Source organism: Aptenodytes patagonicus, chromosome 1 (genome assembly GCF_965638725.1).
Source record: "Aptenodytes patagonicus chromosome 1, bAptPat1.pri.cur, whole genome shotgun sequence".
In the NCBI taxonomy this organism is placed as follows: Eukaryota; Metazoa; Chordata; class Aves; order Sphenisciformes; family Spheniscidae; genus Aptenodytes; species Aptenodytes patagonicus.
The window spans coordinates 204039509-204327866 of NC_134949.1; the positions used below are offsets into that span (position 1 = coordinate 204039509).

Sequence of the window (288358 nt, forward strand, 5' to 3'; positions counted from 1 at the left end):
ATGTAAGGAAGTAGAAGTTGTGTCCAATTTAGATTTCAGAAAGAGTAGAAATTAGTATCAGTTACTTACCACTTCTGGTTTGAGTTCTTGCTGACTTCACTGAGAGAAAAAGCGTAGATGGGTACAGAACGGGCATTGCTTGAAAATCTTGATTGTGCTGGTAACACAGCATAATAAACTGACACAAGAAGGTTTCCAGCACCGCAAAAAAGATAGGAGAACCAATACCAGAGCTTTTAAACTCATTCTCTCAGAAAGGAAAAAGGTTCGGGAAGAGTTTCAGTTTTCATACCTTCCAGGAAGTATGTTACCAGTTGACAGTGAAGCAACTGCATTCACCATCTTCAACAAGACTTGGTTGCTGAAATATACAACCTAGAGGCCTTCCAACTTAACTGCTGTTCCACCTTTGCTTAGGAGAAAATACAGAAAAAAATCAAAACATATGTTTCCACAAAACAAAAAAGCCTGGAAGGTAGATCCTCCTTGTGGAGACCAGGCCAAGTCCATGAAGCAGTTCGCAGTACGGTGTCTTAGCTCAGAAATAGTTTCAACCGAACATGACTGTACTGTTTCCAGATCCAGGCTGGCTCTATTCAGTCAGCTCAACTCATTCAACTCCTCAGTATTTCCAGTTCAAAGGTTAACGATACTACCAGTATGAGTTGAGGTCTATCTGCATCCACTGGTGTGGTCATGTCCTTTAGTCAGGCAGACCAAAGCCCGCTTTGATCCCTGTGCCTTGTGTTTCCTGTTGGCTCACTCTAGGCCTTCAAAGGTGTGCAGACAGTAGAAAACATCAATTACAAGGACTTAGTCTAGATGTAGGCCTAAATGCCTTTGAAAGTAAATTCCTTAGAAAATGCCAGGTATTAAGTGGTATTAAATTACAACACATTTCAAAAGAACTCAGCAGTGTCTTAGCTAGAAGAGAAGATGGAAATTTCTGAGACGTGTTAAGAAAGAAGCCTGAGGGACAATTCAGTTGTCCAAACATTGGCATCCAGTCATCATACAGGCCCCAGGCAATCCCTCCTGGACTCTGGACAGTGCTCCTGAGAGGCCTGGGCGTGCTGGACCCATGCCATCTGTGGGTGGACAGCTTGCATGCCCCAGGTTATTACAGGTGGGATTAGACACCTACATTTGGCAACCGAATTGAGCCCTGTGTGGGGGCCAAAATGGCAGGGCTGCTGAAGGAACATGAGGAAGTCTCTGACTGAAAGATTCCTCTCCTCAACAGGGCTCAAAGGAGAAATATTTCACATCACAGGTCTTCAAGGAGCTCTCCATCCTGGACAGACAGGCTGGTGAAGCCTTTTCATGCCCTCAAGTAGCATGTGGTCACTGAGAAGTAGACTGGTTCAGAAAGGAGGATGTTTCTCATTTCCAAAATGTTGCAAATGTTCATCTGTTGATTTTTTGCATGAGCTTCAGGATCCTTCTGTGGGAGGAGAGACAGAAATGCAAACAGGTGCATTTCCTGTGAAGTATAAAACTAAACATTCAGTTTCAGATCCACATATTTGTTTTTGAACAGACTGGATTTTTGCAAGCACCTTGCTTTTTGTTTCGGTTGTGCAGCTGTCTTCTGAAACAGTATGCAATTTTGGTGGTTGAAAACTCTTTCAGCTACATTTTTAGAGGTTTCTCTCCTGGAATAGCAGTGTGTTATGTTTTGTTTTTTCTTGCAGTATTCTGTTCTTCTTTTCCGCAGAGAACACTTGTCTCTTTCCTTGGCAAGGTGAACCAGAACTAGTCGTTTTCGTTCCCTATAGTTGCAAGTCTCACATTCCAAGTTGCTGTGTACATATGTATGAGAGAGCAGAAAATCCCCAGTAAAACGAACTTTCAAAATGGAATATTTTTGTACATAATGCTTAAAATAACTTACCAGAATCTGTGAGTCAAACTATGCTCACAACTTTATGAGACCGGGAAAAGGAACGGTTCAATAACTTTTGTTCTGAGTAAATTCCTTGAAAACATCTGCTGTAAGTTTGGCAATCATACATTGGTGATGACAGAGGAAAAAAAAAAAGGATGTATTCAGTATCTCAGAATGGTCATGACCCATCAGTGTGAAACTGCCATGAAAAGGCACGGTAGTTCAAGAAAAATTAGTTAAAACTGGGATAGGTGTAGGGAATTTCTACTAGGGCATTCCTGTCCTATGAGAGGAGGCAATTATAGTAAAAATAAAGTTGATTCTGTGTCTGACAAATTTATCCCATTTATCAAGGGATAAATACCTGTAAATAGATGGTATTTAAGCTAGAAAGACAAAGTCAGCATAAAACCAGAAAAATGTAAAGTCGGCATGAATTCACTTAGGCTGGAAATGGGAAGAAATTCTCTGAAGTAGGGGAATAAGGTTCTGCTATAGCTTTTCTTTAGAAAGAACCAGGACAGCAAACAATCTAAGCAATTAGCATTGTTTTCTAAAGAAATGAGAGTCGTGTGAGCAACCTGTGTGTACCTACATGGTTCCTACTTCACCAAAGAGCCCTTTGGAATCTGTTTGCCAGTTTTAATTAAAGCTGATATAAAATAATAGATTTTAAAGGTATTTATATTCCTACAGTTTTCATGCAAATAGAGGCTAGGTAGAGTAGAGAGAACCCGTAAGAGAAAAATCTGAGGGAAAGGCTTTATTGTGAACTCATACCTTATCAGTCACCAGCATGTCCCTGGGCTCACTAGGGCATTTAAACGCCTTATGAATGTTCACCCATGAGAAAAACATCGAGCAGAGCTCACACTTTCTCAAACACAGAAACCTCAAGCTATGTAGGAAACCAGGTTTCCGTAGTTCCTGTGGTCACAGCACTACATTTCTGACACTGGAGCCTGATACACAGTGAAAGGGTTTGAACAATGTGTCTGTCTGCAGGACTGGTTTTGATGACTTGACCAAGAGAATTCATTTTCTGACCCCATCGCTCGTGTTGTGTGAAATCAGACACATCATTTCATCCTTACGTGACCTCTAGAATTACAACATTTTTCCAGATTTACCCCTCACAAAGCAGACAAACTGACACCTTCAGTAGGATCATGTTTTAAGGTGTTTGAATTAGATCTGTTACTAATGGTGGCTTTGGTTTTTTTAAGTCATATTAATGATGAACAGTTACAAATTTGTCCCCTTCTGGACCTATGAATTATTTCAAACACACTGAAATTTTTGCAAAGTTTGTACTGTACTGAGAAATCTCAGGTAGAGGAGAGATTACCTCTCGGGTGTTTTTTTGTTTCACAATTATGAAATATTTCTGTGGCAACTTCAACAATAGCTTTCATGGAACAGGAAAAACAAAGAGTTTATTTTTAGGTGCTCATTTGGTATATCCTATCCCTTAGGGCTGTGCCTATTTCCTCTCTTAATAAGCCTCATCCATCTCACCAAAATGATGGACATCTTAACTTCATTGCTGGCTGAATCCAGTGTGAAGTAGATGACTAGCTGTTTCCCAAGGTTCTAAATTCACAAGCGCACTTTGTATTTTGCCATGAAGAGGTCGGACAGGTACAGACATAGGTGGGTGCAAGAAAGGGATCCCTCCCATTTCCAACCCATTCCCAACAGAGACCCAAGAAGCTGGGCTAACTTGTTTTTCCATGGCTTCGTGACAGATGTTCCAGTAGGCATCGTGTGATACCCAGTGACCAGCCGTCATCAGAGGGGCAGGAGAAACATACTTATAACATTACAAATTTACTCCTGTTGTCAATCCTGAAAAACCCTTGAAAGCAGAGGGCGTCTGGTGTGCTGAATGCGCTCTTGTGCTGGGACAGCTCATGACAATCTTCCCATTGTTACCATTTCTGTGTCAGACATACTGGCTGTTTCTCAGCGTACTCTTTGGATGTGAAATGTCATAAGCAGAACCTTTGCCCCTTGTGCTCCTTCCCCCAGTGGACTCCTAACTCCCGACTTGGGCTTGTGAGTAGACCCTAGCATGGATGTTCAATAATAGCAGTAGCAACAGCAGTAGTAAAAATAAAGGAAATTTTACTTAGTGCTTTGCCTATGTCAGACTGTAGGTACTTACGTGATCTCTGTTATACAAATCGTGAGCAACTTTGTAGATTATCAGCGGTATTTAGACAACTACATCCCTCATTCTGATGGGAGTTAGGCACTTCAATGCCTTTAAGGATTTGTGCCTCTGGGGCTTATTCCAGATAACAGAAGTCTATGGCAGAGTCTGTGGGAGATAAACTTGAATTGCCCACATCTAAGGGCTGGGGGAAGGGTGGGCAGTACCACAGGCAGAAGGAGCGCAGCCTTTCCTGCCTGCAGTATGCCTGGCCTCCATAGAAAGCCTGGAAAGAGCCTGAAGAGCTGGCATGCTGACAGCATTAAAAACGACTGTATCTGAGGTTAGATGGGAGCTAAGGACCATGGGCCAGAGTTGGGCGCGGGGTTAGAAACTGCAGACCCAAACCTGCGTCTCTGTGAAGGGTGTGTAAATACAGCTGTAGGGTTGGAAGGCCACCAGTGATATTCACCATCATTCACAACCAGCTGTATTCAGCAGTGAGCACCTTGCAAGCTACTGGAAACCCAGGTGTTCTGTTTTACTTTGGGGTTTTTGTTCTGTTTTGTTTTCACAGCAAAGGAGACACAAAAATTGAGCAAGATTTAGGATTTCTTAAAGGAACCCTGCTCTTGGACTTGAGAAAACCCCTTCTATTTTTGTATACAAGATTCATAATCATTCTTGAAGGTTCCCCATATCCTCTTTCCCTAAAATGCCTTTAAATTATCCTATTTACATGTGTGAAGAGGAACATTAGGTTTTCTTTTCGATGGCAAGCATGCACATTTAAAGAAAATGATTTGCATTGTCTCATAATGAGCCACTGTCAGTCATTAGTTGGCCAAAGTGATTCCATCCTGCAGACAGACAGCTGCCAGAAAACAGTCGAAGCAAGAGCCTGACCCTGCTGCTCTTGCTGGACATAGACTTCCCTTGGAAATGGGTTTTGTATCCCATTAAGAAAGGCAGGAACTCGCCTTTAGTAAGAACTAATAAGAAAGTTTATAAGAACTATTTTAAGAATAAGAATTGTTCTTTTAAAAGCTCTTTTAAGGAAAGATTAACTCTTTAAGAATTGTGTAATAAAGGATAGCATCAGTAACAAGGGATAGCAGCAGCAAAATGGAATGAACCCAAATATCCAAGGATCCAAATACCCTCTTTTGGATGGACGTGATCCTTCTAGAGTAGGAATAAAGTCTTTCAGCCTTTATCACTTATTTAAGGGAAAGAAAGCCATGATATTTTTAAGGCCTCTGACAGGAAAGCATGTCTCCCAAACTGCCTTTGGAAGCACCACGGCTCTTCCTCAGGTGTTACTTAGCTTTTCCTGCTAATAAACTGCTGGGGCTCGCAGCTGGCCCGAGCACCGTGTACACTGTGCCCTGGCCGGTGCGGAGAAGGACCCCCCGGGCCGGCAGCAGCCCGCCCGCCCGGCGGAGGGGATCCAGGCCCCCTGGAGCCGTGCGGGGTGGCAGCCCCCCGCTTGTGCCGAACTGCCGGCCGGCCGGGCGCCGGTAACGGCAGGCGCCGGCACCGCCCGGCTGCCACCTGGGAGGACCGGTACCGCCGTGCAGCCGTGTCCCCGAGGCCCGGGCCGGCGGCGGGGGAGCCGGGGCAGCTCCAGCACCGATGGGGGAGACATTAGCTCCGTCCCGGTGACCAAAGCTTTGTAAGTCATCTGCATCAAACCGGGGGGTGAGCGGTGGAGGGGGGGGAAGGCAGGAAGAGGCTCTTAATCCCTGGTGTCTTTGTTCCGGCTTGCACACATCGGAAGCAGGGCTGAAGCCGTGTGATCGCTTTTTATGGAAAAGGAAAGACATTTGCAGGCACTTTGGCGCATCCTGGCCGCCTGAGCGGGGCTGGAGGCACGGCGAGGGGCACCCCGGCACCGGCTGGCGGCCGTCCGCGCCGCGCTCCCCGCTCCGCGCTCCCCGCTCCGCCCGGTGCATCCCTCCCAGCCCCCAGCGCACACCCGCTTTTATCTCTCTCTTTTTTTTTTTTTTCTTTTCCCCCCAACGATCAAAAGCTCCTTGCTGTTGCAAAAGGACTATTTTCTCAGGCGTCCTTCCCTACCACGGCTTTGTGAAAAGGACAATAGACTCCTGTGTCAGTGTTGTTGGCACCGGCCTTGCATAATACAGGAAGCAGCATTTCCTTTCGGGGGTGGAAAATTAACTTGGATCGTGCGTTTCTCTTTTTATTGCTGACCGTACACACCCCGGGAAATTCGGCTCGCTGGCTCTCGGGAAGGGAAGCGGCAGCAGCCTCCTCACCGCATCCTCCCCGGCGCAGGGGAAGACCCGAGCGCGGCCCCGCTGCCGCTGCCGCTGCCGCTCCCGCGGGCAGGGCCGCCGCCGCGGAAGGAGCGCGCCCCGCTCCGCCCCGCTCCGCTCCGCCTGCCGCGGGGCGAGGCGGCCGGGGGCTCCCCGCGCGGTCCCGCCTGGCCCCCGCCTGCCGCCCCTCCCGCCCGGTGCAGCCCCGGGCTCAGGGGGGCTCCCTCACTGGCGGGGGGGGCGCGGCGCTTCTGCTGCGCCCCCGAGTTCCTGCCGTGGGTTTGTCCCGCTCTCCCTCCGTCTGCCTCGGGCTGAAGGCGGCACGGGGAGTCGCAGCGTCTCCTGGTTCTTTGAATGGGAATGCAGCCCGCCTATCTCCTCCTTTGGGGGAAAAAAAGAAAAGGGCTGTTTCTATTTGGGAGAGTTAAAAAAAACAAACTGAGAGCTCTGCTCTCTGACAGCTCATGCTACCTGTAAAGTCCGACTCCATGAAATAGCTTTTGACCAGTTCCTTCTACTGATATTAGCCCTTGCACATTGCTTGTCCCGGAAAGGCCACTCACTTGTTAAAAAAACACTAAACCATCTTTCTAATCCAGGTCTCCCCAGGAGATGCTCAACCCCTCGTATTACAGGGTTAAAAAAGACATAGTCCTGTATACAGAAAGACCTTTGGGGCAATTGTTACCTCAGCAAAGACTGTGTGGGTAATACATGTCCCACAATTGTTCTTCAAATGATGTTACACCACATCGCCTTGTGGTGTTCGGGCAAATAAATGTGGGTTTGGATTCAGTGACTGCAGCCGAGTCCTGGCTTCTCCATCTTCCCTCTGTCTGCCCATTAGTGAGACTGAGGAGAAGTCAGTAAAAACTCTAGGGATCTCAAGAGAAGTCCTGCCACCAAAATCTCCTGGTCTGCTTTTCTTGTCTTTCCCCTTTTGCCAACAACAACCTAAACCTCAGCTTCAGGAGATGAGTCGGTAGCTTTGCAAGGTAAGGACACACATAAACCGTATCAGCAGCTCCTGGCACTTGTGAGATTAGTTTATGCACAGATCATTCTCCCTCCTAGACCTGTGCTGGATCCTGTCTGCCGGACCTGGTGACAAGAGAGCATTCCCAGACGGGCTTTCAAAGGGCCAGATGGGCAGCTCTGAGGCTTGCCGAGTCAGCAGGCAACCTTTTTCTGCCCCCACGTTGTGCTGATCTGCCAGTTATGGTTTTCCTGCACCGAAGGAAGCAAAGATACTAATTTCATAGTGTGGAAATGACACTGTTGCATCACTAAGGTAATAACTGCCCACATCACCACGAGTATCTTGTGGAACTGGAAGCTAAACAATCTTTTAACTATTCCTGTCAGCCAGTTTCGTTTTTCTACTGTTTTTTTTTAAACACTTTTTTATGCTTTACTTTTTACTTATTTTCAAGGAAATGTGTTGTGGAAAAGAGCTATCTTAAAACTGTTGTCTTGAAAATCTCAATCATGCCTGGAGACTGAAAGAAAAGACAATTCTAGTGCGTTTTGGAGGAAGCTCTTTTACTCCCCCCAGGCTGGTGCAGCTCTCCTCAGTCTTCCTCTGTAAAACATCATCCTTGCTATTTGCAGATGGAGCTGGAGATAACTCCGACATGGTTCTGGGCAAACATTGCAGCTGGAGATAGCTCTGATGAGGTTCCGGGCAAACATTTCAGTGGGCCCTCTTTCTTTCCACCTGCCTGGTGGACTTGCATTGCTACTGATTTAGCCCAGTTGGATGTTCCTGGGCCCAGGGCTCCAAACTCTGGGCGCCCTGAATCCTCTCTCCTGAAATTGCTCTGCTTGCAGTCGTGTAAGTGAACCAGCACGTAGGGCAGGGAGTACACCAACCCTACTATTTGGGGCACATGTGGTGTAACCACACGCGTTGCTCTGGTGCTGCAGGACCTTGACAGTGCTGTACATATCCCACATTTCCCAGTACAGGTCCCAAGATACTCTTGTGAACATCATTTCTGTGGTCAGATAACTGTTTGCTTTTGTTCACATTTTGTATCTGATTTGTTCCAAAATAATCAGGACATAGGCATTCGTGCACATCACTGACTCACCAGCTTCTCTGCGAGCAGCAGCTGCGCGGGCTCCTGGCGTGGAGGCCTGGTTTGTATTATGGTGAGGGAAACACTAAGCCTCTAGGGGCTAGTGTTTGGGGTGGTAAGAGGAAAAGAGCTCTTCATTGTAAGGCTGGTTTTCTTTTCATGGCCCAATATTTTCCTGGGTAGTTTTCCCTTTTTGACATGTTTTGGTTTGGTTTTGTGGTTCTTCTGCTGACCTTCTGGTTGTCTTTCCCACTGAAATGCAGTGACCTTGGCCCGGTTCCACCGGGAGGAGAAGCAATCGATCCTTTCATGTGGTCTTGCCTCTTTCTAAACACTTACCCTGGTACCTTCATGTACTGATGGCTCCAGGAAAGGCATATATATATCCTCCCGGATAAAGGGAAGAAGCGGTGGCTGAGGACTGGATTTCAGAAGCTTGGGAGATGAAGCTGAGAGCGCTACGTCACCACCACACTGACCCAGCTCTGCCAAAGTAGGTCATTCCCATATTGATGCAGGTGTGCATGTGTGCGAGTGGGGTCCAGCCCGCGCACGTGTACATATAGTGGAAATGCTTACTAGCATTCTTCTATTGTACTTGTGTTTTTCAGGAGCGAAAAATTCTTGTTCCACTCTTTTTTTTCCTGTTTAGTGAAATATTGCTGAATACACATATAAAATCAATTGTGTAGTATTTTGAAAGAAAGTGTGCACTGTAATAGAATTTGCTTTTAAGTAAGGGGAATGAAATCATTGGCGTTCTGCTGTGTGGACCTGACAGGAAGAGGAGATGCAGGCAGAGCCAAAATCGTGTTGGATGTGCTAGGGACCAGAAAGGGCTGGCTGCTTCCTGAGTGAGCCAAGCACAGTAAAAAGGCAGGTGGGAGCAGTCACCGCACCAGCAAGGAGCCGAGATGAGGAATGGCAAGTCTGGGTCAGGATCAGGTTCAGAGACAGTGGTCAGGCTCAGATACAGTCTGGTGGTCCCCCAGCAAGGCCACAGTGATGAGGCAGGTCTGAGGGCAAGCCAAGCCAGCGGGTGCAGGTCAGAGTCAAAATGGCAGAGGTACAAGACCAGGTGTGGGTGTAGCTGCTGTGACACAACCATGTGTAGCACAAGCAGGGACCAGTGGTATGGCCTCCATTTCAAAGCAGCTCCCAAAGGACAGGAGGGGCAGACCCTCACCTCTAGCTTTCTCCACGACAGCTACTGCCAGCAAAGGCACTGACCTTGTACTCCACCAGCTAAGCTCCTTAACTCAGCCACCAAAACTCCTGGAAAGGGGGTACTCTCCAGCTCAGAGTATTGCAGGAGCTCGTACTCATTAGCTTCCTAACCTCCCAATAAAATACCAGGTAATCTGATTAATTGCTCATGCCAGTTGACTGATTATAATAAAAAATGAGCAGCAGCAAATTACATGCTCCTGTTGCTTCTACTTTCTTGCTGTGGTTAGACAGCTGCCTGCTTTGTCTGCCCTCAAAAGTGGACCTAGCCTTGATGTGGGTAGGAAGTTTGGATGAAGAGGTGACACAATCACTGCCCTGAGCTGTTGTATCCTCCTGTGAAGGATGGGCAGCAGTGCTGTGAGGTTGCCCTGCAAGGACTAATTCTTTGCTGCAGCTTTTGTCTGTCATTGCCACACACACTGACCGGGTACAGAGCCAAGAGTCTATACAACATAAGGCAAAACTCAGCCTTGCTGAGGGAAAGCACAACCACAGCTGTAGTTTATGTCTCTGCATACACTTACCTACGCATGTGCCTGGTGGGCAGGTATAAGTAGCTGTCCCAGTAAATGCTGTAGTACAGAGAAGAGGTCTCAGCTTTTCTTCTCACAGTCCTGGAGAAAACTAAGGAACTTTGGTTTACATGCAACTTTCAATGTAGTGGGCAAATCCAAATAACAGCAGCAGCTAAAGTAATAATGATGATGGTAAATGGGATTTATTTGATAACGTGTTTCTTAAACTCCGTTCCTGCCCTAGGGAGATGGGACCAGAGGATGTCAAAATAATGGTGATTGAAAACACCTCATTGAAAAGAGAGAGGAAAAGAGAGTCAGACGAAGGCCTTGAGTAGAGTAGACCCAGTCCATCTTGCCTAGGATCTTGCTCCAGGTTACAGTCTCCTGAGTAGCTAGATCAGTATAAAAAGCTCCAATATTCTTCCAGTTGTCACAGTTCACCATGTTTCTTGTTGTGCGGGCATGCTGTAAGCTGTATGAGTGAAACGACCCAGGTTCTAAGTGGCCCTCCATAGAAAGCAGGCAAGTTACATCCTGAATTATTTCACCAAATTGTTTTACACTGAGCCCCAGAAACAGTTGTGAGCCCCAGAAATGGTTGTGTCAGTGCAACTGACAAGGTACAAGGGACTATAGGGATGGAGGAGGCTCCCACTGGTGGACAGGGAGCGTTGGACCCTTTCCCACTGGTTCTGGAAAAACTGTAATGTTTTCAGGTGATCAACTGAAACATTGCTTTGCTTAAATTTTCGGTCCTGGGAGCACCCAGTCCTCTTAAAAGAAGTCAGTTGGCAGATGCAGATTCTGCAGAAGACCTGCAGAGGGAGATCCAATCTGCTTTGCTTTGACATCTTTCCTTCTCTCCCAACAGCTGGAGCTTGGGACCATCTCAAAGGCAGTCTAGTCTGTTCCTGTGAGGTGTCTACCTCTCTGCTGTCAGTACAGGGTTCAACAGATAATCATGAGATCCTTCAGCTGTAACTCCAGCCCATGCAGTCTTCTTCTATGGGCAGGCATCTGATGTGCAGGTGCTGGTGGTAACCTTTTGTGTAATGCTCTGAACATTGGAACCAGTGCCACAAGGACCTATTTTGAGCACCAGTGCAAATAAAAAATTGCTTCCATGACTGGAAGGAGTCAGGTGAGGTTGGGGGGGTATCAGCTGCTGGTGTGAGTGGGATTTTCCAGGCTCTTTATTTTTGCCAGATCCATGGGAACTGTCCAAGCGATTCCTCCCAGGAGACGAGGCTAAAACCTTGACTCAGGATGTTCCAAGTGTCCTGCTTCCAACAGGGAGTAGAATCCACAACCTCAGGATGTGTTCCAGCAACTTGACTAAGTCATATCCGGGTTGAGAGGAGTCTCCACCCCACCTAACTCTTGAAGCCAGACATGCAAGTCATAAAGACTGGCAGAGAGCAGACAGGAGGCAATGCCCTGGTTAAGTATTCAGCTATGAAAGGTTCTATGCGCTCAGGGTGGTGCCTGTGTTTCTTTGCAGCATGGTAGTCTGCTGCTCAAGGCAGACCCAGGAGCTGAATGCCCTGATTACTCGTCTTTTCAATCAAATTTCCTATTCTCGTTTTCTATGTTGTTCCAATGAGTCTTGCTGGCCAGGGAGGAGTAAGGGATGCGTATTGGAGAGCTGGTGCTTCTGCTGCCTGACAACTTGATGGTCTTAGTGTCAGATGTATGGGTTGTTCAAGCAAAAGGCTTGGTAGAAGCCGTCTTCCTCCAGAGCAGGGTAAAATTCAACAATACAAGGTACTGCTGGGATGCAAGTGAACACTAAAAACAGATGTTGTCCACTGTAAAAGCTGTTTCTCCTCTCTCTTTTGCAGCTTCGGTAGTGCTAGAGATGGAGCAGATGATTAGCCTTGCAGCAAGGATATTTGCCTGATACGTTTCAAAGAGGGCTTACTCTCAGCTGCTAAATTTGGCTGATTTCCTTTCTAGTATTTAGTAATAGTCTTTTTAACAAATGCCAGAAAAAGGAAATTTCTGACATTTCAGAACTGAAGGGAAGGTAACAACAGTTACGTATCCTTTATTCTAAGGATAAAAATCATCCTCATATATGCCACTCATAACTTAGCATTGGGACCAAGGCCTAAGATTCTGGTATGAAGAAATCATATTGCCTGCAGGATGGACATTTGCCTGGGACAGGTCTATGACCAGCTCCTTAGTGTTTGTTTGGCCATAGCACCTAAACCACTCTTCAAAATAAGTTCTCACCCTACTAGGTGTTGCCAGTTACATGGTAGTACACAAAAAATAAGCTCAAACAGGTTCCACGCAGCCCTCCCCTTCACACACGCACTGTCCATGTGTCCAGATCCTTCAGCCTATGTGTTTAGAGATGCCTTTCATCCAGTTCCAGGCACAGGCTTCCCACTGTACCTTCATTCAGCTTTATGGGAATGTCTGCTGCCTCTTTCTTCCCCATATCTCAGTACTGGGGTCTTTTCAGCCTTCATGCAGGCTCCACATCTCTTCTCTCCCTGGCTTTAGTGTATGATGAGGGGTTACAAGCAGATCTTTAGGTTTTCCCTCCCTGGTCCTCAGCTCCTTGGGTGGATCAGGAGCTGATGACATCCATTGGAGAAGGAGGGAGGTATGTCTTGCCGAAGTGCTGTGGTCTTCGCAGGGCCATGACTGAATGCAGCTATGATGTAGGAGGTGTGAAGAGTGTGGGGAGGAACTGGTGTGGCATGGCTGCTGAGCTTGTGATAGGGCCTGCATCATCGCAGACTCACCACGTACTCAGCACTGGGTAGGTCAAAGTCAGGGACATACAGTTCCCTTAGCTCCTTCCACAGGGAGCCCTTGCTCCTAGGGGGTCTGAGCTGTCAGGATGCCCAGTGTCCTAGTTCTGGCTGGTCTGTCCTCACTGGCCGACTGTTTTCCCAGCTGCTGTCCTCTCTGCTGGAGGAGGTGATTTCTTATGAGTCATCCTCTTCGGGAAAGAAACTTCTGGGTTCTTCCCCCCATGGTGTGAGCAGATGAGGGGGAAGGTATCCATAACTATTTTATTTTCAAGGTCTCAGCTGGGGGCAGGAAGATTGGAAAATGCAGGCTTAAATTCTTAGCTTAAGGTGTCACTTATGAATAGGAGTCAGAGAGAAGCGTGCAGGAAATATTCTCACAGACTTTAAACTTGAAAGTTAAACAGTTCTCAAGTTAAAAACAACACCAACTTCTCATCTTTTTTCTTGCACAGGATGGTCTGGTGGGACACAGGAGATCCGAGTTCTATTTCTGGCTCTTGTCACCAGCTTCCTATGACCTTGGACTAGCCGCCTAACCTCTCTATGTGCCTCCATTTCCTTCTCTGTAAAATGGGGGTGATCACATTTACCTGCCCCATGGAGACACTCTTGCGACTTATTTCATAGCATAAAAATATAGGAAGGGCCATACTGGGTCAAACTGAAGACCTGACTCACGCAATAGCCTTTCTCTGGCTACTCGGGAAAAGTGGAAACACAGGGCTTGAGTTTTGCTGTCACAGGCTCTGTTCTGGTCTTTCACAAAATAAAACACGTATGGAAAACATGAGGTAAGTGCATAGGGAGAAGAAATGTATTTCTAGGATGGTCCTGGATGTCACAGGGTCAGCGAAGGCCAGCAGCAGCGCTGGCAGGGCAGACTTCTGGAGCATCCTTAGCCAGTGCTGCCCCTTCCTGGCATCCCTGCTCTGAGCGCTCAGTGCTGCTGGCAGGGGATCCGTGCTGGTCCGGGTCAGGCCGCGCACAGGGCAGGGTGCCCCTCCGCTCGCCCTCCCCAGGGAAGGCGGGGAGAGGAGCCCGGGCAGCCGGGGCACGGGCAGCGCTTTGGGGCGCTCCGAGCATCGTGCCCCGCAGCCGAAGACAGGCTGTGCGGCATCGGCCTGACCTGGCCCCCGGCCCAGGAGCCGGCGACGGGACCCGGCGCTGCCGGGGTCTTCTTGCGGAGCAGGAAAGGGGCTCTGCGGGGCGGGGACCCCCAGCGCTCAGCGTTTGTCCCGGGACTCGCAAGTCCGGTGCGCGCCCTCCCCGGAGGAGGCCGGCGGCGTGCGGGCGGCGAGCCCCGCTCTCCGCCCCGGCACCGCTGCGGCCCCGGCGGCTGGAAACTCCCCGGCGCCGGGCTCCGGCGGGAGGGCACGGCCGGGCTCCGCGGGGGCCGGGGGCGGCCGGGGCCGGGAGACCCGCGGGGAAGCAACCCCGTGCCCGCCGGCGGGCGGGCGGGGGACGCGTCCCGGGGAGGGCGTGCTCCCGGCGGAGGATGTGGGCCAGGGGGGCGGAGGGGTGCGCAGTGAGGGGTGGAGAAGTTATAAATCAGCGGGGCTGGGGCTGGCTGGTAATTGATGTCCGCGGGAGGTGAAGCTGGCAGGGCGGCTCGCTGCGGACACTCCCTTTCCGCGGGCCGGGGCGGGCGGGGAGGGCTCGGGGGCTGCTGGATGCGGATCCCGCGCCGCGCCGCGCCGTTATCTCCGCCACCGCGGGAGGAGCCTGGGACCGAGGAGAGCCCGTCGGAGCCCAGCCGGCGCCTGTGCCTCTGCCTCGCTGCCGTCGGCAAGGGAAGAGCCCTGCGCTCCCGCGGGCAGGACCATGCCCCGCCAGCTGCTCTCAGGGACCGTGCTGCTGGGAGCCGCCCTCCTGCTCGCAGGTAAGGGTCCGTCGGGACCCGCTGCCCCATCCAGCCCCCGCTCTGCGCCGGGGTCTCCGCGACGTGCCCCCAGCGATGTGCCTCCTCGGCGGCGCCTGCCGTCCCCCTGCCCGGCCCCGCCGCACCGCGCTTGTCGGCTGGTGCCACCTGCCTCCCCTCCGCCCCTCTCCCCTGGGCAGGGCCGAGGTGAGGGATCCCCGCTTTTCAGAGAGTCGCGAAACGCCGAATCCCGAGCGGTCGTTAGCCTCCGGATTCCCGGCGGTGTGTCCCGGGGGCGGCCCGGGGGCAGCGCCCCGGGGGTGCCGGCGATGCGGAGCCGCGGTGCCTCCCCTCCTCCGGGCAAGGCGGCGGTGCCGGCGGGGAGACGAGTCTTTCTCGGGCACGGGGGACAGCCGTTCGGGGAGATGTCCGAACCGGTACATCACGGAAAGAAAGCGTCTCGGCTGCAGGGCAGGCTTCTTTCCTCCCGGCTTTGTTTCCAAGCGTCAGCCTCTCCCGGTTCTGCCCGTGAAGCGGAAAAGGTGCCCGTTTCCCTCGCAAAAATCCAGGTCCTGCTGCCTCCCGCCCGGGCAGGACGGCGGAGCATCGGTCGGGGCTGCCTGCGGGGGGTGGCCGCGCGGGTACCCGGCGTGGGTCTCTCTGGAGAGTGGGATGGAGCTGCTCTCCGGCGCCTGCATCCCACAATGCTGCGTGTGCCGGGATGGATCACTGCAAAGATTTGCTTTTCTTAATCGAGTTTTATTTTACTTGGAGAGAGGAGCCGTCCGTGCTGGGCCGGAGCGCCGTGGTGGGGAGTGCGTTCCTGCCTTGCGTTGCTGGGCACCTGGGAGCAGGGGTGCGTGGGGGCTGGGCAAGGGCCGGTCCCGCGTGGGCTCATCGCACCGCGGGCCCGCCGACCTGTGGGGCTGCCCCGCGGGGCGGATCGGGGACCCCGCAGCCCTTCCGTGCTCGGGCTCCCCGCGTCCCGCACGGGGCTCCCAGGTGCGCCCGGGGCCGCGGCCGTGCGCGCTGCGCGGCCGCGGGCAGCGTCCGCGCAGCACCGCCGGGCCTGGCGGCCGGCCGGGAGCGGCAGCAAATCCCGGGTGGGGAAGGAAAAAACCGAGCTCTCCCCGGGGCGGGCACCGAGGCCAGCGGCCGAGCAGCGCGGCGTTTCTGCGGCTAGCGGTGCGGCCACGCTCCCCCGCGCAAGTGGCCAAGGGCTCGGTCTGCTCCGTACCGCTGAGTCCGGGGGAGCGGCCCCGGCGCGGCGCGGTGCCCGGCGTGCCCGCGGGAGCGGCCCCGGCGCGGCGCTCCCCGGGCGCTGCCCGTGCTGCCGGCCGGCGGCAGCCGCGTCCCGATGCTGCCCGGGAGGAGAGCTGGCGGGGCCGCTCCGACGAGACGTTTTCCTGCTCGGGAAGTGCTGATTCATCAACTTTGATATAGATATGTAGGTATTCTTTTTTTTTTCTTTCTTTTCCCCAGGAAAGTGCTAATTTCCCCACATTATTTGTCTCTGCCAAGGAGGTTCTTATGCCCAGGATGAAACAGGCACAGGCATGGGACACCCACCCTGGATACAGGAAATGTGGGTTCAAATCCTTGCCAGGCTTCCTTCACAGCTTGAGCTTGAACTTCGGCGTCCCACTCCCACATGGGCTCCTGCAGTGACCAGCTATGCTAGGGGACTGGCTTCCTCTTTCCTGTCGGAAAGGTTTTCCATTGTGCACATCATGGCAAACCCACTGCCCAGGGAGAGGGTGGACTCCCTGAGCCAGGGGCCGTAAGAGACCCTGGTTCACCTTCCTGTTCCAGGGACTGTCAGGGACATGCACGCCCAAGACCAATTCCAATGGGAAAAGCTTGGCTTGTTTAGGGGAAAACCTGGTGCTCTGGGTGCTGGGCACGTGCATCCCGGGGTTGGCTCAGGTGCGGTAGGCACCGGGAAGATGCTTCTCTGTAGTTTGGCTGAGTGCCTTTACAACCATTTTGCTGGAAATTCGTATCCCGCCCTTCAATGTACAAGAGATTGTGCTCCAAATCAGAATTTAGACTTTTTCAAACTCTTTGATTTTGTTCCATTTTCTTTTTTTTTTGAAAGAAAATCATCCTCGCACAGCTGCATTTGGACATCCCAGATAGGTTGATCGTGCTTCTTCTGGGTCAGTGGTAAAACTCCCCATACTTGCATTTGCACGGAGAGTTTCAAAGTTACTGGTGAAGTGGTGGGATGTTTTGTACTATGCATCTCTCTACGCTCTTCTTCCCATTTCACACTCCTTCACTGCCTATTTACTCAAAACTCTTACTCAGGCTGTCCAGCACTTCCTGTTTCAAGTGTTCGAGATGAAACTCGATTCACCACCGCCGTATGGTCCACTCTTGTAATTCTGTGGGTGTTTGCTGAGCTTCCATTTACTGACAGGTACTAGAGGACATTCACACAAATAGTCAGTGGTTCAGGAGTTACTAGAGAGAGCTTCATAAGGAAGCGACAGAAGGAGGTCTTTTAGCTTATATATGTCTATTTAATAATTTAAATTTCCCCAAAGCAACATGCAAGCTACAAGCTGTGAGAGTCCCCATTTGAAAAATGAGATTAAGAAAATTATGTTTCTTTGAGATGTGAGTGTTGGGCACTTCAGCTCTCTTGTATTTCTATGCACACACATATTTTGGCTATCGTGGGAAAGAACAATACTTTTGCCTGTGTTTTGCATAGTACTCGCATATGTTTCCTTTATAGCTTGTATATATTTATTCCACAAATTGTGTTGCATACATTTATGCTAAAGATTGTAAACATAATGGTCAACATGAAAATGTCGTTGCCATATTAAGTTCAGTCTCCCAATCCTAGACTTTGTATGACAATAATTTTAATCGATAGTGTTTGGGAATGTGAAGGACTGGGTTTAAACCCTGAAAAGATCAGATTCTGCGGCCTGGATTGTGGATTATGTGGACGCATTTCCAGAAACATGAGCTGATAACTTGGCTGTATTTCCAGCTTTCCACACAGAAGCAATACCTCACAATTAGCAGCTAGAAAGTAAATAGACTCTATTACAATCTTATCTGTGAACATACGAATCTCAGTTATTCCAGTTGGAACTAGATCATCAAAATCCCCAACGAATGATGGATTTTTCAATTTCATGGTCAGCTGGAAAAAATGAAGGAAGAAATTCCAGGTCAAATCTAATCAGCACTGAGGTTAATTTTTTGCAATAACTAACCTGTCTTCTCCGAAAGTGCTATTCAGATGGAAGTTCCTATGTTAAGGTTTCAATTTGATTTGAGTACTCAGCTGAAACAGCGGCGTAGACACACAGCTACAGCGGTCTATTTTGGGATTAGGGCTGGAGATCTTAATGGAGTCCAGAAAAACTGCGTTTCCCACTTCTGGATCTTCGTGGAAACTGGGCTCCCTTAAAAATTCCAGCCTACATTCACATAAGGCAGAAGAATTAGACCCTGCTGTATAACACAGGTTTTTAAAAAAATGTGTACATGGGGTTTAAGTATCAAACTTCCTGGCATTGGTAAAGAAAATCACTTACATCAGTTACTGATGTTTACCAGACAGGTGTTTTGCTCATATGCTCTACACAAAACTAGATTTCATTCTTTTATAGCTGGTGTAAATCTGGAGCAATTCCCTTGGGCTAGGCTAGCATCTTCTAGATGATGAATCAATCCACGGTTGATGCTGGAAGAAATCAGGACTTGGCCTGTACCCTAGTAAAGATCTTCATATCCAGAAGCACCCAGAAGGTTTTACATTTAAAACCCTAAAAAATTGCCATTGGGGAGATTTGAGGATTTTTTTGGTGGTGGTGGGTTTTTTTTACATGTGAACAGTAACAAACAAGCTGAGCCTATTTTTTGTCAGATGCTTCAAAGACTGAAACCAGTAGCCCTTCACACTGTGTGGGTGTATAGGACAAAAGGAAATTGTCCAGATTTTCAGGACAGTTGCTGAGTCCTTACACTTTAATGTGGTTTGGAAACTTCAAGCACAATGTTTATCAACTTGCTAGTTTTCATGTCCAACTGAGATTGGGAAAGGAAGAAGCTCAGCAGATGAGGGTTAAGGTGTGGCGTTTCAGAAGACTCTGTCCAGTGGGGCTGTGGTGGGGCTTTATCAGTAAAACTGTTCCTTTGAATCCCCCAAAATTAGGGGTTGGGACTTCCTGCTGCAGCCCCAGAGGGAATGGAAAGCGAGACTGTTGCAAGAGTAGCTTTGCCATGAAGCGTAGGATGCCCAACCACAGTCACCTCTGCTCTTGGAGGCAAGTCTCTCCTATTGGTGTGAGACCTTCAAGAAGCAAACTGCTCCCTCCACGGACATGCTTTATCTTTAGATCTCACTTTCCCCCCAGCAGCCTCTTTTTTTCCTCTATCCATATTTGTAAGAATGTGGGGAACGTTTCTGTGTATATTTGAGTATGAATTCCACCCATGGACAGCATCAGGCTCTTCTCTCTTTGCCCTTGTTCCTGCAACTGAGAAACAACCTTTCCTAAGCATTCCCAGTTGGAAATGGTCTGACTTCTTAATCCACCATGTGGGAACCGCTCATCCTAAAATTGGTCCAGTGATTGCCAGGAAGGTGCCCACACAGTTTTCTCCTATCAACATGCAGAAGTTCAGTTTCATTCCCCCATGGTTGGAGGTCAGCACTGCATAAATCCTGGTGGTTAAAAGAAAAAGATACACTGCAAGCAGCAGTTTGGAAAGTGAAAATACAGGCATTAGTGCTCTCTCCAAAGCCAAGCGTGGCACAATATCATGCCTTTGTGACAGGCAGAATGAATTCATGCTGGAACTAAGCAGAGCAGATTGAGAAACACAAGGGTGTGGGGAAAGCGATTTGAAACTATCCATTTCAGAAGTACTTTTGTCTGAAACATAAGTCTTGAGCCATTGAGATATATGGAGAAACTTGGACTGGGAGTGTGGATGACTCTTTCTTCTGTATTAAGTCATGTTTGGTATTTGGGGGTTTTTTTTGTGGCACGGTGGGTGGAAATGTGCCAGCCTAAAGATGAAGAGGAGGGTGATTTTGCTCATGACGCATCTGTATTATTCAAGACCATTATAGATCCTTGTAAAACAGTTAACTGATTTATTCATCATCTTTCCCAGACTTTTGTTTGGCCTGTGTTAATGGGTTCACGATGACCTGATTTTACTATCTCTGTTGTTTTTCCATCAAATCCCAGTTGATTTTCATTACCAAAATCAATTTGTCCATATCCACAATGTAAAGTCACCCCTGTAACATATTTAGGCAGAGCACAATCCAGCATGACGCGGTTGACACTGATTTCTGTTTGCATGACTTTTCTAGATGGTGGGGCTGTTCTTCCAACATTCACTGATACGTGGCACTAAGCACTCCTAAATTCAATCCCTTTTAAGTCATATTCGCTCTTTTGGAGCTACGGCCTTGAAACAAGGTTCTCTTTGCCGTTAGAGCAGCTGAAGGATGGGGAAGTGGTTAGAAGGAAGCTGTTTCTAGGACTTCAGTGGGCTGAAGATGCTGTGGCAATGAGGTGACATTATTTCCGCGCTGTGCCTGGAAGCGGGGGTGGAGCGGGCAGGGCACAGTGGCCCTTGCAGAGCCGGGGACCCCTGAGCAGATGTCTCTGCTCCTCGGAAGTTCCCTCGGGAAGCCTGTGCTCTGGGAACAGGACCCCCTGCTTAGTGTGTGGGGAGCGGCGAGGGATGAGTGTGAGGGCGTTTCATGAGAGGAATTTCACAATTTCACATAGTTTGCTTAAGTGTCCTTCCTGTGGGATTCTTCCCTGCCACGGAGCAAAGGAATTTGCCCCTTTTGTTCCCATTGTTGTTCCTCTGTGGAAAAACCTCTCATCAGGATCACCGTGGACTAATGTTAACAGAAGCGTGAGAGTTGCCATCCTGGATCAGACAAGGGCTCTTTTTAGCTCCATGTCATGTCTCTGGCGGTGTCCAACATCTGATCTTCAGGGGAGGTTCAAGGAACCTTGCAGGAAGCAGTTATCTGATAAAATTCTCCAGAGAGGAATTTTTTTTTGTAGTATGATCTAAAATCCACTATTATTTACTAAGAAACGGTGGGATTGAGGGTCAAGGAAAATAAAATTAGTGTCTGCCAAAATGTAGGTGTTGTCTATGTTTATGGCAAATGGATATGACATAGTGGGATTAAATTGCATTGTATTGTATAATACAGAGAATTTTATTCTGTTGTGCTGGTAGTGTTTGGGTGAAAACCTACCTTTCTTTGTTTCATGCAGTGCTATAATTAACGTTCATTGTAATCTATTTTATAAGTATTAATGATTATAATTTCCCAATGTAAGTTGAGCCATAAGCAAGCTTGCCAGAAGCTTTTCTGCATGTGCACCTACCATAGACTTTGTGTTTTAGATGTCATTTAACTGCAGAATGGGCTTAGCCTCTTGAGCCATTACAAGGGAGTCTGTGCAGACTCTTTTGGTTCTTCTCACCTCTCTAGTTTAAATTGTTGCGTTGCATTAGTTATTTTCCCTTGTTTTGAACCCAAAGCTTTTGCTTATAGTTCTGTTTTATAGGTCAAAGTAGGGTGGATGGAAAGTCAGTTCCCGGCTTTGCCTTTTTTTTTTTGTTGGAGCATTACAGGACAGTTCAGCCATAATGATGGATCATCGGAAATAATAACCGGCAGCCTCCAGCAAAGTGGAAATCCTGCAACTTTGCTTTATGTTTTCTTTTATATAGTTCCTAATTTATTTCTTTGTGCACAGCTTAATGAATAGTACAGCCCCAGATGAATTTGACAGGCCTGCATTGCTGGCTGAGCTGGCAGGTTACGGGCAGGTAGGCAGTTTGTCTGCTTCGACAACTATATGAAATAGTCTTCCAATTCAATCCTATTATATCACTTAATTTGTCCTGCCAGAGAAGCTGTAACAAATCTTAAGTACCAAGTTGGCAAAGAAATGTAATTTGGTCAAGAAAATGTACCCCCTTACTCTATATAGGAATTTTAAATTATTTTTGTGTCTGTTTTTAATGCACTTGTTTTGTCTTTATACCATATCAATACTTTCCTACTACACTAGTTAATGGGATAAACTTTTCTCAAAAAATATTGAACTGCTGATTATGTGCTCTGATCTGTCACGGTGGAATTAGAGCAGAGGCGCAGTGGTTGCTGATGCGTGTCAGTAAGTGATAGAGCAGATCTGATGGCTCACAGACGTAATATGGGTAGGGCTACTCCTGTGAGCAGCACAGGCTTAATTGTACGTGGAGGCGTGAAACCATACTCCTGGGTGAATGCCAGTGACTGATCACACGGCATCACTTTTGGATGGGCAGATGATGGAATCACAACTGCTTCTCATCTGCAATGGCCTGAGCAGGGTCTCCCCAGAGGTCCCAGGACAGGCATGTTGAGGTGGAGGGGTATGTGAGCCTACGCCGAATGTGGCTGTGACAGTATCGCTACAGCCTAGCTCTGCTCTAACCAGTCCTTGCCGAGAACAGCCTCAGCAGACCTGCTTTTTTAAGCTGGGCATTCGCTCTGTTGGAGTGAAGACCAGACTAAGGTGGACACAACTGTGATATTGCTCTTGCTTTTCTCAATGCACACCATACATTTGTGTGTTTTGCCCCTTTGGTGTGGCTTACCAAAGTGATGATCCCATGAGGGTTCATAATGGAGGCGTTATACTGTACATTTGGCTTCCCATTTTCAATTCCGTATGCTCAATGGGAAATAAAAAGTTTGCGATTATGGCTGGTTTTACTTCTTCTCTGTAATTGCTTTCTCCTCATATAGCTAGTGAAGTGAGCACCTTCGCCAGGCTAGATAGTGGCAAAGGTGCTCATTTCAGATGCTAAGTTTCTAGAGTTATTAAAATTGGATGGATAAATGAGGAAACTAAGATTTTTTTTTTCTCTCAGGTTCTCTGAATGTTAAATTTTGACATTTATTTTTAATTGGCATTACGTAAAGTGCCTGTGCTCACGCGCAAAAGTCACCTGGTGACTTTAGGGCAGACAGGACACAATCTTCTGATGAGCTGGTGAAGCAAGTGCCTTCAAGCAGCTGTTGCATGGGCACAGCGCACTGAACTGCGTGGCCTTGGCTGCCTAGGTATGATGGGAAATGGTAATAATTTCAATTGGTAGTAATTGGAGCCAGACTTATTTCAAATAACTAACTGTGATTTCAGCTTGTGAAATTCTACATCTAAACTTTTAAATGAACAAAACCCCCTACTCTTTAATAAAATGGCTTTACCACAGGCATCTGTAAGCACAGCCTGACTTAGCTAGTGTAAATACTGGCAAAATATTTGGCAATTATTGGGGAAATACATATTTGTTTACATTTACAGCTATTGATCATATTGGCATGATAGTATGTACTGCTCAGAGGTGTTAATGAAGTGCTATCAGAATTGTACTTGCTCTATTTTTAGCTACCGGGTGTTATGCTTTGCCTCTATAGCATCTAATCTTTTATCAGTGTGTATACACATCTAGGGACAGCAAATGCATACAGATAGTAAATAAACTCTTATCACTTGCTTTAAGATCCAGAACTGAGAGGGGAAGGACACACTTGCTCAAGTAATAGACATACACATCTTTTTGTGCCTGTGAAGACCTTTCTTGGGCGGTAGCGTATCCATTTGCCCTGCTGACTGATTTTTAATTCCAGGGCATGGAGTCAGGGTCAAGGCATTTTAGTCTACCCAGGACTCTTCTAATCTACTGTGGTAAACTTTATGCTGTTCAGACTCTATTATGATGCTGTATCATACAGCAGCCCAGCTTTATCATCCATTAACCTATCCATTTTCTTGGCTGACTCTTATGTCGTAATGGTACTTTAAATTCTTAAATTATAGTTGAGATTAATCAGATTTACACATTTGATCCAGAAATCACTGGGCACGTGTTGCCGAACATCAGACTGGGCAATCAGAATGTCCCTTCTGGACCTGGAAGGGACAAGTCAATGAATTGATTATTTTTATGCATCAATAAGTAAATAGCTTCCAACAATTTTCTTGATCTTAAAAGCAAACGAGAATACATTTCAGTCACAACAGAGGCATGTGTGAGTGATAGATCTGTTGAGGAGTGAGACAGCTTGAATCGTGTCTTCTGCCCTGAGTGCGTTTCTGTTTGCCGGCTGTGTACCGGCACACACAGTGCCTCTCTTTGCACAAGAGCAAACAGGAAACTGGGACAAATCTACCTTAGAGTCCAAGAACCTATGTTTGTTAACCCTTGCAAGTCCCCATGGCCCTTAGTTGCCCTGCTACTTCTGCTTCAATAGAAATAGCGGTTACATTTTGCTGCTTCAGATCATGAGCTTGCTCATCTGGACAATTGTCAATGTCAGCTTGGGACATAGGCATACCTCCTTGCTACCTCACAGATAAGCTGTCTTAGCTTCTCTTCTGCAGACTTCAGGTGGGATGTTTGGATTTGCTTCAGAGAAGTGGTATGAAATTAGGTGTATGAAGGACTGTGATGTTTCCTTTAGGATGGGGACCTAGATGGCATCTGAAAGACCTGGAGATACTGCTTTGAACCTCAGGGTGGCTCATGGTTTTGCACTGTAGGTCTTTCTTGGAGGCTGTTTCTAAGCACAGGCAATGGAGATGGTGCTTTTACCTCTGGGTGCAGGAACCAGACTGTGCTGCCTGCTTTGCCTGTGCCTGAGCACTAGAAACCCAGGCAACATAGATGAAATAGGGGCTATTGCTGCCGTGGAGGGAGAAGAGTAGCTTCTCCCAGTAGCAGTTCTTCCCAGCCACCAGCAGTCACAGAAGTAGAAAGCTTCATTATCCAGGGTGATCCCTTCTCCCTCTAGCCCTGTGGCAGGACCAGGCCAGACTTTTGCCCTTCAGGCAGGAAAAAAAATCAAATTTTTTTCCAATCGCCACTCAAATTTTGAGACAATTCTGCCTGGAAGTTTTCTTGTCTTATAAATGCAAGTATTGATGTTGATGAGAATCTTCATGTTGATTAAACTAGGTGGCCCTGTTGGTCAATATTTCTCCTTATGGTCAGATGTAAATCAAAACTTTAAATGGCTCTTCAGAGTTGACCACAAGTTCCTTTCTCTCTCTCTTTTTTTTTTAAATCGAGTGATTTGGTGCAATGATGTAATTGGAATTATTATGGATAGGTACAACAGACCAAAAAAAAAGTTATATTTACTCACAGAATGGCCTGAACTACCTTCAGAAGAGTTGGTAATACAATAGCTTGCCAAGAAGAGCTCTGAAATAAAGAACACTACCAATAACAAAGATTTCCTTACAAAATGGAGTAAAGCTGTATGCCCCATATGAGGTTAGCTGGTGGCCATGTTCTGGTTAAGGTGCTGCAGATCAGAGTCAGCTCATTTTCACTGGAGATGCACTGAAGGCCAACCCACTGGATACTACCATGCTCCTAAGAATTTTGGCCGGATTCTGCAATTGCTTATTAGTTGCACACATGTCAGTATTCCCATTCTCTTCAATGGGATGACTCATAAGGAAGTGCTCATAAGCAAGAGTAAAGTCCTGGGCTGCATTTGAACTGAATGACCTGTGTTTTAAGGAGCACAGAGAGGTGAAGACCCTATTAAGAAATCACGTGCGCTCTCTTTCCAGTTCAGGAGTGTCCTCCACAAAATACATTTTTGCTGAATGCGTTTGAATCAGGAGGAAACGATATTCGATGGTAAAAACCACGAAGGGTCAGTTATGTTTAACAAGCCGTAAAACACGTGCAAATCCAACAATGACTGAAACAATTACTTCATGATGGATAACTTTATTGCCCACAGATGGCACTTTAAACCCAGAAGGTCAGATTCTTTGTATACACTGAAGTTGCAAAGATAAACTGATCGTTCTTCTTAACCTCTCGTTGTGCAGGTGAAAAAAGATTAGTCAACATGTTGAGGATAACTGGAGTGGTTGGAAGACAGTCACTCAGCCTCAAATTGTGAAGAAGATGTTGAAAGTAAAAGCCCACCAAACCTGTTAACTTCAAAGAAATTTCTAATAACTTCTAATATTGTATGGGGTTTTTTTTAACTAAGCCATAAAGCTAGCTTTTGCGTTTATTTTCTTTAGTCAAAGGTAGCAGAAATTCACAGTGTATAAAAGGAAATTTAAAAGTAAAAGCTGGAAAAATCAGAATAGGGATAATAATCCAGACTGTGGTCCCAATTTTAAGTTCAGCATATCTATCCTTTTAAGAGAAATTGAGGTTTAGCTAAAATCAGTGGAACGTTGATCATGTGTGCATGGTTACTCAGATGTCTGTAGAACTGAACTGACACATCATATTGGAAAAATATATGTATGTTCATTTATTTTATCTTTTTTTTTTTTTTTTTAATTACTTGTAATCAGTGTCTAGTCCTGGGAGGAGCAGGGAGTTGGACTCGATTATCCTTATGGGTCCCTTCCAACTTGAGATATGATTCTATGATTCTATGAAATTTTTGTTTACTTCATTCAGGAAGAGCATTGCCTTTTTTGCAAGGCAGAAAATAATTGAAGAAAGTTCATTCTTCTCTTCCTTTGCAAATTACAGGTTATACCCTCTGCTTTCTTAAAAAAATTATTTCTCCTTCTCTTATTTTAGATAGAATGGCTAACTTTTGCAATCTAAATTAATGTTTGCTCATTAATTAAGCAACCTTGTTGACTGACTTTCACATGTATCTAATAAGCCTTCCAAAACAAATAGAATATGCCAAAAAAATCACCCCTTTCCCTATGGGAGGAGATTCCTCAGTTATCAGGATTAATTAGTTCTCTTGTTGTCAGATGAAAAGAAGTTGCACCCCCCAATGTAGGTCAGTGTGAGGGTAGGCTGCTGATGGTCGCTTAGTGACAGGCACAATGATAAGTGAACATGTCCTGTTGAGCCATGACCCTTCAGAAAAGACAGTGTCAAGTAAAATGCCCAGAGAAGGTACATAGAAGGCATAATCCGCTTCTAAATATTGACAGTAGGAATTTCCCTGCTATTCTCCTTCCTTTTTCTTTTCTGGTAAACATGTCAAACCCTATTGCGTTTGTACTCTGCAACAGTTTTGAAGCATTTAAAAACATAAGGAAGCTAATGACCCATTAATAGATAGGATGTCAAATAAAGCTATTTTTCTTCAAGACTTAGCATCTTGCTGGTAAAAGCATTCTCTTGCATACTTGCAAAAGCAACAATATTGGCTAGAGATAGAATCTTTTACTTCAGCTTTTTGTGAGTGAAAAACCAAATGAATGAATATATAACAAATCTGATATATCATGCCAAATACATTGATGTTAGGTCTTGAATATTAATATGATTAACTACTAGAGTTAAGTGTCTAAAATGTACTTGAAATCAGTGATGAATCTCTGACTTATATCAATGGGAGCAAAGTTAGACAAACGCCAAGCACTCCTTAAGATCGCACCCACAATATTTACAAATACTGCAGTGTCTTTTAGAGATACGTAATATGTGTAAAAGGGCAAAAGCTTGAATATGTATCCAGTATATCTGGGTTTCTTTTTTGCCTGCAGGATGGGGTGAAAAGATCTGTTGGGGGTTTTTTTTATTTGATTTTAATAACTCTGAGGCAGATCTTCTGACATACAGGCTTCCAGGCTGTCCTGTTTTGTACGCTTGATTTAAGATAGATCTTAAGATTTTCATGTGGACATCTTTGCTTATATCCCCGTAGAGTTACCAAGAGAAAAGTTTTAACATTTATAATGTTTTCTTCTCCTTCACCTTTGGCAGACTTTGAAAACAACAGTAGCCCACATTCCCAGGGTTGGTCTCCTGGTCCCAGCATGGGTCAAGCATGGGCAAGGCGCTGCATGGCTGGCTTTGCTCCTGGGCAGGGTGCCGGTGCCAGTGTTGGTGCTGAGCAAAGCCGAGCACTCAGCACCGCAGTCATGACCAAGCACTGCAGACTTGCTCTTCTGCCTTGCTCTCAGTGCCTGTCACTCACATGGATTTTCCACCTTTCCATTGGTTTTACACTGGAAGCAACCTATGTGTTGCTCTCTAGCAACTGGGTTGAGTGTTGCAACTCTAGCAGCTGGGCTTTGATCCCGATGGGTTCCTCTGGCAGACCATTACTGATGTTTTTTTCTTACCTATTGAACTGTTTGTAAACACCGTTGTGTGCTTTCAGCTTTTCTAGAGCCCAAAATAAGGAGCAGTTCAGGGAAGCTTGAGGCCAGGTTCATCGCTGAAGTAAGGAACAAGATTCATAAAGCTGGATATAAACGCTGCCTTCTTGGGAGACCATCTGAGCCTCCAATTCTAGGATGACAAGAGGAATACAAATGAAATGCAGGAACATGGTGGTTTCATGAAGCTGTCAGATTAGTTGGAGGACATTGACAAACCCTCTCAACCAAAGTGCCTGGGTTGCTCTTCACTGAAGCTGCCTGAACTCTTGTAATGTCTTATCTCAAATTCTCAGTGTTTAGCTTCAGGGACATTATTTCAGAACTGCAAATGAGTAGACTCATAGATCGTAAGCATCTATGGGAGACTATCCCATAAAAGCACAGTGCACTATTTGGCAGACCCAGCATTTCAGAGTTGAGATCCTTAAATGGTAGGTGAGAAGAATGTATGTTTGCAAGATATCACATAACAAATTGCTTCTTCAAAGATTTGCTGCATCTTTTTTCTCCCCTCTTAACATTTCTAGTTAGAAGTATGATTGTCTAGATAAATCGCGGAGGAAGTCTGTGTATTTGTACAGTATCACCATTCAAATTTCTGGTAATATTTGTGGTTCAGTTCAGAGGACCTCTTTATTCTGAAAACTTGTAATGCCCTTGCTTGTAGCCTGTTCAAGTGAGCTATAATTTAGTTTATGTCTATGTTTAAGTGTACCCTTTAAATCTGCTTTTGAGTAGGGATGGATGTTAGTATATACAGGAAAACTACTGGAGCCACAGCTTAAATAAGATATACAGGGCTAAAAAGAAAAATGCAGATCAATGTAACTAACTTAGATGCCAAAGATTAGTTAAAAGTTAGTTAACCCCTACACTGTACATTTCCTATATTGTTAAGGAAGAGAAACAGGTCTCTGAAGACCTCTAGCGAAACAGTTTTGAAGACCTAATCCGCTATTTGCTTCTTTTCATGGATTGTGCTAGGTAGTCCCAGAAGGTGATTTAGGTCTCTTGTCTCCACTGATGTTATAAGGAATTAGTAGGAAGTACTTACTGACAGCTGGAGCACAGCTGGCTCCTCAGAAAAGACTCACAAAAGCAGCAGATGAGGGCAGTGCCTCTTTACCTTTTGTACAAAATCCTTGTACTTTTCTCCATCTTTCTCCAAAAGTGGAGACTTGGTTTCTAGGCCTTGCTCAGACTGAAGGAGTTCAAGTCCACACCTCAGAACAAAGTTTTGCCGTTCAGCCTCTAATGTGAGGCTACATCTGCTGCTGGGTGAAAACTGCTGAATTTGGAGCAGCCATTGACTTTGGAGGGTTTATATAGCTGAAATGTAGTCGCCAATCTCAGCCGGAGTTGATGTCCAAAAATTCCTTCTATAGTCAATGAAAGAGGGAGGCCTTTTGAGAGGGTGATCCATAGCAGCCAAAGAAGATTCACGTATTTCTACTATGTTTGGTGCATACAGCTGTTCATATTCGGCTGTGGCAGGGACCTCTTGGAAGGGCTTCAAATAGCTAAACTGAAACTGTACTTGACTGCGTTCTAGTGGAAAATCCACATTACCCTTGTTTACGTGATGCTGTTTCTCTTGCATGTTGACAAAGAAATACTTTCTCTTTGGAGTAAAGTGACCTGGGGTACGCTCTGCTCCTCTCTCACAACACTGAAATCTTCACAAATTGCACTCGGGTCCAGAGTTGGTTTTCAACTTTAACTGTTTCCAAATATTTTCTTGTTATGTTCCTAGCTTCTGGAACACTTTGCTGTCAGTGCGAGGACAATGGGATGGATCAAGGACTGTTTCTTCTCTAAGGCATGCATTTCTGTCTGCTTGCCATGAAAGCTTTTGTGGCCATACCCTATTATGGGGCACAGATAAAACACTATGCCTTTCCAGCACTTGCTGGCTTGATGAGAGGGAAAGTCCAGTGTTCCTCTAGTCTTCTGACCACGGGGCTTTTTCATGGACTTCCTAAAAATTGCCTTGACATGACTTGTGAGAAGCCTGCCTGGATGTTTCCAAGTGTCCTAAGCCACCTCATGTTATACTGGCTTCACCCATACCAGAATGGTCTGGCCATGACTGGGGCCACGTTGGCATACTTGCTTTCTCAATAAGCAGCAGATCTGATCTGGAGGGTGCCTTGATCTTGTTCTCAAAATTTATTGTAGAACTGTCCAGTTACCTTTTGACACCACTTCATTGGTAGGAAGTCTGCAGTGAGGGACCGTAGGTAACAGTGCTGTGAACTTCAGTCAGGAAGGGAAGATCCTTAATCCCCTATCACTCCTTCCAGAGCAGTTCCAGCTTTGCAGCAAGTTGTTTGAGTGAGAGTTCGGTATCTTAGAGGTTGATACGTGGCTCTTGCCATGGAAGTGGCTGACTTTTGCCCTTCCCATTGAAGGGGCTGCCATGGTGGTGTTTCCTAAGGAAATGCAGCCAGCGGTGCTTGAGGGTGCGCTTCCTTGGTTAGATGCGTAGCTGCAAGGTCCTGAACTTTCTTCATAGTACGCTCAGCGAACAATCTGAGAGCAAAGTCATTGACTGAAACTTGCATAGCTTTCATTTCTACTTTCTTTCTTGACTAGTTCTTGTGGAAGATTATGTGAGTCCTGAGTCAGGACAGCAGGATTATGCTCAGAGCAAAAGAGTACGTGTGGTAAGGGGGACATCCCCTTTTCTTTGCTTTCCCCTTCCAGCACGACATCATAAATGTGAGTGGACTGGGAACAGGATGATTTATCATTTTTAATGGTTTTTTTTCTCTGTTTTTCTAGGATCTAGTTCAGGATCAAAATTAAAAGTTCCTGAGCTGAGCACAAATGGCACACAGCACGTTGTTCAAGCAGGCCAGGCTTTAAATCTCACCTGCAGGTAACCAGCTGAGCTGGATTCTGATAATTTGGCTGGGAGTTCATACACCTGACACTTTCTTTTTTTTGTAACTGAAATTAGAAAAAAATGAAACCTTATGTTGTGGGGAAAGGTGGGGAGTGAACTTCAATGGCAATTGTTTAATGGTTCTTTGTTGTTTCTGTTGTTGTTTTTGGAAAACAAGATAAAAGAGAACCCCAGAAATAGCCTGATATAATAAAAAAGAAAGCTTGGGAACTGGAGCTATATAATTGCAGCCCAACATAATTGTTTCTGCTTCCTTATCTGTATTTGCAGGGGGGAAATGGTTCATTCATGGTCTTTGCCTGAAACTCTAAGTAAGGATAGCAAAAGGCTGAAAGTAATTAAATATGCCTGTGGAAGGAATGGGAAACAGTCCTGCAGCAGTCTGACCTTGAGCAGAACTCAAGCAAGTGACACTGGAAACTATAGCTGCAAATACCCAACAAGTCCAGCAAAAAAGAAGAAGGAATCTACAGTCTATGTATTTATTAACGGTAAGATTACGTTTTTTAACACTCCTTGGTACTTACACATCCGTACAGCAAAATGGATAAATAACGCAGTTCAGCCGTGGTTAAATACAGGGCTTTGAATTATGTTTTCAGCCTTGCAAAGTGGCATGATAATTTACTAATTAATGTATAAAATCTGCTTTCTCAGAGCTTGCAAATACAATTGCTAGAGTTTTATCTGTTAGGAAGAAAATGAAGAAAGAAAAAGACCCAATCCAACCAGTCTGCTAGAGTAAATAGAACTCCACATGGAAGTAGACTAGAAGTGAATCTGTGAAATGTGTATCAGAGAAGCAGTATCTTACAGAATGGGATGATGACTGATGAAACCCATATATGTGGTACAATGTCCACTTTAACCTGTCTGTGTAAGATTATAGATTTCTAGGCAGCTGAAGGATGCCAAAGCTGTCTATCCAGATCACTGAATTATCTCATGCTGTAGAAAATTACTATTTGCATGTTAAGTCACATTCAAAAATGTACTCTGTAGTCCATGGTACACAGATTGTAAAAATCTAGAATAAATGGAATCAAACTAAACACAGAATTGTGTTCAGCAAACAAGTATTGTGTAATGTATGGGAAATGCTGGAATTAGGTCAGTTAGGCTATAACAGAAATTGTTTTCTGATCCTGTTTTCTTCCAGGATATTAATCAGACACTTCTGAGAACAGTTGAATTCAATAGACGCGTTAATAAAAGAAGAAATTATAAACATTTTAGGGATTTAATTTAATTTTATATTTTAGTTTTTCTTGATTTTTACAAACTAAAATTAATAGATTACTGTAAGATACCAGGATTCACAGATTTTGAAAGCCCATATTACAGAGAATGTGCAACTGGAAGTTTTCCAGATTATGTGTCTGCTGCTTCTAATGAGTTCACATCAGAGTGAATTAGCCTTTGTTTTCATTTTGTGACATGAAGAGTGGGACTGGTGCTGTGAAAAAGCAGAATGAAGTGAACCTCTCACTACAGTGATAGAAAATAAGACAGCTCCCCTATTATTGTGTTGCTTTATTGAGAATTGTTGAATAATTCACGCTGTTCATCCTGCTTTCCTTCATCTGAAATATACTGCAAAGTGTTTTTCTCACCCAACTATTTTCATATAATTCACTGGATGTCCAACTACAGGTGCATCCATGGAAGCATAACCAAAGTAGGTTATTCATTTGGTGACCAACATTTCCGGCTGCCTAGGAAAACTTACCATTTTCTTGGATGACTTTTGTAAGTTTCCCATCATGGGGCCTTCTTGAACCTCCCGCCTTGGATGTCATCTCTATCTGAGATTTACCCACAATCCTCTCCATTCACCACATGAGAAGAGCAAGGATGGTTGTGACTCTGATTGAGAACCTCTCTGCTAAACCCACTTTACTATATAAGAGATTCTTTTATGTTCTCTTCGTCTCTTTCCTGTTTGAAGTGTTAATTTTTCTGGATCCTGAATTTTTACAAATGAAAGATACAACCAGTCTTTCTAGCTCTTCACTGCTTCCCAAGTTGTATGTAGCTTGCTTGCATCTGAAAGATATCCTCAATTAGATGTATGCGAACCAAGGTTATCTGTGTAGTTCACATGGTGATGTAAGAAAAACATATCAGTGGAGAAATAGTTTTTGTACAGCTCCCCCCCCCCCCATCAGTTAAGAAAGGCTGCCTGAGTGTCTTGGTTTTGTTGGTTTTTTAAGGACATTCAGTCATTAAATGTTGATGTTGCTGTTGAAGATAGGATTAGATTATGTTTCTCTTCCTACCTTGCTTGCCAAAAACCAGTAAAATGTTTAAGGGACAAACCTGTATCAAGCTTAGACCTCTTTGGCATCTCAATTTTCTGAATTTGACAATCCTTTTGATTGAAAACCAATTTCTTAACACTTAAGTGTTGATTGTGTCCTAGTAAGCACATATGAGAGTTAGAGCAAACTACTGATAACGAGGGAGGCTGCAAAGTAACTGCTCTTTTAATGCCTGTTGAAAGCATCGCTCTGCCCTAAGGTGGGGAAAGGTATATTAGTCCTCCAAAAATTTACAATTTCAGGAAGACTTGTTGAGTAGATTGCAAAGAAACAAGATACCAAGTACCAAAACTCGTCCTTTCTGATCAGTGTAGTGTTAGCATCTGGAAAGAAAATACTTAAGGAATCTCTTAATAAAAGTCATTATTTCTGTGAACATGAATGAAATTCAATTATCTGGCTCAAGTGGGGGTGAGACAGGGATAACAAAATCCTCTGTGAAGACTACCTTTCTTGAGTTTAGTTTTATTTTAAATGAATTTGTGGGTGCTTAGGAAATAAACATTTGTAAAATTTGGGTCCGTCTTAGTTTTGTATTGTTTCCTGTGGCAGGACGTTGTGTCAGTCCATTTCCCATATTAGCTCCATGTGGATCACCGAGGTGCCTGTTTCCCATGTCTTAGCATGCTGCAGATGAGAACAAATAGTTGCTATTTACAAACACAGAATCCAAATCAGGAAAGTTGATATTGTTTGTACAGGAAGTCATCACTTACTGTTTTAAAAATGTTATTCATTTCCGTAATTAGAGTGACACTGAATATGAACTGGATTAAAAAAAAAAACCCAATAAAGTAAGTCCTTTGGTTCAGTAACGAGTGTATGCTATGGCAGAAGATGAGCTTGTATAGACAAAAACAAGATGCAAGATGATGAGTAGGAGACTGCAAGTCCCACGTGCCCCAGGATGACTTGAAGCATTGCTGAAGTCCTGTGTTTGGGTGATCAAGAACAGGCAGGCTGGTGACATTTCTTTCTGGTACTAGTCCTGACACCACCTTTCTTTCAGCTGGAGAGGTCACTACTGAGTTGCACAGGGGAGTGAGTGCGCAGTGTGTGCCGCAGCAACTCTTGACCACACACAGCTCAGGAATTGAAACACTGAGCGAGGGAAATTAATTCTCTTAAGAGCCTTGGACTTTGCTCTAAGAAAACTGATGGCCTGACTTCCCCCACAAGCCATGGGAAAAATCTGAAATGAAGCAAAGCCTCTTTGCCAATTTCTCCACTGACTTGGACCAAAAGCTGCTCTGATCTTTGTTTTGTTATGCAACTGCAGCTTAGTAGTAAAATGGAAAGTTTCGTAATGAACACTCGCTGTGTACATTGGAGTGAGGCATGGGGAATTTTCTGCTTGAAAAGGGATAATTATGGAATAAAGACGTTTAAGAAACACCAAATTATCAGCAGGCTGTTTTGAAACCTATGTAGATTTCCCTGGGGACAGTGCTAAAGGCTTTTCTTTCTGCCTGCCTTTGTTCTGGTATCTCTAAGACACTCTTTTCCAGTTGCTGGAGCTCATTCACTTTCTCCAAAAATGTGCAGTTCTCTTCATTCTCTACTCTCATCATCTCTTGCCTTTGATCAATTGTTCCCATGGTATGACAGAGGAAAAGCATGTGAGTTCAATTACATTGATATATCAAGGTTAGATTTTTGCAATAATTTAAACAAACTTTGATTCAAGTTGAAGTGTTGCTGCTTCCTGTGATGAAGATAGCTTTCAGCTATTAATGTACAAAAGTAATGTCTTAATTCTACTGCAACGGAGAATTTTTCTCCAAGTGAAGTTGTACTTGGCTTTAGGGTATTAGCCCATTTCTTAGTCAAAGTTCTCCCTCTCCTTGTCTCTCCTCGCATTCCTGCTGTGCATGTCTTCTGCCCACATGCTTTGCCTTGCAAAGTGAGACATGTACTAGTACTTCAATCAAGTGCCATTCAAAATATTTTGTTTTAAAATCAGACCTCTAGGCTAAGTCAGTTGTCTGTTCTCTTTGTGTACTTAAAAGAGAGAAAAAAAGGACCTTCTGGTAAGTATTTCTCATCACTGACTTTACATGGAATCTGGAGAACAAGCTTAGAATAGATGTCTTGCTTTGAGATGATTTAAGTCAGGTGAGACAAACCAGTGCTGGGTAACTAAAGGTACAAGTCCTGAGAGTACTTGTACTCACCAATGCCTGGAATGTCAAACATGCCCACTAGTTTGGAATATTTGGCTTGAGGTTTTTCTCAGGTTGGACAGTCCAGAATGAAGGGCTTTAGCATTAGTGAATGGTTCAAAAATGTAAGCCTCTGAAGTGCCAAAACATCTGGGGTTTTGAGTGCATTTTCAAACTCTAGAGTTGTATTCTGCAAGTGCTGAGCATATGGCATCTCCTTGGGAGGTCCACTTGTTGACAGATAGCTGGATCCAGCCCCAGAACCGACATGGATTTAATGTTTAGCTTGAATGCGTTGACTTCTGTAACCCTAAAGGTACTATGTTGTAGAACAGGGAGGGCATCAAAAGAGTTCCCCAAAAGGGTCTCTTAAGATCAGAAGTGTCAAAGTCAAAATATTTCAACAGGTGAAAAAAGCAGTAAGACAAAACACCCTGAAAGCTAACAGAAAGGGAGATTTTCTTCTTTTTCCTTTTTCTTTCTTATTCAGAAATAATGTACTGACAGAAGAACCTGCTGACGCCTGGGAAACTCTTCCTCCCCTGTGCCTTTTTTCTGTCTTTGCTTTTGGCACAGTTTTAACCTATGAGTAGTACGGTTTGGCTTACACTGTCAGAGTCAATAATATGATAGCACTTCTGTTATGAAAAGGAAACCAGTTGAAATTAAACTATGCTACAGCTGTATCAAGTATGCGGACACATTTTTAGTGTCTAATGAGGTTCCTGTCACAAAACAGAGCCCTCTAGGACTTGCTGACGTCAGTCACCTATAATTGCCGTGCTTTTGTCATTGCATGTCCATGGACTTCACATTATAGTACACTGTGTTGAGCGGAGCATGTGTGGATGCCTTGGCAGCATCAAAGGCCATGCACTAAGCCCTCTGAGGTCCTTCTTCCTCACGAAGGCTGAGAGCTCCTACTGAAACAGAAATACGTTTCCAAGGTGAAACATCATGAGGGAGGGATACATCTGAAAGTGTTCCTAATGTCCATTAGCCTTTCTAGAGATCGCTTTCTGAACATAGTGATTGCTCTAGTGTGGATTTCCTGGCTAATGTGGGTAAGATTATTTTTCCTTAAGAGTTTTAACCATGTTTTATGTGTGTTATGAACCTACGTCGATGAGAGCATAGTATAACTAGACCCAAAGGAAAACAAACAAACCCTGCCTAAAAATCACTGTACAATTAAGCCAGCGATGCTTTGTGTCTGAATGTGCTCCAGATATAAAATAATCCCCTCCTTTTTCTTCCCCCCCCCCCCCCCCCCCCCCCCCCGGACTTCTGTGATTATTAATTTATATCTCCAGTCTTCCTTCAAGGTTTAGAAATCATTTGAATCTGGAGAGTACTATTTTACAGGCTAAGAAGAGGCAAGAGTGGAAAAGCCTTTCTTGCAGATAAGTGTTGTGATTCCAGACATACAAAATGGGATTTTTTTTTTTTCTTAAGGAACATAGACACCTACATGTGAGCAGGTTGAATAGGTGCCTTTCCTAGGGCATGATTCATCTCATCGTGAAACAGATGTCTAAAACAGGTCAGATGAGTCCCATGGCAGAATTCCCCCTTTCTCCCCAGTGACAACACTAACAGTTTGGCCACCTAGCTCAGTGAGAAATGTCTATATTTTAGATGAGTAAGTGAGATGAGAGCCACTCTTGGTGTGCAAAGTTCTCCTCGAATTACTGCTGAACAGCCCTACTAATTTAACTGGGATAAATGAAGTTAGTTAGGGTGATAAATAAAGTTAGTTAGTTAGTTTCCATCCCTACAATGGAAAGGGGAATTTGGCAATTGGCCCATTAACCTTAATGAAGTTTGCATGTCTGTACTTTAAGACTTTGGTCCTCTTCACGTGCATGAGGGAAAAGGGTGTTATGTGAATGTGAGAAAACTGTTTTGGCTCTCTTAGCCTGAAACAAGTCTTGATGGTGAGCCAAGTGTAAGTAGGTATTTTGGAAGAACTTCTGAGGACAAACTTTCAGAGATTTCAAGGAGCTCAGACCTTCCTGCAGAGACTTTTCTTCTTGCAAATGTATGTGTAAGTACTCTGACTTACATAGCTCAGAATATTAAAAACAAAACAAACCCAAGAACAGTAGCTGAAGCTTGTGGGGAAAAAAAGAACCTCTCCATCTTTTCTGAATTTGGCATTTCAGTGTTGCCTAATCTAGTTGTTTGTGCAAATCCTATAAATAGCCTAGACAGGTTACTGATACCAGACATAATAGTGCTTGTGTTAAGTCTTTTATCAAGTTTGTATCTGGCTGCCAACCAGATTAATAAAAAGCTGCTATTTATGTTCTATAACAATATAGCAAGTGACCTTCATGGATTTTGTGATTTCATGAATGTTCTTTGTGGGTTCATGTTGATTGTAACTGAGAGATATTGTAAGGGACACAGTCAAACCAGCACACAGTCATTAATGCCAGGCACAATTTAAAAAACCACTAAACTGACTTTTAATGCAACCTTCAGCATACGCAAATATTCTGGCTGTCCATCTTTCATTTTGCTACCCTTGCAGGCAGCTCTGAAGGAAAAAAACAACAAGAACAACAAAAAAAAAAACCCAAAAACCAAGCAAAAATTCAAAAAACAAGGTCAACCCTCTTAGATCTTCCATTCCAAATCCTGATGGAGCTGAATGTGTAACTTGGATGTGGTCTTCAAGATAGGTCAATCCGTGATGTTCCTTTTACATCTAGAGCTTTCTGAACACAAGAGTGAGTGAAGCTGGCCCAGAAGACCACTGGTGAGAGACTAGGTCATCCCAGATGTGCTGCCAGCCAGCTGCTCAGGGAAGGATGGCATTTACCTCCCCTCAGGAAGGAATTGGGAGGAAATGTAGCAGGAGCCACTGGCAATAGCTAGGGCTATGATGGGAGGGAAAGAGGAAAAAAGAAGCAAGGAGTGCTATTATTTGGGGGACAGAAGGATTCCATGTCGTTGGCATACCCTTCCAACATGGCATAACCTGCTCTGGTGCCACTGTGGGTTTGGCTTTGCCTGATCCAGGCTCGTAGACCCTGCACCAGATTCTGGTCTTGAGGCACTGAGAGTATCCCCTTATGGCCATTAAGACGGAAGGAGAATAAAATCAAAGAGAATCAGGAAAAGCCTCCACACTCATTATGAAAACAAAACTGTGCTAGGAAACATGATGCGTATTTCTTTTAATCAAAAGCAGGAAGACATTTGGAGCACTTGGGGCCATCGATTGCCCTCCAGCCCATGGCGGAAGTCCCCGGTGATGTCAATGGGAGCTCCGCACGCGAATAGCGGGGGCACAGAGACGCCTTGGCATACCACTGCAGGGAGTGCACCAAGAAAGGCTGTGACTGAGCTTTAAAGGCTACTGAGAGCAGCCAGGGCATTCAGTTGACTTTTATAGAGCACTTCATTGACTTCTCCAGGCGGGAGCGTGCATTTCCATTCAAGAAGAAGGAAAAAAAAGCCAAGCATGGTGTTTTGTGCTCGTTTCCTGTCCCTGCCTTCGATGGGCAGGAGTCCTGGGATGTCTGAGCTGCACAGCCCCCTCTGCCTCGACATTGGCATCAGTCAGTGGTGACACTGTGTCTGCAGACAGCACCGGTAGTCCCCAGAACAGCTCTTCCTCACACTTGTAATGATCTGGAGATTGTGATACAGGAAACTACTTTGCAAAGCTTGCTGGTTTTGGGCAGGAGCTCTTAGTTTTGTGACAAAGACAAACGAGTCTTTGGGGAGTAGTAAATCCATTTGTCTGGTGATGTTAAGGGGCAGGTGACCTCTTCTGTGGCTGCAGCCCCTGAAAAACAAAAAGAGTTCTCTTCACCATGCTACAAACAGGTTCATTCTTGGTCTTCCCTTGAATCGTATTGCAGAGGAAACATCAGCCTAACAAGTCCTTAGGGTATTTTTTATTACATATGCATCCTCTATTACTCATAAGTTCCTTTTGCGATCTCAGTGGACATTTAACACCTATTATTAAGTAAAGCATTGTGACAGTCTTTCATTTCATTAAACCTCTTTAGGAAAACTTTTTCCGTATCCTGGGGTGTGTTTGAGATACTCTACCTTAGGATTCTCCCCAGTATAAGTTCGAGTAGAATTTGCTTCTCTTCCTATTTGATGTCTCAAACAAAAATATTATTACATATAATAAGAAAAGAAGATCCTAAGGGCAGAACAGTCTTATGACATTGGGAAGTGAAGATCATACTTTTGAAAGAGAAGTAAAAGTAATGCATTTGAATAACTACTTGGGTGAACATAGGTCAACATGCAGAATTCTGGGACCAGAATACTTTAGTATATTGCAATTGAAGGTTTTATAAAGGGTCAGTTCTTGCTAGCTTTACTCATTTCTTTTCCAAGAAAGATTTCCGTTATTTGTAAGATTTTTGACTGAATGAAAATAATAGGATTTGCCTGAAAAAATAGGATTTGCCTGAAAAAACATTGGAGCTGTAGATAAGCATGGAATTAAGATCCGAATGTTCTACTTTTTTAAGAGTTAAAAGCCAAATCTTATGTGAATTTTGAGGTAGTCTGTCTGCACTGGGAGTCAAACCGAACCTTCAGATCTGAACACCTGCAAAGAAGATTTGGAGCCAGAGCCTGTGGCTTGAGCCCCTCTTTGTTAAGTGGTCCAAACAATAGCAGCAGCAATGTTCCCTGTTCCCAGCGCAAGCTATTTATGACAATGCCTTTTGTTAAAGGGATTGTTCAAGGGACGGTAAATTACTCTGCCAAGCTTTAGTTATTGAGTCAAACGGAATGAATGTTTTCCTGGCATTTTCATTTACCTTGTCACTTACAAAAGAGACATATAGGTATTGTGATAATGGGAAGGAGGAGAATAATTAACTCTCCCTAGTCCGTATTCTCAGAGTTGAAAATATGGCTGGATAATCACAGTAGATTCTTTCTCCTGGTGAAGTCAATGTGAGTTTTTCCCATCAATTTCTTGCAGAGAGCAGGAACATGTCCTGTGTAGGGGTTTTCTGATAAGTGAATTTCAGCTCGCTTCCCATATAATTTGCTTCTCCTGGTGATAATAAAATAGAAATGCCCTGAAATAAGAAATACATATCTCGGCAGTAGAGATGATGCTGTAATGGGAAAAATGTACTTTAACTGTCCTGGATTTTAAATGAGATACCAAAGTACTGCTATTGATATTGAGTGATAAATATATTTTCAAATACTTAATAATATTTTGCTGAACTTGTTTAGATAAAAGTAGACAGAAGATTGATTTGAGGACTTTGTCTAGCTTTCATTATGGACAGGGTTAGTCTGTTCTTTCAGATACGCAACCATTACAATTTCCATACACTGTCTTAAGATTTCAGATATTAACCTTTTCTTTTTCTTCTCCTGCAGATACAGGCAATCCATTTGTAGAGATGCACAGTGATATACCTAAAATAATACACATGACTGTGGGAAGAGAAATGATCATTCCGTGCAGAGTCACAGCACCAAACATTGCTGTTACTTTAAAAAAGGTACCTCAATCCAAGCATGCTCTGAAAGTGTTATTGTGGATGATGATTTTTTTGTTTGTTTGTTTTACAACTATTGTAATACTTTTGAAATATTTCAACAATTTAGTATTTCTTAAACAAGGTTTCTGGGTGTCAGTGTGTTTAGAAATATTTCAACCCTGGAGGCTTTGTCTCATATCTCACAGAAGGGCTTCATCAAGTCTCTTACACTGGATGGGAACTTTCTGACAAAACTTTAACTTTTCATACCATTTTATTAAATCTTCACTGACAAAGGTTTCTTAAGCCCAGGAAGGAATTTCTTGTTAGGAGGAGATTTCCTCCCACCTCTTCCCCTGCCCTTCCTCTCCTTTCCTTTTCTGTCCTCTGGAACAGCCGGTAAGTGCAGTCCCTGGAGACTTGCTGGGGCTGTACAAGGATCTCTGCAAGCCTTTGCCCTGCCTCATTCCCACCAGTGACTTCACTGCTTCCTTTTACATATGAGTGCACTTATCAGACAAGGGATGGCTTCTCTTTGTAGGGAAACTTGTGCAGAGTTTGAGACAGTGGGGCCAGTTTTAGAAAATCTAGGCATTTTTCATGTTTTGGGGAAACCATTTCTTTCCTAGGTTCCTTGAGAGTTACATGGACAGCTAACTGACCTATATGTATGTAGTAAAGTACCTGGTATCAAGACAGAGAATGGTGCTTCTTTTTTTAAAGTTCCTTTGTTTGGCTTAAAAATTAGGTGGAGGTGCCAGTGATGTTTTATTTCTAAATAAAGGGAGTTCTGTACATAGTGGCATAAATGTTCATCATTGTTACAAGTAAAAGAAATTTGTCTTTTTACAGAATAACATGCAATTGCCAAACAATACCACTGCAAGATGCTTATCTAGATCAATACAAATCTTTGATTCCTCTTTAACTATAGAGTTTTACACCAGCCACAGATTTGATCCTGTGTTTTAACTTGACCTAGAAGTTTACAAATTCTATCCAGTGCTGCTTTGCTAATATAGATACTGATTTTGCCTCTTGGTTTCCACCTGTTAAATCACATGAAAGAAAGCAAAACGCAGAGAAAAGAAAGTAATCTAACCGAGGGTGTTACCGTATGTGTGTGTACACACACACACACGGTTCTCCTGCAAGAAGTGCAGCAGGGGTGGATGACGCACAAGATTCTGTGGCTATAGAATCAAAAGTAAATGAGGCTTGACTTTCTATAGGGTGGATGTTGTAGAGTAGGAACTTATTTGGGCACTGTATTGTCGCATCTGAAATCTCAGCATATTAAATTCCTAACTGAGAAAATTCCTGTCAGGTTTCTCTCTTATTAAACAATATAAAAATCTTTTTTTTTTCTCCTTATTGGGAGGAGATTGAGACATATCTACTCTCTTTTTTTCATATCAGCTTGCCTTTAGCTTGGGGTTGTGGTGTAAGATGCATCTTTACACCATCAAAACCAGATGTAACACTCTGGGAAGGAGAAAGAGGCGGTGGAGCCAAGTCTTGAAAGAAAGGACTGGTTGCTTACATGTTTTGCATTCCAGGAAAAATAAATGTGTTTCCTAATTCATCCCAGAATTTCCTGAAGTATGTAAGCTACAATGCATTACATCATATCTTACTTTATTTATCATCTGTGACACCCATGTATGAAGATTCCAGCAAGTTTTTGCTTACATGGCAATTAAGAGAGGTGTTAAATGCATTTCACAGCTGCAGGCATACTACTTCTGGAGAGCTGGCAAATGCTATTTTGTGTTTTCCCTTTAGCAGTAAAGGAAGAAGTCAGTGTCCCCATAATGCAGTCCTCTGGAACTGGAAAGAAAACCCCAGTGTTAGTCATTAGATTCTGCATTCTATATTGCCAGGAAGCCAAAATACGGAATATTTTTTTTGTAATCTCTCTTTTCTGAAAGGACTTGTTGGGACAGTTGCATGAGCACTGCCTCCAGCATTTTGTTCCTGTGCATTGTTACTTCTTAGTTTTAGTGGACTGATGTGGGGAAGGTTTATTGTCCATCTTGAACACTAGAAATGATTTTTCTACTAAAACTGCATCTTTACCTTAGTCAACCCTTTTGAGATACTGTGTTGCTCCATCTTCCAGACTGAACATCTGTACAAATTGTATTCTGTAGCATGGCGATCATATACAACATAGAAGGAATCTTAAAAATCAAGAAGCTAATAAAACAGGGAATGGGAAATGAGGATGGAACTTTTAATTCCTATTTCAAATCCAGCCTTCGGGTCCTTCTGTAACCTACATCTGCAACAGCTGGTGGCCCTTTCTCTTCCTCATCATATGATGACCTGTGAAATAAATGGATAGTTTTGATATAATGCTTAATAGACAGATATCCAGAGCCTCTGAAACCATCATCCCTATCGGTATGATTCTGGCAGCCTCATTCAAGATCACTAAAATACGATAAACCTTGTTGCAATTAAGGTATGCACTTCCCTTGCTTTTTCAGTTGCTCTTGTCTTGCTAAATGGAGAAAGCATCACCTTTTGGTACAATGGTTTGATCCCTCTGTTTACTCTCCTTTCGGATTCTCTGTCATAAAGTCAACAATGACATTCACAGGAATAGAGGTAAATAAGCTTCAGCACAAGAAATAAAAAGAGGAAAAAACCCCAAGGATGTTGAGAGTCACACATCTGGACAGTCTGAACTCTTAATAAATGCACCTCATCCTTCCCAAATAGATGGAAGGGGAAACATGAAAGAAAAGACATACATTCAAAACTCTAATGCACGTTTTTACTATACTTTCAGCTGACTCTTTCCAATACAGTCTGCCTTTGGAGATGTCAAACCACAGCTTGACTACATACTCTTGACCATAAGTATATATCCAAAACCTCGTGGTAGTACTGTGTTAATGCCACTGGGTACCAAAAAGGTTCAGTGGTTGGTGCTGAGCAAAGGAGGCACAGCCTGTACCAAAAGAGACTGAAGTCTAGTTTGAAACGAAGTACAAAGAAGGTAAAAGGCCAAGACTACACTGGCAGCCACAGTGATGTGGTTCATGCAGATAAGTGTGTAGACAGTAAATTCCATGTTTACTGCAGCTGTTGCAACAAATTGATTCTTTGAATGCCTCTGACTATCTGCTGGTACCCATCTGTAAGCTATTATTTTAGCTGGATTTATCCTCTGCTGCTTCAGTGGAAATCTCACTGTTCTAGCACTGTGTTTCTTCATAGGTTTTCTACTTCTCTCCGTGATGACCAAATGGCCAAGCTTTTTGACAAGGCCCTGAACTACATTGGCCCTGCTCTGTGTGGGGGATGGACCAGGTGACCTCTAGAGGTCCCTTCCAACCTAAATTACTGTGTGATTCTGGGATCCTCTGTCCTGTACCATCCATGCAGTGATCATCATGGTGATGATGCCATGTCTCTAGGTGGTGGCCTGGAAGCTGGTTTAGGTCAGAGCAAAGCAACTGTGCTTCTCTGAGAGTGGGAAACAGGTCATCTGAATCAGTGGGGTTGGCAGAGGAAAACAGCATGGAGGAGAGCTGGGTAAGAAACCTAAACAAGTAAGGAAAAAGGGTAGATCTGTGAAGGGTCGTGAGGGTGAGCAACCAGCCACTGCCCTTGGTCTCTTCTGAGACAAAATCCTGGTATTTTCACCCTCTGAAAGGGACTTGTTGCAGTATCTTGTTTCCCCGACTTAACCAGAGAACAGCTGTGTCACAGTGGTCTTCCACTAGTCATAGACTTCAGTTTTCTGAAGTATTCCATACAGTAAATTAAAAATGTCAATTTATGCTTTCATGTGTGAGTGTGTGCAACTTTTTAGTCTCAAAGCTGCAAAAAAACTACACAAAAAGATGTAGTTCTAGCTGTTTTTGAGGGGTGTCAGATGAGTAAACCGTGCAGGCAAAGATTTGCCTCCGAGGCAGGTGAGTCTGTTGGATATAGAGACAACCGACAACATTTGGTGTTGCAAAGCAGGATCATATTTATGAGCACTTTATTTCCAAGACCTGGACACTTCCTGGGTGTTTTGGTTACTTTCCCATTCCTGGAGTAAGGCTAATACAAATTCAGTAATCCATCAATCAACTAATCAATGTGAAGTGAATGCATTCCCTGGGAAATGTCATTCTAGGGAGGCTCTGAAGCTCTGACTTGACTCTTTCTTCATGGTATATATGAAAACCTATAGAGGAATACGCTCAGAAATAGTTTGGTTTCCACTGAAGCAGCAAGAGGATAAATCCAGTTGAAGCCCTTGAAAGCATAACTACGAACTAGTTAAACCAAAGCTTAAATACTTGTTTTATTTAGGACAGGAATGGCAACAGAGCTCTTAGAGTCCAAGATATTGTTGAATGGTAGCCAGCAGGCTGTAATGTAATGGGCTTTACTTGTGTGTGTGTGTGTATGTGTGTGTGTGTGTAACACACACTTCCCCTGTGATTTGCATGCTTATTATAGCATCTTATCAGCTGTTTTAAAGATAAGGAATTCTACCACAGCGTTTTGTGCTCTGTAATTGTTTTTCATTTGATTCATCATGCGTTTCTGTCGGAGAAGATGGCATGAGATGAGTGGAGGTGATCTCAAGGGCAGCTTTTGGCGTGCACTGAGTAGGCAGCATCGAGGGTGCCGTGTTTTGGAGAGACGCTGTACCACGCAGGAAGGTGCCGGGCAGGCACGCTTCCCCCAGCCTCTGGCAGCCACCCATGCTGGCTTTGGCCGTAGGAAGGAGAGGGCTGGCCAACACACAAGTCCTCTGCTCAAATAAAGGGGAAGAAAGAGATGAAGGGGATGTAGTGAGACTGGGCGTGCAGTGAGGGGTGATGGGCTGCAAGATGATTAGTTGACCCAGAGGTCTTTGCTTAGGGCACTAATTCACTCAAACTCTGCTATGTGCCATCTTTAAAAATATGTTATTTTTATCATAAAAGCAGGCTTTATAAAAGTAGAGTCACATCCAGGCTTTGTACTCATGGCTGATCTCTGTGTTATCCAAATGGTGGTATTCATTCCGTTAATAAGGCATAACAACAAAAATGATATAAAAACAAGAGGTCTGAACACTTGATCCCACATGGTAATATTTTGGTCTGTATTAGATTTCAGGTCTTAAATTTAAAAACATCTGACAGCTTTACACTAATTACTTGTTGGGTTATCAACTTCTGAGGGCCTTAAAAGCGTCAAATTTTTAAAATGTGCTGAATACTTTTTCTGTGGAAATGTGATGTATTTAGTGTTTCAAGGCGTCCTTTCAAAATCTCTAGTCAATATGACTTTCCTCATTCAATATGATCAATAGTTCTCAATAAAAATGCCTAAGGAAGCTTTGTGGCTTTAAAATTTGCACTTCGTGTTGTATGTAATGACTTAGACACGTGTATTCTGTGACCTGTCAGCTTTAGAACAGCCATTCATGTCCTTAACGTGTTTTTTTTTTTTTTTTTTAAACAGTCCAGTCCTTTAGACAACATAAACGTGAGAAGCATCAGATTGAATCCTGGCAGGAATTTGTTAAAACCATGAAATGACGGCAAATTAAGTCCGTTTGTCACCTCCATTGAAAAATGTGTATTTGTGTCTCAGTAGTAAAACCAGGATACTTAATTGCAAAGGTTCGCCAAGAGGAGCACTTTAGCTGCCAACTGGAAGCCAAGAGAATAGCAGCCCAAGTGCTGAGGCTAATGATAGTGTCAATCTATTGTGTCATAAATTACATCCTGTTATAAATAATGAAATCTTGGAAACAAATAAAACATTCACATTCTTCACTTGGATTTTTCCTCTATTTTGTGATGAAAATGTGACTTGAAAAATCTGCATAATTAAATGTCATCCTTTCTACTTTGATTGGCATTTTTTGGGGTGTTTTTTTTCCCATTCCTTTTTATTAGGCTGCTTTGATTAGAAAATGTCATGAGGATGAGTTGTTTTTATGATGTGTGTTTAACACTTCCAGATTCCACGAGAAACCCTAACTCCTGATGGCAAGACAATAATCTGGGACAGCATGAAAGGCTTCAGAATACCTAAGGCAACCTACAAATTCATAGGGCTCCTGAGCTGCGAGACAACCATTGGTGGACACAAGTATAGCACAAAGTACCTAACACACCGAGAAAGTAAGTAGCGTTCTCCACTCCCCGTCTTTCAGAAAGCACTCTGCCCTGGTGACGTTATTCACTTTTCTTTCTCTTCGTCATGTGTAGCCAACACAATTTTTGATGTTCAGTTAAGCACCCCGCGTCTTGTCAAGTTGCTGAAAGGAGACAGCCTGGCAATTAACTGCACTGTCACTGCAGCCTGGAACACAAGAGTGCAGATGACGTGGACTTATCCTGGAGAGGTGAGTGCTGTGGTTGAAATGAAGAAACCAGGGGTTTCCCACAAATCACTCTGCACCTAGCATCCTGGGAGGAATTTTGCCTCAAAATGCTTGCCGTGGTTCACATTCCATTGTTTTGACCCTTTCTGGTGCTTAATTGAATAAGTAAACATGTTTACACGATGTACTCTGGTTATATTGCATAATTGTGAATGAATGCTAGAGTAGTTTCATCCCTGGGAGCTTCTTTTTGACCTGGAGAAATGGTAGAAATTCATCACCCAGTCCCAGGCAAGGGCTCTCTTGTGACAAAAAAAGTTTTCAGCAAGGCTGTCTTTCTCAACACGTTCATTTCAAAGACTGGCAGACAGTCAGGCACCCGACTCGAGCATGTTTAGAAAAGATATTTTGATTTAGCTAGCCAAAATCTCATTTGTTAAGTGTCACATGAACAATCCTCTTGTTTTGACAACTACAGGAATGATCTTGAATGTACTTCTCCTCCCCCCACATTAGGAGCATCCTCATAAATATTTGTCGCTTACAGAATAACTGCCAGGGAGTCCGTGTAAATCTGATAAGAAATTTGACATTAGTTTAACGTTTACAACTCCCATTCCTTTCATGTCAGTTTGATTTATGCTGGTGATTCAAGTCAAGATCATTTATTATGTCACTCATTGTGCCTAATCACAAGCTGAAATTATGATCACATTAAATAGAGAAGATTAATGCAATCATTTCTTGCATACTGTAGCCATTTTCCCTGGCATTTTTTCACTGCAGAAATAAAAAACTTAGCAACAAGAAATGCTCCAAATCTATTATATTGCTCATTCCTGTCTTGCGGTGCCCGGCTAGGGCTTGGTACTTGTGAAATTCTGCTTTGTTTTTATTTGGATGGTAACTGAAGGGTGCTCAGTGTTTATAAGACACCAACGATGTCCTGGGTTAAATAAACTTTGAGGCCAAAGGCTGAGGGGGAGTTGCAGGAAATAACTCCTCAGACTCGCATTTATCTTCAGTTCCATCCTCTTATCCCCTTGCCAAATCTAGTCCCTTTTCCGTCTATAGCATTTCCAGGATTCTCCCCTTCTTGTGTTAATGCCCTTTTCTTCTGTATGTCTGCTGCCTATGGACGCTGAATCCAGGCACCAAACTATGTGCCAGTGACTGAGGGGATTTTTATGAGCAATGCTGGACAAGGCGCAATGGGGAGTGTTGGTATGGCAGGCCATACAGAAGGGATGATCTTCGCCTGGAAAGAACTAGTTTGGATGCTATTACAATTTTGGTGAAGATAGGAATGAATTGCCATATAGCGTTACTCCTAATTTTTATTGTTGACCCTCTGGAAATGTTAGGCATCTTTTGTATGTCTGTGCTGTACAGAGGGATCTGGATTTTTTTTATTAAGGTATGGTGGCAGTACAGTAAAATAAAAGTCTTAATAATCATGAAAATTGGTTTGATTAAGCTCACTCTTGTTTGGTTTTGCTTTTATAGACAAGGAAGAGAGGTTCTGTAACACAGCGCATTGACCAGAAGAATACAGAAGCCAATATTTTTTACAGTATCCTCGTTGTTGACAAAGTACGTGATATAGATAAAGGCCAGTATACCTGCCACGTGAAGAGCGGGCCATCAATCAAAGCTGTTAACACAACAGTCATTGTTTACGGTAAGAAATGTTGCAGATTTGTAGAATACTGAATGTTCACGTACCAAGTTCAGTCATACGATAGCTTGACACAAAGTGGAATTGAATTTATAGCATGTTCACCATTGGTAGAAAAAGGAGGGAGACCAGAGAGAATATGTGCCTTGTTCTTCCATGACTGTTTTGTATTGTTGGCAGTAGACGTGTTAATGTTCAGTTTGATCGCTCTTGTCTGCTAAGTACTGTGATGGCCCTGTCCTCAGTCAGTTCTGGCAGAAGCAATCAGTTAAACTGTAGTTTGAAGGGGGGGGGGAAGTACAATCTGATTTTAAACAGAAGAATCCCACTTCCTCTTCTACAGTACTTGTTTACTGTTTCCTGTGAAAAATGAAGAAGAAATAAATACACTAGCTCTACATGGAGCAGGTAGCTGCTACACCATTCAAAAAACTGAAACAAGCACAAGATACTGCAACTCATTAATGTGGTTTTACAGTTGGAGCCTTAAATGAGTTCCCTATGGTCTGCCTGGGCTTCCTGTGGGATTTGGAAATTCCTTGTGTCGTTTCAAGCTTATGTGAATTAGGACTTTGGTGCATTGGGACTCTATAGGAAGCTACCTTCTTTGTGGCATTCTGTTACAATCAGGACTGTCCGGGATCTTTGGAGTATCATTGGTATTAATGACCAAGTGGTTGGTGGGTGTCCTCTACAACAGATGAGTCATGGTCAGAATATTGATTTGTACTATGTTTTCAGTGGTCTGTCTTTTCTCTCTCATCTGGAAGTAGGGACTAAGCACCAGATGATGGTATTCTTAGAGAATATTTCAGTCCATTTTCTCTGTTTAAACCTTGGACTAAGCCACTAGGAACATAAGATGAATCACGATATCAACTTCTTATATTCTTGAACAGATAAGTCTGAAGCTATCAGAAACTGAGTTTTAGATTAAAATTAAAGTCAGAGAAGCTGGAACTGTTGAAGCTAGCCTGTAAACTCTTATTCACATAAGCAGCTCCATCTATGGGATACCCATATTAGAAAGAGCCTATGTGAATAAGGGTTTGCAGAATCAGGGTTGTATCTTTAAGTATAACCTGACTTGTGTAATTAAACTACTGATTTGTCTTGTGCATGTTATTTTCAATGTACGTGGCAAGTGTGATTAAATATTGCACCTGTTTAATAGATATCCAACATCCTTATGCAGTCCATAATGTGAATAAATATTGCACCATAGGTACTATTTGAAAGTTTTATATTGCTTAAGTGTGTGTGTGGGGGGGAAGATTTTTCAATATATTGTAGAATCATAGAATCATAGAATCATTGAGGTTGGAAAAGACCTCTAAGATCATCGAGTCCAACCGTCAACCCAACACCACCATGCCCACTAAACCATGTCCCTAAGCGCCTCATCTACATGTCTTTTAAATACCTCCAGGGATGGGGACTCAACCACTTCCCTGGGCAGCCTGTTCCAATGTTTCACCACTCTTTCAGTAAAGAAATTTTTCCTCACGTCCAATCTAAACCTCCCCTGGCGCAACTTGAGGCCATTTCCTCTCGTCCTATCGCTAGTTACTTGGGAGAAGAGACCGACACCCACCTCGCTACAACCTCCTTTCAGGTAGTTGTAGAGAGCGATGAGGTCTCCCCTCAGCCTCCTTTTCTCCAGGCTAAACAACCCCAGTTCCCTCAGCCGCTCCTCAGAAGACTTGTTCTCCAGACCCCTCACCAGCCTCGTTGCCCTTCTCTGGACACGCTCCAGCACCTCAACGTCCTTCTTGTAGTGAGGGGCCCAAAACTGAACACAGGATTCGAGGTGCGGCCTCACCAGTGCCGAGTACAGGGGCACGATCACTTCCCTACTCCTGCTGGCCACACTATTGCTGATACAGGCCAGGATGCCATTGGCCTTCTTGGCCGCCTGGGCACACTGCCGGCTCATGTTCAGCCGGCTGTCGACCAACACCCCCAGGTCCTTTTCCCCTGAGCACTTTCCAGCCACTCTTCCCCAAGCCTGTAGCGCTGCATGGGGTTGTTGTGGCCGAAGTGCAGGACCCGGCACTTGGCCTTGTTGAACCTCATACAGTTGGACTAATATTCTGTTTTATTGCCTCTGGTTAAACCCATCAACTTGCCAGAGAGTTTGAAATATGGGGCAGTACAACTGGAAAAGAATAAATTCCAGCAGGTTGAGATTGTTCCAGTGAAGTGATAAAGATTTGTTTGTTTGATGAAACAGCTGTTTACCAATGATACAGAAAGTTTCTGCCTTTTCTTTTGCTGTTTCTCTGAAGGTCCCTTAAATCCTCTCTGGCAGCATATTTTCTCTTGGAACATTCAGTGATTCTTGCCTTTAGGGGGGAGTGGTCATCTGCTCATCTAGTTCAGCTTCCCATATACCACAAATCACCTTCTCTCTTGTGTTGAAACCAGTGCCCTTTTTTCTGACTGAAGCAGAATATGAATTTTGGCTAGAGCATATCTTCTCCAGGCAGATTCATGGCCTGGGAACTGTATGTCAGTTTCTTGTATATTTGTGGTATTATTCTCTATTTTTTTTTTTTTTTTTTTAGATCTTTAGGAGGTTTATTCTTGGTGTTGCCATGTGGGAACACCAACATTATTAAAGATCATTTTTATTTGGTTTCCTGTTCTCTTTAGTAGAGCAACTGTTTTTGCAGGCTGAAAAAATCAGTAATATAGGTGTACTCTTTTTCTTTTCTTTAAGATAAAATGTTCATTAATTTGAAACGTCGAAGAAAAACTGCGCTGGAGGCTGTAGCTGGAAGAAAATCCTATCGTTTGTCAATGAAAGTGAAGGCATTTCCTTCTCCAGAGGTTATATGGTAGGACAACTGTTTCTTCCATATATGCACACTGGACCTCTTCTTAGATGAAAAATAGTATCTTGGTAAAGCATTCAGATAAGACCCCTTGAAATGGCAACAAACTGGAGACAATACAGTTGTGGAGTTTTATTGGAAGTTTCAGGGTTGTCCTGGGTTTCAACAATTTATGAGAACATTATCTCCATTTTGCAAGTGCAAAAAAGGAGGTCTGGAAAGTTTAAAGCTCAGATCCTCAAATACGTTAGATATGTCTCCTATTGAAATCAATGGACACTACAGCTAAATATCTCTACCAACCTTGACTGAAGTGTTGCATCCAACTTCACTCAGACCTAGATATGAGACCTGAACTTACTTTTCAGACAGTAGGAGAAAGAAAAGGTGGCTTTCATTAAAATAACTGACTGAGTTGAGTCATACAGGCATGCACTATTAGAAAAGCAATGGAAGTTGGTTTTATTATATGGTGATCTCCACGTTGTAGATCTACTTTGGTGACTGGAGCTTTCACTTTGGCTCACGTATACTTTGCTAAGAAATCTTTTGAACAGTTTTTTGTATTAACCCAAACCACTTTTATACAAAACAATGTTATCTACTCATGATCTCAAGTTTTTTTTGTTTAAATAATTTTAAATACCAGTAGCTCTGGCTCAATTCATTGCACTTTAACAAAGGGTCTATGACAAGACTGATTAAGAAAACAAACCATACATACATGAACAGTGAGAGTTCATGTTACTCACAGCCAGAAATTATTTTTGCTCCAAACATTTTGGTTTGTTTTACAAACCCCTTACATTAATAGCTCCACATGGAAAATTAAGAGGTGAAAGTGAAGCTGATGCTAGCCATTTATACAGTATTTTCTGTTTCTTTAATGGTTGGGCTTGTTGACTACACATATAGATCCAAAACTTCTGAAATAAAAAAAAAAATCCATTTAAACAAGAATTTTTATTTATTTATTTATCACTGTGAGGTTGGTCAAACACTGAACAAGTAGTCCAGAGAGGCTGTGGAGCCTCCATCCTCGGAGGTATTCAAAACCAGACTGAAAATGGTCTTGGGCAACCTGCTGACCTTGCTTTGACCAGGGGCTTGGACTAGGCGATCTCCAGAGGCCCTTTCAGCCTCAACTATTTTTGTGGTTCTGTAAAATACAGTGAAGATACAGTGAAATGCCTAAATCCATAGTCCTTAGATCCAATTTTTAGTGCTCCTCTACTAACTGTAAGAGTTTTCGGTAAATACTTACTAAAACCTGCAAATCATTTTAATCAAGTCCATCATCATAGTGAAACTGTTGCACTCTTCTACTAGCATTGTATCAACCTTCATAAAACAGCCTACTAAAATGTGCTTTATGCTGTATTTTAGACTTTGAAGAAAAATGTTCTGCTTCTTCAGGAATCTGTGTGTGAGCAACAGTTAGTACTTTCTATGTTGATTTTCTGTTATCTTTAAAAACATTCACTTGATAGCAGGATATCTGATTCTTAAGTGCTTATCTAATCTACTTACTCTTCCTCTTCCTAAAATCACAGCTGTGCTTAGGCTACTGTAATACTTTGTCCCAGGATGTATTCTGAGGTCATAAAGAAATGGTCAGTGCTGGATGACACAAACTTTATTTGTGTGAATGACTCTTAGCCAAAATGGTTGTCTTCTAGACTAAATGGTGGCACCAGCATGGAAAACCAGGATCTTCAGAGGCAGTTGCAATTTTCAGCAACTCTCAAATACTATGGAGCCCTGTCAGATCCTTATCAATCTTAATATATAGAATGGTCTTCTTCATTCTCCATTCTCCAAAAGCGCTTTATAAATATCAGCAATCTTATTTGTAAGGGACGGATAAGCCTCCGGTAAACAGAATCTGAGACTGTAAATTCAATCCTTGCCCAAAAATTGAGAAATGTTGTGAAATGAAATAACACAGGTAGTTTAAGCAACGTTATTTTTTTTAAATTTTGATTTCCGGAATTCTTTTAAACAGGTTAAAAGATGGGCTACCTGCTGCTGAAAAGTGTGCCCGGTACATGGTTAAAGACTATTCGTTAATCATCAAGGATGTTGCTGAGGAAGATGCTGGAAACTACACTATTATATTGAGCATACGGCAGTGGAACTTGTCTAAGAATCTTACAGTCACTCTTCGAGTAAATGGTAAGTTTACAGCATGTTCCCACACTTGTCCTGAACATGTAAATGCTAAGTTTTCATTGAGCTAGATTTTAATTGATCTTGCACAGTTCAGGTCATTGTGGGTTTTCTTACTGACTTTCATGGACCCAAATCCAAGCCCTGTACGCGGGGTGACAGACCCATCTTGGAATCAGAAGACGGACACTGCTTTTCATTAGAAGGGTTTCAGTCTTCCACGGTCACATACTTGTTCCTGATGACTTAAATGTGTTACTAACTGCTCATCTGACTTGACTTAGGCCTGCTGTTTTTCTTTGTTCTCCTGGGGATTTTTCTTATTACTCACCCTGCAGGAATGTAGTATTTTCATGATCATGCAATACATTGGAAATGAGCTGGTTTTAATTGCTTTCCAATTTTTACCCTTTACAGTGAAACCCCAGATATACGAAAATGCTGTGTCATCATTCCATGATCCCAATCTGTATTTACTGAGCAGCAAACAAGTGCTGACATGCACTGTGTATGGTATTCCTCAGCCTAAAATTACATGGATGTGGTATCCCTGTAGACAAAACCATTCTAAAACAAGGTAGGACAGCTTCCTTACTTCTATTTAGCATGTCTTCCCTTACTATTGCATTTAAATATTTACCTTTTTACAAGAATAAATCTTGCCATGACCATTGCTTAGTTAGTAGAGTTTGTATACTTTTAATCAATGTATTTTTTAGTAAACATGTAGGCACAATGCAATTTTTTCTGCATCATTATTTGAAAATGGAGGGCAGAGTTGTTATTTTGTATTGCTACTTAGATTTATTTACAGTTCACTACTACTCATGCATGCGACGTCCAGAGGCAATAATTGCTTTTTAATTTTTATGAGGGAAGCCTTACAGACAATGTCTTGCAAAGTTTTCTCACAGAGGGTATTTCCATGCTTTCCTCCATGCACAGTGATTCCCATGTGGCTTCTTTTGAAATTCAACAGAAATAATCTTAAAGACTTTTTCCATTATGAAGGTCAAATCTCTGTTACGATATGTTGACTCATAGATTCAGTTCAGCAAGCCAAATGTGCTCGGCATTCTCCAGATGATATCTCAACATGGTAAAATATAAATGGCACTAAACAAGCTTACTTGATGCTGATGTGGCGCTTAACTAATCCTCTTTTATATTTAAGCTTTCTTTTGGACTCTGTTTCTTATGATTACAAGTTTGTGTGTTGACTCATTTATCCCAAGCTCTTCCCAAATCATGAAATCTGACACAGTCTTAATGATTAACACTCAACCTCCACAATGGCATTAGCATTAAGCTACTATTGAAGGGTTCAAACATGCAAAGTATTTGGATCACAGCACAACGAAGATATTTAAAAAACTAATAAAAGTTTAGGAACCAACATTTTCTCCGTTTCAGTTGAAGTTAATTATTTTATGTAGGATTTAACTTCTCTAATGCTTTCATTGGTTTAGTGCGAATCTAGCCAAACATTTAAGCACATGCTTAACTGCAGGGATACAAGCACCCTTAATTTGAAATGAGATGTTTGTCCTATTTAATTGAATGAGGTGTCTTGTAAGTGCTTTGTGATCAGTGAGAGAGTGGTCAGCACTTCCTAGAAGCACACATGGTTTTTCCAGTTACGCCTTGCTTTGGGATTATGCAAATGGGTGGCTTTCTGTGCCCTTCTCACCAAGAGGTGGCACTAGCAATCTCTCCTTTTGCTGGAATAGGTATAACCCGAAATTCTCCATTTCGAGGACAGGTGAGGGCTGTATTTCCTCTATCTGTTATGTTACCTTTGAAGGAGACAAGTTGCAAAATTCTGAGTAGTTATTTTTGCTTATAGGTGCAAGGTGTAAGAGAAAAGAAATCACAACGTCTTTTAAGTAAAGAAACCCTGTGAAAGGCGTATATTAAAATCTTCAATCTTTTAGTTTCTTTCAAGTGTTTATACATCTAGGCATACTCTGGATTGAAATCACGGTGCGGCACTGACAAAACAGTTGGTTCTTGTTTGGGAGCTGGGGTGGTGCTAGTCCATTGTCAAATATTTCCTTCTGTTAAGAAGCACAGATCTGCACTACCGCACAGGAGAGCGTGTCATTAGAAATTAATATCCGCAAGCAGGTGTTTAATAATGTGCTAAACTGTAGACTCAATTAAATGCTAATTAGAAGTGTGTTTGAGCAGGTGATCAAGGGAGAAATGTAACAATTTGAATCGGCTATTGGCTCTGTTACAAGGTTGTTTCCAGACTTGCTTCCAAATTGCCTTCATAATTGTTCTGTGACAATTCCCTTTAACCCCCTCCCCTTCCTTCTCCTTTAAATACTCATTGAAGAAGTAGTCTGGAGAACACCATTTTTAATGCTTTGCCTAAGAGGAGTGGAGTGGCTCCCTCTGAATAATACGGTGACAATTAACTATCGCAGAAAGGCAGAAATACCTGAATAATTACATTTTGTCTCCTGCTCCAGGAAGGGAGCAGGTTGGACTACCTTGGCAGTTAGCACGCCTTGCTCAGGCTGATGTCTGTGCCAGTTCAGGTGTTCTCCCTGAAGAACTGGAGAACCCTTTAATCCCACCTATTTCACTATGCTTTCCTCTCTGTGTGAGGGGAGGTTTGCCTAAACAACAGATTTAAGGTGTGTGTACTTGTGCAGCAGGTAAAAAATGTATCTTATTCTGCCATTACAACATTTCTTTGGATTTACCTGACCAATGTTAGGTTTCCAAGGCTAAAATATTACTCTATTTGTGCTCAAGTAGTGCACAGATGTACCTTGTACCTTAAGTTGATAAACCCCCACAGGTTACCATTATTCAGTGTAGGCAGTAGGGATTCTCATCAAGTTTCTCAGTCCCATGCCACGGGACAGAGCGCACACTCTGAGTAAAAAGATGCCGTTGCTGCAAAGGCCTTGCGGTGCACAGATCCGTTTGCTTCAAGATTTATATATGTGCTTAACTTTACATCACTTGAGTACTTACTATCACTACAAGCTGGGGAATGATGCATAGAGCATAAATAAAATGGTTTTCTTTTTGAAGGACTGTCGCCTATGGGCTCCTTAATAGAAACCATTAGGTTATCTGGCTGCTTCTTTCAATTTCTGTTCCAGACAGTATTTCTGTTTCAAAAATCTAAAAATACCTCAGTGGATTCCATTGCTTTTAAATAAAATGCAGATATATTTTAATGCTTTGTGATTAATACAATCGATTTGCATAACTCTCCTCTCTACGTCATTCAGGCCAGTAACAGGAGGCCAGCCTGTTACTCCTTCTGATTTCCATAGTTTCCTGGTAGCAAATTAAAAAAAAAAAAAACTGTAAAATTGCTCAACAAATTTTACTTTTTGGAATGTGGAGAGATAAACATCATTAAAATTCCTTGTCCTTTATTTTCTGTTAAAATTACTTCTGCTTAAACTAACTCTGTTGCCATTAAATAACCTTTTGTTAGCTAGCTAGCTAACTAGATGGGTAGGTGGAAAGATTCTCTTCTGATGTTCACCCCAGCAAGGAAACATAGAATAGTCAAGAAAAACTGCCTGAGGCAAAAAGTGATGTTCTGAGGTTTTTTTTAAAGCTTATGCAGAGCTAGTAAATTCAGAGATGGCAGGCAAAAGACAGTAGAAGATGCAATGAGAGTTAAAATAAAATGCAATTAAAAAAATTAACGGTTAGTCTTTCTTAAATGACTGAGAAACTTCTTTTCCAGTGCTATCTTACTCCAGCTTAATCTGGAGTACAGATTAAGTACAGATTAATCAGACACATACATTCCCAGGCTGGGCAGCCCCCAGTTGCTCAGTGGATACAGCAGAAGGCAGCCTGTGGGATGCTTGTCCCGCTGTGTCCATCAGCCTCCTTGGCCTCTTTCCTACCACCCTGGAGTTGTTCTTTCTGGCCTCATTTTTGCTCAGGTTGGGTTCTCAGCAGAGGGGCAGCCAGTGGCAGGGCTTGCCAAGGGTCTCTGGAGCCAGCCAGGCTGGGCTCCACCTAAAACTCATCAGCTCTGAGGTTGCAGAATGAGCGTCTGCATGCCGGGAGCATGCTTGATGTTAATGGTTCTTGACCTGAATCTCTTCAGCAGATTTGTGTTTATCTTAAACTGGTCTGGCAGAGATTGCCAAGAAAGGCACGTGGGATGCTGATATTGCTCAGTGGAAGCACTGGTTTCCTCAGTGGTTGTGTAGTGTCATTCGGGGGCAGTTTCTCTCTCTGGACGTTTCCATGTGGGCAGTTCAAGAGAGATCTTCATTGTGCTTTGCCCAAGGTTTGACCAATCGGCCCTTTAGAAACTGCAAACAGATGCAACACTGAAATTTTACTTTGAGTGTTCCAACTTTCCCACCACCTTGCTGCCTCCCTCTCTCCTTGAGCTATCAGTTTTGTTTAGCCTCAAACCGAATATCAGATTATTATTTTACAGCCCTGCCATCACATCAGTCTGCATTTTTTTGCTTTTGTTTTTTTCTCTGTGTGTGTGCACATGAGGGAGAGAGAAGCATGACGGTATTGTGGAGATGCCTACAAAAACAAAGTCATTGGAAAAACTGGTACCTGATTCTCTGCCCCCTTGACTGTAGTGTCAGGATATGAACTATTCTTCGTGGTAAAACCACCTGAATGGTGAGATTGGGAATGAAGGGGCTGAATATCTGAAGTTGAGGACAAAAACAGGCACAAGGGACCAGGGCTGTGCAGCAATGCCTGAGCTGGTACTACTGCCAAAGAGCCAATCTCAGGAAACCACAACGTTTATAACACTCTGATGTGGGTACATGCTCCTCAGTGGAATCACTACTGGTTTAGCACAGAGTGATAAGAAGGGAATATCACCTCCCTTCGAGGCTTGTCTGCATTGTGAAGGTAGGGTCACGTGAACGATTTTCTACAGAAATAGCTCTCCAGCACTGCACAGGGAGGAAGAGGAACGTGTCGTGGATCTCAGCAAGGCAAAAACTAGAGGTTTTCCTTGAAACTTCTGCAGAGATATAGAAAGCCTGAAACTACTGTAATGAAAGTGCACGGCCAGACTCCCACCAGCTTCCGTGAAAGAGGAGGCAGGCCATGTGTTCATAGCAGTCTAATTGCATTTCTGCATTGTTTATGTCAGTGTATTAATAAGGGATTGAAAGGCAGAATCATTAGGATGCACTCAGATTATCAGGGGAAACTAGATTTGGAACATCAGTGAGGTATGTAAAATGAACAAGTAAAGAACAAATGTTAATTGTACTTAATTAGAAATGTACTGAACCACCCAAATTTAATTGTTGGATGTCTGCAAACATTGATGCCCATTAGTTTGTCCACAGCGACTGTTTTTGTTCCCCATGCCACCTTCTATTTTCGGGAAGGGGAAGTCTGAGTCCTTAGAGCTGGTAAAAGTAGGTCAGATGCCATTAATAAACAGGTAGTTCAAAAATGCCTTTGTTTAATTTGACATGTGGCCAGATCCTCAGCTCTAAATTCACACTGGCTGAGGATCTGGCTGGTGGCCTTTGTGCCTTCCACTCTCTATTACAAGAAAATCCTCTTGCAGTGGTCTAGTAATGTAAAGGTACTTAAAATAGGTACATGAAAAAAATATACTAGCTATTACCTTATTTTGCTATGGTTGGGGAAATAGATTATCATAGATAAAAATCAGACCCTGTGTTCTTCACATACCTTTCAAAAAATGCAGAGGAACAGACGTGAGTGTACATTGCGGCAGCATGGACTTGCAGAGAATTTGAAGCCGAAAGAAAGAAATGAAACAGCATCTGATCTGCTTCAGCCTGAACAAGCAATGTGCTGAAGCATCTCATTCTGCTCTTCCACTGTGAGCCAAAAGTCAATCCTCTGAAAACAGCTAGTCGGACTGTATCCTTGTCCTCAGTCAGTATTCTGGAAACTTTTTTATATGTTTTAATATTTTACTTACAAAATGCCGTATGAATCAGACCTGGCATACACATATAGATAAATAAGCTTAACAAATACCTGCTATACACTGAGTACAGTTTGCCTCAGTCTGTCCTCAGGGTAACACAGTGATGAATTTATTCTGCAAACTGTAAAAGGTTTCACTGTGCGTCTTAGCTGAACCAGAAGCTTAAGCTTTCAAATTTCGGTATTGCTAGTTTTCAAATCACTTTAAATCAAAGTTTTCCAAGTCTATTTCCAAAATGCTTTAAACCAAAATGCATTATGTTGCCCAAGTAATTTTTTTAATTGGTCATTGATCAAACCTAAAACATAAGGACTACAGTAACACCCAGATGGTCAGGAGTGCTCTGCTTAGTATCATACTTCTAGTCCTCGCCCTCCTAGCTTTTTTTCACTTGCTGTTCCTTGTTTTTTTTCCCCAGTTTCTTTTTTTCCTCTTGGTGCCTTCACAGGGTGGTCTCTTTGCTTTACTACAGACAGTCTGACACCCAATCTTAAGGAAGAACACGTAAGGGTCGTGCAGGCAGTTGGACGTTATTGCTTGATCTTTTCCTCACTGTGGCCCAGCTCATAGCAACTAAAGCACGTGACGGGCTGTACGTGGGGACTGCACGTCGTGAGCGAGGCCCCGGACACTGGCGGTGTCCCAGCCCGTAGCCAGAAACCTGCCCCTGCGCTAGCAGGGGCTCTTGGCCAAAGGAAGGCCCCAGGTCAAACTCTCTGTGTGCTTAGGAGTGATTATGAATGGAGTACTATTACTGGATCGAGTACACCTTTTACAAAAATATACAAACTTTAGTTAGCATCCTTTTTCCTTTTACGTGTACGCCTTTCAAAAGGCCTTTGCAGAAGGCTTTGAACAGACACGGCATATGAGGTAAGATCATGCTCATAAAAAAATATTCAGTTAAAAAATAGAAAACAGAGGTTAAGAGGGAACAGCCAGTTCTTGCAGTGAAGGGAGGTGACCAGTGAAGTTTTTCAGGAGCTGGTGCTGGGGTCTGTACTTGTCAACATGTTCAGAAATAACCTGGAAAAGGTGGTAAGGAGGTGACAGAGCTTGCTGATGATACTAAGTTATTCAGATTTGTAAGGATAAGGGCTGACTGTGAAGAAATGCAGAACTATATGAATCTGGGTATTTGAGTGATAAAGTGGCAGATGAAATTCACTGAAGATAAATATGCATGATGTACATAGGAAAAACCAATCTGACTTTCACATGTAAACTGTAAGCGTAAAAAGGCTGTTGGCTGACCATTACTACCACAAAGAGAGATCTGAGCGTTGTGATACACAGGTTTGTGAAAGCGATCACTATCAGGAGCAGCTCAAAAAGCAAATCAAGTGTTAGGAATTACCAGGAAAGAAATAAAGAACAAAATAGAGAACATCATGATAACTCTACATAAATCCATAAATTACCAACATCTTTTATACTATGAGCATTTCTGATCCTTTCATCTCAAAGGATGCAGCCAAACTGGGAGGCACACCAGGAGGGGCAACAAAAAGGATCAAAGGAATTTCAGGGAATGAGAGGAATGTGTGAGGGAAGAGTAAGGAAGGGAGGTCAAGGCTCTGCAGACTGAAAAAGAGGTGACTTGGCGGGCTACACAACAGAGATCTGTGTCCTTCACGAGTCTGTAGATGTCTGAGGATCAGTTGTGTAGGTCTTTTCCAGTTCAGGAAGTAGGGGCTGTTAAATGAAGCCAGGAGGAGCGCAATTTGGAACAGAAAAAGGAGATGGCTCTTCATGCAGTGGGTAGCAGAACTGTGAAACTCCTTGCTAGAGGATTTTGGGGGTTTGAAAAATTTGCACAAAGTCTTGGAAGAGAAATCCACTGAAGTGTAGAAACGAACTCTGTTGTGGGAAGCTCTTGGGCTGATAATTGGTGACTGGGGGAGTATTAGGAGGAAGTATCTGAAGTTAGTCCAGCTCTTACTCATCCCAAACCATCTGCTTATGGTCATTGTTGAGACAGGATATGGGGTAGATGGATCCTTGGTCTTATATCCACATCTGTCAGTATTTTCTCTTCCTGTTTTCCCTCTAATCAACTCCCCTCTCTCCTTAAAAATGTTTCCCTCCATTCTTTCTCATCCCTTCCTTGTTTTCTGCCTGCACTTCCAGTCCCTCACTCCAGTCAGCCCAGAGTTGCTCTCAGACCCCTACTTGCAGTGAAACTGAAAACAAACCATCTTGAAAAACACAACCTCAGTGCAGCAATAGCTCTTTCACCTCCTCTGCCGATCACAGGAAAATGGAAAGGGTGTTAGTTGTGCTTCCAGCTTGTTAGCAAGATAGGGAGTATTAAGAAGGACTGTGTAAATAGAGCCAAGTCAGGACAGCAAAGCAAGGGGATTTCGGCATTATGAGAAGGAAGGGATATCTGGATCTTGGAAGGCTGTAGGTGTGAGGTTATGTCTAGAAGTCAAGTGAGCTGTTAGGAGTGACTTGTGCATGGAAAATAACTTATGCTGGAAGGGTCTGAACAATATCTTGGACTTTATATGTAGGGAGCTTATTTGGAAATAGAAGAAACAGAGAGTAGGAGTGGACATTGCATGTAGAGGCTTCGTGGTCTTTCTCTTTAGGTTTCTGACTGCTCAACCAGATCAGAAAACACCTCTTCCTTTCAGTACAACACAGACTATTAAAATAAAACACTTTTCCCCAGCAAGAAGTTCTAGGTGCTTGTGGAAACCTCGTGCTTTGAGTGATAAGTCTGTAGTTCCAGCCAACTTTCAGCTCCTCTGCAGAGGACATGGTTGGCGCACTCAGAGAGAGAAAGTGGAGGCTGAGTCACAGTGACCACATGGGAGATGAATGATTACAGTCTAGCAAAGGAGGGAAAGGGGGCGGATAAGAAGGAAGGAAGGAAGGATTGGCTGAAATGTGATGGTATTCTGTGTCCGTGAAGAATGTTAAGCAGTGTGAAGCAGGAAACAGGGTCAAGAAGCAAAATATATTTATCTAATAACCAACTCAAGGTGAGAAAATTTCAGGTCAACTCAGGATGTGCAAAAATCTGAAAAATTACCTTCAAATGCTGTTATATTCCCTGATGGCTGGGGGTCTTAAGTACTGGCAAAGAAGTTGGAAGCAAAATGTGTTTTTCGGTGACCCTCAGCCTCAGGCATTTGCTTTTTTTGTTGTGAATAGCTGGTGTTGCACGGTGCTCAGGTGTGCAGATGTAGAAGTGATTTTTTTTTTTTTTCCTGTGGAAATGTGAGGGTGGGCTGATAAAGGGTTGAAAGGTGGAATAGGTAAGACTGCTGTTGATCTTACTGTGTCTTTTGAGATAGTTCAAATCAATCAGCTTTCTGTTGTAGCATACTGGGGTAGTTCACAGCAAGCCATAATGTTTGGAAAGGATGACCGTGGAAGGGAAACACTATCCATTTATCTGGTTGCATGCAGGAAAGGCAGCGTGCAGCTGTCAAACACTTTCTTTTTCCATAGAGCCATGATGATGTGCAACAAGACCATGAATGTCATATACCCTACTGTTTTCAAAGATGCTTACCAGGAGGATGAGGCATTCAGGATATTGGGGACCTCCCCTAGAGAATGCACTTTCCCTCTAAGTGGGGACACAGAGCATCCTACAAAACAGAAAACAACTCAATCCTCACTCTGGCAACTGAGCAGTGCACCAGGGCCCCAACCCAGCCTAATGCATTGAGGCCATTGAGAAATGCTCCTGCATTTTGGCAGTGAATAACTTTTCAGCACAGCTAATAGTGTTCAGTGTACTTGGTCACAAGTTCACACCCATGCTGGAGACCAAGGGTGAGGAGTGGCGATGGAGAGTTGCTATTCTCTGGGAGTCGTGAGCGTGTCTGAAGTGAGATAGGTTGGTGATGTTCCATCTGTTCGTGATGGGCAAACGTAATGGGCAGCAGTAGGGACCAGTGCTAGTGAGAGCAGAGAGGCGACGGGCTGAAGAATGAGACATGCAGAGGAGGAACCTGCACCACTCTCACCAGGATTTCTTGTTTGGTGTTCCTTACTAAGTTCCTAAATAAATATAAACAAACAAACTACAATATATGATGTAAACCGTATCCAACTCCTACTATTTGTAGAAGATTTCCTGCTAGCCCCACTAACCCATGTACTCTGTGTGAGTGTGTGTATCGGGGAAGGTGCTTGGGATGAGCTCCCAGCTGGCTGAAGCTTCGCCACTAAATGCGGTGGGGCTGGCATTTCGACCTCTAACCGATTATTTTTGACCTAGAGCGCGAACGCTTGGACCATAGTTCCTTAATGGACAAGCGCATTATAGTGTTACAGCCAAAGCTCGTGGAGCATGCTGGCAGGGGGCCAGCACACGTTCTCCCCCTCCACCCCCATTAAGCACGTTTCACAACCTGTACATGCTCCCTGCTACTATTTCCCTCTCTGTTTCCTGCCTCAAATTGACTCAATATTCCCCAGGACACGTGGCTATGCCAGCTTTGCACTACCAATTGCACGGCACTGGATGCTGAGGCGTGGAGCAGGCGAGGCCCGTGTCATTCAGATTTTTTTTTATAACTTCCAAGTGGAAAACAATTCCTATATATTCTTTACAATTCCAGGAATTTCCAGAGTTCCTGTCTTAAAGTTAGTGTCGTCACCACTGCTTCTTGAAAGACGTGAGTCAGCCCAACTTGAATTTGTAATAACATTGCCCCGATGCTGCTAGGAATTGATTGCTGCCCTAAAAAAAGGATAGATGCTGAGAAAAATATTGTGCCTGCCGTTAATCACTCTCAAAAATGGTCACTATCACTGACAGGATGGCTTCCTCTTGCTCCTAGTACTGGTGCAATTGCCAAATACTACCTCAGTGAACAAGAGTGTGATTGAGGCTGCCAGTGGCTTTGCCAAGAGGAATGCTTAGAGAATTCAATGGGATGTTACAGGAGGGAAAGATTGCAGTGGCCTCTGGGCATCACACAGGAGGATTTGGGAGGGAGGAGCTGAGAAGATGAGAAGACAGAAGATGAGTATTTTTCCAACTGATATGGGGATTGAGGCTCTTCCGTGGTATTTGTCACTGTACTACTTGAACTGCAAATTGCAGAACTGTCTCCGCGATGGGGAAGATAGATGTGTCTGGACACAAGCTGGGTCTAGGGCTTTCATTTAGGACTGTCTATCATACAGAGAGTCAAATCTGTCCTGTGAAGAAGCAGACAAATCCTTTACCTCAGCTCCTACGCTCCACTATAAATCACTGGGATGATAACAAAACCACTTTTCTTCTGAGACCAGTAGTTTCATAGACAGGACTTTAGCTTGGAGCTGGTTTGTAGTTTGATTTCAGTGAAATACATCAAGATGACATAAAGTACACTCTTACCCTGGAAACTTTTCCCCGTCGATAGTTATAAATATACCACGCTATTGTGCTTGGCATGCTGTATGCTAATAGAGGTGAGGGCTCTGAAACTCATTAGGAAAGGGAGCGGGCTGCAGAGCAGAGTGAGGACAGTGTGAAGCTAAGGTTGATAACCATGGCCTTGTCCAGAATAGGCCATGGGAGTTTTCTTATCTCACTTTGGCAGGAGGTGCTGCTAGCTTCCTGTGCGAAATCAGGAGCATATGCTGCTTTCCTCTTGTTGTTTGGCTTCCTCCGCTACACAAGACGGTTCCCAGCACTGTGATTATCTTTGCATCTTCAAACATGGCACACTCTGCTTCCTCATGGGCTTGATGTATTCTTGAGAAGCAGGCTGGTTCCCCTCCCCCAGGCCACTTCTCTAGGGCCCCTGCCGGTGCCAGCCCTGCACATCACAGACCTTTTATAAAGCTGAACTTACTTCTGGTTGCATAAACCTCCCCCCAGCCCTTCCAAAGAAGTGTAAGTTCCCAAAGCTAAGGGCGGTGAGCAGGTCTGCCGGTGGAGCTCACCCCGCGCCGCAGGCAGCCGTGTGCTGCCGGCTTCCCCTGGCCCCCAGCACCAGCAAAGCCACTCTCACCCCTCCTTCCCCCCGTGCTGGGCTTCTCTCAAAACCCGCAGGAGACTTGACAGCTTCTGTTTTTACAAAGGAATAGCCTATTTCTCAGGCTCTCGACACAAAGGACGAAGCGTGCCTGTGCATGTGGGTGTGTGTGCGCGTGCACACAGGCAACGCACATGCGAGCACGCACGCAGGCACATGGAAAAAACTACTTAGGGGATGAGAAACCTGATTGCTCTGCTTCTCCCAGTACTCGACTAAGACAGCCGAGCCTGATTACCTTGCTCTGAGATTGCATAATGTTTATAAACATACATTTGTACACACATCCCCTTAGCATTTATTATATAGGATCTCTACACGTGCATAATTGCACCCACAAAGTAGGAACATGAAAGGATCTGCGGAGAAACGAGTGTAAGAAGTGCTTAGAAATGTGCTGGCAGATATTAGCTTGTTTATCAATCTCTGTGCACACTCTGTGCTTTTTCATTAACCTGGTGGTAACCCTGCTGTAAGCTTTCCTGAAGATGCAGAGCAATGAGGCTCATCCCACAATAAAACATTTCAGGAATTCATGCGCTCCAGAGATATCTGGAGTAAGATTCAGATATCCAAAATTCAGTGGGATTTCACTGCAAACACAGGCAGTTCTTGCTACAAATAGGATACCCTTGCTGTTTTACTGAGTGGGTAGTTTGAAGTAACTTGTAATTTCTTTACAAAGCATAAAAATACATAGCTGATGTTATCTGAGGACACACGCAACGAAACATCAATTGAATTAACGGGAATATGATTGTGTATTTTGGTCCCTGCCAGAGTAAATTTTTATATTTTCATTTTTCTCTCTTTCTTTCCAAGCATCTGTACTTAACAGAAACATTTGGTTTGATGACTACATCTAAGTTCAGCGGAGCCTTTTCTCTTTCTGTTGCAAAATGCCTGCTGTTAGGAGCTGAAGTCAGGTTAGGAGGCAGGACTCTTAATTACTCCCACTTGTCCCTTCCCTGTCTCTACCCGATGCTGCTGGCTTAAGCAGTGGCTTCACGTGGCACCACTGGCAGCAGCAAGAGGAAGGATGACCGAGTACTAACCTGACTAACCAGCTCAGGAGGCTGGAGCTGGCTCACGTTCTCTGTGCCTAAGCTGTGTTAGTGTATTTGAGGTCAAAGCGAGAGCATTTGGCAGCTGAGGAGAGAAAGCATCTGGTTCTGCATCCAAAGGGATGAGTCTGAGTCTTGCCCTAGACTTTGCCTGGCAGCCGCGCTGCAACTGATTTGTAAACGTTTGCTGATCCAGCAGACTGTGGAGCCGAAGTGGCACATACGACAGCGCTTACATCTCCCGCTGTGTACCGTGGGCTGTTGGATAATGTATTCTCAGCTCGATTGCGACTCCTTTTTTATTGAAACCATGGACAACAGCTATTAAGTGTATTTGATTTTCTCCTATAATTGCATTAACATTGTAATCGGCTGTTTGGAGATAGTATGGTATGTGAAGTCAGTAGAGTTCACATATGTGCCTCCAGGGCTAATATTTCAACTAGTGTTTTACATGTGTTTTTCTTGTTATTGTGATGTTATTGTAATTATGATGGTGGTTTATATTATGGTATTAATGAGTAATCAGCACCCCATTGTGCTAAGCATCAACAAAGACATAACACTGTCCTCATCCCTAAGACGTTGCAATATACAGTCTTTTTCAAGGAATTATGAGGAAAGGTATAATAATAACTAAGTCTGGAGGCTCCAGAGCTGCAGGAAGGGAGATTGGAGATGCCTTTCAGAGCTGCACAAGCAGCTTCTGAATATGCATTGTACCTTCTTTCTGTCCTTTACCAAAATATGTGTCTCTGTAAGGTCTTTTATAGTAAAGAGCACAAATTTTCAGCATTGTAACAAAGAAACATAAATGCATTCTGTGAGGAAAGATACTAGTTTCCATCTGTTTGAAAGGACAAAAATTTAAAAAATTATTTTTTAGTGTGGATGAAATGAGATTTTGGGGTCTCCGTCTTCCTGTACAGAGATTGCCCGAATACCCAGTCCCAAGGATGTGCCTTTGATACTGCCTGTTTGTGTGCCTACAGCGGTGGCATCATTAAATAAGTTCTGGTATCTGCTATGGCATGGAAATGCTATCAGCTTACCAACATTGTCATGTCTTCTGTGTTCTAGTCTTGGTACAGAACCAGACTTCTTAAAGCATTAAATGCGCAAAGTAAATGGCATCTACCTTTCTGAACAATTTTTACCATTTTTTTCCCATTTGAATGCATCAACTGTCTTAATGCAGCTGTCTTTCATCCACACAGGCCTCAACAACCATGTATTAGGAGTTGGCTTTTAAACCAGAGTCTGGAATAAATGTTTGTCTAGATAGGACTTTCTTGCCATGCTATTGCTCCCTGTCCTCTCTCCACGCATGAATGACCATGGCCTGCTCCTGTTTTTTGGCTTTTTCAGCTCACTGAGCCTCTCAATGCATGTTAAGAAGTTTGGGCAGACAATCATATACCCGTGCTAATGATTAGAGCCCAAGTTAGTTTACATATCATCATTTCTTTAAGCTGTAATATCTGCTAAGACACTGGCCAGTTTGACGCAAAGCTGCACAATTAAAAACAAGCATGTAAAGTTAGTGTACCATTGATATTATAAACAACACAGAGTTTAAGCAAACTGCATAGTTAGCTGAAGGGAAATGAACCTCATTCTTTGGTCAGGATTGCATCACATGCTGTTATCCAGTCACTGGGCTTTAAAGGTCATTTCTCCGAACAACTGATATACATGTCAGAACTATTTGATTACAGATACTACAGTCGTTATCTTTCGAATCCATGGAAGATCAAAGGAACAGATCTTATTTGAAAGATCTTGACCCTGCTGAAGGGTTAAGCTCTACTGTTGAAGATGGAACTGAACAAGCAACAAGTAAATTTTGGATGAAAAGCAAAACTAGATATCCTGAAAGAAGAATAGGGACAGGCAGCATTTAAGAAGCATTCCAGTGTGTTTATTTCCATGTGTACCAAATTAGGCTTTGGGAAACAAATTAGCTCTACCATGACCACACCTGAATGTTCTGATTAGAAGCCAATTTGTTGCATAAGGCAAAAAACATTTTTTCCCTGAGATTTCCATTCATTAACATGACTTTGATTTTTTCAGATGAAATGAACATTTAAATCTCTTTGGCAATTAGGTATAGTTTTGTTTAACTTTGTTTTGCGAATGTCCACAGTGGGTTAAATGTTAACATTGACTCCAGAGACCTAATATTCAAGGAGGGGCTGTGGAAGTGGATCCAATCATCAGGCTCCAACCCTCAAGATTTTATGAAAATAACTATAGTTGCCTGGTCATCACAGCACCTGCAGTTTCTCTGACTGATCACTGTTTCCAGAAAAATTGTTTTGTCTTATGTGTTGAATGTTTCAGTCTATCACCAAATCAATAAAACTTCAATTCTGTTGTCTTCAGGCATGGCTTTTGCTCTTACACTGAAGGAACTTTCATCCTGAAAGCTGGCAGCAACATAGGAAACAGGATCCAGAGCATCACTGAGAGAACAGCTGTAATAGAGAGCAAAAATAAGGTATGATTCCTAGGAGCAGATAACCTTTCTGTGTGACAGCATGTGTTGAAAAGGCACTGTAAGATGCTATCAAGGTAACAATGAAGAAGCCAGTTTTTTATATTGTTCAGATTTGAAGAGTTGCATACATGCAAATGACTTCCATACTTGGTATTTATCTGCTGAGATGTAGAGATGTACTTATTTCTGCATGCAGTCATATTAAGGTAAGTGACATGCCAGAAGGGTATATTGGTGGGATTCACCATACCTGCTTTCTTAGAGCTGGTCTTTAGTATGGGGCACCTCAGGAGCACAGGGGCAGGATTCCAGGCCATCTTTGCTTCATTTTGTGACATTGCACAATTTCCTGTTGTTTTTTCCTATGAGAATTAAACAATTTACTCTCATTAGAGAGTTTATTCACAGATGTGGTCCTAGATTATTAGATGACCAGGTCTTTTCTTGCAATAAAAAATTGAAAGGGCTAAATGAATCCAGATTACAGAAGCAAAGTTTAAGAGAGATCTCAGTCAGAGACAGTATGGTGGCATTCATCCCAGCTGCATTAACTGTCTAAATGTTGTGTCTAGTCCAAGTCAAGCGCCCCTTTAGGGACCATGGGGAGATGCAGGCACTTCTGAAGGACGAGTAAGCCTGTCATCTGTTGGTGTCTAATGTGGGAGAGAAAGCCAATGAGATTAACTTGCCAAGGGGCATGGAGGATTATCCATCAGTTAAAACCTTCAAATCAAGATGTTTTCCTAAAGGATGCCCTAGATCAACTGCACTTCCCCGGGTTAGACATGAGATTGATTTGGTGTGGTTGGGTAGCCTGTGCTATGGAGGAGCTCAGGCGAAGATGCACAATGCCATGCCACTGTCACAGCATCTGGTTTCACAGACTGGTTTGGTTTGTGGCAGTAATGGCTGAAGAGATTATAAATTTTAAAGCCTACCTTATTCTAGGCCTGTCATTTCACACTGAAATGCTTTTTATAATTCTAAGGGCACTGGGGATATAGGTCTCCTTTCCTTTGTGGCTGCCTTCAGTCTTCTGCATGTGAAAATGGATATAAACCGTAATTACTCTCATGTTAGGGCCCTCTCACAAACCACAGATTAAATAGGGCTTTGCGTGCAGCCAAGAATCAGGCCTTGGACTGCATTTTCTCCTGCTGTTGTATTATTTAGAAAGTACCACAGGTGTTCGTGGCGCTGTTCCAGCACATGGGAACGGGCTGGATCCCAGTGAGGCATTTGCTCTATTTAGCTGGCCACCTCTATGTGCTTAAAGATCAAGGCAAAGATGGGAGCAAACAGCTTCCTAGGGGAGACTATCGTAGGAAAGCACATAAAAACGTGACACAAGGAGGGATTTGAAGGAGGAAAGGGAAATCATTTCAGGCACAGGAACACACAGTATTCCAAAGGGGGAATGAAGAACAAAAGATGATGAGAACCAGTTACTTTCCAGAAGGGATCTAGCCATGCTATGGTTGAAGTCTTACCTGCTCACAGGGTGCAGAAGGAGCTGTCTAATGACCAGACCTCATTCTCCTTGTGTGCCATGTGTTTTGGAGACAGCGGAAGAGGAGTGGCTGAAATGTCAAAGCAACTTCCAGTCAACAGCAAATAAATTCCTCCCTGGAGAAAGATGCTAATAATGGGTCCTTGCGGCAGAACTGCAGGTTTTGTTTGAAGTCTTTGGCAAGCAGCCCGTTTTTAAAAATGTGCCTAGAAATGAAACAAGGCATGGTCTCTGCACATGTTACATGGAAAGTTTTGCAGTGAAACTTAGTGGTTCTCCTTCATATTCCTTGTCTTCATGCTGTTTAGTTCATCTAAGAAAGGTCTACCTTGCATTGCTTTATTCCTCCTGGGAATTTCCTATGGGAAAGGGGAGGTTAGCGAAACAATCTCTTTGCTCTACTTTTTCACAGCTTTTCTAAGGTTTCTTCATTTCTGCTGCTCTTCCATAGCTTTTCAAGCACAGCTGGATTGCTATTGTAAGTAGAAAATGCTCTCTAAGCCTGGGTTCCTGGCCAAGCTGTAAGTTGCATGATTTGTGCACACACAGCTGCTGTAGAGCATCCAGGATTTTCTTTTTTTTTTCCGTGGGAGTCCATAGCTTTTCACTCTTTGCAGTCCAAGAGTCATTCTTGGCCTCCCAGCGCAAACTCAAAGGGCCACAGTTCAGACAAAACCCTTCCTCATCTGCTGGGATATTGTAAGACTGTTAATAGCACTGAGCTCACTGAATGCAGCACGTCATCCCAAGTGTCTGGCTCCGATGGACTGCTACTGTGAGCAGTTCTGCTACTGCAGACAGCTATGAACAGCTCTCTGAGGCACTTCCACATCAATGGAGTCCTGCTATCTAAACAGAGCGTCTACCCCACTTCCACATCCAAGCATAACAAGCATGGTAAAAACAATCTCAAAGCTCAATGGAAACAACAAAGATGTAGGAGACAAAGCAGTAGGAAATGGATGAAGAAACTAAAAAAGTTGCACATTTGGGTTAGCATGAAAGGAGGAATGGGGGTGACCACAGGATGAGATTATTGTAATCAAGGGAAGAGATGAACAAGGAATGGTTAAAAGGTTTCTTTTAGCAATCAAGGTAGCTGTTTTCACCTTGCTTAAAGACATTGTGCCAGTTCCACCCATTTCCTGTATGTGCAACATCTGAGTCCCTCCAGTTTGGCTTTTCGCTGTGGTAGGTTGATTGGTTGTTTGTTTGTCTGTGGTTATCAAGGTAGCCCCAAGTATATTTTTAAAGTTAGAAAAACCTCAAGCCCTGTGTCTGTATGGTTAAAGTAATGCCGGAAGCCTGTGCTACATTATTCTTCTGGTGACAGAGAAACCGTGACAACAACAGTGTTTTAGTAACATTTCCATTGAAGCCTCTCTAAACGGACATTGAGAAACTCAAGTGGTATAATGGAAGAACTTTGTAACATAAGCCATAATACTTAATCATAAGACAACTCTTGAAGTGATTTGATTCCCCCACCCAAAGTTTTCATTCTCATTTTGTTGGACATTTCAGTGACTTCCTACAAAGTTGAGCTATTCTTCGGCTTATCATGTAAACAGGTCACAGGCACTCTCCTGTCATTCAGCTGCTAAAAACCATCACTTCTCAGTGTTCCCAGCTACAGCTAACTGCTATGTATAACTCAGGGCTAATGCTGATTATTATTATTCTTAGCATGATCAGTGTTCATTAAAATGTCAATCTGTGAATGATCTGCAATAATGAAGCACAAAGAGCAAGTGTATTCATTGGTATCAGTGCCTACATATTGGGTATATGTTCTCTCCTGTGTGTGCAGGCACACACTGGTTTATCAACAGCTTTGAAAGAAGGAGTCAATACTCCTTGTACAGGTGTACAAGGGACAGGGAGCTGCAGGGGAGGGGGACAAAGATCCTGGGCATGGAGAAGGCACAGAAGAGCACTAAGAAGGCGAGTTCAGATGAGAGAAAGTGTTGGCCAAGAAGTAAGGATGATAAATCCAAGGGAAGGAGACAGTAGACAGGAGGACAGTTGAGTACAGGGAAAAGTTGGAGGGACAAAACACCCTTGTTTTTGGGAGATAACCTACTAGAGCCACATTCTTGAGAACCTGAAATGGAACAGAAAGTCCCTGACTGCCCCATCCCTCTGCTGCTAGCAAATGTTGGGGTCCCACTGACAGTAACAGGTACCATGAAAGCTGGGTCCATGCCACAGTGCACACCTCCAGGAACTGTGTATAAAGAATTGTAATGCATGAAGTTGTGGTTTATCATTCATATATGTATGTGTATTTATACATGTGTGTGTGTATATATGTATGGCCTTGTTTTCCACTGCATAAATACCTTACTGACACAAGTTTTTAGTGGTCCCATCCCTTGTGAGTGACAAAGCCACTTGACTTCAGGGAAAATGGAAAGTAATGACCCTGTAACAGGATTCTGCAAGATCAAACCTAGGCTCGCCCTTGTCCATCTCTGGTTTGGCTGGCAATGATGGGTCAACCTGACATGTGCTGGCTGTGGGTAGTATTAAAAACTGTGACTGTCCAACATAAAGGTGGAGTGCTAGATAGTCAGAAGAGTCAATCCTTCTTGGATATGACTGATAAGGTGTGACCATGCAAAATAGGAGGGGTCCATCTCTCCTGCATCTTCTATGCCAAGCCCTAAACCTCTAGCTCTCTTCCATGTCATTACCTCATTACTGATGAGGTGAGGATGCATGTGTTGTGTCTGTTCTCAGTCCCTACACATGCCAGCTGTCTGGCCAATACATCTGTGCTGATTGGCCATCTGGAACCCAAAGCAGAAGAGAAAGCTGTTTAGCTCACTACCACAACACTCATTTTGATCTTTCTCCTCTACCCAACAGCTGGTTTTCATGAAATGCATGAGATCTTATGAGCTTTGAGTTGTCTGTCAATTTTGGTTGAAATTGGGCAAAGGGTTCAAAAATTACTGAGGGCGTGGGGGAGGAGAGGATACTGGCAGACAGAAGGACAGGCCGGCAGATGGACAGACAGACAGTGCGATCTTCCTAGGAAGCCAGGCTAAAGATAGTAGTGGGAGCGCAGCTTGCCTCACTTTCAGCACATTGTAACTTCTCTTGGGGCCTTTCTGAGTGCTACTAGAATCGCTGTCAACACTTCTAAACAGATCGTGGGGAGGGGCCAGCTGAGCTGAGCCCTTGGTGAGATTAAAACCAGCAGAACTTGGCACCTGCCTCTGCTGAGCTGCAGCTCCCTCCAGCTCCTGAAATCGATCCCCTCCCTTGCGGGGCATGAATCGAGTGCTGCCTCACTCTACCTATGGCCCTGGGAAGGAGGACAGGGGGTGCCCGTGGTATAGCTGTCTGTAGCGTGATCTCCTCGTGAGTCACCTGGGTGCATTGTGTCTCATGGCCTGTTCGAGCTGGACAACACACGATGCAGAAACTGCAGCTCTGCTTGCTAACAGCAGTGACTTGCCTGTCTGACCCGGGGGGAAGGGGCTGCTCTCCTGCCTGTGTTCATGTCCTGCTATTGAAGATATTTTGGAGTTTCTTCTGTGGTGGTCCTGAAGGTGAAACATGTTGTCCGGATGTTTTGCATTGATGGTCCTCTCCAACATGTGAGGCATGCAGATCATATGTCTTTGGCATAAGCAGAACAATCCAATGGTGTGCTGCCAATATTTCAACATGGGTCTTCTTAAATATTCCTTTAGCCAAAGATAAATCCAAGGGAGTGAAAAGAGCATATTTTAATTTCCCATTTTTTTTAACAAATACATTTTCTTAAAAGCATAACTAGGAGGGAATCAACAATATTTGGCAGATTTGCACTAACCTGCTCAATGCTGAAAGGGCAGTATTTTGCTTTTTAAATGTATGGGCTGTTTAGAGAAGTTAGCACAGCAATCTCTGGATGGAGTAAGTTTATGCTTGTGTCTGCAGAGGCCTTCTAGGAGTCAGGAAAGAGTCAAGTTATCAACCATTTTCTGAAACCTCCTCTTGCTTCTCTGCCATCAGCTGGAGCAGTGGGAATCCTCTATCTAAACTACTTTGAGACAAGAGAAATTCAAGCAGAGCCTCCAGGGGAAAGACCGGCCCACCCTGACTCCAAGCACAACAATCATGCCAGTTTGCTTTGGACTCTCTTTTCCCCCAAGTCTTTTCCTCATCAGTTTCCACCACGAACAAATCTGTAAATTCCTCTTCCATCTCTCAGGATTTCTGCTTTATGCCTCTTTTATTTGCCGGCAGAAGCAGCAGCAGTATGGGATTTACTTCCCTAGCTCCTGGCTTTGAGATGAGCCTGCAGCGTAGTGCTTCAGCTGAGATGATGGGTGCAGAAAGGAGGAATAAAGGATCAAAGCTTCGGTGGTAAATGGGGTTTGTGGACAGATGATTCTCAAGATGCCGAGCATGCCAGGAAGGATTTGCCCTGTTCTGTCTGATCATGGCAACTGGATTCAGACTTTCTGTATGTAACGTGGTTGCAAATCCAGGGACTGAAACACTCTGTTGCTAAGCCAGACGATACAAGGCTGCGAGAATGTATACAGGAACCGTGTAGCACAGACTGATCTCAAACAGCCATAATTTCTCAATAAACAGCAACATGCCAGGCTTAGTTTTGTACACACTGCTTCTCTGGTTGGTTTTGGCTGGCATCCACAATGCAGAACACAGACTGCACCACTGGAGGGCTCACAAACTATTTAAAGAGATGTTATCTTATCCTTATGACTAATTTATAAGCTAAAAGATTTATGCAGAGACATGTTGTCTCTAAAGTATTCTGTTCTGTTGCAAAGTCAGTCTTGCTTTTTCCTAGACACTATAGCTTTCTCTGCCTTAGTCAAGTAAACATACCAATGACTGCTCTCTGGCACTAAGGCCTGTGTTCATAACATTTATCTCCCTTACCCTCCAAAAGATGTTGGTTGCGTGTAAGTTGCCTGTTGGGAGCGATCCTTGGCCCGTGCTAGAGGAGTATTTGGGACAGTGCAAGCTGGCCAAAACCAGAACAATGCTGAGGAAAAGCATTCACTTTAAATTACTGAATTTCGGTGCTGAGGAATGTTCTCTAGGGTCATTTAATATGCAAGAAAAGGCTTAATCTAGAATCACTCCAGTCAGTAACTGCAGTCATACTGCTTAAGTGTAACTGTATGTGCAGTCCTCAGTGTAATAAAAGTAATAATCACATCATAGTGGACTGGAGCAGTAAAACTCAGATAGCGTGCACAATTTGTCATTAAGAACTAATACTCGGTAATGTCAGGACAAAATACAGTTTGATAGTACAAAAAAATTTCCAAAACGTTGGAGTAATTGTGGGAGGAATAATTAACATGTATTTTTCAGGCTCAGAAATGCTCTGGTTCTGGGTGTAGTAGGATAAAGACAGGTGTCCTGGAGTCAGAAAATAAGAGCTTCATTCTCCTTCACTGTGCATTTTAGGTCACTGTTCCTACCTGGGCAAAGTTGCTGTGAGGTAATACCAACTAATGCAAAAAAGGCTAATTTTGTTGTGGAAAGTCTGGAATGGCAGAAGCAGTTTTTAACTACACATGTTAGCCCTCTGGCAGATATTATGGGACTTCCTTCTATTCTGAGCTAGCGTTGATAAAACGGCTGCAGAAATCCTGCTGCTGGGCCCTGTGTCCACACTTTATGAAATTATGTTTAAAAACTAGAAGGAATGCAAAGAGAATGACAAAATATAGACAGGGCTGGACCCATGCTTTATAATTAGGAGTTTGTAGAGGTCAGCCTACTGAATTTAGCAAAACAGGATGATTTTTTTAAGGGCTGTAATTATCTATCTGGTATTACTGAGCCTCTTTCATCTCACAGAAGAGCCAAAAAGGTAGGTTAGAAAAATTCTAGCTAGAAATGAGATGTAGTTTGTTAGCAGACAGGTAGCTGACCATTGAGACAGCTTAACAGGGTAGAGGTGCTGTTACCATCACTTGTAGTCTTGAATTTGCCGTAGGGCAGTTTTCTAAAACAAATAAGCCAAAATCAAACAACTTGACTCCACTGTGTTTGCTCAAGTAGTAGGAAAAGTAATAGACTCTTTCTACTAAAGAATGTTTTGGGAAACCAGAAGATCTATTTTATTTAGGGGTTCAACAAGGAGTTTGGGGATAGCCATGAAGTCTTTGAGTAGGAGACATAGAAGCAGTGCAAATGTTCAGCCAATGTTTATGTAGAAATGTAGATAACTGGTCCTTATTTATTACTGACTCACCCTCTTGTGCTTGTCTCTGGACTCCAGCAATCAGGCAGACTTAAAAGAATGTATTAATTGCACAAAAATGATTTTGAAGGTTTTTGGAAAAGCCAAATAATTCCAAACAACAGGATTCCGCGGCCACGCAATTTCCTTTCGTCACCGTCCCAGCTCTGCCTGTAACTCCAGCCAACGCATGTTTTACAGAAGTAAAATGGAGACAGAAAGACAGAAAGTTAAGCTACTAAGTTGCATCTGAGAGCACGTCCCACTGCTGAGCTCCATGTGCATGCCCCATGTCTCAGCTCCATATGAGAATAACACCTCAGGTTTTTCTGCATAACTTTCTTCTTTCACTTAGTGCCGAAGTCATTAGACCATGGCTTTCCATCACCATGAAGGTATAAGTCTTATTATTACAATGGTTTTTATTTTTCTAAAGGCACATCAGGTGTTGTTGGTCCCTGGCCTTCCGAGGTCTCATTTTGCAAGCCATATCACTTTGTGAAAGTATTTAGTGTGCTAAACCTCTTAAGATGGTGATAGAATACAATGTAAAGAAACCCAACATATTATTATTTAATAATAGAAATATTAAGTCCAAGAAGAGGAAATATTCCAAAAGAGGATGAGTAAACATCTCTTTTGCCCCTGTCCTTTCTCACCTGACACTTACTTGAGAAAATGAAAATCAAATGCATTTAGTGTCAAATGGAGCTAATTTTTTCCCAGCATTATCCAAGTGCCTGAGGCATTCCTCACCTATTCCCTTTGCAGTCTGGCTGCCCTACAGGCTGCTCATCTCCTTGGGTGAACCACGTGGTGTCACGCTTCATGTTTTGTATCTTATCATTACATCAGCAACAAGAGATAAATCAACCTGAAAGACACATTCAAAGATTTTTGGTTATGATGGCTCTGATAATATAATGGTCTCCCAAGGAGCTTGTTTTCTGTTATTCTTCCACCCTTTCCAAAACCGTGTATGGTGACATGTCCTTTAAATAGCCCCAGTGGTGCTCGTCACTGAATGAATGGAGAGACTGAATCGTGGGACTGTCAACAGTGACTTAGGAAAACGAGAAGGGAAGCTTTAACCGAGTTCCTGATCCAACAAGAGCTAAACCTCTTCTTTCTTTTGCAGACTGCTAGCACTCTCGTTGTAGCTGAAGCCAAATCTTCTGGAATCTACAGCTGTGTGGCATCCAATAAAGTGGGAAAAGCCGAAAGAAATGTCAGCTTTATTGTAACAGGTAAGATCTAGTCCCCACTAGAGCCAAACGTGTTTCCTGGTCCTGGGATAATCCTGGGATTATAACTGTTTAGCTGTTGTGGCTTTTTCATATACCACAGTTTGAGAATTGTTGTAAAGTGTACACCTGTAAACTCATACCATGCTTTTGGGTGGTCCTGGAAGGGTTTTTCACAGCAGCTGGTCTGGATTTCTAAGGACACCAAATTTGGTGAATGACTTATCCCTCCATCAAGTATCCCACGATGACACAAATTGCTCACAAATATAGCAACCTGTAATTCCCCCTTTTAAATCACCTAGCCTCTGCAATCATTCCATACGTTAAATTTTACTGTATTTTCATACGCCAGTAAGCCAGTTTCATGTGTGTCACTGATGGTATCTACAGCCTCATCCTGCTGCCAACCAGATGATCTCACAATGTAGTGCCCAGGGCAGTGCCAGCGTCTGCAGGCAGTGTGGTGCCAGAGGAGAGATGCCTGGGGTACCTGGGCAGCCTCTCACAGCTCTCAGGGACTATGGCAATTCGTAGGTAGAAAAGTGGCAGGGTATAAACCGCAGAGTTTTGTTCCTTCTTCTGAGAAAGGTAGCCTTGGATGTCATTTGGGCCATGGTGCTGAGAAGACTCACTGAGGCTGTTGCTCTTCTAATGTGCAAGATGCTGATTTTGGCCTTCTCTAGCTCTTACTCCTCAGTCTTCAAAATGTCACTTGGAGGATCCTGAAACCAAATGAAGCTGAAGTTTGATGGGCCGCATTTGCTGTACCCAAATCTCCCTTTCAAAGTTTTGATGGCGGTTTCAGATATTTTAGTGCTGTGACATGAAGGAGTTAGTTTCCCTACTTAGATCTCGCATTCTTAGAGCTTGACCAGGGATAGAAGGAAATCCTTCTCCTTGATACCAAAGCTTGCATGAGAACATGCAGAATATTATGACTTTCCTTTGAAGACTCTTGTATTGGCTGGTGTACAGAAAGAGGAATGGCTGCTTTATCATGGCTTGGAAATTCTTAATATCTTGACTGGTAGCAAACTTTCTATATAGGGTGGTGAAGTTGAAATGCATTTGTCTTTTGAGTTCCTGGAGCTGAGCACTTCAATTGTGTGACATGGAAAGTCCTGATCATCCACTGACACTCAGTGGCACTGATTGAAGGCAGTTTATTTAAACAATACTGCTGTTTTGTCCTTACCAAAATCAAGTTAGGCTCATTCTTCTGGTTTGTGCACATAGCGCATCAGTTGAGCTCACGTGGTGTAATCATAATTCTCCTCCATCAGGCTGAGACCAAACTGCTGTGGTTGGGTAACAGCCCGTGTTTCACGTCCAGCATTTACTGAAAAACACATTGAAGGAATAAAAAAAAGAGAGCCCTAAATGCTGATGGATGTGAACAGGACACTGCAAAGTATTTCCTTCCAATGAGTCCAAACCCAATACTTCAGGTCTCATGTGACAGCTTGGGGCTAGTTTGTCTTATGTTGTTGGGTCTGCTGGCGCCATATGAAGCTAGCCTGAACCGCACAAAAGTAAGCGTTAAGAGAAGTGTGGGGAGGTGTAAGAGAGGGGAAGGTGATCTCTTGTAGGAAGAGGAGCTGCTGCCCTTTGTAAAAAGGACAAGCCAGAAAGGACTCCAAAGAGCAGGTGGAGACAAAGCCTGTCTTGAACAGGAAGAATCCCTTTCCTTGGAGGCAATCTCCTTCAGGCCTTGTCCTGGGGATTAGAAAACACTTGTGCTCCAGTGAAGCAGCTGTGGTGCTGTGAGGAGTCTCTTTTCTATAGGTGGAAACCGTTGGGAAGGTGGTGGGAAGGCAGAGCTTGTCCCAGCAACCCTAGTTTGGCAGTGGCATATTCCACCCCTTCAGGGAAAGGTAGATATGAGGAAATAACTGCAAGAAGGTATAGCAGAGAGGACCCAGTAAGAACAAGCACTTTCTTAAGTTATTGTAAATCTCATTGTTTCTGGGCTTGAAGTGCAACTTGCATATGTGTTTCTGGGAGGTTTGAAACCAGGACAGAGCGGTATAATTTTATACCCTGTGCCTGAGGATGTAGGACATGAAGTCCATGGGCTCTGCCATAGCTTTCCTTTCCTATGGCCTCTGTCAAATGGACGTTTCTGGGGTGTTTTCACACTGATTTATTTCTAAAAGCAAATCTTTGTTCAGGGCACAAAAGTAGCTGTGAGCCTTATATAAAAGCAATGTGGAAAGGTGATTTCTGAAACCTCTCCTGCTCGCTGATACGGAAACAGTCTCTGTAACAACACCTTTATGCCAAATTTAACTGTGGTAGCCCCCTTGCCTCCAGCCTGCCCCTTTCCCTACATTTTGAGCTGTTTTGCTGGCACACAGCAGGCCCATGGGTGTGTTTGCAATTACAGAGGGTGAAACAGGAACAGCTCTGCCTTATCTCCCTGGTTTCCCGATGTCACTAAGCGCATTTTATTTTGAGATTCCTGATGGTGCTTGGCAAAGATAAACAAAATCTTCCATCAGGAAACCTGGGAGCTATTTCCACAGGAAGCTTCAAATCACTAAAGTAAATAAAAGCCTTTTACATTATTCACAGCCACGTTATTTAGCTAGCCTGAGTCTGTAACAATTGTTGAGAGGTGTCATATATTAGGGGGCTCGTAGCCTTTAGACAAATGATTTGCTTGGAATCCTGTGCATTTTGCTTTTGTCCCTAGATTTGTTCAGAAAATAGTCTGTCTTCACAGAAGACACATCTAGGAAGAGCTCCAGACCTGACAACATGGAAGTAGTTCCAGCTATATTATTCTGTTGGCACGCTATCCTTTTATGTTAAAAATAGTTCATTTGCCTCAGTCCCAGGGGATCTTTAGTTTCATCTTAAGAGTTTTGCTTGGCTCTTCCCAGCTTTTGCTGGGTACTGGCCTCCGCAAAAGCCAAAAATTAGCAGTATTTCAGACCTGTAGCCTGGCTTTCCCAACACGTATCAGAACAATTTGAGATGTACAGTGAGTAAGAGGCTGAAATTCCTTTGATTCAAATACTTATCCATGATCAAAACTTTGGCCCCTTGATTGGTTTTAAGTGTGTCTGAATTCAATGCTTTTTACCAAAATCAAGCATAGGATTCACTTCATCTAACTTAAGCCTTGAAGTTAGGTATCTAAGCCTAAGCTGGTCATGTAAGATCATTTCATAATTAAGTGTGAGGGATCAGGATCTCTGGAATTTGACTTATCTTAAGGCGATGGGTTGCATTGCCCTCTGGAGGTGCCTGTGTCACTCCATGGGCTGTAAACTTTTGTCCATACACAAAACAGCTATATTCAAGTAGATGTCTACGTTTTGATGGCTTAGGCTAAATATTCTGTACCCCCTGTACGGAAAGGTTTCATCTTAGTAGCACTCCCAGTCAACACGTTCTTAACTGAGACCAGAACCTGGCACCGTGCGCCCTTACGTACCAAAAAGGATGCTGATGATAGTCACTCATACATGAGTTCACTAAATTTAAAGTTTTTCTTATATTTTTGTTTGCTGGAGAGAGGAAAAAAGGGGATCCCAATGAAATGTAAGAGGAACAAGTCAACACACAGGCTTTAATATCCAATCTAATATGTTAGTGTCACTGCCTCCATTAGGTTGATCTTTGGACCTCACACCTGAACTACAGCTGGTGACAGGCACACACTTTGCTCTCACTGCAAGGGCACAATGAGTTCAACCAACAGAAATCAGGCCTCTCCCTGGAAGGCATCTACAGTCAGAGGAAATTTCAATCCAGGACTTGCAGGAGGTCATTTACCCTGTGTTTAACACTCAGGGCTAAGTGTGGAAAAGAGAATATTAAGGGGGGCAACTGATGCCAGACTTTCAACAGGCAGAGCTTTGTCTGAAAGGCAGACGTGAGCAGGTCATGTTCATGGTCCCCCTGGGGGGGGAAAGCAGCTCAGTTTGCATTGTGGGGATTTAGGGAGAAGATTTCTGATGGATTGGTCAATCAGTGAAAGAGGTTACTGAAAGAAGGTGTGGGATATTATTCACTGGAGATCTACTCTTTATGTGTCCCTGCTGCTGTGATAGTAAACCCAAAGCAACATTGGTAAGCATGGAACTGAATGAAAGTCGGCGTTGAGCTGTTCATGCTCCAAGAGACAAGAAAAGAAGGCATAATTTTCCCTTATGAAAGATGAAACCATTCTTATGATTTTGAGTCAAGTTCACAGCCAAGTGCTGTAGCAATTAGCAGGGAAAGAACAATTGAAAATGGCCAAAGTCGATGTCACTTGACCGAGAAGAAGGAAATGACTTTATCAGAATATTGGCTACAAATAAACGAAGAGAGGTTGCATTCTAGGAGTAAAACTTGGAAGTGCTTTCTCTCAGGAACTTGCTTCTACTTTCACTGAGGTCAGTGGCGTAACTCTCCTTCGCTGGAGGGATGAGCCCCAGGCGGAGGTGGCCGGGAGGCAGTCGGCACTGCCACAGGTCTGTGCCGCTCCCCAGGTGGAGGAAACTGCAGTAATGTTACAATGAACTGCAAACATGACTTTTTCAAGTATGACTTTTTACAGTGTTGGCTAAATTATTCCTGCCTGAACTATCTGCTATGAAAAATCCTTGTGAAAACTTAAGTCATATTTACACTTAGTAGATGGTTGGTGCAATGATCCTTGATTTCTCTCAGGTGGAAATATTCATCTATGTTGAATGCCAAGCAGTCTGAATAGAGTGATCTTCATCCTAGTGCTGCCCGCACACAGCTGGCCACCCAGGCCAGCGGGTACTGTTGGGTGGCTGACATGCTTTAAATGCATGGAGGGTAAATACCTCTGTTCCAAGGGAAGTCTCAGGTGTGTAGTCACAGATTCAGTAATTTCTCAGGATTTAAAGCATTTTTAAGAAATAGACATAATTTGTCTGAATACTCATGAATAGCAAGAAAACAATATAACCAAGCATGACGAGCTGCAGTATTTTTCTACTGTCCTCTTGAGATTCATTTTCTCTCATGCAGTTCACAAGCTGGAGCTGAGATCAGAATTTTCCTCCTTTTTCATAGTCCCACTGTGCTGTCTTTAAATAATTCTGCTTTTGGTACCTTGCCCCAGCCTGTCTTAACTTGGCATAACATTTATACAAAATCATTACTTCCAAGAGCGACTTCAGTTTACACCAACTGATGTCTGAGCCCAAGTGTCTTGTAGCTCCAAGACAAATTGTAAGAATAGCTGGAGCCATGCATATGAAAGGAAAGATTAGAGACTTCAGCAGGAAGACGACGACATTGATGAGTTCAAAGGCTTCCTGATAAAGGGGAAAATATACACCGTGTTAATTTTGGCTCATTCATTTCATATAAACTAAAAAGTGTTCTTGATTTTTGACAGATGTACCGAGTGGATTCCATATTAGTTTGGAAAAAATGCCCATTGAAGGAGAGAATTTGATATTGTCCTGTTCGGCCAACAAATTCCTGTACAAAGACATTGCTTGGATTTTACCGAGGACAGTCAACAATCAAACGAAAGCAAAAAGGTCTCTCAACAAGGAGCACTCCATCACCCTCACTCTGACCATCAAGAACGTTTCCCTGGCACACTCGGGCACCTATGCCTGCCGAGCAAGGAACATACACACGGGGAAAGAAGTGCTTCAAAAGAAAGACGTTACAATCAGAGGTGAGCACTGCAACAAAAAGGCTGTTTACTCTCGGATCCTCAAATATAAAAGCACAAGGAATGATTGTACAACACAAAGCAATGTAAAACATTAAAGGACTCATTAAACAGTAACAGGTGTCTCATATCATCTTGATTTTTTATTACTGTTGCTACCTTTCAGGCCCTGAGGTGGTGCACGTTCCCCCATGGGTTGGACGTAGGAGGAATAGCAAACAAAATCGTAACACGTGAGCTTCCAGTTGAGTTCAGACGGGTGTTTTCTGCTTTGACAAGGCACATGGAAGCTGGGGTTTGGAAGATCCCCTGTGCTACATTTTGCATGTTGTTATTTTTTCTCTTGCTGTCTCCTACTGAGCGATAAGGAAAACTTTGGATCAATCTTTTCTTCCACTTTGATATCGGCCTCATCAAAAGTGTCAAAGCTGAATAAACTGTTTAACTTTAAAAACTGCTGTTTTCAGTCAACAATGGACATTTAATAAGTTAACTTTAATGTGCGGAATGAGCACAATTCAGTTTGAGATTGACTGGACTATATATTTTTTATTTTAATCTGATCTTGATGGACTTATAAATATTACCTGCTGAGCAAGTTCTAATGCTTATTTATTTGAAATTATTTTCTACACTAAAGTACATTAATCTTAAAAAGTATCTTCTAAAGGAAGTATGCAGGGAAGAAATAAAAATGTTGATATAATGCACAGACCTATCATATCATTTATAATAATGATGATTTTAAAACTGACAGACGTGGACCATGTTTCTCCAAATAAATCCAGGTAGACTTCCAGTTGCTGTGTTGGTCAATTTTTAAAGTCAGTTCTGCACTAATGTAAAAAGCTACTGATAAAAGTGTGAGTATTGCTCCTGGCCTGAAGATACAGGAATTTGTAATGTTGTCATTATTTTATTAAATGAGAAATATTACACTAACACGGCTGACAAGATTGCAGCCAGCACAGTGAGTTGTTTAATACGTTTTTAAAAATACAAATTCAAAATTGAAGCCACTAAAAATATTCATTGCTTTTGGTATGCAAATGACAATTGGATTTACTATGGGGATTAAGAACCAGCCAAAATCCTGAAGGAGAATTAAGGGCAACCTAAAACTTCCTTCCGAGCATTTCCCCTTTATTTTCCTTCGTCATGATTTTGCTATGAGATGTTTCTGTGTATTATAAATTCTGTATAAGGAAGAAGTTACTATTTTTAATAGATCTGATGATAACTTTATTTTTTTACAATACATAGCTTTTATTATTTTTGGTTACATTTATGATTGATCATTTATATAGCATTTACATAAGCCATAACAAAACAGACCGTAGTGACCAAAATAGCTACAGCAAAGGAACAAAGTGGCTGTGCTTTTAAAATAGAGGGTGACAACATGACAGTTTCTTGCGCTTGGGAACTCACCAGACTATTTCCTCCTTTAGGTATCGAGACTGTGTCCCACGGCTAAACTTGTCTTTCACGTGGGAATTGCTTTTGTCAAATGTGAAAGGGTAAACAATAGCATTTCCCCATAATGCCAGTTTCATGGAGCCTAAAATGCTTAGAAAACAATTGATAACCTGGAAGTTGTCAGAGTAAAGAAAAGAATAATCATTTATATCTTGAAATGTCACCTATAGCCTGCTTGTATACAGTAGCTCTTTTGTTCATTATTAGTGTGATGGCTTCCAGAAACAATGTGTTCTTGCAAAGGGACCTGGGTCTCTTTTTTTCTAAAAAATGCCTAAAAAGCAAGTGAAATCATTGGTGACTGCTTAGAAATGGGGCAAGTGCGCTCTTTAGCATTTGCAAGTCTTCAAAAGAATTACAATACAGAATCCTCTTTTTTACGAGGCTACTTTGTGAGAAGACATTTGATGGCAAGGTGGGTGGTGATGACAGGACGTTATGAATTTTCCATGGCCTTGGGAGCTGGAGTGTGATGACTTGTAGCAGCCAGTTGCCAGGCAATATGAGTTTGGGACAAAAAAAAAAAAAGAGATGTGGCAATTAGACTGTTCCTCTGTGAAATTGTTGTGAATCGCGATGATGTGTATCACTGCTGGGTGGACGTCCTGCCAGCCTGGTCTCGACCAGCGCTTGAAGGGCCACGCTGTGCAAGGGTGTCGTAACATCCCGATGTGGTTGCCCATGTTGGGAGGCACAGAGAAACCTCACTGGAAACGTTTGAGGAAAGCAGTTCTTGGTGGCCAGATAAAAACTACTGATGTCACTTTTGAGGTCCTCAGATGACTGGAGAATCTCATCGGTGTGGGGAGTTTCTCTGCCTTCTGTTGTGTAATATATTATTTAGGGAGAAAGGTGTGAATTATATTTCTTTGGGTTTTTAAGTGTTAAAATTAAAGCTTGTATTTATATTTTTGTACTGATTAATAAAAATAAGTGAACAGACAACATAATCATAACAAAGGGCAAAAATGGACGGAATGCAAAAGCATACCCCAAAATGAACAAATTGTAATGTTTTCCACCCATTTGCCATTGTTTGCTTTTGGAAATGCAAATTTTCCCTCCTTACCACCCCAGGTTGGCTGAGTGCTCTGACACCAGCATCCCCTTCTCCCCGCTGTGACCTGCCCTGTCGCTCCCCTGGGCCAAACTCTGCCTGCAATGAAGTTCCTTGGGGGCACTGAGAGCAGAGTTTGGCCCGGCAGGGCAGCGTTTGCGGGCAGGCACGAGGGCTGGGGCTGAGCCCGGGGGGCTGCCCTGGGCGCTGAGCCCTGCACTGTGCATGCTGGCGGCCAGGGCAGCCCCTCGGCTTTGGGGTGGGCGGAGCGCGGCATTGGAAACTCCCCTCCTTGGCTTCACTGCAAAAATGAACAGGAGAAAACGGGTGGTTTGCAAAAGAGAATAATCCTCAGGTTGACCAAGGCCTTGAAAAACCAGCTGATTGCAGCAGAGAAATTATTGAAAGTATGTGAATGGTGACTGGATCTAAGTTTTAAGCAAAAAAGTTTTTCTTAATATGAAAACCCATCTTTAGTGTATGGCTATAAACAAATTAAAATTAATCACAAATAACTCACAGAATGTGTGATTTGCCTTTGTTGTGTCATCTTGTCCGCCTTCATTTTGGATATCTGCGCTGGGGTGTCCATCAGGGACTGCTGATAAATGTGAAATGGGGAGCTCTTCTCAGCGTGTGTATGTGGACATGTGTCAGACGGTGCCTGTTCATAGACAGACTGTGTTGTGAAAAATGAGAACTGTGCAAAAATCAAGGCGAGGTATCAATGAGAAGAGGGCAGTCTTCTTGGCTGCAAGGCAAATATTGTTGTCCGTGTCACTGTGTAGGTATTTGATGAATTTACTTTACAGCCTCTCTCATGAGCATTACTGTTTGGGAAGAGAGAACAAATTGTCTACTACACTGTAAACAAAAAATAGCATTGCCTGTGGAAATTACAGACTTGCAGCTCAGAAAAGCCCAAACTGGTCTTTGCAGGGTCATGACTATGCTGGAATTAATTTCGAGGGGTAAGAGTATAGCAAAAATAGCCTACTTTAAAAGTGCTTTTAGTACTATGGGGTTCATGCACACTGCATAAGCTGGTGGTACATAGGTGCTTACGTTTTCTGGAGAGTTTTTATTTACAGCTGGTAACAGAATGATTGTGAAGATGGAAATGTCTGATAGTCAGTTTTTCTGAAAGGATAGAGAATAATCTTCCAAACACAGAATGTCAGAAATTCAGCTGATATTATACTTGAACTTGGTGTACTGCTATCTATTGCAGTCTAAAAGAAAATACTTGCGAAGAGTTGGTTTCTGCTTTGTTTTGTTTTGTTTTATTTCATATTTTGTAATGTGTGTCTTACCATGTTAGTAACTGCTGATCCTGGCAGTGTCCTTGAAGGGAAAGACTGCAAATAATTGGTTCTTGCGAGACCGGGGAATTTGAGGGAATCTGCAGAGCATTTGCATCTGTGACATTGCTCAGGAGCTCCCCGGATTCTCCATCACTGCTTTAAAGGGACCAAAATACCAAAAAGGATGATGTGAGAGTTGCAAAAGTGACAGAAAGATGTTGCCGTATAATGTGCATAAACGTTGCAAATACCTTGATCTTTGTCAGAACAGCCTTCAGCTCTGTATGAAATGGGGGAAGGAGTGGCAAAGGGTTGAAATGAGGATGAGAAAGATGCGTTGTTTTCCTTCTTTCAAGGATGACTTTAGCATGATGTTTACAGAGTGTTTTTGAAATGCCCTTCTGGGAGGCCCTTGAGCAGAAGCAGAACAGATGAGATGCGCTTCCAATACTCATTGTCACTGACTGTCATGGAAATGTGTTTTATTACATTGCGTTCGTATGAATGTCAGTAGATAAAACAGGAGCGGTGTTGCTATGCTCTGTGGCCTGCTAGCACTCAGCTTTGGCCCCTGCCGCCAGGGTTTCCAGCGTCTGTGGCTGCCGGAGGACACAGGCACATTTCTCTCCAGCGCAGTTTTGGCAGGCAGGCTGTGGTGTGGTTTGGCCAGGCCTTGTTGTGTTCAGCCAAATATGTGAAACGCAAAAAGTGGAAGAATTTATGAAGACTTTGGGACGTGTAACACAATGCTTTTGTGCTTATGGTTTCTGGGTTTAGATGATGTGAGTTTACTGAATATGATTTGTAACCGTACTCTTTAAAGTACGTAAATGATAAAAGTCACATTCACAGGTATCGTGGTGTAGAGAGCTCCATGGTGCTATCAGTGACACAGAGATACTCTGCTACAAGGGCGTCCTGCTAATTGTTAAAAACTTTGGTGTCACAGTTTGTTTCTCCTGATGATGCAAAACTCTGAGCTTTCATAGGAAGTCATTGCTTTTGATAAACGAATGTTGTAGGTGATGGAACTGAGGAAATCTTTAAACAATGTCATCACCGGGTCTTCACTGGTCATCCTAACCTGCTATTGCTGAGTAACGGGAGTACTCTGTACGTACCAGACGCTGTTAAGCAAACTGGAACGGTAAATAAAATCTGTGAACAATGAACTTGGTAGAACAGCCATAGCTGTTTACATCAGTAAAATGCTGGTAGGGATGATAATTAAACCCCCACAGTTACAGGAATGTAAAACGGAGGTGTTGTTTTGTCTTGTAGCTCAAGAGGCACCAGCCCTGCTGCGGCACCTTACGGATCAGACAGTGAACACCAGTAACTCGGCCATGTTGGAGTGCCAGGTTCGTGGCATCCCCGAGCCCCAGATATCCTGGTTTAAAAACCATGAGGAAATACAGCAAGAATCAGGTGAGAGCTCTGTGTACTCGCTTACCTTTTACAGCCTTTTTATTTACCTGTCTGCCTTCGGTAGCCACTTGCAGAGTCATTGGCATCGGTACCCGGATGTAAGGAAGGAGTATTGCCTGGGTGTTACAGGCAGGCAGGCAGCGGGACGGGTGCTCTGGGTTATTCTGTCTCCCTCCAAAACCTCGGCCAGGCTGGAGGTGTAGGCACAACGGGCCTCTGTGGAGTCAGTGGAAAAAATACAGCTCTCAATTTGCATCTTAGAAGAGTCACCTCCAGAGAAACATATTTCTCTCCATTTACTATAGAGGGAGCCTAAGGATCAGGTGTCTTGGCCAGCATATAGCTAGGCAGGAGAAAACCAAGCTTGAGTGATGTGTGTAGGGAGTCTGTGGTCAGGCATGCAAAATCTGTTCGAGGTTCACAGCCTAGCCACTGGACTAATAACGTATCTGGGGTCTCCAAAACTGAAATGCATCTGCCAGCAGCCTGGGAATCCAGGTCTCACGCAGCAGAAAGGAACAGCTTCCCAGGTGGCATGCTACAGCTACAGGAAAACTTCGGGAGATACTGCTGTGTCCGGAATGTGGCTTCAAAGATCAGCTAAGGGTACATGTCCAGCTCTGATGGCACCACAGTCACGGAAGTGTTCCTTGGAGATTTCAGGTGGAGATGAATGATGAGGGAAAAGGCAAAACCTTTCTCATGGGAATTCATCCACGTTTGGATCAGAAGCATGCAATGAGCTAGTGTTATAGGCTCAGCAAAAATGTTCAAGGAGGTTTGGTCTGCAGAACTTGAATCCCAAGTGTAGTCTTCAATAACAGTGTTTTAGAAAGTTTGTGTTTAAGGTTCTGTCCTGTGTTATTGGAAATTACTATAGCATGAATAAAGGCAACTGGGAAAAACTCTGAGGATTTCTCCGAGTGAGTTATAAGCCTGTGCAGACTTGCAGGACACACACTAAACTTAATATGGAGCCAGATTCCATGAAGCTTGACAGTGATCACATCATTGTAATATGCATTATTAACACTACCTTCTAAAATGACTGTTAGGTATCTAGCTTGGGTGTAATGCAACATACAAAGTTAGGAGCCAGGAAGATGTCTCTAGAGAGTAGGTCAGAGCACTTTAGTTAGGTGCCTGAAATAGATGGTGGGAATGCATTTTGATGGGAGAGTAGTTCTGATTGAGCCAAACACACAAGTGTGTACTTGACTGCACATTTCCTGGCTATACAGTGCCTTAAAGGCAGCCCTGAAGCCAAATCTGCTGCCTGCCTCTTCCTCGCTTGCTGGAGTGTTGCCCAGGCTGGCTTCTGGGTTGACCCATCTGGAATCAACAAGGTGTTTTTCAACACCTTGTTTTCACTTCAGATAACTCCTATGTTTTAGGGTATACCTCATGGGACCTCTCTGTGCACTAGCTGGGGTCCATCCAAGAAGGGGCCCATCATTCCATGCCACATGGGCAAGTGAGATTTGGAGTGAGTCTGCTGCCCATAAGGCCGGTGTGGACGCGTGAAGCTGGGTCTTGGAAGTGCTCTAAGCTCGAGCTGCTTCTGGTGCAGACCTACGCCTGTAAGTGCAGTGCTAAGTAATCAGACCACCCATTTTCCAAAACTTGGAGACATGCTGAAGAACTCACTTGGATGAAAGTCTAGGCACAGTGCTAATCAATATACATGATACCAGGTGCTCCCAAGATCATTCCCTTAGGCTGAGCCTTTTCACTTACACAAGTGCTTTGTAAACACTGATTTCCAAAAGATTCCCAAAACATTCAAGTACAGATAACATTGTGCTGTGCAGTCTGTGGCTCAGATTTCTTTTGAGAAGAACTTGAAGCAGATATTATTACACAAGGGCCTGTTTTTGTTTATATCCTGGCTCCCTCTCATTGCAAAATATTTCATTTCACAGGAATAATTTTGGGGCCCGGAAGCCGAATGCTGTTTATTGAAAGAGTAAAAGAGGAGGACGAAGGACTTTACCAGTGTATAGCAACCAACTTAAAAGGGTCCGTGGAGAGTGCAGCATATGTGACGGTACAAGGTAAGGCATGACATTAAATGGGAAGAGCAAGCTTGCCAGGGTGATGTTCTTACTCAGGCGGGGGTATGACTTGGGGCTCAGGCAGTGATCTCTGAAGGCAGCAATTTGAAGGAAGTCCTAGCAAGGGAAGCATACCAGGTTGGAAAGGAAACCTAGCAGGAAATGCTAACTCAGAGCGTGTTTACACTGACCTAAAAAGAAGAATTGCTTCAACCCAACAAAGATCAGGTCAGGGTAGAAGAGAAATGTAAATTTAGTATCATCAAAACAAACAAAAAACAGAATAAGGAACACTCTCCTACCCACTCATTTTCCCATTTCAGGTTAATTCCATAGAAATTAGAGGCCTGGGATATTTTAATTTGTTTATTTTCAGTGTAAAGTGAACTGCCAAACTGAACTAGAAGATTAGTGATAGCTACACACGCATTTTTCAAAGGTACTTGTTGTAAGAAGTAGGTATGATCTAGTTATTTCTGTAACCATTACCTAGGTTATTTTGCTATTCATTTCATGTCCAGTGTTGTTCTGCCTTCTGCCAAGCTTGACTCAGGCCTGTGGGAGTGACTTCTATCAAGTAATTTTACATTGCATAAAAATAAAGTTTATCCAGTGACTTTTCAGTTTCATTGAATACCCTTTTGGTTTATATATTATGAGATAAGAGAAGTAGCTTGACATTCTCCATATAAGTCAGTGCCATGTATTAGTTGAATTTGACATAACCTATCTTACTGATCTCATGTGTTAAGTAAATAGTCCTAAATGCATTTAGTTTCTCTTTATAGAAGACAATTTGACTACCACCAGCTCTCTCAGGCAGGGATTATGTCTTTGTGGATGTTCTCATACAATTGCTAAATGTATCTGAATACTACTGAGTATTTGGACACTACCCTACAGCAGAAGACAATTACAGCTAGTAAATCAGTATTGATTTTCTGCCATGAGTGTGTTAGCAGTCTCAGTTAATGGTGATTGTTGATGATACAATGATGTTTTTGATTTAGAAGGTCAGGGATAAGTATATGTACGTGTGGGCTGGTCTAACTGCTGTAATCAAGGAGTTAAAAACGCCTATCTCCTTATGAATAATGCTAAGGTTTTTACGGCCACTATAATAGCTAAAAGAATAACTTGTGCCTAAGTGCATCCTACTAATTGATAGTCCTAGGTAATGTAATTCATTATTGTATTGATTTTTAACATCATTGTAGCTTGGCTATTTATTACAACCACAAGCATTCTGTCGGATGGCTTCTAGGAAGTCATATCTCCTAGTCGGTGATCCAGAGGAGAGGAAAGTCAGCAGCCAGGAAAGCTGCTTCTCTGGTTACATGTCCTGGGGGACCACTGGCAATGTTCTTGTGTGACTCCTATGGGAGCTCTTAGACAAGCAGGAGATGAAGTCCACCGTATTAAAATCTATAGCTTTGAGGCTGCATAAGAAAAAGAGAGAGAGTTTGTCTTATCTACTATGATCAAGAAAAATACCTTTCCACCCTCTCTCTTCCTACTGCCTGAGGTCGTTCCTACGCTGAACTGGAGTGTCTGTCCCTCTCCCAATCAACAGCAGCCTCTCACCCCATCCCTGAGCCTGGAGGGGCAAGATCAGGGATTAAACGTGGGTCTCTCTCTAGGCTTTGCCACTTGCTTGCCTTTCTGAGAAATACAGACCTTGCAACTGCTGCTGCGAGTACCAAAGCCTTCCCTCTGTCCCAGTGGCTCTTGGAGCGCAGGGCTGCAGATCAAAGGGAGTGGAGCAATGCCTCGTGCCGATGGCCGTGTTTAGCAGATTGGAAGAGTAGTTTGTGAATGAGTCAGGAAGGAAACTGTCTGCTCTCTTTATTTCCTCTGAAAAAATGTTCTTATACTCACAGATAAAACAATGTGTTATTTTTGTATCCGAGATGGATGAATGGATGGTGGAATCCAAAGGCTGTCTTTAAATAATTGCAGCCTGTGTTTGGTTTGGAAGCCATGCTTGCCGGGCTGTCTGAGGAGGAGAGGGGCCACGTTTGTGGACATGTCAGAGCAAGCTGTCCGCTTGCTCTTGGCTGAGGAACTGAAGAGGCAGTGAATCTGCAAGGACTGAACAGGAACAGCAAATGGGTGTCAGAGCACCCAGCAAGCGGAGGGGACTGTGTCCCTAAAAACCTGGGGACACAAGCTGCTGGCCACGGGGGAAACACAGGCTGTCTTGGGCAGCTCTCCTTTGAGGGGACGCCCAGCTGCACAGCGTCTGCCCTGCTTGCAGAGTGGGTAACTTGCCATGAAAGCCTTGCCTTGCTTCTCCTCCTGGAGACCCTTGCACCCCTTCTCAGCGGGAGCCAGCGATACAGCTGGTTACAGAGGTGCTGCACCGCTTGAAGGGGATGTGTTGATGAAGGAAGGAGCATCTTTCACAGCTCATGCTCACTGAAATCCGGATGTATAACAAGCAAATGAATGCAGCAACATGCGCTGTCTTAAAGCTGATGCTTGATAAGTTAATGTGATCCCTGCTGATGAGAAAGGAAAACATCACATTTATTAAGCATTCACTGAATATTCCAACATTATGAAAAGGGTGTTTGCTTTTTAAATAACTGTTTTTCTGTCTATCTACCTTTCTGACTTTGTATCTCAAAAAGTTGTTGTGCCTTTTGGGTCACTTTGACTCCAAAGTCATCAGGAAAGTTTCCATGAAGTTTAACTGGAATTCCCTCAACTACTGAATGAGGTTCAGCCTGGGTTATGTGGGTGACTGTAAGAGAAAAGGTGAACATCAGGGGACACTTAGACTCCTGTTACCTAAGAAAACCACCAAAGGGGATTGGAAGGGAGTACTGGAGGTCTCTAGTTCAACCTCAGCTCAAACCAGGATCATCACCAACACTACATCCAGTCAGTGATGGCTTTGTCTGGCCAGGTCGTGAAAACCTCCAAGGATGGAAATTCCTCAGCATCTCTGAGCACCTATCCCAGTGCTGCACTGCCGTGATCATGGGCTACACGGATCAAGCAGGGTAGATCACATTGGTGTAGGGCTGAGGGATGCTTTGGGTGCAGCAGAGTGGTGCTGATGCCCCAGGCATTGCTTTTTTCCTGGTTGACACCTGACACAGAGCTGCACCTCAACGTTCAGAGTTGAAATTCTCATGACAGAGCCCATGCCAGCCCAAGGCTTGAGCTCATGCCTGCAGGGGTCAGCACATTAGTCCAGGCTCTCATCCCTGCCTGTCGCTGCTGAGAGAGGGAAGCTGCCGGCGGTGGCACTTCACTCACCCTCTCCTCACCCCTCTGCATCACTGCAGAGACACAGGACGGTGGTGGTGGGAGCTTTCAGAGGGGCTCTGGGGCAGGAAGGGGGCTGCTGCTTGCTGCAGCACATCAGGTGGGTGGGGCAGAGCTGCACATGGCAGAAAATCTGTGTCTGATGAGGTGGCTGGTGGGTAAAGGTCTGGGAGGGGTGTAAGGGGAAGCCAGAAATCTTGGGCTACCAGGTAGAGAGAGGGATTTGGTCCTACTTACAGCCCCTTCAAACTCTGCTAATCGTAAGCCCTCTTCTGAGTGTCCTTCCCTGTCTGTTCTGCCTCAACTCAAACTTTTTCCTACCCAGCTGAGAGGCACTCAGCCAGCTTTGGCTGCAAGGCTTTTAGCAAGACTAGGAATCTGATATTTGATAACCCAGCCCAACCCCAGCCTGGAGAAATGCTTTCCAGTTGCCTAAATTTGCTCGGACATTTCAAAGACAGCACCTTTCACGTCTCTTCACTAACTCCTGGGCAGCATACGGTAGCCGTTAAGGAGTTGCTGCCTTCCACCCCAGGACTGGCTGTACCGTGCCTCACAGCTTTTCTGAGTCCTGCCATATGGAGCAGTGGCAACAAATGAACCTTCAGCCCCTCCAGGTTTTGCTGAATAAATGTCAGAAACTATTACTCACCATCTGCACGGGTGCTGCTCAGAAGCAAGAGGAGAGTATCTGTATGTAAAAGGAAAGCCTGATGATGCCAGAGGATAGGCAAGCTGCATTAGGCTGTATCATTTATGCCATCATTATGTCCCATATCTAAATCAAGCCTTTAAAAAAATACTTGTGAAAAATTAACACTCTTGGTATTTTGGAGAAATAGATACTTTGTATCTCCATTTGTAGTTGCAGTTGTATTTTTCTTCAATGAGCTTTATTCTCAAAGCTCCAGAATGGACATGCCAGAGGAATCTTAGATATAGGGCATGAATGCAAATCTGATTATCACCTTTAGAGAGGGAAGATATTATGCTAGTTAAGCCACAGCTACAGTTACAATTCAACCGCTAAACAAAGCTCCATAGCTCCTAAAACTAGGCAACGCATCCCTCTGGGTTACCTGGTAAGCCCACCAGTGAGACATCAATCATCCCTTTTTCATGTGACACTGACCTGCCCAGGGTCTGAAACTGCTGCAAGTGCAGTTGACAAGACCACTGTGAAATCATGTTCAGAATTATTCCTCCTTGTCCTCTCATTTTGTCTCTCTGGAGGGTGTATCAGAATAAGAGGCAGAGCATGAGGGGGTTTTTGCATTTGCTACCAATCAGATGGAAAACATATTGTGGGAAGTGTGGTATTTTGACACGATCACAGGATTTGCAAAACAGACTGCTCTGAAACCATTTTACAAGTCCCTAAGTAGCAGTCTGAAATGAATTTTATTTTGGCTTTTTTTTAAGATCTGTCAGTGGGCTCTAATACTCTCCAGATTTCTAATGTTCATGTTTTCTTGCTGCTCCGTTTTCAGTCATTGTTTTTGTTTTTCCCTTTCTGTGCTTAATCTGTTCCCTGGTTTGGAGAGCTCTCCCATCTCCCTGCCAGCTGGGTTCTGCGAGGTGCTGCTGGGGACGGAGAGGGCCCCGTGTCCCCTCGGGGAGCCTGGCCCCATGCTGTTGGTGTGACCTGCAGGAGACCTGAGGGCACGGAGCCTGCCGGGGGACCAGCGGGTTGGAGGGAGTGCTGGGTCCTACACCCAGGGTTTCTGGCCACACTACTTGGTGGGGATTAGGATCAGGACCTCCGTGCCATGCTTTGCACAAGCTGAGCTCACAGGTGCCAGACTGGGTCCATCCAGACCATGCAAAGGAGAGCTCATTGACTGCTGCCAGGTGCACCGCGAGCCTCCAAGGGAGCCCCCAGCTCCCCTCCAGAGGGGTTTTTGGTGAGGGCTGGCAGGTTTCCAGCACGGCTGGGATGGAGGTGCAGAATGCAGGGCTCAGCCATCAGCATGGAAGAGCTCACTGAGCTGAGGCAGAGCAGGCGCAGTGCCTGCGGAGAGGCATCAAACATTCTGGACAGCAAAACCCAAGCAGCAGCACTGCGGCATGCCCCGGGTCACACCTGGATTCACCGGTGTCTACACCAGCACAAGCCCTCCCTGGAGCTTCTCCTGCACGTTATCAGCACCTCTCACACTGTGGCATTGCCCCCGGGGAAGAGCCAGCAGAGGCACCCCCTCCACGCAGCCCCGTCCTCGCCCGAGGCTGCTGGGGATGGAGTGTTTCTGAGACCTCTGCTCCTCTCTTGGATGTGGGCTTGGCCAGATGGGTTTTGCTGTTGTAGGGAAGGGGGGGGAGTGAAACTGCATGAGCAGGCCCACACACATTCTCACACAGAGAAAATCTGGCTAAAAATACCCTGCAGCTGAATTTCCACCTCAAAAGGAAATTATTATCTGAGTGGCTATCCTCAATCTGGTTTACTTCACCTCCTGCACCCCAAAGAAGAGCTGACTTCTTACTGAAAAACTTACAGACACATGAAATGTAATTTTGCTGTGTTCAGTAGAATGGCTTTGCTGGGGACACCATTTTTTTCCAGGCTCTGCGAGCCAGTCCAAACAGAGATTAATACCCCATTGAAAAGAAGCTGGTCCTTCCTGGTATTTTATTTTAATGGCAAAGAAACATAAAGTGCCCTTGCTTTGCAGGTCATTTTCTAAAATGTTTGCCACTTGATTTTCCCAGGCACATCAGAGAGGTCAAACCTGGAGCTAATAACCCTGACCTGTACCTGTGTGGCTGCGACGCTCTTTTGGCTCCTGTTGACCCTCTTCATTCGCAAGCTGAAGAGGGTAAGAACGGACGGGGAGCTCCCGGCAGCATCTGCCTCTCCTTACCAGCCCTTTGCTCGTGTTAGAAAATCCTTCCCAGGCCACTGGGATTGCTGAGTCTACAAAAAAAAAATCTGATTCATTTACTGCTCACCTTTGTTCCCTGTGCAATCACCAGGCTGCTGATGGGTGCCCAGGGAACTGTGACTCACAAGGCTGAGTATGATTAAGCCCAGAAGCAAAGCCTGGGTGGGGGCAAGGCTCTGAGACGTGCAAGCATTTGGGTGCCTGACTCCCACCAAAGGCATCCCCATTCCCTTAAAAGCTATGGGAGTTTGGCATCTTAATGTCTTTGAAGATCTGAGTGAGTGGGAATGACAGATCTTCACAGAGCGTGCTGGGGTCTGGTTTGCACACAGTGTCTGGTATAATTACATCACTTGCAAAGTGATATTTTACTGAAGTAGTTTTGGTGGTGCAGCCTCTAGAGCAGACGATCCTGTATCAGCATGATAATGTGAACTGCCCCTGCAGCTGACCCTCCTTCTTGTTCAAGGCTGACTGCGACGGTTTAAAGCCCCTTTTTGTTGACAGCACCATGTCTGCCTTCCGTGGTGTGTGCAGGTTAAACCACAGCAGCTCTCATAAGCAGAAAATGCAATTCTTCAGTAGTGCAGAAAGATCTCAGAGCAACTCGCAGGAGCAGATGGATTTGAGGGAAGGGAGGTATTGGGGCAATGGGGTGCACTGTAGGACATGAGATGAGGAATGGCTGCACATCCCCTTCTCCCCCACCACAGCGGTGCTGAGCCCTGGCTGCCCTCCTTCACCCAACTGGAGAGGTAACACAGCGTGGTGCCACGGGGATCAGCTCACAGCTGCCACAGCTGAGCATGTTCCAGCTGGCTGAGCTCCATGACGATTGCTAAAGTCTCACTGCAGCTCGCCAGACCATTTTATCTCCACCTGCATTAAGGCCTGCCTGTATTTTAGGTTTTACACGGAGAACTTTTATTGACCGATGGGAATGCAGGACCAGACCTCCAAACCAGGGCAGTACGGCAGCAGTCACTCTGCCTGCCTTCCTACTGCCACAAACTTTCGTAAGAAGAAATGCATGGGAGTTTTAGGGGAGAGAAAAATTGACGTCAGCTGAAGCTGTGGAGAAACTTCATAGCTATAGAGAAATTGCAAAGCAAGTGGGACCAGTTCTGACTGCTCACCAGTAATGATGAAGCAATTCATAACATGACTGCAAACCCTTGGAAAAACGCAAGTTTTAAAAGTAGCAAAGGGTTGCAGATTTTTTTTTTTATTGTTATGATACCAAAACTTGACTTTGCTTGTTAGATTGTTAAAAGACAATAAAAATAATCATCATTGCTGTAGAACAAGGGACTTGAAGCAGATGACATGTGAAGGCTTCTTGCCAGACGAGGCTTTCCAGCTAGTGTTGGTCTATGTTTATGGTCTTCTGTGTGTTTCTGTTACAAACCCTTACTTTCAAGGATTTATGTCTGGAATTAGCTCTAAATTAAATTTCATATACAAATTACATTGCCACAACAGAAAAAAATACTTTTATGCTCTCTGAGAGCATTTTCTTAAAGCCTATCTGTTACATATACAGGGACAAATGCTATACCTAACAATCCTTTATCATTCAAAATGTTGTTCAAATCTCTAATTGTGCCAAAGATTAGGTATTCAGTGCATCTGAATAAAGAAACGTAGGAAGCTCTCTGCACCTTCCCACTCCCCTACGGCTCTTCCTGGGATGGGTCCACTTAAAAGCTCTTCTAAAGTGACTGGTAGGAGCAGTCTGGTACACATGTCTCTATCAAGAAATGCTCTTTTTGGAGCACCACACACGCTTCTGTTTCTATCCATATCCCACTTATCCATGTCCTGTCCAGGGTCAGTGGATGGTTTGGAGCCAGGCTTTATGACACCTGACTTTTCCCCAAGCATTGGTGTAATCCTTCTTGGTACTAACCTTCTGCATACTTGGGATGGTGAAAGGCAACTAAAACAGGAGCTATTAGCTACTGTCATTTTAGTCTAGTTATGTCTGTAACCAAAGCATACACAGCTAGTAATGTTCTTCTCAAACAAATGCCTGGAAACGCATGTATTAGGGACATATTTCCAAGATGTAGAGGAGGAAAGTTGAAAGTCACAGGGGGCAGTTAAAGCAACAACAAAAGAATATCTAGATATATCTGTGTGTTTGTGTATGTGCCCATGTGTTGTTTCCATGAGTTTAGGAAAAGCAACATGAAGGGGCTCAGTTCAACAGATTTTCCATAAATTCCAACTAATAGCCAGGAAATCAGAGCAAACACTAGACCTTTTCTATAGAAATATAAGTACTCCTGTGTCAAGAAAAGTCCAGTGGATTAGAGTGGCAATCTAGGTGCTCTTTGAAGGAAAATACATTTCAAACGGATGGACTGCAGAAAACTTTGAGATTAGGTTCATCTTTCCTTACATTTCTCATGTGAAGTGGATAAGCCATTTGCTCAGGAGAAACTGAACTTCTGGCAAATTAATTTGAAATTATGTGTTTGAAATTATATGTTTGAGTCTGGGTGTTTATGAATTCCTCCAAACTCAAATAATTTCAGTAAATTCATCAGAAATGATACCAAAGAAATAAAAATTTCTGAAAATTTGTAAACAGTTTCGGAAATGTATAATGTCTAGTCTCCTGGCGACTAGTCTTGCACAACTTCTAACCACATATGACCTATCTTTGCCGGCTATATGGAAAAATAAACACTGGCAGTTGAACTCCGTCTGTTGCATATGGCCACTTCTTCCTTTGCACAATCATGAAGGAAAGTTATTTTTACCAGCAATGTTTAGTCATTTGCTGAAAATATTTCTCTTGACTGTGCAGAGGGCCTGTATCATAACACCATATGTTAATACAGCTCCACATGGATTTCATTGAAGAAACCGATATGTCACATATGAGGAAAGCTAGAAGACAGAGTTTCTTTTACATAAAAAATCTTGCAATATTTAAAAAAGCCAAAGGGAGCTTAACTAAACCATCTATAGGACTGTGAAACACGCAGCTCCGTGGACAGAATTAACCTGAAATCCTTGATCCAAACAGGAAGATGCTGACAGATACCCTTACCCTCTTTTACATTTTGCCATATTCTTTGTTTTCTAGCCTTCTTTCTCTGAAATGAAGACCAACCATTACCTGTCAATCATAATGGATCCTGATGAAGTCCCCTTAGATGAGCAATGTGAACGTCTGCCTTATGATGCCAGCAAGTGGGAGATTGCAAGGGAAAGGCTTAAACTAGGTAATATTGGCATACTTCACATTGGGTTTGCAGTGATTGAATGAGATGTGTTTGTACAGGTAAAGAGGAGCTGGGTGTGTTTTAGACAAGCAGCACAATGTACTGCCAGGTTCGATGTGAGCTATTCCATACCAAGTGCTCTGGTCTGTGACTGACATAGCATTCAGCAGACTGAAGAGGAAAGACCATCACATCAGGAGAGACGCTGGAGCTGAGTAACGCAGCCCGATCTGCCCCCTGTATAACAACCAGCGCCACTAAGAAAAGGTGCTGGGTGATAGTAGTCGACGACTCTCTTCTGAGAGGTACAGAGGCACCCATTTGTCGACCTGATGCACTCTCTAGAGGGGTGTGCTGCTTACCGGGGGCTCGCATCAGGGATGTCACCGAGAGGCTACCAAGCCTCATACAATCCACTGACTGTTATCCACTGCTGCTGTTTCACGTGGGCACCAGTGACCCAGCCAGAAGCAGTCTGAGGACTATCAAGAAGGACTACAGAGCCCTGGGAGTGGCAGTAAGGGACGCGGGAGTGCAGGTAGTTTTTTCATCAATCCTGACGGTCAAAGGGAAGGGGTTTGAAAGGGCCAGTTGAATCTGGTGAACCAACAAATGGTCACAGGGCTGATGCCACAGCCAAGGATTTGGCTACTTAGACCATGGGACTCGCTTTGAGAAAACTGGTCTACTGGAGGCTGACGGGGTCCATCTGTCAGAGAAAGGGAAGAGCATCTTCGGTCATAGGCTTGCCAAGCTGGTGAAGAGGGCTTTAAACTAGAGATAGCGCGGGAGGGGAACCTCAATCCATCCCACTCCTACCAGTTTGATGCCAGGGCCAGCAATAGATGCCCAGAGCCTGGAGAAGGATCACAGGTCAGCAGGAGAGTGCCTGAAGAGCAGCACAAAGGAACTCCAGCCAGTGAGACAGCTTCACTGGGGGCCCAACTTAAATGCCTCTATGCAAACACACATAGTATGGGGAATAAACAAGAGGAGTTAGATACGTGCGCAGGCCTGCAGGGCTATGACCTTATTGGCATCACAGAGACATGGTGGGATGGCTCCTATGATTGGAGCCTTGGGACGGAGGGATACAGGCTCTTTAGGAAGGACAGGCAGGGGAGAAGAGGAGGGGGTGTCGCCCTCTATGTCAATGACCCACTGGAGGGCATGGAGCTCTGCCTGGGGATGGATGAGGAGCCGACCGAGAGCTTATGGGTCAGGATTAAAGGGAAGGCAGGGACAGGTGACATTATGGTGGGGGTCTGCTACAGGCCACTCGACCAGGAAGACAGAGTGGATGATGCCCTCTATAGACAAATAGGAGCAGCCTCACGTTCACAAGCCCTAGTCCTGATGGGGGACTTCAACCACCCTGGTATCTGTTGGAGGGACAACACGGCAGGGCATAAGCAATCCGTGAGGTTCCTGGAATGCATTGATAATCACTTCCTTCTCCAAGTGATAGAGGAGCCAACGAGGAGAGGTGCTATGCTGGACCTTGTTCTCACCAACAAGGAGGGGCTGGTGGGGAATGTGAAGCTCAAGGGCAGCCTGGGCTACAGTCACCATGAAATGGTGGAGTTCAAGATCCTTAGGGCACCAAGGAGGGTGCACAGCAAGCTCACTACCCTGGACTTCAGGAGAGCAGACTTTGGCCTCTTCAGGGATCTGCTTGGCAGAGTACCATGGGATAAAGCCCTGAAGGGAAGAGGGCCCCAGAAAAGCTGGGTAATATTCAAGGATCACCTCCTCCAAGCTCAGGAGCTATGAATCCCAACAAAGAAGAAGTCTGGCAAAAAAGCCAGGAGGCCTGCATGGATGAACAAGGAGCTCCTGGACAAACTCAAAGACAGAAAGGAAGCCTACAGAGGGTGGAAGCAAGGACAGGTAGCCTGGGAGGAATACAGAGAAATTGTCCAAGCAGCCAGGGATCAGGTTAGGAAAGCTAAAGCCCTGATAGAATTAAATCTGGCCAGGGACGTCAAGGGCAACAAGAAAAGCTTCTATAGGTATGTCAGGGATAAAAGGAAGACTAGGGAAAATGTGGGCCTTCTTCAGAATGAAATGGGAGATCTGGTTACCCAGGATATGGAGAAGGCTGAGGTACTCAATGACTTTTTTGCCTCGGTCTTCACTGGCAAGTGCTCGAGCCTCACCGCCCAAGCCGCAGAAGGCAAAGACAGGGACTGGGAGAATGAAGAGCTGCCCGCTGTAGGAGAAGATCAGGTTCAAGACCATCTAAGGCACCTGAAGGTACATAAGTCCATGGGACCCAATGAGATCCATTCGCAGGTCCTGAAGGAACTGGCGGATGAAGTTGCTAAGCCACTATCCATCACATTTGAGAAGTCGTGGCAGTCCAGTGAAGTTCCCACTGACACTGAAAAGAGGAAACATAACCCCCATTTTTAAAAGGGGTAAAAAGGAAGGCCTGGGGAACTACAGGCCAGTCAGTCTCACCTCTGTGCCTGGGAAGATCATGGAACAGATCCTCCTGGAAACTATGCCAAGGCACATGGAGGACAGGGAGGGGATTTGAGACAGCCAGCATGGCTTCACCAAGGGCAAGTCCTGCCTGACTAACCTAGTGGCCTTCTATGATGGAGTGACTACATCAGTGGACATGGGAAGAGCTACAGATGTCGCCTATCTGGACCTCTGTAAGGCCTTTGACATGGTCCCCCACAGCATTCTTCTCTCTAAACTGGAGAGGTATGGATTTGATGCATGGGCTGTCCGGTGGATGAGGAATTGGTTGGATAGGCTCATCCAGAGGGTAGTAGTCAGTGGTAGTGTAGCTCAATGTCCAGATGGAGTGAGTGGTGACGAGTGGCGTCCTGCAGGGGTCCATATTGGGACCAGTACTGTTTAATATCTTCATCAGTGACATAGACAGTGGGATCGAGTGCACCCTCAGCAAGTTGGCAGATGACACCAAGCTGAGTGGTGTGGTTGACACGCCAGAGGGATGGGATGCCATCCAGAGGGACCTGGATAAGCTCGAGAAGTGGGCCTGTGTGAACCTCATGAGGTTCAACAAGGGCAAGTGCAAGGTCCTGCACCTGGGTCGGGGCAACCCCCGGTATCAATACAGGCTGGGGGATGAAGGGATTGAGAGCAGCCCTGCCGAGAAGGACTTGGGGGTACTGGTGGATGAAAAGCTGCACATGAGCCAGCAATGTGCGCTCACAGCCCAGAAGGCCAATCGTATCCTGGGCTGCATCAAAAGAAGCGTGGCCAGCAGGTCGAGGGAGGTGATTCTGCCCCTCTCCTCTGCTCTGGTGAGACCCCACCTGGAGTGCTGCGTCCAGCTCTGGAGCCCTCAGCATAAGAAAGACACGGACCTGTTGGAGCGGGTCCAGAAGAGGGCCACGAAAATGATCAGGGGGATGGAACACCTCTCCTATGAAGAAAGGCTGAGAGGGTTGGGGTTGTTCAGCCTGGAGACTAGAAGGCTCTGGGGAGACCTTACTGCAGCCTATCAGTACTTAAAGGGGGCTTATAAGAAAGATGGGGACACATTTTTTTGGCAGGGCCTGTTGCGACAGGACAAGGGTTAATGGCTTTAAACTAAAGGGGGGTAGATTTAGACTAGATATAAGGAAGAAATTTTTTACGCTGAGGGTGGTGAAGCACTGGCACAGGTTGCCCAGAGAAGTGATGGATGCCCCATCCCTGGAAACATTCAAGGTCAGGTTGGACGGGGCTCTGAGCAACCTGATCTAGTTGAAGATGTCCCTGCCCACGGCAGGGGGGTTGGACTAGATGACCTTTAGAGGTCCCTTCCAACCCAAATTATTCTATGATTCTATGATTCTATTTAGGACTCACTGACTGTGTCTACCTGACTTTCCATATGTATATTTTGACCCCAGGTAGGAAAACTAAAATACAGGCAATAATGCTGCGCTCTGTTTTTTGCAGACTGATTTACTTAAAACATGAGATAAAAACAGGGCAACTGAAGGCTTCCCAATCAGACTGCTGACTTGGATGCTTCTCTCTCTAGATTCAGGAGACTGACCTTTGGCATTTACTGTAATTTCCTTCCCTTGTAACCTGGTTGTGTGCTCATATGGCAAAAAACCTATGCAGAAACGGGTCCCCACACTCCACCCTGTACCTCTCCCTGTTTCTCCCTTTCCTTTTCTCTCCAGCACACTCTCCCTGTTTTCCTTCTGTGCTGCAGATTTATAAACATTCTTGTCGGTGCACCATAAAGTGCAAGTATATGACACGAGTCCACACACAAATAAATAAATATGTAGGGAAACTGAGCCTGCAGCTAGCTCAGCTACAGATGCCCCAGTGAAAGGCATGGGTTTGGGAGCGTTCCTTACTTGCTTAGCCTAGTGTGGGGCTGATGAGGAGGGCAGGAGGATAGGAACCAGATTTTGAAGATGAGGAATCCCTCCAGAAACCACACAGATTTTAGCAAGAGGGTCAACATTAAAATATCACTGATAAGCTCAGCCTGTTGCTATAGTGCTGTTTGTTCTTTCAGGCATGCATTTGATTTGTCCTACAGCGAGCGCTAGAAAATCCCTGCATTTTAGCTAGGAGCTGTAACAGATTCCTTCTGTTTTCCAGGGATCAGGGACAGAGGGTGATTAAAACATGCATACAATTAGGATCACACTTAATTCGCCTGCTAGAAGTCACAAGGTGACCAGATGTGGATAAGCACAGCTGAAATATATTGCTAGTGATTTATAATTGTCATACACAATTCTGGGAATGCTGAAACATAACCTTCTGCTGGAGTGTCTTCAATCTTCAAATAGTTTCCTTACAATGACGGACCAAGAGCTTGCTGTGCAGACGATGTGATCGCTGGTCTATGCGATGCTTTATTGGTGTGTAAATCCCATGGAAAGAATCAAGCAGAAATGGAATGTAAACACCAAGAAAAAAAACCATGTCTTGCAGGGTTGGTGTTTGGAGTCTGGAGGTAAGGAATGATGACCAGAGAATGAGTTAAAAGTGGAAGAGCTGGTGTAAACAAATAAAGAATGCTGACAATGAATGAGAACCAGATTTGGAGAAGTTGGGTATGTGCAGTATGCTAGATTAGCTCAGTGCAAGTCCTGCTTACATGGCAGTTGGCTCAGTCTTTGAGTAACCTTGGCAGTCTCTGAGGATTAGTGTCTCACAAACACAAAATGTGCTTCTATGTTTTTTTAAAAATATTTTTACTTAGAAATGCAACTCCTTCCAGCATCAGATATGTCTTTTTTTCTCTTTCCACCTACTTATCCTCCAGGATACGTATTTATTGTAACTTTTGCAAATAAGTCTTTCCTTTCAGCCCACATCTCCTTTGCTATGTGTTCCTCCAACACGCGTACATACAGCCAAGGGCTGTGATGCAATGCTTATATAACAGGACTCCCCCTTCATCTTTAAGAGCTACAGGTGTTACAGAACATTTCACACAGGCACCGCTGAAGTCAGGATAATCAACATTCAGTATAGATTAGTCTGACTGAGAGCAAAATGTCATCTTTTCATTAAGCAGAAAAATGCTGGTGCTATAAATCACTGTCAGTGTGCTCAGCGATAACGTTGCCGTCCAGCATAAGTGTTGAGCTATCATGCATTTCTCACCTTACTCTTGGCCTTGACCTTCCTAATCTATGAGAGGTCACACACTGCTGACGTTGTGGTGCAGGACCCCGAGGGAGTGTTGCCACATGGCTCCGGTGCTATGTCAAACACGCCAGTGGCAGATGGTTTCCTGAGCCCCACTCCCTCCTGTGCACTGCAAGCCCACAGCACTGGCACCGAGCAGAGAGCTTTCCGTTCTCCTTCACGTGCAGAGCTGTCGTACGTAACATAATGGAAAATACGAAGCCGCATCTGGGGAAAACCCAGATGACACAAACTGCGGCAAAGGACCTAAGAAACGAACACACCTTTGAGCCTCTGCCTTCCCACATACATGGAGAGCGGTGTCTGCAAGTGCTTTTTGCTGATGCCCCAGTCCAGCGACTCATGCTTGAAGGACCCTGCTAAAATGGGACTGCAATGGAAACCTCCTGATCCAAAACTCCTTGACTGAGGGGTATGTTCACTTTAATGGGTTCTGAATTGCCCCAGGAAACCAAAGTCAAGTGCAGAAAATTTAAGTAGAGCATTTTGCTTCCATGGTCTAGATGTAAATGCAACATTTCATACCTGAGCATTATCCCAAACGTGGCTAGTGTAGCTGCTTGAGGGCTGTGACAAGTTGACTGCTCAGATGGTTGGGCATCTTAACATTCTTCTGTTTAATTGCTCCGTTTAATAATTTTGTAATTACTTTGTGTGTCAACGTAAGGGGCTTTTGCAAGAGCAATCTGTTAAGAGTCATGGACACAATCTACGTACTAAACTGTGGAGTTCTATCTACACACTGAAAAGTTAGAGCAGCCCTATTCTGCACTAACATTTAACACTACTACACACTACACTACACGGTACAAACAATAGCAGAGCAACAAAGACTAATACATCAAGTGTTATTACAGTTTCCCATTAAATCACAATCGTTGTTTAGAGAAGGAAGTGTTGTTTCCAGTGCTCATTCTCCTTTATGAAAGGTTAGCAGCTTTGTGTAGCTTTATGAGCTAACTGGTATGTTTTCCAAGTGGTGACTAAGTAGGTTATCTCAATGTGGGAAGTGAGTTAACAGTGATGGAAACAGATTAAAGCTATGGATTAAACTAAGGTACAATGGGTTTTATAGGACCTCAAACTGCAACTTCTTCTTATAGAAACCATGAACAGTCAATACATTAAGGACTAGGAACATCAGTTCACCAAGAAACTGAGACCTTAGTCTTAATGTTCCTTCCCTTACACATCTGCGATATGCAGTAACTGAAAAAGAAGGTGACTGGATTTTCAAAGATATACAGTGATTCACTTCTATTTGTGTGTCAAACTCTAAGCCCTTCACGTACCAAGGCTCAGTCTGTTGATGCTTAAGTTCTTCATGGGTTTTATTTGCTGTAAAAAAAAGCAACACTTTTGCACATCTAGGGGGGAAATAAATTTCTGGGGTTTTTTTGGTTTAGCATATTCCACTTCATGTTTCCATTGCTTTGATAACATATGCTGTTTGCTTCTACTGACAGACATACTGAGAATTACAGTTTAGAAATGTGATACAAATATAAAAGGTAGTATCTATTTAATTTAATTTAGAACTGACAGCAGCTCTTTTTCTCTGCCTGCGAGTGTCTGGGTGGGATACATCTCTCGCTTAGCTTTAGATATCAACAAGGTAGATGTCCAAGTGAGAGCTAGTCAAACAAATGCCCATCATAGAAAAAGGAAATTGTTCTTTGGAGATGGCTATGTCACAAGTGCATATCTGAGAAATAAATATATGGCACATGTTATCCTTTGCTTTTGTATGAAAAGCTGGCCTTTATTCTCTCCTTTTCTCTTCTACACCGCAAAGCCTGCTATTATACTCTTGCTAGCCGCTTAGGTGCCTGGGTTCTGCTGAAGGCGAAGCACAAATACAATCTGAAAATAGTTACTTGGAAATAAAATTTATTGCTAGCTGATACGCTGACAAGATCTCTCTGATCAAAACTCTGCCAGCCACTTGAACAGGGCAGAGGCAGCCAGGCCTGTCCATGTGAGCGTGTTGTCAAAGAGGTGGTCAATACTCCCTGCTTCAAACAGTAATAAATCATGAAGGAGGCTGTGAAGATCATAAGATTGGCATAAAATGTTATGAACTTTAGAAAAGTTATAACAGTACCCTTGGAGTCTTACCTGGTTCTGAACATGAAGGACGAGGACACTCAGCTTCTACGGCTGGAGAATTTTATTGATGCCCACTGATTTCTCTCAAGGACCTCTGGGTGCTTCTCCTGGGGTCTGCTCAGTAGCAGCACGATGATGATACCACAGCACAAATGTCTGCCCTTGGCCACCTGGAAGCATCGTACCCACCATGAGCAAACCCATCATTTGTCACTCCAAGTCCCCTCTCACTGAATCCCCCCAGACCTCATTTTGCAAATGTAAAGGTCTCATTTGCACAGATTTGCACCTTCTCACCACTCCATGATCTCAACCTACAAGGGCTTGCTAGGGAAAAGCATCAGGGGGTTGTGCATGTACTCCAAGGGTTGCAATGCAAAGTTGCTGCTGCCTCCCTGGAATGAAGATAATTTTAAGGCACCTTGTTTGAGAAGGAAGAATTTCATTTGTAAAAATTACCAAAGTCTGTGTCAAGCTGCATCTCATGCATGCCAAACTGCATGTGTGTGTGAGTTTAGGCTAAGGCCCTGTGGTGTTGTGGACATAAGTAGCAGTGTCACAGCCCACTGCATGGTGCAGTGTGCTCAGGGAAAAGAGGAGCAAATCCTTCTTTCTGCTGGCAGAGCTAGACTGAAAAAACTGAGTCAGAAGCCAGTGTACCTCCACTGAATGGTTGCATTCATTTAGCATCATTTTCAATCCTATCACTTATTCCCTCCAATAACTCTGTCTTCTTGTTCATCTGCTTGCTCTAAAAAAAACACCAAACAAACAAACCAAAACCCCTAAAACACCTATATGTTGGGAATATACGTGTGGGACTCATTGTAAAGCAGACTTTTCAATTCATTATCTATGAAGCCATTTGCTAACAAGCTTTCTTTTTTACCAGAATGTATCTCTCCAATTTATTTTCTCTACAGGAAAGTCTCTTGGACATGGAGCTTTTGGAAAGGTGGTACAAGCATCTGCTTTTGGAATTAAGAAATCACCAACATGCAGAATAGTCGCTGTGAAAATGCTGAAAGGTATCCTGCTGCAAAGCTGGGATGGAAAAAATGATGCCTTATATGGTGTCCCACTTTTCATACGATTCTGTAGAAAGCAAGTGTGTGTGATGTCACCCCCCCACCAATAACTCTCTGAAGCCTCCAAAATGTGCACACCAAGTTTCAGGTCCATCACAAGTGAAATGGCAGAACTATGAAATAAAAATTGCATTCACAGTAAAAAGGGTGATAAATGGTGACAGGATACAGGAGAAAGTTTCAGATGCAGTGAGAACCTGATGACCTATTTTTGTTTTAAATCTGGTTCCACTACTTCAAATGCCAGAAAGAATGAAAGAGTCATTTTTGTAGGATCGGAAGGGGCAATTATATTTCCTGCATACCCTACGTTGTACCATTATGCTAGACTGACCCTGTACTGAACACCGTAAATGAAATTTAGCTAAAGCACAAGGCATTCACCTTGATGCGAAGACACTCAGGTGGAAGCTTTTGTATTCTCCTTGGTCATTACTTTCAATATTTAATCATCTCATTGTTAAAAACAGGTGCCTTAAGTCTCATTTGCATCTGTCTGTCTTCCACCTCTCATTCTAACCTTCTGCATTAGATTATATAATTATTTTTCTTCATGAAGGCCCTTTTATTAGGCTAAACAGATTGAGCTGTTTAAATCTTGGAGTTGTTGTACAGGTGTGTCCTCTCTGAACTGTCTGCAGGCTCATCACATGGTGCTTAGGACGCTGACACCCAGGGTGTGCAATGGATTTGCCAGCGCTCTTCATACACCAGCGCTCTTCCCAAAGTGAAATCATCTCCCAGCTATTCACTGCCGCTTTTCTCATTGGAGCAGAAAGGACAAAGACCCTCATCAATTTGAAGAGGGCGCTTGGGAAGTTAGCAGGCAGGATGATATTCAGCAGTAGCCTGCAGCAGCCGTGGCTGAATTCCCTAACCTAGAGTTCTGGTGGCATCCTTTCCTATGTATTTACCTTTCCCTTGTTTACATATCTAAGGATCGTATCAGGCTTTTGTTTTGCATTGCCCTGGGAGCTTATGCTGCATTGCTTATCTGTCTTAATCCTCGAATCCTTTTCAGTGTCATTCTTTGCCAGGACACATTCCCTGTTCTGCCAGTAAGGCTTGGATCCTTGATGTTCTCAGTTGGCTCTGTTCAGGCATAGTTTGAATACATCCCTCTTACCCAGTGACTCCTAGCTTCACAGCTGCATACTTGCTTATCAGTTATCAGGAGATCTGTACATGTTACTTCCAGCCCTTGGAGGGGCATGTGCAATACTTTCGGACCTACAGTCTGTCCCTGCAACACTCAACCTGAAATAGCTTCTATTTCTTGCCAGCAATGACCTGGCAGCTGTACTCCACGTAGGGTGTGCCCTCTTGATATTGTCCTCAATAGGCTTGCTCTGCAATATAGTATCAAATGCTTTAGCAGGGGGTGGTACGTGCTACTGTGACATCCAGGATCATCCCCAAGGAGGGAATTTGCAGCTGAGAGGGTTGCAAACCTTTCTCCTCTCTCTTGCTGCAGAAGCACAGAAATACCCTGTTGGCTAGCGCCAAATGAACAACTTCCCTGCAGCAAGCACGTCTGGAAAATGGGAGGAAGCCAAAGCTTTGGTCCCTGTCCAGACCTTCTGCAGCAGTGGGCCAATAGCCATCTGTGTCACTGGTTTCAGTGGATAGCCTGTCACCTAGGTCACCGCCTGACCCCTGATTAACTGAGCTGTTTTGCCAACATGCAGACATATGTGCTGGCAGAGTGGTCTGCCAGATTCAACATTTTGTTATGTACAGCAGCAGGCTTCTTGTGCCAGCCAGCACCATCAAGGCAGCAGAGGTTGCTCCTGGAATAGATGGGAGCAGACGGCAGCTACAAGAAGTCTTCATGGTGGGATTCATGTGTGTGTGTGTGTGCAAGGCAGATGCTTGTATCTGAGTTAGTCACTCAGATTCCCTTTATTGTCAGTGGTCAGAAACAACAGTTCATCCCATCCTAAGGCAGATCCCTGCATATGGTGAGCTGAGCGCTTGTTTAGCTCCGCTGACTATGAAGAGAGCCTGTGGTGACTAGATCCTCTGTAGGCATCCTCACTATGGACACCTAAAGTTAGGGGAGATCTGCCCCATTTCTTCTGTCCTCACTAGATTATCCAGGAACTTTGCAGTCATTCATGGGCTTTGTCCTTGCAGAATTCCCATGAGGTGGAGGGAAAGTGTCACCACCTATACAGATAAATAGTGGGTTACTGGGTAAATGACAAGTTTTGTGTGGGACCACCGAGAAAATCTGTTTCCATTCAGATGTTGAAACCAAGCCCTTTAAGACCTAGCTCTAGGTTCTTTCCACTGGACTATTCTTACTCTTGGTGTCACTAAACTGAAGAAGTCCTTTTGGGTCTACACGAAGTAATATGTTTTTTCTTGTTTTCTTACCAAAACAAAATTCTGCAGAAAAAATTTGCTTGGAGGGAATTAAAAGTTTCACTCAACACTAAAGAGGATCTTTTGGGTTTAGTTGTGGGATTTCTTATATCATTACTATTACTATTATTATTAATATTGATCATAACCAATAAGGGTGAGAAGCAGTCACCTAAATTTAACCATTTGAAATTTACTTCCCTGGTCTGTCTTAATACTCTAGGCTTCCTCTATAATGAACAGAACCAAACAATCATCCCCGAAGGGTGGTTCATCTCTTCCCTACACAGATGGCTAAAGCTGATGGCTGCATCAGCTTCTGGAAATACTTTGCTCTTGCCACTGACTCCTTGAGACGTTGGTTAGTTCAGGCTAGTGTATAACCCTTAGATGGCTGAAGTCAGGTCAGCTGAAACTTATTCTAGATAGAGTTAATTATAGTCTTGAAATCCCTTTTTATTTGTTCTTTCAGGTTTTGGCTAAAACAACAAAACTATTCACGTGTAAAAAATTTCTCTCAGTTTTAAATATAACAGGGTCTACTGGGAGGAAGTTGAGTGCCTAACTCTTTTTATGGGTTTTATTGCGAGTAAGAGGATGCTGAGCAAGGAGGAATAGTCAAAGAACATCAACACATGAAGTACATCCAGTAATGGATGTTATTTCAATGGAAAGTAACAAGAAGTGCTAAAGCTCAGCAGGACCAGTTCTTTGCCATTTCACATTGACTTTATTTTGCATTTACAGAAGGGGCCACAGCAAGTGAGTACAAGGCACTGATGACTGAGCTGAAAATCCTGATCCACATTGGTCATCATCTCAATATTGTGAATTTGTTGGGAGCTTGCACAAAAAATGGAGGTAAAAAAACCTGCACTGCACTGATAATGGGTTTGGATCACCTCCCAGTAACAGTCAGTTGGCCGTGTCCTTTTTCATCCAGAGGTCAAGTTATTAACTTGAAATATTTGAGCTCATCCTGTGGTTGGTGAAAAAAAGAGGAAGAGAAAAACAGATTTTTAGTCATTTAATGAAGTGATTAAACATTTTCTCTACTTAAACTTTCTTTTAGTATTAACATGAGAGGTGTGAATTTAGGACCATGCCACTTGTTGTTCTTTCTCTCACTCACTTCACTGCTCAAGCTCAAGTTAAACATGATCTGAAAAGGCTGGGAACAGGGGATATCGGCTGTTGGCCCTGAACAATAAATCACAAGGCAACTGTTGTAAAATCCTTCACGATACTCCACTAAGAAAATCAAAGGGCCAGTATGAGCGTTCGTTTGTTTTAGATATGTTACCTATTTTAGTTCAACAAGCGTGTGTGGGCTGCGGGACTCCTGTCTGAACGCAGATTGCCTTAAGAGGAAACAGAGGGTTCCTCAGAAGCCAGGTTCATGACCCAGCTTTCAAAAATTAAGCCCTTCCCTAATTTCCAGAAACAGCGTTGTTTTGCTAACATGTCCAGTGTCCTTCAGGCAGCCTTCTACTTCATTAGGACATACTGTTAGTTATTCTGGACTCAAGTTATAGCTACGGGCATGAAAGACTATTCTTCTCAGAACTGACGACCCCTTGTATTGCTTTATGCTGCTAAAAATGCACTTTCCTTTTGCCCAGGGCCTCTGATGGTGATTGTTGAATACTGCAAGTATGGGAATTTATCAAACTACCTGAAGAGCAAGAGGAATTTTTTCTGCCCCAACAAGGTGAGGAGGCAGATGCCTCTGGTAGGGTTCATCTTACCTAATGTAAGTGTCGGTAATGTAGATGTCAGCCTCTGAGTTAGTCTGCTTAGACTCTCTTCTATCAAAGGAGAGAAACTGCTTTTGGGTGCAGTTCACCTGACCTGTTTTAATGTTTGGTGTGGGATGTGCTGTGCTCATTTTTCTCCCCTAACTGTGCAAGGAGACTGCTGTGAGTAATTTGGATGGAGCCATCTACAGCGAGAGGAAGCGAATCCTATCCAAAGTGTCCCCACATGCTCTTGCCCTGCTGCTGCTGAACCCATTCCTGCTGAGCTTGGGGTCACTTCAGAGGCTGGTGTCAGCGAAGCCGAAGGAAGTGGTTTTGCCCACTGATTTTGGTACTGCTGGGAACACAACCGAGATAATGTCATTTAAAGCTCATGTTCCAAGACACCCTGATGTTCAGAGATTTGCAAGTAATCTTCTTATTGTGTGAGGAGAAGGGCTATCAAGAGGAAAAGAGATTAGAGTCTTGTCCTTACACCCCACAGCCCTCTGAATCAAATTCACGTCATGTTTCTTATTACAAACCCGAACCCAAAATGCCCACCATATCCCTGCTTGTGCTCTTTCAGCAAAATCCCCCAAAGGATTAAGGGCTCTGAAGTGGGATTTAGGACCCTGGACCCAAAACAGCAGTCCTCAAAAACCCCACTCCGCTGTGGCAAAAGCTCAGCAGCATCTCAGGGGTTTTTTGGGAGGGGTCTGCGGGAGGGCATGCTCGAGAGGACCTCCCCCTACAAAGGGCTTCAGCTGAGTCTCTGTTCCCAAGGCCATCCACGTTGGACTCTGCATGGAACACAGCAGCTGCTTCCTCCAACGTGCAATTGCTGGCATAGGAGGCTCAGCAGGGAGCATGGCTGTGTGGAGTCCACCCTGGGGGGAGTCGCTCACATCCCCCCTGGTGAGGAGCCTGCCCAGACTCCGTGCTCTGGCATCCCTGGGAAGGATGCCCGGGAGGGAGGGATGGAGCCCGGCTCTGTACCAGCATGTCACAGGACAAGAGGAAAGAGGAGAGGGGGCAAGAGCACGGCCAGGTGGCTAGGCTGCTCTCTGGGTAGCAGCGGGGAAGCATTTTCCAAGCAGTGTTGCATGTGTCCCATTAAACCATCATTGACCATAACATGAAAGCATTGGATAAAGGCATTGGGGAAGAGAGGCAGTCACTTCCAAAAGCAGCTGTATTTCAAACACAAAGTGCCCTTGCTCCTCGTTGGAAGGGCTTACAGCCCCATGCCAAGCACTGTGCAGGGACATAAAGGCAGGTGCCTTAAGCAGCCTGGGATGAAAAGCTGACGCTTTATTTTGAGAGGGCTGGGACACCTGTGCTGTGGGCACGTCCTTCTCAACTCATCCCACCATGCTCCTTCTCTGGCTACCGTAGAGAAATAGGCCCTTTCAGATGTCTCATTTCAGGCTGAGATGAACCACAGCCCAGCAGACTTGTCCATCTATGGACCCTGCAAATCCTCACCACATCAGAGGTAGCCCACCACCTGGGTTGCCCCAAAATCGTGTGCTGGTGCTCCCAAGCCACCATGTTTCTGCCCTCTGGGGATGGCAAGCTTGGTGGAGCGCAGCCCTGCCACCAACACCCACACCCGTGGGAGACGTGACTGCACGTGTCACGGACCAGCATTTTCTCCCGGCAGAAAGGCAACAGAAGTCTGACTCGGTTCCTCTCCCACCCCCTCCATCGCTCTGATGTAGCACTTCTTCTCCTCTGTCTGTTTGAAGGACTCCTCTCTGCAAGGAGAGCCAATGAAAGAGAAAAAGGATATTGAGCCAGTGGAAGGCAAAAAACAAAGGCTGGCCAGTGTCACCAGCAGCGAGAGCTTTGCAAGCTCTGGGTTCCAGGAAGATAAAAGTCTGAGTGATGTGGAGGAGGACGAGGAGGGTAGGTATTAATTCCTTCCTGTCCCTACACAGTCTGTGATATTTTTACAACATACTGTGCATCCCTGAAATTTTTTTCCTCATTTATCACCCTAATAAACATCCGTGGGAGACGCTCACAGGGTCATGTCCAGAGGGTAGAAGATTTAAAAAAAGATTATTTCCAGGGTTACTAAATCTGACAGGAAAATGTGTGATTGTTTCTTCTGACTGCTCCTTATCTTTGGGGAAAACACAGCAGCGTCCAAAGCACGGGGTATAAAGCAAGCACTATTTTTGTTTCCAGTGACAGTGGGTTGACCTTCGAATACTACTCTATGAAGACTGAATTTATGGGAGTAAAGGGTCAATGAGAGAGGGGGAAAATAACGGCTTTGTGAGCGATCTTTGTAACAAACCGCATTTTCCACCTTCGCAGATGCTGACGAGCTCTACAAGTTGCCCCTCACTATGGAGGACCTGATCTCTTACAGCTTTCAGGTGGCCAGAGGCATGGAGTTCCTCTCCTCCAGAAAGGTGAGTTTTGTGCTGGGGATTTTTCCCTGCAGAAGGATGGAATTCAGAGGTGAAATCATATCTACATTTCAGTGACACCTTCCTTGGGAGAGCTCCCAAAGGAAGAGCCGTTTTCCTCTTGGCGTTATAAATATAATGGTGTGTTTATCCAAGTCTCCATAGTCCATAAACACAGGATCATGGCTGAAGGCAGTGGGTCAAGCTCATTCATTCAGGGAAGATCTTTTGGGTGTGGTGGGGTTTTTTCTTCATTTCAACATATATTAGGGAGCTCCAAATGAATCAGCGCTTTCCCTGCAAATGTCAAGGGGCTTAAAAATTTTTCGCTTTCTGGACTTAGGAATTTTTTTTTTTAAAAAAAGAACTGCCACTGTTTACAGTAACTTCATGTAAACTACAGTCAACTTCCCTAAAAAAATAGTAAATTGATCTCTCAAATAATATAATAATTTTGAAAAGGATATGGGAGACAGTCAGGAAATTTGTGGGCAGGATTAAGGAAATGCAGTTTGATTGTGAAACTGTTTTATTATAGTGCATTCATCGTGACCTGGCAGCCAGAAACATCCTTTTATCTGAGAACAATGTCGTGAAGATCTGTGATTTTGGCCTCGCAAGAGATATTTATAAGAATCCTGACTATGTGAGAAAAGGAGATGTAAGTCAAAATGCTGTTTATTTACCCAAATGTTTATAATGTATCATTTCAAAATGTCCACCAAAATGTTCTGTGGATGTTCACATTTCCTGAACTTAAAAGAGCTTGAAAGCTGTCATGGTTTTTATGTGAAGATGAGCTATCCAGAGGCATTGTAGAGCTGGAAAGCATTTCTATCCTCAGGCATAAGGCTTGGACATGCTGTTTCACAGCTCTGCCCTGTTAATACTTTAGGTATTTTTTAGACACGTTTCTTGGCTGGCTTAGCATAACCCCCTTACTCAGTAAACTTCCTTCAAGGAAACCAGTCCCTCCGAAACAAGGTGCATGTCCCCCGGTGCACCCACGCCAGGGCCAAGCACCGCTTGTGGTGCCTCAAGCAGCTAAGCTGGACTCACTGCCTCCAGCACCTACTTGGGTTTTTTTTGCTTCTGCTGCAAATAGCAGGCAGTAAGCCCCCTGCCAGGCCTGACATGAAGGCTGGGTCAGCAAACTGTGCCTGCACCCACTGATGCTGTGGGAATTTGGTGTGGGCATTGGGGTCATGCAGAGAGTCTCCTTCTGGAGGTCTCATCCACCTGCCAGCTATTCCCTCATCCGTAAATAGCTTTCAATATTTACAGCACTACATATTAGCTGGGAAACGTTCACATAACTTGGGTACTGCTCAGGAGACCCTGAAAAGCTGCGCTGAAGGGGCTTCAAGGGGTTGCTGATATACTCCTGCAATTCAGGCTCTGAAAATTTCCCCAAGAACACCTCCAACACCATCACAGAATGATTTGCACTTGGATGTAGCGTTTTCTTCCCTGGCTCTAGGATGCTGGCAAGAGACCTCTGCTCTTGCATATCCCCACACCCCCGTAAAGAAAAGGCCTGTCACTCTGGTCACAGGTTTCCAATGTCTGGTGTTTTGTGCCACACATATTTTAAAAACAGCCTTTTACTCCAACAATTTGTTAAGAAAGTGTCTGAATGAGTATGGGTTTATCTTGACTGCCTGTAAGGAAATCCCACAGGTTCCTGTTTGAATGGTAATTATTTACATAACAATATATAGTTGATTCACCTACGATTAAATTCTTCTAGGCTTTGAAAATAATAGTCAGGTTTGTCCCTTCTACTCCAGGCTCGACTTCCTCTCAAGTGGATGGCTCCAGAATCCATATTTGATAAAATCTACAATACAAAAAGCGACGTGTGGTCCTTCGGGGTCTTGCTGTGGGAGATATTTTCCTTGGGTACGTTAACTCTGCACACTGGGAGCTGGACTCAGTGGCAGGGACTTCAGCCTGGGGAAAAACATCCATTACCTTCAACGAGCTTTTGCCAGCTCTTTAATAAGGAAAGACCTAAATCAGGCAGAGGTAGGCTGTGGGGGTAGCGGGGAGAACTGTGTGTGTCACACCCCTGTGAACTGGAAATTTTGGTGCTTGTAAGGGCACTGAAAGCTGACTTGCCAGGCTGAAAGCCTTAATGGATAGGGCAGCTATCTGAGAACTTTGCCACCTATTTCTGCCATGGGCAAAGCCTACACTTCCCTCTTTTCCCTGTAGAAATCCTCGGTAGAGGTGCAGGGCAGCACGGCCGGAGCAGTTGTGGTGCTTTGTCTGACTGATGGCGCAAACCAGGAAAATTGGGCAAATTTTTAAGTGTTTTTATTAAATGTGGAACCCTGTGGGATAACACAGAGCTGTGGGCCTGGGTCGGCAGCTGCCAGGGACCGAGGCATTGCTTCCTGTGCCACAGATAGGATTCAAGACACCAAGTGCCATGGGCTGGGTGCTCCCTCAAAAGCTTCTCACTTCTCTTGTGGGAGCAAGGGAGCTGAACACACACAGAGGTCTTTGCATGTCTCAGACTGTGTCACCCCCATTTCCAGACTGAGACCAGGCGGTCACCCCAGCCCGGGAGGGACCCAGCGCCCCCCCTCACCCAGACCGCTGGACGCAGCAGGCGAGCAAGCATTCGCACAGATGCTGCAGGATGAACTAGAGCATGCAATCCGAAATTAAAACCCACTGAAGCTTTTTTTCCCCTTTCTTTCACGTGGAAAAGACAGGATACAAGATGTACACTGAGCAGGAACAACAATGACCGTCAGAATAGAAGAATCTTAATTGGGTTCAACATAGAGGCTGACAAAAGAGGCGAACAGCAGAGGAAACAATACTATACAATTCTCAGGACAATCAATCATCTATTAGTTTAAATACGTGTTGTTGGTCAGCCTGCCAACTCTTGTGATTTTATGGTCAGCCTCATAATACCTGCTATTTTTTTCTTAAAGCCCCAGCTCCCTGAACCTGGTGACTGTCTGACTTTCAGAGAGGTGGTTTGGTTTTTTCTTTCGTTTTCCCTTTTCCTGATGTTTTCTTATCTACAGAAAAAAGGCCAACAGCACGATCAGGCTGCCCCTTGAAACCACAGAAACAGAGAAATAATGCAAATGTACTCTGATCTGATTTAAAACCATGATTCTATTATTTTCAAGGTGGTTCTGAACATTTGGGGTTTGTTACTACTCTGCTTACTAGAATTTGGCATGGTCCAAACCATAGAGAGATCAGACTTGGCTGTTCTTGAGGGATTCTTTTCAAGTCAAATTCACGTGTACTTTTTGCATTCAGGCCAGGTAAGCACCACCAATAGTGTCAGGTTTGATCCTGCCCCCCTCCAAGGACTGGGGCTTGGAGCACTGTCAGCAGCAGTTCCCTGCCTGTGGCAGCTGGCAGGAGCCAGACCCCGCAGGGGGGGATGCCCCCGGGCTCCCAGCTCTGCACACCCCGAGTGTTTTGGGGGGATGCGTAGGACCAAGGCTAGGTCACAGGTACCCAGCTCAGGGGATGTGTAAGACTGTTCTCCCAATGTCGTCCCCAGGTGCCTCTCCTTACCCCGGAGTCCAAATAGATGAGGATTTCTGCAGCAGACTAAAGGAAGGCACACGAATGCGAGCCCCGGAGCAAGCAACCGAGGAGATGTAAGATGCCTTTCTCTGCTTGTGTTGTGTACTGCTGCCCTCCTGGGCTGCCTCGCAAATGATGTACAAGTCTCTGCAAAAACTACCCTGTGCCAACATAAGGAAAAACAACCCGATGCTGCCTCATATCTTCTTGCTGTCAACAGCATCTTTTTGCATCCCCCCCACCCTTGGTTCTCTGGCCCTCCCATGGGGTAGGAGAGGGTGAGGAGGGACGTGGACCCGATCCCAGGGCACCACAAGGGCTGGGCTCCAAGGGGAGCTGAGCAAGCAGCCCTGAGGAGGAAGGTCAGTCATTCCTCTCCAGGTTTAATATTTAGCGATGTGCACACAGATAAGTGCTGGAGGAATGTGAAATTATTAACGTCGTCTTGACTTAGGAAGCTACAGCGGAGGCTTCCTCGCAAACACTCGCTTGATGAGGGTCCACCCTTTCCCGGAGACGGTGTCTGATGGCAGAGGAAGGTGACGGGGACCCAGAGCCTCCCAGCCCATGTCGCCTGCGGGGTTTGTCTGAGCCCTTCCACCACGACGTTGGCTGTCACTCCCCAGTCCCCTGCCTTCAGGTGCAGCCTCCAGCTGCTGCTGCATGGCCAACACCTTTTTGGAGGCCTGGGGGGGGTCCAAGTGAGACCCTGAGTTTGCAGCCCCTCTGCCCTGGGAGGGGTACAGAGTGCCCTGCCCAGGGAGGCATCTGCAGCACGCCGAACACACACCCCGTGGCACAAATCATTCAGGAGCATGAACATATCCAGGGTATTTTACCTCTGGAGGCAAAATCAAGTACGTGTAGGTGTCTTTGGTGCCTTTTTCAGTGCTACGTCATGACTCTAAATAGCAACACTTACCAAAAAATAGTTCTGGAAGAAGAAAAAGGATGCAAGCCAGCCATGCCTATCTGGGAGTATTACCCATTGGCTAATTTTATTATCCTAGTGTCAGTAGATAAGAGCTTTTTTTTTTTTTCTCTCTTCCACATATTTTATTGCAGGAAGGAAAGCTCGACTTGACCAATACGAGGAAGTGACACATTCATAGCAGTCATCTTAGGATGCCTTAACTTAAACATTGACAGTTAATAGATGCTTAATACAAAGGTTTAATGCTTAATTAGGAAGAAAAAAAGAAAGTATGACTAGTTGGCTAAATTATTCTTTTGATATGGTCTTCCCAGTGTCTTGCAGAAAGAAGGTTTTTTTTTTCCTTTTTCTGTGGAAAGTTTACTCTTTTACTTTTAGTAAGAAGCCTCGGTGGTGTTGGAGAATATCTTTGTAAATCAGGCGGGCTCAGGAGTTAACTCTATCAATGGCAAGCTGCCAGAGACTGCACTGCCTTGGATCAAACTGAGCTGTAACCCCACCATGTGCTCATTTTGGTTTTGTCCTCACAGCTACCAAATCATGCTGGACTGCTGGCGAAGCAATCCCAATGACAGACCACGGTTCTCCGAGCTGGTGAAAAAGCTGGGTGACCTGCTGCAAGCAAACGTCCAGCAGGTATTAACGTCACGACCACGTGCTGTGACTGAGGCAGGGGCGACCAGCCACATGGTCCCAGGAATAACGCTTTAATTTCTTGTGTGCATTTAGGAAGGCAAAGACTACATACCCCTCAATACTATATTTACAACAGAAAGTGGGTTTCCCCCTGCATCCGATCCTTTGTGCAATGAAAATTTTTCTGTTACAAGCTCAAGTTGCGGAAGCACTGAAAACGTCAGGTGAGAGAAGCAAGATCAGTTGAGATTTTTGTTGGGTATTGTAGCTTGCTGCACAGCCTGGTTTGGACCTGGGTGGGAGAAAACACCCAGAGACACCCCACATGGTCTGAGTGTCCCACCAGCCACTGAGCCACCTCCGCCAGGATCCCATTGGGCTGGGACGGCCTGTTGGGGTGTTTCTGCCCAGGCAGACCATCAGGTCACCGGTCTCGGGCACTGTGAGAGGGGCAGCTGTGTGCACCCCAGGGCTGGGGAATGAGGTTTGGGTGGGGTTGGGTTAACAAGTCCCTTTTGTGTAAACTACCTCGGTGACAGTTAGGCAACTGCTTAAAGAAACAGAAATATCCAGCGCTTCCTGCTTATGCACGTCACACTCTCACCAAAACTTGCCCTGCTTTTCTTGTTGAACAGATACATAAACACTTTCAAAATCAAACCACCCCAGTGCATAAAGACATTTGAAGAGCTTCCCATCAAGGAAACACTTGTATTTAATGTAAGTGACTCTTGGGCCAAATGATATGCCATTTATTTTGTTTTATTTGCGTGACATATACAGAGAGACTCAAGAAGGGGTTTTACTGCTTTGTCAGGTCTACTGATAGGAGGTGCAAGATTAGCTGTGCTTGCAGCATGGTGTTAACCCATGTCCTACAAATTGGGGACAGTAGAACCTTGCTGACCATGCAATGGGCTGCAGACACTCCTTACCTGATAAGAAATGGCCAGTGCCAATAGCACTGCAAGGTACAGCTGCCAGAGTCCCATCTGAGTCCCACTGGTGTGGGAGAGCCACTTAAAAGGCTTCGGGGAGACCTTACTGCAGCCTATCAGTACTTAAAGGGGGCTTATAAAAAAGATGGCGGCAAACTTTTTAGCAGGGCCTGTTGTGACAGGACAAGGGGGAATGGCTTTAAACTAAAGGGGGGCAGATTTAGACTAGATAGAAGGAAGACATTTTTTACGCTGAGGGTGATGAAACGCTGGCACAGGTTGCCCAGAGAGGTGGTGGATGCCCCATCCCTGGAAACATTCAAGGTCAGGTTGGACGGGGCTCTGAGTGACCTGATCTAGTTGAAGCTGTCCCTGCCCACAACAGGGGGGTTGGACTAGATGACCTTTAGAGGTCCCTTCCAACCCAAACTATTCTGTGATTCTATGATTCTATAAAATCCCTTGGATCTGTGTTTTCATCTGAATAGTAGTGCACAAATGAGAATCGTGGGTCACATTTCCATCAGAAGTTCCTGGTATGAACAAGTCCTGTTATCTGGCGGACAAGGTGGGGAAATGTCTACTAACGGGGCACACATACTGTCCTGGTGGGGGTGGGCATGGGTGAGAGGCTGGGGGAAGCTTTTAGTGACCCAGTTGTATGCATTAAGCAGTGGAAGGCGGGAAAGGCACAGTGGTGCTCTCAAGGCTGAACTAGTGGCTGCCCAGAACCTCACCTTGCGTGTAGACACCTTTCTTTTAACACTCTCTATCTGCATTAATAGCATGTGTTTGCTGCACCCCAAAGCAAAGACAGTTTGGAAAGGCAACATTAAATACCTGGGCATTGTGGCACCTCGAGCAGCATGGAGCAGCTGTCTCCTAGAGCTCTCTGAGTATAAATGACCAAACCGATGATGAAAATCGGACCAAAGAGGAATTGAGCCCATTGTAAAAGTAACTTTCTACTGTTAACGCCTAATAGGGTTGTGTCTTTCTTTTTTCTTCAAGGATTACCAAGCAGACAGTGGGATGGTGCTGGCTCCAGAAGAACTGAAACGCTTCACATGGACAGGCAGCAAGCAGAAACGGACACTCTTTGGGTCTGTATTTTATGTTCCCTTCTTCTCCGTCACATTTGAGAAGGCAAAGGAGGATTCAAGGTCCTTGTGCTAAATCAGGCCTAGTGAAAGTAGCTGAGGTGTCCCCAGTCCCTGCAAACACTCTTGCTGAGGTGTGTCCTGCTCAGTTGAGTCGGCAGTCAATCAGCTCCCACACCTAACCCTCCATATGCCTTCAAGGAAACAAATAACCCCCAGCCCCTTCGATGCACATTGCCAATATGATTTATTAGCACTCTATTGATCAGCCTCATCCTCAATGTAATGCCAGGCTGGACAAGTGAGTACCAGAGAGCACTGAACCAAGGTAGAGGTGGGTAACTATAGGAAACGAGCCCTTGGGGGGGGGGGGGGAGGAGGAACGTGTGGCTATGAAGAATTTGCAGTTGTTTCTGCAAGTCCCCAAGGGCACCCCAGCTGGGACAAGGCTCCCTGTGCTTGTTTTTGCCCTTCTTTTCCATGACTCAGCTAAGCACGGCCCATTTAACACCCATGGGCTCAGGATGCTAAAGTGGCAACTTTACAATAGATGGATGTGAGGGCCTCACTTCTCTTCCTGCCTTTAAGCACTTTAATATATTGGCCACCTTCCTCCACCTAATTCCTGACAGCTGCCCAAGCAGGGAACTAGGGCTACTCTAAGAAATACATTGCACTGACATGAACTCTCTGTAAATGGGAAATGTTTATTTTCTCAATGGCGGCAGTGTCTTAGTTCCCAGCTGCTGCGAAGCTGGCAGGGTCTGTGGCTGGTTTCAGCTCGCTGCTCTCAGCCAGCCCAGGGACTGCCCAGACCCAACCCATCGTTCATCTTACACTGGCAGGAGGTCAAGGCCATCCCGCCATCCTGCCTGCGCTGAACTTGTCAGTGACTTGCAGCTGGGCAGGCTGGGAGGTGTAGTATTGTCTTGATGAACAATTGGAGCTGGCTGAAACGTGCGGTCAAGGCAGAGAGGACTTGCTTCGACAAAAATTCCAGTGACTAATAGGGCGTTGGTTAAACACACAGAAATACATGTACGAGAGTGAGCACGCTCACACGGCCAAAATACATGGTGTGCAGGGCAAACGTGCTGCTGGCAGGAGTCTGCAATGGATCACTGCTCACGTGTGGCAAAGCCGGGGTGATTCAAGCCACTCCAAACAAGTGCTGGAAAACCCTTTCTCCTGCCCTGACCACTCACATTTCAGAAAAGAGGCTTGTGAGCAATTTTATGGTACTTTGATTTTATTGAGACAGTTTTCCATACTCTCTTTTGAGGAGCCAGGTATTACAGAGCTCGGAATGTGTGTGGATATTAGAGGGCTCCAAAGGATGCAATGTTTCCTAGAAGTGTTTTAAACCATTTTTTTCTTTGTGTAAATGTGACATTTCTGAAGGCTGCTGTCAGCCACAGAGACAACATGGCAACCTCCCCAAATGAAATATATGAAATGCCTTTTTCTTTGCATGGCACAGAATACATGGAGTGTACCCCAAGCATCCCTCCGGAACTGCTTTAAGGAGCATTTTCAGCTGCAGAAGGAAAAGGAATGCTTGGATGGGAAAAAAAACTGAATCAACAGTGGCTGTTAGAACATAAATCCTCGGGGAAACAGAGCAGTTGGCTGAGAACATACAAGGTCATCTGGGCTGCAAGCTAAACAAGGGGTACTGTAGCGTTATGCCAAAAAGCACTCATGTATGTGAATGCATGCAGTGACCCTTTAGTCTGCACACATTCCTAAAAGTGGTAGCTTCTTAGCTAAGCATCCTTTACTTAGGCTAAAATTGGAGCAGTAAATAAATACCCTTGAAAGTTGTACTGAACACCGGACAAGGTGGAGCCCAGAGGGGTTTGACACGTGTAAGCTGTTCTAACCAGATGCACAGTCCTGCTTCTTCCCTTGCATCTCAAGCACCCTGCTCTGTGGTCCTGCCCCCTCTCTTGTGCTGACATTTCTGCTTGGCTTGCCTTGCAGAGAGCTGGTTCAGGTCACTGGATTATCAGAAGAACAGCCCCAGAATAGTTTCTGAGCGAGCAGTAGCAGCTCACCATCAGGGCAGCTGGTGCCAGTACCAGGCTGAGGAAGGGGTCACCCCCCTTTTAGCAGCAGCTTACAGTTAGATCACCTTCAGTAACGCCTAACTACTCCCAGAGCACTTACCATCACACTGTGAACCTCAACACTGCAGTTTAGGACACAGATGCAGACAAATGCACTTGCACCAGCGGGTGGGTCCTGAGCCGAGGCTGAGGGTGCTGTGGGGCCGTGCCCTTGCTGCTCCCCGCTTGCCTGCAGGTTGGGGCAGGCTGGCCTGCCTTTCCCTGGGCTCCTGCGTTTCCCTGCTGCCCAGGGCAGAATGATTGGGCTCGGTGTGTTTTTTTTCTCAGTTCGAAGCATCTTATCGCGCTCTACAACTACCTGAAAGGAGGTTGTAGCGAGGTGGGTGTCGGTCTCTTCTCCCAAGTAACAAGTGACAGGACCAGAGGAAATGGCCTCAAGTTGCGCCAAGGAAGGTTTAGATTGGACACGAGGAAACATTTCTTCACTGAAAGAGTGGTTAAATATTGGAACAGGCTGCCCAGGGAAGTGGTTGAGTCCCCATCCCTGGAAGTATTTAAAAGACGTGTAGATGAGGCGCTTAGGGAGATGGTTTAGTGGGCATGGTGGTGTTGGGTTGCTGGTTGGACTCGATGATCTTAGAGGTCTTTTCCAACCTTAATGATTCTATGATTCTATGAAATTGCATGCAAGCCAGCCAGTTGGGGTGGTGCTTTCAGACCAGCACAAGGGTGTATGCGTGCCCTGGAGCGTGGCATTAGAGGATTCAGACTTGGCGGGGCCACATCTGCCGTGACAGTGCTGAAGGACTACATAGGGTGGAAGGAGCCAAACACAGTGCATCCTACCTGCCCCCAGAAGTGCACCCAGGGTTTGTTTCAGAAGAAACTAATCAGTTGACTCCAGGAGAGAGACAGTGCATGCACTGGTGCTTACTCAGCGTGACCAACCCGAGAGCCAGGCCCAGGGGAGAGCAGAGCAGGGAGCCAGCTTACCTGACAGTGCAGGGGTACCCCACTGACCCAGGTGAGTCCCCTCCCCTCCGGCTTCCACTGCTGTAGAGGGAAAGGCACCAACATGCAAAGCTTACCCTTGGTTTCACTATAGGAAATGAGCATCAGTCCAAACCCTGGTGAGCCCGTCAGGCCCAGGTAGTGGCCAGGAGCACAACAGAAATGGTTGCTACGTGTCTTGGACTTGCTATTGACATCGAGATGAAAGTAAGCGATACTGTGAACAGCATAGAGATGTCTTTCCTAATGTAAGGCCTCAGATAACAAGATCCCAATAGAAAGGTTTGGGGGCAGAGAAAGAACAAGCCTCTGAGCTCTGCTCCTTTGCAAGTGGAAAGGATCCCAACTGCAACTCTGCTCTAGTTTTTCAGTACTGGTGAAAAAGCACAACTCAAGTAAGCCAAAATCCTCGGGCTGGAGCAAACCCTTGAGTCAAAGCAAATTGCTAAGCTAGAACAACAGTGAGAACTCCCCCACTTGTGAGCTGGAACAAGCATCTCAAGAGCCGCAGCCAGCCTCTAATCTCACTCCATTCTTGAATCTGTCAGGAATTCCAAAAAATTATCCCAATTAAAAACCAACTAGACACAGTTTCTAATTTACATTCCTAGAGTGGAAAGAAGATAGTCCACAGCTAGAGAAGCCTTTACTGACTGTAAGCTCAGTCTCAAAATGAAGCCTGACTATGGATGTCAAAACCCCATGGGTTCCCTCAAAGCTCTCTGTGGGAGTGCATGCCCAGGTACAGCAGTGCACTCAAGGTAAAATTAATAGATGCAGCTCTTCTGGTATAAAGGTTTATTAATTAAAGTAGAAGCCAAGTCTAGCTCACAAGAAAATTCTCGTGATGCAAAAGCCTGATGATGAATGAAAGGATCAAAGCATGATGATTTTAAGGCTCATAACTTCACATGCACACTCCACTTTTGCTAGCCCACTGCTCTCTCAGACTCACAATTACAATGTAAATCACAGAAGCGTTTCTCTTTAAACCCATCACAAAAAGTCCACTGAGTCTGTGACTAACCTTGTCACATTATGGAAATTATCCCAAGGCAATTACTTCTCCATCTGCCAACAGATGCAATATAGAACTATGGGATGCATCTGCAATCCTCATCGTGAGGGCTCCTCCTCATGAACTCCATCCACCTACAAACAAATATAATGGGGTGGTCTTCTTGGGAGGACCCTCCAATTTCCTTCAGTAGGACAAAAGACAGAGACCACACTCCTTAAAAAGCACACAGGCTTGTGAATTAAAGATTCAAGAAACTGTGACATCTAAGAGAAACTGTTACTTCTCCATTTCCTAATCAGGAAAGGCCCTGTGCTACCAGTTCTCTACTCTACTTAAAGATCTAATAGCGCAAATTAAAATGAAAAGCAAAACCCTGGGCTCCAAAAGCCTCAACGGATGTTCTGACTGTCTTCTCTGGAATTCAAGACTAGGGCTGCCAACGTTCCTGACCTTATAAACAGAGAGGGGTGGAGTGTCCATGAACTTATAAAAATACAGGGGAGGGAATCTAATTTTAGGCATTGCGGTCCAACATATGTTTACATTAGTATTTCTCAGGTAATCAATGAAGAAAAATGCTCTGGCTTGTCCTTTGTCTACAGAGAAATCTTTGGTATCTAAGTTCAATGGTGTGAAAATTCTCTTTGCCTTAACTATCTTCATTACTGAAAGAGCCCTTTTAAGCACTGCACTCTCTGAATACAGGTGAGAAAGTGCTGCAAGGCAAACAGTGTCTTTAAGAGTGGCTCAGCTGAGAAGACATTAAACCCCTCTTGTAAAGGGCATCCTATAAAAGGCAGCCTACAGGATAACTGGTCCTTTGCGGGACAGGAAAACTCTAATTCAAACCAGCAGTTCACGTCTGCTGCCAAGAGAAGCCTAAGAGAAGAGATACCCAGACCTTGTGCCCTTCCTCACAAACATCAGCCATTTATCTTAAAAATTCATCCCAGCATTAGGCTCTGGGAACGCCTACACTAGTAGCTTTCTGCTTTTGCCCTAAAGGCTTGAGACCTTTCATTACTTCATTCCTGCTCAAAAAAACCCAGTTCCCTTAGGAAGAACATTTAAGCGTGGGGACCCTATGGGGATGCACAGCACAGCCCAGCAGCAGCACAGATGCCAGACACTACTTTGCCCTGCAATGAAGTTTTACTCCCTGGCACCTGCCACAAATGAGCAATTAGACCTTAGGCTAAGCAACCAAGTACTCCCCATGCTTGCCAAGACTCTAATACTTACAATGAACACAAGCACCTTAATAGTGATGTTCGGTCACAGCATCTCTGTTCAGTACGGGACTCGAGGGGGACACAGGAGGGCTCTTTCAGTCCTCCCTTCTGCTCTCCCATTGAGCAATCCCATCTGCATCAATGCCAGCCCCATCATCTAAGAATAAACAAAGCTGCTTCTTGTGAAGTGGCTTTGCTCAAGCCATTAAAACAAACGCCCGTGCATGTTAAATACACTAACTGTGATGCTGCTCTGTTACAGCGTGAAAGGTGCCAGCAGGAGCAAGGAGTCAGTGCTTTCTGGAATAACCAAGCCAAGAAGCTTCTGCAGCTTCAGCTGTGACCAGCTCAGTGACTCCAAGCGAAGATATACATATGGTAACACGGTGCTGGAGAAAATGAAAATTTCTCCCCCTCCCGACTACAACTCCGTTGTCCTTTATTCTCAGCCACCCATTTAAGTACTTCTAGACCAAGATTTAAATATGCATTTAATCCAAAAAGGTTCTTCTGAAACACTGTCAGTTTAAAAACTTTGACCCAAATAATTTTAATTATCCTAAAATTTAAAAAGATATCATTGGCTTAATCTCAGTGATCTGCTTTTCTACAGACTGCAACAAGCATACACAAAATATAGCAAAATACTAATGCTTAGGCCTTGACTTTCCCAAATGCTGAACACCAACAGCTGCCACTAAAATTGCCCAGTGCTTCTGAAAACCTGGATGGTCATAATTACAGAGAAAACCAGTTCACTGTTTGGTCCCTGGCAGCAGGATGGTATTTCATGCTCTAGTCACCCAGCCTCTGCTCGGACTCGGGTGCAGCACCGGGTCCTGGTCGGGAGAGGCAACTGGGAGCCTTCGGGAGCTCGCATCAGGCACTGAGGGATTTGCACCCTATTGCTGGGGCCTGCGTAGCACTGGAAAATAAAGGATTCTTTGAGAAGAGAGAAACAAGAAACAGACCACGCTCTACAGTTTTTAGTGAAAACTCTACTTTGAGAAACTTGAGGAAAGGCTAATGCTCTGGGGAAGCTGAATTAGCTAGCTGGGGATGGGGCATTATACGGCTCTTACTGCTTCGGATGGCAAACGCAGCAAGGAGTTTTGCGAGGCAAGAATTTCAAATTTGTGTTGCAAAACACAAATAGTAAGGACAGAGGAGAACTAAGACCAGAGCCATGGCTGCAACAACAGAGAATACAGATCAATTTAGTTTGGACAAGCCTGCTGAAATCAAGTATATATTCTTGATTATATATATATATAAATTCAAAGTTTTGCACTTTGTCAGTATGCCAACACACACACACTGGAACCAAACCTCAAGCCAGGTATGTTAAAGCCAAGCTCTGCCCACAAAACCTCATGGACTTTCTAACACTGCACTGATTATATTTTATTTACGGGAATCTGTCTGAAAGGACAGGATGGCTACTAAACTGCATATACTTTAAATTAATTGTTCACTAGAGAGTTTGAAGAGATTAGTTAGAAATGACAAGGCAATCTCCTTGAAAAGTTAGGGCAGCTTTTCTATGAAGACAGTTGAATTTCCAGGTTAGTTACCAGTATATATGTACAGGAATAAAAATGTATCATTCATTTGCAACAGACTCTTGTATAGCATCTCAGAAAGGGCATGAATGTTCTTTGTTCGAGAAGTGTAAGGATGCACCATCCCCTTTCACCTCTGAATGCCACATTAAAATGAGTTGGCCATTAACACAGTAGCGCTGACATCTTCCAAATCAACAGCTACTGCCCAATCTCAGCTTCTCGTGGTCCACTATAAATATATATTAACAAAAAAGCTACATATAATATGGTTCTGACCTCTTAAAACTCAGCTTAGGAGCTATGACTTTAACCCACTAACAGACTTAAAGGCAAATGACCTTTTGCGTACTTGCAAAGAAAAATGTTCTTGGATATTCAAGTAAAAGAAATATGTACCGCTACTTCCAAGCTAAGTATCAATTCTAGATCTTCCTGGTCAAGAGATCATCAGTTTTAAGTATCTATTGCCCTGTCCTTTGCTGGTAAAGTATATTTGATCTTGATCAAAACAAAAGGAAGTTTTAAGAACCATTTCTTAACTCCAATTGAGCAAAAACAGTTATGGGATGATGCATCTCAAAGGAAATGTTTGCACAATGTAAATATATAAATATGCTTTTTGGGCATAAATATTTAAAAAAACTGGACTACAAAGATTACTTTTATATGAACCCCCTAAGTTTCTTCAGATGTGAATAACTCTTATTTTGTCTTGCATTTTCTGTCTTCATATAATGTATTTTACTACTAAATTCATATAATAAAGTTTGCTTTTGAAAGAATCCACAGAGTTCTGCCAAACTAGTTAATCCAGTGTCAGAGACTGCTGCAGCAGATGATTCAGCACCGGGCAGCACTAACACAAACGATCCATCCCGTGGGCCAGTTTTGTGAGCAAAGGAGAATACGGAATAATTGCATGGAAGGCACACTTCTCACACAGAGTGGATATACTGATGGACACTCGTACCGCTCCCTGCGTAAGTGAAATCTCCCAGATTCAGCATATCTAAGAAGTGCTTACTGCTGTCTAGAAGCAAAAAATTCAACTCTGCCTCTGGGAGAGGCAAGGTTTCATGGTGGGGGGGAAGAAAAAGCAACCTACGGATGAACATCCATTCAACTGCCCCCCACGCCCAGTTACTGCTGCAGCTAGAAGATGTGGTACAGACGAAAGGACATGAGCTAGCACATTAGGCCTGGTAGATGCTCTCTCTTCTTCAGAGAATCTCCACATCCCCGCCCTGTCTATCAGAAGCTGGGGATGCTACCTCCACAGAGATGTTCAGTTGAGTGCTCTGTGGTATACAGCATTTTATATTCTGATGGGATCTCCAAGCCACGCTGCAGATAAAACTATACACGAGTGCTGGAAGGACGCAGAGATGAAACTTTCTCTGGGGAGGCAGAACGTAACGGGATCGCCTACTGCTGCAGGAGTTGTGTAGCTGTTGCTGCACATTACTAAGAAGGAAACCGGAGACTAGATAAGTGCAATCAATCAAGCTTACTGCACCTTATGTAATAAAATTTCTAAACCACTGCAATTTAAGGGATAATGACTCCATGTTAAATGTATGCAGGGAGTATTGACGATTGCACGTATATTGCACAAAATTTCACGTCACATAAGCATGGTCAGGATTGCATGGGTATAGGAGATTTTACCCCACCAGTAAATCACCTCACCTTTGCTGCTTAACCATACAGAAAAATAATTCTGGGAAATAAAGCTGTCAATGACTCCACATGAAAATTCTCAAATTAATATACTTTGTTATTGGGCAAAAAAGCTCAATAAACATGAAAGTAAGGGTACTTCAATAGAGTTTTCAAAATCAGGGCTTGTCTAGTAAAGCAGACCTGATCTGACAGAAGCAGATGCGACTTGACTTGGGAGTTAAGGAAATGTGTATTAGTACGACTCCAGTCAACAACATCGCTAAGTTTTAGGACATCTGATATACTATAAGTGGCAAGCACTAAACACGCTTTGAGACTCATGATTGTCTAAACTCTGAATTGCAGGCAGAGTGAATACAAAAGAAATATGATAGAATGAAATACAATTCCAGCACCAAAGTTGAAAAGCCCTGTATCCAACTTGAGAACTTCACATTGTCAAAATAAGGCCACATTATTTCTGGTATTCTTTATTAAAAATACTGCTGTACACATGAAGAATGAAAACAGGATTAAAGATGAGTAACACATATTGGGATCATGACATTAGAACTTAACATACTGGTGCTTTTTAGGGGAAGCAGTTGACACCTGAATTACTGAAACAAGGGCAAATCAAAATACATAGGTACCCTCAACAAAATATTTACAATATAGTAAATACAGCAACAGAATTTAAAACAGGTACAAAAATTAAAATGACCAACATCAGATGATTTCAAAGGTTGTCCCTTCTGTGCTTTTAGCTGTAAAAAATAGGAAGGTCAGAATTAAATTTCCCATCTGGGAGGGCACATCTTGGTGGCTCTTCTTTCTAAGTACAGATACACAGTTCTTCCTATGAATGGATCAAACTACAACTTTAGGACAACCTTCTAAATAGAATTAAAATGGGGTAGAAGGGCTCTCCCCAAAAAAACACCCAAGCTGAACTTTAGACTGTTCAAATCATTCCCAAATACGGACCAAATGAAATAAATAGAAAACAAAGCTCAACTTTTTTTTTATTTTATGTATTACCTGACACCAAATATTTTCTGGCTGACATTACGTATGAAAACTTATTAGCTGTCTACCTTTTTATTTTTAAACCAAGTCCTGAGGTTACTAGGGGCTGAAGCAAACTGACATTATGCAAATACACATAGGTTTGCAATTTAGACATGTCTTGCAGAGGGTGATTTGCTGGTCTAAAAAGGATGAGAATTCAAGCCCTATTTTACCCCTGCCTTACACTTTCACAAAATATTGGTCCACAAATTAAATTTTCAAAGGTTCCCAAACCCCACAACTGAACGGATGATCCCCTTTCATTTTCAAAGAAAACAATACTCGAAAAAACCTCAGCCCGCTTATAAATTAAGCATTTCATATTTCTTCTAGAATACAAGTACTTCTTTTTTGTACAAAAGAATTACAATATGATTTGTCAAAAAACATATAAAAGACAGCTGCTCTTCCTCAAATACATGAGCTAATGATAAAAGACTGTTTTGCATGTTCACTTTTCAAAGTTCCTGTTCCTTTTATATTAAAAAGAACATTCTGGCAACTGTTATCGTTTGAATATTAAACATTACGTTACTTTTAAAATTCATTCGATCAAATGCAACAATAATCGATTTTTAAACTCAACAACTGATGCTACCTAATGTGGATTCAACCACATTTTCTAAAATGTGTAAAGCATGTCCCTAGTCTTCAAAGCTTTCGATGTGAAGAGAGTTGCTTTTTTCTTGATGCAAGTCTCAAGGCGGAGAATCATTTTAAAGCTTATAAAAGTGGACAGAGAAATATTAAAAACTTCTCTGAAAACTACAAATATTGAGAATTATTAAAATTGATGTCAGTAACATCAGTTGCAAGTGCTTAGAGTCTGTCCTGACCTTTTGAGTTTCCACATTTTCTTCATGGTGAGCACCCAGTGCTATTAAAACATTCAGTGCTGGGAAAGGATAGATACAGTCTTCACTACTGCTTTAAGAAAGGAAATTCCTACATATTTGGCAGTCTTCAGTATCAAAGTGTAGGTGTTTAACTAGAAATCCCACGAATACCCAAGTTTGGAGACAACTGCATGTCCAAATATTGGAAAGGTAATTGAGGAGGAAAATTCCAGACTTTTGAGACTGAATTACTTCAGGAATATTCATGTGTTGAGTATTATCAAAAGTAATATTACTTTGGGCTAAGCAGTGACTGCAAAGGCACAGCAGATCATTATCCCTCCAGATTCAGGCTGTAAAACTTGAAAAGCTCTTGATGCCAGACAACTGCTGTGTTTAGTTAATCTTCTTTTAACAGTGTCTTTGTATCTGTATCCAGTGTAGCGTACCATAATAAAGCTGTGGTTCAAAGAACAGAACTTTATACAAAAATTATACTGTAAATAACCTAAAGTAATACACTCCTGAAACTTCAGGCATTTAAACAATTTCTTTAAAAAAAAATCTATTAAAAAAATTGCATAAATGTAAATGCTTCTGACTAGCAGGAAAACATACAAACAGTTTTTAAAAGGCTCTGGTTGTGTTTAGAGCAAGTTTGATATGCTCCTTAAATTATAGATGTTTTCCATTACGCTATTTTCGTCACTTTGCTTAGACAAAGTTTAAATCAAATGACAGGGGACTTTCTTTCCTTTTTTGTCAATTCACCGATACTTCACTTGACTGGTTTTACAAAGTTTCATCTTCTCACATTTCTTTGAGCTAACAGTGGGTGGCATACAGAGCTTGCATACAACACACTTTTACAGAGGTTACAAACTAAACAGTCATTAATAGAACACAATTTCTATTAAATTATTTACCTGGTCCTTTATGCTATTCTGGGTGCAAATAATATCAAAAATGAATAAATTTTGCTATATCCTCAGTGACAAAAATGTATCCCAGAAATGTCCTTGCAAAGAGTTTCCCTTAAGTATACAATGTGGCAAAACTTCAGAGATCAGAAAAGTCTTAAAAAAATTAAAATTAGTGCATATACAAGTGGAAAAAATAAAAGCAGGAACATCATGCACCTGATGTGTTCCTTAATCTAAAATAAATTCTTCACAGATAAAGCTTCCAATGGCAGCCTTAGCTCTAGGATAAGTGAAACATTCTTCCCTTCAAGTAACAGTGTACCTGACTGAAGTGCAAGCAGCTTTGCTCATCTCCTGTTTGTTTCCCAAATGTGAAATGAGATGACAACAACAATTCAGCTGTAGTGCAATTTGCTATTGGTTAAGTTCCTCAGCAATGTCCTGCATGCTTTCAGCAAATACTACAACTGACCATTTGCGGCTGCAATCAGTTCTTGAAAAGTATTTTCAAAGCAGCGTTTTAAATCGCTGTAAGTTACCACAAGTACACTCTTCTCATCTCTGGAAATGAGGCTTATTTTTTCTGGCACACCAGCATCTAACTGTAACAAGAATGCAAAAGATAAAATAAAAGAAGTGTGAAAGAAATGGCAAAACATTTCCCCAATAACAAAAGCAATCAATTTCTTGGCAAGTACATTGTTGTGGTGCAGTTCAAATCTGCTAACACCACAGAAAGGAAGGATCTGAATCGCACCACAACAGTGTACTTGCCAAAAAATCGAGACATTTTGGTCTTAACCTGATGGACATTCCAGACCTTTGGACTAGGTTACCATTGTTTTCTTGCCTTTCATAAAGCTAATAATCCTGCAATGCTATCTTCCCCTGTGTAGAAAGCCTAGCAATATTTCCATATAGCTCCTGACGAACACATTTGACATTACATTTGCACATAAGATCCACAAGCCTCCATGTAGGGTAGGTAAATTACTTCTTGCCCACTCTAAAATGAAATAATGGATGGACCAGCCTCAGGTAGTCTGACAACCGGCAGAAACCCACACCTCATGTTTTTGGCAGTACTGGAAACAAACTAGTTCCTAAGCTGTATGGTACATTTCATCCCTTACTCTTAAAAAAAAAAAAAAAACAAACTAAATTCCAAAAACCCACCAAAAAATCCACCAAACCAAAAGATTACCTAGTTATAATCCATAAACATATAGATAATTCGGGGTTAAAGATTAAAGTCTGTTCCACATTTGTTTTCATGTTTTGTTCTGACTTCTCAAATTTGATATTAAAAAAATTGTATGTTACACTATGTACTTCAGAGATGCACTACTAAATCCTAATTTGGAACAGAGGAATATCCTACTTTACATGCTGAAGTCCCTTCCAACACTATATCTTATGTTCTCCTCACTTTGCAAGAAATGTTCATCAATGGAGAATTGTCAGACTTTCTTATAATGCAAAACTTCTGTAGCTCTGTTTTAGTCGATATATTGATATTTCCAAATACTTGACACTACAAACTTTCTTGTTCCAATACAGAAGGTGGGGCAGAGACAAGTGGGATATGACACTATTGAGACAATCTTTGGAAATACAACCCCAGCAGAATTAAATAAATGTATTATGTCGTACTGAAGAGCAGAAAAACAATTAAATTTGTCACTGAGATGTTCCACTAGCTGCTGTCCGGAGCAACACAGCAAGTTAGAAATTTCTTGCATTTGTCTTCTAAAATAATGTTCTGAGCATAACCTTAAAAGCTGGAACCTGCCAAATTTAAAGTTCCTGCTCTGTGAATAGCTTCAGAAGGACAAAAGCAAGCCAATTAGCTTTTAATTCCTGTAGAGTAGGATAAAACCACCAGTCTCTTCCAACATCCATTACAAAATATTATCACAATTAAGTTGTTTGTGAAATATTGTCTACTGTTCCCTTAGCATCATACAAGAAATCAGTGAATTACTTCAATGAATGTAGGATATGGAAGACCTGTATTAAGAAAGCCACACAGCTAACTAGAAACATCAATATTTATGGCTTGCTTTCTCTCCTCCTATAGAGGCATAAATCATTATCTCAGCTGAAAAGATCCCCAAAACACCACTTTGAAAAAAGGGGGTTTTTTTAAACAATAGAGTAATTTTCATTCAAAAGGAATGCTTTTGGAGTGTAGCAAGAAAGCCCAGATAACCAATTCTACTAGTACACACTGCAGTTTCAGAAGTGTTTTTCAGAGTGTATTTCCAAAGTAGAGTTCTGTAAGCCTTACATTTTTTGTGCGCTGAGCCCACAACCACAGAAGAGAAGAGCCTCTGTTTAAAAGGGTAAGCCATGAACATTTATAGAACAAGGCATTCTTTGACACCATCTCTTACCTGACCTACGAATTCAGGACTGTCCCCTCTTGCTACAGTACTGTACGGGTCACTGCTTTCAAATCATGATGGCATTTCACTGCCTATTTGAATATCAACATGCTTTCTTTTTGATTTAGCCTCAATCCCTTTAATGTCCTTTTTAAAGTGATTACAGACACCAACCAGAAAGATAAAAAGGAGGTTAAAGAAATGCACAGCAGTGGTCTAACAGGAGATTAAAAGTCCTGACAATTTAGAAAAAGGTTTAACTGTAGTTAAGTCAGTTGTTACATGTCAAAGGATCTGAATATATTCAATTTTTTCTGGAAGAGAAAGTTGGCCATCCTAATCCTAGAAAAGAAAATACTAGCCACTGAAACTGTATATTGTCAGTGTCTGCATCACCATTCTCTACAGAGTGAGTGGAATGACCGAGCAGCTACAAAAAAAAAAAAAAAGGGAAGAAGTAGCAGCATCTTAGTATCCTATAAATTACTGAGGTTCAGCAAAACAATGTAAAATAAGTTGAAAGCTGATCTGCCAATAAAAAAAAAAATCAGCTCATGTACTTTTTTAACTTATAGAGCAAGACAAGTTCTACAACTGCTGAAGATCTTGTGGTCTCACACGTCTCCCGCTGTTAATCATGAGAGTGCTCAGCTAAAATTTTGCTAGTGGTGCAGCTCTTGGAAAACTGCAAATAGCTTTGTTAAATCAACCTTGGAAAACAAAGGGCTGGAGAGGCTAGGGGAGTTATCAGAAGCAAACTTAACATTGTAAGTCACAGAAATTTTCCAGCACTGTCCTAGATAGTAAGGATTTTGCACAAATTTCTATTGCAGTTTCCCTCCTGTCTCCTACTCTGGTCAGCACAGTTTAGGAATGGATCCTCTCGCCTTATGACCATCCTCTGTGATAACTATATCAGTAGAAAACTCCCCCAGTTAAAGGGGTTTTATGGATCCTTTATGCTGTGTTGAAAGACCAGAGTAGCATAAAGGGACCAGCATTGCTTATCCACAGTATTCAATGCATTCTATATGAAAATACTGTATCTCATGCTATATTACTGAATTCCAAGTTTGAAATTTAATGTACTAAGTTTATTTAAAATATCCATAAATGTTTGAATATTAGCTTAGTGAATACATTGTTTTCATCCAAAACAGGGGGAAAACAACCATCAGTTAAATCAACAGAATTAATCTGCTAATGCCAACTTGCTTTGAAGTGGAATATTATTTTAGAGAAATTTAACCCAAACAAATTTTTAAAAGCTAACCCAAGTACAGTGTACCTTGTTAAGACATGAGATAATGTGACTGAGGTCAATCCAAGGAGTACCCGCTTCTGTCACCTGATGGAAAAGGTGATCTCGAAAGAGCTTTAGTAAATACCTGTCTCCAGTTTCTGACCACGTTGGGTCCTTCTGAAACCTGGTGTAAAACAAAGGCTCATATTAAAGCTCAGAAAGTTAAGAAAAATCAAAACCCACAGATATACATGACTCTTCAACCTAAACTGAGTAATCTTACTGCTCTGCTAAGCTACCTGTTAAAATTTGCAATTAAATTACAGTCTCACCTCTGCCACAAACAGAAGGTAATATATTCAAAGTTTCTCAGCTGAAGTACCCGAAGCTAATGCCTACCAAAGGCCCACAGAAAAGTAATGGAAGAAAGCAAGAGTTATCTTCAACGAGTTTAACATGTAAGTGTTAGAAACCAGCATTACAAGCACAACTCCAAGACTATTCAGTAGGATGGAAAACAGACCATGAACACTTCATTTTTATGTAGCAGTTGATAAAAAACAAGCTGAAAATTAACTAGCTTAAAACCAATATCTACACTATTTGCTACAGTTAAAGCAAGCTATGATTTCCTCAAAAACTACTGTCACTCACAAGAGACCTCTAAGAGAAACCATATGAAAAAAATTAAGCAACTCTGGCATATCTATTTGTAGCCTTCTCTTCTCCTTTATTTAAAATTTTGGTCAAAGTCGCTTATCTTGTTTTTCTCAAGGCTTCTTAAATACTCATTTCTTCAGGGGCAAATGTTTAGCTTAAATTTACAAGGGAAGAAACCATGCCTTGCAAACTGGCTTTTACATACTCTACACCATGAAAACAAGTATTTCTTACTCTGGTCTCTCATTGATTGTTCCCAATTTTGCTAGAAGCCTAAACAACCTTCCATTTTGCACCTCCTAGAAAAAAAGAAAGAGGTTATTAGAGTTTCTGAAACATAAAATTAAGACACTTATTTGCAAAAAGATATACAGCCAATGAAGCACTATTAATTACAGTGATTTATTTATTCTAAGAAGAGGGTATAATTTTTTTCAGAAAGAGATCAAATGCATCATATTGTGTACCGGTAGCCCAGTGCTAAATTTAGCACTTTTATATTTATTATAAAATTATATATATAAATTATATATATTATTATATATAATATATAAATTATATAAATTATTATATTTATAATTTTCAAATTATAACATGGAGATTTAACAACTAATGACACCTTGCTGCCCCAGCAGGAACTGGATCAGGCAATCTATTTCTTTGTGGAAACATAAGTCTAGTCTCTTGCCAGCCTATACTTACAGGTATGCTAAAATACAATTAAAAGTTTAAAAAGTTAAAAGTTAAAAAAAGAGGAATATGTTAATATATATACACACAGTTATCAAGACCTGTAGAAGTATATAGTATAATACCTTATTTCTAGTAAAGATGAAAAGGAACACAATCTATCAGATTTGTTTTTCAGAGTTGCTTTGTAGGCTATTATTAGTAAATATTTAGCTACAATAATATCAGACTAACATTCAAATTACAAATTGATTTCAAATATAATTTTGGAAGAAGTTTTTCCAAAAAAAGCTAGACTTTAAGTCTTAAAACAGTATAAATTCTGAGTCCATCAATGACAGAGACAAAGCAATGAGAACGAGTTCACACAAAAGACAGAACATCAGAATTATAGATGCTTAGAATACATGCAATTGAAAAATTGATTTCATACATTTTTCCTCATGAATTAGGATGCAGTAAGAAGAGTTACATCCTAGCTTACATTAAACAAAAGATTAATCCACAGTGTAAGTAAAAGCTGCTCAAAGCTGGCAGGAAAAATAAGATTCTCTCCCGATACTATTCATATTCTCCAATGGCCCAGCTCTCCAACATTATTCATGCTAAGCTGCATCTCATTCTATCCATGATCATATTGATTTCAAATGAATTCAGTCTGGAGTAGATTACTGTGCACAGCTGGGTAAATAAAGTAGGTCAAGGTGATAATAGCTTGACCTCAGACAACCTATGGGTTGCAAGACTTCTATTACCAGTCTAAAACCATACAGCAGAACAGCTTGTACCACAGTTGTAGCTACACTTAGAGACTGACAGGGAAGACTTACCTTGTCCAGCTAGCAGAGGTCTATACAACCTCCAAATAATTTTTTGGTATGTGGTCAAATACACAAAAGCCCAAACCACATCTGTGTGAATGCCACTGCCTTGCAGATTCCCAGTCAATGGTGACACAGCTGAGCAACAACACTGGCACTAAGTCTCCAGGTGGCCTCTCTGCAGAGTTGGTAGCCTGTAAGGCAGGGAGCTCTTCTACAGAGTGGATTAGAGGACTTGAAAAACTGAGGCTTTGAATGCTGTGACATATAGATGATGGGAATATTAAGGTGAGGAAGGAAAGGGATAGAGTAATGGGGTCACTGCTGTGTGAAACGTGAGCAACAAAATATTCATGGCTTCAAGAAAACAAAAGTTATTAACTACATACAAACCACCTCCAGCATCAGAAGCCCCGAAGCTACAGATGACTGTGTGCTTGGAGAATACCAGGAAAAATATCACACATGCTAGTCGTCTTCTAATATTCTCCCCTAAGCATCTGCTTTGGGGCAATAATGAAGAGAGGGTACCAGGCTAGATTTAAGGGATACTGTAGCTCTGATGTTACTGAGGATGTGGTAGTACAAACAAGTTATAGTACGACAGCTAATTAGCAACTGTTATTTATCACTGCCAGGTAAACAGCTATTGCCAAACTGGGGGCTACGCAACAACTTGGATTTGTAGTGGCTCTGCTCACCTGCCAGTGGTAAGCAACTGCTACAAACAACCTGACTGAAAATGCGGACTGCTTAAAGCTGATTACAGGACAATCTCCATCTTTGTTATGGGAAAAGGTCCACCTGCCCAAATTTGTGCAGGCACATTGGGCCACCTGAACAAGAAATGATTGTAAACATCTTCAGAGCAGGAGTAGTGGTTGACTCTGTCAGAGTGGGAATCTGTCATCTAGAGCTTTGCATCCAAAGTAGATACTGCCTTGCTCTTCTACAGCTCTTTGCTTCTGACAGATTTCAGTATCTTTCACTAAGGAGGGAAAAACTGTTATCCAACAAGCCAATGGTGGAGAAATTAAGAGAACCAGTCCATCAGAATCCCAACCATTGGTCTATTGCCTCTTAAAAAAATTCTCAATGAGAGCATGGAATGGAAAGGAGTCACAGGACTTGATTAAATCCTTCAAAACTTAATACCCTACCCTACATGTATCTTCAGCATCATGAAAGCCTTCTGTAATATATCTCGGTCTTGTTAGAAAATCCTATGATCGGTGGCTTCTGATGAGCACACACCCCTTCCTGTTGAACAAATACACACTAACATGGGACAAAATACATATTTCCTTTGTAGCTAGCACTTGATACCTTGACTGAACTTGATAGACTAACCAGACCCACACAGCAAGAGGCACATAATTCAGGGAAACTGAGGATAGCAGCCTTTAACCTCCATGATCTAGCATTCATTTGGAAAGGAAAACGTGCTAGATCAGTAAATGGACACTGGAATCCAAATCTATCCAAGAATTTAAAGGCAGCATTTGTTGCTGTATAACCTCTAGCACAAACTACATGATCTCGTGTGTGATGACATACATGGCTTTATTTACTCAGAATACTACGTTTTAACCATTCTATAAAGAACATCTTTTCCCCAAGACTGCTGGTTGGACATGAAGATGTTACTTTAGTTAAAGCCCAGCTAAGGACATCCTAAAACTAGTGATTCTTGGAGCTCTTGTACTTTCAATACCTTGAGCTTAAAAGTTCTCAAGTCTGCAGACAGATTACTTAGGTTGCTAAACAAACAAACGGAAAAAACAGTAGAAAACATTTCCTCTTAAGGTACAGCTGTAGGAATACTGACTATAGGTCTTCCTGTAGGAATTACTAAATGATTTACCTTTGCAAGGTCTTCCTCTATAACATCATTTCGCATTTGAGCAGCATCCAACTGAGTATAGAATCGTGCACCAATCATAGGCATGATATCATTTACACTGCGAAGCCTGTTTTGGTCAGTCAGCAAATACCTGCCAAAATATCCCCACCCCCCAAAAAGATTACTTAAACATGCTGCAAATGCCAGAGAGATTATCCTATTATGATTTTATAACTATTTGTCCCTGATGTCTATTTAATACACAAAGTTGACAATTGCAGCATTTCTTAAAAAAAGATAGTGACAGAAAACATGTGTGTTAACTTATATGTATACATCCAGTCAGTTATTTATACAAGATAGGAGTGTACTTTCATGGAACTGCATAGTTCACCCACTCAAACAGCAAGAACATAAGCAAAAAAAGAGAAGATGCAAAGATTCAGATTGTCATGCAATTGTTTTTCAAATGAGGGAGGTGACAGATTTCTACTTTTCCCTTTTTGGCTGCAAGAGGAGAAAGGCTGACTATACTAAAGAACAACACAAAATAATACGCAGCCAAGAAAAACTAGCGCTCAACCCTTTGGTCAAAAAGGCAACGTGCCTATTTCTCAACACCTTCTGAAACTGTAAGATAATACTAGCATATTGCTATGGTAGATAATAGGCAATGAAGCCCAGTATTGAAGACAACTTAAAATGCTTGCTTTGTTTAAGCTCCTAATTAAGAGCTTTAACAGCACTTAGTAAAGAAAGGACATTGATTTTATTAGATACACCATGAAAATACACATTATACAAACAAATTTTAAATTATGTTTGATGAGGCACTGACTGTGCAGACAACTCAGTGACAGTAATTGTATCTGTAATCTTACTTACAAATGAAAATGTCAAAAGATATTTTTAGATGCATGTTTAAAAAAAAGCAGTAATTTCCTTTAAAAGATTTATTAAGCAAACTTACAAAATCAGATTCTTCAGATCAGAGGAATAGTTGATTGTCACCAGTTCCATTGCTTTCTGCAAATTCTCTCTCTGAATTCCTGATAAAGAATTGCAAGCCAAAGCCAACACAACTTTCCCCAGGGAGATCAGATCTGCTTGCTAACAGGGAAAACACAGAGGTAAGATTCTTAGTATAGACAAATATTAACTATGGTACTAGATGTTGTTTAAAAAGAGACAGTCTTCAATAACCTTAGAAGAATTTGACCAACTAAAATAGGTGCTATTCAAGTCATAGTTCAATACGACTGTTCAAGTTACAGTAGCCAAAACGTACAGAGGAAAATCTGTCCTGATTTTCTGTCCTGATACCTAGCAATTTCTAGGTACTATATTTATCTTTGAATGCTTAAAATTTACCTATCTTCAGCTTAAGGATATTACTCTTGTAGCGAGCAGAAGCTCTGCAAAGAGATTCTCCTAATCACACACCTGCTCGCTCCTGACAAGTCAAGGAGTTGGTGGCAAACAGAGCAAGTCTTCTCAATATGAGACACAGAAATACCTATCAAGGATTATTTATTAAAACAGAAACATCATTTGCTGGACTCAAATCTTTTCACACTGGCCATCCAGTGTGAATTCCAGACTGGAATCCACACCAGGTTCCAGCAAATGGTGTTTCTGTTTTAACAAAAAGCTCAAAGGATTTTCACCTCTGATGGACAGTGTGAAAAGATACGAACTGCCTGAAATAACTAGCCAGGAACAGGCCTGTATAGCTAACAAATTGAGCAGCATCACATTTTATGAAGAAATCCTTAGTATTACTAAACACTTTCCTAAAAAGTAGAACTGCTCTTAAAAGATGAATGCTGCATACAGGCTGCTTTGCCACAACAGAAAATTCTGCCACTTTTAATAGACAGCCACCAGAAATTATTTTGAAAAGCTATACCAGATTTTAAAGCTCACCCCTAAAAACAGGAACCTAATATAGTAGCAGACAATGACATTCACAGCAAAAGCTGCCTGATTCTTTCCAGGGAAAGGCTTTCAGCTGCACACAACTTGGCGAGACTTGAAACACCTGCAGCTTTCCATGCTGGATGCCTGCTTCAGACTGAATTTAAGAGTCAGCTAGAGATACAAATTTAGTATTTTCCTGAGTTTTTTTTCTGAGAAAGTAAGATATTTTTGCAAAAGTACGTAAGTGAAAGCTACTAATTATTGAGAATTTCAGCTCCATAGTCTAGAGCAAGGCTATGCCATTTAGCAGAGAACACAGTCATACAAGTAATACACCTTCTGTCATTTCTGTAAGAAAGGCCAAAAATTTGGCAGCACTGCAACATTAGAAGTCCTGTTTAGAATTTGGCAGCTTTAGAAATGTGCTGTGATGGTGAACGTGCCATAGCCCCTCACAGCTCTTCCACCCAGAGGGGTAACCATGTTTGCTGCCTCTGGCTGCAGTAACTGAGCAGAGCTTTCCCTGCAGCCACATCTCCCAAGTGTTAAGGGACAGAGTAAAGAAAACCTTTCCAGGTCTCTCAGTGTCCCCACTGTTTCCATATAAAATTTGATTAAGCAGCACAATTTAAACATGGATACACAACATGGCAGAAGTTAAAAAGCATGGTACTCTTGTAGCTAATGAAGACAGATACAGGATGCGGAAAATGAGACAGAAATAAGGACAAAGCAGTGGAGAAGGAGACGGGACTGGCATTTGCTAGACTCAATTTCCTAAGGAACCAGGAATTCCTGAGTATCAGCATTCCTTTGTACTTTGGTAAATAGAAATGAACCAGAGCAACAAACCCCATTTTGGTGGGAACCCACTTGCTTCCACTACCAAGTAGTCAATTTGAGCAGCAGAGGACACTGCTATAGTACTAAACAGGAATCTTGCTGATGCAGTATCTATACAGAGACATATGTCACCTGGCACAATGGCTTTTTTTTTTCTCTCTAAGACTTAGAAGAAACATGTAAATATTTGTACTAACCACAATCTACCTTCTTTCTGCAGTCCCCGACTTTACACTTAATACCTTCCAACTTTTAGTAATTCATAACGATGTATCCTATATAAATTCTCTAACATCACACAACCCTGAGACACCGAAAATATGCAACTTCAGGCAAGACCCTATGAAAACATAGTCTTCCTTGACATAGGTGTTTTCATAATACAGATTGCATTAGATTTTAAAAATGCTTGAGAAAGAATCTTACATTAACATCAGCCAGGAAATTCTAAATTCAGGCTTTCGGGTTTTCGAGCGTTTGACTCACAACCTTAATTTTTGTTTGTTTTGCAAATTACATCTAATAGAAAAACTAGCAGAAATAATACAACACACCAATGCAGCCTCAAACACACACATTTCAAATTACAGTCAATGCTTAACTTGTTTTAGTTGCAAAAGTGGCTTGGATTCATCCCACTAATTTTAGGAACTCAAACTTCAAGTGATTCAGTTAAGAGTCTGATCGATTTAAGATCTCTGTAATTCCGCAAGACAATTCAGATTTTGAGCGAGCTGAATTGCTCTCTGGAGGCACCTCACTATTCACTGACAGCTGAAAACCTGAAAGAAAATGTTATTAACAATGCCCAATGTTTGAAGTTTTACAAGTGCACAAAGACAGGCAGTAATTTTCCTGTGTGATAGGAGAATCATAGAATATCTTGAGTTCGAAGGGACCCATAAAGATCAGGATTTATGGAAGTCAGATTCCTATTTTAGAAGGGACAAAGCTACCATCCACTGACCAACTCTAGCCACGCAGACAGGGTACACAACTTCCCAGAAGCTGGGGTACACCATCCTTTCTATAAGGAAGCAACCCACATGTGCCTATTAAGCCCTAACCCCCGCTCTGAAAACATCAACAGATTCAGCTCTTCCTGCTTCTAGGCAGAGAAAGGTTAAAGGAGGCACACAAGAACTACTAGACCTCCTTGGAGCAGGGACACCAGAAATAAATGCTGTATTCCTGTAGTAGCCTTGCTAGTGCAAGGTACAGATCAACATTAGGTACAATCATTTCCCTGTTTATACTCCATACCGTGTTTTGCACGTATCTATGGATCATACCAGTTCCTTTTGCCACAGACCTGCCAGAAGACTTTTGTTATGGTAACTATCAACAGTGACTATTAAGTCATACTAAGTTGATTCTCAACTTCAAGGAAAAGCTTTACACCTTTTAAGTACAGGCTGCCTTTTGGTCAAAAATGTACCTTGCATGCAACTAATGGACATTTAATTAGCAATTCAATTCATAACTGTAACCTGTACCAAGCTTTTTATCTCCTGAAAGCTTTGCTAGGAAAGATTTTATCACCATCATCTAGTTCATTGATAGACATATTAAATAGCATTAGACTAAAAACCAGCCCCAGGAGATAAACTCAGAAACAGCCCCCTTCATTAATGTCTCCCTGTTATCAAATGAATTTCAAATGTGTCAGTGAGCAATTTAAAAGTTAATTGAATACGTACCCTTTCCCTTCTGCATAATTTTTTTTAATATTAAAAGGTATGTGCTACTATGCCAAATGCCTGGAGATACCTCAGCATTTTATACACTTGGCTTTATCAGCCAGACATGTAAGCTAGTCAAATAAATCTTATTTTTGACAAGACCCATTTTCCATAAACTCTTTGAAACTGACATTACTTTGTTTATCCTGTTCCACTGCTTTGCTTGTATCAATATCAGCATCATCCACTCTACAATTCTGTGGATTCACTTACTCTTTTAAGTTCTGGAATTGCACTTAGAAGTCCCTCCAAGTTCCTAGATTTTTTTTTTTTTTTTTAAGTCAACATTAATACTTCAGATGCCTCTTCAGCTAGTTTCTTTAAATTTGGGGAGGTATATGTGAAAGTTATTTTGGTTTGCTAAATTAAAAATATTTACTTTGCGCAAATGTAACCATATAGCCCTCGTTAAATCAATAAAACTTATGCTTTCTCTTCGTTTCATATGGAGAGGACTCACCTTCATTTAATTTTATTCCAAATACAGAAATATTTATTAAACCTTTCTACTGTTGCCTACATCACCATTTACAGTTTTCTCATCTGTATCTCATAACTGACTGACACAAGACTTAAGGATTGGGGGGTGGGAAGTGATGTGCTGGAATTTATATAGGTTTAACACCTTGTTTTTAATGCAAGCGGCCATTCATATTTCATTTACTTCTTTTTAGCTTCCCTTATTGTTGCCTTTATTTAACTCTTAAATGACCATATAAATTAATGTGTTTAACACAGATCGTAATGAACAATTGCATTCTTTTTACATAGCCCCTCACTGTTCTGGCCAAACTCTTTCCTATCTATATCAACAATGGGAAATAGCCAGAAAGTGACAAATGCTAACAAAAATACCTTCCTCCATTGAAGACAGCAACAAGGAAATGCATATTAGCCAGGCAGTAAACCAAGAGATAACCTACATTTTTAACAGTCACAGGAGTCTCAGAGGAATTCAGGAACTGGGTCATGGATCGAGAGGAAAAAGGACAAGCAGCAGCTGTTATTTTGTAATTTTATCTGGCTAGGGCAAACAGAGGTAGAGGATGATAAACGACTCCTGAATTTCAAGGAATGAACTCAGTCCAGAATCTCTGAAGGAACAAAATGGATAGTGAAAGCCTAGCCCTTCTAGAGGAAATGACAAAAAAGAAGGCAATACTGTATTTTCTAACTCCAGTTTAGATCTTCCAAACTATGTATTTAAGAGTACTTCTCTTCTGGTTTAGCAGTGATACCTGAACAATTTGGATAGTAACAATGTATAAAACATGCAAAAACATCCCCCCTAAACAAAACTAGGCATTACCAAGCAAGTTAGTTGCCAAGTGTTGGGCTGCTATGGTGGTAAATGCTTTTGACATATTCGCATACCTGCAAGTATTTTTAGATTTTTATCTCCAAGTACATTAAACATTTTGCTTTAAAATTACTGGAATGTCATAATATCTCAGGAGGATCTCTTTCCCAGCTGCAATTAAAATAAATTTAAAGAAGTATTTAGATTTAAAAAAAATCTCATTACATTTTTAGGCATGGAATCCCTCACTTGCATGTATTCCTATCTTCTCTCCGCTGTTTTCCACTAAATGATTACCAAAAGCCCATTGCTACGTAGCTGGGCAGGGGGGAAATCCTTTGATGTACTCACAGTACACTGAAAATTGCTTTACTGTATCATTAAAAAAAAAAAGTCGCTATGTTCTAGGACATGGTCTCCAATAAGCTAGTTTCTGCCTGGCCAAAGTTCAAACATTTCATTTATTACTGGAAGACTCTGAATGAGCAATTTTCTCACAGTGCATAAGCTCAATTAATGAAAATAAATTAAATCCAACTCCCTACTGTAGCCTTTCACTCCCAGTACGGACAGGGTATGTGATGACTGCTGAAGCAATGTACTTTACCCTGAGGGGAAGTTAGGGAAAGAGGCACTCCTGTACACAGTGATGCTCCAGATGACTGTGGAACAGTTTTTGTTAAGTCTAAAGGGATTCTTCTTAATTCAGGAATTATGCAGAGTCCACACTTCAGGGAACGCCAGCAGAGCACGGAAAAACTAGGAGCCTAAAATAAAGATACACTAGAACCTTTTAGGAGTGAGGAGAATGCCTAAGTGCAGTTATTTAAAAGATCTCTTACTCCTCTGTGAACAGGTATTCAACACTTAAGTTATTTTTGTTAAAATAACAAAAGAGAAAGCAGAGCAAAAACTGTTACTGAACCATTATTTTTTGATCTCTAACACTAAATGTAAGATTTTTCTTCTCCTCCTTTAGAAATTCGTATTTCCAACCATTTCTGACTTAAGTTTGTTAAATACTAATAGTTCAACCTGTTTGGTGAATTTGCTGAAATTTTAGAAGCAAAAGATAGCAAAATGAGCATTCACATTTCTAAATTACAAGCAAATTTGAATAATGCATGGCAGAACCAAGATCAAATCAGGAATGAGAAAATGCAGTTATTTATAGATATACTGGACTACAGTTTAATTAAAATACTTGTCTTCCAAAAGGAATCACACTGGTTTTCAGTACTCCCCGTGCCAAGTCACCAACCTAACTACGGCACTATTGTCTTACCTGAAACTGAGCCATTAATGCCAGTGGATTATTTTGACTGTTGTCAAATGTCAAAACATCAAAGATTCCAACACAATTAACTCGTAACCTTTAGGAACGAGAAAAGGAAGAAGTGTCATTAAATTTTGTTGGTTACTCCATTTTTCCTCTAGCATTCATTGAATGCTTTGATATGACAAAAAAAGTCATAAGTACTCAGCAAATTACTATGAAGCAGAAAATACTAATTTTACTATTTGATAAAACAAAACAGATAATTTATTTGTAAACTGAAAACTAACAAATTTCTAAATTGTCAGTAGTGGATCTGAACAGTACTTTGAGGATAATGCATAAGTCTTCCCAAAATATGTTTAAAAAGAACTTTAAAAAAATTTACATGTTTTAGCATGTATTCATTTTTAGTCTCATGCCAGTTAAAAGTAACAGAACTTTTTAGTTAGACTTTGTTATTTCAGTAACAGGTGCACGGTCAGCAGCTACCATGAACAGAGATGACAGTACACAGTGAAAATGAACGCTTTCATTACCTTGTTTTGCCTGTTACTAGAATCTTTGTTGGATCCATAACTCGGCATGCCAGTCCTGCTGTATGAATGGTCCGTAATGCAGAGCTGAGCTGCACAATATATGCCCATATCAAAGACTCTGGAAGCAATCCAGCATGCTGCCGCGGTAGAGGCCCATCATGCTGACCTAGAAGCAAAACATTGTAAGCATCAACAAAAGGCTACTACATAAAATTAAAGTTGGCACATTTTGAATTATACAATTAATTCACATACTCATTTCATTCAACTCTCAACAGTCCTCAAAAGACTTATCTATTGTGCTTTAATGGTTGGGGTTTTTTTTTTTTTGTTTGGTTTGGGGTTTTTTTGGAAGGACACCACATTTTAAGATGCTGACAATTTATTAGGCATTATTATTTTCACTCTCACGTTCAGGAAAACTATGCTGATTTTTAAAGTTTAGGATGAATAATCACTACAAAAAGAGCAATGGTAGGAAATTGCTGAAAGTGGCTGGTACATCAAAATATGCAGGTACTTCAGAAGTAAAAATGCTGGTATTCTGAAACAACGAGCATATACCACAATAGCTGCAACAGATCCCGTTTTACCTCCTTTATAGTAGGAAGGCTTAAAAATTAAACATTATCTATCATCTGATAAGACAAAGTAACAAGCTAGTTTCAAATTACATGGACAAATCAGACCGGAAGATTTGGTGGCTAAACATCACTGAACACAACTTCATGTATGCTCTGCTATGACCCAACTCCCTGACAAGTCATCACTGCATGACCCCTGTTCAATGGGCCATATGAAAGCAATGCATCACTCCCCTTCTAAATGGATTTGTAGTCCTCCTTTCAAAAGTAAAACCAATTCTTTGCAAACACCCCCCCAAATTCTACATTGCAAACTGTTTGAGTAATACTGAGCCAGAGATAAAAAAATAAAGATATAGGTAACAAATGTTATCTTTAGTAAGATGTGTGTAATACAAAGAAGTTGCTACTGTTTGCGTGGCACAAAGCTGAAGTAAGAGAAGAAAATATATCCAGAGTAAGACAGTGCATCTCAATTTTACAAAACATGATAGGCATTTCATGAGGTTGCCTCAGTAGTGATTTTGCTAATTTTGAGACAAGTAATATCAACAGTATTCAGGAAAATCATGTAAGCATCTGATTCAATTGTAAACTGACTGCACTCCTCTCCTCTAAAATTTTGTTTCTTGGGTTTTCATTTGGGTTTTTTTCCCCTCTCCCTACAGGAGCATATGAATATCTGTGCACATGCTCAAAATAGTTGTGTGTGTGCTTGCATGTGTACACACAAACACTTATCTGTGAGAGTTAAAAAATGAAACAGATTACTGAAAACCTTTTACTTAGAAATTTTACTGATTTAGGGGTGATGGGCTGGGAATGTTCCCAGCTTTCATTTCTGAGCTTTTGTTTGTTTGTTTTTAAACATTAGTTCAGTTTCCAGGTTTAAGGTGCTTTGGTTTAGATTATAAAGATCAAGACACTGACTCCTTTAAACAGCAATAAGCCTGAATAGAATGAGATATTCTTTGTTTTTTTCTGGCCTCCTGATGAATCATTATGCAAATCACTTCCCACAAACCAGCATACCAGAAGTCTCACGTAGCAAACTTTTTTGCCCTCATGATTCTCTCTTCTTCAGCATGACAAAAATTATGCTGATATAAAATAACTGAGGAGATATAACCTCCTTTATTAGTCAAGGCTCTTTTTCTAGTTACTACTTGCTATAGAATACACTTTATATTTGGTAAACAGCAACGTTGTGTGATATGTTTAACAGGAATGCGTAACTCTGTCTTACAGTGTCCATACATCTGTATGAAATAAATATTTCCAGAACAGAAATGTTGCTATAATACCCCAAGGAGAGAGAAAAGCCAAAACTTGGGGGTTATTTTTCTGCATGCAACTTAAAAACAACAGCACTTGCCCTTTGATTTCCAGATAAAGGCAGTGTAACCAAGAGAATATTCAAACACCAAAAAGCTGAAAGATCAGAGTTCAACACAGCTTCTCACCCTCTATCAGAAAATCAACAACATTATTTTACTACTGGAAAGACTCGCTTGAGGCTACAGCTGAATCTAGGCTGTTGCTTTCAGACTGGTTGGCTGCACCCCATGTTCCCATACACTAAAGGTACAAGCTAAAACAGTGGAAGAATCAGTTTTGAAATGCCTTCTTACATATCTATTTGTTCAAAACAAGTAAGATTAAAAGCAGTTCAGTTTGCTGCAATGCTGACCACAAAGTATGTCCCATGAAGGCCCATCAGGCCTGCCACAGATGGCACTTGAGCAAGGACCCAAGGAGACGAGACCCAAAAGCTCACTCTTCAGGCAAAATACCAAAAGCTTTGGAAAGCTTTCCAAAAAGTACTGAACACAGTGAAAAAATCTAACAAGAATGTAAGAAAACATTACAAAAATGACCAGAATTACTTTATGCCAAGAAGTGGTATTTTAGAGGCTTCATGGTTGATTTGAAAAAGGCTTCCCACCACAGGCTGAATCCACAGCCACAACATGCAAAATTTCAGATTATGTTCTTCCCACCTACTGCAGGGCAGACTCTCCCACTACTTTCATCTCTCTGAGATGCAGAACAGATACTAATGGAGAAGATTAAAAATTAAAGAACTGCCATTCCAAAACCACAGGTTATCCATTATTTTTCCTTGCTGCGTTAAAATAAACTCATTGTCAGCATTATTTATTTATAAGTTCTGTGGTATGATGTTCTCCACTGAGCAAGAAACCTCCCCTTTGCACTGGTGTATGTGTATACTTCTTTTTTGTTTGTTAAAAAAGCATTCAAATGAAATTCAGTTCCCCAGAGCAAGGATAAAGCCAGGGATAGTCCAGGGGTGGGAAGGAAGAGCTGGGACCACCGGCAGTAGGACCTGTTTTACATCATCAGCAACACTGTCAGAAAGCATGCTAACAAACAGCAATTCTTATCAGACAGTTATGAGAAAAAAATCAGAAGCCAAATGAAAGATTTAGCTGCTCACTAAATTGAACCTTTTAGGCCTGTAAATCAGTCTTTTACATTGACAACTGTGAATTGTTGTGCTAGCTTTGGCTGGGATAGAGTTACTTTTCTTCACAGTAGCTAGTATGGGGCCATGTTTTGGATTTGTGCTGGAAACAGTGTTGATAAGGCAGGGGTGTTTTTGTTACTGCTGAGCAGTGCTTACACAGAGTCAAGGCCTTCTCTGCTCCTCACACCACCCCACCAGCGAGTAGGCTGGGGGTGCACAAGAAGCTGGGAGGGGGCACAGCTGGGACAGCTGGCCCCAACTGACCAAAGGGATATTCCACACCATATGACGTCATGTTCAGCATATAAAGCTGGGGGAAGAAGGAGGAAGGGGGGGGCATTTGGAGTGATGGCATTTTGTCTTCCCAGTACCCATTACGCATGATGGAGCCATTACGCATGATGGAGCCCTGCTTTCCTGGAGATGGCTGAACACCTGCCTGCCAATGGGAAGGAGTGAATTAATTCCTTGTTTTGCTTTGCTTGTGTGTGCAGCTTTTGCTTTACCTATTAAACTGTCTTTATCTCAACCCACGAATTGTCTCACTTTTACTCTTCCGATTCTGTCCCCCATCCAACCGGGGGGACAGTGAGCGAGTGGCTGCGTGGTGCTTAGTTGCCAGCTGGGGTTAAACCACGACAATTGTTCACTGTTTGCCTAGTGTTCCTGAGTTAAAGTACTGAAAGTAAGATAAATGCAGTAGCCTTCATTTCTCCCCCTTCTCCAGGGAAACCTGGGCTTCGGTTTTACATTTCCTAGTTTTCAATATACAGAACTGTTCTGAACTACTAGTGCAGCACTACATTTTGTAAAAAAAACCCTGAAGATATTGAAAACTTGAATTTACTTTGAAAAAGTTGCAGCTTTTGGCAAAGGTATTTTAGGATAATTATTAGTCACATATTTTGTCCTCAGCAACATCACGCTGACATTCATATATTCTTTCTCCTCATCACAGTCTAAGTACACAACTTATTCCTTTTTCAATGGAAGAGGTATTTTATGAAAAAACGTTCAGCAAGTGGGGATGCAAAAACTGTAAAGTCAGCAGTGAAGTCCATTTTTGTGCATTACATACTACTACGAATGTGTCCAAAGGAAAACAAGGTCCAGAAAACTTGCCTATCTTCATTAGAAAGTATTTGTTTGCTGAAAAGCAGAATCTGTGGTGCTGAAAACTGTTAACAGCACGTACACCAATGTTTAATTACTCAGAGTGTTTTTAATAAACAGACCAAAGGACGTATCAAAGGCATGCTTATCTCTGCCAACCACAAAAACTCATCAGGACAAAGAAAAAACGTTACTGGCAGCAGTGGATAGTTATTGTTAATTTTCCAGGATTTTCTAGATGATAGTTTTAAAATACGTACGTTCCGAATGTGGTTTACCATTTAATTATTGGACTGTTCAGAACAACGTTTCAGTACTTTTGGGTTAACTTGCTAATTTAAAGAGAACATCATTTCTGCAGAGATAAATGCACTAACACGTACTATAATCTGAAGTTGAGAAAAATCAGAAAGGTGGAAGAAAACCAACAAGTTCCAGAACGACAGATTTAATGTTTAGACACTTTTGATAGAAATAAAAGTATATTGAGGAAATATGAGGAATGAGAATCAAACAAAAAGGAACTTTTCAAATCAATGTACTCCTAGTAATAATTAACTGAAAAGTCAGACTCCTGATTTTAAAACTTGTGACAATTTAGTAAAATAGGACAGAACATCGGATTATCACACTGTACCACCTGAAGAAAGAGGATATTTCATTGCATAAAGAACACAAGCAATAAATTCTATAGAATTCAGAAGCAACAAAGACATTAGTTTACAGTATAAAAATAAACATAAGTTGCTATTTTTTTTTCCACACCAAATCCCTTCCAAAGTAGTTCTGTAACAGGGTTTGTAAATAACATGGCAAAAAGAAAAAACCTGAGACTGACCACACTGACACCAGTGACATGCAAGACAGCTACGTAAACCATAATCCTCATCTTTTAACTGTCAAAGTCTCATGTTGCCAACTGGAGTGTTCAACATAAATAAGGTTGCATACCTGAAATAAAATTCTCTGAGTTCACTGATCAGGTTCACAGTGTTGTGCCTCCTAAAACCTTTAAAAGCAATTGTACTAATCTGGGCCTCATGCTGCAGAGTACCCAACTTCCATCCATTCCCCTGCTTCTCTTGGGAGTCTCCTCTAGGCAGGCAGACGGCCAAGAATCTCTGTGAGGGGATGGAGAAAGGATCCGTGAAGGCAGGCAATTCTGAGAAATCAAGTTATAGGTATGCAATCTTATTTTTCTCTCTTAAATTGCTCCTTCTACTGAGGACCAGACTAGAAAGCAGCAGTTACCATAAAAGAAAGGCCAAAGCAAAGATGTGCAGAAAGATTTGGCAAAATTGGGGAATTTCAGGTGACTTTTTTTCTAATTTATCTAATAAAAAGACTGGAGCAGGTAATGAGAAGTGCCACAGGCAGGAGAGTGTTATTTTCCTTACATATCCTTGTAAGGTCTGCCACAACAGTTCATTTTAATTAACACTTTGGTTTGGCTGAACAGAAATTGATGTCTTATTTCCAGTTTCAAAGACCATCCCTGCCTATAGAAGGAAATTGTAGTAGGTCAAAATAAATGGTCCAGATAGCCCACTAGCTTGTTTCAGACACACATACACTAAAATCAGAACAGTAGCTTGCAACAGATACCTGAGCATATGAACATAAACAAATAGAATATTCTACTAGCCTCCAATGATTTTCAGTTCAGAGAACTCCTGAGCTAGAGATAGTGTCTTTGCAGTTAACAGTCCTCAAGTATTCCTCCTCCATGAGTAAGCCCACTTTCCCCTTGGACCCAGGCAAATGTCCACAATAATCTGTGACAAAGTTCCATGGCTTAATTATCTTACACAGGTTCTGGATTTGCTACCTGGCTAGTTTCATTTGTCAGTTCCTAGTTCTAGGCTGGAAGAAATAGCAAACCGTTGTTGCTTATTCATTTTTTCTTTATCCCTGATGATTTTTGACACATACCATATTCCAGTCATTTTTAACCCCATCATATTCCTGTCCATCCTTAAGAGCATGAAAAGTACTATTCCACTATGCTGCTCATACAGAAGCTGTTCCATGCCTTTGATCATCCCTGTCACCTCTTCTCAACTTCTTTGCTGTTCTTCTACACCCTTCAAAATGTGTAAGGAGGATGACAACTACAGATAGGAGTCTATGATGCACCCACATCTTGAATACAATGCCTTCCATTTCTCTGTTTAGTCTTTTCTTAATAATCTGCAACAATCCATTTCTTATTTACTGCTATTCAGCAAGAGAACAATATTTTCCTTAATCTACTTAACTGTAACCCCAGATCTATTATTGAGCAGTAACAGCCATGACAGAGGCCATCATTTTATGTTTAAAGTTAAGAGTTATGTTTTCCCTCGATCACATCGGTTTACATTACATCACCTGCTAGATTATTGCCAAGAGCCCCAGTCTTGTAAGATCCTTCTGCAATCCATCACAATTGGCCTTTGTTTTTAACAATCAGAATAATCTGGTATTAACAGCAAACTTTGACAGACCATCATTTATCTTCAGTGCAAATAAGTGAACGTGTTAAGAAATACAACTCCCAGCATGTATTCTTATGAGACCCCATCAGTGATCTCCCTTCGCTATGAAAATCAATTGTTCACTCTTACTCTGTTTCTTATCTTCTAACCAGTTATTAACCTGAGGACTTTCTCTTTTATCTCATGGTCACTTAGTTTCTTTTAGAGACTCTGATGGACTTCATTGAAAACCCAAGATCTTATCTACTGGATTTTCCTTCAAAGACCTTTGATAGATCAATGAGACATGACTGCCCTTTATAGGAGCAAAACTTAATTCTTTTCCAGTGTGACAAAAGAATGTGTCCCCAAGAATTTTATTATAACTTCTATTATTTTATCTAGAACAGACATCATTCTTCTATAATACTCTAGAGAGGTATAAAAACATAAACAGGACTGATTTACATGGAAATTGAAAACCATGAGTGGGAGACACTCGGAAGTCTAGTCCTGCACGTAACAGTCATTAACCTGGCAGTAAGTGTTCCAGGTTTATCCTATCAAATTAGTTTCAAATCATGCTCATTGAATTTGTAATTGCATTCTTTGACTTGCCACAGGATATGACAAGTCAAACTAGGGTTTCCTCTGTCTGAGATATTACCACCAAAACGAATGGTGGAACTCAAGTTCCAACCTCATTTATACCAGTCAGCTCAGTGCAAAGCCAGCAGGAATTATTCAGTATATAAGGGATCTACAAGCCTTTGAATGCATTCACACACTACCAATCCATTATACTCTGATCTACCAGATAGCCAAGAAAAGTTTTCCATGTCAACCTCTGAAACAGATTGAATTCACAGCTAAAGGCCCTAATTTCAAAAGGCACAAGAAAGAGGAAACCTTAGTTTCTGCTTCTCTTTATACACTGGCAGCCTAAAGACATTTAGGGAACATCTACTCTAATAAAATAAACAAGGCCAGGTCACAGTCCTCTGGTCATCCCTACTGCTGGATCTAATTTCAGGGTTGGTCCTGCATCGAGCAGGGAGTTGGGCCAAATGAGCTCTGAGGGTACATTCCTACCCTAAGTCTTTCTGTGACTCCATTCAGCTGTGAGAATCTCTCTTTCTCAGCATGACACTGGGCTCTACTAATAGCTGTGGCCTGTTGTGTTCCAGACAACACCTGGATGCAGTTTGTGGGACTGCATGGGTCACGAATTGGTCCTAATAGGCAGTATGATTGACAGCATACTGTTTTGGAGGGGAAGAGGCTTTAGCTATATGGATATGAGCTCTGCTGGGCAACTTGCTGAGCCACAGACCATGCTGTGACAGATTTTATTTATGAATGTAGATGTAGCTTTAGTGACACCTTTGAAGCTATAGTATAAATCTGAAAAAAAAGTCTATGATGTGAAGTTTGTGTCCGAAAAGATGTTACAGGGATTTTTTAATCAATTTTTTGTCTTAACTAGTACTTCATATTTCAAAACATTAAATAAAACATTGTCTAATTAGTCCTTGTAATACTTTATGAGGGGAAAAAAAAAATTATAAGTGGAGGGCACCTGAACAGCAAGCATCAAATTGACATAGCGTATGTCTTTTACGATTTTGGAAACATCACCAATAAGTGTCAGGTGTCACTGGGTGACAGACCTGCAATTAGGACCCCAGAGTTCTTGGCTCCCAATCCCGTTCAAACTTATTTCCCTGTCAAAGAATTGTAATTCCCTTACAAACTGACGTCAGTTTTGCAAATTAGTCATAAGTCAAATGTGACCAGAAAAGTAAATTGTTCTTTGTTAGACTTTTACCTTAACTTTTAACTCCAGTCATACTTTTCTGTTATTTAAAAAAAAAAAAAATTATATTCAGAAATTTGACAAATAGAAAGTGAAGAAGAATTCTCTGATCCCAATCAGCTTATGATATGACAGAACTGATTAGCTAAAAAATTAAGTTGAAAGACTATTTCTGACCAGCTATTTACTCCTTAAGTATTAGAAACAGTTTACAGAAGTATTGTATGATAATGTATTTTCCTTACCCCATTTTCGTTTTGTGAAATAGGCATCAGCACTAGGGTCATTGAAGTGTCTGCTCATCATAGTCTCTCCTCCAGCATGAAAATCATATGCAAACACAAGAGCTTAAATATAAAAACAGGTCACAATTACTAACTCAAGCATATTTAGAAAAAAGTCTCAACACATCAGTTGGGAAAAAATACTCAAAAAACTTACAATGTTCTCCAAACGCTTTAGTGGTAAACACTTCACGCAAGGTTACTATATTTGAGTGCTGAATTTTTTTCCACATGTCAACCAATACCATGCACTTTGTGTTAACAAGACGAAAACCTAGAAAAGAACAAAAACCACGTTTTAAAGTGTAATGTTTTTGGGGAGAATTTTTTACTTTAACATTTCTTCTGAAACTACTGAAAAGCAACCAGACAGTAAAATATGACTAGCAAGCTTAGGAATGATAGTCCTATTGAGACAACTCAATTTTTCTCACCATGTATCCTCCGAAGGCAATATGGCAGGTCATCTTTACTATTTACAGCTTTATAGCATGATGTAATGTACCCAAAGTTGCTTGTTTTCTGTATCCGATTGGGCGGTGGCAGTGGTTCCAAAGGAAAGAGACTGTGGTAGCTGTCCACTTCCGCAGGAACTGCTAAAATCAGTTTATACACAGAAACATATTAGGCGCCAGTTGACTTTAAGTTATTACAGTAGCAGAGAAGATTAAAATGAGTATCATTAATACATAAATTCTTTGTACCATCTTTTAGGTGCATGTAAAGTTAAAATTCACTATTTTTGCTTTAATACTAATATATAGGTTCCTGGAAGAGATTCCACAGAGCTAAAATAACTGCCTTCAGAAAAAGAGTTACACCAAGTAAAATCAACAGAATAGATGCCCATAGTTCCACCTGCCGTTTTCTCATTTGCCTTAAAAATTCACCCTTCTGAATGACCTTTCTTTGGTGTTTTTTTTTCCTGCACAGATTCATAAATAAGCACCAATTTCCATACAGACTTCATACCACTAAGAACCCCTTTTTCATCACAAAAAACCAAATCTGAATCTTGCATGTTTTAACTTACTGGTTTAGAAAACAGAGAGAGGTGCTGAAGGTTTACAAATCAGATTAAGAGATTACTCGTGCAAGAAGAGACTTGTACTTCATCTGGATTAGTAAACTAAACTGCATTTTTTTTACTGTATCATTATCATATTAAACACACATTTGAGAAGTAAGGATACTGCAACCAAAAAAAGTGATCTGTTTAAATCAAGTTGAACACAGTCAATTGTAAATTCTCCAAAAGACAAATTACAATGAATAGTATATGCTTCTCTTGCCTGACAACTAGTACGAAGCCTTCTTTGATATACCAGGCAATTCACTTTAAAACAAACTAATTTTCTAGTTTATATACAGCCTTTGAAAATATATGCATCCTTTAAAGGAATACCTAATATGTACAAAGAAATACAATACTGTTCTTCACGAGGCTTTATTGCCTTGATTTTTCCTTTCTCAGCAATTTTAAGTATTCCCAACCATTAAGGAGTTTCAAAACAGAAGAAAAAGAGAATAGAAGCAAGAAACAAATTTCATATTTCTGAAATACTTTGTATCCGGTTATCCACAGCCCAGGTTGATGATTAAAGGCTTCATGAAAAATTAAAAACAGGCAGTGTTTTTTGCAAGATGTTGTTAATATTGTTGAATACACATGGTTGCAGACCAATATGATCAGAGTTTAGTTTATAAGAAACACTTACCAGGAATATCAGCCTGATCAATCTGGGCCATAGTTATTAAGTGTCTGTTGATCAGTTCCTGAAGAACAAATTAAGTCAAGTATTGAACATTATAATTCAGCTCATCATTTTTGATAAGTTAACAGTACACTGTCTTTGAAGTACCAGTTACTTGTACTAAAATAGGGAGATGATGCAAGTGTCCAGGGTGGGGTTGGGGAGAAGACCACTAGCTTGAAGATGTTAGTGACAAAATATATAAATTCTTGAAGGAAGGAGCTGCAGAAGACATATTAGCCAGAGCTAGCATCGACAGAGGCACCTACGACAGTAAAGCTGAAATAAGTAACAGTCACAGCCAGCCCTCAGAGAAGGGCTCATCAACTAACACCTGCATATACTTTCATTTCAGTGGAAGACTTTAAAACTGGATAGGATTACAGCTTAAAGGAATGCTACATAAATGAATTCATGCACACCAAAACAATACACAAGAATACTTAGCTGAATAGTAAATCATGGCATGCAGATTAGATTGCAGTCACATATGTTGTAACCCGCCCCCACCCTCTGTTATACTCCATTTATTACAGGACTTGATTTTTTAAATTCTCCACAGGGAAAATCAACTGCACAGATTGAGTAGCTATTTCTCTTCTACTATTAGCGATTTTCTAGTTTTTGCCAAGATATGCGATTTTCCTTTAAATTCTCTATCATCTTACCTGTCTGAGCTCATCTGCCATGAAGAAGGAAGGTGCATTTGCTTTTGGCTGCATGTATGCAACATGAGGTGCAGCTGGATGGTAAATGTGGTAGTTTGGAAATACCTGAAAACAAAACATTTTAAGAAGCAGTTTAAAACCCTTAAGGATAAGGAAAACGAAGAGTTTGGTCACCCTTTTAGTTTGAACTACTGAACTACAAAGTCTTCATGCACAGTACATGACATGTTACAAATATATTGTCAGATACGTTACAATTTCCTTATGTGATATTCACTACTAACGATTTCAAGGGGGGGTGTGTATGTACGTAGTTATTTTAATATTTTTTTAACTGCCTTTTCCCCTCCACTGTAAATGTAAGAGTTATTTAACCTATCAGGAAAAAAAAAAAATCAATCCGAATTTTTGATGTTTTCTCATTATATATGTATCCACTGAGATATACCTAAAATGCTTTTTTTCTATTGCTGTATAAAAAAGCCAAAACTCTACACAGAGGTAAATGAAAATAAATAAAAAATTCTCTGGTCCTTAAATTTCAGTGATTTTGGAGAATAACTACAACAATTAAAAAGGCCAAATCTGCATACAGAATAAGGGTTTCAGAGTGTTAAGAATAATCTCTGTAGTATCAACCAATTCAGCATTTGGAAACTCCATACGCTTCTGTATCAAAAGCAAACATACCATTCCTGTGAGAGGTGCTGGAGTTGTATCAGTGTAGAAGTACGTTGTTCCACCCACTGTTTCCTTCTGGATCACCTGGCCAGTAGATGGAGGCTGAGAGACAGCATTAGCAACAGAAGCAGAGGCACTAGTAGGCACCATATAGTTTGCTGGGTTAGGAGTATGACTTCTTCTTCGAGGAGCCGGAGATGTATGAGGAGTTATTTTGGGGGAATGAAGAGGGGAAGATCCTGCTGACAGTGACATTCCTTAAAGAAACACAAGAAGATTCTTGATCAAATCTTTGTCATAAAAAAAAAAAATTAGCCATATGAAAAAAACAGCCTTCACTACTAATGCTATTCTGAGCAGGTGAGGCGCTTAAGGATTGCTACATCTATATGAAGAGTTAAGAGGTAAAACATTAAAAGCAGGACTGAACAGATACATTTTCCCAAAAATCTTTGCTTAGTTCAGAGAGAAAGGGCTTGGGAACTTACGATCTACACAGAGAACTGGAATGAAAAATGTAGAAGTAATACAAAGGGGGAGACAAATCAAATTAACACTGTGTCTAGAAGAAAGTTTATTAAACTGCAAAAAGATAAAATATTAATGACTACATGATAAGTGAACATTTACATAAGTTACGTGAGCAGTCAATGGAGTTTGCCAAGCTGTAACTCACTTCACCTGATTATGTGTGTACCTTTTGCTAGAACCAACTCCAGAGCTATGAATGAGTATTAGAGTTAGATCTCCAGCAACTACAGCACACAAAAAAGCAATACACAATATGCTACTTTTAATAATTTCAGGGAAGAAATTATTTATTTTCCTATAATTATTATATTCAAAAATCATCCTCCAAAAGATCTATTTGATATGCAAAGATAGGTAACTTCTCAGAATATGAAGTCTGTTAGGCATTTATGCTGAGATTTTTCAAACTTATTTAAAATTATTTTATTGACTTTTATTCACCCTCAACATTAGACAGGCAACTCAACTGAAACTTGAGAACCTCAGCTTCTAAACAAAGTGCATCAGTGGGGAAAAACAAGGGCAACTTTTTTTTGCACACACACTTTTTAGTTACCAAAAACTAGTCTAGTTACTTCAAGAGTCACTGTATGCAGAATTCTCAGATATGCTTATTTACAAAAGTTTAGATGTCAAAGAAACTTTCCAGGGTGAGGAAGAGATTACCCTTCAGAAACTTCTAGTATCACTAGTAGAAGATCCTAGATATCTAGGTATTCAGATTAATACAAAGGAGAGCATCTATGAAACTTATTGTTGCTCAGTTCAGATTGGATGTACTTTCTCTTCTTTAACAGTCAGAATTATATTATCCATACTAAATTTTTTTTGAAAGGATGTAAGATACACAACTTTTATATTTAATGCTCTATGGACAGCTGAGAATTCTTCTCTAATTAAGAATTCAGTTAGTTGGTACTTGGATATTTGCTTAAATTACTTCCATTTATAAGCTCTGGTAAGCAGAAGTAATTTAAGCAAATATCCGAGTAATAAAAACAGCAACTTCTTTTTTGCATACACACTTTTTAGTTAACAAAACCTAGTTTAGTTACTTCAGTCAAGAGTTATTGTACGCAGAGTTCTCAATATGCATCATCAGTAACATGCAGGAGCGTTTTTACACTCGTGCCTTGTCTCTACAGTAGTCGCATCCCTCCTACATTTACTTTTTTCTTTTTTTAAACAAACCACAAAAGCAAATAAAAATTTTAGTATTAACAGTTTAATCAGTAGTTGGTGAAAAATGATTTTGAAGCTATATCATCCTAATGATATTAACAGAATATTTGTAACCTTTCATTCAGGCTCCAAACATTTTCCTTTTTATATCTCAAAAACTATGGGTATTAATTCAGCACAATTATTTCTTTTGTTCTTGAAAAGTGCATAGTTCCAACAAAATAAACAAGATTTTTTTAATGTAAACCATAAGAAAATCTCACACTTTTCTCTTTAGTTGGGTCTCTTCAGCCATTTATTCTTTTTATAAAATATAAAAATACAGAATATAAGAACATGAAAATTATAAAAATATAAAGTTTAGACTTTTCTGGCCAGAACTTTTCTTTATATTAATATATGTACGTGTATGTACACATATCTTATAGATAAGCAATATTGTAGAATAATTGCTTGCTGATCAGTGTATTAACTTAAGAAAATGTGAATTATAATAGGCACTTCTGAATGTTTAATTTTTAAAGTACTTCTTAATAGTAACATAAGTAGTCTCCTAAAAATCTGTTTACAAATCAACTGTATGACTGTAAAATGTTACGCATTGTGATAGCACTGGTTTATGCTACAAAAGAAAGTAAGTTTCCATTAAGGTAAAAGTTGCCTTGAGTGACTAACACTTAAATATTTCAATAGCTACTGTACAGATGGTTACATTTTTAACAAGAGACTAAAATATGAATGCACTCTTAATCCACTGTGGGAAAAGAGCAATTTCAAAGGAAACAATATATTACTATTAAAATTTGAAGGATGGCTAATTAAAATGGCCATAAAACTGAAGCAGCTCTACAATTTGTGTCTATTGTGTTCAAGGGATTCTCTTCATTTAGGGAAAGTTATTGACATGTCTTTTTCAATCTACTCCAATAAAACACAGCATTAACTGAAGTCCTTGCAAGCATGTAATCTCTACCCAGATAGAAATAACTGGCTTCAAGAAACTTTTTTTTTCAATAAGACATTCAACTGTAGGAACCAGGAAAAAAACCCAGCAGCCTTCATATATACTAGTGAAAAATTAACTGAAGACTTCTCTACTTTAAAATAAAAACTGTACATACAAGACACAGTATACTGTAAATCTTATCTTAGAAATGAAAGTAATGACTTACAACCTCGCTGAAATTATATTGCAACCTTCTACTGAAAGTTTCTCAGAAAAAAAAAAAATCTATTACTAGCGGTTCTTACCGATACAATTTCAACCAATTTCCATTGTAAGATTTACTTTTTTAAAAGATTATTCCTGCCAAAGAATAGTTACAAATATAAATTCTTAATATCATTGCTTGGGTATTAACGCAAGATTGAAAGAAAAGGAAGACAGAGTTACACAAATCCTTTCAAACGCACTTCCAGCCTCAGTTAGGTCTGATTTTGGAAGGACATTGAGAGTTCAATGAAAATCATCTGGTGGGCAGAACATACAGGCTTCTCATCTGACAAGATACACAGTAAGTTCAAGATATGAAAGAAGCTTGACTACAGTTTGGTTTTATACTGCTAGAACGATACACTACAAGTTATGAGAAATTTGCTGCTAGTGCTGCTGTGGGTACCGACAGGCTGAGGCAGCAAATATTCAAGGTGATAGATCCTTCTGAGACACCTATATTAAATTCTGCAGAGTCTAAATAAATAAGTATTAATTATTACAAGTCCACTACCACATAAAAACCCCTCCTTTTAATACAGTGAAACTGATGCATAGCTAAGTACTTACGGAAGCAAATAATTGGGTGCACAAACTCAAGCAGGTCGCACCAACTTCATTAGTATTTCAATCAGTTAAAACCTTACTAATATTAATATTTAACTATAACAAAATAAGATTAGAGGAGAATAAAGGAAAATGGCTGTAGTAAAAGGTGAACATATACTCCTACTGATTCATACTGAAGGAAAAAGATGGTACCGAACATATGATGGTAAAAATGTGGTGAATACGGAACCACTTCTCACAGAATTAGACATGCTGTTTTCAATAGCACAATTTATATAAACACTTATTCACTTAAGGACCTAAGAAAAAATGGGGTTTGAATAATCTGATTACAGTTTTTATATATCTATATATCTCTCTCTCTATATATATATATCTATATATATATCTCTCTCATACTATCCTGACAAAGAAAAAAAAACGTTTTTAAGCTTTCCCTATGAGACAGTTTAGTGTTCCCCTATATTAAAATGCCAACAGGAGTACTAAGACAAATACCAAAAAGCTTGCTTCAAATTGTCCTTCCTGAGACTTATCTACTAGTAAAGGTGGCTCTCCATTCCTTGTCTCGGTGAACCTTAATACCCTTCATGAAGAAGTCAAATACTATCTTGAAAGGTAAACTGCAAGGAGAAAGGGCTTCTTTCACTTTACAATTCTTTACATCTAAAACCAGTGTCATGGTATACAGCTGTCATGGTATCATACCAACATGGAAATGGTTGCAGGATTTGAAGGTCTTTTCACAACATTCACAGTTACTGTACAGGCTACCTATACCTACACCTGGAGCTCCTGCTGCTATTCTCATTTTAGGCAGAGAAAGAGGTCATATTTGCATATCCCTCTTTATTGCTATATTTTCACTTCTTGCATTGTTTTTTATTTTTGAAGTTTCATTGTGACTGAGGAAGTGGTAGACTTTGAAATTCATTTGAGACAGTGCTCAAAGATATTTTATGAGATTAACACTTCTAATAAAGCTTTGTAGCATGCAATGTATTTGAATTAAAAGCTAGGTTGTATTTTGGATCTGAGAATTCATACAGATAAACGGGAACAAAGAAAGGACATCAAGCATGAACTGTCATTAAGGACTCAGTGTCCTGTTTTTTAGATTCAATGGAAGTTTACAACTTAAAGAAGCAGGATTTCATTAAGCTCATGTGTATACAAATCAGCTGGCCTACAACATAAATACTTTTTTAAAAACAGAAGAATCCAATAAGTGTTCTATACATACCTTCTTACCTTTGCCTACGAATTTACTCATCTACAACCATATACCTATGCCTCTAAGGCTCATAATACATTCAGAGGTCAAAAATTAAGCGTTTACCATTTTATCGCTATAATGTTTTGTACTTTAGAGGTATTCTATACTACTAGGTACATTTTGAGGAATGACTAAACGAAGTAAATAGTAAAACCAGACTATTTCAATAACTTCTTTCAAGCAACATCCTTAAATTCACTATGTATTTCTTTTTATTATAAGCTCTCTATCAGGTCATTACCATTATGGTTATATATTTCCAAGTTAATTAAATCTGCTTAATCCCCTAAACAACTTTAGAGTTGTAAGTTCTTTCTCCTCAGTTTTATTTGGGATAAAACTAATTTTACAATCTCTTTGCCTTCTTCCTCTCTTGTATTATTCTGGCATGACTGTGGAACTTTCTCAGCAGAACGGCTGCACCGTACTTGATACGGGAGGTCAGAACAAGCTCTCGGTGCCTTAAGCCACTCAAACCACCTCAGCTCAAAGTGTTCCATTTCCAGCTGAGGTCATGAGCTCTGAGAACTACACTCTCATAGCCTGTCATGAATGGAGATGTGTCAACTAGATACAAACACGTCACCTTCATGCTCCTGGCTCCTAAGCCTGCAGGTTCAGGCTAGCAGCAGAAATGGGATCGCTTACATTCTGCATAAGCTCAGAGCCTGTCTTGGACTAAATATAGAAGCAACAGCAATGTGCTGTCATTTCCATTGATGACAAAGGCATCCCTCTTTAGCTATAACCTAGCTTAAGCAAGCCCAAGCCAGACAAAGATTTTCTCTGCTGGGGGCTATACATCTGTCCTCTCTCAAGTTTCACACAGCAATGATGTCTTATTACATCAATGACGTTCATGAATTTCTTTCATATGCTTTGTTGCATATTTTAACAGCGCTATTACTCTGAAACCACTACACAGAACTGGATAAGCTAAGCTTGTTAGCAAAAGTACTATTTGAAGATTGTCAACAACTCACTAAATTTCCCATACAAATGATTAACAGGATGTGTTTGCTAGCAAGGGAACGGGAGGAGCATTATCCAGGGGAGCTTAAGGAAAGAAGGTTTGGAGAGGGTGAAGGAGATCTGTTCAAAGCTCTTCAATAGGACAATTTTCTCCAGCCATTTGTGTAAGTCGCACTTTATCTCACAATGTTTTTGTATTCTATTAAACGCTACCGAGATGAAGACTGACTCTGTGTTGAGATGATGCTAGAAAGCATTTGCCGAAGTAAATACACGTAAAAGTAGGAGTAACCTTCTTCCATGCTATGCCCTAATGGATATGTCAGGTGTGGATACAACAAGTTATCTATTGAAGTATGTTAGGTTTCAGTTGTCATTTTTTCCAGTATTTCTGCAGTACTGTTGATAAGACAGGCAGAACAAATATTTTCCAGGGACAATCAATTTTGTGATCAGTTATCTATGAAATAGTAGATGTCCAAAGTGGTTTTGATTTACACCTACCTTTAGGGAAATCTCAGAAATTAGAGATGTGAAATAGCATTATTTTCCATCCTCAAGAGGGAAATCAAAGGATTGTTCTCATAATTTCCTCCTTTGTTATGGGTGAATTAAACTATGGAACTTTTAACAAGTGATTCCTACAACATTTCCTTATTTCTTATGAAATACTGATTTCCTCCAGTACCCTGTAAGCTACTATAAGCAATCTTAATCTTGTGCAAATGCTTAAATCTTACACATTTCCTGAAAGTTATTCTACTGGAGAATATACACCATTTAACTGGAAGGAGACTTATCTTTATTTAAAGGAAAATTCTGATCAACTCTTTATACAGGTTTCATTTGAATTTGTTTTCACTTGTTGAAAGCTAACAGATCCCAACAATAATTAATGACAATTTCATAACATTTAAATCTTTTTTTATGCTGTTACCCAGTATGACCTAAACGGTGAAGTTTATCCACACATAAATACTGTTTTCTTATTTAGGAGCCTAATCTTTTAGAAAGAGCACCTCCTAACTCACCCTGAGGTAACAGAAGTTTTTGTGGATGTATACTATTGACAGCTAAACCATTTAAATAAAGATAAATGTCTGTGAGTATTATTTACACAGGACATTTAGGTTCAGAGAATTCTGCACTCAGTGTAGAGAAAGAAGCATCTAGAGAAATTAAGAGCACCCAACCCAGATCCCTACTCTGAACTATATGCTCTTTTTAATTATATAGGAAGAGCAGGGAAACAAGCCAACTTTGCCTGAAGTTAGCTCTTGTGAATACTGCCCCATCCCTCTCATCCATAAACGATAGTATTTGAACCTAGATAGTTTTCAGCATTGGCATCTATATTTCTAGGAGCTCAAATTGTACGAACTTCTTTCATCAACAGTGTTACTTACTCTTTCAAGTATTACTTACAAATAGTAAAGAAATTGGACTGTGAGGGATCCCTCTGAGATCCCACTGGATACTTTCCAAAAGTAGATCATTTTACTGTATTCTATTTACTCCTTCATACACCTCTCAATCCCGGTGACAAGGCTGAGATGCATATAAACACCACAGTTTTCCAATAGTCTGTACAGCACAACATAGTATGAAACAGACACAGTACTGCAACATGTTCATTTGGTCAGCAGAAGCACCCATCACTTTCCTAGTCTGTTCCGATAGTTATAACATGAGACCTAAGTGCTGGCTTCTTTCACACTGACACTGAGATTTATCCCCTGGCATCAGGAAAGACTGAAGTTCAAGTTTAATAGATGGTAATTGCCAATACTGGTTTAAAAAAACAAACATTTACAATATTTGCCCCTCTGCCTTTTGGCAGCCACCTAATGCTTCTTGTCTGTCGCAAGAGATTGCCAAAGGTTTAAGTACGTACAGAAACTTGCTAAAGGATCTGCGATGTGTAATATCCAGATCTGCTGATGGTTATATCTTAAAACAATTTTGTTTTATTTAAAAAAAATTATTAGAATGAAGCTAACTTTTAAGATCAGAAGTCCAAGAGACACATGAAGAGCTTGAACTTTTTAAGTGTAAAAAAAAAAAATCTTGTCACTCAGAATTGTATGACTGCATGGAACACATTTCAGTAAGAGTTTTAAACGTGGGAAATAATCATAAATCGGTCTTAAAAGTGAGATTACATAACAGATACAATAACAATTAACACTACTTTCCAAGGCAAATTATTTTAGAATAAGTTTATCTTCTACTTTTTGTTTTTCATCAAGATTTTTAAGTCCTCATATATACTCATTAACATTGAAAATAATTACTTCTAGATTGTATACTCTAGAAACAAATTAAAAGAGCAGATCAATGTGTGGTAATCAGAGCACATATTCACTGTAGACTGCAGTGCATTTCTAGACTAGGGGTAGTTTAAATCATCTTCAGGTACTGCTCTGGCAAGGACCTCATAGAGCACAGTATGTCATAACTCAGCACCCCTTTTCCCCAAAAAGGGCAGAGTAAGTTAGGATGAGTTAATTTCAGTGCTGCTGTGGCTGAACAGATTTCACAGCCTGCAGTGTGATTTCCATACTACTGGAAGACAAATCCCAAGTTCCTGCACTTTTATATGCTTGAAGACTGTCTTAAAATTAAGAGTTAAAATAAGAGGTGGCTACATTTATACCCAATAAACCTGATCGCTGTCTATACAGGCTTACGTTTGACATAATTTTAAGTTAAAAGGAGCAACTGTACTGCAAATCGTTACTCTCAACTTACCTGGTGCTAGCCCAGCAGTAGCAGGATTTCCCATGGAGGGGTGAGAGAACAAGGCTTGAGAGAAGGCAGACATACTTGACTGGGATACATTACTCAGCCTGGAGGTTGATCCTCCTTTAGGAATAAACTCAGTTGCAGAAGGATTTGGTGTCTGTTTAAAAACAAACGTAAATTAAATGTTTATTTTACACAGGAAGAGATGGACAGTGCCTATTAGGTAGAAAATACTTTTTAGGCAAGACTATGGAGTGCAGGTGATATTTTTAAGTTACATACACCTTGCTGACAAGAACAACAGATACTGGAAGCTGGTCTGCATGAAGAAATTTAATGTTTTTCTAGCGTATGTCTGAAGTAGCATTAGCAAGCTTCCATATGAACAGCTGATGTATGAGTTTATACAAACACTTTGCAAAAGGCTTTCCATAAGCATTACATTATAAAGTTGGAGAATAGACTTGACACTGAGAAAGCGTCACCACTGCTGCACACTGTTCCTATGTGACTTTAGAGATTTCCTCTCAAACTAAGAAGCAGTTTCAAATTAAAGCAATGATTCCTACTAAAGAAGCCATCCCTGCCTCTATTTCAAATAGGCCTATATGTTCCTTTTTTATGAAGTTAACTTCTGTTTTAATTACCTATTCCATTTACACAGCACCTTTAATAATGAGGTTTAATTTGATACCACAGAAACAAATAGCAGCAGAGTGACCATCAAACATTCAGTATCTATTAGTATATAAAACATATCACACAATCAACTTTTAATTTCTATTAAAATCTATGCAGAGGGTTTTGTAGTTTTGGGGTGGGTTTTTTTTGTTTTGGGGTAGGAAGGGTTAGAAAAAGAAAATCCTAATTAAAGCTCAAAAGGCAAGAAGCTTATTATCGGACAGCCAATTACAAAAGACATTAGTGGAAGAAAAAAGAAAAAGAAATAAAACCAATTATTACATGAACACACTGAAAAGCTTGAAGATTATTAACTGTCAAAGTTAAGTTTATTAAGTAAATCTTCAGAGTACCTCTCAAAAGTGTCTAAACAAAAGAAGTAAAATGACAAAGGATACCACTAAGATAAACCATATTTTTTTTTTAAAGCAAATTATTATTGGATCACTTTGGTTTTAGGCAGTTTTAAAATGACCAAAGATATCAACTGTTAGTTAAATTACCAGTATTGATTTTTACCAATATGAATAAAGTGGCACCAGAGAAGTTAAGTTAGTGCTAAATTAGAAAAGAAGTGTGATTACAAAACACCAGTTTAGACAGTGAAGAAAAGTATTTGAAAAGTATTCTTTTTTGTGTTAATTTGTTTTTAATATCTTTATTTGAATACTTCAGCCAAATATGATAGTATTAACGTATTTCAAAGCACTGGAAAAGAAAGAGGATTCTAAAGGTTGTAAAATTAAAGAGGATGCTCAGGTTTAAAAGCAAATAGTAAGAATATTCCACCTTTAATCACACAGTAAATTTTAACCGCTAACCACCTTATGATGTCACATATTGGTCATGTGCATGTGTCTGAATATTCAAAGAACAGCTATAACCAAAGATGTAGACTGGTGAAGTAAAACATTTAGATTTACATGGGTAAAAAGTTCGTGAGAATCTTAAAACTCTTCAATCACATTTAGTTAAGGAAAACTTGCTAAGGTATACACTAATGCAGCAAAACAAATGGTAAGTTGCATTACACAGACAGAAAACAAATAACCAATACATTTAAACTCAAAAGGCAATATTCTGGACTTATCTGAATTTTAGGTACAGGAATAACTAAGGGAATGGTGTTCCTCTAGACAAAATCTGGCATGCAACAACTCAGCCAAATCTGCACTGAGACTGAAGAAAATGACAGAGGTGGTAAAAAGCCAAGCAGAATTTGTCCAAGTAGCAATACAGCTGAAAAGTCATCATCAACCAAACAAGAGCAAGGGACAGAACTTGTAGCATCTTGCTAAAACCACAACATTTCAAAGAACCACATTAGATCTAAGTTTTCATACTGCTAAAACTAGCCATGACGCATGCACAGCTCTACCACGCCTAAATACTGTGTCAACTGGGCAACAAGGGCAGGACATGGCAAAAAAAATTGAAGCATGCAAGTGGAGAGAAAAAGACACCTTCTGGAAGATAACCTCAGCCTTTCCTAGAGCAACTGAGAGAGTTCCCAAAATCCCATCCATACCATTCTGGCTAAGCTCTTACCACTTTCACCAACTGATTCAACCAATGCCTACAGAACAGGGCTGCTTTTTATTTCTAAATGCATTCTGCAAGTTTTCATAGGCCAGTTTTGGTCTCTAAAAGTTACTTAAATATCCACCATCATTTTAAAATGAAGCTGCTTGAGAGCTCCACTTTAACGGGTGGGTGTTTTAGTTTATCCAAGTGAAAGAGCCAAACCCAGGAATCTGCTAGAGCAGTTTGGGTTTATGCTGCAGAATTACAAACATCAGTGGGTCAAGCCTGATGGAAATTCAGTTCTCATTCCATCTTTTGGTGTCACAATTCAGGATCAGAATCAAAGCCCGATAAGATTAAGTTGTTTCTATATAACTTCGATGAAAGCATTTTATATGAGTAAACAGCTTTGATTTGCACCGCTAGACCCTTTACTATAAAAGCCTGCTTTACTTCTCTGTGATGTTATAAACATGAAGTTGTAATCCAAGGCTTTCTCTATTGGTAAAAAAAATGATTTAAATTTTGGTTCCAGTTTTAAAAGACCTTTCCACATTCAAGCTGTTTTCTAAATACAGAAAAATACCTGAGCCCCAGAGCCACCAGCCAGAATAAACTAATCATAAACTAGTACAACAAAATTTAATAATTTGTGGTCAAAACTAATTAATACTTTGTCAGAAAAGTTGAAGCTTAAGCCCCAGGCCACGTTTTAATATGTTACATCTATGTGAAGCTGCAGTTCTTAAAACATTTCCAGAAGCATACAAGTTTTCAGATTAAATCAAACACTAATTTTTCTGCATACACTTTGCTTCCAACAAAATAATAAAAAACATATCCCAAACACTTTCGTAATGTGTAGGCTAGAATAAGTGACTAGACTACACTAAGTGAGGGAATGGAATATCACTATTAGTTCTTTAATATTTAATCTTTTCATTATTTTTCAAACTTTGTAGACAACCTATTCTGCACCAATGAGCATGCAAATATGCCAAAATTAGGAAGTCACATTCTTAATGGCCAATGATACAAAAAATTATGTTCCTGGTCTGGAAAAATATCCTACTTTCACTCTGGCAACTCGTAACACAAAATGTAAATTCCAGTGCTAGTTCTACATTTGGATCAATGGTAAGCTTGAAAATCTGTCTAAAAGGGGACTATGCTTTAAAATCCTACAGGCATTTTTACAGTTTTTCTGTTAGACTCTTACCAAACTTCCCAAAATGAAGTTGAGTAAAAAAATGTTTAATTTTGATAAGAATGAAAATCGTCTGTATCTGATTAGTGAAAAACATTTTCTTCATTATTATGTTTAAATTTCCTACAAGCACAGCTTTAAAACAAAATTCACTTAATTAGTCATTAATTCCTCATCTCAGAGTAAAGTAACTTATTCATGCTAGACCAGGCTTAAAATTTTAAATCTAAGTAAATCAGAATTGGAAAAAAAAAGTAGAGAAAACAGGTATTGAAGACTTTTATTAAACCTTGGGAGTAACTAAAAGAATGGAGATGCAAGAAATACTTAGAAGACATGTAATGAATTATGCAATACTGTGATGTTAAAAACAAAAGCAGCAAACGCACTTTCTAAAGCCCAAACAAGAAACACAAAGCCAGCTAGCACTGTCTGCACTATGCAACAAAGACTGTATTTTCAGTTTCAACTCCAAATGTCCTATAAAAAGGCACATACAAAATTATTTCAAAACATTAATTAATATGTTTTCAACAAACAGCATTAAACAGAAACAAGTACAGCTTTGTCAGCTATATTAGATTTTCCTAGAAACCCACCTAAAGTAACTTCCAACTCATACATTTACTAAAATTACCACCATTCCTCTTTCCTCTCAACCTGGCCAGTTTAAATCTCATCCCCCTTCTTCCAGTATATTCGTAAAAATACTGTCAAACTAAAGCAGGGAAGCAACTTTCCTAGGCATTATTTGAATTAATACCTGCATCATGCATTCTTACCAGAATGATTCCATGAAGAAATTTCACCAAAATACCCTATTTTCAGATTTTTTTATGTCTGTACTCTCTCAAAGAGAGAAGAGCCTCTTTTCGGTCAGCTTTGCAAAGAAACTTCCAAAGACAGACCAAAACTGAGTCCATCCAGCTCCACATACAAAAACAATTTCTATACTTTTGTACATAAGAGAATGCAAAATGTTATAAAACACATACAAATACAGTCCAAATGAAGGCTGAATTTAGTCATGATGCAATTAGTAAGGATGGAACCACAAGAGAAGTAAAAAAAGGGGGGAGGACTATAAAACAACTCATTTGTGTCACCATTCAGCACAGAGTTTATCTGTCTGGTGGCTTTTATGCTTTTAAAGATATAAAAGGAAATACAATTAAAATATAGTGTGGAGGGGAAGAAACAAATATTTTGTGGGTACCACCAAAAAACAATTCAAGGCTCCTTAAAGGAAGGTGCAGATGAAAGTAAAAAGCAAGCCAAGGATCTCAGCTGAAGACCATCGCTGGGAGGACTGCACAGCAGCATGCAGCATTACTGTATGTTGAGGAGTTGTACATATCAACAGATTTCCATAGTCCAGAAGTAAGATGAAAATTCCCGTTTCATCAACTATCGATTTCAATACATATGCTTTTTTCTCTACGCTCCTCAGTGATAAACTCCTAAGGCCCCACTGCTGCATTCATTCATAAATGAATCCTCAAAGCGCCACGGAGTACAGAAGTATGCTGTAAAACAGGGATGTAAAAGTTATGGAGCCTTTGGAAGGTCATGCAGGGATCCCACAGGAGTACTGGAACCACCCTTCTCTCTCTCTTATTTCCAGTTCAGCATCTCACAACACAACACAGCTGTACAGCAGCAGCAAAGCCACCACCCGTGCTTCAGTGGCTGTAACACTACTCCATTAGATCAGTCCTGGTCCCACATTCTACCAAAGCCAGCTACCTTAAGCGAAAAGTAGGCTGATTTCATTTTATTTTGGAAGAATGTGCTAATGTACTTACCATGCTAAAAACTGGATACAAGCCTTTTTGTTCTCTTTTTATGTTCTCCTTCACCTCCAAATTCATGCTGATCTGTTCTGACAGCCCAAATTGCATAATCCTGTAATGGTTACAGAAAACCACCACTAAACTATGCCCATGCTATAAGCAGGGCAGTCCTCTACCAGTCTATTTTTGGCATAGTTTTCAGAATATCTCTTAGGAATCCAAAAACATGCAAAAGTGTTGCTTGGTTTTTATGTGTGTTGTTTTTGAGGGTTTGCTTGCTGTTGTTTTATAATGGACAGATGTGTCGTACAAGGAGCTTCCCTTTATGGAGAGAGCATCGCCGCAGTCCCTCTGTTTCCAGGAAGACTCCTTGTTAACTATGACATCAGGGAAGGACACATTCTGGGATGTCAGAGCAGCCCAGCAGACACTGGAGGTCACCAAGGGCTCCAAAGCAAGTCTCTTTCCCTCCCACTATTGAATTTGTGCAACATGCTTCCTTATCACAATTACCGTGAGAAGTCGTCACATCATCTGTACAATAAGCTCTAATAAATTTCAGTTCATCAAGATTATTAGCCATATTGCTCTACTGCTCTTTCAGAAGAGTTAGAGACAATTTCATTAAAACTGGGTAAAATTTGTTGGCTACAGACTTTTTTTTAAACCAGAACACAGGCTCAGACAAATAAAACTACTAGCAAAGTTTTGTTACATTTTAGCAAGTAGATCTCACTAAAAAGTAAACTTTTAAAGACTCAGAATATTTCCACATTTCTTTAACAAAAATACTTCAAAGTACCGTAAAAACTGTAAAGTTTTAAAAGTCCATGTTCTGGATGCAAAATACTTGAAAAATTAATTTCTATGAATTTTTTTTGTTCAAGAAACAACAAAAAAAAATCAGTTATTCATGGTGCTTAAGAACTGATCTGTATTACAAAAAATGTATCTATTCATACTATTTTCAGCAGAATTGCCATTTGCTATTATAATATGTATCACACGGTGGTGTAGTGGCTCAGGATATTTCCTATCATAGGGTAGGACATACCGCTGAAGAACAAACTTTGATTTGGTTTTTTTCTTGCTTTTTTAATACACAACGCAGAATACAATTCACTCTGTGGACTCCACTTTTAATCATGTAAGTGTAACACAGTATTTAAAGTAAATAGATCTGGATTATAAATTCATAGCCATGCATGAGAAACAGTTACACTGTTTTACAATGCCTGTTGTAAACTACCTTGGCTTTTTAAAACAGCCACTTTTTGGACAAAAATCTCTAAACATTGCACCATGAAATAATATATTCCCACATCTTAAACCATACATTTGGAGGAGTGGACATTCAAACAGACACATGAGCTTCAACACCTGCCCAGCACTGCAAGCCCTCAGCAATTTTGAGATGTAATTCTGCTTTGTCATCTTCAAACATAAACAAAAAAAAAAAAAGATACCCTCAAACAGATGTGCCTCCATCATAATTTAACCTTTCTACTTATTGCTTAGCACTCACCATCAGCCAAAATTTAGTTTGTATAACCTATATTCACACCTGCAAAAATCTCTAAACAGCCTGTATTTCAAAATACTGAAGATCAATGCTATCTGTGGATTATATAAATACTGAAGTAGAAAAACAAGGTCAATCTGAAATCTCAGCATGAAACTACCCATTTTTAAGTAGTTTCATGTACCAAACTTCCCCAGCCATTTTTGTGCTTTTATAATTAAAATTTCCAATTTTTAGCAGTTTGAGCTTTGTTTTAGCTCTAACTTAGAAAACGTTCACACTAGAATACAAAGATTTACGATGATCAGAATGAAAACATCAAGATAAAATTCGGTTTCTCATCTATGTAGAATTTTATATATCCTCATAATCTCCTCTGCAGCCTGTTCTTACACCTTTGCCCATTCACTGTTGCCAGACGCCACTGTTCTCTGCAATCCCTCCCCCCTTCTTCTCCTACTTCCCATGTCTGGAACATCCTTCTGTTCTTATTGCCACCAGATATGCATATACATGCTTTTCTAAAGTCCCATGCCTCCATGGGAAGCTATGTAATTGTATCGTATAATACAAAATCTTATCCTGTACAGAGTTTAAGTCAATTATGTAGCTGGGATTCTGGCACAATAAAGGAACTTGGAATTGCACCCTTCAAAAAGCCACATGATCTGCAGCCAATCCCAAGCTATTGCCGCTAACCTTGAGGGGACCTTGAGCTTCTCATTGCCACAGTGTCAACACAATTTGGAGGGCATAGGTACTGAAAAGACAATTGCTCCTGGCCAGAAGCTCCAAGTCTCAGACTACTAGCTCTCTAGCCTCCAGAAACATTAAGTTTTTCTGCTCTACTCTAAGTGGAGTAGATCAATGACAAACCTTGCTGTGACACAGAACAGCAGAGAAAACAATGGAGGACATGACTACAAATGGGGCTTTTCCTGCCCTTTAACATCCATGTGAAATTTGAAGACCAATTTTCTGTTTCTTTCTTCTCAAAGCAACTGCCTACTAATTAAGGTTTGCACTCCCATTAGATACACACGATAAATTCAATCCGTCAGTCTTCTCTCCCTTTAGAAAAGTAGTGCTTCACTGGCTCCAACCACTCCTCTGCAACCATGCCTGGTCCTTCTACAAATGTTTCCTTTATGCTTCACCTTTACTGCCCCAGTGGCTTTGCTGCTTCCCCTGCAGCAAAAGGGCCAAGACAGACTTAAGCCCAAATGCCCCTACGCAACGTAGCATCAGTTGGCTTGCATCATGCTGCCCGTGACTTCCAATTTCAGTAATGCAAGATGTCCAAACATCAAGTAGTGCAACACTAGTACTGGTATGGAAAGGTCTGTTATGGCCTTCACGTTGGCTCTTACATGGCAGAACTTTAGTGAACTGAAAGAAAATCTTGAGGTGCCACAAATTCTAGCTATATGTCTATTGTCAATTTACCCATTTCTCTGACTTAGAAGACATCAAAAAGAACATAACCCTCACAGAAAAACTAAAGTAACAGTCTCTAAAGAATCAAAAGCACCACACAAGTGCAAAACAGTAATAGCAGCAGTGTTGTAATTTTGACCACTATAGTAATTTCCGTCTAAACCCGATCTTAAGGGACATCAAGCAGATTCCTCCCAGACCAGAATTATCCTTCATTATCATCCCAAGAATAACCTGCTACTTCTGTATGAGATATTGTCAAATCCAGCTGTACCAGTCCCCTCTTAAGGGGTTGAAGAAAATTCAGAAATAAAGTAACAATGAAGTTTAACACACAAATCAAGAAATATAAACTATCCCAACATAAAAATTAAGAATTTACACTTTCTGATCATAGTGGTTACATCTTCAAATTCTGTACTCAGGGAATTTTTTATTGGCATTAAGTATCAATCATTTTAATGAAGATCATTAATTTTATCAATAGAAACCTTCCTCACATGAAAATTAAATTCTAATGTTGTGTTTGTTTGCTTTTAAAATACGTTTAATGATTACTTTTGCTCCTCCTCCACAGATTATAACATAATCAAGCAGAGTACATAGCACAGCAGCGGGTGAAGAGAATAAAACATCTCCAAGTCACTCTCCTGGAGGGCCACTATGCCTACTTTGCAAAATAAATATTTGATCCAATCTCAATCCATATTTGAAGTAACTGCTTCTAACATTTTCCAAAATTTAAAATAAAGCATCCAAAATACTGAAAAAGTGACTAGTAAAAAATAATTTTACCTGTAAATTGTTTTCTGTGACTCTGTTCCACCAAACCATATTGATGGGTACTCCTGTTTTACACCTGTCAGCCAGACAGCCGATAGGGTTCTTTGATTTTCTTGCTTTTGATCCCACCGGAACTATCCTCTCATCCAGCATCCCCAGTCGATACTTCCTGGGCTACGAAAAAGAAGGAGAGAAACCAGGCCACTCCTAACAACCCTCATCTAAAGCTACACTAAAATAGGTATTACACTGTGATATGATTTCTGGATTGGTGGAATAGGAAACAATTTGCAAGTAAAATTTATCTGAGACTGTTTCCTTTCAATCCTGACTATTTGGTTATAATAAACAAATCTTTAAAAAATGAAAATAAACTTCAGGGACTACTAATTATTTGTAAGCAAAACTTCCCATCACAAGTCAGCCACTGAAATGAGAGTATAAATTGGGGAATTCTGTAAAAAATTTTAAAAAACTCCGTATTTCTCAAATAGATACCTTCAATCACATCATAATACTGAACACTTCCCTTGAGATTTCTAATCAAACAAGAAATTAACATTGGCTTTTGTATGCTTCTTTTTAAGTTCTAATTTGCCAAGACTCATGTCCTGAAGACTTGCTTTTAAAAGTCAGATAGAACTGCATAGCCAATTGCAGCAGAACTCAATGAGAAAAACATTTCTGCTCAAGTTAATATTCAAAGGACTAACTTCAGCTGCTGTCTTAAGTGAAGACAGACAAGAATTACCATGATAAACGCATTGGAAACTGACTTAAATTTGAGAAAATAAAACATGCTTGAAGAAGTGAACATGCAGGAGGGTACTTGTGCCTCAATAGAAGTGACATTTCTATTACATCGGTAATGTTCTCTACAAATTAAGCTATTTATAAAGCATGATATGAACATTAAATTAAAAAAAAAAAACATTGGAGGGGAAAAAAAAGAATCTGTTAAAGACTTTCAAATAGGTAAAGTACAGAAGTTCTCCAAATTTCTCTGTGCTCTCAAACCAACATGTACCTACCTAGATGGTAAATACCAGCAAAAGAAGTATTTCATCATGAATGCACCTATTTAGACCAGGACCTTTTATACCAATTACACCAACAATTGGACCAAATTGCAGGGGTTGGTCTGTTTTTCTTTTGCTGTGGTTTTTTGATGTGAAAATGCAACTATCATCATCTGGACATAGACCACTTTTTAATTAATCAAAACTTAACTTACCTTTATTCAGATATTTACTTCATCTGGTACCTTAGAAATCTTAGCAATGTATACCTTGATACACATTTTAAAAATTGTTCCTCAGGAAACAAGGCAAGAATCTAATTGGAGAAGATTCCCTACTCACACACAAACAATTTGTAAAACACAGGATGAAACTACAATAAAATGGCTGCAAAAACCAAAACCTAAACAGATTCCCTTGTCTACTTCCCTGAAAACTTTTAGGCTGAAAGCTTTGGAAAGAATTAAAATTGAGAAGAGTCGCTAGTAGCTCATTTGCCTAAAACAAAAAAACCATCACAACAACAACAAAAAAAACCCAAGGATACCAACATTGACTATGAACTACAAAGGCAAACTCCATGAAGAGCAAGTTAACCAACTTCAGTAACAATAAACAAGACTGAATTTTGCTGTACCAATTAGAAATTTGGTAAACTCTGTGATAGGTAGGCAGAAAGTTCTCCTATAGTTCAAATGCAAACTTGATCACAGTACATCTAAATATTTGTTATTTATTGGGAGAATCACTCAACTATCGGGCAACCTACCATCTTAGTAATTCAGAAGGACTACTAATATCAAACTGCAAAGCTGTAAGGTCTGAGAAGCCAGACATACAAATAACATTGGACTTTAGGGCGGGGTTTCAATGCAGTATGTGTTTTTCTTAGCCTGGCTTTTGGAAATAATAGCATAATGAAGAGTAACAGTTTCCTTGGCAGCTTCCCCATCTCTCTCCATGTTCTACCAAGCACAGGGGCACAGTCTGCCTCGGACTACTGGACTACAACCCAGTGTCCAAACACATTCCTATTCGTCAAGGGTTCTTTTAATCCTCCATAATAAAAGGTGATCTATAAATATTTTGAAAAGGGGAGCCAAAACAAAAGAGGAACTAAGCCAATATGAAGAGAGGCTATTTCAGTTACAATGGGATTCAGATTTCAGGCAACAGAATGAAACTGTATTTTAGGCTTTATGAAGGACCATACTGGGGGGCAGGGAAGAGGAACAACAGTCAATTCAATGCCATAAAGCAACACAGACAATATGAGTTCATATACCAGTAGTTCTCGGCCTACCGGTACAAAAAAATTAAAACTAAAAAGTGGGTGAGACTAAAGGAAAAATTTACTTTCGTTATCTACTATAAAACATAACCAGGAGATTACCAGGCCACGATTTCATTGTTCCGACAGACATTAGAAGATGAACAATACAATATTAACATTTGGAAATAAATTTCAGTTTATTTGCATCAAAATAATTCTAAATTACACTTGTTTTCAATGAGCAAAATGGCATTTGATTCAGAAATCTAATCTGAGTTTACAGGAGACCAGAAAACACAGAAAAAAGTGTCTGCCAAGAGGAGAAATTCAATAGAAAGGAAAGATCAAATAGACTGAGCAGTTTGAATAAGCGTATCAACTTTGCTGCATCCCTGCCCTCTACACAGAGCAGCAAATAAAGCAACAGAGACAATAGTGCAGAAACAAGCAAGAACTCAGCATCCACTTATTTCTGAACTGAACTAATATATCTACCTAAAACAGAGGCATGACAATCTGGACAAACAAATCCAATTTCTTGGCATGGGGACAAATTATCTTGAATGATGACAAAAGCAATTGCATTTTTGCCTTCCCTAAAGTCTTTCTATGAGGTAAAAAAACCTGTTCAGCCATACAGATGAAGGGATAGTTCAACATACTGAACTTTTTTTTGAGAGGTGGCGGGGAAGGTTGCTAAAGCATTTAAATACTTTATAATCCTTTAGCAAATATTTCTCAAACTAGGTTGCAACTTCCAATATGGTAACAAGTTCCAAATGAGTTATGAAAAATAGTTGTGATGTTTTTGACCTTTAAATGGAAAAATAAGGTTAAACTACAATAATTAAAATGAAATCTAAGAGAAGAAAAAACAAACCAACAAACCCAAATTATTACAAAGCATTACTGGAAGAGTTCAGTTCCTCCAGGGCAAAGAAGTGAGAAGCAGTAGTAATTACGGGCTGCAAATGTTTACATGAGGCAGGGAACAGCTAACTACCTTTAATTGCTAGCAACAGCTTGGCTCCCCAGGGTGCGCAGGGTAAGCATTTTCAACCGTAGCTAATAATTATAACCCTTGCCCTGTAGAACCAAGCTGCTGCCAGCAATTAATGATAGGAAGCTATTGGTTGGCACAATTAGAGGGAAGGTATTACAGTACGGAATATAAACCCCCAAAGTCTGAGAAACATTACACTTGAACAAAAGAAATCCATGCTAAAAACAAGAAGGTCCTTCCTGAGTAGCATCTTCACATCAGAACACTACTACAGATGAGTAATTTAATTAGCCCATGCTAGAAAGTATTCCTCCAGTCAGCTTTATTACTTGCTCCCCATTCGTTCAACAAGAAGTTTGGGAACATGTTTAGCAAGTCTATTTTCTTCCGACTATTTGCTGTAACAGTGTCTTTGCCCCTAGTTCCTCCTGTTTCATGCACAGTGGGCAATGCCACTCATCCTCTTTCCAATTCAGGGTTGGACCTACCATTTGTGTAAGATGTTCTAAGGCTATGCTAGAGGAATAAATCTAAACGAGAAAAGGTGTACAAAGATTCAAACTGTAAAGACTCCTCCTGTCTACTAACTTCCATGTAATATTTAAGTCTGGATAAGCTGGCAAATCAAGCTACACAATTCCAAAGTTTTCTTGCACTGAAGACCTGCAATTGGATTTTTTCGGGATCACTTGTGTCCCAAATTACATTTCTGTTCCTTAAAATGCACTTACCTCTGGTGGGCTTTGAATTTTAGATTTACAAGACATTCTCTGTACCAAAAAATGCACAATTAAGTTTGGCATACAAACACGAGTAGGGTATTGTGTTTTAAAGTATTGCAAATAATCTGAGCTACAGTAATGCTGTCTATGTGCAAATACTGAAGCAATAAAGTGATCTTAAGCCTTCCCCATCACAGGCTAAATTAAGCAGTATTACTTTAATTTACCATAGCTAAAAGGTATCATAGTAGCATTAGCTAGGGCTCATCTGTTGTACAGTGAGTTGACTGTATCTGCATGTACAAACAGATAAAAATAAATATTACTTGTCAGACAGGAAAGATCAGGTATACAATATCATATTTTCCTTGTACTACTTATAACAAAAGTAAGCAATATATGCAATTTTAAGTTTCAGCATTGACTTGTTTTGTAAGACTTCAGTTTTTTAACAGAAATTAATGGCAAAGAAACCATTAGAAAAAGAGGTTAAAGCTTGAAAACTAAAAGCTAACTACAAGCCATTGGTATCACCATTGTTCTTTTCACCCAACAGCCATAACCGATTAGCTGGAATAAGACAGTACTTGAAACACCCAGCTATGGACATGAACTTCAATATACTACTGAGGAAAAGCACAATAGTGCGGGCAGAATCCCTATACAGGCACAATCAGCTAAGAAGTATCTTAATTGTGATTACAACTGCGTAACTGGATTTAGAAATAAGTTCTACAAGGTGTTACATCTGACCATTAGGTATAATCACCAGGACTATCCTAACAGATTTGCAAGCTGGTAATATGAAAAAGAGAAGTTGTCTTGTCATTACTTTAAGCTTTGCGGCCAACAGAGCTACGAGCCCGTTCACGTGGCCTGGGTTTGTTGCTAACCAAGATACTCTCTTCTCTTCCCCTTTCATTACAACCTCTCACTGGCAGAGAGGCAGACGATATTTATTTTCTGTATCTCAACTTCTGAAGGTTGGAACCAATTTTTTTAATTTGATATCCGCAAAAAATGAAATAGGAGCCTGGTCAACAGATGAAAAAAAAAATTGTGTGTTTGGTTGGTGTTTGTTGTTGGGTGGGTTTTTTTTCTTTTTTTATGAAAAAAGGAAGAGTATGATAACATTTATAATGTTTATATGTTTATAATTTTAAAGTTTATAATGTTATACATTGAGATTATATGCACTTACAGACTAGCCACCCTTCCATCTGGAACCCTTTTTTTAAATTGTTCATGAAACCCTGGGTTTGGCTGGGGATAAAACTTTCACTAGTTGAAAAGTATCATACATAGACAAACAAAAAAGATTCTTGTACCCAAAAAAAACCTAAAGTGTGCAATTTGGCATGGAAATAGGTCTTATTCCAGAGCAACATATTTGATCACTGCAAAAAAAAATATTCTTGCTTCAATCAAATTTTAGAGTGAAAGCTGCAACAAATCAGGCATTACATCATGCATTTTAAACCATAGCTAAGGAAAACTTTTCAGGTATACAAACTAAAAAGTGTATTTCATAAGTATACAGGCTGAAGACATGAAAATCTTGAAGAGTTCAGAAAGAGCTAAGGAAAACTGACATATCTTTAAGTCAAATCTTTTCTCACCAATTTTGCAGCCTAGTTAGGTTGGATGAGATATGAATTACCACAACAGCTGAAATCTAGCACAGATGTAGTTATGCTGACAAAGTTCTTTACTAAGAAACTAATACCACCTGCTGAATTGAAATAAGCTGGTGGAAAAGCAGGCTTTTTCCACCATCATTAAAGCCGATAGTTCTAACCACGTAGTGAAGACTTGCCAGAGTACCACCACAAGATGTACTTCCAAAAACTCCATTGTTAAAGGAGCACACAGTGAGCAAACTACAGGTTTTTTAATGTTTAACGGTCTCTTTTCTAATAGGCCAGAAGTTTTTATACTACTTATAAAAATAGTGAAAAAATGATGCACAGTTAAGAACCAAAAATATAGGTAAAAGAGGACTAAAGACTGATGCAACTTTTACTCTGGTCTTTACTAAGCATATGAGTTCTCAAAAATGGTATATTTTCTAGCTGCTTTAAATATTTGTATAGTGTCTTCAACAAATGTGTGCAAAAGTTTAAAAAATCTTTCAATTATTTTACTGCAAATCACTCTTAAAGCCCACATACACCTGGCACAGAAAGAATCAAATAAAGCTTGTAAATATAGGCAAAAGCATCTTGCACATTGAAGTTACATTTGTAGTTAACTGCTTCAGCTTGTAAGCTGCACCTGACAAAGTCTAGGTGGCTAACTGAAAAGTTGTGCTTTAAAATGGGGAGTGAGGGTAGCATTTAAAGTTTTATATGTCTGTAGGTCATAACATGTATCTATACAAAAGCAAAACAAGCAAAGGTCTTTTTAATACAATTTTAAAGTAAGTGCTGCGCTATGCAGTCATCTTATTCTGCTCTTTTCCTTCAAATACACAATAGGATGAGGCAACAAAAATATGCCGCCTCCTCATCAATGTAAAAATGTTATATATTTCTAAAAGGAAGTGCTTTAATAATTTGATTTCTTACATAACACAATGATCACTAATCCATACACAAAAATGAATATATTCTCTCATGTCACACTCAAAAATGAAATATATCATACTATGCAGTAATCACTAAGACAGCAAAAGCACACAACCAAGGAACAATTCCAATAACTAACTATTCCAAAGAAAAAATGTAAAACAGGTTAGATTATATCATTCCCTTAAAACACATTTTAGACTGACGTAAACATCATAATACCTGCAAACATTTATTAGTTTTCTCTAGAAGCGTAGTCTCTCTTTATATATTCCTGCAACAACTTTTTTTGCATCACTTACAAACTGTAATGTTTTAGTATTGCAGTAGGGGCTTATAATCCCAGAAGGAAAATTTCAGATTTGAAATATAAATTTAGCCCAGGTACATTATAAAGTTTGTGCAGCCATAATTCCGCAGTTTACAGCACAGTGACATGACGGGGTATTTAGTAATGACCCCTCAACTTCTCAGAACATGATGCATGCTTCTGAGATAGTATTCAAGAGACTATGAAACATCAAACAACTGTCTCAGCACGTTTTCATTAAAGGTAAATACAGCAAGACCAAACATGGCACACATGGCTTTTCAATGAACACCACTGAACAATATAAAGACCAGATATCAAAGGTGTCAAGACAGAGCTGGAGAGAAATATAGCTTCCCAACAGGTAACGAAACTAGATGGAGGACAGGACACTCAAAAATAAAGTAGCAATAGTTTAGGTCTTAAGAATTTGGTTCCCACTGGACCTGAAGTTAGCTTTATTGCTCTCTTTTAACATGAGAGGAGAAACTCTCCTTGTACTTATTAAAAAGCTTGCATTTATGCAGACTAGGCTTACAGGCCATCTTTTGTTTGAAAATTATTTTCTCTGAACATTTATTACTGCTGATCAAAGTATATAAATTAAAGAAGGCTGCTGTCCAGTCTCATTTGCTGTAGATCTCCATAGAGAGCACTAAAGAGAAGCGCCCTGTTCTGGGTGAACTCCAGTCCAAATAATCTCTCCTGTACTTTCCATTCTAATCTAGTTTAGAGTCTTTTGGTCCTGGCTTTTAGTCACCTAAAACCAATGGAAGGAGTTATAAAAAAAATTTCTTCAAAATACATACAAAATAGCATTAAAATTGTATTGAAAGTTGTTCACTACAGCAGTTGATTCACTCCTTGCAGCCTGTGGACTAACAGTGGTTCTCACCTTAATGGCCCTCCTCTACGTGTGACTGAACAATTAAAAAAATGAAACGGAAATAAACCAATGTTAGGAACTTTTCAGAAGAGTTCAGTTTTCATGAGGATTGAAGGTATGAAAAAACAAAGTAAAACGTAAAAGCAATGCTTTTCACTATCCTGTAAGGCTGACCAGTGACAAGTAGGGGAGCCCTTTAGCCTGGGTTGGTGGCAACAGTCTCAGAACAAATTTAAACAAAAGTTTCATCATAGATTTTCTTTTTAGTGCATTAAGCTGTCATTCCCTTGGCAACAGATCCTGATCAGTTATGTTGCACATGTTTTTATGAACTGTTTACCAGAACCACCAAAATGAAAGCAAGGAGTTTTCCAGCCAGATCATTTCAGGGTTTAGAGAGGAGCATTTTTCTAGATAATGGCTAAAGCCAGTTTAGGAAAAACACCCGAGAAGTTCAAGTTCAGAATGCGACCCTATTTTTAACAAGCATAACATGTATTTGAAGAAAAAAATAAGTGTGACATCATTATTCTCAGGAAAGAGGGTTAGTCCATTACTAACTCTAGCTTTTGTTCCATGCTTCACAAATCCTATTTGTGCATTGTAAATTAATACTTACCTGAAAATCTCTTATAGGAAATTCACTTTAAGGTTGCGTGTCTTACTGCATGTGGAGTTACAACAACCGGACAGTAAATCCAGAAGGTTTTACAGTTGACAGAACCTCCATCAAGGCTCCATCTACAGAAATACTTAGCTCCTTTGATTTCATTTTAAGTATCCTATAAAAATGTCTTTAAATAGTAATCTTAGCTTTCCTGAAATCTAAAATTGAAATGCAGTTTAATAATTTCTAAACAGAGAAAATAACCTCGAGAATGTTCATAAAAATGCAAGGACTATGTTTACTTTTTAAACAAAAAGTAGAATGTCTTTAAACATCAAAATAATCATAAGCAACTTGAACAGCACAGTCACACTAACTAGTTTCAAAAAAGCTGTCTAATTAAAAAGCAAGGATATTCAGAATTACGATCAAGTCTTATCTTTAATATTTTATTGATATCAAATATTTGCATCCATATGGCTTGCCCATTGTTAAAGGGCTGCCAGGATAACATGATCAGCAATATCCAGAGACAATAAAGATTAATAAACTTAACTTCCTTGCTTAATACAGCTACATATTACATGCTTTTACAGAAACTATTCACGGTTTTACACAACACAAACATGCAGTTTTTACATAGTTGCAAATAACTTAATAGTTCTAAATATTTAAAACATCACAATTCTAATTTGTAAAGGAAAGCAATTGCTCTTTATTCACTTACCAAGACTGTATTATATCTGTCCTCCAAGTCAGTGATAAACGAAGGAAATGCTGGTTTTGCCAGCTAGTTCAGAACAAACAAAACTTTAGCCCTGGGCTCTTAGCAAGAAAATGGAAAGTTTTTTTTTCAAATAGTAGATGTTGTAAACTTCTACATTTGAGTTAGTCACCAAGGCTCCCTTTAGAGTCAATGAACAGAAGCATGCACTTCTAGAAGGCTATCTATCTACTGTTACAGCAGGCATGGAGCACTGACCTGCTAAATCACATTGCTCAAGCTCTAAATGAACCCCAGTTACTGGGGTGGGGGGAAGTCACACAAGTTTTTAAATACCTGGCACTCAGCATTTAGTGCTTTTGAGGAAATCACTTAATACAATTTAAATATTGTACTCAAAAAATACTAAAAATATTAAGAAACTACATCCACAACTATTTGCAATTTATTGTCTGGCAGTAAAAATCAGTCAGTCACAAAAGCATGATTAATTTCTCGTAACTTTAGCCATCAATTTTTATCCACTTAAAGCAGTCACTGACATCCAGTCTTTTCCAAAATACTTTTCTCAATGTGAGCTGAATGTTCCTTTAAGCTGCCCATCTCTCTCTATTGACTATAGAGGGAGCCTGGATGCCTAGATTTTAGACAGCTCAAGTAATATTAGATGAAAACTTCCCCTTTACTAGTATTATTAACAACCTTTTATACAAACATACATTACAAAATAGCAGTCATAATAAACAATAAATTATTAATATGCAAAGCAAAACACAAACCTCTCTCAATTAATGCCAGTTATGTCTGAAATATTAATTAGATAAAATCCAAGTCAATCAGTTGCACAGATAAATCTTTCTCTTGATACCATTTTAGCAGCAAGTGGCTTAATTTGCTCATTTTTTCTTGGGAGGAAAAAAAAGGATCAAGTCAGAAAAGACGCTATATCAGTATTTGAGCTTTGAGTTATTTGAGCTTTACACTCAAACATTGATCAGTTTGTTTCCATTTTCTACTGTTTTAATTAACTTTGAAGTAATTTTTAATATTAGAGGCAGTGGTCCCTCTGGTAATACTTCTGTATGATGCATTTTCTTTTGTGTATGTGGTTTATATACATAAGCACACACTCACACTTGCACGCCTATATATAGTGCTTGCAGACTGATTTAAAAAGGAATGTATGCTTATTTTCATTCTTATTATCCTCAGTAAGTGGATAAACAATACATTTATAGTTGTTTACATCCAACTTTGGTGCACTATACTGGCATTAAGGAAAAGGGCAATTCAGAGAGAGATTCCATGTAGTTTGGATACATCATAATATTAGCAAGTCAACATTCTACAACAGAATTTCATTTCAAGGAACATTAGTCTGATGGGCCAACCACGGTAATTATCTTTAAGCCAAATATTCACCTGCAGGAATGATACAGAGCTCCTAACTGCCAACACACAAATGAAGCTCTATGAAAAGTCACAAGCATGCTGATGTAGCATGCTTTCAAGACAATGCATTATCGACTACAGGAAAGTTCAGGATCATGTGGCTAATAAGAGTAGTAAAACATGAAAGTCATCAGTGAAAATAAAATCTGATAACTGGTTGGGACAAAATGTCTTTTTTGATAAGTCACAGTTCACAAAAATGCAAAGGAACTCTGGTGAAACCAGACTTTTGTCTCTTATTCCAGCCACTGAGTTTGTAAGTGTGTAACAGGAAAACACCACAACCTGTGTTGGCGCAGGTCAAAGGTGCTTTCTAGCCCTCAGCAAAAGAAAGATTTCTCGATACAGATTAGAGGGGGGAAAAAAATTCCGAACTCTAGCTTCCCAATAATATTATAGAGTGTCTTTCAAACTAAATGCATTTCAAACTGTAAGAATTACTTCACAACAGGTATAAATAAATGGGGGAATGATTCTTAATGTCTTCAGAACTTGTTGCCATGAAGGCTTGCAGGTGGCTTGTCTTGTGCCTCAGTACAGTAACAATCATTTGCTTTCAAATTCAATAGGCTATGTCCTAGTGTTCATATTCAAAGCATTCTTATAAACTTCAGTTTACAAGTGCTTGGAATATTTCTTAATAGCAGCAGCAGTCTGAGCTGGTGTAGCTAAAAGGAAGTAGTAAGATCTTATTTATATCTGCAGCGACATAGTAAAATAAATCTAGTAACATTACATGAATCATCCTTATTTCACATAGCATTTAAAGTTACTCCAGATCTTCTTCCCTGTCAGTTCATATACAAATATGCTACTTAAGAATTAGTTGTTGCCTACCTTCCTCCTTTGAGACACGCTGAGGGCAGCAAAGTCATTAAACAAGGATGAATTTGGTGAAGTTAGTGGATCTGTAAAAAGAACGTAAACCAGCATGTTATATACCTCTAATATGAAAAAAATTTTACATTTTTTTAACATTTCTGTACGGAAAGAATCCTTTTGACAAAACTAAGTTTAGCAACCACACTGCTAAAAAATGCAGCATTTATTAGATTCTATGCAACTGCTCAATTGAAGTGGAGCTCGTTAGCAGAAGTTAGTAAATTTAATTGCTGTTGACATTATTTAATGTCCATCTAACATTTCAAAGCCTTCCTCCCCAGTTACCTGAAATTAGTAATCTTCTACATAACACAGTCTTACAAATAATGATGTGGATCTTACTTGTCCTGTCACTGTTCTGCACAAATTTAAATCAGAACTAAAGGTAGCAAAAGTCTACATTCTATTAATAGCTTTTTATTGCTTTTTATTCCTCCCTATGCATCCCTTCCAGAGTTGAAGCACCAAAAACTGAGTAACAATCACAGATGTGACTTAAAACTCTCAAACTGCATGGGCAGAGCTGTCAAATTAGCAGATGACTGCCAGCTGTAAACATTGGTGTTTTGATGAAACACTTTCTTCAACATTAATCAATACTCCTTAAAGGAGTAATTCTACAAGTGAAGCACAGCTTAGGGAGGGGGGCAAGAAAAGGACCTGAGACACAGTAGAATTTAAACTGGTTTCCAAAAGTCAGTCTGGTTTCTCTTCTTCGCATGCATCACCATCACTATTTGGCCTGTCACAGTCAAACTCTAACCGCATTTAAAACTGGAGACCTCCACTGCCTTGAATAGCTAATTGTTCAGTGGGACAAAAGAAGTAGAATTAACCACAAAACCTACTGGAAATGAACCAGGAGTAAGAAAAAACCCAACAAATTTCAACTTTCAAGCAAGTTAATTTTACAGTGGTTACTACCATGCTTAAAAAATTATAACCCTAGTAAGTAGACTAGCTGCAGGGTCAGACATGCAAATGGATTTCTAGAACATCATTTACACAGCAATTTTCAGAGCAGAAATGCATTTTAAATGTATGTCCTTGCCATAAGGAAGTAGTATCCTCTCCTTTAAAGAAGTCAGTTTGACAGCTATAGCTGAAATAATCTGCAGTACCTGCCATAATTTGGAAAGCAATTCTGAAAAGTACATTACAGAAGTTCAATATACCCTCCACAGTAATTTAGTGAGTATGTTGGCCTGCACTATGGAGACATTTTGTTTGGTTGAAAACCATGTTCCAAATAGTGAGGAAAAAAATACAAGATGTAGAGTACTGTTTACAGGACAAAACTTAGTATCTGTTAAAAATCATCAGTTATGTGATACATTTCACAAAAACTGTCCAGCCTAAATTTAATAATAAAAACCTGTACATTCATTCCACACAATAACTTACTTGAAAAGCACAATAAAAAGGGATACTACTGTGGAGCAATGTAAATGCTTATTTAAGCTATCAGTGCTTTACAGTGGATATCCAAACTAGCATTGCACTTGAAGCAACAAGACCAATAATGATTTTGGGGTTTTTTTAGGTTTATTTTGGGTTTTTGGGGTTTTTTTGTGTTTGGTTTTTTTTTTTTTTTTTTTTTTTTTTAGTTTTTCCCCACTGGAGCAAAGAGAAGGCTGAAAATTTATGAGTTCAGTAGCACTTCAGCTTTGGATTACAAGTAATCACACAATACACTACTATTAAAAAACAAATTTCTACTGCATCTCAAATCAAATCAGAGGAGAGAAAAAAAAATTCCCTTAAGTCTCAGTTTTACTAAAGTGAATCTCTTAAATTTCCAAACATACTTTTATACAAATTACTTTAAAAGTACTTACCATGGCCTGCGTACTGCTTGGCACTGTCATTGAGAAGGCTAGGGGAGCTGCTGCTATTTGTCATCCTCTGCGAAAATAAAAGACAAAACTGTACATGTAAACTAAAGCTGTAAAAGACTAAGTGAGAGCATTGGGGATGATATTTAGAAAGTTTTAAGAAGAGACTATGAAACCTGTGCTCATTCCCCACTTAATAAATACTCTAAGCAGACAGTGGTTTGTAGTTGACAAAAACATTTAGCAAAATAAAGCATTTTGCAAAAGAGCAATGCAAACCAAAAACAACTGTCTATTAAAACAAAACACTATCTTCATGGATTTCTTCTAACTTGGGAGGGTCTACCAAACCTATGGTTCTCTTCCTGTACAACGTCAAAATGTTGGATAAGCTAATTACTTATCTCCTTTAAACATTCTTTCACACTGTACTCATGAAACAACTCCTCCCTTTATTACACACTATCATCACAACATGAAACTTTTCCAACGAAAAATACTCAAATTAGTATAGCATTTGATAGATTCTTTCTAAAAAACAAAAGAACCTTTTGAGACCTTTCAGCAAAATCATGCAATTCTTGTAAGCCAGCAGGACATCTGAAACCCTCTCAATTCCTCCTAGGCTCCACCTGCTTCTCCTACATTCCTCTAGAGATACGGGCTAGCAATAAACTGGACTAAGTGAGGCAGTGCTGCTCTAAGAGGTACCACTGCTTTGATACTCTCTCCTTACTCCTGCTTGTTATTTTCTTTGACCATTTTCTTCCTGTCTCCCAACAGGAAGAAAAAGTGCAAGAAGAAAAGCAAGGCAAGGTCAGGAAGTGTTCTCCATCACTAAGTGAGACTACCAGTAATTTGTTAAAATATTCCCTGGCATGCTTTTGGCCCACATCAACCAGGACTCTCCCCCAGCCAATTTCTAGGCACTATTCAGCAGTGAAAAGATTTGAGATCCCTTCAAATAGACAGTTTGCATGCAGCCTTTGCTTTACCGGGTGAGCGTACACCAGCATAAACAGGCCATTTTGTGCCAGCTGGACCTAAGCATCAAGGAAAATTTCCAGCCACATTTAATTTAGTAGTCTAGACACAGACTAAGACTCAAAATGGTCACTGGAGCTGCTCTTTATGCTCACATTTTTCCACGGCCAATCTCAACGCTGGTGGCAGAGGGTAAGAAGCTTACTACATTATACTTCAATGCCATTTCATCTAATTCTTGACCAGAAAGATCAATATTCTGGAGTAAATTTGGTAAGAACAGAGGAGAACCAACAGAAGCTGGAGTGTTATCCAATATGGTAGAACTGTAAACCTACTGCAATTCAAGTTTCTCAACATTTGCAGTTTTCATACTGCCACTGACTTCACCAGAAGCTGCAGCTTTTAATACTTGTGTCTAAAAGAATGAATAGATTGTATAAAGTAGTTTTTATGTGGAAAGCAAGTTGTGTAAAAAAAAAAAAAAAAAAAAAATAGCCTGCACTACTAGAAAAGTAACTTGAAGAAAGTTTTGTTAAAATTTAGGTACTTCAGCAGGTATCTTCAAACGTTACCCTCCCAACAACATGCTCAATCCCTCAATGCTTTATTCCCCATGTATTATTTCCATTATCTGTGCTCCATTGCTACAGCAAGCTTTCCACAATCATTCAGGCTTCTCTGATACAATTCGCCACTCAGTACAAGTACGCAGTACTATATGAAACAGAACCGTAGCACATACAGATGTCCTAGGACAATATGTGTAAGTATTTACACATGTACATACATATGTAAACCTTCATTTAAGTCTTGGAAAAGCTGAAGAAAGCTGTTTGCTATATGCTCTTTCTTTATTTTGATGCCAAGTGTCTCATGTTCCTAAATATACTGAACTGACACCGACACAATGTAACTCTCACTAAAAGGTTAGTGATCAACAATTAATTCTTTGCACAAAAGAGAAGCCTCTAGTGACACAAAGTTTACTTATTTCTACAAAACAAGGTAACGCTTTGGGAGACCCACACTAAGTTAACAATCTTGCCCAAGTTCAGGGATCCTTCTGCTCGCTGTCATCGAAATAAGAATACATCAAAATAAATAATTTCTGGATTATAGTAGCTAAACTATTCATACATCATATTCCCTTCCTGACTAAGCAATGGAAAGAAGTTAAATAGTTTCTCACAAATATTTAAAAAGCATCCCTGTTACGCATCTTTTCTTGGCATTTGATACATCCACACTGATCCTTGTAAAGAGGAAGTGGTTTAGGACAACATTTCCTAAAGTGATCCTTTCAGATTTGCACAAAATTTGTCCAGGAATAGATAAAAACAGTGTTAATGTCTATTTATAACGCTCCGATTTTCATAATAATTTTAATGCAAAAGGTCTGTTGGAACAGGGATAAATATGATACTGAGATCTGGGCTGGTATCAAAGATGGTTAAGCTTATGGCTTAAACCTGGAACAAAGCACTTTTGTGCCATCAATATTCTACCTCTTCAAGTACAGGAGTTAACCATTCAATTAACAGACTTGCAATGTGAATAGGTGACTGCGATGATGAAAATCAGTGCTGCTATGATCACTAAAAACATATAGTGCGCGCAAGGGAGACAACAGATTGCAACCGAACACATTGTTCAGGATTCTGAAAGCACAGTACGATCAAAGCCTACAAACATCAACTGTGCTTTTTACAAAGTCAAGTCTTGTTCAAGGTGCAAACATATTTTACATGAACCAGGATTCTGAGAAACCAAAGCTTCTCTCACTGATCTTGGGCAGCTCTTGCTTTAACAACTGCTTGTAAGCTGTACCTTGAATGAGGTTAAAAACCTCCACTTCACCACTTGTTTTCATGAATTTTTCACTTTGGTCAATTTATTACACATGCACAAGCTTCTTACCTTAACATTACTCATAGAAGTCCTGCATGTAATCAGTAAAGGATTTTTAAACTGTTTTAATATTAAAATTTCTACCACACCCAAAAGCATTTAGTCTTAAACGCTCTATATCTGATTTTTACCAAGCCAGTCTGAAAATGTCTTGAAAGAAAGAAAAGAAAACCCAAGTACTATTTGTTATTTGTGTTTTCCAGAAGGCAGTTTTGATTTTAAATAACACTTCTCAATCTCTTCTAATGGTGTTGAACTATTTTTCATACAAATTCCATTTCAAGAAGAATGCAATCACAAGAACCTCAAGCCCAAGAGACAAAGGCTCCAGAAAGGTAAGAGCAACCATTAACAGGAGAAGAAAACGAACTATTCATTCCTATTAAGCCTGCCAGGCAAGGCAAGCACACATATATGAGAGCTTCAGACTTTTTTAGTACATCATGACTTTCACCATATGGAAGTTAATATAGAAAGACAACTTTGTTACAGTGAAGCGCCACACCAAAGTCACTCAGTTCCATATAAACTCCTTTTCTTTGCCTCCCTATTGCTATGATTTATTGAGGTTCTTTAAGCACTAGTTAAAATTCAACTAGGCTGACTGGCATACATCCTGCCCCTCTCCCTTTAAAGGAATTAAAAAGTTGTTTCTGTTCACATCTCAAAAGAAAGCTACTGCAGAACAAAAACTATCACATTCATCCCTGTCCAAGGATTTAACCTGAGGCTTCAGCTTCAAGTTCTTCCACTGTTGAACCTTCCACCAGTAACAAAATATAGGCTCTTTAATTTCACAGAAAAATTGAGAAAAGGTTTTTCAGAATGCTGTGTTAATTCCTGAATATTCAAGCAATTAAGTTACAGGAGGGGAATATGCTCGTTCAGAAGTTTTTACTCTTTCTTTAAGCACCAGGATTAATCAAAGTAACTCATCTCCTCTTAGGAAAAGACTGCGTGAAAAGGTACTGTGTCAAAAATGAAACATTTGTCAAAGTGAATCATTATCTTACCTAGACGTAAGATAGCCTATTGCGTACTAATGTTTCCTATTCAGAACCGCTGCAAGTTAAGGTCTTTTTAAAAAAGTGTTACTTTCACACAGACTTTAAGACAACACTGACAGCAGATCAACAGCATCACTGTAAAAATAATTTCCATATTAGGTTGCTATTTTAATAATTGTTTTGAGGATTAGATACTTTTCACAGACTCACAGAGGGGTTGAGGTGGGAAGGGACCTCTGGAGGCCAACTTGGTCCAGCCCTCCTGCTTGAGCAGGGCCACCTAGAGCTGGTTGCCCAGGACCATGTCCAGATGGCTTCTGAGTTATCTCCAAGGATGGAGACTCCACCACTTCCCTGGTCAACCTATGCCAGTGCTCAGTCACCCTCACAGTGAAAATGTGTTTCCTGATATCCACAGGGAACCTCCTGTGTTTCAGCTTGTGGCCATTGCCTCTGGTCCTGTCATGGGGCACTACTGAAGACAGCCTACTCTGTCTTCTTTGCACCCTCCCTTCAGGTATTTATGTATATGGATGAGATTCCCCAAGCCTTCTCTTCTCCAGGCTGAACAGCCCCAGCTCTCTCAGCCTCAGGAGAGGCTGCTCCAGTCTCTCCTGGAGAGATGCTCCAGTCCTCTCGTCATCTTTGTGGCCCTTCGCTGGGCTCTCTCCAGTATGTCCATGTCTCTCATACACTGAGAAGCCCAGCACTCCAGGTGTGACTTCACCAGTGCTGAGCAGAGGGGAAGGATCACCTCCCTTGACTTGTTAGCAATGCTTTACCTAACGCAGCCCAGGACACCATTCACCTTCTTTTCAATACTTCCTTGGTGCAGTATGCTAGGAAGAGAAGTGTTACAAGAAGTATTTCCACCTTCTAAAGGTATACACCACCTTGCCTCCACCCTTCAGTGTTCAGTAGTGAAACCCAAAATTATAGCTGCACTTAAGACAAGTTTGTTTTGCTTTCATCTCCCTCCACTAAAGTATATAGTTACAAAATTCTCATCAAGATAGAGGATGAATAAAGCTTTGCTGCACACAATTAGATCTAATTTTACATAGCTTATGTTACAACACTTATCTTAAGTGAGGGTTTTTGCTTTCTTTTCTACCATTTATTTTCCTCAAAATACATAAGAGATGGCATTTGTTCCGTCTCCATATTCCTCGCCCTAACGCTGAGAAAATAAGCACTTTCCTCAGGTTCATTTCTGTGCTAAGTACGTTATCTCAAAATATTTTGTAGTACGACACAAGCTATTCTCTTCATCTTAATACTGTTCTACTGGAACTATATTTCAGAATATTTCTTTGTAATTTTTAGAATAATGTTAATTGGACTATAAAAGGAGTCATCCTGCAAAAGAATGAGATTGTCACAACCAAACAAATCATTGTTTAGTTGTCAGATTCTGTGACCTACAAAGGGTGATATCTTTTGCTTTCTTTTCTAAACAATCCAAAACTTGTCTTCAACGGTTAGCATATTTGGCACCATCTACAGCATGTTCCACTCAACTGTTTGAGCTAAAGCAACTGGATTTCTTCAGAAAGCATTATGTAAACAACTGCATAATTTTATATTTAAAATAGCACAGCTGTAGTTCCACCCAGTTCTCAACAGTTAAAAATTGAAGACATTTACAAGCTTCTGTGCTATAAGGAGAGTTTTATTACTCAACTCTTGGCAGATGCAGCAATGGGAACAAAGGTCTTTGTGTTTATTCAGCTGCAAGGCTTTGAAGTGAGCGTGGTCTCTACTTCTCAGGCTTTTGAAGAACACTTAGTAAACCAACATTAGCATGGTGAAAGCAAGCAAGACCAATTCTTCTCCATTGCTTGACCTTGCCAACTTTAATACTGAAGACTGTTAAGTCCTTTTTTATTTTGATTAGAGTGATTAACTGAAAAGTTGTGATTCTTACTTTCTACATAACCTGCAGTCCAACAGAAGCCATGTAGTTATAAATATCATCCTATCAAAATAAGGAAAACTGGATTTCTGTGAAGTAACATACATGAAGACACCTTCTACTGTTTTATGCTCTTACAACCAAATTGCTCAATTCTAATATATCAGAAGTTCTAACACCAAGGTACTCCTCTGCCTCATCCTGCTATAAATTCCCTTAGATGATTCACATATCCTTTTACCATCCCAACATAATACTGCTAAAGCTCCTTCCAGCACCACCTGTATCTTTGATCAAGCCACGAGTTAGTCAAGGGGCAGCACTAATGCTAGAGGAACACAGACACCAGCTAGCCAAGTGGCACATGCAGAGTGACTGAGCAAACAGCCAAGCATCACAGGCATCCTGGCCAGCCAGCTCCTGCCTCCTCACTGCTACAAAAGCCAAAAGCAATGAGCTGCTTCTTGAACCACACCTCTGACTGTCTCTTGGCTGCTGTATGCCAAAAAGAAAAAGAACAGCTTTGAGGACAGCATGCAGCCTGTGGGCTGTGTGTGTGCAGGCCTGCTCTGTTATATAGTTAGAGAAGGGGAAAACAGAAAATATACATTTTGATAAGCTGAAAGCCAATACTGCTAATGCAGTATATGAAAGCACATGCAGATTCAGGGAAGAGGCACGTGAAACAAAACTGTATTACAGGAAAACGCAAACCAATGAGGACAGGAAACTACTAATCAATAGGAAACTAGTTAGAAACAACAGAAGAGGCCCATGGGGGGGCAAAGAAAGGTTGGCTAACAGCAAAGACCTTTGAGGTAGGAGGAGTAGAAGGATGAGGCAAAGAGATATTTTTCAGAAAGGAAGAAAAAAAGAATTAGAGCCATGGCCACTTCAAAAATCTTGCCTCTTCCAAACCGTACCAAGGATTTTCACTCTTCTTTTCCACTGCAAACTGAGCATTGCCATTAATTGCATCTTCACCACTAATCTAACCCCAATGAGATGTTCTAGATCTCGTAAAATAGTCTTCAACACATACAAATGAAATCTCAAAGTCAGAAATATCCGTTCTGCAGAAATGTTGACCACTAGTCACCTACGTTATTTATGATCAAAGCAGCACATCCCCTCCCCAATTTGTCATGATACAATCCACTTTTCCTTTCCTTCCTTTTGCTGCTTACTTAACACCATAATGCAGATTATGCACTGCACACAAAAACATGATGATTGCAAAATTTTGACATAGCTTTGCTTAAGACAATTTGGCTCTATTACATATGTGTTATGATAACCCCAATATACACAATCACATACTCTTTTCAACAAACCTGTTTTATTTGCTGCACATGACAAATACATTCTGGAGATCAATTAGGAATAGTCAAAAAGACTCGTTTATTGAATCCCTGATGATTATGTTCAAAGGTATCTAGTCAATAAAGCATGGACTGCAGAAAGATTATCTCACGGTAAAAGAAAATGAGCGTTACCCAGAAGAGACTGACTATTACTATCTTTGCTAGACTGAGGCCAGTTAAGCAACTTGAACCAAGCTTTCTACAAGTGGTCATTAACTCCGTTCCTCACCTTCCAGCTGTACAGGTTAGTTTCAAAAACTCTGGGGTCTCTAGTTTGCCAGCACTGTTGCGAGGGGCAGGGGGGATGAACAGACAGACATTGTTTAATTGCCATCCTTTTTCTTCCCATGCCTCTATAAAATACAGACTACTTTCTTTGTTCATAAGGAAAGTGTTCCACAAAGTCAGATGCAATAATTGTAACCTGCACAGGAAAGCACACTGCCACCTAACAGTCTTCACGAGAAGGATGTTAACAGCATGCAGGAGTAAGGCATGGAACTGCAAGATGAACATTTTATCAACTGTCAAATGGATGCTCATTATGCATGCACCAAGCATCTTGTGTCCTGAATAAGTCCCACTTATAATTTTCCCACTGAAAAAACTGTATAATGTTATGAGGAATACATCTCAATATATAACCTCAAGGCTGCATTGGCAACCTAAACTTAACATTTCTTAACATCTGACTGTATCTTACTAGTGTTTTTCTAGCAGTGTGTTTATTTGCATGTTTGTGCAACTTCCCAGTTTTAAGAAACAAGCTGAAAAAGTTTCCTCATATTGCATCAGTGATGCATCTATTTGTGAACTGCACAGATCCACCAGAGATGACTAAGTAACTCATAGATGGAACTGATGTTTTCATCTGCAAAAGCAAAACTGAGAGGCTAATGAGATATTTTACAGAAGACTTCTGTTGTTTCATCGATGGCAGAACACTAAATTTTCAGTATCTTTAGTTTGATTCAAGGACCTGGAGAGAAATAGGCACATGGATTTGTTCTCTCCACCCTACTTTGCCCCAACTTTGCATTATGCCAACTTGTTTCTTTGTCCCAATTTCTGTGTTTGTCACTTGTGCAATTCCAGTCCCCATTCTGTGAGTGTCCCACCAACATCTCCTCTCGGCTTCAGTCCCTTTGCTCAGTCTTTCCCAGCTCCTTATTCACTTATCTTCAGCTCAGTTTCTCTAAGCCCATAGCATAAGTCTCTTTTCCCTTATACACCCCTCTGCTCCAATTAACACAGACGCAGCTCCTTCATTAAATACAGATCCACTTCCATGCTGCTTCTGTCTGAAGTGGAAGCAAAGTAGAGGGAAACGAAGCAGATGAGCATTCCTGCTTGGAGTTCAGGCAAGGCCTAGATTAGGCCAGAGCTGTAACTGCAAGAATGTACTCAAGCTGGAACATGCCAATGCAGACTACATCTTTGGGAAATTATCTAACATCTAGGAAGTCTCCAGTGGGTCTATATAAACCAGTTTTGCAAAGGTTTAATCAAGTGACAAAATCAGGGCAAATTTTCAGAGAAAGAGCAAAAGGTATATCCTTGACACAACCACCAATCTATCAGATTTAAAGTCTCTGTTCCAAACCATAAAGCATTAGTATTATTTAAAGTAAAAGTCACTAAGATTTTTCCCCCGCCTTGTTCTCCAAAAGGCTGAATGACATGAAAAACCGCATTCCAAGTGGCTAAACTTTGTCAGTATGGACTTAATTTAGAAGCTGACACACAATCAAAACAGACAGCGTTACCAGCTTTACCTATGCAAACAAGAACTTAAATTACATGAGTCAAAGGAAAAAAAAAATCAATATAAGAATGCTTTTTAAACTGTAGTTTAATGCCTGTAAGCACTTTCTCAACACTGACAAAATCCTTCTTCAGAAGTAATTTTCCTTAGCCTCCAATGGGTAAGAGGCACAACAATTTCTTCTCTTTGAGAAAAGAGAAACACAATGCCTTGACTGTAATCTCACAGGCATTAGTAAAGTACTTAAAAATCCTATGAGCATTCATGTTAGATGCATGCCTTATTGTCTTTCTAGAAGAAACCGTTATAACTAAAAATTTGTGTTTAGAGAGACACCAGTATTGCTGTAGAATACACAGTTTAAGGATACAAAACATAATGACTTTGCGCTAAAAGGATAAAATTATATGATCTCAGTGATACCAAAATTTGTAACTTCCAGCTTCAATAGTACACTTCGGGATCAGAGGTTAAGATTTTTCTTTTTAAATCATGCATCACTGTCAGTAATAAACATTTCCATAGTTTTGCAATTCTGTTGAATGAGAAAATCCAGCCTTCTTGAAAACATGCAGTAAAAAAAAAAGAAAAGAAAAAAGGGAACACACCTAATTATTTCCCACCTTTTGCTGAGTTATTTTTCAATCCATAATACAGCCACAATTGAGATCAAAGTAAGCTCATAAGGAGAGTTTCCTTGATATAAAAGAAGAGAGTTGTTGTCAGGACTCAGCGTGAACTGTTTGACTTGTGCTCTCTTTCATTTACCAGAAACTGGTTTGTTAAACCTTTGAGTACAGGGAGAGACCATCTTCTTTTCAGCTTTTAAAAAGCGTTAACGGTTTGAGGGAGTTATTACAGTACTTCATATGTTAATTCAACAGATACTCATTTAGGTTTTAAATATGACAGTCTTTTGCTGTAAGTTTTGCATAATACTACCTACACAATAAATTCCACCTCATGGGAGTTCCTATGCCAACATCTACAGAACACTATAAATACAAGAAAACATTTCAGAAGATTTAAATGTGAATTCAACATCACTGAACAGCACCAGAGACTGAGTTTACAAATTCTGAAATTTTTGCCTAGTAATTTACAGGTTTGACAGTTCACATTTTGCTTCAGTGACTCTTGATCTTTGAAATGTTTCAAAATCTAATTTTTATATATTTAGTAAAAGGCTATCAAAATAAGCTATGAGCCTAAAAAGAAATCTAGGAACACAGAGTTAATATATATGGCAAAGCCCAACGCAACAGCTCAGGTAAGTGCCAATAAAAACAGACTAATTTTAAAGCAATGATGGTGTTTAATTTCTATTTGCTAGATTAAAGTGAGTATATACTCTGTATATCCTACAAGATGACACATAACAGATGGCTCCATTTCTCCTGCCTCTTGAACAGTTTTCCCTCCTTGGTGTAATGCCAGCCAGAACTAATGAAACACTGTACAATTCACTGCTATTACCTGCATCATGGGATACTTTGTTTCAGCGGGACTTCCAAATCCATTAACGCCAATGAAGCTGGTGCTAAAGTAGGAATCTGTGAGACTAGCATCAGCTAACCCACCGCCATCTATTCCGGGAACTAAAAGAAAAAAAGAAAAGTGTTTCAGAAAAAAAATTTAGTTTACCACGGGTTTATTTGCTAATATCTCTAACATAATTTTTTTGGCGGGGGGTAGAATAGGAAAAGGCTGGTAACACTATTTCAAACCTATCTTCTCAGCAAAACAAATAAAAACATATCAGTGCACAGAATGAAAAAGAAACTTTATGAAAGACGTTGCTAAATGACAGCATATGCAGCATGAAGTTACAGCACAAATGCAGAAAGAGGCAGAAAAGTGAAAAGCTTTGACAGAAACGATGAGGAGTTTGAACTTTAGAAGCAAGAATAACAAGGCAGGTAATGATACTGGAAAGAAAATAAAGTCAACTAAAAAAAACCTAGAAGGCAAGCTTATTTTAAGAAAACCTATATTCTTGCATACGCATCTTGGAAATATATCTGTCAAGTAGAGTTTTTAACTGGATGTACTGGTTCTTTTAAAGGGTAACACACAGAAAATGTACATTTGAAAATATCTCAAGTCCTTTCACACAAAGCACAAACACTTTAAAAGCTTCCTTAAGAGCATAAGACTATTTTTATTACCTCATACTTCATAAAGTTGCAACAATTTTATGAAAAGTGGCCAAAGAACTCTTTTGGACTGAAAGCAAGTGTGAAGGATGTAAGAAGAAATTAATCCCCTGTCTAGAAACAAGGGCCTTGCCATACAAACATAGTACTTTAACCACAAATAAATGAATTAAATGCTATGAGACTACAGAGAACAACAAGAAGCAGTCATAATTAACACAAAACACTCAGGCAGGTATTATTTCGATAACAAAAAAAGAGTTTACAATGGTATACAAGATGCAGTTCAAATTAAGCTTCCGCAAAAACACCCACAGCAAATTATAAAGACACTAATCAGTATGGCCAGGCCACTGGAAGCCAACAGGCATGAGTAATTGGTAGCTCCAAGGTAGGAAGGCACACATCCAACTAAGAACATCCTGTACCAAACTATCCGACTTGAACTTCTGGGAGGACTCGCAGCCAGCCGGTGAGACCCAGAAACAACTTCCTGATCCTAATCCTCAAAAGAAATAAAATGCAACTTCGTGCAGAGCTAAAGGAATGCAGATTATAACCCCTCAAATTTCATCAGAATGGGACTTTTCCCTCCAAAAGAGACTACCTAACCTGGTGAGCCATTTCCATGCTGTAGGCACAGGAAACAGCAAAAGAAGTACAGCCAGATGAAATTATATGAAGGGCTGGAAGAGGAGAATGACTAGCTGCATCCATACTACAGACAGATGGAAACGCTGCCCAGCTGCACTCCCTGAGACTGGAGCTGTATGAACTAGCCAACCAGGGCTAACAGCAACGGCACCCCAAATGAAGAGCTCTATGTGGAGAGAGATCAAATAAACCAAATACTTCAGTTGCAATACAGATCAGCTCTGCAAGCGAAAAAGATTCTTAAAGTATTGCTGCCAAATCTAGAACATTATTTGTGTACTCTGCAGGCTTGAGGGATACACCTAAGGAACTTTAAAGATGCTAATTACTAATGAATTGCAACATGATTTTTTTTTTTTTTTTTTTAAAGTTTTAAAAGTTAGCTAAGAGAATAGGAAAATAAAACTCCCTCCGCTATCCATGCCCTAGATCCTCCTTCATAAGGAGCAGGAGCAGCCACATAGAAACTTCACAAGTCCTCTTGCTACATCCCTAAAGCAAAAAAACTTTGTCTTTTTTGTCTTTTAAACGTCTGTCCCTCTTTTGCCTTCATTTGGGAAACTTACATTCAAAAGCCTAGGAAAAGTATTTTATGATTGAACTATTGTATCAGGGAAAATATTAATGTCTGCAGTAACGTCAGTTACTGTCTCATCCTACCTGCTACAGTCAGTCCCTAACTCGCACTGTGAAGGTTAGCATTTTAACACAATCGTTTTCTGGCATCGTGAAAAATACTACAACTCGTTCATACAGGAAAACCAAAAGATAGCAAATCCATGTTTAATTATGAGTAGTTTCAGTCTAGTTTGCCCATAAATTATTCAGGGTTCACACTGGGGTTTATTTATTTAAAAAATGCATTTCCAATATAGCTTTCTCTGCCTGCATTTCAGCCATTATCAAAAAACTGCTGCAGTTTTTATGCTACATCTTGACTGTAAAAGACCAAGAAAAACTGTTTAATTTCCAGGAACAACTGTCATTTCAAGGTACACTATATAATTTCAGCAGTATATCTGCTATTTCATCTTATACTTCTGTCAGAAACTCCAGATTCTATCCAATTTGTAACAAACTAGCAAGCAACTCCCTCAGATTACACCATCAGCTTTACAAATCCTTCAGCCTCTGTTGAAGAATTAAGAAACAGCCAATCCTTTCTGCTTCTCCCACTGCTCCTCACTATGCTAGAGTCAACCTGAGAGTCCATGTACCTTCATTTCTCTGTTGGACACACACAGTTAATGCACAAAATCCTTAAAACTGGAAAGAGGCAAGTGAAAGCCTGCAAGTTTTGCCACATTCAGCAGCAAGGCATGTGAAGAGTCCCCTCGGTGTGAAGAAACCCCAGAGCTGACCTCCAGTAACTCCAGACAGCTGGTACAGCTGCAGTCACCCATTATCCAAACAAAGCACTGGAGCCGGTGCAGGTAGCCTTGCTAGGGCACAAATACAGCACCAGGTGCTCTGCTCCTAGTCTGGCTGAAGCATCCTCAGTGCCAGGCAGCTCAAGCTACAAGCAGGAGCAGGCTTGGGGCAGCAACCCCAGAGCTGAGCAAGGCTGAAGATGCTGCTGGGAATGACAAAGCTGATCTTTGACACTGCTGCCTTTCTACTGCTGGTATTTGCTACGTAAGCCTATCCAAACCACTTAAAGCTGCTCAAAGCTACAATTTAGGCTTTCTATTGGCACACTGATATCTAACTGGGCACTCCAGATAGCAAAAGCTACTCCAGAACATTTTCTTTTATCTAGCTGTATGAAGTCAATCTCTCTACTGCAGTGCAATCGTTTGGCCATATCAATCAGCCTCCTTGTGCCGTTACTACAAATTGCTGCACTCCAGTGCTGATCCACCTTCATACCACTCAATTCTACTGGTACCACAGCAATTTCAAGATGGCTTTCAACTATTAGGCTTTCTATTGTTCTCTTCCAAACAGCCTAGAAACACACCTCTAGCGGAGGGACCAAGACCACAAGAAAACATATTCCGCAGGAACAATCAAAAGAAAACCATCAAAAATAAGCTCAGTGGAGCAGACGGCAGTTTTCTTGTCAGTAGCTCATATTTAGAACAGAAAGCTCTAGCAGTGGTAAGTGTAACTATTGCCTTCAAAAGAAAATTCAACACTAGCTTCCTTAAACTAACTTCCCTATAGTAACAAGCAAGAAAATTAAGACTAACAGAAAAGATGCAGCTTACACAGGTACAAAGAAAAAAAGTAATTCCTGCATTGCCTATAGAACCAAAAAAGAGCGTTCACTACATACTCCATTTCTGTTCAAAGAAGGGACATTCAGCTGTTACAGTGATGAAAGCTCTGCAAATACCTAAACAGCCAAGGCAGTTTTACTGTATTTGGCACCTGGCTTTCTCCATGAGAAGTAGAAGGCTTTTATCCTCCTCCTGCCAAACACTTGGCAAATCATAAATTCTCACTTGCTTCTGGAAGACGACAGTAGTTCAGAGCATGAAAAAAGAGAAGTGATTTATCATAAGCAATCCATAGGAGAAGGTCTTCAGAAGTGGGCACACTTCACCACACAAGTAGTGTGGTATTAAAAAAAAAAAAATAGAAGTCTAAACTGGAAAGAGAAGATCTTAGTCCTTATAAAGTTTTTGTTCTCATGTGTTTACTAATTTACATCAGACCCTGCATTTGATTTGTCTATCTGGATCTTTCCTATAACAGTTGCGAGCACTTGCTGCACACAGCGCTATTAGAATGACAAATAAAAAACTTCTTCTAAGGTTTATTTCTTTTCTCTTTTACAGCATTGATTATAACTTTAGGTAAGTAAGTTTAGACAATTTTAGGAAAGTCTTGAATTGGCTATTTTTGTCAAAGGAACATGCCTTTCTGTTGTGTAACAGTACTATCCATGCATTGAAGTTGTATACATTTTCAACAGGCTCTTCCTTGGAGAGAAGCAACAACTTCCTTAAAGTAGAAAGGTTGACTAGGCAGGTCTGAGGAGAAAAGATGGATGCGTGAGGGAACAACTAGGAATCCAGTGGGGAAAAAAAATGCTAACACATTATGTAAGCACATATGTGAAAACAAGAAGAAACTTCTAAATTCCATCAATAGTAAAGCCAGAAGTTACATCCTGGCAATTCTGGAAAGAAATTAAATATAACACCTTGAGAAATTCAGAAGACGTTTTCTACTTTTTATACACACATTATCTAATAATTTTTTGCTTGGTGAGTAACACTGCAGCTTAATGTGACAACTGCAATTAAAAATAAATATCTTCTTATATAATTCTTCTCCCACAGAATTTTAGCAGAAAGTAGGCTTCCCGTCAGATGCAGGCACCAGAGAGGAAAAAAACCAGATAGTTATTTTTGCCTTACCTATTACAAAGACATTTTTCAGGAACAAAGGATCTCATCACAGCCTAAGTGCTTGAGTACTACTGTGATGAACTCAACACACATGCTTCAACAGAATTGGTGGGTTTCGGTTGGTTTTAGTTTAATGCTTGTCTTGTCTAATACTAGCACTCTCTGAAGAGATGACGTTTCTGATATTTTCATTCTAACATTTTACTAACCAGTAAACAAATAATATAATATCCTATACTGCTGCTTTTATGAACTTAGTATCAGCACTGATCATCCCAGAAACTGTTCTTAATATAAAAAAGGATCCTTTACACACACAACAGATTTTTGTTGACATATTTTTCAAAACAACAATTTAAAGATTTCTGGCGAGGTAATAAAACATAGCAAAATGAATGATTTCAATCCATTATCACTGCTTAAAAAACTGTACTACAATTATTTTTATGCTGGGAAAAAAGTTTCTATAGAGAAGTAATCTTAATTTAAACTCCCAGCACTGCAACACTGCAGGCACTTTTCACCTCAACACAGCTTGATAAACTGAATCATAGGTTCATTGCATACATGTGCAAAGGACAAGGTGTTATCTCAGCTAGACATGAAGCAGTAAAAACTACAGTGCCGTATCTCCAGTGGAATTTTACAGAGATAGCTATCCTAATATTGAGACAAGAACAATGAAACTTTTATACAAAGCCTACCTATGGCAAGTCACTTAAGACTTGTGTCCTTTTAGTCTCCTAGAAGCACCGAGGTGTCAGAGGAGCTTATGCTTGCCCTCCTTTGTTTTGTATTGACATGTTTGTATCGACATGTTTGTATCAGGAAATAATCATGTGCTTGTGGTGCTAACCTCACTTGTGCACCTCTGTAACAGTTCACAAGTGCTATACATACTAGCATGTGCAGCTCAGTGTTACTTTCTCTACTGTGCCACTACTGTTGCAATTTGTTAGGGAAAGTGGATTCTCTGGTGTTTTTTTATGCCTCTCATTTAATGCAATGTTTTTGAAACACAGACTAGGAATCACTGAAATAGAGACAGCAGACAAAGAAAGTGAATGACACCCCCAGGCATGAGGAGCAAAAGTAAAAGCACACGCCTGGGTTAGGATGCCGTGACAGAGAGTGCAGTTGGAGGGCAGACAGCACAAATGAACCAAGTTGGCTGAACAGCAGACAGGAAGCAAAACAGTTTGGGAAATGCTGCCTTATTTACAAACACTCCCACTAGGCGATGAGATATTCATGGGCAAGCAAGGGAGAACAGCAATCTTTACCATAATATTAAATGACTGGTCTGTCTTTGTTTTTTTTAAATTTTTTTCACATATCATAGAAGCATCTGATAAAGACTGAAAAAAAGGATAGAGGTGCCATCCTTTTGCTCTGTAAAAATCTCAGTACAGAGTCTAGAGCAGCAGGACTCCTCGTCATGGACTAAGTCCAAAAGCACAGTGATAATACAAATTAAAATTGATACTTTTTCAAAAGAGTCATCAGCACTACTCTGTTATCAGAAACAGCAATTCAAAGTAATGCAATTACTTAATACCATAGCTTTCAGAGCTTACCCTCTCCAAAAGCTTTCACAATTCCTAATATATTGCATCAAATTATTCAATAAACTGCACCAATTTTTACAAAGCACACACATTTAAGCTTTTGTTTTTAACAGCCTTCCTGTACCTAAAACTCAACTTTTTTTTTTATATAAATAGTTGTATGAAATGTGTGCAGATAACCTGAACAGAATGTTAGGACATTTTCCACAACAGTGGGGGAGAATGCATAAAGGAAAGGAAAGGTCTTCCTGCCAGTTGCATCAGCATTAGGCAAACTGAAGTTGAGGTAGTCTACCCACAGACTACAGGAATTGCGTATCACATAACCAACCTGAAAACAACTTGTACAATGCATGTCTCTACTCTCACTTTTGTATATCTGTACTTTGTTTCTAAATCTCTATTCTCCAATTTAAAAAAAAGGTCAGGAGTAAAAGGCTGTTAGGAAGCAAATTAAAAAAAAAAGAAGTTCTAAGCACAAAATATCTTTGAAGATCAAACAAAACAATCACAATTGGAACTTTTTTAACTCCTGAAAGACTCATGGAACAAACACACGCGTGCACACACACACCCACACACACAGAGCATGATCTACTCAAACTTATCTCCAATACACAGTGATCCACCATACCATTTTTCTGGCAGTGTAGTGCATTACATATTTACTAGAAAGCAACAGATCAGGAAAACATCAGCCACATCAGCTTACTACCTAAATCTCTCCACTGACCCTGTTTTCATCAGCTGCCTCACGACCAAGATTATTTTTTCTGCTTTTGAGGTTCTACAGAAGTGCTTCTGCCTGTGTTTATCACCCCACCCTCACTTACCATTTGTCCACTTTTCCCGCAGCAGTCTAAACTTGCTTCTAGGTGGTTCCTTACACATGGAACTCTTTCTGAGCTGGTCCCCAAGGTCACTATTTTCTGGGCATTCAAATCCTTCCTGAAGGCCCACTCCTACAGTGATACCTACAAAAAATTAGTTATCTAATACCTGCTAGATAGAAACTAAATGGGGATGCTCTGTATCTTAAAAAACATTATCAAAACTTCAAATTATTAAGAAATAGCATATAGAGTTTGCTCACATAATGTAACTATCCCCCACACACAATCCTTTTCATCTTTGCCTTTGAAGCAGAAAAACAATTACAACAGTAATAGTGCTTTCTTTACATTCTTCAATACCCAACACAGGGTGGGTACTACCAGAAACAAATAATTACCAGTACTCCTCAGGTATCTGTAATTCCTGTGGAATATTTAGACTTTGAATGATTTCCCATATAATAAACCCATGAAGTATATAAACAGGACCAATCAGTTTCAAAGCCAATTAATAGCACAAATTTTTTAAAAGTTTCATATGCTAAAACTGCCCCTCAAAATCCCATATAACTTTGCAGATTGAGAAATTTTTCCTTCCCTCCTTTCTTTTTCCTTACCTCCCCCCAATAATTTTCATGTGGAAATGAAATGGGGAGGAAACACGTAAAAGCGAAAATAAAATCCATGTCTATAATTTCCCGATTTCTGGAGTTGACATATGAGACAAAAAGTGATTAAGTGAAATCAGTAATTTTCATTTTCTCCCATGCATCTCTAACTGGTTATTGTTTTTACTCTTCAATTCTCAGTTGTCTCTAACTGTCTCCAAATGTCCCAAATGTCTCTTCAATTCTCAGAATTGTCTCCCCATTTCTTAAAAATATTCAGAGCAAAACAAGATGAAAATTGTATCATCTATCAACTCCTGGAAAAGGCATTAGGAAAACTAAAAGGGGAAACATCTCGCTAAAAAGAAAACTGAAGTATACAACAACTAATACAGCATCACTTGCAAAAAGTACAAAAAGGTTTGGAAAGAGAATTCTCAACCATGCATCTTTACTATAATACCTATTTTCTGTATACAAGCAAAGAAGAAACAAACCCAGGGAAAAGTGACCAGTATATGACATACCGCAACTATACTTAAATTTAAAAGTTTGATATAACTGTTTCTAAATACTTCAAGCTGTAAATACTGAAATGCTACCAAAGATGAGAAAAATCCATGTTTAGAATAATCCTGACCATCGTTTCATTGCATTAAGTGCAATCCAACAGATTACCTTTAGTATCTGTTTTGCTGAATAGCTTATCTTTCCATTTTTTCTATATCCACTGCTTCATTTTGTTTAAAAAGGAATGGACTGGTAAAGACTTAAACACCCTTTAAAAAGCATAAAATATACAAATGTATAGGTCTTTCCACACCAAGCCTAGCGTATCTATGGATTTCACAAAACCTAAGCAGTAATGCTCGCTAAGCTAACCACCAAGCGATTCCATACAGAGTTGCTACAGCGGTGGCCACTATCCACTCCTGCTATGACCGGCCGCATAACATGCAGGCAACGGGCTGTGAAAACAGCCTTAATGCTTTTATTAGGCTAACCCAACGCAACCCAAGCCTTGATGCCCCTTTCCACCTTCTCACAGGCTGGCAACAAAGCCTATTCACAGACAGGCTTTCTCAGCAGCCATGGAGAAACACAGAGCGAGGCCGTTCAGGGAGGTATCATGGGCATCTCACAGAAACACAGGCCTGTATTTCGACTGCAGATTTCCTAGGAGGACTTTGAGAAAGGCCTTCTGGTAGAGAACCACGTGAAAACATCCCACGAGGGGAGGGTGAGCTAACCTCTGGCATGGGGATCTCGGGCAGCAGCAGCAGCACTGCTGCCGTGGCCAGCTCCTCCACCGGCAGCTCTGCAGACAGCAGCACCCACCCACCGATGCTGCTGCAGCCACCGCTGGGTCCAGAGAGCACCTGGAGCTCCTTAGCTCAGCGCCTCTCTGTTTTGGTCACATTTATAGGAATCAAAGACAAGATGAAAGAGTAAGCACTCTATATCATGTGCTTTATGGCAAAAAGCAGGGTGGAAGTTAGCGAATGTTTAGAGCCATACCTCAGCTCGTATCTATCAATATATAATGAGGTCTACATGCAAAAGAATATCACATCTGTTAAACTACCTGAAAGCTAACAAATACAATTGCAGTTGCCCATGCAACTTTAACTTGTCTAACTTATGTATAGACATGATACATGTTAATACCACGATGACATTTTTCTCTAGACCTTCCCTCACACGGCATCAAGAAGGGACAGTGCCCTAGGAATGAGCCAGCAGCGTGCAGCAAAGCAGGCTGCCAGTTTGCTTCTTGCAGAAGTTTGAAAGTGCCAGAGAGAACAGAGAGCAGATACAAAAGGAGAAATTTTTCAGGCTGTTATGCCCCCTACCCATCCTTCCCTGTGCTGCTCCTTAAAACGCTACTAATCAATCCTACCTTTTCCCCCAAATGCCAAGTGACAGTCATTTCCCTACCTCTGTTCCTTCTACAGCCTTCTCAGATTAAGTATTGCTGCCACTGCTGCTTACTGGGCTGACACGTGGGATATACGTCTGTTAGAAAAGTACCACTACAGATTTTGGCAGCTAACAAATCTGGAGGAAACTTTTTTCTATTTTTTCTTCCACTTTTTTTTTTGGTCATGGAGGTCCTATGTGAAAAGGATTAATTTTTTTTTTTTTTTTTTTTAAATCAAACTTTAGATGGGTAACACCAACTACGTTTCCTATTTTGTAGACAGCTGGCCACCTTACGCATGGAAGATGAACCATGCAGAAGGCTGAGCGCTCACAGCTCCAGGGGAAGAAGTAGGAATGGTGCTTTGAACACACGTGCTCCAAACGTCAAGTAGTTTGGGGGCAGAGGGCAACAGTGCTAGCTTCTGAGAGCAGGCAGAGCCTATCGGCATGGTCAGTCTAGTTTCCCAAGAACATGAAAAGCCACACAGTCAGGCCAAAGCCACATTTAGCCCAGTACCTCATCTCTGACACTGGATGGCTGTGGATATGTGGACAAAGCATAGGCATGAGGCAAGGATAAAGCAGGATTTCCCAGCAGACTCTCAGCCATATGTAGGGGAAGATGAGTCTGATTCAGAGATTTTTTTTTTTTGCATTTAATAATCTCAAGCAGAGTTTTCTTCCAAGAATATCTGATCACTTTTGGAATCCCTGTCAGATGTATCCAAAACATCTATGGCACAGAATAGCTTAACCACACACCGTGAGAGAAACTTCTCCTGGTTAGCTCTGAGGATATCACCTGCTCATTCCACTTCATACCCTCATATTGAAATACTTCTGCACTGGAGTATTTCTTGTATTTTCACTGTTCATCTTCTCCTTATCATTCAACGTTCCTATCACTTATGTTGTGAAAATAATCCGGTATTTGGGGAGCCTTTGCGATTACCACAGAAAAACCTATAAGTAAATTAATAATCTTGTACTCAAAGCAGGATTAGAGTAACACACGTTAGAATGAGGCACTGACCCACTTTTAACAATAAATAGGACTACACAGTTAATTAGTCAATGAGCACTATCTGCTCTGTGCACTGAATGAGGCTGGGATCCAGTGAGGAAGGAGGAAGAGAAGGTGGCATCCATGGCCACATAACTGAAGACTACCAAATACTTTTGAATTCGGGAAGACACTCGGTGAGACTGTACAGGCAGGTGATTTTTGGCAATTCCCAATTTCATGTTCTTAACCTCAGAACTTTATTATTTAATACAACTTTGTGTATTACTTCCTACATCCATAGAAACAAAACTTTCACTCCATCCATTTGGAAATCATACTGTTAGCACCACGGGTCATCAGCAAGGTAAGGATTTTAGATATTAGCTTGTCAGTACCTATACAGATCAACTTCAGATTTTGAACAACTATTTTCCTCATTTGTTTCATAAATGTATACCAAAGCAAGGAAGCTTAGAAGCAAGACTGGGCCCGCTCCCTCGCTCTTCAACTTTAATTTCCCTCTCCTTTGTTTCCTTACTCTTTTCTCCTAGTTAGTCTCCTTCCTGTAAGATCATCTTCTACCAGTCCAAGCTTTTGCCTCCTATAACTTCAAGTGAGGTGGCTTTCCCAGCAGGTGATCACTGATAACAGTGGAGTGGGTTTGTCCATTCTTGGTGCCCTCATTCCTCACAATGGGTGTAACTGCAGAGAGCTCTACGTAGTTTTAAACCTCTGACACATTCAATAGAAGCAAGTTTTTCAAATAATCTAACTGCTCAGCAGTATCAACCTCTGAGCACACACAAATTCTGAGGTTTTTTTCTTAGATTTAGGGCTTGGGCAAATTTGGGAACTCTTTCTTACAAGAACAGCTTCCATACAGGTGCTTGTACCCCCAAGCCAAATTATGCAGCCTCTCCCCAAGCCTGAATCCCCTAGTTTAATAGATTTTAGTGATTTCGTTTTGCATAGGGGAAAAAAAATATATTTTGTGCCTCTGTCCAAAAGAAAAAATGAACAAAGATCAACTTATTGCTGCTGAATGTCTCCAAGATATTTCTACCTGTAAAATGAAAGGCAAGAAAGACTTCAGCTTGAACAACTGAAGTTTGACAAAATGATCAAAATCTGAAAATAGTGTCTTTTAACAGAAAGCATTAAGCAATTTTATATTATAGGCGCCTCCTGGAAGTGTAGACATGACAGTGCTGTGTTAATGTGAGACACTGACAAGCTACCAACTACAGAGATAATACTGCTCAGTGGCACAAGCTCACCACACCTGGCAAAATAGCAGTTGCAGGTTCCTGAAACATGTATCAAGCACTAAAAAGCTATATACAGGATGTTCAGCATGGTTGCATCTTAATTTCAGAAAAGGTATGGTTGTGACCATTTAGTAGTTGAGACATTTAACGTAAACAAATACCAGGTTTATGACAGAAATCAATAATGCAACCAAGCTTAATACACTCATTTAAAGGGGCACAACTTTTCTGAAGGAGCATCTTTCCCTAGCTGCGAAGTGCTGCTTTATCTACAAACGGAATGGTTATTAAAAATCAGTTTGCTGCAAACACCATCTGACTATTGGGCCGCACATTAGGAAGATGCATAACCGACCAGTAACAGCAACGCCACTCTGCATGGCAGACAGGCAATCTGAACTCTCACCATTTGAGAAGGGGCTGCGTATGAAGGCTGAAGAAGCCTCGGGGAAAAAAAAAAATTAAAAGCAAGTTCTGCTCACAGTAGCACATGATGTAGATATATATAGTTATTTATAAAATTACTTTCTTTTTTTTTTAATGTAATATTTCAGCCGGAACCTTTAAAACTTCCAATAGCTGAAACTCAGCATAGGTTGTTTGGAGGAGCCCATCCAAGGGTACTACTCTGGAAAGCGCTGCCTCCCTGCTACCACCCTCCTCGCAGCCTGACTTTGGGCAGGGAGGTCCAATGAACCTGCACCAAGCCCAGCGCTGAAGTGACCGATGGGCAGCTGCCCGGGTGCCCCCCAAAGCCAGCCGGGGGGAGCCCCTTCCCACACACACCTGCCCGCTCCTTCCCCATCAATAACGGCCGGGTCCCCCCTGCGTGCCCCAGGGCGGCCGGCACAGCCCCGTCCCGACCCGCCCGCCTAGAACCACCACGGCGCCCGGCACCGGCCGAACCCGGGGGCAAGGCAGCGGGACGGGGAGGCCGGCCCGGGGACCCCCGCCGCTACCATGGCTGTTGTTATTTGTTTCCGGTAGCACCACAGCGTGTCGGGGAGCAGGAACAACGCGCCGCCCGCCCCCCGCCGCCCCCCTCCCGGCAGCGCCCCCGCCCCACCCCACCCCACCCCCGGGCCGCCCCGCCGCACTCACTCGCCAGCCGCGGGCCATCCAGCCCCCCGCCGCCGCCGCCGCCGCCTCCACCTCCCGCCCCCAGCTCGGCTTTCTTAGGCCCCACCACCGCCGCCGCCGCCGGGCCCGGGCTGGCCCCGTGCGGCGGGTAGCCAGGCCCGGCGGCGGCGGCGGCGGCCGGGGGGATGCCGAGCGGGAGCCCGCCGAGGGGGGGAGCGGGCCCCGGGCCGGCGGGGGCGGCGCCGGGCTCCTCATGCAGGAACTGGCACTCCTCGCCGTAGAAGCAGGTCTTGTCCTTGGCGTAGTAACGGCAGAACTTCAGCTTCACGGCGCCGCCGCCGCCACAGCCGGCCCCCGCCCCGCCGGCCGCCGGCCCCGCCACGCCGACCCCCGTCGCCGCCGGCGGCGGCGGCCCCACCACCGGCGACGGCGACGAGCAGGGCAGGCCGCTGCTGTTCATGGCAACCGCCCCGCCGCCGCCGCCGGGGTCGGCACCATGGGGAAGGAGGGCGGGAGGGAGGGGGCGGGGAGGGGGAAGGGGCGCGGGAACCGCCGTCACCCCGGGCTCCGGAAGGGGGAGGAGGGGGCGACTCCGCGCCTCTTAAAGGGGCCGCGCGGCCCGCGGCGGGGGCGGCGGCGCCTCCTCAGTGGTCCCGGCGCTCGGGGTTGTTTATGCCATTTTCCTCTTCCTGAGCGGCCGCACGGGCGCGCCTGCGCCAGCGCGGGGCATGCTGGGTAGTGCCGCCGGGCCAAGCCGGGCCGTTTGCCGGGCCGTCCCCGTCCCCGGCCCCGGGGCCGGGGCCGAGGGGGGATGCAGGCTGCTGCGGGCGCTGAGCGGTCGGAAGAGGGGCTGGCGGGAGCCGCGGTGCCTCAGGCGGTCAAGCGCGGTGCCCGGCGGGCGGGGGAGGACGGGAGCCGGCGCGGAGCGAGCCGGCCGGCCGGCCGGCTTGGCTGGGTTCGCGCGGGCGGGCGTTAACCGTCCCGCGCGGCGCCAACGAGCCCTTCGACGAACCGCGGTCCGCAAGCGTTAACGCCGGTTTCAAAGGGGCGAACGGCAGGTGCTGGTGACCGCCTGCCTCCCGCTCGTGGCCTCGGGCCGGGCCGGGGCAGAGCCCGAGCCCGGGGCCGCCCGGCTCCCGTGCTGCCTGTCAGGCTGGTTCTCCTGCCTTTTCCCCCTCGCGGGGTGAAGGTCGAAGTACCGGCGGTCCCAGCAGGATCTCAACCGATCCCCCGCCCCCCAAAAAAAAAAGTCACGTACCTCTTTCCTGCTGAAAAACAGGCGGCAGCCCGTTGGCTTTTCCCTGCCCGCTGGCATAACGGGAACACAGCCTGAGGGATTCTCCCTCTCCAGGAGTCGAATCGGCGGGCTGGCTGTTTTTAAGGGGATGTTTGAAGTGTTTTCCCCTGAGCATGGAGAATTTTGTTACGTGAATTTTCAGTGACTCACTTGCAAAGCTACTCAAGATTTTTTTTTTTTTAATTTTTCCTCAAATTGTTGGCATAGCTTGTGCAATCGCTGAAATAATGTATATATAGTGGAAAAACCATCATATGTTAAAGTGCACTTGATGTTATTTTGATAAGAAAAACATTTACTGTAGAATTAAGATTACTTTTTGTCTATCATAGTCTTCTCTGTTATTAAAAACGAAAATCAGGGCCTGCCTCCAAGATGCTTTGACAGTTTGTGCAAAAAGAAATTTAAAAAATGAGTGAGTTTTTAAATGTCACATTGGAACAAATCAAAGTCTTTCTTCCTCAGATAAAGTCTTTAAAGACTTCAAGAAGTAAGCATGCCTTAAGCTGAAATCTCAAGATCACCATTTTTGCAGTCAGAAGCGTGGCTTCTCCAAGCTTATGAACCAGCTGAGGAAAAAAAGGTTGGACAGAAAACTAGAGAAGGGCAAGGCCACAGGAGTCAGGGCTCCAGTTCTAGCCTGGTATCCCAAGAAAACAAGATGAGGGTATCATCTCTCTCTCATTCCCCAACAATTTTCAGCCTTTTGCTTCCTTTCAACTATATGGCAAAGAGCTCACAGCTTCTGTGTTCCTGCAAGTTTAGAAAAGTAGGCAAAAGAGTGGAAAGACCCTGTTTGGTTTCTGCATTAAAATCTCTGGGTAGGAGCTCAGACAAACTGCAGCAGATTCCACAGGGACGAGAGTCCTCATAAACACCTCAACCATGGGAAATGTTTCAGTCCCAACTTGTGCCTTCTCAGACAACCAAATCAGTTTGTTTCAGTACAGGGCCTAGAGGCGGTCCCAGCTGCTTTAGCTGAGGTGCCCACAGCGCTACTTAGTTGTGTATCACTCAGCCCCCTGGCATTAGTGCTACGCCTCTGAGGAGTGAAACCAAGGGCTTCCTTGCACTGTGAGCTGTTGCAGCTACACGCGGGTGCCCACGGGTGACACTGCCCTCAGCTGCTGCAGCGGGGAAAGGGAGAGCCTGGGAGTGCGTTGTTTTCTCTCCCTTTATCCTGCTCATCCGTGCCCTGGGAAGATGCCAGCACAGGGCAGAGGTGTCAGGCGGATGGGGCCTTTGGGGTGCATGGGTTCATAGAGGGGAATGGGAGGTAGAAGATGTTGTGATGAGGTAACGCCAGGTGTGGGGGAAGAGAGGAACCCAGTATCACCTGCTGAAGTCCAGTTATCAGCAGTCTATTTATCACTCCTTATTCCAGGTATGATGTCCCCTGGAAAAATGTCCCTTCCCTCCAGAAAGGTCAGACTGAGTGGACAAGTTATACATGCGTGTGAGGAGGTTGGAAGGGGCCGCAGAAAGATGTTAGTAAAAGGACAAGAAAAATCTCAGCTTTCATCCAGAGCTTTCCCAAGCTCTGTGGATCTTCTATCCAGAGCTTTAGTACTGTGGATTTAATGGTATCAAGTTATCTTACAAGAGATTTTGTGCTACACATAGGGTAATACCTTTTCTGGGTAAACTGGTTGAACATGAATTCTTCCAAGCAAAGACTTCAATTGCATAGCCACTCCCATCACTGAAGTGTATTCTAACCTGTGTTTTCAACCTTGTGAATCTGCTTTTCCCACAGCTCTTTTGCTGATCCATGCATATGTCTAATATTACATATACACAGTGAGGTTAGGAACAAGGACACAAATGAGCTTGTGTATACACAACCCACATGTTTTCTGTCTGCATACTGTAGCTCGGGTTGAAAACGTTCCCACTGGATGTGGGCAGAGCTCAGATAGCAGACTGGGCAGTAGCGCATGATCCTGCCAGCCAGAGTGCCCAGATAGCAATGAGACATGTGGTACGGTTGGGTTCTCCCCCACCAAAGTTGGTGTAAGTGCTGTACCTGAGCCACTGAGCATCAAACCGGCTTGGAAGCGTCCCTCGTCTTTTCTACGTTCTCTTGGCCAGCAGAGCAGAGCCAATAATGGGAAGAGGCTCAAGATGGCATGAGCCTCTTTTTGTGGCTCTGGCAAACTCTCACCTCTCCTGTCTCTTCAGTTCTGTTAACTATATATAAGGACTTGGCCTGAAGGCTGACCTGCAGCTACAGAGTGTCCATATGGGAACCTGACACTTTCTCATTAACCATAATCATGTGTTCCTTTCCAGAATTTTATTTTTATTGCCTGTTCCTGCTGGTCAGCCAGAGCTCTGAGGAGTCCTGCCACCCATTCACTATCTGCTTGAACTTGCTCCGCTGCTTCGTGCAGTGCACGGAGATTTACTGGGCATTCCTGCAGAGTAGTGATTGATGATGTTACCATTTTTTTTCACAAAACCAGGTCCCCTGTTAATTGAAGCTGGCACCTATATGGAGAGCACTGCCATTCCTCTCCTGGGCACATACCCAGATTCACTTCGCATGAGATCTAGGGAGCAAGACGAAGGACAAACAGATAGATGCCCCTGGGTCTTGTGCCACTTTGTAGTCAAGTCATAACTGTGATGTGCTTTTCGACCCAGAAATGGGGAAATACTCCTGTATGCATGCATGCAGCCATAGACAAGTGGCAGAGTTTTTATGAGCTCTGACAGAAAGGCAGAACCAAACATTATGAGATGAAAAATAAGGGGGGGGGGGGGGGGGAGAAAAAAGGAAATCCTTGAGAAGGAAAGCCCTGCCAAGACCTCTTTTCTCCAGCCAAATCAGGTCGCAAGTGCCAAATAGCTCTCCCCTAACATTCAAACCAGTGCTGAGAAAGCCATGTCTGCTATTGAGAGTGACAGTTTCTCTTTGTGTCGACCCAAAATTAACATGTTTAGTAAATCATGTGGAAACAGATCCTGAAGTGCAGGCTGGCATCAGATAATGCAAATGAATAACAATACTTTTTGAGGGATAGAGTTATTGTAGCTGTGATTTTTTTTTAAGGCATAGGCAAGACAAGTTCTGTAGGTAGGAATCTTGTTAAACCAACCAAGTAGTTGGAAAAAGTAACACCTGAACACTGTTTTTTTCAACAGTACCAGTTGGTCTATTAAGAGATACTATCTCTACTTACAAAACTGGCCTTGTTTAATATTATTGAAACAGATCAAAGGAAATACTTCTAAAAAAAATTTTCACATAATCTGAATTTAGCCTTTAAAGTCCATCATTATAGTATATCATTAAGAAAAAAAATTAGTAAGACTTGCAAAAATATAAGCATGATCAGAGTCCACAGTCATGTTAGACAAGAATTTAGCATTTGTTCATTTACTTTTTGAAGGAAGAGTAATAAAGCCTGATAGTTCAGGATATACACCAACTGCTGTCTGAAGTCTAAAGGAAATTGCCAGTTTTGAGGAGATTATTCCACAAAATTAGGGTTTTTTTAGTCTTCCTTTAAAGTGTTTGAGAATGACTAATGTGGCAGTCAGGATATTGGGTTGAATGGACCGACTTGCTGTGGCAATACCCATGGGTCCCTAACTAAGCGGTTGTCTTTACTAACAGTATCTGGAAGAAACCAAATGTTGCTCCTAACCAGACTCCCATTCACATGCAAAAAGAAATTCATTCCGACTCGGTGAAGTTTTGAATTCAAATCAAGTAGCAAGTCAGGAGTTGACCCTGAAGTGCTCCTGCTAACACCTACATTAATAATGTATGCTAACACCTATGTTAATAATGTATGGGGGGGAGGTCTAGCCTTAGGCTAGAGTTCATATTAGTACAAGCACTAAAATGTAAGTCTAGTTTCACTGTGCTGGTAATCCAGTCATATGGTTTATCTAGAGAGTTTCTTACCATGTGGCTACTCCCACTGGATCTGGCTTTATCTAACTGTTGCGGTGAAGGCCAACCATGATGTGACATAACTTGGGTAAAATACTTGGTAACAGAAACCACTCTCCCATGGCATAAAAAAACCCCTACTCACTCAGCAGAATGCTTTACTGTCATATACATGTGTATGACACGTTTGTTGAACCCCCTCCACCCCCAGTCCAGCATCTTTAGGAATAAGTTAATGTGCCAGATTTTATACATTTATTTTGGCTTCATCCAGTAGGTATGAACTGTCCTAGCTGATGGCATCTTTCACAGAAGATTTTAAGCTGAAAACATCACATGTACATTAAAACTTCTGATACCAGATCAGCTGAATCACCAGCGACAGATTCTCATACTTACGATAAAGAAAGTTAATGTTAGTTTTTACTTGTCTGAACCACAAAAAGGCAAAATATCTTCAATGAAATCCCATCAGCTTCCAGCACTGAATGCATCAGGTGGAAGAGAAAACAAAGCACTTTGCTCACTTGCCAATTTTAAGTCAAAGGACTTGAAGGAAAAGCATCCACTCTTTTAGTATATATGTAAGTGTTTGGACAGGTCATTGCCATGCCACCCGACTGCCCACGAGCAGTAAGTGACTGGGGTAGATTTCTGGTAGTTTCAGAACAGAAGCACAAACTGTCTGCACCCTGGTTTCTGAGGGCAAAACTTGTATGTAGGTGTGGTGCTGAAAGGGATACAAGAAAGTGCAAGAAAGACGTGGACTTACTGGAATGAGTCCAGTGAAGAGCCATGAAGATGATAAGGGATTGGGGTATCTGACATACAAGGAGGGGGTGAAAGGGCTGGGACTGTTCAGCCTGGAGAAAAGAAGGCTCGGGGGGATCTTATCAATGTGTATAAATATCTGATGGGGGAGCCAGACTCCTTTCTGAAGTGGACTCCTAGTGGACGAGGGAAAGGCTGTGGATGTGGTCTACCTGGACTTCAGTAAGGCCTTTGACACCGTCTCCCACAGCATTCTCCTAGAGAAGCTGGCGGCTCACGGCTTAGACAGGTGGACTCTGCGCTGGGTCAAAAACTGGCTGGACGGCCGGGCCCAGAGAGTTGTGGTGAATGGATTTCAATCCAGTTGGCGGCCGGTCACGAGTGGTGTTCCCCAGGGCTCAGTACTGGGGCCGGTCTTGTTTAATATCTTTATCGATGATCTGGATGAGGGGATCGAGTGCACCCTCAGTAAGTTTGCAGACGACACCAAGCTGGGCGGGAGTGTTGATCTGCTCGAGGGTAGGAAGGCTCTGCAGAGGGACCTGGACAGGCTGGATCGATGGGCCAAGGCCAATTGTATGAGGTTCAACAAGGCCAAGTGCCGGGTCCTGCACTTCGGCCACAACAACCCCATGCAGCGCTACAGGCTTGGGGAAGAGTGGCTGGAAAGCTGCCCAGCAGAGAAGGACCTGGGGGTGTTGGTCGACAGCCGGCTGAACATGAGCCGGCAGTGTGCCCAGGCGGCCAAGAAGGCCAATGGCATCCTGGCCTGTATCAGAACTAGTGTGGCCAGCAGGAGTAGGGAAGTGATCGTGCCCCTGTACTCGGCCCTGGTGAGGCCACACCTCGAATACTGTGTTCAGTTTTGGGCCCCTCACTACAAGAAGAACGTCGAGGTGCTGGAGCGCGCCCAGAGAAGGGCAACGAGGCTGGTGAGGGGTCTGGAGCACAAGTCTTATGAGGAGCGGCTGAGGGAACTGGGGCTGTTTAGCCTGGAGAAAAGGAGGCTGAGGGGAGACCTCATCGCTCTCTATAACTACCTGAAAGGAGGTTGTAGCGAGGTGGGTGTCGGTCTCTTCTCCCAAGTAACAAGCGATAGGACGAGAGGAAATGGCCTCAAGTTGCGGCAGAGGAGGTTTAGATTGGATGTAAGGAAAAATTTCTTTACTGAAAGAGTGGTGAAACATTGGAACAGGCTGCCCAGGGAAGTGGTGGAGTCCCCATCCCTGGAGGTATTTAAAAGACGAGTAGATGAGGCGCTTAGGGACATGGTTTAGTGGGCATGGTGGTGTTGGGTTGACGGTTGGACTCGATGATTTTAGAGGTCTTTTCCAACCTCAATGATTCTATGATTCTATGATTCTATGATTCTGTGGTACCCAGTGACAGGACAAGAAGCAATGGGCACAAACTGAAACACGGGAGATTCCCTCCGAACATCAGGAAACACTTTTTTACTGCGAGGGTGGTTGAGCACTGAATAGATTGCCTGGAGAAGTTGTGGACTCTCCATCCTTGGAGATATTTAAAACCCTACTGGATGTGCTCTGGGGCAACCTGTGCTAGCTGATCGTGCTTTGAGCACGGGGCTGGACTAGGTGATCTCCAGAGGTGTCTTCCAACCTCACCCATGCTGGGACTGGGTACCAGTGAGGGCTGTGGAAAAAAAAAGGCAACCTGCCAGCCAGGAAAGCTTGTTGCCAGCATGGCATTTCCCTGCTGGCAATGATTTCTCTAAGGCCTGTGGAATCCTACACTTCCTCTCCCGGTTTTTGCATCCTTGCAAATATGTACCTCCCTAGTTTTCATATCATTTCAGCTCCTTCCTTTGGACTGCATCACATACAAACTTGTCTTCAGCACCCGGGTACAATGCTGTTGCCTCAGTCTGTATTTCTAAGGCAGTCTTGTGAGAGATCATGCGCTCATCTTCGCTAACAATGCTGGCCTCAATGCCATTTCCCCCATTGTCCCTGCAATTACCTTTGGGACATTTTCTGTGGCTTCTTTTACCTATGATACATCTGTCTAGTTCTGGTCCATTTACATTTTTATTTAGTTTTCCCTAATGCAAAAGAAGCTATTTACCAGGTATCAATAAAAAAATTTAAAAATCTAGATATCATCCCTGGCAGGTTTCTGAGAACACCTTACTGACATTGAATTTGTCAGGGATTCGTATTATCCAGGTTCTGTACAATTGCAGAGTGGATGCTTAGTCCCTAGCAAGTAAAAATATAACAGCTGAATGAATAATAAAATTCCCCCAGCATATCCTGGGGGATCCTGGGGGATATGATCCAGCTTATCCCTTAGAACTGGATCCACTTTCTGCCCGGGGGTTGTAATGCACAGCTGTGGAAGCTGAGGAGATCTGCCTGCCCCTCTGTGGTGTCCTGTCCTGGTGCAAACCACGGGGCCTTGCTGGGGCAAGCAACTTCAGCCACGAGCCAGCTAGTTCGACCCTTTACACACCAGCGACCAGGAGGCAATGAGGAGACAGGTCCTGGAGTGCTACACTCCGAGGGAGGCGGCGAGTGGGGACAGGCTGAGGGCAGAGTGACCGTGTCCCTAGATGCCCGCGTCTGAGGGCGAGCCTGGAGGCCTTTATTTTTATCCCCTAGACAAGTCATCTGCGAAACGACTTCAGAGCAGCTGTAGCTCGGTTTGAACCTTCCTGCAGACAGTGCTAGTTCCCTGTTCCCCCTGGTGTAAACACAGCCCCATGCCGCAAACCCACTCCCCGTCCAGGTGGCAGCCCCCTGGGCTCTCGGAGGTGACTGCAGGTCCTCTGTCACCAGCAGACCAAGCACTCACCCAGCATGGGAAACCTCCCTCAGCCCGCGACGACAGATGCAGCAGGGTATTCCCATGGCGTCGCACAAACTTCGTTCGGATTTTTTTTTGAGCTCTTTAGCTTGGCAGCGCCGCTTGCTCTTCCCCTTGTCGATACCCAGAGAAATTATGCAGACTGCCAGTGCATGAAAGCAGAAACTATAACTGCTTCGAAAATAAGAATTGAGGTGAGACAGCAAAAAGTCAGCTGCACCGAATTTACCCAAGAAAATATGTTTTTGTAGAAGTGTGAGCAAAGGGCTAAAGAACCAGGCGAGGACTGAGCAGCCAGAGCGGAGGCAGCTGCTCGGCTTGGCGGAGGCATCCTCCGACAGAAGGAAGACGCTCCCCGACCCCCAGAGAGGCCCCTCTTCTCCTCGTCCCACAGCCGTTTCCTTCAGGCTCAGGTCCCGGGCCCTCGCTTTTGAAGAAGTGGTTTCACTGTGGGCAGTGACGTGCACCCTTAAGGCAACCACCTGCGTGACTCGGTTTCACTCGCTGGGGCCGGGGGACTGCAGGGCATCGCCAGCCATGGCAGCAGGCTGGCCCCGCGGCTGCCCCGCTGGAAGCCCGTTTCAGCTAGCAGGTAAGGTCTCCTCGTGCCGCTCCTTGGACCGTTTCCTCTCCATTTCCCAGTCTCTCACTGCATCCCTCCACATCTTTCCTTTCTTTCTCCTTTGACTTCTTATCCACTCATTTTCTCCCGCATCTTTTATTTTCTGTCCCACCTTTCTTCTCTCTTCTGGGGATGCTCTTCTCCCTCCCATCACCCTAGTCTCTCCCAGCCCAGCCTGTCTATTGCTCTCACTGCAACGGATACATTTCATGCTCAAGGCAAAAAGTATTTAAATATACTGATTTTTTGTTTTCTTTTTCCTGATGTAAATGTGTTTCCTACTATTAATGCTAGCTTGACCAGATCACTTTAAATGATCTATCTGCAACTTCCCAGGTAAATAATCTGTGAATCAGATACCTTGGTAGAGTGAAATATAACAATGCATCTGTATCTTACCAGGTTTTGTTGTTGTTGTTCAATGATCTAAATAGAAGAAGGCATTATATTAATATCTAGAAAGTGCCTTTGCTTTGTTTGAGTGAAGAGTTTTGGATTTTAAAGCTTGAATTCCTCTACTGAAAATCATCCCAACATTTAACTGTTAAGAGAAAATGAAATAACATTTGCTTCCATATCAAATGCCTGAAACTATTTTTCTCTAGCTCTAAAATAAATGACCTGCTCCTATCAAACATGATCTTACTGATTCAAAATCCAGGACTGAAACAAAAAGAGAGTGTGTTTTTTCCTGATTGACGCAGTTCTGATGCATGCCTGGGAAAGTTATTTACCAATCTGCGGTCCATTTTCAGCTCCACATACAGGGATAATAATATTTACTGCAAAGAGCAATTGTTAGATATTATTCATTCATGGTTGAAAGTCTACGTGAGCTATTTGAAGAGAAGGTGGAGTAAAAATGAAAATGAGTATTTTATGGTCTACTGCTTTGTATGACTGCTGATACTACTACTAAGCAAACCCTGTCAAAGAGGGATTTCTGTGTTTTCTCCTTGATTGAGCTTTGCTAGTCTTGCAGGCTGCATAACAAAGTAAATAAAAATGATTAACATCTGGGATGTGATGGTGCCCAAAGGCCCCTGCGAGGGATAGACTTCAGCATGGCTACGAAACAGTTCTGCAGGGAGAGAGCAAAAGGTAGGGGAGCCCCAAGGTGTGATTATCCTCCGGGAGGACTGGTGTTCTTTCTGTTGAGATGTTTAGTCAAGGCGAGGTATATAGGGAGGCAGTGCTACTTCTTGTAAAGCCAGCTGATATAGGGAAAAAAAGCAAATGCTTTTGGATGTACAAACCGGCTAGGATTTGAAGGATCAGAGGCATAGCTGATAGCAGAAATCCTGAGAACTGCTAACTCCATACATCTCTTTCTAGCAGATCACTCTTTAAAAGCATTTTGATGTAAAAAATGTTAAGCTTTTAGTGAATTATATGTAATTTCTTAAAAATGCATGTGTTCCCTTTAAGAATCTATCTGTTGTCTAGAGATAAGACCTAGTAATAAGTTGTGCAGACACACAGACGGTATCCACATGATGAATCAGAATCATCAGAAACTGCAACACTTAATCAGCAAAGAAAAGCTAAACTATAATAACACCTAGAGGAGAATCTCCACAATATCTGTAGACTTAAGGCAGGTCTGTCTTTAAATTATAGGTAAAAATTGCAGGAAAGAAAAAGCATTTTGCCTGTGTTATTTGCTGGAAATAAATGCTCCTCAGCAGCAAGGAATGTAATCCCAAGAACTTTAGAAAACAATATATACAATATATATGTAAATACAGTTATATACATTAAAAGCACTATTCCAGTTCCTCATCTTCTTAACTTTTTCTGGTCATCCTAAGCAAGAGCTTGTGGTTAAAGAGAACATTATCTAGTGTACAGTTAGTCTTGCTGTAGTGGATGAGGAGGGAGGGTGGATGGGGCCTGGGAACTGAGGCAGTAGCATAGTTTTGTTTTTTACAAATTGGAGAATTTTGTGATGAACAGAGACTTTTGGTGACCTTTCTCATCAGGGGAAGTTTTCCGTTAACAACCACTCTTGCTCCCTTTGCTTTTGTTGCATCCTCTCTTACTAAGAGCTGTTCATGGGGTTACCCACAGTTTCAGGGCACCTGAGAGAAATGAAGCTGTGAGATGCTGACTGTGATCTCCCTGTGGCTGGCAAATGAGAGGAAATTTTATGTGAGCAAGGACTGCAAACTCAGGCCCTAACAAGCTCTGGATTAGATTGTGGTGTGTCTGATTCCACAAAAACTATAGGATAATACTGTTGAAAAACCCCTTACAGAACACACAGGTGTCCATTACATTCCTGTGGCGGAGACCCAGTGTGAGATGGGCCAGCACACTTCTGCTTTTTAAGGAGAACCCCAGAAATGCTTGGGACCCAGCTGTCAGCAGGTTCTGTCCATCTCCCAGCAATACACCAGCTTCTCTCTGACAAACCAGCTGACAAACATTCCAGAGCAAGTTCAGGCACCGAGCCCCACCACGGGCAGGAAGGTGAAATCAATGAGCACTGCAGGGGGAATCAAGTTTGATCCTGACTGCAGTCTCTTTCCCGAAACATGCAAAAACCTGGGTGTAAGCCGGCTGTGAATGCTGGATAAGGCCAGTACATGGTCTGCTTACTCAGGGAAACAGTCGTGCCTAGCAGAACATATTTTCATGGTCATCCATCACCATGTATTTCATGGATCAGAAGATAAGGTATCGCTTCTGAAGTGAAGATTCCAGAAAGTGAAAGGATTGTGCAGGAAGAGGCTTATTTTCCAATGGAAGTAAATGCAATGGGTATTTTATTTCTTTTGAGGTTTGGCCCCATTTGCTTTTCCCCCCTTTTCTCCAGAAAATTCCTCAGGTTACCCGTATTTCAAGCTGCTGAGAAGCTGGAAGATGCCCAGAGTGCAGCCCGACTGCTAGGGCCACTCCCACGTCTCTGCCCAGCGGTGCGTGAGTGCATGCTGCTGTGACTGCTCAGCGGTGGCAGGTTTCTCAGCGGAGCAGAGCTGAGGGCATCCTGTCCTTCTGCAGCATCCCCTTCGAGAGCCCTTCCTATAATGACCCCAAAATAATACAGCATAGAGCACCTCTTGTTCACGGGTTTCGGAAAATGTATCTTTCAAAAGATCTGAAACTTCATGGCATAAACGCACCCAGGTTTAAGATTCTGCACTGTTAGCTGAGAAGCTGTTTTGGGTCATTGGGTTGAGTTAGGTGTTCTGAAAATCTTCATGGAGATGTTTGCTGCGAAAGGCAGGGATGAAAAAGTCCAGCAAACAGCAGTGGGAATGAAATTGGAGAGTAAACCATTTACAAAGAAAAAATGTGGAAGAGCAGGAGTGGATGACCGATGAAGGCAGAAAGCAATTTCAGTTTTTTATGGTAACACTGGAAAAGGACAAGGACTGTTTAATCCCACTGATCACACACTTTTAAAAGGAAAATAGGGACCAAAAAATCACTCCAGAGCCAACAAACAGGAGCATTTCTCAAATGGGCAGGAAGACCTTATTTCCCATATGGCTTAACCCTATTGCTGTTAATAGAAATACATTTAAGAAGATGCTATAGGACTCTAAACTGAAATGTGATGCAAAATGCTTCCTTAAGGAATCTGTAACCCTTCCCTTCAAACACAGATAATACCCTAAAAATTGCTGGTGTGTTTGAAGGATAAACTCTTCCTTTCTCCTCTATATTTCATGAGAAATAAGATGATAACAAAGCTAGACAGATAGCTAGAGAAACATTGTATGCCTATTTCTCATCCAAAGGAAGGAATGGCTCCCTGATTTTTCTAAGGTGTTTCCTTAAAAACTCTGAAAAAACTGAACAGGGTAAACAGACAGAAAAGCTAGCTTATCGCCTGGATATTTAGCTCTGTTACTGTTGTAAAAGTAAGACATTATTTACTCTTTTCTTCTGTCTAGGCTTAATTGTGTAGATAAGATTTCTAACGGGTGAGATACAAGGGCTGGTTTGAAAAGTGTTTTATTGTTACAACGTGCTCTTTAAGGGGTATGTTGGATTTTACATTTGTACAACTGCTTGGGAATTGCAATTTTTTTTTAAACCTAACCTCATAATGATACAAATAAGATGAACTAGTGTTTATTTTTTGTTCAGTTTTACCAAATTTTGTACCAAATACCAACTACCATTTTTATCAAATACCTTGGATTCATTTTTATCTTTTCATATTTTGTAGCAAAACCATTCTCTCCCACTCTCCCTCTTTCTGTCCATCCTTCCCACACACACAGTTCAGGCCTTCTCTGTTCCCTCCTCACCCCCTTTTCCAGGAAAGGAAGGACAATATACTATAGTCAGTTGTGGAAACCATTGTTTTAATTTAAAAGGGAAGTTTTACAATACTAGGATGACAAGTAGTATCATTTCATTATCTGCCATCTTCTGTTTTCATTTCTCTTTTGGGCAGATCCTTTTCTCTTTGTTGATGGGGTGCCAGGAATCTCATACCTTTACCTTTAGGTACTTAAATAAAGTAGCCCTTGCTTGCAAGAAGTTAGTAATTCCACTAATGTCAGTAGAAGTGCTAGAGTGTGTCTGTTAATGAGACTGGAGTACTTAAACACAGAGCAGTTTAAAAAAACAAAGGGAGTTAAAGCAAGCTTAATAATGTAATTAGATGAGACGTATCTGTTTGCTTTGCTTCAGGGTTGTCTATCCAGCTTTTTAATGGCACACAGGTGCCATCCCCAAGAGCAAACATCCTCTAGAGGACAGTCAAGAACAAGGACAGCCCAATGCCACTTTCTGATTAGTGAGAGACTTCTGTGGTGGCATCACACCAGCGCTTCTTTACCGACAGAATTATCCCTTTGTTCACAGAATCACAGAGGGGTTGAGGTGGGAAGAGACCTCTGGAGGTCATCTGGTCCGACCTCTTTGCTCAAGCAGCCACCTAGAGCCCTGGTCCTGCCCAGGACCCGGTCCAGTTGGCTTTTGAATATCTCTGAGGATGGAGACCACCACCATTCTGGGCAACCTGTGCCAGTGCTGGGTCACCCACATGGTGAAAAAGTTTGTGCCCATTGCCTCTGGTCCTGTCATTGGGCACCATTGAAAAGAGCCTGGCTCCGTCCTCTTTGCACCCTCCCTTCAGGTATTTATACACACTGGTAAGATTTCCCTGAGCCTTCTCTTCTCCACGCTGAACAGTCCCGTATCTCTCAGCTTTTCCTCATAGGAGAAATGCTCCAGTCCCTTAGCCATTTTTGTGGCCCTTCATTGGACTCTCTCCATTATGTCCATGTCTCTCTTGTACTGAGGAGCCCAGAACTGGACACAGCGCTCCAGGTGTGGCCTCACCAGTCCTGAGCAGAGGGCAAGGACCTCGACCTGCTGGCAGTACTCCTAATGCAGCCCGGGATACCATTGTGCACCACACTTAGTGGGATGGAAAGGTCTGGGTGATGTGGGAGCCAAGAAGCAGCTTCCCTGAGAGGACGGAAGATGTGGGCGAGAACCAGAAGAAGAACCAGCCACAATGTAGGCTTTTCCTCAGAAAGGGAGGTTGCCATGGTAGCTGAGGTTCACTGCCTTTTCAGCCACTTTTCAGCCACTTCCCAAAAAAGGGGTGTCCTCAGCAGTCCCAGTTATTCTTTGTAAACTGGATCACAAGTGGCTGGAATGGCACAAACTGTGGGTAGAGCAGCAGGGATTTCAGTGAGCTCCTTTCGAGCACCAGCCTGAGCAGAGAAGTCACCACGGGATCATGGTCCAGGGGAGCTGTGGAAGGGCTGTCATTCATTCAGCTAGTCCCATGCAAAGCAGACAAATGAGTAATGACAAGCAAAATAACAGTTCAGCTGTTTGAGCAGTGCCTTTATCTCAGACTCACAGGGAAGGTAGAGGGAAAGTTATCTTAGTGAAATGAAAGGCAAATAAGGGTTTGAATACAACCCTGAAGTCCTTCCTCACCAAGCCCAGGTAAACAAAAAACAGAAGAGGCAGGAAAGAGAGATAAAATGAAGCTAAATGTCTTGCTTGCTTCAGCCTTCAGCATTTGCTTCGTGCTAAGGAGATAATTTTTTTTTTTTTCAGATAAAAAACATGAGTTACCGGCATAGACTGAAAACTCAAAAAGGTGATTTCAAAGCAAATCTATAAATTAAGGAGGAACATGGTGCTTGGGCCAGTTCATATTTAGCAAAGAAGCCTGCAACAGCTAAAGGGGTTGGGCTACTCATAAACATACACAATCCCTCACTAACATCAACTCATTCCTGAAGGAACAGCAAGTCTCCTGTACTCAGGTATATGGTTAGAAAGTCTGAAAAATTATAGAAATATATAAATAAGTCAAACTGGATTGTTATTCATCCTGGCTTAAATGAATGCTGAAATCACAATATGAATCACAGAGCATGATTTGGCTATCAGTCCGCAGTAAGGTCAATGGCAAAAGTAGTCAATAAAGTATCATGTGAAGAATGTGCTTGTACCTCGTGTCATCATTAGCTTATTTTTACTACATAAGGCACTGAAGCAAACATATCTGTAAGTAATCAGTAAAAAAGCAGGAGTAGCTCTGCTGACTCCCAGCTACCTGTTCTGTTGGAGGTTTTGTTTGATTCTCTGACAGAGGAGTGTAAAATGCATCCCCAGTGTGATTCCTGGTTTGAAATCTTCAGCCATCTCAAATTATTCTGTCTTAAAATCTCTACGTAACCTATAAGCTGGCTGCAATGAGCCATAGGCAGGGCTGCTGACTGTCCTCCTCTAAGAAGAAAGTACTAGCATTGAAAGGCATAATTTTATCCAAATGATGAAGTTTGCTGAAATCTGTACCAAAAATGTGTTAGGACATAACAAGACAGAGAACAAATTCTTGGAAATGATGGCCAAGTCATTAGATATACAAAAAAACATGAAAGAGTAAATTCCTTGCAGCTGTTTTCATCTGGGACCTGAAAATGGGGATTGGGGAAAAGATGAGGAAAATGAAAAATAGAGAAAATTAATTTGTGAACAGAGTCTTCCTTGCTGCACATCGCAAACTATGTTGGAGTAGGCAGGTCTTGGCAGTCATGTTCCTGAGTCAGACTGAGCAAACTTCTTTCTTTCTTATACGTTGAAAGGAGATCTTTTAGATTCAGATGTGGACTAAATTTGGAAGGACTAGGGAAGCAAACTTCTTAGGCAGAGGCAGCGTAGTTTTACTACAGAAGCTGACAGAAAGTGAATAAGTTATCAAGCAGCAGAAGCCTTTGCTGGCACTTGCACTGGATGAATTAGAAATGGTTATTCACTGTGACAATAAGTTCTGGTTTAATATCTCTGCAAAAGAAGCGCTTTTTAGACCACTATCATAAATAGGGGCACAACCTATTTGAAGATGTTCTGCTGAGTAGGAAGTTTTTGCTGTATATGCATGAGTTGTTCTTGTGCAAAAAATAGTTTTTTCTTTTTTTTTTTTCCCCCAAAATGATAGAACTGAGTCAGAATCCTATCTGAGCCATGCAAGGATGACCATGGGATCTTCCCAGAAAGGGTCAGTATTGTTAAGCTTTCTGTCTTTTAATAGAAAATCAGAAAATATTTGCTGGAGACCCCGTGGAAGAAAAGAAGAAAAAAAATCAGTTATCCATCATCAATTATTTAATTAATGGATGAAAGACCTTGCAAGGATTTTTTGTTTCACGTTTCATTTCCTAAGAATAAAAAACGCAGGGCAGCTCCGCCGCAAGCAAACGGCAGCCAAACTGGTGGAGTTAGTTACCAGCCGGGAAAACACCCCTGCACCTCAAAGGGCCGGGCGCGTATTCAGCGCTCGCCTCTGCTGCCTAACGCCGGCCCCGGTGGAACAGCGAGCCGCGGGCGCCCGCGGGCAGGCGGCGGGGCTGCGCGGGGCTGCGCGGGGCTGCGCGGGGCGGCAGCGCCCCCTGGCGGCCTCCGCCTGCCCGCCTCCGCGGGCCTCCCCGCCGGTGCGTTGGTGTTCGCAGCTCTCGGTCCCTCTGTGGGAGAAGAGCCCCGGGAAGAAGCAGCGTGTAATGCCGTAGCCTGAACGGCTTCAGGTGGTAAAAATGGGGTGGGTGGGTGGGTGTGTGTGTGTGGGGGGGGGGGGGTGCAGGTGCAGGTGGAAAAATAATCCAGGTGGAGAGTTGCAGGCAATGGCAAACAAGACTGGCAGGTGACAGTAGCACTCCAGGATGCTGTATACACAGAGCCTAAGCACTCCTCGAAACCGCATGGCTTCCCCTACTCCCCGCTTCTCACTGCTTTCTTGCTCAGTGATTCAAGTCCAGAGATTCTTGGCTCCCTTCCACCAAACCCTCCTGAAGAGCTATCACACTCTATAGGCTTTTTTTTTCCGTCTCAAATCTCAATCATGCTTGAACATGACTGTAAATAATTAAATCAGTTCATGTGATGTTTGTTGTAATTAACTAGTAAGACCAGATAAATGACTGGTCCTGACCTAGACATACCCCATCCAGTGTTACAACAACTATTGTCACAATTAGCATGAGCTGCAACAGGGGCATCTTGTCACCCACCTTGCTTGTTAAACCTTGTTCTAACACAGTTATTGTCCTGCAACACAGAGCAACACCTCTGGCCACATCATCATGTGAGAATGAACTCACAGGTTGCATTTTTTTTGGAAGCTGGGAGTTATTTAAGCTGAAAGGGTGAAGGCACCAAGGAAGGAAGGTGTGCTAAAAGATGAGGAATGAGAAAAGTTGAGTTTGATGGGAGAGAAATAAGATGTGGGTAAAAGATAGGAATTCATTTAAGATCAGTTCTTTCTACCTACCCTGCCTCCCTCTGATTTTTATCATATATATATTGAGTAAAATTCTCACTTCAGGATCCACCGCTTTGGGGGTGATTTGAGAAAAAGGCAGCCACATGCAAAGGTGTGGGTTTTTTAAGAGTTAATGCATGCGTATTAGGCTCATCCATGTCCCCACTTTTACGGATTTGTTTCTGGCAGCACATGACTGTGAGAGAACTATAGCTTTCCTGGAAAAAAGGGTCCTTCTACCTTCCCTGATCAGGAATAAAATTCTGGAAAGTTGATCCAGAGAGTCTCCCCCAGAGAAAACAGTCAGAAGCCAAATAAGAAGCAAAACATAGTTTGCTTTATGTTAGTCTCCTGAGCTGTAAAGCAGAGTGGAAGATTGTTCCATGTCTAGGAAAGGCCTGACTGCTATGTAAAATACTAAGCACCCGGAGTTGAACACAAACACAAGATGCATCCCTTGGTACGTAGAGAAAGGTTTTCTCTTCATCCTTCACAGTGCTCCAGTTTCTCAGCTATTCTCTTTCTGATAAACTCAGACTTTGAACATATTTTGGAGTGACTTTCCCAGTTTTCCAAAGGCTTTAGTCATTCCCCAGTTGAAAATAAAATTTTGTAAGCAGTTCCGTTAGGTGAACCCTCTGATAGCTGAACTAGCTTAAACATAGCTTCTTGGTTTGATATCTCTCCAGTAGATTCAGGCCTTTTTTCTCAGCACCGTAACATGTAAGCCCATTTTTTGACTTGTACAGGCATTTCCCCATGTATGTGCCTACACATCTTGATGAAATCCTGACTCAGTTTATGGCAACTAGAGGTTTGTCTGACATCAGTGAGAACAAGGTTTCTCCTACTGCATTTATTTTTGTATAACCTATAAAAAGATAATGAAGATGGAAAGCAGGCATAAACAAACATTGTTCAGAGGCAGCAGTTTATTTCCATTCCAGCTTCACGACAGTTCAGCAATACACAATATGATTATGCATGCTGCATATTTGATATTCCTTACCCAGTGCTTTCAGTCTCTGCAGTTCTTCCTTTGGGCTTTCAGGAGGATGGCTGACGTGCAGACCATAACAGCAGTCCCTGAACAGGCCAGCTAGAAGCTGAAAGATCAGGACAGTGAATCAGAGCATTACCATTTTCCCAATAATTCTTTTCTTGATTCTGCTTCTTCTGAAAGGCTCACTCATGCTCTCATTTTCTATTTTGTCCATGTAATGTATTTCTCTAAGACCTACACAAGTTTAGGCCACTCCATGCTGTGTAAATACTTCTGACTATCACATTACTAATTTTTTCTCACTGTAAAGCAGCTGGACTCATCTCAGGTTCAAAATACCTTTCCTTACCTTAAAAAGGTTCCTGGATTTCACAGGAATAAAGGTAGAGGACAGCAGTGACAAGCTCTAGCAGTTAACAGGACAAGGAGTCCTATTTTCTCTTATACATGAGGGTGTCAGGGTGCTCACTACTCGCTCTTCTAGCATATACTCCCACATACCGTCCCTTACAGATGCAGTTCCAGTTCATCAGACACCTTGTTTGCATGTCTTGTTCACAGTCTGGTTGCTACATCTGTCTGCTTCTGCCTAACTTTTAGCTGCAAATCTTTTCCTTGTTTAAATACATCTTTCCCTTTCCTACTACAGCGTTAGGCATCCTGCTAACAAGGCAATGTGATCAAAGTGGAGTAATGCCAGGGATAAATTGGCTCGGCTTGTAAAATCAGAAGCTCAAACTATTTGCAGATCAGAAAGCTGAAGCAAGGGAATGCTTAACAGGCCAAATGAGTTGAACTTTTGAGGTCGTATTTTCAGGTGGTTTCAGCTGGTGTGTCTTGGAAATCAGTGGACATAGGTTGGTTTCCATCAGCTAAGCCCCTGGCTGTGAGCCGGTCAGATGGTCTCTGGTTTGAAAAGGCTGAAAGGTAAAGTGGCCAACAAACAAACAGAAGTGGAGAAAGCTGAGCAGAGGACTTGGTGAAAGGCTAGTGGGAGGGCTGGAAACCTGGGTTGCATCGATGGGGAGGAATTCAGCATGCTTGGTGTAGATACCTAATGTATACCTGCCTTTCAGCTGCCCTCTGGCACTCACTGTCTCAAGAAGTTCCAACATTATCTTTATAGCCAATGGAGGGAGATACATGTCTCCACAAAGAAGTCCTGTTCACCTTTCTTAGGGATCACAGACAGACAGACAGGATCTTCCTCAGAGGTCTGCAAAAGCAGACCATCGCCTGTGTATTCTGTGGAAAGGTGGCACCCAAAATGAAGTGTATGCTAGGTGCCTGAATGAGAAGGACTCAGTCTTAATCCACATTTGCCAAGAGGGCTGAGAAGAGGTTGTCTAAGTTTTGCCAGCTTAGAGCTCGGGTAGCTCCAGAAGGCACAAACTTCAAAGAGGAGATGGCAGCAACTCTTACTCATTTGTTCCTTCTTCCAGTTTTGCTCCTTCCATCACCTGCAGAAACAGTCTCATTACTTTCATCCTTCAAGTGCTTCCTGATATATTTACCTTTTTTCCTCCTTTCAACTCTGCACCTTGCTTTATGTCCAACCATCTCAGGGGATGAGGCGGGAAAAAAAAAGAAGAGCAAAAAACCAAGACCCAAGGGCAGAAATTCTCCAGGTCACCAGGAGAGAGATGTTATTTTATGATTCAGTGCTTATTTGTACTGTTGAGGGCTGGCTTTAGGGACTTAATGGAAATCAGACACGTTTCACCCTGCCAGTTGTGCAGTCTTACTTCTGTTTTTCTTGTTTATGTGCAATGGTGAGGGCATGATTACTATAGAGCTCTTTCAAGGCTAAAAGGTGACTTTTCAAGCTGCAGTCCCTGCAGAAAGGCTTATATGAAGCATTCCAGAGAGATGATGCTTTTGAGGCACCAGAAGCTTTCCCACACTGCTCCTTATGCACAAGGAGAAATGACATTTGCCACTCCTGCCAGGGCTGGGAGCTGGCAAGTGTGCTGCCCTGGCTGTGTAGGCTCCTGGGGCGTGACAGAGGCATGAAGGTATGGAGGAAGGAGAAGTCAGGAGAAAGACATGGGCTTACTCTTCCTTGTCCTCCACTTTCTGCATTTGCTTTCCTCAAAATAGTGGGAATTGCTGCCTTGTTTGCTTCCCGGAGGGGAAAGAGCACAAGGCTGTGAATGGCAGCTCAAGGGAAGAAGCATCTAACCTGGACCTCACTTGCGAGCTGCTGGGGTGCACAAATCCATGCCAGGAAGGCTCAGGAGAGTGTCTGGTATGTCAGATCAAATACAGCCTGTCCTGGAGAGAAAGGAAAGGGAAGACTAGATCTTGAGTCCTTGGGTGAGCTGAGTGTGGGCTCTAAAGGCAAGTTGGAGGACTTTATTTTGCCATTGCAAGTTGAAGGTCTTCATTTTGCCATTGCTCTGAGCAGGAGTGAGGGGTGCTTGGGGAGTGTTCCTGACCTGGACATCTCCTTACTGCCAATGGGAGGGATGGTGCATTATCATCCTCCAGCTCACAATGGGCAAATGCTGACCTGCGACTGCAGGGTTTGGTGCTGCAGGGCCCTTTCAGAGACACTGATGCAAAGTGAGCTGCAAGAGGGAGCCTGTGTTTTGTAAGGTGGTTTCTAAAGGAACCTCCATAACACAGAGGCTTTTGTCTTTAGACATTTTCTGTAATATTATGGGACATACTTCTAAAGTGTGATGTACCTGTGCTTTTGAAAGGTTCTCCAAATAGTGCTTCCACTCAGCTTCAATACACAAATGCAGAGTTTGCAAATGCACATGATATATCTGCATATTCCTTTTGCCTTTTTTTTTTTAAAAATGTAATCTTTCTACAGTTTTGTTGTATTTTATTTTTACTAAAATGATTATCCCTGAGCAGAGATCTAGACATGATTACATTTGTTTTCTATTTCTGTTTTACAGTTCTTGTTATGACAGCAGTTACTTTCACTTCTGCAATGAAGCAAAATACATCTGAGATTACATGTGTGTTTGTCAGCCAGAAGGATGAAGGTTCAGGAACACCAGAGACATCGGTATCTCCTAAGGTAATCTAACAGGGAACGAGTTGCTTATAAAATATTCCTGTCCATTCCAGAAAAACCTTCCCAGAAGCTTACAACACCCTAAACCTTTAGGCTGGGGGGATATCACAGTCAAAATAATGAGGATTAGGCCAAATATGACTACAGAAGATTAGAGGGAAATACATACCACAATTCATACTTTGAAACTCTAAATAGATAAGTACCAGTTTTCTCTAAAACTGATTTTTTAATTGCTGACTTGATGCTGTCTCACATCAGCATGCCTGAATATTGCTGAATATTGCTGAATATTGCTGGAAATGTAGCAATGTAAAAAACTATGTGCCCTTAAGAGGGGATTGCCAAGGCCATGGTGGGAACTGGTGGTCTGCCACGGTGTACGTGTGCCACGGCTGCTGGGACTGATGGGAAAGCTGCACCCCCCTCTATTCCCACCATCAAAGCCCATAAATCCCTGCCTGGTCTAAACCTTGACTGAGATACCAAAGCTGGATAGGGCATCAAATATCTTTTTTATTTCTTCTTTTCTGACTCAAAATGGCAGAAGGCCAAGAAGAGGTGGTGTGCAACTAAATTATAAAGCAGCTGAGACCTGCGATTAAAATATTTCCTGAGGATTCTTGTTTCAAGTTAGTCTTATGAAATATTTTTCATTCCTGGACAAATAAATCAATAATTTGGATAACAAATGAAGGTATACCAGTCAAAGCTGTGCTGTCCTTGTATCAGACGAAGCAGAATATGGCTGTTATCTCTAGATATTTCTCAGATCAAGGGAATGGACAAAGAAGGAGCAAAGAATGAGAAGAACCAACTGGGCGAGCACAGTGTGGGGCAGAGGATGCAATGAACTCCGTCCTTTCATAAACTTACACCAGATAAATTTCACCCACCAAAGTAAGGGAGACATTTAGGGCTACTCTTCAGATGGAGCTATTTACTTGCCACCTTTTGCTGCAGCTAAGCTTAGAGACTCATTAATCCATTGGTGGTTTTTAGAATGACTGCGGAATATTCTCTTTCTGTTTGCGATTCTCCTTTAACCGTATGCCACGGTGAGGAAATGAAAGGTGTGAAGGCGCCCAGCCCAAACGTTCCTTGCCTAATAAAGCCCCCAAGAAGTTGAGGAGCAGTCTAGCCAGATGATGCAGTGACAAGAAGTGGGATGCTAAAAAAAAAAATATTCTGGCCCTGCCTTTGCATTGAGGTCGCAAACAGAAAGGTTGTATTATAGTTCTGTGTCTTCCTATGGTTCTACATGAAAGGAAACAAAAATGAGAGTAAAGAATAGCCTATATCACTAGGGGAAATTATCATGTTTCTGGCTAAAATTGTTCTGTGATGTCTGTCTAGAGAACAGAATTAACTAATTCAACAGGAATCCTGTAGTGTTTCCTCCTGCAGTAGAATTCAACATATTTATGAATAAGTTTGACAGTAGAAATGAAAAAAAAACCAAAACCAAAAACAAACAAAATGAAGGTATGATGAAGGTGTTATTTCAGTATAATTTGTATTCGTATTTGGGCATTATGAGGCATTATTAATTTACGAAAACTTTTCCAGAAGAGCATCCTTTAAAAATATTTGAATGCAAAAAGGCAAATAAAGCTAATTGCTAATAAATACATAACCATCTGTCCTCTCGCATTGCAGATTTCTAACATTTTGGAAGATCTTGGGTGTTATTTGAATTCTCAAGGAACAGAGAACATCTATGAACCAATTAAAAATGTGGAAGTCAATGTGTTTGAAGATATTGAATTAAGAGTGATAATGAACATTTCAGAGATCATTTCATGCTTTTGGTTCTTTAAAGAGAGCAAAGCTTGTAAACCTTCATTGGACTCAGAGAATCGGTAAGTGTGATCCAGATGTACTGGATCAAAGAGCCTTTAAGAGGTCATTTCTTTTAGGATGCAAATGGAATATTTTCTGCGACTGTGTTTACATTTAATTTCATGTTATGCGTTATCTTCTTAAATCTTCTAATCTTTCTTAACTGTTGCCACCCGGCAGCTCATTGCTGATTGTCATTTAGACACATATACACATATGAATCTTAAAGCCAAGAATAGTTTGAAATCAGCTCATTCTTTTAATTTGTTTGGCATCATGCATGGCGGTCTCCAGGGACTTTCTGACATTGATCAATCTGAGCTTTGCAGTGCTCATGTGAGGCAAATATCGTGATTTTATAGTCAAAGAAACCGAGGCATGGAGAATTATGTGACTTGTTAGGGTCACACTGCAGATCAGGCAGAGCACAAGCAACAGCACCCTCATTCTCACAGCCAAACCTGGGCTGGAACCTGAGGCTGGATTATTGCCTCCCACTGCAAAACATGTGGGATGGGACTGGAGGTAAAGCATTTCCCTGTGGACCTCTGCAGCTGTCCTAAGCTCAGGAAGTCCATCCTTCCCAATGCTCAGTGTTAAGCATGTGCTTGGCTATCTGTGGTTGTAAGTTCCTACGTGCTGCTTGTGTAGGAAGATACATGATGAAAACACTTCAGGTTGAAGGGTGCTATGTAAATAATGAATCCTAGTATCTCTGAAGTGGTTTTGCAAGAGCTGAAGAGCTAACATTTTATTGTGTCTGCTGCATATCACCTTCTAGATAACAAATACAGCTTTATTTTCTGTTTTATAGATATGTTACATCTTTGGCTTTTTCCCAAATAAAAGAAACACAAGCTGGAAAATACACCCTCTCAGTCATAAGTAAAACCAGCAATTACACAGTAGTTGTGCCTGTTCTCATCCGAAGTAAGTATATCTCAGATGAAAGGGGTCACTCCATCAATAGGTTCAAGGAGAGAGGTTCAAGTTCAGTCAAAACAATGAAGCTCTCGTGTGCTGCATTTCAAGCATCTTCCTAGATTTGCATAGGACTTGGGGCTGTCTTCAGAGACTGAAGTCAAAACCACAGACAGTGTGAGAGTCAGCTTTCGCTAGTCAATAAACCATGCAAATGAACAAATAAAGATGTAAATGTATGGCAGCCCTCTTCTCCCCTATGAGAGATTCCCCTCTGTGCCAAAAGGGACAAATCGAGGGTGGCTTTTATGTGCTGTCAAAGCTCGCGGGCTAGATTTGTTTGCTTGCATCTTAACCTATTTATTCTCGGTGTTGCCGACTGGGCTGTTACCTGGACCGGATCAGGACGTCCCTTTTATATTCTGGTCTCTGGCACTCCAAAGTCATGCCTTGTCCCACTCTGCTGCTTCTCCGCCTGTGCCTGCCACTGGGTCTCTGCACTTCCCAAACAGCTTTTCGTTTTGCAATTCTGTGGGCAGCAAGAGGCACCACCGAGGGAAGGGGAAAGAGAAGGTCCTCTTCTCAGTGCCAGCCTTTACCCTTTACCCTTGTTGTGTTTTAGGGTAAAACACATCAGTACTGCAGCTGCTCAGCACAACGGTGCCCGAGAAGCTGAGATTTTATCTGCTGTTAAATGCTCATGACAGAGCACAAGCAAGGTGCGACTTTTTGAAAGGCTCACAGGGGGAGCAGATTTGATTGAATTTTCCCAAGGACCACACAAGAGACATCTCTGATGCAAAGGCAACTGCTGCAACGAAGTTCAAGCTTCTGTTTGTAAATAGGGGTGTCCAAGAACATAAAAAAAAAACAAACCACCCACATTGATATGATTTTTTTTAACAGAAGAAAAAATACCATATTATTTTGTCTGGAAAGGGCCAAATTTAAAGATAAAATTAAAAAATGTAAAAGAAATTTCAAAGAAAAGAAAGTAAAACATCAATCCAAACAGCTAAGACTGGCAAAGTTAGAACCAAACACTTGTAGAGCCAGGTTTAATAACACGCATCATTACTTGCCTTGTTTTTAGTAAACTGTGACTAGTCATTTTTTATTCCTTCTTGATTTGTTTTTAAAGTGTTTCTTCTGTTTGATTTTTTTCTCTCTCGGGTGTCAGAAGTGTCACCTCCAGTCTCCTTGTTTTATTTGAAGGCCTATTGCATGTCTCAATTATAATTTTAGCAGCTTCATTGAGGGGACAAGGTATTAAATCTTTAATTAAAAATTACATTCTCTACTATATCAATTAGGCTTTAGAGGTAAAAAATGTTATTACATGTGCAAGCAAGAGTAGTTCGAAACAGCCTCAATAAAGATCTTTTCCATATCAATTGCTTGGATTGCATTCTCTTTGCTCCTGTGAATCTAATATCATAATTACAACTCTCATAAAATACTCCAGGCTAGATGTGAACCCTTCAACTGAGATGTGAATCTCTATAGGTGAAAAAAACCTTCTAGGCCCAGCTTATAAGAGATAAATGAAGAAAGAAATTAAAAAGCCAGAAGTATTAGTTTCACCTTAGCATGTCACCTTGCAGGCAATGGAAGTATGACTCTAAAGAAGATGTCACTCTTCTTTGTGGAAGCTGTAATTTCATTGTAAGATGACCTAAAACCAGACTCAGTGCTTTTCATTTTGAGTCAAAGCTTTAGCAGTTTTAATACATTAAATTTTTGTGCTTAGTCCAAATCTGCGCCTGATGGGTTCAGGGAACCAGGAGTTGTCTAGGAACCTTTTCCCCCTGGGTTACAGATATAGGATAGAGAAGTCTGCTGGTTATCAGAAGTCATTATCACCCATTGTTTTACCATTGTGTATCTGATCTGACTGAGTAGTATGCAACGATCCCATTTTGTGTAGAGACTTTGTAGTCTCAACAGATACTCCACCAAAGGCCACGGGCTTGGGATGTGATTTCGAAAGGTATCTGTGCTCCTGCCCAGTGAAATGAATAGCAACCACAGCAAATTAACACCTTTTAGTATCAGTCTCAGGATCATCCTCTGGTGTATAGAGGCAGGCCTTTGATACGGGGAAGCTGTCCATTTAACAATCAAGGCTGAAAAACTCATGAGACCAACTCACAATATCCCTAGGGCAGAATCATTTTCTATTCCCTCAGTGTTGAAACCTCCTGAAACAAATTACTGCTCTGTAACTTCATGTACTATGAAATGAGCAAAACACTGTTTCAAAGTGATTTCAGCATTCCTAAATATTTGCATGATTTTTAACAGAGAAACCAGGCAAACCCTATTTCAGGAAAAGGGAAAAATCGGATGCTATTGAGTGCATATCTGAGAGCTACCCCCAGCCCTCTGTGGAGTGGATATTTTGCAAAACACCTGAAAAGAGGTATGTTGTATGTTTATACGTGTGTTGGATCTCTAGACTGAAAGTTTACCATCTGAAGGAGAAGAAGGGGGAGGCTTTCTACTGCTTAGTGTGCCTGGCGAGCTGGGGAGATAACTGAAGAGCTTTTGTGTCAGAAATTTTGGAGACAGGCTCTGCTGGGTTGCACACCCATATGCTGGTTGAAAATCTGTGTCTACATGGTCCACTTTTGGAGTGCTGCAGCACATTTTTCTTAGAAATTCTGGCTGTTGTGCTCTTTTGGAAACTTTCAGCTCTTGGCTTGGAAAAAGTTATTCCAGATTCTACTATTTTGATGTCACCAGAGCAAATCAAAGGTATCTCATTTCTCTCTAGTCTTTCACAATTTTTGGAAATGTGAATGCATTAGAGCTGGGAAGATGTTACAAGGAATCATCATTTTCCGAGCTAAATTTTTTTTTTTTCCATTCTATTAACATGTAAAGTTGATTCTATTAACAGCGGGAGTAATGCCTTTCTCTGCAGCATGGCAGTTTGGGATCTGGGTCTCATAACGGCTGCTGGATTTGCAGCAGCTCCCACCGCCAGGAATTCAGAGATGTGGTGTGAAAGCTCAACCCCTATGATTTCACTCTTGTCCAGATTCTAGTCACAGCATTACCTGTCTATGAGCCAGTTTGGACACATTCAGGTCATTTCAGCCCATATTTCTGCCTAGGCTGTGAGATTTTTATTTTCTTATCTTCACCTCTCCTAGTTCCTTTTCATTCAGCTATGTAAGATCCAGCTTTCCCACTATTCTTTGCATATTCTTATGGCTTGGAGATTTATCAGATTTATTTGCTTGAGGTTAACCAAATGAGTCAATGAATAATTGTGCTTGTAATTGCAGTTGCCCTGATAAAATGCATGAAGACACTGGGGAAATAGATGGCATACAGAAGGTACAACATGAATTATTTCAAACTTATATATGGTGCTGTGCAGTTAATGACCTGGGCAGAGAATGCACCAGCCTCTTTACAATAGGTAACTTCCCTCTAAGGTTTACTTACATGCGAGCTGGATCCTGCCACTGAACTTAGTTGCACTACTCATCTGAGTCCGCTTTCTGGGCTAAGCTATTTGTTTGTATTCACTGGAACAAATCTAACAGTGAATATGATTGCTCTGTCTCATGTTTAAACCCTAAATTCTAATAGCTATTTGTGGTCTCTGTAAAAAATGTCTTGCCCTTCTACATTTTCTAAACATCTATTATCTTTTTCTGCATGCTTTTAGGACTGTGTTGCAGTGAAACGCTCTTCAAAGTGTTCTTAAATATATAAATTTATAAATAATTATAAATAAATATATAAATTCAGGTTTGCTTGTCTGTTTTTTTAAATAAACCTGACCTGCGCTGATCTCTGTGCTGAACTGTGCCCTATAGATATCTTGTAAATTATGACAAAATTTGGTTTGAGACATCTAAATTCGTCAAATGTACTGATTTCATGATTAATGAGTAATTTTCCCAAATTCTAATTATCTTTACAATATAATAATGGATGTCTATACAACATTAGAAGAAAAAATGTTGATCTAACTGAGCATTTTTCCAGGCAAAGTGACAGTTGTTGTTTCAGTGACAATGTTTTGATTTTGTAGATTTAAATGAAAGACAAACAGCACCTTTACCTGAATTACTTCTTAAAGTCGGGGAACCATTGCTGATCAGATGCAGAGCTGTTTACCATAATTATAAATTCAGAATAAAATTGTCTTTTGAAAACAAAGAAGTTGAGCAGGTAAGAAGACAGGGCATATTTTAAAATAGGTAATATTGGGCACTATCAACTGATTAAATGGGAATCTTTGTTGAAAACTAGGATCGCCAGTTTGAAGGATTAGAATATCAAACAGATCACTCGGCAATTCGGATCCAGTATGCGTTTGCTTCAGCGGCAGGAAGAAGCGATAGCGGACATTATACCTGTTCTTCTACAGTTCATCTGAACCAAACTGCTTTGGTTACAGTTTTAGGTAATTCCAACCCCCAGTGTTAATTTTGTCCCTTGGTTGGTTGTTTTGCTTTGTTTTCGATGTGGGAGTTCTTTGCTTGCAAATATGCAGCATATGTTTTGTAGTTCCTTATCTAAGGCAGAATTCTGTTTGCACTTACTGGCAGTCCAGGAAAGCCAAAAGATTCATCTGAACTGAGTCATTCTGTACCTGAAGATAACCAACCTTTTCTTTATATTGCTTTTCAAATAATTCCCATTAAAAGACAGTGCTTTTAGAAGTGAAATGAAATGGCACTGTGTAGAGGTCTAGTCTACATGATTGTTTCAATGGTATCTCTAGAAACACAGGCTGGGATTCATCTGATGTTATTGTAGGTGACTCTCAGCCAGTGTGACACAAAGCCATAGTGACTTTTTGTCCCCAGGGGGCCATGCCTTGGGCTTCTGGGCAGGGGGGAGTAGTATAGTTGTGTAGCCCTTCTCTGTGCCATCAGCTCAGATGTAGGCAGCTGCAGAGCAGATGCAAACAACTAGAGGTAAAGCACTGCAGAAAACACTGTTCTGGAGCTGCCCGAGAATATAAAATGCATGACCTGCCCTGCGTGTTCAGCTGTTAATGCTCTGTGTATTAGTTTGGCCAGAGTCTGGAACAACCAGTGACTGGTTTCAACTAATGTGAGACAGAAAGGTCCTGCTGTGACTCCAGTATGGGTTTTGAAAAGCTGCAGCCATGGCCTCAGCCTCCTCCTCACCACTTGCTCCTACTCCATCTCCCTTCACTCACGCACAGCACCTCCACCCCACTTTTGCTGCACCTTCGGAGGTGGGGAGGTAAGGCAGAGGTTCTCATGGCCTCTGCTCTTCTGTTTTATATGGTCCCTTCAGGTGCTTGTTGCTGTTATACAGAAAAAAGCAGATAGAAAATCCGTACCAGGCCTGACCTGGGTCCACGAGGAAGGAATTGAACAGTTGGAAGGTTCTTGGTGGTGGGCTCTCCCACTTAAAACCCAGAACAAACGAGAAACGACCATTTCCTCTTACGGTGGGGGACTGACTGACAAGTGGCCATTTGAGTTTGCCAAATATTTTATGAGAAAGTAAATCTGGGGAAGAATTTTAGCTCCAAAAGCTGTGGAACTGGTAGCAGAAAAGAAATGAAAACTTTTGTGTTAATGGAGAACGTTAACCCAGAGAGATGGTGAATAGCGAGTGCTGACAGAGCTGGCAAACTGCCATGCAGAAGTGCTGCTGCAGCTGTGATGGATCTGAAGGAAAACCTGAAACTAGAGAGACAACTACTCCAGCGTTATTGTTTGTTCTGCGTGTCTCCTGCTTTCCAGGCACTGAAGGGAACCATCCTCCTAACACCAAGCTACACAAGGCCTGAAAATTTAAAAAAGCAAAAGCATACCAAAGGAAACATTCTATTTAAGCAACATGTTGATTTAAAAGCCAGTGGTGTTGAAGTTAGTCCAGAACACCCTCAACTGCAAACCTTGTTTCTCAGATGGAAATAATATACAAATAGGCATAAGTCTGGAAATAAGGCATAAAAAAGAAAGCTGTAGTTAGGACTGTGCTGCTAGAGGAGGCACTGGGAGTAGTTTTCTGACTGGTGTGCCTGGAGTTGGAGTCTGTAGCCCTGAGAACAAGGTGCTCTGAAGCACTCACTACGCCTTTGACCTTAGATGTAGTTGCTCTCAGAGTTTACAACACCTAGGCTAGGAATGGTAGGAAGTGAGAATACTTACCCCAGTCTCTTCAGAAATTACTTTCCCAGTGCAATATCCTCTTTTCAGCTTCTGCCTACCACTGAGCAGGAAGTTCTGTCATCATTTACAATAACCGAGTACGATACCTGGGCATTTTTTCTACACACATCTTCCTAGTAAACAGGAAGGTAGGGGTGAAGGGGTGGTGTAGAGCCAGGGCAAGACCCTCTTCTTTCTCAGTACTGATGCCCAGTTTAGAAATAGTGGCTTCTTGGATCCATAAACTACCAGGTGTGAGTATGTGTCACATTAACAGGGGATATTTGAGTCACTGTCCCTGGAAGGCTGTATTTCTGAGTGGGGTATTTTTTGACTGGGGTACGCCAAGCTACAATGATTGTCTGTACCCTCCTTAATACCCCTTATGCCAACAAAACTTCTGACGGCTCATTGGCTTTGCTGATGAAAAAATCTGTTTACTTACATGATGGATTAAAGTGGGGGGACGTTGTCATACCTAGCTAACAGCCATGCTTCTCTCTCCAAGGTTATACATGGACATCCTGTGCTTCGGACCCACCCCAGCCTTTAGCCTAAAGTATTAATGACAACCATTGTTGGTGTGAATTTGTGCTAGCATCCCAGGTTCAATTTCTGCAGTGATATAGATACAGATTTCACTCAGCTGTCCGTGTTACAGGGTAGCAGTTTCTGAAATGATCAGTGTCCTACCTTTAAACCATCACTGCGCATGAGTCAGCACCCATAGCTACACTGGGAATGGTCATGATGTAACTTAACCAAGAGAAAACTGATTTGGTTGGCAAATACTGCATTACCTGGGGAGCCGGGCTAGCATAACTACATTGATGGGTGGTCTTCTAATCTCTAATAACGCTTTGCAGCCAGACAGCTCTGGTTTGCCCTTTGCTAATTGACCCTTCACCAACTTACGCCATCTTGTGTAGCTGGTCAGGTCAGGCAGGGTAGTTGGGCCGCTTTAAAGCACAACAGAGATCATGCCAACAACTGCAGCTGCAAGGCTCTTTGTTTCTGCAGTTCTTATGCTCAATTTCTACCAGTGTTGAATAAAGAATTTTTAACTCTACGCAATCTTGATGCTATTTTGCCACACGTTAGGTTTAAAGCAACAAATAAACAGATACGATAAATACAGAGACTTGAAAGCTTTGATTCCAGTCTCAAGAATTTCATCTCACCTCTCTGTCATTACTGAATAATCATGTTCACTGTTTCACTGGCAGAACTACACTTAAACCTGCCAAAAAAAAGATAAGCTGAGCAATAATGTGCTATTTTCTTTCTCCTTCAAGAAAGAAACTACTTTTTCTGAGTTGTTTTCCAGAGAAATGGCATACCCTGCTCCAAGGTGCTTGTGTGCACTCTAGAGAAAGCCTTTACTCTTGGCTGGTTGTGTTGTTAACAGTACACACAGAGGTGACCTTCTGCCTGGAAGGATGAGGTCCAAAAGATCATTCAAAAGATGAAGGTCCAATTTATAAATGCAATAAGCCTTTAATATCAAAAAATAGGAGAACAGTCATGAAAGGAATTGCTTCTTGTTTTAAAATACTGACATTTTTGTGGTTTATGTGGGAGTTTCCAGATAGTATTTTTTAAACCAGTAAGCTAGACAGAGATAAAACATGCCAAGCAGAATATAGGGTTACAACCAGAATAAAAACATTCAAAAGGAGAAACCCAGTCCAGCAATATTTCTACAGTGTAGTTTTTCACCATGTGGCTGAATAAACACTGGCACAAGTTTCCCAGAGGCTGTAGAGTCTACTTCCTTGGAGATACCCAAACTCAACTGGATATGGCTCTGAGCAACCTCATCTAGTTGGACCTGCTCCGAGCAGGAGCTGGACTAGACATCTCCAGAGATTTCTTCCAATGTGTATGATTCTGTGATTTTATCAGAGCTGATCCTAGCCCCACTGATGCCTTTAGGACAGCCTCCTCCCACATGTGTCTGCTGTTCAGTCTCCTTGGGTGGGATTCATTTCACCTCATGAGACATCTAGCCCCAGCAATGACTTTGGTTCCTTCAGCAGTCAGTGTCAAGAAACAGATATTTCCAGAAGCAGTTCAGTATGTCTTTGTTATCTTCTATTTTAGGATGGGATACATCTGGACATGCCTGTCTCGTCCCACTGAGTTTATCAGAGGTCCAAACAAGTAGCTTAGGTCAGTCACTGAACTTCAGACAGCTCCATTAGGTGAAACTAATCCCACCCTAGCAGGGCAAGTACCAGCAGCTCATGGTTCACGCACATCTTCAAAACACTTTTTCATGTTGCTTGTTGTCTTGTATCAAATATGTCTAATTTAGATGAAGATATAAAGGAGCAGCTACAAGACTCATTTGCAAGATCTTCAGTTCATTTCAGGGAAGGAGAAACAACTACTATCAACATCTGATTATGCTGGTGGTGCCACCTGGTTTTGTTCCCTGTTAGAGGAAAACCAGGAGATGCAGCTGTTAACACCTGGAACACACACCTAAAACAAACCAAACAAATAATGGTGTTGTTGGCCCTGTGGCTCTGTAGGGCGGATGGGGAGAAATGTTGGACCATTTTGGAAGGGCTCTGGTCTGACCAAATATGCAACTTCAGCAGGCTCAGATCATTTGTCTGCAGCTGAACACAGTGGCATCATTTCAACACTATTTTGAAGCATTATCCTATTTTGATTAACAGGATGCCTTTTTTGATGTAACATGGTGCTTTTTTTTGCTTGTGATAACCAAAATGAAAAACATACAGATGCCAGAATTCCTTCATTAAGCAGTCCAGCCTTTGTAATATAATATCAGTATTTTCTTTTTTTTTTTTCCAGAAAAGGGATTTATAAATATAACCGACTCTAAAGAAGATTTTGAAATTGGTGAGGAAGAGTTTTGCTTCAAAGTTAACTTTACAGCATATCCACCAGTTAGATGCATGTGGCTATTTTCCCAAAAAACATTTCCATGTAAACAAAGTTACAGTGTGGATGGACGCAGGTACTTGAATATTTTGGAATAATTTGATATAATAATGTTTCCTCTTTATATCTCATTTGGAGTGCTTACTGTCCATGTTTTGTACTCTCTTTGTGTTTTTAAAATGTGGATGGGCCACATGATGAAGCTGTGTTAACAAAAGGCACTCAAACATTATTTTGGCTTTCAACAACAGTTCATGTAGATAACTTCTAGAATCACTTTATTCTCCACGTTATAATAAACCTTTTGGTAAGTTATGCATCTAGCAACCCTTTAGTTTATATGCATTTTGCCATTCCCTTCTCTCTGACATAATTTCTCAGTTACAGATCTGTTGCGGTTTTCATACTGCATCACAAGTTCTACATGTTCCCCTTTTGTCATCCTGTTCTTGATGATGTTCCCAGTGTCTTTCAAACTGCTCAAATCAAGTCCAGCGCCCCGTAGTTTCCCAGGCCACCATTAGATCTGTTTGGCTCTGCCTGTGCCACAGAAACATACCGTTCTGCTCATTACCCAGGTCATGTATTCTTCCGCTGCTGCAAAACATGTTTTGAATAAACCTGTTAGTTATCTACCTTTTCTGTTATTTCCTACAATGAAGTTCTGGCATGAGTCCTGTTTAAGGCTAATGTTTTCTCCATTCCCTAGGCTTTCTAATTTCTTGATAACATTATCTAATTTCCTTCAGAGTTTCTTTCAGAGTAGTCCCATGGCTTTCAAGGTAACAGCTCTTATTCACCTCAATGAAAATAAAGCCAGGCTGCTCTTTTAACGTTTTAGGTTTAAAACCAAGCAGGACCTAGGCAGGAGTTAATGCGGCTGCACTGATTTCTTCTCATATTCTTAAAACCTCTCTTAGCATAAAACTGTGTCACAGCCTTGATTACACTTTATATTATTTCTTTCTTAGTATTTTGGTACACTTTATTTTATCTGCTAGCGTGCCAAGTCATCTTTGCAACAGACTGGCCTTTTCATCTGCATCAGATGCTGTATTGGAGTCAGACCTTCACGAGGTTCAGAGACAGCTCCATTCAGATTAGTAAATTGTCATCTCCTGGCAATGGCCACAGGAACTCTGTCCCTGCTGATAAAGTGAGGGCTGTCCGCAAACCTTGATAGCATTGGATGGGTGTTGGTGACTAATCTGCAATGCCTGACATGGGCTAGGCAGATCTGTTCTTTGTGGTCAACACTGATTTTGGAAATGAGATCTCAAGGGATGGCCGTGAGCATTTGCTCATCCTTGCCCAGTAGGTACCTCCCTCCAGCTGATAATGCCGAGTTGATTTGCTTTGCAGCTGGTATGGACCTCTTCTCACTGCTTGTAAGAGTAGGAGTCAGTTTTGCTTGGATGATTGACAGCTGGTGTAAATTCAATCCAGATAAGAAGAAGGTGCTATGGACTGGGCCAACAATAACAATCTTGTGAACTCTTGAAATAGCTTAGGTAACCCTCCTTAATCGGTAAGGTGCAGCTGCTGGTGGCCTGGGATTTATGAGTCACTTCAGATAGCCTTTGCAGCCAGAAGTGGCAGTTGCTGAGGGCTGATCACCACCTGCCGGACGGGGGAAAGTCCAGCCTGTGTCCCTGGAGCAGTGCATCCTGGGCTGGCTCAGCCGCAGCCAGCCCTGCCCCGGCCACAGCCATGGCCACGGCCACCTCACCACCCCAAGCATCACTGGAGCTTGGTCTGAAGGCTGCTTCAAACAGACAACTCAGCCATTCATGTGACTATGCTGTTGATTAAATACTTTTTTTTTTTTTATTTTCATTTTAGGTAGTTATACTTTGCATTTATTTATCATTCTATTTATTTTATGGAAAAATACAATTGAGGGAAAAATACATGAATTTGATGGTCATTTCATCCGACAAGTACATTCTTCTGTACAAACATCCCCCACAGCTATCCACTTTTGGTTGAATACTAGCATTGGATAGACACGTCTCACCTGAGGAAAAAGACTAGGGTTAGATATTTCATTCAGTTTGAAGTCCCCAGAAGCAGCAAGGGGTAGGGATGTCAGGTGATTCTGCCTACAAGCTGTAGCACCGCAGATTTCAATGTGATTTTAAAGCAGAAGCTTTCTCGAAACAAAACAAAAAAAGGTCATCATATACCTTAACGTATTGTGAGTCTAACTTTGCATATTTTAGTTGACTTCTGTGTAATCCTATCTCCCATCACTTCTACTTTATTCCTTTCATATCCTTTTTCATTTCCTGTTTTTCTTTTTTTTTATTTCTGCCATTTCCTTATCAAATTATTCCCCCTGATTATAGATCATATTAAATTTTATTCATTAACTCTGTCCCCTTCTTTAACTTTTAATTTCAAGTCCCAAGGCTTCATCTCTCCTGTCAGTGCCCTTACGTGTTTTCAGACATTCCTTCAGAATTTCCATTTTCTGTTTGCTTTTGTTGTCTCTCTGTTTTAGCACACTGCTGATTTTCACTTCCCTCCTAGGAGCAAATGAATTTTCATACACAGAATGACCTCTGTTACATTTATAGTGTTTATCTCACATCCCCTTATGTTTTCAGGTATCAAAGACACTCTTTTTAAATTATTTTCTCATTATTTCATTAGGATTTAATCCTTCAGACCTAGGATTTCAAAAGCAGCAAATGTTTTGTGGTTTCTCCTGCCTTCAGTATCCATTTTGAGGCAGCTTAAAAGGGGTCTGATTTTAAAAAGTCCCTGAGTTCAGGGACACCTTTAAGGCCATTTCAGATGAAGACATTCAAAAGTCAATAACTATATGGAGGTGTTGCCTTAGTCAGAAGGCAAAATTGCCAGTGGCTTCAATGTGAGTTTTCTTGTTTTAGAATTGCAAGGTGATACTTGGTGTCTTAGTTCATTTGTATGTATCTTGCTTACTGAGAAACACCCTGATTTTAGTTATCCAGATTTCTAGTTCCAAGCTCATTACTGCTTTCTCTTACTTTGCAAATTACTGGTATATGTTGTCATATATGCAAACTCCCTGATATCCCTGCTTGCCTCTACCACTAAAGTTGAGTTGGGGGCCTCCTACCCAGTTTTCCTTGAGCAGTATGCTAAAACATCTGCCCCCAAAATGCCAGCAACTAACCCTAAGAAGAAATTTTCTTAAGTGCTTTTCTAACATTGGTGAGTTGCAATAGCTGCCGTTTAAATATGACAATCGTCCTGACAACAATAACCTAGTGAAAAGGACAGAAACAGGATGCCATCTCTGTAAGATGATATATTCCCTTCTCCCTGCCTCATCCCATGCCCCATAAACCAGTGATTCAACAGGTCAGTCGTGCAGGAATCTTTAAGTCTCTGCAGTCCTCTGTTGTTAGCTTCTGCCCAGGGACTTGTTAGAGCCCTCCCTCACCGTTTCTATTGTCACAAGCCATTTCCTGCATGGTTTGGGTCTTGGTTTGCTGCCGTCACCATAGGGGTTAGTAGAAGGCTCGCCTTCCTCCTGCAGAAATATCTTGATGGGTCGTGCTTTGTCTCATTGATAATGAACTGATGATGATGATCTCATTTCTGAGTTTCTGTCATATCTTTCCATTTGGAGAGGTTTATCTCGTATGATCCTAGCTGTCATTGTTATTTCCTAATACTGTTTATCATATCAGCTAGAAACTCCCATCAAAATCCCTTGGAGAGTAGAGAGTTTGATCCTTTGCAGGTCTTAGCATCTGTGCCAGGATGTGTTATATACCTTGTCTTCCAATGGACTGGTAACAAAATCACAGCCTGACAGCCCAGACGCACTCCAGGAACTATGAGGAAAATTGCATAATGAAATCAATACTGCAGGAAAAAAATATCCTCCTATCAAAACAGTTACATTCTGGGGTTTATATTCTCTAATGAAAAATAATTTAGTCTGGGTTCCTCATGAGAAGATGTTGAATTGTTTCGAACTTATATATGTCTTGACTACATTTAAAATATTTTTCAAGTCAGTCTTTTGTCCTTTTCCTGTCTTTTCTTTGCTTCACAGCATTTCATCAAAGTTCTGCAACCATCAGCACCAGTCTGGGATATATGTATTTTACGCTGAAAATGATGATACGGTCATGACAAAAAAATTCACTCTGCACGTGAGAAGTAAGTGAGAAAACAATCTCTGTGAAGATTTGGCAAAGTCTGGGGTTTTGCCACTGATATAAATGGAGCTAATATGTTGCTTTTCCCTTGATATTCCCCATTTCATTTACATAGATTTATTGTTAAAAATGGAGGAGCATGAGGCAAAAATGTGATTCTCTGTGCTGCACTACTGAAATCCAGGCACTGGGTTGGAGAAGGATGCCGGCTGCTTGTGGGTCATGTTTCTTGTGTTGGTCAGGGATGGAGAACAGAGGACGGAGGAGGAAGTTATTAATTTTTTTTCTCTTCCCTTTAGTCTGCCATAAACAGAGAAGACAGAATATGAGAAATTAGTCATATACTGATAAAATTAATACTTCTTAAGGAAACCACAAAGCCTAGGAGCTCAGTAAAACACAGTGACTGTATTCTAACTCTACAGAGCCAGAATATGTGTGACTGCTGTAGAGACCACATAAGATATCCTCATCAGGTGTTAGCTTTCTATGGTGTGTTTATGTCATTTTTTTCTTAGTGGCATTTGTGAGTTAATGCAGTTAGTCTGGAGACCCTTTGGTGTGTGACACATACGTTGGGGCTGCACTGCCTCGTATGCCCCTGCCCACGATTTGCACACATGCACAGTCTTGCCCGGTGCTCTCGGTTATCTCAGTTCTGCCACGTTACTGCAGCATCTCACCCTTGCTCTAGGTCAGGGAGCATTATTTATTATGTATTATTTATACAGGGATCCTCTGTGCACATTTTGTGCAGCCAGACACCCAGAACTGGGGTGTCAGGGGAGTCCTAGGGCCGACTGCTTGCTCCGAGTCAGAAAAGCAGAAGTCAAGACTTCTAATTTCGGCTCTGCCACTGTTTCGGTCTGGCTGAGCCCGTACAGAGAAGTGGCTGCTCCCCTTGCCTTGCCCACACTGCTGTCCCACAGAACTGAGGCACAGGGCTGGAGGAAGGAGCAGGACTGAGGGCTGCACCCAGCTCTCACAGTGACATGCGGGTGGGTTATTTTGAAAACACAGAAGCAAATCTTGGTCTTGGCAGAGGTAGCATTGCCACATAAACGTAAAGGGTTTTGTCACTGAAGAGCTGACAGAAATTGTCTTGTGTTACCTTGTTGCAGGAAAGCCTGAAGTAACGATGCAGTTGCTGTTCAAGCAGATCTCCTGCATCGCTGACAGTTACCCTGCCTCATCCTGGGTTTGGAGGAACTGTCCTGAACTGAACTCATCCAAGTAAATAATTTTCCCTCTTTTTGATTCATTGCGAAGACCGTATCTGAGCTATCCTTGGTTAAATGAAGACTGGCCTGTAAGAAACTGAGTGTAAAATGCACCCTTGACCGTTTGTACAAGGGGACATGGTGGCCCACTCCAGGGGAACCGGATCACCAAAACTAGGGAAAGTTTTCAAATTTTTTATTGGCATCAAATGAAGTCTATAAAGATCTGTATCTCAGGCTCTTTACACTGAAATAAACCCCACTGGGTTTATATCAACAGTTAGGTAGTTACAAAGGCCAATCTAAGTTTTTCTCTTGGCCTGTCAAACTTAGAGGGCATTCAGGGAACGCACTAGTTAATATGGGCTTGATGAATTGGTTAGGCTTGGGTTAACGCAGCTGTTACAGTGACTTGTAACCAAAGCCAGTAAAGTCAGTGAGAGTGTTTCCAGTAAAGTTAGCGAGAGTGTTTCCATTTCCTCTGTTTATTAGGGCAATGAGTCAGGCCCTAAAATTTCAAGAGATGCTGAAACAGCTTTGAGCTGTTTTATGAGTTCTGCAGTTTTTATTTTAGATGTGCCAAAAAACTAATAATCCCACGGTGCAGAAGAGTACTGGGTCAAATTGTCTTTTGGAAGATTGTGGATAAAGCCCTAAGTATTTTAACTAGATATAAAAATTTATCTAGACCATTTTCTTATCCATACTTCTGAAAAGGCTTCCTAATGTCAAACTGTTTGTACAGAAATGGAAAAGGAAAGAAAACATCCAGCTAGTGAGTTTAAAATACTCCTTAAAACAGCTTTCTGGAAAGAAAATGCTGTGACATTTCTTGGGAACTTCCACATGTAGAAGATAGTACTATGTGTCAAGCTGAATAAATTTTATTTATTTACTTACCTCCTCATTTATTTATGTGGACAGTGAATTAGACAGTAAGTTGATGAATGATAGAAAAGCTAAAAGTCAAAATTATCTCTGTGTGGCCTTCCTTTCCCTCGAGTGTAATGTTCCCTCTTTCTACATGTCAGGTCTTAAATAAGTCATTAATACAGGGTGGAAGGTCTCCATCTTGTGTGAGAGAAACTTCATGGTTGAAATCACATACCTTCAGGGAAAGGAGTTAGAACTTCTACTGTGGGTTCATTTTGTATTTATGTTTTAGTAGCGGCTCATTTGGAGCTGCTCAGTGGTTTAAGTGTTGGAGGTAAAGGTGAAACCGGTGGGAATAGATGCGGTGGGGAGGTCGTGTCAGCTGTGAAATTGGTGGAGGTCCCAGAGGTCAGGGGGTGCAGGTGCCCTGCCAGGGCAGTGGTGGAGAGTGGGAGTGAGCCCAGTGTAGGAGGTAGGGAGCCCAGTTCATCCCCTGCTGACCCTGCCATGTCCATCACCAAAAAATGAGACTGGCAACTGCTCTGAAGCCTCACTCTAACAGTGACAAAAAAACCCAAGCCCATCTATCCCTTCCTCCCTTCCAACACAGATGTAAGACATGTTTTGAAATATCCCACCTTCTCCCTTGGAAAATGCCACTGTGAGCCAAAAATCAAAACTGGTCTGCTTTCTTTTTCAGCTGTACAGAAGAAATCACTGAGGGGATTCACAACTTCTTGCCAGAGAGGAGATCCCTGGGGTCATGGATTTCAAGCAGTACTTTAGATGTAAAGGAGACAGCAACAACCTTCTCTGTTGAGTGCTGTGCAAACAATTCTGTTGGTTCAGCCTGTGAAAAGAGTTTCATTAACCTGTCAGGTACACTAAGCCAGTGCTTTAGCACAGGTTTTCTCAATTAAAGCTGGCATGGTAGAACTTTTTATCTGGCTAAATGGCTGACTGTGCAACAGCATTGCAGGTAAAACACAAGCACTGTGTGTGAACCGTGTGGGAAATGGTGGGTGAATGGGAGACACATGTCTCTTTTCTCTGGTCCCAAAGCAGGGGCCTCCCTCATTAAAATGAGCAGAAATTTCACGTGAATAGGAAGTGCAGGATGGAGCCATGGCAATGTTAAGGTCTGCTTTTTTATTTCATCTTGGTAATCCTTACCTGAAACCTGGAGGCATCAGCTTTGGGAAGAGCTGAAGCCACTTTGGTAGCTGGTGGCAGGTGTTGGCTCTTGTTCCTCTCCTGGAGGTCACTGCGGTGCTGCCAGAAAAGCCCATGGGAGCTCTCCTCACCCCATGGAGGTCATTGCATGCCCGAGCAAGTGCATGACTGAGCCAGCAGACCCACTCAAGGGACAGTCCCTCTCTGGGAAGCAGGATAGAGTACCAGGGGAGAGACCTTCTTAAACTGCTGTAGGTAGGTTGCAGAAGGCTAAGCCCTGGTTTGGCAACTGCTGTGCAATCTCCCTCCTTGTCGAGGGCATGAGAGATTCTTTCCTTGTTGAACAAGAAAGTCAATATGATTGTTTGCCCATGCACTTTATACTTGTAAGACCATATACATTCCACAGGGCAAAATATTTCAGTTACAGGGAACATGCTGTGGCACCTGGGAGGTGTTTTGAAGCACACAGATATTTGCAGTACAGAGATTTCCTTTGTCATGGATAAACAAGTTGTTTGCTGCTTTTGACAACAGCTGGCAGAAGCTGTGACCACTGATAGAGTTTGAGCATTTATGTTGAAATTACAATAGAAAGTAAGCGTAACACTTATGCTCTTAGAAACTACCAGAATATGAGGGCAGGTTTCATGTAACACTCACCTACCCACCGGCGTCTTATAGTATGGTCTTGACTTGTTAAGAGAGTTCCTGGCTGAGCAGCAGAGCAATGCTCCAAGCAGGTTGTGTACAGTCCGTCCGCTGATAACTGGTGCTTTGGTATCTGATGTACGTTGCTTGGGGGAAGGCACAGGGAGAGAAGGGAGACACAATGAGAAGAGGAATTGTTTATTCCTGTTTATGTTCACGATGTCCAATCCATGGATCACAGCAACACCTCCGTGCACTTAGATTTATTAATTGGTGTAGCATTTTTTTGGAATGAAAACAGATGTCAGAATTACCCAGCACTTAACGCCTCCTGCCCAGCTCCTTGCCTTGTATATGGCTCCATCTCATTCCCCGTGCAGAGGAGGCTCAGGCGTGAGAGGACTGCAAACTGGCAGAACTGACCAAGCCACCGTGGGTTCTCCTTGCACCTCTAGCTGTACACACGAGCTCTGATTCAGTGGGTAGTAATATGTATCTCTTAAAGTTGCAGGAGCTGTTTCTTCCCCCCCGGACAATGCTGCATTCTATGTCTCTGTTGGATTTTTCCTCCTATTGATCGCTTTTTTGTTTGTATTCATTTTTCATAAATACAAAAAGGTAAAAGCAAACATAAATACCTGCCCCTTCTTCTTTTGTTCCTACCAGGCTGTTTCTTCCTCTCTAAGACTTATTCCACTTTTTTTTTCCTTCCAAAGCGATTTAGATATGAAAGCCAATTGCAAATGATTCAGATGATAGGCCCATCAGATAACGAGTACATCTACATCGACTTCAGAGAATTTGAATATGATCTCAAATGGGAATTTCCCAGGGAAAATCTGGAATTTGGTAAGCAGTCCACAAGACAACCCACAATGCTGGAGTAGTAGCCTGTGCTGTAGCAGCTGCAAATAATATTGGCATATTGTGTCTTGTAGGACAGGTCCTCGGTTCTGGGGCTTTTGGGAAAGTGGTGAATGCGACAGCTTATGGAATTAGCCATGCAGGAGATTCAGTCCAGGTCGCAGTCAAAATGCTAAAAGGTATGATAAACTCTGGGTGCCTTTCACAAGCAGTGATATATTCTAGCGGCTCCAAAGCAGAAGTGGTGTCGGAAATCCCTTTATATACAGACTTGTGTCAGTTACACCTCACAAATGCTTGGTTTCAAAATCCTTTCAAAAGTGCTTTCAAAATCCTGTTTCAGTTTGGAAAGATATTGCTGAAGTGCCTTCTTCCTGCAGTGTGTGGCATTTTGTCCTACACGCCAGAGATCTGCGTTGTGTGGGGAAGGATGGAGCTGCTCTGCTCTAAAGAGGACAAATGCAAATTCATAGTGCAGATTAGCCTGCTGGTCACATTGGTGACTGTGGACTTTGGTGTAAGGTCCCTTTTTCTTGTAGTGCTGTCTAGCTGTTGCACTCCCTTCACCTCCTGTGTCTGAGCTAGCTTTTTTGCAAAACTTCCCGCACATCTTCCTGTAGTCTTTTCTTCTTGATAACACAAAGAAATTTCTTTCCATCCCTCCTTATGGGTCAGGCTTCTTAAACCTCTAATCCTCCTTGCTGCTTTGTTCTGGCCTCTCTCCAAACTCTCTTGACCCCTCATAAAAGCAGCGTCCAGAAGCGAGCCTCCCTGGCAGCAAGCAGAGGAGGAGGGCTGCCTCTCTGGGTTCCAAGTACCACAACCCTCTTGATACATAACGGGATGAGCTTCATGTCGGCAGCAGCACCAGCACCCTCCTCACCTGTGTGCCCACACAGACCCTTCCTGCCAGCACCGCCATGCACCTCTTCGTCTCCTATTTGCACATGTGCATCAGCTTTACGCTTCCTTGGTCCACTCCTTTGCGGTTGTCTTTATGGAAGTTCCTTTTGATCATTTTGGTTCACATCCCCAATTCACTGAGATCATGAGGACCAAATGCTTGCTGAAAAACAAGCCTAAAGCTACTACTGAAACACAGGGTGGCCTTCTTAGCTATTGGATCACAACCCGTTGTGTGCCATAGGGCTATTGAGATGTTTTTTTCTCTTAGCATTTCTCTCCAACAGGGTTGACTGCCATTTTTTCTGTGCTTGTGAACACCTTAATACACTGATGTCATTCCTTGCCAGCCTAAGAATGACAAATATTAACATTTTATGACTGCTTTCCCAAGCATTCAAATGATACACACTCACGCACACATTTATTTTCCACCTTTGGCTATATCTTTTTATACTGCACAAAAATTTTTAGGATGTTCCCAAATGTACTTTCAGTCCAATTAATTTGAAATGAAGACTTGCATGTGACAAAGCATCACAACCATTTGTGTTTTTAATTCTTTGCTGAAGATTTCCAAATCTCTGTTACTTTTACAGAAAAACCTGATGCTTCAGAAAAAGATGCTCTGATGTCTGAGCTGAAAATGATGACTCACATTGGAAGCCATGAAAATATTGTGAACCTACTAGGAGCTTGTACTGTGTCAGGTAACTTGTGGAAAGGTACCAATTAAAATGTTCAGACTAACGAGGACTCCTGAACAGAAAAGAAGTATCAAAAATTGATTACTGAAAGCAGTATTAAAAACATCCAAGCCATAATTAATCACCTATTCCTCAAGCTGCTGTTCCCTTCTTCACCCCTGAATCCTTTCTTTGCCCAACCAATTTTGCTGCTCCACACCGGTGCAAACTAAGATGAAGATGAAATGAAATCAAAGTTAAGGCTGTGCATGAATACAGAAATGGATCCTTTCTAATCAAACTTGCATGAAGTGATACAATAGTCCTTCTATAGAAGAGGTTTTCCTGTTACAGTGGTGATGGCACTGATACAGGCCAGTTTATTACGCGAAAAGGAAAAGCTTATCTGGTGTAAGGTACCTTTGTATCCACATGATTCTGTTCACATAAGAATTTTTTTTTAAAATCATTTGGCTCACCAAACAGTGAAGTTGTAGAAAGAAAGGGGAAAATGGCTAAAGGCTAGACAGGAAAGAAAAGAAACTGAAAAAAGAGCAGGGGTGGGGGGGACACCCAAAGAAAGAAGAGGAGAGAAGTGAATAATGACGAAGGAGACAACTTTTTAAAGGACTGAATGTAAAAATAAGCTGGAGATGGAAAGAACTAAGCAAAGATAGGCTAAGATGAAAATGCAAGATATTATTACTAATTAATTATTGTGTGACTTGTGATATCATTGAGGCAACATACGTGAATATTCCTGTCCCAAGAACTTCCTCTCTGGCCGATCCAGCAGTGAACAGGAGTGGGTGGAGAGAGGCTAAAGAACAGATCACCTCAGGGAAAGGGCAGGGTTTACCCAGAGTTTGCCCGTATCATGAACTGTAACACCTGCCACTGAAAAACTTGACACATCTTCTGCCACAGATATTTACTAAGTCAGAAAGACCAAAGATAAGTCTTGTTTCCCCAGTTCGCATCAACAGCAATACTGTCATGCAAAGACATTTGAGGCATAAGAGGAAAGCAGAGAAATAGATCGTCGTTGGTGGCTTTAGCTGATTTGAAAGTATACAGGCTGCCACTGCCTTCTGGAAAACTCAGCAAGCGTGATGGTGTAAGCAGGAGAGCTGCAGGGGAGACTTGCTCAGTCTGGCAGGGGAGGGCAGGGACACTTCCAGCCTTACCCAAGTCCCGTGTTCAGAAGCATTTACATGGCTCTCAAGACTTCACATCCATCCTCTGAGAGACTTTACAGGCTTTTCACAGTGTGCCCTACCTTGCTTGACAGGGACTGTCTGGCAGAAACGTCCACAAATTTATATTCGGTCTTTCTGAGCCAGAAGGGGTGATGCCAGTGTAAAACTTGGCAGGGGTGATGTGTGACCACTCTGAGCTCTCCCTGGGCCATTTGCTCTGTTCCTGCTGGCTTGTCATGGCTTTCCTCCGAGCACTGCCTGGTCGGGAATTGGAGGTATTTTTCCTTTCTTGAGAAAGTGGCCTGACCAGTGCTCCACTCACACACATGCCCTTGCAAGGTCTTTCCCTCCTATAGGTTCTCTCAGCAAGCACACTTAGGTTTCAGGTGGCCTTCTTGGAAAAAAAAGGGTATTTCTAGAGCATGAAGGTAGTGCAGATAAATGAAAGGGCGTAGGTCAAAGGATACCAATTCACACCATCAAGATAATTAGCAGGGGTCATCTGTTGCTTGAACCATGTATAGTTTAGACAATATGTTGCATCTTTATAGCCTGTGCTGTCCTTCCCCAGTGCCATCAGTACGGGGAAGGATGTTTGTGCCTTCATAGGGATTTGCAATCCTCCTTGGGAGATGCATCACAGGGGAAAATCCGCTACATGCTTTCCAAAGGGACATTACAGTCAGTAATTACAGTCAGTAAACATTACCTGTCCATCAGTACAGGTTATCTACCCAGGAAGGGAAGATGTTTGGGATGTTTAATACAGATTAGTCCTGAGAGAAGATGGAGCATCATTAGGGCTTTAATGGGGAGAGTGCTATAGATAGCAGGAGGCGTTTACATTTCCAACTATTTCAGGACCAATCTACTTGATATTTGAATACTGTTGCTATGGTGACCTTCTGAACTACTTAAGGAGCAAAAGAGAAAAGTTTCACTGGACACTGACGGATATTTTTAAACAGCACAACTTCAGCTTTTACCACAATATCCATTTGGACCAAAATTCCAGGTAAAGCATTCAGCAAGTTTAATACTTTATAAAGCTACTGTCTCTTTTTAAGCTGCATTCTCAGCTGTGCTGTAAACTGGTGAAATTATTGAATTCTTAAGAATGTGCCTTCACATACTTTAATAAGCAATGCCTTGGGAGGAACTGAGGATTGATTCTCCTTATGATGTTCCTTGCACTGGACTGCAAAAGACAAGCAATCTCTTGTTTCTCTTTCCAGTTTTGAGAAGACTCATGTCTGTGCCCAGGTTTTTAATAGCAATAACTGATCATGCTTTTCACTGCAAAACGGTTTATCTGTAGAAGATTATGTGATCCGCTGTGTGTAACCTTTGAAAATGTGTCACCCACTCCAGGAAGGGAACTCACCTGAAGTACGATGTGAATACAACTCTATGCAGAGAGGATGAATTTGAAATCACACAAAGAAGTCAAAACATAAATGTGACATCTGGATCAAATGGGATTGTGCTGTATTCTGAGAAAGGTAAGGGATTAGTTGCTTTTATCTCTAGTAATTCTGTTATTATTGTCTTTATTATATTATTGATTTAAATAGACTAGATTCAGTGACACAGGAGGCCCGTTTCTATCATATGTCTCTCTTCCCTCCTGGCAGGAATTTTGCCGGAGAAGGATTCAACAACACTTAAGACCAGAGGCTTATGTTTCTGGTCATGCTATACATAGCATTTGAGTATGAAAATTCTCTTTCCTTTATTTTGTGTCTGAGCAAAGGATGCTCTTTGTGATGTTGTTCTCGGTAGGAGCACGTGAAAATCCTTACAACAGTCAGTGGAATTAACCAGAGAGTGAGGAAGCCCATGGAAAACTCATACTTCTGGTTATTTTTCACAGATAAAATTAAGCATGCAAGCAGACAGATGGATGAAGAAGAGGATTTTAATGTGCTCACTTTTGAAGACCTTCTTTGCTTCTCTTACCAAGTTGCCAAAGGAATGGAGTTTCTTGAGTCCAAATCGGTATGGTGAAGGGTAGCAAATTGGTTAGATAGAAAAAACAGTAAAAATAGGTTAGTCTATAAAAGGCAGACTGAAGAACAGAGCCACACAGTGGCAGGCTTGAACTAGACCTCCTTCCCCAGCTTTTCAGCAAAGACTGGATTGCAGTTTTAGGCATGACCCTGAGTAAGAAGTGGCTGCACTGCACCCTTCTGCCTGCTCCGGCCCCACCTTTGCCACGAGCAACCGGGGACTGTCCAGCTTGCTCATTCTCCAAACTGTTTGAGTGGAAGGAGGCACCAGTTCAGACAGCTCTGTGTGAGACAAAGGAATTATCTCCTTCTGATACTAAATGCTGCAGAGCATTAACCCATCCTTTCCTTCTAAGTGCATTCATAGAGACCTCGCTGCCCGGAATATACTAGTGACCCATGGAAAAGTGGTGAAAATATGTGACTTTGGCCTTGCCAGAGATGTAGTGAACGACTCCAACTACATCGTCAGGGGCAATGTAAGTTTCTGAATGCTCTCTATTTTTCATACCATTGTAAGAAGGGTAAGGAACCAAGAAAGTGAAGCTTTACATTTTCAAATTCCTTGTTAGCTTTATAGATATCTGTATAGACAGTGCAGAAATCTCACTTTTTCCTGCCCTTGGCAAATGCAAATTCTTAGCTTATAATTAACCTAATCAAGCTAGTACTGTAAATGAGATGGTACCCATGTCCTTTCTAAAGCGCACTGAAACCATTGATGGAAGTGCTGGGAATTGTTTTCTGTTGCGGACAATAATAGTACAGAGACAATAGCATATGTGTGGGGTACACCAGATCCTCCGGCTATATGAAGAAGTGCAGGGTGGACATCTTCATCTGAGCTTCTCTGGAATTCAGAGGAGGGAAGAAGGGTCTTTCAGGCCTGAGCTCATCTCTTCCTTAAATAGTCGTCTAAAATGGATGAGATGAATTGGCTCCTTAGAAATGCCTATTTCTTTCTATAAGGGAAATTTAGAGGGGCTACTAAGAGAGGCCCAGCTTTTCACATAGCAAACAGGAATTGATCCTGCTCAAGCAGTGACAACTACAGTAAGTCATCTAGAAAGCCTGTGTCATAGCATGACCTGGCCTCCTTCCCCCCTGTCTGTACAGGCTCGTTTACCAGTTAAATGGATGGCTCCTGAAAGCTTATTCGAGAGGACGTACACAATGAAGAGTGATGTCTGGTCTTATGGAATATTACTATGGGAAATATTCTCTTTGGGTATGTTCTGTAGCGCGACAAAAGAGCACTGCTTGGTTTTGGCAACTTCTGAATTAACAGGTATTCTCCAATATTTTCCACAGGTGTAAATCCCTACCCTGGTATTCAGGTTGATACAAACTTCTACAAATTAATACAAAGTGGATTTAAAATGGACCGACCGTATTATGCTACAAAAGACGTGTAAGTGTATTTCCTGAGTGATGCACAGCGTGGGAGTTTATATTTACTAGGTGACTGTTTGTATGACCTTTTACTTATTGTACACTGTACCTTGCTCAAAAAAATCGCAAAAGGTGAGATCTTCCTCTAACTCTGAAACAAGGCTGCTTGATCATGTAGGTTTTGTCCTAAAGCAGAAATGATCAACACTAAAGGTTATGTGCGTTTGAAAGGACTAATTTATTATCTGTATTTAATTGTGCCTTCCTTTCCCAGGGAACTTCTTGTTCTCAGATCACAGACTTCCTTTTTCTTTTTGCAAAAGCTATGTTACACCATATTCATTTTGGATATTAGCTAAATCTTTGGTGATTTTTCTAATTTTTTTTTTTTTAAATTGAGCTTTAGCGTGTTTGATTCAGTTCCAGGAGGCTAGGGATCCTTTTAGAGAAAAACCCTGATAAGAAAGAGTTGGCAGGAGCTATTCCTCTGCTCTCAGCACACGATTTTCAGCCTGTGCCTCTGTGTCTGGGTGGACTGTCTAGAGGCGGACCCCAGAGGGCAAGAGAAGAGAAGGTGGTGGGGAGCTACGAGACCTGGAGCATGGAGGAAAGTGAAGGACTTTAGGTTGTCTGAGCTCTTCTGGAAAACATTTTCATAGGTAGTTTAGGGACTCAGTGCCTTGCTATGGCACTGTACCATTCTCATCCTCTCCATGTAGAGACTGTAATGGCATTAAAGGTACGGGTGAATCTGACAGATTCACCCAGGAAAGATTTCTGTGGGGCTTATAAATACCAGGGAATATATTGACCTGGTAAGTTTGCAAGGGACTTTAGCAGCTAGGCACTGCACTGGTCCCTGATGAAACTGCAAAATCTCTAAGGTGGTGTTTAAACTTCAGAAAGATTTTTGTGATGGCAAATTCCACAAAAAGACTCGCTATGAAAACTGTCTTCAAGACTACAGAGTCCACAAGGAGCAGGTTCAGCCCCAGAGTCAGACAGGAATTCTCTTCCTACCATTTTCTTTACGGAAGCTGGAAAACAAGGTTAGCATGCCAGTATGTGCCAGCCAGGGTGAAATCCTGGCCCCAATCCTACGAGGAGGATTTTGCTAAGGACTCCAGTAAAGCCATGTTCTTCATTTCACCCTTTTTCCTAATCTTTCTGTATCTTTTCCTCTGATGCAACATGCTAAATCTGGCCTCTTTCTATAAAATCGTTCTGGTGCCCCGTGATTCCCATCCAAATTCTGCACTTCCATGTAGTCACTCACAGAGACTCCAACAGCTAACATGTTTTCTGTGTCACCTCTTTGCTCCTGCAGCTATCGCATGATGCAGTCCTGTTGGGCCCTTGACTCCAGAAAAAGACCCTCTTTTTCTTGGCTGGTTTCCTCTCTTGCCTGTCAGCTGGCTGAGGCAGAAGGAGCAGTAAGTAAATACAGAAAGAAGAAAAATGTTTTGGGGGTTTTTCTGTAGCCCCATATAAGCTGAGAAATAGTCTGCTGGTTTCTATTCAAGTGTGTCATTGTGTTATGGAGCTATTCCCCAGGGATCTATGTAAGAGTTTGGGGAAGTTTTTTCTGCCATCGGAAGGAATCCTGACCTCCCTGATGAGGATGTCTTTCCTCCCGCTGCCTGCACCGGGACTCCGGAAGGCTGAACTCTCTCAGCCTGTGCTACAGGACCATGCTTCCCCTGTGCAGGAGCCAGTGCACTTGGCTTTGGTGATGCTGATAGCTGCCATGGGAGGGGAGCTGAGCCCGGGCCACCTGCCAGGGATCTCATGGGGGGCACCATAGGTACGTGCTGCCACATCCTCACAGACGGAGGGCTGTATATCATTCTCAAAGGTCAAAATAATAAACAGGATCTGAGAAAGTCATATTCCATCCTTAACAGATTTGACCTCTTCCTCAGGGAGGATAAGCAACTCCTTTCAAAACTACCGATTCCTACCTGGGTATCCACTGTGGGCTAGACACTATTCCCCAGTGCAGTGTCCTTGCTAACCTTTTGGGATGTGGGGAGCTATGAATGATTCTTGCCTTTGCAGCCTTGAGCGTCTCTGCAGACTGTTAGCCTGGCAGATGCTGCCGAGCATAGAGGCAAACTGATAAGTAACTTCAAAGCACTGTACCTAGAAAAAAAAATCCTCCTTTGCGGTCCAGTGCCCTTCCTCAACCCAGCTCTTTTTGGCTGGATAAGATCCATCTCACTTAGGCAGTTGTCTGGACTCCCTTTGGAGTCCGTGGGAAGTAACAGGCAGGTATAAGTGTGATTCTCCCTCAAGAGGAGGTGGACTGTACCTTACAAGTGCCTGCTTCACAAGGGGAAAAGCAGTTTACCAAGTACAATAAGTAATTACAGAAGATATCTTTTATTTCCTCTTCCCAATTCTAGGTTTACCAGAATATGAAGAAAAATGTTTCTACACACAATTCCAGCACCAAAACTAAACCACGTGTAAGCAGGGATGAGGAATCTCTGCTATCCCCACCTGTCCTCCAGCATGAAGACCCTCAGGTCGAAAAATAAGCTGGGTTCTGGATTTGATCTCAGTATTTTCATAAACTCTGTGTAGCATATATGTTTTGTATCACCACTAAGAAAAGAAAATGTTACCAACTGCTGCTCTATTCACATTTCTTATGGGCCAGTCCATATTTATGTTACTTTGAGGAGAAAACACAATTCATTTCTTTGAATTCAGCAAACACATCTGTCACAAGAGAGAAGCAATGGTCTTTTCGCTGCCTTTCTACAACTGGATATCTCTTTTTCTGGTTTTAGGTAAACGGTGTCTAATCAATGCATGGAACTCAGACTGTTCTTGCCATATTGCAAGCAAACACAAGAAAATCCGTGGTTTTTTAGTCAATGTTTACAAACACAGGCTATGCATCTAAAGCAAACTGGTGTGATTTCCAGAAGTTCTACTCGCATCTTCATCTCCAGATGTCAGCGAGTTGGAAAATCAGCTTTGTTTTACAAGGAACTATAAATCTGAGTGTGTTCGACTGTCTTATCCTGAACATCTCAATTGCTGTCAAGTTCCCAATAGGTGTCCAGTTCAGATGAATCCATTTCATGGAGCTTTAGGTACTCGGGTGGTCTCTAGTCATCCAGGCTACATTCTGCACTCACTGATGAGAGCTAGGCACTTACAGCGACTGATTCCTTCTACCTAAAATAAGCATCTAAAACAAGCAGGAGGAGTGATATTTGGAGATGACCTTCTGCCTCCCTAGTCTAGAAAATCCACGTGGCAGTCTCCAACTGGAAGTCTCACTTCAACTGAGTTATAACTAATTCTACCCTTTGGGCTTTGTGTGTTTTAATACCAAATAAAAATGTTGAATTTTGAAGAAATTATGTTCTGTAGCAATTTAGGAGTATAATACCATCACTCCCAATTCCTAGAAGTCAGCCTGGGTGTATGAACCCTGCTGCAATAAAATGAGAGTACATCTCCTTAGTTTTCTCCCAGACTCCCAGGACAATAACCAGAGGCTTGACAGCTTTTTAATATAGATAAAAAGACACATTATTTTCGTGATGATGTCTGGGGATTTGTAATACAGCTTTTATCATGACTAACAGGATACATTTGTCTACATCCCAGTGAATCAATATGAGAATATATTTGTTAATAGATTTCTTCTCTTTTACATTTTACAAAATGCTAACTGCAATTAGGATTTCCAGTGGCAAGTGTTACAAATAAATAACTGTTTGGCTAGAATATGCTATCACATAAACTGAGCTGCTCTTTACTAACATTGTCTGAAAATAATTAATGTTGTAATACAGCAATTATGAATTGTATATTTTTGTTAACATTGTTGAATTAGCAATGAATCATTGATTTTTTTAACCGGATATAAACCGCTGAAGAATAATTTGGAAATATAAAGATAGAAATAAAACTTTAACTTTGCATTTTCTGGAGAATGTATATGTCTTTTAGCATACTCATATAACACAATTTCAAAGCGTTCAGCAACAAGGTGTCACTGTTCAGCACTGTTGACACACAGCCTGCACCAGCTGGAAAGCGAGAGTTGAGTGTCTTGTGCAGACGGGAGTTTTCAGCCACCATAGCCTTCAGAGCTAGAGGAGCTTAACGCTGAACTGGTTGCATCCAAGCCTAGCTGGCCCTGGAAGCTCAGCAGATGTGGTCTTGGCTCACAGAGGAGCAGGTGGGAATCCCATGTGCTTTAAAACATGCCAGGGAGTTGTGTTAAGTGTTTTTCCACAAGATTAAAAAAGGAGTGGGCAGAGGTCATCTGGCCCCATCACTGCTACTGAGCTGAGACTTGGGAATATAAAGGCAAATAGAGAACCTTGGAGCTAACACAAACCCCTCTTGATGCACACGTGAAAAGCAGCTCAGGCAGCATGGCACCCTGTGAGGAAGTACAACCAGCAGAAAGACCCTCCTGTGAGGGCTGGACACGTGGAGGCTTGTGAATCTGCTAGTCCACACGGCAGAGAGGAATGCAACAAAGCTACAGGCGGTATTCTGTGAAAAAATAATATCTTTTAGGAGCACATTTCCTTTCCAGGATGCTTCCAACACAACTTAGCAAAGTGCTGGTCCATTCCTGAGGTTTGTGCAGAGCCACAGCCAGTGCTGTTTAAGGAGCAGTTTCATGATTCTTGGAGAAAAATGCCCACATGTCTCTTGTTAGGATCTAGACCCCTAAGCTGTGCCCCCAGGAGCAGGTACTCTGGAGAAAGTGCTAAATTCCCCCTGTAGTGAATGGGGAGCGTTAAGCTTGTTTGAAGACCTCCAGCAGAGATGCCATTAGTCTAAACTAGATGCATTAAGTCAGGTAGAGACTGACAAAGATTCAGTAATCATTAAACCGGGAAGAAGAGGAACAGAAGGGGTTGAGGTCAGTTAAAAGTGCTGAAAGGCAAAGGACACCGCGCTCTCCTTGTTAGCAGTAACAGAAAGAAAGAACAAGAAAGAAATACTTGACAAGCCAAACTGAAAGACAAGTCGCGTTGAGGAATCGGCCCTAATTTTCTTTCCCTTTTCCCTCCCAAAGCACACCGCGGAGCCTGCAGCCCGGTCCCGAGGAGACCTCCCCGCGGGATGCCCCCGGGATGCCCCCCGGGATGCCCCCCGGACCGCCCCGGGATGCCGCGGTCCCCCTCCCGCTGCCGGAGCCGGCGCTAGGTGGAGCTCCGCGACCGCGGTGCGCGGCGCCTCCCGGCCGGCGGCTTCCGGCGGCCTTCGGGCAGCCTAGTGCCGGAGCGGGTGGTGGAGAGGGGACAAGGAGCCGGGCTGGTGCTTAGCGGAAGGGCCTGGGCCAGCCACGGTGTCTGGACCAGGGTTAGAGGAGAGCCGGGGGAGCAGGGCTGGGGGTGATGGTACCGGACAAAGGGAATCCACAGCCAAAACCTCGTAGCACTGACGGGATGAGCCAGGTATGAGTGCGAACCAGTCAGCCCCCTCCCTCAGTGCATCTCCCAAACAACCGTGCCCGTGTGTCACAGGCAGCACACACCAAAAAAATAAGAGGCTCTTCTCTGTCTGGTTCCAGAGAAACTGGAAGTGCTTCTCCAACACAAGTCTCACCCTTGGGTTTGGGATACCTGGGATGGGCTCTCCGAGGTCCCTCTGGGAGAAGGTGGGGCTGATCGTGTGTTGAACCAGAAGAGGAGAGCAGAAGCGGTCCTGTCATGCAGACTAGCAATGGCTTTCAGTCCACACGTTCATGGAGGGATCTGCGAAAGGGGATGAATAAATCCAAGGTCGTATTTGCTACAGAGCTATTTGCAGATACGTTATTTTTTTGAGAGGCCACACTTTGCTGGGAAATATTTTGGGGGTGCAGAAACCAAAGCAAGCTGAAGATGACTGGATATGGGCATTCCCCATGCAGCTGGGCACACCAGATCTCCGCCCCCTTCCCCCAGACACTGAATTAGATCAAGTATTCAGTGGCACAGGGCTCCCTCTTCCCAGCTAAATGCATTGCTGCGCTAGTGAGTCACTGCCTCCTTCCCTCCCCCATCAGTGGCTAATTAATTAGGCCATGCAAAGTAAACCAGCTTTAAAGAGAGGCACAAAAAGACCCACCCAGACCTGTGGTTGAGGAGACCACAAATCACTTCAGAAAGAGGTGGGACCTGAGCTCAGCTCCTTCTCACCCGTGGTGAGCATCCTGACGCTGGGCTGTGGTGTGGTGGGGAAGGAGTCCCTTCCAGCCAGGCTGTCTGAGACCTGGGCCGGATTCATGCTTGCTGACATGCTTCCTGTGGATGAGATAAAGCAGGGGGGCTGCTCACACCAGGGAAACTGGTGGCACGCTCACTGCCACGTTAAAATTTAGGGGTTTAAAGTTGTGCTGGAAAACTGATAGAGCAACACTCCTAGCAGAAGTGTAGGTGCCTTGGGGTACAGTCTGGATCAGATCTCAGCTGAGAAGGGATTTTGAAGACCTGTGTTGTGGAGAGAGAGGGAAAAGTGATGGTGCTCCTGTGGTCACCTCCACAGAGACACGTGCAGACTCAGGTGGGATTCAGTTCCTTTAGATACTGCTTAGTTGGGATGGAAGCCCGTGGGAGATCCTGACAGTAACCCACTCCTCCTGCCACGTGCTGCCTACACCCACTTGTGATCCACTGCACTGCAGCGAAGCTTTGGCACTTAGCTGTGGCTGCCTATATGTGCCCAGAAGTGCCTCTTCCTGGCTGCACTAAGGTTCCCTTCCCTCCATGCCCTATGCCATGGGGACATCACTGTCTTCCAGCTGAAGAAAGCCTGGATGTTACTTCTAATCACAGCCCTCCAGTCCCACCAGTGCCACCCCTTCAGATCCTAAAAAGAAGGAGGTGCCTATCTCTAATTTCCACCATATTTCTCCTGTAGAAGTGACTACCTACCTGATGTGGACTGGGATGTCCTTTGGAAAAGCCTCCTGTGGTAGAAGAAGCAGGCTGCGGGTGTCCCGGGTGCAGAGGGGCTGTGGAGCTAAACTCAAGCAAAGCTGGGGCAGGTCCCCAGGAGCTGAGCCGCGAAGGGAGCGGCCAGAGGATGGCAGTGTGGGCCACAGCCAAGAGCCTGGCCCTGAGGTCTGGGGCTGGCCCTACCTTTCACTCCTTTTGGATTCTCTTTTCAGACCACAAAAAAATGGGGTGAGACTCCCCTTCCCTCCCAGGAACTAGAAGAAGACAGCTGGGAGCAAATGGGAAGTGGTGGAGAGCAGTCAGGCACCAGTTTCTCCTTGGAGCCAAGAGGACTGAGGTTTTTTCCTTTGGAGGGAACAGGTTTGCCCATGAAGGAAGAAGAGTCTTCTCTCGCCTTCTTACAGCCCCAGAATAAAGAAAGGTCCCATGTGGGAGCCTCAGCCTGCTCCCTGCCAGGCCAAGGAAGCGCTTGGCACCTCCCTGCCTTGGACTCTCACATTGCCTAGGACAAAATATTATCCACGAAACACCACGGCCCTGCAGGGATGTGTACAGTTATGGCCTTTGAAACCTTCAACCTCGCAAACAACAAACCGTCTACGCGGGCCAGAGCCACCCTGTGCCTTTGCTGACTGGACAGGTTTGCTGGATTGGGCCTGCGGTGAAACACAGGCTGAGGGAGACGGTGGTATGGGGCAGCCACCCCATAGCGTCTTGGGATGGAAGGCCGTTGGGGGGGATAAATCGGCAGGACTAGCGCTGCTGAGACGTGTGGGAGGACACGGCCATGGGGCGTGCATTACCTCCCCACGAAGGTTACATTTCAAAGCTGGGAGATGTAGGAAATGAATCAGTGAGGAAGGCAATGAGGACATCAGCCTTTATATCGCCCCTGGGGCGTGGAGGGGATAGCCCGGGGGCTCACTGGTGGCAAACGTGTGCAAACCATTTTGCAGCTGGAATTTGATGTTTTGTTTGGCGTGGGAGTCAACACGCGCGTTAGCGGCACCATCCCACCAGCTGGGCCGGGGCTTGTGGTTTCCCCGGGAGCGGCGTGGCTCTGGACGATGGCTGGTGGGCCGGGGGGCACCCCTGCCTCGGGGTCGCCAGCCCGGCCCGGCTGTGCCTCGCTGCAGAGCCGAAAGCGTGCGGCTGGGGAGCGTGGCGCTCCCACCACGTCCCCCCCGCCGGGCGCCGCCGGGGACGGGCTGAGAGTCGGGGAAGATAACAGCGGCCCTGCGTGCTCCGGGGAGCGTCCGTACGGGGAGGGGGGGGGGGGTGTCCTCGGGGGGCGGGGGGCGATAACTGCCGAGCCCTGGGCTCCCTCCCGGGAGCGGGTCCGCCGCCGCCCCCGCACGCCGCAGGCCGGGGCCGGGGCCGCGCCGTCGGGGCCGCCCCGCGGGTGCGCGCTGCCGGGTGACTCACGGCTCCCGTGACCGGATCAGTCCCTGGCCTTCCCAGGAGGGACATGACAGCAGGGTCCGGGCACAAGCGGGAAAGGCGGCCGGGGCGTGCACCGCGGCCCGGGGTGCGCTGGTGCGGCTTTCCTTCTCCTTGTCATTTAAAAAAGATATTGAAAAAAATAAAATAAAAATTCCAGCCAAGGCTGGGTTTCACCGGCCAGCAGAGGTGTCCCGGGGGGGCTCCGGTCGCGGTGCACCAGCGACTTCTAAGGGAGCAGAGCAACGCCCAGCCCGTGTAAACAGCGCCAGGGAGCGCGACGGGGATCAGCCTTTGGTCCCCCCCGGACACACCGAGCGTCTCTCCGGGAGGCTCTGGCCACTGGACCCGAGCGGCTGGGGACACCCCCACCGGCCTGTGGCGGCACGAAGCCTCTGGTGCATAATATGGCTTGGTTTTCCCCCTTCTCTCCTTGCGTTCCGGTTTCCCGGAGGGGAGCCGGGACGATGCGAGCTCAGGCCCGACAGCACCTGTGCGAAGAGGCAGGGCTGGCCGGGGCAGCGGGGGCGGCCCGCGGCGGGTGCCGGTGCGGGGCGGCGGGGCCCCAGCCTGGCACAAGGTGCCACCCCCCCTCCCCCGTCTCTGCTTCCTTCCCAGCAACGCGAATGCGCTCGGGAGCGAGCGTTTAGCATCTAACCCGCTCCTAGAGGCATGTGCTTAAACAAGCCGAGTATCAACCCCACGATAAAAGTATTGGGTTATTCTGCAACGTAATCTACATCAAAGCCTCGGGGTCTGCCGGCTTGAAAAGATCCAAGATGTTTTCTAAGTCCTTATCATGTCTGTGCTTAGGGGGAGTCATAAATTCCACAGGTCGGACTAACTAACACACGATTCCTCCTTCCCTTCTCTCTCCTCGGCCACCAAAGGGCTTTCAAGCAGGCATTTTTTTTTTTTTTTAACCTTGCAAACAAAGGTCCCGGTTCCGTGTCGTTAAGGTGGAGGGAGAGGGGAGGATCCCGCCCCCCCTACCCCGAGCTTCTCCTAAGTGACAGAAAAATAAGTTCGTTAAACCCGAAAACTATTAGAAATAAAGAAGAAGGTGAACCCGCATCCCGGGAAGGGTCCCGGCAAGCGGGAGCAGCCGGTCGAGGAGGGATCGCGGAGGCTGCGCGGCACTCGTGCCTTCCCGGGACTTACGGGGAGGTTTCTGGCCCGGGACGGGGGTTCCCGGGCTGTGCTGCCCGCCCCAGTCCGCCCCAGCCCCGGGGCCCAAGGCGACGATGAGCGCCGGGTCCGACGAGAGGTGTCCGCTCCAGAGCCGGGGAGGCGGGGACCGAGGGCCCGGCAGCGGGCAGCGGGCAGCGGGCAGCGGGCAGCGGGCAGGGGCGCCCTGCCCCCGGCATTTCTCACGCAATCATGCCGCTGACCTGAATCCCCCCGGGGCAGGCAGATCCCCTCGGAAATAATTATTTCAGCTCAAGAAGTAAGGCTGGGGCTGAAGGAGGAAGGCGGGGAATCCGGCGTCTGCCCGGGCCGGAGCCCCGGGTGAAACAGCCCTTCGGTGAAAATACAGGGATCAGGATGGAGGGGGAAAAAGAAAAAAGATATTTCTCTGCAAACGGTAGCCCCGATCAGGCACTTATCAGCTTGAGAGGCGTGGGCTCGCGTTTCCCCGCACGGGATCTAACGAAATAGGAAAAAAACCGAAGGAAGCAAAGACGGAGAGATCAGGGACTCGCCCGCGCTCCGGTCTCGGGGTTCGGTCCCGGGGTCCCCGCTCCTTTCCCGGGGCTGCGGCTCTGGGCCAGAGTCGGCGGGAAGCCCCGAGACGGAGGCAGGGAAGGAGCGGGCAGCTGCCAGGGCCGGCTCGGGAAACCTCCCGCCTTGGTCGCAGCTGAGCGAGATATCCCCTCTCCCCAATCCCCTTGGGAAGCCCCGATCGCGGGGGGGCGAGAGGGGGGACAAATCCTGCCCCAGTCGCAACGAAAGGAAGTCCGGCCAGCCACCAGGCACGTAGGCTCGGGGTGTGCGCGGCTCGGGATCCCTCTTATTTTAAGACAAGAAGGTCCCGGGGGCAGAGCGTCCCCCGCCCCAGCAGCCGGGCAGGTCGCTGCGGCGGGCCGGGAGCGGGGGGCGGCTGTGCGGCGGGGGATGCTCCGGAGCATCCGTCCGCGGGGGCCGCGGGCCGTGGGGGACGGCTGGCAGGGCCCGGTCTCCCCAGTCCTCCCCGTGCTCGGGGCGCAGCTGGGATCACTGTCCGACAGGCAAAGGCAGAGCCGAGCCTGGGGAGAGCGGAGCGGGGCGCTCGCTGCGAGGCCGGGCGGGCGCGGTGCTGCCTCGGAGCCTTGCCCAGCTCCTCCGCCGGCGGCCCGTGGCTCCCATCCGTGGCTCCTCCGTCCGGCGGCCCCCAGCCCCGCCAGCTCGGGCTGGCGTCGGGTCTCACCCCAAAGCGCTGCCACCTGCCTGCCAGGGACTCATGGATAGAGCTTTAGACACCGAACCGGGCTGGCTCGGGGTTTGTCAGGGTTTTGGTGCGTTTTAATACAATATGTTCAGAGTTTTGTCATTTTAATGGCCCCTTCCTCCGTTTATGGCATCATCAAATTCACATCCGCATAGATCGGCTGTGTCGGTGCTTATCGGGAGAGGCGATTACACTGAAGGGACGCAGCGTTTCTTTTCCAGAGTTACGTTTCCGTCTCCCGCTCAGAGAGCGCTGGGGGCTGCAAGCCCCGCTCCCTCTCCCCGTTACCCGACCGGCGGGGCAGGGGTAGGGCGTGATGATGGGAATGGGCAGCAGGGAGAGAAATTCCCTCCGGAGAAGGCGGCTGGCAGGCGTCCCCGCATCCCTGCTGTTGCGCTGCTGTTATCGTAGGGTCGCGACCGCGGCCGTCAGCGACAGTCTGCGAACGACAAGTGACGGTGTGGGCGCAGGCACTGCATTACCGGCTGTGTGCAAGGTGTGGGCACCCCGTTCCTCGCAGCCGGGGTACCCACGGCGGCTCCGAGGGGGCCGCCCGCCGTCTCTTCCCCGGGAGCGATGCTCCGTCCTTCCCCCCCTTGAACGCTCCGGTCCCCCAGGGCCACTGACACGGGACCCTCCCAGACACTTTGGGAAACGTCGCTGAATTATTCCCGCTCGGGTTAAAGCATAGCTCCGCGGCAGCCCCACGCGCAGCGCCGAAAGGCCCGGTGGAAGCCGGGGAAGGAGGGAGAGATTTTCAGGGAGTGCGGATGGGGAGATCTGCCTCTGCAGAACCGAAATCCGCCCTCAGCTGCAAAACGCCCCGTCTCAGTGACCTAGGGAGGGACACTCCTCGGTCTGCAGAACAGCCACCCACGGGGAAGGAAAAATACCCCGGGACACGGCCACCCGGATCTCCTCGCGGAAGACCGGGACACGCGTGGCCGGGATAGTGCGGGGCCGGTGGGGGAGCCCCGGGAGAGCCGGCGGGGACGGCCGGTGCTGCGCTGCTCCGGCGAAACGTGCTGGGAAAACGGGGGGACGCTGCCGTCCCCATCCATTTTTTCTCGGCGGGTGAAAGCTTTCTTCGCTGTGTCATGGGAAAAGATGCGAATATGCAAACGTTGTCTCGCATTGTCCCCGCTCAGGGTGAAAAGTTAAAGCATAAAAGCGGCGGGGGGAAGCTGAGAGGGGGTCGCCTCTTCAAAGGGGGTGGCTGGGCCGGGGGAGCCGGCTGCCGCTTGCCCGGGAGCCGCCCTTCCAGGGCCAGCATTTCCAGCGGGTTTCCAAGGCGTCGGGGTGGGAAAAAGCGAGTGTGCGTGGAGGGGCAAGTCGCCGGGTTCCCCGTGGGCTCGGCCGCGCTACAGCGAGGGAATCGCCCCCCGAGGTGGCAGGCTCCAGGAGGAGGCGGATGGTTCCCCTCTTGGGGGGGACCATCCCCTGGCTCGGTACCCAGGCCCCTGCGGGCGGAGAGATGCTCCGGCCTCGCTCTGGCGGTGGGTACGAGGGCAGCGGGTGTTTTAGGCGAAGACACCCCCAGCCCTCGTCCCTTCCCGGCACCGGGGCCCAGGCTGGGGCGGGGAGGGTGGGCAGCGCCTGGCCTCGAAGCTCTGCAGGCACACGCGGGGAAAGGAGGCAGCGCCCTCGGAAGGGGGGATTTCTCCTCTTACCTCTCCTTCATCGCCCGTGACCGAGTGGGAGCGGGAGCGGGTGGGAAGCGCGTTAGAAAAAGCAGTAGGCCGTCGCGGTGGGGTTTGTTGCTTAAAACAACCACGACAAAATGGCTTTGTGGATTTTTAATCAAAACTCCCTCCTCCTCCGCCCCTTCCCCCCCCAGCCCCAAGCACGGAGAAGAGCTGGTTAAAGTGCTGCCTACAGATCGGCCGCGATACACGGCTCCCATATTCCCACCCTCGCCCTTAGATCTCCCTCTCTGTCTTTTGCAAGTCTCTTGATTTCATCCTTTGAACCTGCGATTGGAGGTTAAAGTGCACCAGGTTGCAATGGAAGGAGGAAGCTCTTAAACAATAAAGGCTTGAATATTTAGCTGTGATCAGGTCGCTGCCCTCTCCTTATCTTTTTAAATGCAAATCGTCTTTTAGGGGTAGTAGCTATATACCCAGCGCCTCTCCACGTCACCTGCCTTTGGTGTGTCTGGGCCATTACTAATAGACCCTTGTAAACAATCGTTAATCATGTAAGTGCTGCCGGCCATTGGATTCGGACCGGGAGCCGGGAGCGCGGAGCGCGGAGCGCAGCGCGGGGCCGCGGCCCCTCCGCCTGCCCCCTCCCCGCCCCGGGCAGCCCGTCCCCAGGCAGCAGGCGCGCCGCTGCGAGAGCCCCGAGCAGCATGCGGAGAGCCGCGGCCGGGGCCCCGCCAGCATGTACGTGAGCTACCTCCTGGAGAAGGACGGGCCCATGTACCCCGGCCCGGTGCGACACTCGGGGGGGCTCAACCTGGCGGCGCAGAACTTCGTGGGCGCCCCGCAGTACGCGGACTACGGCGGCTACCATGTGAACCTCGACAGCGCCCAGTCCCCCGGCCCGGCCTGGCCCGCGCCCTACGCCGCCCCGCTCCGCGACGACTGGGGCGCCTACGGCCAAGGGGCGCCGCCGGCCGCCGGCGCCGTCCACGGCCTCAACGGCGGCTCCCCCGCCGCCGCCATGGCCTACAGCCCCGCCGACTACCACCACCACCACCCGCACGCCCACCACCACGCCGGCCCCGCGCCCCACTGCTCCGCCGGCGTCATGCAGCCCCTCAACGCCGCCAACGCCGCCGCCGCCGCCGCCCCCGAGCCGCTCTCCCCCGGCGGGCAGCGCCGCGGCCTCTGCGAGTGGATGAGGAAGCCGGCGCAGCCCCCGCTCAGCAGCCAGGGTAAGCGCGGGCCGGGGGGAGGCGGGCGGGCGGGCGGGGGGCTGCCCCGCCGACCGCTGCTCCGGGGCGCCGCCGGCTCCCCGGGTCACCGTGCGCCGGGCAACGCGGCGGCGAGGGGGAAAGCACTCCGAAAGAAACCCGATCGAGGGCCGGTCCTCGGAAGAATGGGGGCTGCGGGGCTCAGCCGACAGCCTGTCCGCGCTGCTGAGTACGGCCCCGCCGCGGCGCCGGGCAGGCAGCGGCGGGAGCGGCCCTCCGCCGGGGATCAGCCGCTGCCGGCCCCGGAGGAACGGTGCCCGGGGGTGCGCTCCGGCGGAGCAGGGCGGAATGGCCCGGGATCCCGAGGAAACGCTCGCTCTTCCTCCCGCTGCTCCGCTCGTCCGCTTATAGCCACTTAGAAGATTTTTATAACCAATTATAGTCATATAAATCATCGGCCGGTGTCGCTCCGCATTTGTTTCTGAGTCACTGGGCGCCTACCCTTTATTAAGGTCCCCGTGCGACCGGGACTCCCGAGCGGCGGCTGAGCATGCCCACCGACCCCTGCGGGCTGTGCGCCCGGCCGGGCCGGGCCGGTGGGGCCGGGAGGTGCGAGGGCGTGCCCCCCGCCACCCCCGGTACCCCGGCCGCGGGAGGGCCGGCCGCGGCTGCCGCGGGCAGGACGGGTCAGGCCGTGGCCGGCGCCGCGCTCCCTTGTGATGTTAATACCCCCGCAGACCCTCCCTTTTATTTCCCCCCCGCATCTGCCAGGGGAGACGCGTGTCCCCCCGCTTTGATATACGCCTCCCACGACTGTTGTCTCCTCTTTTCCCATTATTCTTTTTTTTTTTTTTGGTCCTTTTTTTATATTTATATATAGCAGCCGAAAAAAGAAGGGTGGCGACTTTCGCAGTAAATAACGACTTCTGGCGCTCTTCTCTCATCCCCTGCCTTGCGCGACGGGCGGCAGGGCCGGCGGGGGCTCCCCGGGCGGCGTGGGGTGGGGGTCCCGGCCACGCCCGCGGCCGCCGCGCCTCGGGAAAAGCCCCGGTGCCCCGGTGCCGGCCGCTGGCAGCTGCTACGCCCCGGGTGGCGGTGGCGGTGGAGCTCTCCCAGGCCCGTCGCGCTTCCCACAGCAGCCCGTGGTGTTCCCACAGTTTGGGCTTGTGCGGTGGTGGCCGGTCCCTTGTCTCCATTCAAATTCTGCCTTTGGAGCCAGTGTTTATGTTAATGTGCAGGGCTGGGGGGATGAAAGCGCCTGCCGCCATTTGTTCAGTAGTGGTAATTCAAACAGAATGTGGCTGTCATTAAGGCTTTGAGAAGGGTTTTTCTTTGATAAGATCTCCTTGTCCTGCATTGTTTGGGATTGTGTTCCCTATTCACTGGCTCTGGGGAGTTTTCTCTGATCAGGCTTGTATCTTTACAGGGTGCTTTTGTTGTGGTTTGCAGAGAGTTTACCTGAACAAAGTCAGCCTGCTAGCCATTAAGCACCTTGGGGGCAGAGACTCCCCGCCTCGGCTCCCTGGGGAACGGGAGGGCCGGGGACGCAACCAGTTAAACAAGAAACCCTCGGGAGAAAGGAGGTCAGCGGCTGCGGCGGTGCACGCTCGCCGGCCGCTCGCTGGCTTTCGCCTTCAGATTTCGTTGGGTTTGGTTTTTGGGTTTGGTTTTTTGGGGGTTTTTTTTGAGCGCTAAAGTTGCGTGTCGCCCTTCCAGGGTCACCGAGAAGTCGCTTTAGTCGCTGCCCCGATGCCGGGGAAGAAGCGGGGAGAGCCGGGCCGGAGCCCGGCCCGGCCCCGAGGGGCCCCCGACGGCCGCTCCCGATCTCCGCGCTTAGATCGGTGTTTCTCGTTTAGAAACTAAGCCGCCGTGCCCTGAACGGGGCTTTTCTTTCTTTTCCTTTTCCCTTCTCTTTGTAAAAAGTTTGTTCTCGGTAGGGACGGCAAAACAAAACCGAAAGCCGACAGCAAGCGCACCATGAAGGTGTCCCAAGCGCAATGCACGGGCGTGCGGCGGGGCAGGGGCTGGCAGCCGGGGCCGAGAGCCCGCGCTCGGCTTGCACTTAGAGCCGGCACGCCTGGGGTTTCTGCCCCGTGTCCCCAAGGAACTGTGGAACTGCTCCTCTCCCTTCTGTTCGCTGTGCTCAGTAAAGCCCCGGGCAGGGAGAGGCGAGCAGGAAGCCGGGGAGGCCTGATCCTGCTCGCCCTGCACCCGCAGAGGGGAGAGCCGCGCTCCACCCAGCCCCTTTGGCTTTGCCAACCCCGGCTTTGTTCTCCGCAGTTAAAACCAGGACGAAAGACAAGTACCGCGTCGTGTACACCGACCACCAGCGGCTGGAGCTGGAGAAGGAGTTTCACTACAGCCGCTACATCACCATCAGGAGGAAAGCGGAGCTGGCCTCCAACCTGGGGCTGTCGGAGAGGCAGGTCTGTCCCACGAGCGACACTGCCCGTGCCCGCCACGTGTGGCCGGGATGCGCGGGGCCGGGATACGTGGGGCCGGGATGCGCGGAGCTGGGATGCGCGGGGCAGCGATGCGCGGGGCAGGGATGCGGTCTCGGTGCGGGCCCCCCGGGAGGGGGGACGTCCTCGGGGAACCACCCCCCTCACTCCCCTGTCCCCCCCCGGCAGGTGAAAATCTGGTTCCAGAACAGGCGGGCGAAGGAGAGGAAGATCAACAAGAAGAAGCTGCAGCAGGCGCAGCCCGGAGGCGCGGAGCCGCTCAGCCCCGGCGCCCCGCTGCAGGGTCCCGCGGCGGGGGCGGCCGCCGCCGGCCTGGGCCCCGCCGTCCCCCAGTGACAGCGGCCGGGGGACCGCGGGGCAGGGACTGCTGGAGGGCGCGGCCGCGGCGGGGCCGGGCCGGGCCGGGCCGGGCCGGGGCCGGGGGGGCACGGTGGGAGCGGCCCCCCCCGCCTATGCACTACACCGCCCCGCGGGGCCGGCCATGTGTACAGATGTACAGTGTATGTGTCTCGTCGTCCGGGGGAAGCGTGGCCATCGCTTTATTATTATTATTATTATGTTTGGGTGGTTTTTTTACCCTGGAGTTTGTTAGATAGAAGGGGGGCGCTGCCTGCCAGTCCGCCCCCGGTGAATCTCAGGGATCGGTCCGAAAGACCTTAGAAATGTTGTTGGGCTAACAATGAATTTTAACAGGAAAAACAAAAATTAAAGCACATTTTTTTATTTTATATTTTATTTTATTTTTTTTCTTGTAACCATAAATATGCAAAATGTTCATCCTGCCCTAAGGGCCAGAGCAGACAAGATAAGGCACTGTTTAAACGTTCAGAAGTGAATTGCTTAATGTTAGACACTTGTAAAAGAGCCCATAAATCCCGTGCTGATAGTCATCCAGCCAGATTTATTAGCCACAGTGCAGAGAAATTGGAAGAATGAAGTCTCCTCTGAAGAAGGTGTCTTGTCATGCTGGAGTGAGGAGCCTTGCTTGTGTGTGCAATGTTCCGTCGGTTAAATTATGTGCTGTTTCTCACCGCCTTAAAATTTTTGGCTTCTTTGGAGTTTTTTTCGAGTTAGTTTTCCAAAGTCTCCTTGGTTTTATCAGCTTTACGTAGGTTTCATCACAGCCCCACCAGGAGCAGAAATCCTCGGAAGAGCCCTGTGCTGTACCAGAGCGCACCTTGCACAGGCTGTGGCCCTTTTCCACATGCTGGTTAAATGGTGGGGACGAGGATACAGATGCCAAATGTCTCACCAACCCAGAGGTGAAAACAAGAAAAGTCCAGCTGATTCGGCCAAACCACCCTGGCTGTTTGCCGTGTGTACTTCTTATGGCCGGGAGAAACCCCACTGAGAAGTGAGGCCATGCAGCTGGGCTGGGGCGGCCGCACTGTAGCCAGTGCCTGGGGCTGGGTGTGGGACCAGCTTGTGTGGGCCTGGGCCGCAGCAGGGATGGGAACACTGTCCAGCCCCAAACATGTCATGCGGGTTTCTGTCTTCTCCAGCATTTGGCCCCATGTTTTTCCTTTTTTCTCATCAAATTTATTTAAGATATTCCATTTGTGTTCTTTGGGGCACTTGATTTTTCTCCTTGCTGACCCTGTTGTCACCTTTTTGCTGAAAGCCGAAGCCAAATACCAGCAGGATCTGCAGGACTGCACGGGGAGGATTGGTTTGCCAGGGCCTGGCCCCATGGACAAGGTAGCTCTCTCTGCCTGGGAGAACTTGGGGAAATGGTGAGCACCAGCCCCGAAGCCTCCACACTGCGTTTTGGCCGCATGTAGCTCCATGTCTTGCTGGGCCAGGGGCTGGGTGCTGGCTGGTAGGCTGACAGAGGACATGTGGCCATGCAAACCTCATCCAGGGCTCCTGCGCCTGGGGGAAGACCATGGTGGGAGGCAACTTCTCCAGTGCAGGGAACCTGCTTGATTTTCTGCCTCGTGCATAGTCTCTGAAGCAGGTCTGGCCAGGAGGCTTGGGTGCAGCACCCAGGCAGTTATGGTCGTTGCACACACCAAGTCCTGCTGGGTCCAATGTCCATGGTTTGCTCTGGCCCAGAGGGAGGCAGGAGCCAGATCCATCCTTCTTTGCCTCTAAAGGCTCCTTGGATCTTTCTGGAGGAGCTGCTTCCCCAGAGAAACCTAAAGCTGAGCGGCACCCAAACTGAGGGGCCTGGCTCTGCAGCACCAGCCTCAAACCAGAGGAGAGCAGTTGCACCAGGGATGGCCGAGTTAAAAGGGCTTTGCAGGCACCATGACCCACTCCTTCCTCTGTGCTCTCCCCAGGAGGGCACGAGGGCTCTCGGGGGGCAGCGGCCATGCCGGCAGCCAGGGCGCAGGCAGCCCCGGGCGGTGCCGTGCCTTGGAGGATGCCCTCTGGCGCCCGGGGCCACCCCCGCAGCATTGATCCCCGGCCTGGCTGCTGCCCGAGTTGCTACGCGTTGCTGCGATACGCCTGTCAATAAACCCTGTTTGGATTGTGGAGCAGAGCACAAGGTTTGTTTGTTTAGTGGTTAGAGGTTCAAAAGTCGGCATTGTCCCACTGCAAACGAGCACAAGTTTTTTCTCCCTAAGGAAAAGCTGGCTGCGGCGAGAGGGAGGGAGAGATATCAGTGGGCCCTTTTATTTGCTTCCAGGAATAATTAATGGCAGCGCGAAAAAAGATGACCACAGAATTATGGAAGGCCATCAATAAGTAAATTAATCACAAAGGATCTGGGGGTGTAAGAGGTGCTGCTTGGCGTAGTTTTGCTGTCATTTCTCCATGCCCATGGGGCTGGGGTGGCACGGGACTGGCAGAACCCAGGGCTCCTCACCGCAATGGTGGCATGCAGCCACCCCTGTCACCAGCCCAGGCACGGCAACATTTGGGACAGTTCCTGTAACCCTTCAGCAGTGTGCTCCTGGTTGGTTTTAATGCTGAAAGTATCAAAATTTCTCTTTCTTGCCTGCAGGACTTTTGAGAAAGAGAGTTGGCCCTGTTGAGGTGAACTGCTTGATGTCCATGAAAGTTTCATGTCTCCAAAAAGTTCATTAGAGACATATAAACAAGCCCAACACATTTTAAACATCCCCATTCCAGGTGTCTTCCCCTCTTTGCTAGCGAACATTCATTTTCTGAACTCTCCTCAAATTCTTGACGATGGCAATGCAGAACTCAAATTTCTCTGTGTAAAAAGGAACTGACCAAGCAAATTATATCCACACCCAATTTCAAACATTTCCACCCTCCCATCCCCAAACAAATAAACCACCAACCTTCCGGCTTCCTTTATATTCCTCGTGCAGCATAAAGGAGTGTAAAAAGGCACAAACTGGATATCTTGTTTATTTGGGGGGATATTTACAGGCACCTGGATCAGTTCAGTGACTGGACCACGCCATTGAACCAGAAGCACCATTTGGGAGAGGTGAATTGGTTGTGGTGACCCCCTGCCCAACCCACGGGTGTTTTCACCCCGCACAGAGCTCCCCACTGTCCTGCAGCAGCAAGCTGAGCTGGACTGGTGGGGTACAGTGGGTCAGAGGCCCTGCCCCTTGCCTGCCTGGCAGGGACTGGAGCGGGTGTCCTCGGAGACCCTCTGCCCAGGCTGGGTAAAATCCAGGAAATCAGAAGGTTCGGCCCCAAAATTGCAGGACGGCAGACCCCTGCTCTCCCTCTCTTAGATTTTCCTGCTCCTATCACTGTATAATAAGAAAGAACTTGGGATCCCTTCTCTTGGCTTAGCTCTTAGCCAAATATAAGAGTTTCTCAAGAAAGCTCTTTGAGTTTTGGGCAAGAAATGACCATATGTTCTCCCCACCATGGGGAGAACAGTGAGGTCCTTAGACAGAGGACCTGGATGGCATCTAAAGCAAATGTCTGCTTTCTCTGACCTTGAGCATCTTCTGGGGGTACGTTGTATATCCTCAGGCTGATAGCCGAGCACTCTGGGTCTGCAGTATGAAGACAGTAAGCTTTATAAAAAGTAAAAAAACAATACCTGAAATCAGCAGTAAGCAACAACTTCAGAGGCCCCCCCCGGCTTTTTGCCCACACAAGTAGCTTTGGTGAGGCAGGCTGTTCCCACTCGTGGGTGAAGCAGTGGCTAGAAGCACACATCGCAGTGATACAACAGAAGGCAGAGCCCGTCCTTCAGAAACTGAGGGGGGTTTTGCTATGGCTGACTTAAATCCTGGCTCCAGAGGGCTGTGTGAGGCCATAGGTTTCTCCTTGCCTCTCCATCAGCAGCTGGAGTGGAAGAGGAAATCATGGAGTTTACACTTCTGTTGACACAGCGCTGCTGTGTCAATGCTTCATAGCCAAAATTCATGATCAAATACTTTCCCTGGGTCCCACCTGGGTAATGGAGCTATGTGCTGAAGTTTAGAGCAGTTACAGCTGAAAGCAAAAGTTGAGTTGATGCCAAAGAAGCAGTGTTGGAGGCCTTCCAGGAACAAACAGCTCATAAGTGGTAAGGAAAGTCAGCAGGACATGAGTCTGCCAAAGGCACGTCCAGCTGCACAGGTAGCTTGGCAAGAAAACAAGGCCAGCTTGGCGTGAGAGGGCATAGGATGGGTGGCCTGATGCAGCAGAGGACAAGTGCCAGGGAGGTGCATGCTAGGAAGCTCCCTAGCAAAACAGCTGTGGTTACTGGGTGAAAGCCACAGCAGAGAAGTGATAGGAACCTCTGGGGTCAGTTGGGGCCAGACTTTCCTGGAGACCTTAGCAGCTCTCCAGGCTTTGCTCCAGTCGAGCTTCTCGGTGGTGGTAGGACGTTCCCTCTCTCCTCGCTGATGAGGAGGAGCTGCTTCCTTCTCACCTGCATGTTCTGCTGCGCTGTGACTCAGGTGAACACAGACAGTTTCTTCTAATTAATGTCTCAGCTTCTGCAATGCCCCCAATTCCATTCTCAGGTTTTGGCTCTTTCAGATGTCAGACTTACCTTCCTTGAAGGATGGGGACAGACACTCACTTGCAAAGGGACAGGAAAAATTTGAGCTATTCCCTAAAACAAATAGTTTGTTGCCAGGAGACTGGAGTCAGAGGCCTGGGAATCCCTTTCTAGCCCTGTATTTCTAAACTGAGGTATCATCTATGTTGGGACGACACCCACTGGAACCCCCTGCAGCTGCTTTCAAAGTATGGGAAGTATGGGAAAAGAGAGGATGAAAACTCATGGAAGATTCTCATTTCATGTTCATGTGGATGTCTAGATACAGATCTGTGGCATCCAGCAGGCCCCAGTCCAATTAACCATTAGCAAGACGGCAGGTAACAGGAATAATTTTCCTCTTGTTCCTAGTTTCCTCTAATTATAATATCTGAACTAACATAATATCTAATGTAATCTATCTACCTATAATAGATAATCTATCTAATGTAATATCTAACCTATTGGTCAAGGTAGAGGTTTTAATTCAATTCCTCAGATTAATAAAAGTGCATCATTCCCTTTCCTAAAAGTCTTGTGTGCTTCATAGAATCATAGAACGGGTTGGGTTGGAAGGGACCTCTGAAGGTCATCTAGCCCAACCCCCCTGCCGTGGGCAGGGACATCTTCAACTAGATCAGGTTGCTCAGAGCCCCGTCCAACCTGACCTTGAATGTTTCCAGGGATGGGGCATCCACCACCTCTCTGGGCAACCTGTGCCAGCCTTCCACCACCCTCAGTGTAAAAAATTTCTTCCTTACATCTAGTCTGAATCTTTTAGTTTAAACTTCTAACTGCTCATTTCCAACCTGCTGATCCCTAGCACTTGAGCTGGACTGATGACAACTAGACAGATGCCAAATATAACATCTGGACTCATTATCTGCTTCCCAGCGCTCCTGCACCCAGCTGTAACAGGCAGGGTTGGAAAGAAAGCACTTCTTATAGTGCTCTTCCAAAAGAAGAGAACAAGCCAAACAGAGCACATGGACCTTTCTGGCTCTCACCATTCTTCTTCCCTTAGTCAGCCAGGTATTTTTTGGCAGCTGTTGCAAGCTCATGCAGTTTTGCTTTTGAGTCAGATCCTGTTCCCCTGACATGCCTTGTTGCCTTCCATGGAGTCACAGCCCGTCCTTCAGATAACTTGCATAGAACCAAAGACCTTTGTAAGAGAAAAGCTGCCTTATCTCCGGCATTCTTTGGAAAGAGATGCTCCTTGCTGCAGAACGTCCCTTTCTCTGCAAGCAAAGAAGACAAACTTTCAGCCCTGGAAACCGAGATTGCTTGTGGTCTAATTTTTCCATGCCATGGTCTGACCATGCAAACAGAAAAATGCCTCAGGGCTACAAGACTTGCTCACTCCTTGCTTCCCTCAGTGACAGCAGAAAGGCCAGTTAGGGCTTCTGACAAGGGCTTGCTTGTAAGCAAGGCCTTGGAGAATGACCTGCTGCAAAACTCAAACCTTGGACACTAGGGGCATGATTCAGGGGCCTCCATGATCAGGTGGGTCTCAGGATTTTCAAGATCACAATTCTGCGTTTAGGCATCTCGAGTGAAAGATAGGCAAGACACCAGAGGCCTTCTGAGCCTCCAAAGGAATTTAAGCTCCTAAATTAAGCAGGAGTCAAAAAGCACTAGCATCCAAGACTTTTTTCCTTTTCCCACAGTTTGAAAATGAGCCAATCCCTCTCACAGAGACTGTCAGAGGTGATATAAAGACCTGTGTAACAGTTAACTATTGAGGCTTCTTTAAAGATAACTCAAGCTTTCAATTACATTTTAGGGGAATTCCAGTCCTCATCTAATCTAGGGAAATTTTCTTTGTTATTTGTAAAATTTAAGAACATGAGAGGGAATTTACATTAGCTTTTGGTGAGAACCACCTCCTATCAGCAATACCAAAGAATTTTTATTCTAGTTTAAAATAAAAATGTGCTTCTTTATGAATCATAAATTGCAATAATAGAAAAAATCAAACCACTCATTTTTCATATATAGTAAGTGCAGTATAATGTTTCTGTGGCAATAATGTTCATTTTTTAGATCTTCTTTGATCCTCATCAATATGCTTATATGCACCTATATATGTAACCACGGTGAGCTGAAATGGGGTCTCTAAAAACATCTTGCGCAACGACTCCCAGGAATGTAGTGACTCAGAAGAAAAAGCGACTTTCTCTTATCAGAAGCGTATTTCTTCCTCCAGGACTTCAATCTGGAAACATGATCCTTCTTCTGTTCCCAGTAACAACACCCTGCTCTTCCAAAGCC

The 288358-nt window shown here is 42.9% G+C and overlaps 4 protein-coding genes across 12 annotated transcripts; 3 read left to right on the forward strand and 1 right to left on the reverse strand.

Annotated features, from left to right (window-relative positions):
• Positions 1-14594: 14594 nt before the first annotated feature.
• FLT1 (fms related receptor tyrosine kinase 1) lies at positions 14595-129884 on the forward strand. 3 transcript variants are annotated; one of them, XM_076364319.1, is made up of 30 exons: positions 14595-14801; positions 30755-30851; positions 31149-31369; positions 40744-40868; positions 46816-46978; positions 47066-47202; positions 48688-48862; positions 51582-51699; positions 53702-53871; positions 54283-54442; positions 69258-69372; positions 78247-78355; positions 83724-84014; positions 89133-89279; positions 91202-91333; positions 97319-97425; positions 100589-100727; positions 109415-109519; positions 112694-112807; positions 113569-113657; positions 115434-115593; positions 116011-116108; positions 116644-116766; positions 117896-118007; positions 119647-119746; positions 121137-121242; positions 121336-121466; positions 121878-121962; positions 123192-123283; positions 128876-129884. In XM_076364319.1, exons 1-30 carry the CDS (start codon positions 14744-14746, stop codon positions 129072-129074), a joined length of 3978 nt encoding a protein of 1325 aa, XP_076220434.1. In that variant the 5' UTR covers positions 14595-14743; the 3' UTR covers positions 129075-129884. The 3 variants fall into 3 exon arrangements, with proteins under 3 accessions (XP_076220434.1, XP_076184136.1, XP_076184137.1); XM_076328021.1 differs by lacking the exons at positions 109415-109519; positions 112694-112807; positions 113569-113657; ... (8 more) ...; positions 123192-123283; positions 128876-129884 and adding an exon at positions 105321-105372; XM_076328022.1 differs by lacking the exons at positions 89133-89279; positions 91202-91333; positions 97319-97425; ... (12 more) ...; positions 123192-123283; positions 128876-129884 and adding an exon at positions 84178-84810.
• A 2431-nt stretch (positions 129885-132315) lies between these two features.
• Positions 132316-216355, reverse strand: PAN3 (poly(A) specific ribonuclease subunit PAN3). 7 transcript variants are annotated; one of them, XR_012994403.1, is made up of 22 exons: positions 215917-216355; positions 210011-210151; positions 202917-203038; positions 192498-192564; positions 190615-190685; positions 188329-188391; positions 179227-179388; positions 170274-170424; positions 161788-162035; positions 161098-161202; positions 160394-160451; positions 159110-159271; positions 158833-158949; positions 158637-158738; positions 149935-150100; positions 149405-149492; positions 143285-143424; positions 142336-142465; positions 139195-139259; positions 138346-138484; positions 134993-135272; positions 132316-132607 (listed from the first exon to the last, which is right to left on the reverse strand). XR_012994403.1 is itself a non-coding variant. In XM_076328025.1 (21 exons), exons 1-21 carry the CDS (start codon positions 216353-216355, stop codon positions 135132-135134), a joined length of 2874 nt encoding a protein of 957 aa, XP_076184140.1. In that variant the 3' UTR covers positions 132316-135131. The 7 variants fall into 7 exon arrangements, 4 of the variants coding, with proteins under 4 accessions (XP_076184140.1, XP_076184141.1, XP_076184138.1 ...); XR_012994402.1 differs by having other exon boundaries at positions 134674-135272; XR_012994404.1 differs by lacking the exon at positions 132316-132607 and adding an exon at positions 134189-134206.
• Positions 216356-230726: 14371 nt separating this feature from the next.
• Positions 230727-267605, forward strand: FLT3 (fms related receptor tyrosine kinase 3). Its single transcript, XM_076339843.1, has 24 exons — positions 230727-230802; positions 237980-238104; positions 239761-239963; positions 240758-240873; positions 243169-243286; positions 244158-244294; positions 244916-245055; positions 245137-245290; positions 249849-250014; positions 253990-254096; positions 255217-255328; positions 256889-257067; positions 258518-258630; positions 258729-258861; positions 258951-259055; positions 260379-260489; positions 262526-262679; positions 263036-263166; positions 263538-263662; positions 264030-264152; positions 264790-264901; positions 264985-265084; positions 266393-266498; positions 267471-267605. Exons 1-24 carry the CDS (start codon positions 230727-230729, stop codon positions 267603-267605), a joined length of 3081 nt encoding a protein of 1026 aa, XP_076195958.1.
• A 10636-nt stretch (positions 267606-278241) lies between these two features.
• CDX2 (caudal type homeobox 2) lies at positions 278242-281514 on the forward strand. The gene is made up of 3 exons (XM_076360696.1): positions 278242-278737; positions 280997-281142; positions 281347-281514. The coding sequence occupies exons 1-3, from the start codon at positions 278242-278244 to the stop codon at positions 281512-281514; spliced, it is 810 nt and encodes a 269-aa protein (XP_076216811.1).
• Positions 281515-288358: the final 6844 nt, after the last annotated feature.

Bases quoted from the DNA above. Each gene is read 5' to 3' on its own strand.
- FLT1 (XM_076364319.1), top strand. From the start codon at position 14,744: ATGCCCCGCCAGCTGCTCTCAGGGACCGTGCTGCTGGGAGCCGCCCTC. The intron at 40,869-46,815 runs GTACCTCAATCC...TAACACTTCCAG, and splicing joins TTGCTGTTACTTTAAAAAAG to ATTCCACGAGAAACCCTAAC. The intron at 47,203-48,687 runs GTGAGTGCTGTG...TTGCTTTTATAG, and splicing joins CGTGGACTTATCCTGGAGAG to ACAAGGAAGAGAGGTTCTGT.
- PAN3 (XM_076328023.1), bottom strand. From the start codon at position 216,355: ATGAACAGCAGCGGCCTGCCCTGCTCGTCGCCGTCGCCGGTGGTGGGG. The intron at 179,389-188,328 runs GTAAGTGAATAA...TCTTTTTCGTAG, and splicing joins ACAGATATAATACAGTCTTG to CCCAGGAAGTATCGACTGGG. The intron at 158,739-158,832 runs GTAAGTTTTTTG...TTTATATTTAAG, and splicing joins TAAAGCGTTTGGAGAACATT to CTCTTGTGTTTGCATATGAT.
- FLT3 (XM_076339843.1), top strand. From the start codon at position 230,727: ATGTGGGAGCCAAGAAGCAGCTTCCCTGAGAGGACGGAAGATGTGGGC. The intron at 262,680-263,035 runs GTAAAGCATTCA...CACCCACTCCAG, and splicing joins CATTTGGACCAAAATTCCAG to GAAGGGAACTCACCTGAAGT. The intron at 264,153-264,789 runs GTAAGTTTCTGA...CTGTCTGTACAG, and splicing joins ACTACATCGTCAGGGGCAAT to GCTCGTTTACCAGTTAAATG.
- CDX2 (XM_076360696.1), top strand. From the start codon at position 278,242: ATGTACGTGAGCTACCTCCTGGAGAAGGACGGGCCCATGTACCCCGGC. The intron at 278,738-280,996 runs GTAAGCGCGGGC...TGTTCTCCGCAG, and splicing joins GCCCCCGCTCAGCAGCCAGG to TTAAAACCAGGACGAAAGAC. The intron at 281,143-281,346 runs GTCTGTCCCACG...CCCCCCCGGCAG, and splicing joins TGGGGCTGTCGGAGAGGCAG to GTGAAAATCTGGTTCCAGAA.